The following is a 249,264-nucleotide window of genomic DNA, read 5'->3' on the forward strand; positions in this document are numbered from 1 at the left end:
AAGCCCCAAAGAAAAATATCTGGTTTTATCTTTATATTAATTTAAGAATTTTCTGTATTAAGATGTGAATCCTAATCCAGTATTTCTATGCTCTGTTACATGTCCACCGTAAGTCATAAAAAGTTCCTTTTTTACATTTACATTTTCAACTTTTATCTGAAGTACCTTTATACATTCTTAACAATTTTTTAAGTGTTAAACACATATAGTACATCATCTTATGAAAACCATATACAGTACAGTAATGCTTTATATACTGTACATACACTTTCTACAGCTCTATAATAAAGACCTATAGGATGCCACCTACTGGCTGTATATATAATTTACAAGCAATATCCACATACTGGGGAGAAAGGTTTTATTTTTAAACCCTATTAAACTCTTTCGGAATTACAATATCTTCACTTTGTATTACACGTATTACTTATGATTATCTATCTCTAGAACTTAGTAATTTGTTTCATGGAAAGATTGTAGGCAGTACAAGACAATTAGGAAATCATTGTGTGTGACATCATTTGCCAAAGCCCAAGTTACAAACCTGTGACTACTAGATAGTAAAGGCATGGTAAGGCAACTGATAGCTTTTCAAGTAGGTGGATTTGATCCTGCATCCAGTTAACAAAATTGGAAGGATGGTATTAATTGCTAGGCAGTCACATGACTGCTGTCTTAATTGGATTTATGTTTTAAAGTCTCAAATTATTTTGAATAAAAGCATCTTGCATCCATGCTTCTAGAAAAGAAAGTCAATACTTCTTAATTTTTTTCATTGCTTCCTGTGGCTTTCTGTTCTTTTGCAACAAAGTAAGGAAGATTGGACCTAAAAACTAAAGTAAAACTGAGCCTACCATCTTGAACTCAATACTGCAAGCTTTATAGCCTGCTGTGAAGTATAGAATCAAAGAGGTGCTCAAAGTTGGAGCTCGCAATATGAAGTTGTGCATATGAATAGTGCTTAGCACAGTAGCTCTAGAAAAGGTCCTCAATCTGAGTATTGTATTGGCAGTTCTGTGCTAGCAAAAACTTCAAAGAGAAGGATTTAGGGGTAGTGATTTCTGACAGTCTCAAAATGGGTGAACAGTGTGGTCAGGCGGTAGGGAAAGCAAGTAGGATGCTTGGCTGCATAGCTAGAGGTATAACAAGCAGGAAGAGGGAGATTGTGATCCCACTATATAGAGCGCTGGTGAGACCACATTTGGAATACTGTGTTCAGTTCTGGAGACCTCACCTACAAAAAGATATTGATAAAATTGAATGGGTCCAAAGATGGGCTACAAAAATGGTGAAAGGTCTTAAGCATAAAACGTATCAGGAAAGACTTAATGAACTCAATCTGTATAGTCTGGAGGACAGAAGGAAAAGGGGGGACATGATCGAAACATTTAAATATGTTAAAGGGTTAAATAAGGTTCAGGAGGGAAGTGTTTTTAATAGGAAAGTGAACACAAGAACAAGGGGGCACAATCTGAGGTTAGTTGGGGAAAAGATCAGAAGCAACGTGAGAAAATATTTTACTGAAAAAGTAGTAGATGCTTGGAACAAACTTCCAGCAGATGTGGTTGGTAAATCCACAGTAACTGAATTTAAATATATATCTAGCCTAAGATAAAATACAGGAAATAGTATAAGGGCAGACTAGATGGACCATGAGGTCTTTTTCTGCCGTCAATCGTCTATGTTTCTATGCTTCTATGTTTAAGGATGAACTGAAAATAATAGAAAAGTGTTATTAAGTAATTTGACCATATAAATCAATTTAAAAGATGCTAGTTCCCCTCTTGGAAAAAGACCCTTCCACACTGGGTGGACACTACCTCTTGATCCACAAGATCATATGCTGCAACGTCCTTCCGGTCAACGACTACTTCAGCTTCAACCGCAACAACACAAGAGCACACAACAGATTCAAACTTAATATTAACAGCTTAATATTAACAGCTCCAAACTTGACTGTAAAAAGTATGACTTTAACAATCGAGTTGTCGAAGCATCATTACCGGACTCAATAGTGTCAACTCCCAACCCCCAACATTTCTCCCTTAGACTCTCCACGATTGACCTCCCCAGGTTCCTAAGAGGCCAGTAAGGGGTGTATATAAGTGCACTGATGTGCCTATCGTCCCCTGTCCAATTGTCTTTCCTTATCTCATATATCATATATATTCTCTCCTCTATCTATCTATCTATCTATCTATCTATCTATCTATCTATCTATCTATCTATCTATCTATCTATCTATAATATATATATATCATATATATTCTCTTCTTTTTTACTTTCTATCTTTATATATATTACCTAATGTCTATTCTCTTCCATATGTATTGTATATTGGACAAAGAATAAATAAATGAAAAAATAAATAAACAGCTAGCTGCTCGCCATCAATCTTAGCTGTGATCTTGCGCTTACAGCAAGAGGCCTGGGGCAGGTTTCTGGACTGATCATCTTTAGCAAACCTGGCTCTGTTTCTGCTCGGTTGCTTAGAGTGGGATCTGGTTTCACTCTTGCTGGCTTTCTGCTCTCCCAGCACATGCCGGGGGTGGCAGACCAGAAAGACGCAGCAGGAGAGACAATTGGAGACCATGTAATTGTTTCACTTGGTTGGGATGGCAGGATCTGGGCCTCCCAATCTCTTTGAGGGGGAGATGGGAGCTAGGGAGCTTCCGAACCTCCATTTGCCTGGACCCCGGGTGGAACAGACAAGCAGTATGACATGGCAGCAGGACACGATGGGCAACTGGACACGCCTGGAAGGCTCGGGTGAGAACAGCCAGCTGTGGATTGGTGAGGTGGATGCTGTTGCAAGGAAGTAGCTAAGAGGATGGCTTGAGATAAGTGCAGTTTAGGTAGCTAAAAAGTTCGTAATTGGGTTTTTTAAAGTATCAAAGTGTGTCTTGAGATTTAAGTTTAAGTAAACCTTTTAATTTGGATTGTGTTAATTTATTTCCTTGCCGCTTCATCTCTACCTAAATAATTTTAACATTGCAAAAATCCATTTAGCAGAAGTGAAACCAATGAATACTTCTGCTTTTAAATAATATTCATGTCTCCTGGGGATTTAAGCCACTATAATTTTTTTTCCACTCTTCAGTAGCAGGGAAGCTAATTTCACTTAAGACTTTAGATAAATATACCAATGTATATTTCTGAAAGAGAAGTCAAAATGATAAGCATTAACATATAACTTTTCTAATAAGGAAATATAGCAGTTTGATCACTTAAAGTGGAAAATATAATGTAATAAGAGCATTGTGCAGCAAGGGATATTGACACTAAGGTTTGAGAAATACACATGCTTTAAATTCAATTTTTTAGTTACCCAGAAGGGGTATAGGTATTTAAGGAGCTAAAACCAAACAGGTGTCTCAGATATGGTCCTAATTTTTTTTTTAAAAGGCATGGTGGGACATAGGAAAATAAAAGTGAGGATGAAGTCATCTAAATGGGGAAAGGTTGACCTGTCCTCTCCCAGGCCCCCCATTTCCTCTTCCTCATTCCGACTTCTAACCATCTCTGGCTTTGGGCCAAATCTCACAGCTCCTGGCTTTGCATCCCCCCATCCCACAGCATGAAATCCATTATTTATGGTGAGCGCTTGTTAAGGGGTGTGTATGGGGAGGGGAGTCTTGAAGTCTTTCACTTCTACAGCCCAGTGAACTCAATTCCGCTTCTCCCTTCCTTCTAGCTGCTCGCTCAGAAACCACATCCAGGGGTGCTGAGGCCCAGCCTGTCACCACTTTGCGGGTCACAAACCCCAGCAAAACTGCTGGAAACCAACAGCACCTACACCGGGAGTTGCTGTTCACCCATCGCAAGTATGGCTTGCAGCTCCGGGCTGCTATTGCTACATAAAGCTTTCCAGAAGCTGGACAAAACCACTTCTTTCTGGAAGCCCTGGCCTCTGGGGGCCTTTGTTGATGTATCCCCTAAAAGACTTTTGCAAATTGTCTGGGTACTTTCCCCCTGAAATAAATGGTAGTTTATTGTTGGGAGAAAGCTTGATACTTTTGCTGAAAGAAATCTGTTTTAATTATTCTAAAAAGGTGGCGTTTTGTTGCTCAGAAAATTCCATTTGTGTCTTGCTCCTCCAATTCTGTTTACTCTTTAATTTAAGACATAGTGCAGGTCACACACAGGAACTGCCCCTCCCCGCAAGATTACCGACGCCTCACTTTCCCTGCCCAAATATGTTCAGTTTTATAGCCGTACATTTTCATGAATTATCATCCATATTATCCATTCTGCCATTGCTACACTTTAAAATGCTATATTTTATGCACAAATATTTCAACTTGTTCAGGAATCAATGGTCTGCATTTTGAGGAAGAGATGCATGTGACTCTTTTTCCTCCTTAGCAGTACCAAATATATAAATATATAAATACTTTATTTTCATTGTCAATACAACAAAATTGTCATTGACAAAGAAAGTCACGTGACGCCCAGAGACCAGTCCCAACACACACATTTTTTTAAAAAATGTACCCCATGGAGAAGTATTTCTCAAAGTAAGAAACCTGGCATGTTCTTGTGCAAGCTGATCAAACCAATCGGAGGCATCAGGCAGTTATTATTTGAAGATGAAATGCTCTCTCCTAAGATAATCACCAAAATATAAGCCTATTAAAATAAAAAACAATAATAATGTACTTTCTGCAAGAGACAGTCTTAGAAGCCATGGTATAAGGCAGTGATGGCGAACCATTTTTCCTCAGGTGCTGAAAGAGCGTGGGTGAATGCTATCACATATGCGCAAGTGCCCACACCCGTAATTCAAGGCCTGGGGAAGGCAAAAACAGCTTCCCCCATCCCCCAGAGACCCTCTGGACACCGGAAATGGCCAGTTTCCCAACTTCTGGTGGGCCCAGTAGATTTATGTTTCACCCTCCCCAGGCTCCAAAGGATTCCCTGGAGCCAGGGGAGGGTTAAAAACACTCTCCCCCATCTCCCCGGAGGCTCTCTGGAAGCCAAAAACACCCTCCCAGAGTCTCTGTGAGAGCCAGAAATCAGCTGGCCAGCTGAGCGAGGGCAACGGCTCGCGTGCCAGCAGATATGGCTCCGTTTGCCACCTGTGGCACCCGTGCCATAGGTTTGCCATCACTGGTATAAGGTTAGCAGAGCAAATATTTTGGTGGAGGTGTAACAGAGAAAAAAACATTTTTTTAGGTAATTGTAGGATAAATAGGGTTGGCTGGCTCAAAGTCATCCAACCAATGCCTATGCATAATGGAGGAACTCAATATCCTTGTTTCTAATCCAACATTTTAACCATGACATCAAAAGGTTCTGCAATATGATTACCCCAATCACTGAAGAGCCAGTGGTGCCTAAACGTATTCAAATTGATCCCTTGTTCCAGGTGAATATATTTTACCTTGTGTTTTCAGTTCCCACCCCACCCATTGATAGAAATAATGAAACTGTATGAGAAAAGCAGCAAAGAACAGGGGTCATTCCTTATCCACATTTGTGTATTGTGTGTGTGCGTGTGTGTATGTATGCACACTTGTGTTAATATAGCATTAATAATATATGTGTGTAGTACGTCCTTCAATTGTACAGTATATACCTGTTTCTATCTAGGAATGCAATTTCACTCTCTCCAAAGAATTCACTTCATGTCCAGGCTGGCCATATATGCTCTTTGTACCAAAAGATCCTCCTGGTGCCAACCCTATAACCTCCAGTCCTCCACCTGGGAGTAAGACCAGCCCCCCAACCCAGTCTGGACTTACTTCTGACTGGACATGCATAGGATTATATGAATTGTAACTTGACTCACATTCCCAGCCCATGAGAGACAGCGGGAGTCACCTTTCTTTCTTTCGCTGGCCTCTAGCCAGGCTGGGCTTTGATCACTAGCAGGTTTTTTAAGCCTCATTTGCTGCTCTATTTCTTGAGGTCTAAATAGAAAGGACAGTTTTTCATGGGTGTCTGTTCTGCTACATCTCGGTAAAGGGAGGGAGACAAACACAGCCAAATTCTCATATATCCCTTTCCCCCTTAAGGCAGAAGAACACATTATTTCTCTGCTATTTTGCTTCAACCTTGTTCAGTTACTGAGCCCAGCAGTAGGTAGACAAAAGCTAAAATGTAATGCAATGGTGGTGTTCTGTCTGGGTTCCCCCAGACCTCAACACCAACTGGAAAAAACAGCCAGACACTCTGGTAAAAGCCAAAAGTATTTTATAACTGGAAAAAATAAGCACAGAGGAAAACCTGTTCTTCCCAACAGACAGGATATAATACAGTACAGCAGGGTCCTGATGTCCAGACAATACAGCAAGCTTCTTGCTGGCACCCCCCCCCCAAGGTTTCAATAGTCAAAGGCACAAACCAGGATTCCAAGACACCAAAGTTCACAGTCAGGTCCCACGACTCTCAAAGATAAAACTCCACAAGCCAGGAAGGGTGGGTCTGCCTTTTAGCCTTTCCCAAGAGCACCACACCCAAACCCAGCTGCTGCCACTTTAATGCTGAAAGTATTTAGCCAATTGACTCAGTCTCTGATTAGCTCTTCGTTGTCGCAGATCAATTATGGCTTGTGCACTTTCCTCTAAGGAATCCAGGCTGCTTGCTGAGGAGAGCTCCCCCTGGTGGGACTCTGGCTGTCCTCCCTCTTCTTCAGCCTGGGATTCCTCCTCGTCTGTCTGCACCTCCTGTTCCTCAGCCTCTCCCTCTGAGCTGGAAACCGACAGAAGGTCAGCCGTTCCCGGAGGGGCCTCAGACGGAACCACAACAGGTGGTAGGGATTTTTTCCCCCTTCTCACCCTCATATGCCCCGTTTGGCGTAAATAACAGGCCTCTCTGTCCTCCTGCTCTCTTTTTCTCTTCCTTTGATGACCGTCAGCAGACTTCTTAAGTGGAGGCAGCAGGAACCATCTGCAACTACAGACTTTCATCAGCTCTGCCTGCTTGTGAATGCTGTAAAGGGGACAAAAAGTTGAGGAGCTGTCATATTTTTTTTTCTCCTTTTATTTTTTTATGGAGATTGTCAACTAACCAGGTCATAGTTGTCTCAAAGGTGCTTTTTCAAGGACAACTTGACTTCCTTGTTATCTGAAAAAAAAAAGTTTCTCATTCAAGAATCTTAATAATAAATAATAATAAAGAAGCTGTTAATATGGCTCTACACTACATCCTTCAACATCTTGAATCTCTAATGACCTATGTTAGGGTCCTCTTTGTAGACTTCAGTTCAGCATTCAATACCATCATACCAGATATTCTCTTAACCAAACTAAATCAGCTAGCGGTACCTGAGCTCACTTGTAAGTGGATCACAGGCTTCCTAACAGACAGGAAGCAGCAGGCGAAGCTAGGTAAAAATCACATCAGATACATGTACAATTAGCACAGGTGCCCCCCAAGGCTGTGTACTCTCACCACTTCTCTCTATACACTAATGATTGCGTCTCAAACCATCCATCTGTTAAACTACTGAAGTTTGCAGACGATACAACAGTGATCAGACACATTCGAGACAATGATGAATCTGCATACATACGGGAGGTTGAACAACTATCCTTGTGATGTGACCGGAACAATCTAGAACTGAACACACTCAAAACCATAGAAATGGTGGTAGACTTTAGGAGAAACCCTTCCACCATTCCACCTCACACAATACTAGACAACACAGTATCAACAGTAGAGACCTTCAAATTTCTAGGTTCTATCATATCTCAAGTCCTAAAATGGTCACCTTACATCAAAAACATCATCAAAAAAGCACAACAAAGAATGTTCTTTCTGCGCCAATTCAGGAAGCTCAAACTGCCCAAGGAGCTGCTGATACAGTTCTACAGAGGAATCATTGAGTTTGTCATCTGCACCTCTATAACTGTCTGGTTTGGTGCTGCAACCCAACAGGATCGACACAGACTTCAGAGGACAATCAGAACTGCAGGAAAAAAAATTGCTGCCAACCTGCCTTTCATTGAGGAAATGTATACTGCACGAGTCAAAAAGAGGGTGGGGAAAATATTTACTGACCCCTCGCATCCTGGACACAAACTGTTTCAATTCCTACCCTCAAAATGTCGCTACAGAGCACTGCACATCAAGACAACTAGACACAAGAACAGTTTTTTCCCGAATGCCATCACTCTGCTAAACAAATAATTCCCTCAACACTGTCAGACTTTTTACTAAATCTGCACTTCTATTTCTACTAGTTTTTCTCATCATTCCTATCATCCTTTTCCTCCCACATAGGACTGTATGACTGTAACTTGTTGCTTGTATCCTAAGATTTTTATTAATATTGATTGTTTCTTCATTGCTTATTTGACCCCATGATTCTTGACAAATGTATCTTTTTCTTTTATGTACACTGAGAGCATATGCACCAAGACAAATTCCTTGTGTGTCCAATCACACTTGGCCAATAAAAAAAATCTATTCTATTCTAATTCTATTCTATTCTACTATTTATTTTATTTATTTATTTGTTTTGCCAAGTATGTATTGGTGATATATAAAGATATAACCATGTTTATATACATGATACTAGTAAAAGATAAACATTAGGACAGGGGACAGAAGGCATGCTGGTGCACTTATGCATGTCCCTCTTAGGAATAGGGTAAAGTTTTAGGGGTTAGGTGATGATACTGCAGAGTCTGGTAGTGAGTTCCATGCATCAACTACTTGGTTACTAAAGTCATATTTCCTGCAGTCGAGTTTAGAGTGGTTTACTTTAAGTTTGTATCTGTTGTCTGCTCGTGTGTTGTGGTTGAAGTTGAAGTAGTCGTTGAGGTAGTCTTCTTCAGTTTGTGAAGAAAAAGTCTAGTTGCCTTTGTACAAGTGCCTCTGGGGTGTCCCATTATTTACTCCTTGCCTTTCGTAAGCTTCTTAAAACCCACCTCTGCCGTCAGGCATGGGGGAACTGAGATATTATTTCCCCCTAGGCCTTACAATTTATGCATGGTATGTTTGTATGTATGCTTGTTTTTATAATAAGGTTTTTTTTTAGTTGTTTAGTATTGGATTGTTACATGCTGTTTTTTGTCACTGTTGTTAGCTGCCCCAAGAGGGGCGGCATACAAATCCAATCAATCAATCAATCAATCAATCAATCAATCAATCAATCAATCAATCAATAAATCAATAAATCAATAAATAAATAAATAAATAAATAATAGATAGATAGATAGATAGATAGATAGATAGATAGATAGATAAATAAATAAACAAACCGATAAATAAACCGATAAATAAACCGATAAATAAACCGATAAATAAATAAACAAACAAACAAACAAACAAACAAACAAACAAACAAACAAACAAACAAACAAATAAATAAAGGTGAGCTCTGAGTGCATGTGATTGGAGGGGAAAAAATCCCATGGAAGATGACCTGTTCTTGAATACCTTTAGGCACTTCAGGCCTCAGCTTTGTTTATTCAGAAATAAATCTTGGTCTTTGATGGTAGCTGTACTCAGATATTAAATGTACATGTAACAATTGCAGGGCTAATTTGTAAGAATGCCAAAACACACAGCAAATTTCCTCACAATCCATAGCAGGTTTAAAGTATTTTGGATTCAGGAAGCTAGACAATAATTATTGTTTCTCGATATACATAGTAGGAAGGGAAATTTATGTCATTCCACAAGTTTCAGTACGAGATCCATTTATTGTTAAGTTATAAAATTAACATTATCTACATCAGTGTTTCCCAACCTTTTTTGAGCCGCGGCACATTATTCATGTTTTCAAAATTCTGGGGATCACTGAACGGGGGGGGCGGGGGGGCTAAAGAAAAGTTTGGACAAAAAAAATATCTCTTCCTCCATTTCACTCTATTTCTCCCTCCCTCTTTCTCTCTCTTCCTTCCTTCCCTTCTTTCTCTCCATCCCTCTTTCTTTCTTTCTCTCTTTTTTGCTCTCTTTCTCTCTCCCTCCTTCCCTCCCTCTATGTCTTTCCCTCTCCCTCCTTCCCCCCTTTCTTTCTCTCTCTCTCTTGCTTTCTTTCCCTCTCTTTCTCTTGCTTTCTTTCTCTCTCATTCTCTCTCCCCTCCTTTTTCTCTCTCTCTCTTTCTCGTTCACCACGCCAGCAACAGAGAGAAAAAGAAAGAGTGAGAGAGAGCCGGAGAGAGAGTGGAGTGCGCAGCAGCCATCAGCCTCCTCGCCCTCCCAGACGTCCCGAGCGCCCGTCCTCGCGCCGCCTCCCGTTAGCCCGGCCGACTTTTCCCTGCTGCCGTTTTCTCTTCATGGCGCAAAGCCACACAGTCCCGGACTCCCGGATCGCTCGCTTCTCCGGCCAGCGCGGCGCTTTCCTGGGCAGATGGCTTTGCTGCCCGGAGAAGCGAGCGATCCGGGAGTCCGGGACTGTGTGGCTTTGCGCCATGAAGAGAAAACGGCAGCAGGGAAAAGTCGGCCGTTTTCTCTTCATGGGGCAAAGCCACACAGTCCCGGACTCCCGGATTGCTTGCCCCAAGGCAGGAGGCGGCGGCGGAGGAGAGGGGGCGGATCGCGCCCCAAGGCAGGAGGCGGCGGCGGCGGAGGAGAGTGGGCGGATCGGGCGGGCAATGGGGCAGGGCGGAGAAGCCAGGGGCGCGTTTGGCCGGAGGCACCATGGGGAGGCAGGGGCAGCCGCGGCTCCCTTTACTCCTACTGCCGCACCTCCCTGCCCCTGCCTCCTTTTTCCCGCCTTCCTTCTTTGGGGCCCAGCAGGAGAATGCCGGATACGGCGGTCCGGCACCGGCAGTGCCCCGCCCAGCTGGAGCTTCCTAGGAGCGCCATGGCACACCTGACGGTGTCTCGCGGCACACTAGTGTGCCGCGGCACACCGGTTGGGAAATGCTGATCTACATATGTACTTTGTGTGTTTTTTAAAGGGCTGGATCCATGAGTTGATATAAAATGAACCCCAAATATCTTTAATATTTGTTGATACATCTAGGAATATTTCTTGTTTTTTTTAGCATACTCAGCTTCATCTTAGATGGACAATGGTTCTCAGTTATCGTGTGTGTACCCCCATCCCGGATAACTGTGAATAATTGTTTTGTGAGAGATAATTTTTTGGTTTTTAAATATGACATAATTGCGTAATCATTCTTTAATCTGACGATTTTCAGAATTATGAACGAGGTTTTTTTAAAATATATATTTATTAATTTTTTTCATTTTTTAAAAAAAACAGTACATAATCATATTTACAGATGATTCTACATCATATATACATTCCTATCGACATTGTCTTTTACTTGCTTTTAGATTTCTTAATATTTTATTTCAATGCTTCTTTTAAGTTTCTTTTTTTTGTCCATTGGTACCATTTTGTCCAGGTTTATGAAATAGTTTTTAACCAACTTAGACACTATATGGGGTGATTATGCTGAAATATGGGAACCCTTTATTGAAGCTTCATACAGTACATGTGAAAGTATACACACACACAAACACACAAACAATTTTCTTCTTTTTATTCTGATTGCTATAGCATTTTTTTTTTGCACCGTTCCCGTTCTAAAGTGTTACATTAGTAGGCAGACTAAACCTGGCTGAGAATGTTTTTGTTTTGTATTGTTAAAAGGAAACAACTGTTGTCTGCTTTTATGTGGGGTTTTTCTAATTTCTTGTATATATTATCCTGTTGGTGGGCTCAGGGAGGGCGGATGCTTGTCACAACCGAAAGGTATGAAATCCCGGCATTGTGTCTATCTCCCTTATTATCAGAGGCCTGAGCCTTCGATCAAAGCCAGAGCTGTTCCAGGTTCTAGAGCATCGGAACCGGCGCCGGGATGGAACCGAGAGTGGCTTGAAACCATCCCCGCTTGAGCAGGAGCTTCTGCGCTGGCAGCAGAGACGGGAACAGGTAAGGGCCAAACCATTGAGATGGCCTCTCTACGACAGTTCTTGTAGGCCGTGACAGGAAATACCTTCCAGTGGACCCTTCTAGGATGTCTGATATACCAGCGATGACTAACTTTTTTCCCTCTGGTGCTGAAAGAGGATACGCGTGCGCTATCGTGCAGGCGTGAGTGCCCACACCCATAATTCATTGCCTGGGAAGGGCAAAAAGAGGTTCCCCCACCCTACAAAGGCCCTATGGAGGCTGGAAATGGCCCAACTTCTGGTGGGCCCAGTAGGCTCGTGTTTTGCCCTCCTCAGGCTCCAAAGATTTCCCTGAAGCTGGGAGAGGGTAAAATGCTCTCCCCCATCCCCTGGAGGCTCTCTGGAAGCCAAAAACATCCTCCCTTAGCCTCTGTATGAGCCAAAAATCAGCTGGCTGGCACACACATGCACATTGGAGCTGAACTAGGGCAACAGCTTGCGTGCCAACAGATATGGCTCTGTGTGCCACCAATGGCATCCATGTCATAGGTTCGCCATCACTGTGTTATAATGTAGTATTCTTTCTTATCTGCAGCATCAACAGCAAGATGCAACAGGAGATCCCGGTGGGAGCCAACCAGAGTTCATAAAGGTCCGGGAGAAATTACGAAGGACACAACAACGGGATCCCTCTCTCCCGGATGCATCCCCGTCCTTGATATCTATTCCCTCCCCGCACCTTCATCACCTCAACAGGAAGCCCTCCCAGTTCCCAGTCAAGCATCCTCCTGTAGCCCCACAGGCTGCGGCTTCACACCCTCCGAGTTCCCTCAAGGCCTCTAGTCTTACCTCAGCCCCATTAAAACATTCCCTTGCCAATAATACATGACTGCCTCCCACACATGCCCCTTCTACCACGAATGCTTCATCAGATGGTTAAATACACATAACACCAAGCTGCAATGTGTTCATGTTGGGATGAGGGGCTTATTCAACAACCCTGGTTTAAAAACTTGGCCTAGCATTTCATGGGAACGCAGCTCCAGTTCTTCCAGATTTGGGGAGGGAATCTCAGAAGGGTGTGAACTTTGTCTCCATTCCCGATGTGAACATAGGAAGGAAAAAGGTTGGTCAAGTGTGTGAATTCCATTTCTCTCTTTTTTTTAGTGGTCTATGAAATAATTAAAAAAAAACTTATACACACTAAAAAATACTTCTGGTTTAATGTTGTCTTTATTTACATGACCGGCCAAATCAAAATAATATTACTGTATTTTTTGGAGTATAAGTTGCATCTTCCCCACCCTAAAAGAGGCTGAAAATTTGGGTGCATCTTATATTCCAAATGTAGCTTTTACGAAGCTTTTTTTTTAGCCCTGACGAGGTCCTAATTGAGCGATCTTCCGTGCCTGCTTTTTTCACTGCTGTTCCCTCAGACAATCAGCTGGGTTCTGGGCTACACAAGCCTTTTTCCCCCCCTAACAAGGTTCTAACAAGTGATGCGATCTTCTGTGCTTTGCTAGTGAAGTGATCTTCCCTTTGCCTGCTTTCCTCATTGTTTCTCTCTCTGAAGAGAGAGAAGTGAAGTGTTTTATAAACCGTTTTTTATACCCAGCCAGGAAAAGCAAGCATGCTCAAAGCCAGCAAACTAATGTGCTGAAGCTGACCAGACTAAAGATTAGCCAGATTAATACCTGGTAGGCAGATTAGTTTTTCCCTATTTTCTTCCCCAAAAACTAAGGTGTGCCTTATACTCCAAAAAATATGGTAAGCTGCGGGGAAATCCTTCAGCCTTTTAACCTTAAAAAGATTTGGAGTTATGGGAGGGTTGTCTACATAGAAATTTGAGCTATAGAGCATTGTCTACATAGAAATGGCGATTATCTACATAGTCTACATAGAAATGGCGATTATCTACATAGTCTACATAGAAATGGCAATTATCTAGACCAGTGTCTCCCAACCTTGGCAACTTGAAGATATTTGGACTTCAACTCCCAGAATTCCCCAGCCAGCGAATGCTGGCTAGGGAATTCTGGGAGGTGAAGTCCAAATATTTTCAAGCTGCCAAGGTTGGGAAACACTGATCTAGACTGAAGTAAAATAATGAAATAAGATAACTTTAAAAAATGGAAAGGTTTATTTAGATATTTCATACATTTATATATTTCAAAACAAACAAAGCAATTGAAAGGCTACATTTCTTCCCTCCATGCCCGCCCACCCCTTCATAAGAAGCCACCCATTCTCCTGATATAAAGATGAGCTTATAAAATCAGCAGATAAAAAATGCCCCATGTTATCTGGTTTCAGGAAGGGGATGGCCCCAAATATGGAGAACAGCTTTATATCTGGAAAGTTGGTAGAAACCTTTCCATCCCTAGCCCTCAATATACCACTTCCTTTCCCCCCCCCCTATTAACTGACAAGAAGGCACTTTCTGTCAAAAAACCTCCCCATTCTAACACTCCCCCACCAATCCCCCCCCAAAATTCTAGGCCACTTCTGGTCATTGTGGTGCCCTCTGGCTGGCTCTGCAAATCACAGCATGCCAATGGGCTGTGACGTCTGGAAATTCTAGCCCCAACCAATCTGAAAGGAACCAGGTCAGGAGCCAGCTTAGTAATAAAGGCCAAGACTTCACTGATTATTATACTTGACGGAAGGGGTTATCATCAGCCCATCCCTGGAAGAAGTAAACGAAGGCCAGGAAGGCAGCCAGCAGCCCAAACACCAGGAGCTGGAGCCAGAGGGGGAGGTATCGCTTGGTTTCTGCATTGCCCCCCACGGCCTTCTCCGCCACCTGGGCCTGGCGTTCTGGGTGTATGGCACGGCGGGGCTGCACCTGCAGCGAAGACAAGCCGGATGACTTTCGTTGGAAAACGCTCTGGTAGGAACTGCTGTCTCTGCAAGCATAAACCCAAAACAGAAATGTAAGTGCGCGTGCCAGCATCTTATTTAACTAGAGCTCCAAGCATGTCTAATCCTTCTTGGCCCCATGACCAGTTAAATCTCCCTGATACAATCTATATTAAAACTTCGTTCTTTTTTTTTTTTTGATAGTCCATCTGCACTTATTATTAAGACATTTTAAATTGCAAACTGGCTTGTTAGCTGGAACGTCTTCCTACCGCTCCCCTCCCCAATTATTACAAGTTCCCACCAAGTGGGATGCGTGCAGAAGCAGAAAGGAAATAAGCAAACATCTTAAGGTTGCATCACACAAACTAAACCCAAAATAAAACTACTTATCCAGCCAAAACCTTTTGGAAAACGGCAACTAATATTTAACAAGGGCACCTATTTTCAAATAGGCTTCTACATTTCCACACATTTTCTTTCCGAGGTGATGACGCATGATCAGTAGCTTCACTGAATTTTGAATCAGGGCACCTGGGTAAGTGAGAAAGTCTCTCCCTCCAGACAATGGAAGACAGAGAATCAGAAAGAATAAATGTTTTCACAGTAAACCATAAATAAAAGTGCAGCAAGTGTTCAAATAGGCTAACAAGGCTATGTGGGACAGGGTGGCATTTGGTTTGGTCATCTTCTGGAGGCTCTGCGGTGGTCCCTCCTGTTACTAATTGTGCTTTGTTAGACAGCACAGGTGCGAGAGCAGTGGGGCCTCATCCGCCAGACCTCCCAGAACCAGCATAGGTGGAGGCATGATTATAGCAGTGGACAATCCACCCAACGTAGGTCCAGTCGGCAAACCATTTGCAGTTGGCCCAAAAGTACAAGTACCCGGATTAGCTGACAGAATGGAATTACTGTATTAGCCTTCTCATCCTGTGCCACTTTATTCAGCTGCCCAAGGTGGACTGAACTGGGTTCCAAACTTGGTTCCTAATAACTTTTATTAAGCTCTTGGAGAATCTCTTTAACACAGTCCACATTATGACTTCTTTCTCATTGTAATGTAATTTTCTGGCAGAAGCACTAAGAAATTGCTATCATAATATAAACACACAATCAACTCTACATATCCAGTAGTCCTAATATAGACCTGTTCATATTGCTCATGTTTAGGTCTGCTGCTAAAAATGACATTTGCTTGCTATTTTTACTGGAAAATACAGTCATCTGCAAGATGTTTTATAGGAAGTATAAAGATTGGTTTGTGGGAAGCAGAAGGAAGAGCTGCAGCTTAGACAATGGCCTGATAAATGACATTTATCTGAATCTCAGAAGGTAGTCCAGACAAGAAGCACACCAGGAGTACCAATTCTACATTTGTTGTAAGATTATGTTAATATCTTTCAAGCCTGAAAATACTCCCATTTCTTATTTTTTCCTCTCCTGTCACATTCCCTCCTCCTTCAAGCTCAAATTTTATCAAACTAGGATGCAATTTTTCCTCCTGCCCCCCAAGGTCATTCCCACATACCATTACAGTAGGGTATTAAGCCTCTTCTGCTCCCATTTCAGAAATAGGAATTCATTGCATTCTCATGGGGATCAATTTGCCTACTTACACACACCTGGGTACCTACTTGCTTCCACATAGCTTTAATTATTTCTGAATATTCACAATATTAAGCAATGAAAGAGTGACATTTTATTTTTGATTTACAAGAATCCCTTGGGCACCAAGTAGGCATTCTTAGCAAACAGAAAGATAGCTTCGGTCCGTTGCTTTGTCCCCAAATGCAGCCCTCCAGGTCAGAGAAAGATCAGCAGGGATGGAAAACACCAGCGGTAAAATCTACTTATTTTATACCCTCAGTTTAGAAATGCTTTTTCATCCACGCTCTGCTCATGCACTTTTTCACCGTCTGCTCAAGCGCAGAACACTTTGCGCATGTGTAGAGGGTTAAAAAAAGAAAATGGCAACATATGGGCGGGTAGGCAGAGCCTCATGCTACCATTGCTACTGGTTCTCCAAACCACCGGCATTTGTCGCTACCAGTACACTCGCACCGGGCTGAACCAATGGCATTTCAGCATTGGAGAACATTCTGGATTGTTAGTGGGAGTGTCGGAGAGCCCCTTCACTCCTTTTGCCTCTTGGGAAATGGGTGTTGTGTGACTGGTCCTGTCCACTGTGGTAATGTGGCACTACAGGTAGTCCTTGACTTATGACAGTTCGTTAGTGACTGCACCAAGACAAATTCCTTGTGTGTCCAATCACACTTGGCCAATAAAATTCTATTCTATTCTATTCTAAGTTACAACGGCCCTGAAAAATGTGACATTTTTCAGTTATGACCTTTGTAGCATCCCCATGATCACATGACCAAAATTCAGATGCTTCGCAACTGGTTCATATTTGTAATGGTTGCAGTGTGTCCCTAGGTCATGCGATGCCCTTTTGCAACCTTCTCACAAGCAAAATCAGTGGGGGAACCATTTAACAACTGGTTTATTAACTTATCAACTGCAGTGATTCACTTAACAACTGTGGCAAGAAAAAATGTAAAATGGAGCAAAACTCATTTAACAAATGTTTCACTTAACAACAGAAACATTGGGTTCAACTGTGGTCTTAGATTGATGACTACTTGTATGTGGCAACAAGGGGAAATTTACTGACAATTTCCAATCAACCAATGGAACGGCTGGTCTCCAGAATTTGTGGGTGCCCCATCAATGGAGGCTTTTAAAAGAGACCGGACAACCAGTTGTCTCAAGTTTTATAGGGTCTCCTGCTTGAGCAGGGGGTTGGACTAGAAGACCTTCAAGGTCCCTTGAACTCCTTTATATTGTTATTATCCCTACACTGTTACTTATATTGCTTCTGTAAATAATCTCCTCCTATTTACTCTTTCCGTGGCAATCACCACCGAGAGCTCCCATGACACACTCCCCAAATGCAAAATACTTTTCCGAATGGAGTAAGAAGCCCCTTTGTGCAATAAACGTATTTTTAAAATTTATTTATTTATTATTTGGATTTGTATGCCGCCCCTCTCCGAAGACTCGATAAGAGGCTAGTCTTGGATTTACTGAGAATGAACAAACTGTTCTATACTAAAGACTAGCCAGTAATTTGTTGTTGCATTGAGAAAATTTTAAAAAAATTGGATGACTATCAAAAGGCAAAAACAGAGGCTTTGTCTTTTCCCCTTAATTAACACAACGTAAACCACCACTGACAAGATAAAGCTCCATGGAAATGAAATGCAAGGATGCAATTCATCTCAGTGAATGCTGTGCAGAAGAACCTTATCAACCGCAGGCACTGTGATTTAAGTCCTCCTAGATTAGATTTTCTATCTGGCATGATACCAAAGTTCTCTTACTCTCACCCAGGGATGTGTTCCAACTCAACTCGCTGTCGGTTCACTCCCTCCCTTGCCGCATGGGCATGCCTCATGGGCACACATATACTTTGCACATGCATAGTGTTCTGCCGGGCTCACGGCACAAGCCCCCAATTAAGTGCAAAGGTAGAAAGTCAGACACACACACGTGAAAAGTCACGAACACTGTTTTTATCCAAAGTAAAATAGAAGCAAAACACCCTTTTGGTAGTCACCTTCAAAGCAACAGACTTGAACAATAAACAAACACAAAGCAATTAACAAGCAGCTGTGAAGACGTCACAGCCACTCTCCTTCAAACGTTTTCAAACTCACACATTCGACTATGGTTTACTTTCAGAGTCCTGGTATCAATGCAGAGAGTTCTTGGAGAATCCTGAGACGAAAGCCACTTCCTCTGTCACCAAACGGATAAACTTCCACACTCTGAGGCCAAAATGCTGCCAATTTAACGGCAGCCTCAATTAGTTGAACCACACCCAACCACAGGTGAAATTCCTTTATCTCCTGTAGTATTTACGCAGCTGCTTTTCCTAGTCATTGCCCTGCGGCTGCGTACGCCAATGAATGTCTCTTCATCTGAATCCAGCGAGGATAATGAGGATGATGAATTACTCCCTAATGGGCTGTCTGCCATGACCCCCTCTGAGGATCCCATTTCACAGTCACACCCTGCTTCCGAGACTTCACTGTCCGAAGCCGTCGGCAGTAAAACTGACCTCTGACACTGGGAGGATTCACCCACATCCACCCCCACAGTCCTTGGGGCAGGAGCTGGCCCAGAGCCAACCACAACACATAGTAACAAAAAATCCAATTTTTTAAAGCCAAAGAAAAAGATGGCGACTGCACGCATAGTGCTGGAACTTGGCTTCTGTGCATACTCAGAAGGAAAATTTAAAAAATGAAAATAAAATTAAAATAATAATCATCATCATAAAGATGGTGGCCAGCTCCGACCGATCTGGTTTGGTGATGTCATCATGTCACCAGCGGGCTGCTACCAGTTTGGGAGAACTTGTTCGAACTGGGAGGAATCCACCCCTGCTCTCACCTGATTTCCAATAGTCACTATTTGCAAGTTGATGCTTACTCTGCCTTTCAGATTTTTCACAGATTGCAAAAGATTCTCATTTTGATAACAACTAATGCTGATAATTCTGATGGTGGTTTAAAAACTTTGCTACTATGCTGTACATGTTGACAACAGCAAGAATCTTAGATGCACAAGGTGTTCTGTCTGGGTACCCCCAGACTTCAACACCAACTGGAAAAAGCAGCCAGACACGCTGGTAAAAGCAAAAGCACTTTATAGTTTGAAAAATAAACACAGAGAAAAACCTGTTCTTCCCAACAGGCAGGCTATGAGGCTTCACAGCAGAGTCCTGACGGCCAGACAATACAGCAGACTTCTTGCTGGCACACACACCACTGTAGAGAATAAGCCCCCACGCCTTTTTCCCCAAGGTTTCAGCATTCAAGGCCACAAGTCAGAATCAGAGACGCCAAAGATCACAGCCAGGTCCCAGGACTCCCAAAGATACTACTCCACAAGACAGGAAGGGTGGGTCTGCCTTTTCAGCCTTTCTGGGGAGAACCACACCCAAACCCAGTGTTACCTATTTAGGACTGGAAGTACCTGGCTAATTGTCCCCTTCGTTGTTCTGCTCTTCTCTGCCTGTGATCGATGATGGATTGAGCATTTTCATCTAAGGACTCCAGGCTGCTTGCTGGGGAGAGCTCCACCCCGGGGGACTCTGGCTGTTCTCCTTCTCCCTCGGCCTGATATTCCTCCTCCCCTTCTGCCTGGGCCTCCTCCTCCTCCTCCTGTTCCTCATCCTCCCCCTCTGAGCAGGGAGCCGGCAGAGGTTCAGCCGTTCCCTGAGGAGCCTCAGACGGAATCACAACAACAAGGATAGAAAGACAGACAAATTCCCATAATGGAAGAATGGATGATAAGGATGAGGGAGTTGGAAATGACAAAATTGACTGTGTGAATTAAAGAGAATTTAACTAACTTATTTTCATTTTGAAAACGTTTCTGCTTTTTGAACCAAAACTGAAAAAAACTTGAAACTTTAGTTTTAGGTTTTGATTATCAGAAAGATCATTGTTGCTATAGAAATGGATTCAAACATTTAAAAATGTAAAGCAAAAAATTGAGGTTGCATACAAGCAGTCCATGACTTACAAGCAGTGAAGGGCTACTAAAATGTTTACTACCACACTGTGGGCATGGCTTATGCAGGACGCCCTGTATTTTCTTTCAACATCTTTCAGTGCGCATTGGGTCCTCTGGGGTGGAGCTCCATTTTCAGTACCCCACTGCGTCACACACACCCAGTCCGGGCAGTAGCCCACCCCTGCTTACAAGTTACAACAGTTCATTTAGTGACTGTTCAAAGTTATGATGGCAGTGAACAAATTAACTGTTTTTCACAGTTAGGACCTTTGTAGCATCCGCCAGGATCATGTGTTCAAAATTCAGACGCTTAGCAACTGATTCATATTTATGACCATTGCTGTGTCCCAAGGTCATGTGATCAACTTTTCGAATCTCCTAACTCTGGCTTCTAGGGAATCAACCAGGTTATTAACTTATCAATTGCAGTGCAAATGCATTAACAACTGAAGCAAGAAAGGTCATAAAATAGGACAAACTCACTTAACAAATGATCACTTAACAACATAGGTTTGGGGGATCAATAGTGGTCATAAATTGAGGACTACCTGGGCGCGACTCATTTTTACCTTTACATTTATTATTAGAGTTGGAAGGGACTTTGTAGGTCATCTAGTCTTACCCCCACCTGCACCCCTGTTTTGTTTTGTATTCTACTATACTAAAAAAACCCTATTCTTTTCCTTTTTCTAACCTCTTTCTGTGCTTGTCTCGTAAAGGTTCCTCAATTTTTGTTTCTTTTTGTATCTTATAATAAATTTTAATAAAAATCTAAAAAAAAAATCCTGACGGTGCTCAAAACTCACTGCCTGAGATAGAAGGCTTACCTTAGCATAATAGCCTTCCTTGAACTGGTTCCGTCAAAATGTGCTGGAACAGCAATTTTCAACATTGACAGCTTTTCTGAGAATAGCAGTCCTGATATATCAAGATGGAACCAAATTGGCGAAAACTGTCTTGGTTGATGGGAGTTTTAGCATCAACCTTTCTTTAGAACCAGAAACATTTGGCAATCCTGAGAGGATTCCCTGTTATACAGTAGATAAGGCTCTGCAGAAATTTCCAACTCAAGGTCTGCAAATGATTTCAGTGCACAAGGGAATGTGGGCACAGAAGTCTTTCAGGTTCGCTACTCTCAAGGCCATCAAATCATGCGTTTTCTGAAGGAGCCACGGAAAGGCACACAAAGAACACAACCCACTCAAATGAGAATATTTTTGAGAATATTTTTTCTTACCGATGCCTCTGCACTGACCCTACTTACCTCTCAGATGACGTGTCCTTCTCACTGGAAGAGTACCGATAGGGCTCTGCAATCTGAAAGAAAATATGGAGAGTAGTGAGTATGCGGGTAGCCCTTCACTTTGCTAAGCAACCATGTGGAATTACAACAGTACTGAAAAAAGGGACTTATGACTTATCACTTATGACTATTGCAGCATTCTCCCTGGTCACATGGTCAAATTGGCTGCTTGGCAACCCGCTTGTATTAGCAACAGTTGCAGCATCCTGAGGGCATGTGATGGTCATATGTGATCTTCCCACCTGGCTTCTGATTACCAAAACTAATGGGGGAAACTGGATTTACTTAACGATCAAGATTCACTTAAGTGCAATAATTTTATTTATTTATTTATTTATTTATTTGTTTGTTTGTTTGTTTATTTATTTGGATTTGTATGCTTCTCCTCTCCGAGGACTCGGGGCGCCTCACAGCATGCACAAAAACAGAACAATAATATAAATCCAATTAATAATACATTAAAACAACCATTAAATTCAATTAAAAGAAAACCTATCAAACCAATCATTCAACAATCATACTGAAAACATTCATTGGTCAGGGGGAAGATCTAAAAGCCCCAAGCTTGGTGGCAGAGATGAGTTTTTAAACTCTTTCGGAAGGCGAGGAGGGCGGGGGCAGTGCAAATCTCTGGGGGCAGCTGATTCCAGAGAGCCGGGGCTCCCACAGAGAAGGCTCTTCCCCTAAGTCCCTCCAGCCAACATTGTTTGGTCGATCGGACCCTAAGGAGACCAACTCTATGGGACCTCACCGGTCGCTGGGGTTCGTGCCTAACAACTGTAGTAAAAACATTTGTAAAATTGGGTGTGACTCATTTTTACCTTTATATTTATTATTAGAGTTGGAAGGGACTTTGTAGGTCATCTGTCTTACCCCCACCTCCACTCCTGCTTAAGCAGGAGTCCCTGCATCATTTGGGACACATGGCAGTCCAATCTCCCTTTGAAAGTCTCAAATGTTGGAGCGCTCACAACCTCCGCAGGCCAGCTGTTCCACTGGTTGATTGCTCTCACCATCAGAAAGTTCCTCCTTATTTCCACGTTGAATCTCTCCTTGGTCAGCTTCCATCTGTTATTCCCTGTGTGACCCCCTCCTCTCTGTCGCAGCCCCTCAAGTATTGGAACTGTTGTATCCTGTAATGGCTACCTTGTATCTCTGTAAATAGTTTGTTCCTTGCTAAAGCGCTGTCTGAGCTGGAAATCAGGAAGTCGCTCCTGATTGGCTCAGACGCGCCCTGCCCTTGCTTTGGCGGGAACCGCAAATGTATAAAAGAAGCGGTTTCTCCCAAGCAGAGCAGACGGTACTAGCTGAAAGTCACTTACCATTCTGAGCTGAATAAAAGTACCGTTCTCAACCAACCCTGCCTCTGGGTTTACTTCACTGGCGACGACGGACGAAAGAAACAACGCGTGCAACATGAACAATCTCCAAATCGGCCGGGCTCCCGAGTTCTTCGACCCCGAAAAGACTTCCTGGGACGACTACCTAGCCAGCTTCGAGATCTTCCTCGAGGCAGCAGGAATACGGGACGCCGACGCCGATCGTAGACGGGCCATCTTCCTAAATTACTGCGGTCCAGAAATCCGCACCCTCGCCCAGACTCTCACCGACCCGCTGCCGGCAAGATCCGTCGCTTGGGACGTCCTACAAGACAAGCTCGCGAGCCATTTCAAGCCAACAAAACCAGCCATGGTTTTCCGGCACCAGTTTTCTAGAATGGCTCAGCGCGAAGCGGAATCAATCAACCAATTTGCAACGCGGCTTCGAACGGTGCTTGCGAAATGCAAGTTTGACAACCCGGAAGCTCGCCTCACCAATGCCTTAGTCTTTGGCATGAGAAACGCCGCGGTCAGGAACAAACTCCTCACCGAAGATGAACCGACCCTACAAACTGTGATTAAGCTAGCGCAAACCGCAGAGGTCGCCGATGCCGCTGCTAAAGAGCTGATAGATCACGAAAAGAAAGAAGTCATCGCCAAGATAGACTCCACGTTCTCCCGCGCCGAGGACCCAGATGACCGCAGCCCACCAGCTCACCACGAGGACAGCTGTTTCCTGCTGCAAGACCAGCCGAGACAACACAGACTTCCTCACCCCGCCACCCCCTGCGCCGGCTGCCAAGGAAACCATCAGCGCCAACGTTGCCCTTTCCGGGACGCCATATGCCGCCGCTGCAACCGATGGGGCCACATCGCCGAAGCATGCAGAGCATCAGCACCGGAGGAAACCTTCTCCACACCGCGCCACCAACAACTCCAGAATCAAACACCGCAACCGCAAGAAAACCGACCTTTTCATTTTTCGAGCCGTAAGAACTACTCAGCCGCTAACCGCGACTACTCAAGAGGTAACACTCAATTTTTCGTGAATACCACGGCAACAGAAAATGGGGGCAAGATTGTTATTTCTTTACTTTTAAATAACAAGCCATGTTCTATGGAACTTGACACGGGTTCTAAATACACCATTATGCCGTGGGAAAAGCTTAAATTGTACATGCCTAGCCTGTCTAAATCTGAGCTTGTGCAAACCTCGTTGGTAATTAGAGATTTTCAAGGGGGGATAATCTCTGTTCTGGGCAAAGTGAATGTACCTATCGTATTTAAGAATGTTAAATGTACCCTACCCATGATTGTTGTTACAGGGGCTAAACACTCTCTCCTGGGGTTGGCTTGGATGGAACCGTTGGGAATTGAAATTTCTGGTATTTGCAATGTTAACTGTGATAGCATGCCTAACTTTTTACAAGAGTTCCCTGAAGTGTTTAGCCCCACCTTGGGGTCGTATAAAGGGCCCCCCATCTTGTTCTCCATCGATCCCAAGGTCCCACCTGTCCGGCTCAAACCTCGCAGGGTACCCCTTCCGCTACTCCCCAAACTTGACCTGCAGCTGGATAAGCTCATAAGCCATAGTCACCCCTCTAAAACCGGATGGCTCCTTAAGAGTTTGCGCTGACTATAAATCTACCCTAAATAAGGCCCTCCAACACCACCCTTATCCCATTCCAGTGGTACAACAACTCCTACACTCCCTGGGGGAAGGAAAAAGGTTTGCAAAGATCGACCTCGCCCAGGCTTATCAGCAGCTTCCGGTCGATGAAGCGACAGCAAATGCGCAAACGATTGTGACTCACAGGGGTGCCTTTAAATGCACCAGATTACAGTTTGGAGTAAGCATAGCCCCAGGGATATTCCAAAGCATAATGGAAAGATTGTTATCAGGGATTAAAGGGGCCATTCCCTATTTTGATGACATCTTAATTGCAGGGGAAAACCAAGAACAGCTCAACAAAAGGATTAGGGAAGTACTCCAGAGCCACAAAATAAGACTGAATTGCAAGCTGTTTTAGGCCTTCTTAACTTTTACTCCGTTTTTTTAAAACAGAAGGCAACAGCAGCAGAGCCTCTACACCGTTTGCTACAGAAAGAAACCCCTTGGACATGGGGGAGAACTGAACACGAAGCCTTTATACAAATAAAACAGTTATTGACCTCTAAAAGTGTGGTAGTCCAGTATAGTACTTCCCTACCTATCAGGCTTACGTGCGACGCCTCCCCATACGGCATGGGAGGAGTCCTGGCTCACGTTTTGCCTAACAAAACAGAGGCCCCAATTGCTTTCTTTTCAAGAACGATGACCAATACTGAAAGGAACTATAGCCAGCTAGATAAGGAGGCTCTAGCTCTAGTGGCAGGAGTAAAAAAGTTTCATAATTACCTTTTTGGGAGGAGTTTCGAATTGGTTACCGACCACAAGCCTTTATTAGGCCTTTTAGCCCCCAACAAGCCTACTCCTCCATTTATGTCCCCAAGATTAATCAGGTGGGCCCTTTTCCTCTCTGGATACCAGTACGAGCTCATCCATAAAGGGGGTAAAACCATCAACCACGCAGATGGCCTCAGTAGGTGCCCCATGGCAGAGTTAGTGGAGGACCCTGCCCCTTCTGCGGATGTCTTAATGATAGAGCTCGAAGACAACCCACTAACTACTGCAAGGGAGGTGGCTGCACATACGCAGCAAGACCCAATCCTAAAACAGGTGGTTAACTGTGTACTAAAAGGATGGCAACATGACTCTGTGAAACCTGAATTGTGTGACTTCAAAACCAAAAGACTTGAATTGTCATATGTAAAAGGTTGTTTATTGTGGGGGGATAGAGTGATCGTTCCTAAAAGCCTAAGGGAAAAAGTACTTGACATGTTACATGTGGGCCATCCTGGGATTGTCAGGATGAAAGGCCTAGCTAGAGGGCATTTATGGTGGCCAGGTTTGGATGCTGAGATTGAGAATTGGGTAGCCAAATGTGACCCATGCCAAGAATCACGGCCTAACCCCCCCAAAACAACTCCAGCAGAGTGGGAGCAACCTGCAGGGCCTTGGTCACGGGTCCATATTGATTTTGCAGGGCCAATGGGGTCACAATATTTCCTAATAGTAGTTGATGCATTTTCCAAATGGGTGGAAATCATAGCAATGAACAACATAACCACAAGTGCCACCATCAAGGTTTTGCGCAGACTGTTCGCTACCCATGGTTGCCCCGATATCCTGGTGTCTGACAATGGGCCTCAGTTAACGGCCAGGCAGTTTGAATTATTCCTAGATAACCTAGGGGTCAGACATGCACTCATCTCGCCTTACTCGCCCTGGGCTAACGGGTTGGCGGAACGTTATGTTCGCGTGGCTAAGGAAGCATTACGCAGATCAGGCCCAGGTGATGTGCAACAGAATTTAGACCAGTTCTTGTTAACCCAGCACATTACCCCAAACTCTCACACGCACGTGAGTCCTGCTGAGTTACTAATGGGAAGAAAATTAAGGTCCCCACTGGATAGGTTACACCCAAGGTTTTGTACAAATGACCCATTAGATGTAAACCCAGAAAGACAAATGTATTTGGGACAAAATGTATTTGTAAAAAATTTTGATGGAGGTGTAAACTGGATGAAAGGAATTGTTGTTAAACAGACTGCTCCAAAAACATATTTGGTGAAATTGGAGGATGGTCGAATGTGGAAACGGCACATTGATCACATTCGGAAACGCATAGGAAACCCCCTGGAGCAAACCGCTGACAAAAACTCTCCCATTCCAGCAGACTGTAATTCGCAACCCGATTTACTAGACATTCAAAGAGACTTATCGGGTCAAGGGGGATCCTCCAACGACGCCGAGCCTTCGTCCTCCTCCGAAGCCATCTTCGTGCCAGCCAGGCCGAGTCAACCGGCGGGAGCCCCGACTAGGCCCCAGCCGCGCCGGGGGAGCAACAGCGAGCCAACCTCCACCGCCGATAGCGAGGACACAACTGAGCTGCGCAGGTCGGAGCGAGCCACGCGGCGGCCCAACAGATTGGACGACTTCGTCACATGGCTTTCGTGATGGTTGCATCCATCTAAGGAGGGAGGGGTGTTGTATCCTGTAATGGCTACCTTGTATCTCTGTATATAGTTTGTTCCTTGCTAAAGCGCTGTCTGAGCTGGAAATCAGGAAGTCGCTCCTGATTGGCTCAGACGCGCCCTGCCCTTGCTTTGGCGGGAACCGCAAATGTATAAAAGAAGCGGTTTCTCCCAAGCAGAGCAGACGGTACTAGCTGAAAGTCACTTACCATTCTGAGCTGAATAAAAGTACCGTTCTCAACCAACCCTGCCTCTGGGTTTACTTCAGGAACACTGCTATCATGTCTCTCCTGGTCCTTCTCTTTGCCAGACTGGCCATGTTCATTTCTTGCAACCGCTCTTCATATGTTTTAGTTTCCAGGCCCCTTGTCATCCTGGTTGCTCTCTTCTGCACCTTCTCTAGTGCTTCAATGCCTTTTTTGTAGTGTGGTAGTGCTTTTCTGTAGTGCTTAGCAATGGAGAGGCTGGTCCCAACTGTGATCGTAAGTCAAAGGCTATCTATCCAGAGTTGTAAGGAGCAATCTTTCCTTGATTGCTTTGGATGTTAACCCCACCTGGATAGCTTTCTTGTTCTGTTTAGGGATGTGTGATGGGATGTGTACCTTGAGGAAAGTTTGGCCAGCACAGAGCTTTCCCAGAGACAGAGCAGAATTAAAAGACTGTGTAGCCCAAGCTGGAGGGGGAAGAGGCTCAAGGTAGCCACTCCCTAGAATCTCTCAAGCTATATCTAGTAGGTTAGAAGCTTATAGCTTTAGTTTAGCAAAATTCTGTCTATTAGGTATAAGCAAGTAACGAATTGGATTCAACTAATGTCAAACACCAGGTAAATCAGGAGATTAAGGAAGAATCAACAAGAATCTGATCAACTACCGGTAGCAGGCAAAGGAAATGAGCGGGGGATAAGAAAGGCATTCAAGGACTTAGATCCACTTGTGACTTATGATACATTTGATCCCTTCCTCAGGATCAGCCTGGTAATCTCCTACAACTGGAGTTCTCTGTGTTGTCTTTGGGCTTCACAGCATGTGAGGAACAACTTACTGGTTGGCGGGCGCTCACTGTCCCTGGAGATGTAGTCTGGCTTAATAAAGATGAGTAACTCCGATAGGAAGATCTGGAGGGCTCAGAAGTTTTCACATCCATATCTGCCATAAAAGAGAGAGACAAGTTCATTGAAGACTCTGATGGTCTGTCATATAATTTTTGTTATATATCAATATAATAATAATAATAATAATAATAATAATAATAATAATAATAAAACAGATGAAACAATCGATCACATACTCAGCTGCTGCAAAAAGATCGCACAGACTGACTACAAGCATAGACATGATGCTGTGGCACAGATGATCCACTGGAACTTGTGCCGGAACTACCATTTATCAGTGGCAAAGAACTGGTGGGATCATAAGCCCGAAAAAGTGTTCGAAAATGAGCAAGCAAAACTACTGTGGGACTTCTGACTTCAGACTGACCGAATTCTGAAGCATAACACACCAGACATTGTGATTGTGGAGAAAAAGAAAGTATGGATCATCGACATCGCAATCCCAGGAGACAGCAGAATTGAGGAGAAGCAGCTAGAGAAATTAGTGAAATTAGTGAAGATCTAAAAATTGAGCTGCAACGACTCTGGCATAAGCCCATAAAAGTGGTCCCAGTGGTACTTGGCACGCTGGGCGCAGTGCCAAAGGATCTCAGCGGACATTTGAAAACCATTGGAATTGACAAAATCTCCATCTGTCAATTGCAAAAGGCTGCTTTACTGGGATTGGCAAACATAATTCGCTGCTACATCATGCAGTCCTAGGTACTTGGGAAGCGCCTGACTGGTGATGAAATACGAATCCAGCATAGTGATCTCGTTTGCTGTGTTGTACTGACATAATAATAATAATAATAATAATAATAATAATAATAATAATAATAATAAATAAATAAATAAATAAATAAATAAATAAATAAATAAATAAATAAAGGTAGCAAGATCAGAATTCTCTGTTTAGGTGCTCTCTGGATGGGTGGTTTTTCTTTGTTCTCAGATTTCTCAATAATTATCAATTTGACCAAATGTTATGATTCTAATCTTATGGAGTTTGTGAATTTTCAAAGCCCATTTTGCACTTTCATTTTTGTTCCTACCTTCTGATGCATATGAAGAATGTTCTTCATGATGGGGCAAATTGTAATTATAACTCAGATACGACTTGGTGGGACTGGGATCTAGGAAATCACAGGGGGGAAAAATTACTTGGAAGTAAAAGTTCTTCCTCTTTTTGGCACATATGCGTGTCTGTGTATTTATAGTAAAACGCAAATTAAGCTATTTAAGCTGAGAACATGTTGCAGAAGGAACAGACAGGACCTGCAAATGGTTTTGGATCGGTTTGTGATTCTGTTGCATTTGTCATAACACATTATAGGTAATCTGAGTTTCACAACATAAAGAAAGGGATAAAGAAAGGCGTAAAGCATAACATCATATGAACATAATTTCCATTGTTAAAGGAATCATTGTGAGCTGTTAAACAAGGACATCACATGGCCACTATTTGCTATCCCATGCTGGTTTCTCTATTGAGTTTGCTGTAGGAAGCCAGCAAAGAAATCACAAATGGTGATTGTTAGTCCAAAGACCAGTCATAACCATCATCTGTTCAACACCATCCTAAATTTGAACAGTCAATGAACAAGTGGTCATTAAACAAGGACCAGTTGTCCTTGCAGAATTAATTCCTGAGAATGACAACATACCAGAAATACTGACTTTTAACAAATTAAATGAAAACTTTCATCTTAATTTCCAAAGCAACATTTAATATAAACATATATGTGAGTAGTGAATGACAGAAATCAGAACAGAATTCCTGCTAAAACACTGTAGATTTTTACATCTAGCCAATCTATGGATTATGGAGAAATTTGTATTCCTCTATCTGTATTTACTTGTATGAATTACATTAGATTACATTAAGTAAATACAGCCCAATCAAATGAATACCAAACTAATAAAGTAGAAGGTCTTTTAAAATGTTCTTTAGTGTTCTTTAATTTTTGTTCATCTGAGTATACAAAAAAGGCTTATAAAATGTGTTAAGGAAAAATAGTATTCCAAAGGGTATAAACCTGGAAAAGTAATTTACAAAAATATAAATATTAAGGTCAGTATATACAAAAAATGCTTATAAAATGTGTTAAGGAAAAATAGTATTCCAAAGGATGTAAGCCTGGAAAAGTAATTTACAAAAATATAAATATTAAGGTCAGTATATACAAAAATGTGTATGACTATTCAGGTGTTATGAAAATCAGCACTGAATATACAGCTTTTTTAAAATCACAATTTGTCATGAAAATAGTATCGAAGTGGCTTTTGACTTGCAAAAGGCATCTATCCTTGTGTACTTAAAAATGTACCTGTTTATGGTGCAGAGTATTAATTTTGACAGTGTCACTGCCAACAAACACATGGTAAACTTGATGTCCAAATGCCCTAAAAGCTCAAAAACCAACCTTATGAGACAAATACAGGATTGATTGTATATAGTCTCTGATTTTAAAATAAAATCCCATCAACCTATTTGTGATTTTAAGTGCATCCGAGCCAGGTTTACATAGAAATCCCTGTTTTGGGGATTGAGTTCCAAATATGAACAAGATATTAACAATATCATTTTTGGGGTGAAAAAATACATACATTTCTCTTACTATAAAAAACCCAATAAAATATATCTTCTTCCCAAATCAAAAGCTGCTGGCTTTTCAATACCCTCTTCCTAGGTCCATGGTTCATAATCCATCTTCCTTGAGTCAAAGACTCTCCTCTCACACCTACCTTCATCTTTGTACTCGGAGTAGTATTCCTGTCTTGTTGGAACATATTCTTTGAAGTAGGTTCTTGTGGAGCCAAGAGCTGCAGGGTAGAATGAATGAGAAGGTATTTAAATTTGAGCCAGACTCAATAGGAGTCAGTACCTGGGTCACCTTGTCTAGACCAAGAAACTATAAAAGGCTGGGTCTGTTTAGTATTATTACAACATATCTGGGCTCTACACTAGATTGAAAAGTTGCAAAACACTCTCCAAGGAAAGCAATGGCCAACTATTTCCCTACTGCTGTCATGAAAACAGCATGGATATACCTACATGTCACCCAAATGTTGATCTCAAATAAAGGGAGATTTCCCCTTTTTAATTTAACTTGGATTGTCCATTTCCTTAGAGCACCAAGAACACACATGCCATTACCCCACTAATTTTAACCTGCTTATTTATTTATTTATTTGTTTGTTTGTTCATTCATTCATTCAATTTTTATGCCGCCCTTCTCCTTAGACTCAGGGTGGCTTACAACATGTTAGCTATAGCACTTTTTAACAGAGCCAGCATATTGCCCCCACAATCCGGGTCCTCATCTTACCCACTTCGGAAGGATGGAAGGCTGAGTCAACCTTGAGCCGGTGATGAGATTTGAACCGCTGACCTACAGATCTACAGTCAGCTTCAGTGGCCTGCAGTACAGCACTCTACCTGCTGCGCCACCCCAGCTTAATTTGCTTGTTTGTTTCTTAGGCTGCTCATTCTTCTAATATGTTTTGATTCTTAGTCCATGTCTGTCTTTTATTCCCGTCTTAGCAATTCAATTCACTCACCTTCTCGTCCATAGTTGAAGTCTTCCCTTTCTCGTGGACTCACAAAGGTCTCCTTTACATAGCTGTGGCTGGTGGCTGGCTCTGTGTGGGTGAGAAAAGAGGTTAATGCCTGGCATGGAGACCTTTCACCATTTGGGTCAGTTTCTTCTTACCTGTGTGGGACACAGAGTCTCCAGATGAAGGATAATGCATCCGCTCAGTCTCATATTCATAGATTTTCTTTTCATAAAGTTTTCGGGTAGATCCTGAGAAACAGAAACCAGGCTGAGGTTATATCTAAGCAGAGCACAATATACCACCCTTCAGCCTCCTCCATATGTTCCTTCTACTCTTCTATTAATACTTCCAGATATCTTTACTGATTATACTTCAAAGTCTTGCCAACTCCCAAAGGACATCTCATTGCTTAACCTGTCCTAAATATTTTTCAGAGAGGATGTTAATCTGTTGTGAAAACACGCCCAAAGCCACATTTGTCCAAGATAAATGTGGGTTGGATATTTCACAGGAAAGCAATTCCTGGTTAAGTGCAGCACTCCCTTTAATCATTTAACATACCCACATTTGTTATCAATGCATCTTTCTCCCTCACCTGTGAGAGCAGAAAGGCAGAATTTTATCCCCATATGCTCCATCACTTCAAGCAATTTATTGTGAAATTAATAAAAAGCTGGAGGAGGGCAAGAGGGAGGGGAGTAAATAGAATCTTAGTTTAGTTTAGTTTAGTTTAGTTTAATCAGATTTGTATGCCGCCCCTCTCCGCAGACTCGGGGCGGCTCACAGCAACAGCAATACAAGACAAATCCAATATTAAATTAATTTTAAGAACACCACAAGTTAAAAACCAATCATACACACTAGCATACCATACACAAATTTTATAAGCCTAGGGGGAAGGAACATGTCAATTCCCCCATGCCTGACGACAGAGGTGGGTTTTAAGGAGCTTACGAAAGGCTAGGAGGGTGGGGGCAACTCTGATATCTGGGGGGAGTTGATTCCAAAGGGTCGGGGCCGCCACAGAGAAGGCTCTTCCCCTGGGTCCCGCCAAACGACATTGTTTAGTTGACGGGACCCGGAGAAGGCCAACTCTGTGGGACCTAACTGGTCGCTGGGATTCGTGCGGCAGAAGGCGGTCTTCTCTTATATGCTAGCCCCTTCTGCTGTAAAAAAGCCAGATGCACAATTTTATGAATCAAGAACTTGACTTTCAGTGCTGTGCTCAAGACCAGTTGTAACCTGACCAGTCTGGCTATGTTCCAAAAGGGAAAAGATCCAGAAGAAAATAAGTAATTAGAGGAAAATGAACGGAATGTAATGTTAATTAAAATAACTAAAATTATTTAACGGAAATCTTACATCTAATCTTGAATATCTTAGTAAATTTCCTGCCCAGTTCATTAAAAGTTACATTTTGGAAAAGGGGATTTGCACATAAAATTGGGGGAAAGAAAATCACCTTTGCTATAAAACTTCTTCTATTTTGCTTATTTTGCTTATTCTCCTAGCTTGCTACTTTCTCACTTCCAAATTCCAAGGCATTCCTCCTCTCATAACCAGTGATGGGCTACCAAAATTTTTACTACCACACTGTGGGTGTGCCTTATGCATTTTCTTTCAACATCTTTCAGTGCAAATTGGGTGCTCTGGGGTAGAGCCCCATTTTTGCTACCCCACTGCTTCCCACCTCCCCCCGTCCGGGCAGTAGCCCACCCCTGCCCATAACAGATCACTTATAGACAATTTGAACTTACCAAGAATTTTGAAAAAAAGGAGTCATGACCCAGATGCAAAGTTCTGACATTTGGGGCCACTCATATTTACAGCTGTTTGTAGTACAGTACTCTGTAATCACATAACTACAACTTATGAAGTTTTTATTGGAACCTAGCCTTTCCTTGTTTCCAATACAACATAGGAAACAATGGGTTCACTTAATCACCACCACAAAAAAGGTAATAAAATCAAGCATGGTCATACAGTAACCCACTTTGCAACCATCACAACTCAGAGCCAAAATTGTGAGCTCAATTAAGATGATATGGTGAGGACTATCTGTGCTTATTTTTTCTGCTCTGGGTAAACACATTGTCACAACACATACCAACAACTGGCCCATGGGGGATGCTGTATTCTTTCAATCGTGCGATAAGTTCCTTGTCTGTCATGCCTTTATATTCATCCATGGTGCTGCCTAGAAAATGCAGAACGAGGGTGGGGAGAAATAAGTTTTTATTTTATTTTATTTATTTATTTTGTCCAATACACAATACATATAGAAGAGAATAGACATGTAGTAATATATATAAATATTAAAAATCAATAAAAAATTATATTTAAAAAAATATATATATATATATAGAAGATATATGAAAGGAAGAAAATATATATGATATATGAGATAAAGGAAAGATAACTGGACAGGGGACGAAAGGCACACTGGTGCACTTATGTACGCCCCTTACTCACCTCATAGGAACATGGAGAGGTCAATCATGGATAGTCTAAGGGAGAAATGTTGGGGGTTAGGGGTTGACACTATTGAGTCCGGTAATGAGTTCCACGCTTCGACAACTCGATTGTTAAAGTCATATTTTTTACAGTCAAGTTTGGAGCTGTTAATATTAAGTTTGAATCTGTTGCGTGCTCTTGTGTTGTTGCGGTTTAAGCTGAAGTAGTCATTGACAGGTAGGACGTTGCAGCACATGATCTTGTGGGCAGTACTTAAATCGTGTTTTAGGCATCGTAGTTCTAAGCTTTCTAGACCCAGGATTGTTAGTCTATTTTGGTAGGGTATTCTGTTTCGCATGGAAGAGTGAAGGGCTCTTCTGGTGAAATATCTTTGGACGTTTTCAAGGGTGTTGATGTCCGAGATGTGGTCTGGGTTCCAGACAGATGAGCTGTACTCAAGGATGGGTCTGGCAAAAGTTTTCTAGGCTCTTGTGAGTAGTGTGAGATTGCCGGAGCAGAAGCTACATAAGATCAGGTTAACAACTCTAGAAGCCTTTTTGGCGATATTGTTGCAGTGGGCTTTAGCACTTAGGTCATTTGATATTAGTATTCCAAGGTCTTTTACTGAGTGTGGGTTGGCTGTGAGAATTTGTTTATTCAGTTTATATATGAGGTTGCAGCCAATATCCCTAAATAACAATTAACTGTGCAGTTGGAAAACATCTACTTTTAAAACTAAATAAAGATATCTCACATCTTCATTTTGAGCGACGAAGATGATTAGGGGACTAGAGGCTAAAACATATGAAGAACGATTGCAGGAACTGGGCATGGCTAGTTTAATGAAAAGAAGGGGTTGCCACAAAGAAGAAGGAGTCAACCTATTCTACAAAGCACCTGAGGGTAGAACAAGAAGCAATGGGTGAAAACTAAACAAGGAGAGAAGTAACTTAGAACTAAGGAGAAATTTCCTGACAGTCAGAACTGTTGATCAGTGGAACAGCTTGCCTCCAGAAGTTGTGAATGCCCCAACACTGTTTTTAAGCAGATGTTGGATAACCATCTGTCAGAAGTAGTATAGGTTTTCCTGCCTAAGCAGGGGGTTAGACTAGAACAGCGTTTCCCAACCGGTGTGCCGCGGCACACTAGTGTGCCGCGAGACACCGCCAGGTGTGCCGCCTGGGCGGGGCGCTGTGGTGCCTCCGACCTCTCGGCTCCTGCCCGATGCCGCGGTTTCTGGCGCTCTCCTGCTGGGCCCCAAAGAAGGAAGGCAGGAAGAAGGAGAGCTCCATTCTTCGCGCCTTTTTCCCGCCTTCCTTCTTTGGGGCCCAGCAGGAGAGCGCCAGAAACCGCGGCATCGAGCAGGAACCGGGAGGTCGGAGGCACCGGCACGGCAGCGCCCCGCCCAGCTGAAGCTTCCTTGTCGTCGTCTTCGGCACACCTGGCCGTGTCGTCGTCGGCAAGTGTCCTTTGGGGCCCGGCGGGAGGGCACTGGCGGTGGGAGCGGGGGGGGCGGCTGCAGCGGCGCAGGCAGTCGCGGGGAGATGGCGGGGGGGGCGGCTAAAGCGGCCCCGGGCACCGTTCCCTGTAGGCTTTTCCAGGGGCGCGCCTGCCGGATTTCCCTCCGCGCGGCTGGGGACGCGGATCCACCGCCCTCGCCAGCCCGATCTCCCTCCACCCGGCTGGGGAGGTGGATTCGCCGCCCCCGCCAGCCCGATCTCCCTCCAGTGGCTGGTGACGCAGATCTACCGCCCTCGCCAGCCTGATCTCCCTCCGTGGGGGGGCGGGGGGCGACGAACCGACGACCGGGGGCTGTCCGTCCGTGTTGGGTGGTGCAGGGCAGGCACAGGCAGCCCCAGGGGAGAACAAGGGAGGGAGAGAAAGGAAAGAGAGAGTAAGGGAGGGAGAGAAAATTGAATGAAAGAGGGAGAGAAAGAAAGAGTAAGAAGTAGAAAGGATAGAGAAAAAGGAAGAGAAAGGGAGGGGGAGAAAGGAAAGAGGGAGGAAGGGGGGAGAGAAAATTGAATGAAGGAGGGAGAGAAAGAAAGAGTAAGAAGTAGAAAGGAAAGAGAGAGAAAGGGAGGGAGAGAAAATTGAATGAAGGAGGGAGAGAAAGAAAGAGTAAGAAGTAGAAAGGAAAGAGAGAGAAAGGGAGGGAGAGAAAATTGAATGAAGGAGGGAGAGAAAGAAAGAGTAAGAAATAGAAAGGATAGAGAAAAAGGAAGAGAAAGGGAGGGAGAGAAAGGAAAGAGAGAGAAAGGGAGGGAGAGAAAATTGAATGAAGGAGGGAGAGAAAGAAAGAGTAAGAAGTAGAAAGGATAGAGAAAAAGGAAGAGAAAGAGAGGGGGAGAAAGGAAAGAGGGAGGAAGGGGGGGAGAGAAAATTGAATGAAGGAGGGAGAGAAAGAAAGAGTAAGAAGTAGAAAGGATAGAGAAAAAGGAAGAGAAAGGGAGGGAGAGAAAGGAAAGAGAGAGAAAGGGAGGGAGAGAAAATTGAATGAAGGAGGGAGAGAAAGAAAGAGAGATAGGAAGGAAAGAGGGAGAGAAAGGAAAGAGAGAAAGGGAGGGAGAGGAAGGAAAGAGATGAGATTGAAGGAGGAGACAGAATGAGAGGAAGGAAGGAAGAGAGAAAGAAAGAGGGATGGAGAGAGAAAGGAAGGAAGAGAGAGAAAGAGGGAGGGAGAGAGAAATAGAGCGAAAGGGAGGAAGAGAGATTTTTTTTGTCCAAACTTTTTTTAGCGCCCCCCCCCTCCATGTTCCCCAGGATTTTGAAAATATGAAAAATGTGCCGCGGCTCCAAAAAGGTTGGGAAACACTGGACTAGAAGACCTACAAGGTCCCCTCCAACTCTATTATTATTAAGTCCTAGGGGCTTGGGAAGCACCCAACGTATTATTATTATTATTATTATTATTATTATTATTATTATTATTATTATTATTCATATGATCACACCAATCACTAAAATAAGGTTTAAGGTTTAATTCGATTTGTATGCCGCCCCTCTCCGAGGACTCAGGACGGCTCACAACATATACAAGAAACAATAGTAAAACAATCTAATTAATATACTTTACATAAAAAAGCAATCCTTTATCTTGAAAGCAAAAATAGCTCTAGTACCAACATTGCTACAGGTTCTCTGCAGAGAATGATTTCAATAGAAGCACATACATGGCTTTTTCCCCTTTTTTTCTGAAGGGGATAAAATATAAGAGCCGGGGTGGCGCAGCAGGTAGAGTTCTGTACTGCAGGCCACTGAAACTGACTGTAGATCTGTAGGTCAGTGGTTCAAATCTCATCACCGGTTCATGGTTAACTCAGCCTTCCATCCTTTCGAGGTGGGTAAAATGAGGACCCGGATTGTGGGGCAATATGCTGGCTCTGTTAAAAAGTCCTTTTGCTAACATGTTGTAAGCCGCCCTGAGTCTAAGGAGAAGGGCGGCATAAAAATAAATAAATAAATGAATGAACGAATAAATAAATAAATAAATAAATAAATAATCAAACTGTTCCTAAACGAGTTACAAATGAAGGGAAGAAATGAGATGGGGAAGCAAAAACCAACATAAATAAACTTAATTTTTGGAAGTGATTATGTCTCCCAGAATAGAAAAGGACTAAGGACCATGGGTCTGTTATAACAAGAGGGGCTGAGCAATAACAGTAAGGCAATATTGCCTCAACAAAAGTTAATGTTCTCAACCCCTTGCAATACTACAAACTGGCCATGACTGTGAATAGTTGGGCAATGTTGGATTAAGCCAGGCAAGGCAGTGCTGGATGGATCTAACTCAGTACTAGGCAGTTTACTAACACAGCATTGCTAACGTGTCCAGGAGGAGCACATAATTTCCCAAAGTGCATTTGCAATATGGGAAAAGATGAAAAACTAAAAATGAAAGAAACCCTCTGAATCAGTAAAGAAAATGTTATTCCATTACACGCAACTTACAATGAAGGCACCTTTAGGATTACTGCCAGCAACAAATATTTTATCATGTACTGTACTTATTTTAATCTATTTAGGTTTTATTTAATGCCACAGTCTGCATTTTTGTGTATCATTTCCTTCTACACTTATGTGTACAGATTTATTTTATTCATTTGAATTTATTATCACTGTCCAACTTCAATATCTGCAAACTTTAGATAACTCTTAATGCAGCTAATAATATTCAATCTAATATATAAATATATACTGTAAGCCAAAATAAATATTTAAAAAGCAACAAGCTTTTTGCATTTTTGCAAGATTATAACTTTGATAAAAGAACTGGGGGGAAGGGGGTCAGACAAAAAAATTATAAGCCGCTCCTTAGGTTTTTCACCATATTCTTTGCCTGAGCTTAAATACAGAAATATTTCTTTTCAGAAACAAAAAAGGACATTTAAACAAATTCCCCTCAAAATCTTCAGAGTTTATTTAATCAAAACAAGCATTCTAGATATGTATTCCAAGGGATTGTGTCTGATTAGAATCCACATGTTGTACATCATCATGGTATGTCGAATAGCCATAAATTAAATCAACATATTAAATAACTTCTTATTTTGGACCTTTGTCCAATTTAAATTCTCCTAAAAACCAACATAACTGGGGGGAAAAACAAGACAAAAAGCAAAACTTCAAGTAATTATTATACGTATTAGATTTGTCTGAAATTCTGTTTTCCAAATTCAAGTTCTACCTCTATAAAGAAGATAAAATGTTTTTTATTTAAAATGAAAAAATATTCAGAGCTGGGGCCTGAATCAGTATCAGACATAGTTTGCAAATTTGTTTTGTTTCAGATGCCTGGGTGTGCCTTGGCTTTGCCTTGAATTCCCACCCACCCAAAAAAATCAAAATGCAGACGGAATACTGTAACTCTTTATTTGCCTAACAATTTGGGATAGATAGGGCTTTGGAACACGTTTATTCCCTAATAGTGAAACTTATTGCAGCTGCATGCTTCCTATGCCTAAGATGAAGCAATATTTTAAAAAACAATTTAGGCAAGCAAAGTATCACAGAGAAACATTGTGCTAATCAGGAGTTTCAGTGTGTAATAACCAACAATAGAAGTCCTGTGTTGCTTTTTAATTTGGGAACAGTTAAATAGGGACGAGAGAGAGATAACCAAGAGACTCAGTTTGGCCTAGTGCAGCGATGGCAAACCTTTTTTTGGCTCAGGTGCCAAAACGGTGTATGCGCACGCAATAGCATGCCTTTGTTTTTCCACACTTGTAATGCAATGCCCTCTCCCCACGCATTTTTCACCATCCCCTGGGTTCAGGAGGCTTTCCTGAAGCCTGGGGAGAGCGAAAACGGCTGAAAAGTAGGCCAAAAAAACCAGCTGACTAGCACACACATGCATGTTGGAACTGACCCAGGACAGCACCTGGCGTGCCCTCAGATATGGCTCCACATTCTATCTGTGGCACCCATGTCACAGGTTCGCCGCCCCGAGTCTGCGGAGAGGGGCGGCACACAAATCTAATTATTATTATTAATAATAATAATAATAATAATAATAATAATAATAATAATAATTAGCCATCACTGGTCTAGTGGTCATTGGCACCAGCCTAGAAATCCCGGCTGGGTGACTTTGGGCCAGTTAATCTCTCTCTCAGCCGAACTTGTCTCACAAGGTTATTGGGGGGGGGGGGGGAGAGCATCAGATATGCTCGCTGCTTTGAGTTATTTATAACACAGCGGGGAAGGGTGGCTTTACCAATCCACAGCTTGCATGCCTGAATTAAGCTGCACAAAAACAAACCCTTGGTTGTGTTACATTTCCAACTCTTACATGTGGTGGACCTGAAGTCTAGATTGTGTTGAATGGAAGAAGCAGATGGGGGTGGGTGGGAGGAAAATCAGCCAGCGGGTGGGTAAACTGAGCTCCTGAGTAAGTTTAGCAGCAGGAAGAAAGTAACCCCGCCCAAACATAGCTTCTGCTCTGGAAATCTCACACTACTTACAAGAGCTTACAAAACTTTCGCCAGACCCATCATAGAATACAGCTCATCTGTTTGGAACCCATATCGCATCTCAGACCCATATCGCATCTCAGACCCTCGAAAATGTCCAAAGATACTTCACCAGAAGAGCCCTTCCCTCCTCTACCCGTAACAGAATACCCTACGAAACTAGACTTACAATCCTGGGTCTTGAAAGCTTAGAACTATGACGCCTTAAACATGATCTAAGTATTGCTCACAAGATCATATGCTGCAATGTCTTGCCTGTCAAAGACTACTTCAGCTTCAACCGCAACAACACAAGAGCACACAACAGATTCAAGCTTAATATTAACTGCTCCAAACTTGACTGTAAAAAATACGACTTTAGTAATCGGGTTGTCGAAGCGTGGAACTCATTACCGGACTCTGTAGTATCATCCCCTAACCCCCAACATTTTACCCTTAGACTATCCACGGTTGACCTCTCCAGATTCCTAAGAGGTCAGTAAGGGGCATACATAAGTGCACTAGAGTGCCTTCCGTCCCCTGTCGTATAGTCTCTCCTATATCTCATATATCTTCTCTACTATATCCTCTATAACCTTCATTGTGTATTATTGTGTATTGCAGTGCTTCCCAACCTTGGCAACTTGAAGATATTTGGACTTCAACTCCCAGAATTCTGGTGTATTGAGCAAAATTACACTGGTGTATTGAGCAAAATTAAAAATTAAAAAAAATTAAAAACCACACTTCAGGGTCCTCTATTTAAGGCAGTGTTTGGCCCCTTGAAGATATTTGGACTTCAACTCCCAGAATTCCCCAGCCAGCGAATGCTGGCTGAGGAATTCTGGGATTTGAAGTCCAGATATCTTCAAGAGGCCAAGGTTGGGAAACACTGCTCTAAGGAACCCCAAAACCCATCCCATCAGTCATTAACTGGCCCTCTTGTAAGGAAAGCAAGCTCGGTCGAGCTCCAGACCCTCCAACACCCCCCATCCTCTGACGGGACCCGCCAATGCTGCGGGCGCCAGAGGATCGTCAGAGCGACGGGCGGGAAGAGCCGAAGCTTGACAGCTGCCAACTTTCGAAAAGCCCCGGGCGCTCAGGGACTCGACTCTGCGCCTTGCCGACGGAGGGCCAGGAGAGGCGCCTTAAAAAAGGGACCAAGCGGAGCAAGACAAAGCTCACCCCGTCGCCCGGTTCCTAACACCCCCCCCCCCGCGCGCGCTTCAAAGCCTTCCTCGGAGCCCGCCCTCTGCCGAAACGAGAGACGTGCAAGTCGCTGCCCAGTACGGGCTCGGCGTGGGCGATGCCTTCCATGCCCGGATTCCTACTACGGCCCAACCACGCGGATCAGACGATCCTCTCTGCTATTCCCCTCCAAGATACATCCAGTTGGTGAAGGACGTGTGTGGAAGAAAAAGCGACGTCGCCCTTTCTCCAGTCCAGCTTCAGGCGGGAAACCTAAGCCTGGCTTTGCAACCGAAAAGAAAGCTTGCAGGAGGGGCGGGTGGGGCCGGGCAGAAGTTCTCCCAGAGACCCAGACTGCGAGGGGAAGGAGCAAGGCAGACCCTCCGCGGGAAGGAAGCAGGCAGGGGTGACGGCGGCACTGAGGGGGGGCTCGTTCCTACCTGCTATTCCGAGCGCACTCACTGGGCTGGGCGCCGTGAGGGAAGTGAGTCAAGCTGCGGGGAGGGAGGGCCCGATAAGCTCTGGATCTGAGCGCCGAGCACACCCTCCTCCTCCGGAGCTGCCGGGCGGGTTCGGGGCGGGTTTCCTTTCCTCGCTGGCTCTCCTTACCGGCCTTTTTCCTTTCAGAGCTTCCCCCCACTTGGCGCTGGGAGCGCAAAATAACGAGCGTTTTGCCGCCTTCCAAGGCAGAGCAGGCGTTCTGAGGCGAGGCGGAATCCCTCGGATGTTAATGAGGGTAATAACAACAACAACAACAACAATAATAATAATAATAATTAACCCCGCCGGAGATCAAGCTCTGCCTATCTCAGATCCTTAGATGGGGCTCCATAAGTTGATTAAAAAATGCCAAACCCAGTGCAAACATCTGGCTGGCTGACTGGCCAACCATACTAGAAGTTAGAATGTATGTGGCAAAATAAATAAGGACATCACAGATTGTAATAGAATATTCTTTTATTGGTCGAATGTGATTAAATACACAAATGTACAAATACACAAATATATATACCACCAATACATTCTTGACAAATAATAATAATAATACAATAACGATAATAATAATTTATTAGATTTGTATGTTGCCCCTCTCCGAGGACTCGGAGCAGCGGCTCACAACAAGTAAAAGCATATAATTATTAATAATAATAATAATAATAATAATAATAATATATTAGATTTGTATGCCGCCACTCTCCAAGGACTTGGAGCGGCTCACAACAAGCATCATATACAAATCCAATATTAAAACATTTTAAAAACCCTTATTAAAAAACAATCATACAACCCAAACACACCATACACAAACCCAAACAGCTAAGGATATATCAAATCAAACAAATAAATAAAATAAATAAATTTTGCCTCCGGTGCATAAGGTGATAAGCTCTCAGCCTACCTACAACCAACAAAGTACAGTAATACCAGTAATTGTAAAATACCAATAGGAGAAGATAATAGGAAAGTTCAGAAAGAATAGTAAAGGCAGCTTTATAGTAAATGTCCTTAGTTAGGCATAAGATAGTGCTGTGAGAATTAGGTTTTTAATAGAGGGGTGGCATGAGGGGAAAAACTGTCTTTGTGTCTAGTTCCTCTGCCATGCAAATTCCGGCAGAGGTGCCCTGAGGGGAGGAGTTGTAACAGTTTATGTCCAGGATCTGAGAGGTCTATATATAGGTGAAACTCAAAAAATTAGAATATCCTGCAAACGTTCATTTATTTCAGTAGTGCAACTTAAAAGGTGAGACGTAGTATATGACAGAGAGACTCATTATATGCAAGGCAAGATATTTCAAGCCATGTTTTATCATAATTGTGATGATTGTCGGGTGCAGCTCATGAAAACCTCAAATCCACTATTTCAGAAAATTAGAATATTACGTACGATCAATAAAAAGAAGGATTGTACATAGAACAATATCGGACATCTGAAAAGTATACTGCTCAAAAAAATAAAGAAAACACTCAAATAAGTCATCCTAGATCTGAATGAATGAAATATTCTCATTGAATATTTTGTTTTGTACAAAGTTGAATGTGCACAACAGTATGTGAAATTGATTGTCGATCAGTGTTGCTTCCCAAGTGGACAGTTTGATTTCACAAATGTTTGATTTACTTGGAGTTATATTGTGTTGTTTAAGTGTTCCCTTTATTTTTTTGAGCAGTGCATAAGCATGCATATGTATTCAGTACATGGTTTGGGCCCTTTTTGCAGTAATTACTGCCTCAATGTGGCGTGGCATGGACACTATCAGCCTGTGGCATTGCTGAGGTGTTCAATAGTGCTTCAATAGTGGCCTTCAGCTCTTTTACATTGTTCGCAACGATGGGCTCTTATGAGTATGGTCAAGTATGCACAACCGGTAGAAAAAAATTGATTTCTTTTTTCTTTTTTCCCCTTCTGGGCTCTGGGTATGTTTTTCCTATTGCAGTAAATGAGGTTGAATGTGCATAATTTTATAAGAGCTCTCTCTGTGTGTACATAGTTTATATAGTAGATAATGTATATTTTGTGTGCCTATGTGTAATATGTATGTACACATATGGCATATATAGAGATAAGTAAATAGTATATTTTGGATGTTCAGCAATAGTAAATAGATAGGGAAATTGTATCTCTTTGAGGCAAGGAGAGGCTAGCCACCCTAACCCAAACCCTTGACATGAGTGATGTCAAGTTGGCCACCTTTAAGCCAGTCACGTGACCTTTAAGCCACCCTGGTCACATGATTGTCAAGCCACTCCCCCTGGTCATGTGGTGTGTAAGCCACACCCAAAAATTTGCAGGCCTTCACTGATTGTTCAATCTCATATCTCTCATCTTCCTCTTGGCAATGCCCCATTGATTCTCTATGGGGTTCAGGTCAGGTGAGTTTGCTGGCCAATCAAACACAATAATCCTATGGTCATTAAACCAGGATTTGGTGCTTTTGGCAGTGTGGGCAGATACCAGGTCCTGCTGGAAAATTGAAGTCAACATCCCCATAAAGCTCATCTGCAGAAGGAAACATGAAGTGCTTTAAAATCTCTCAGTAGAAGGCTGCGTTGACCCTGAACTTAATGAAGCACAGTGGACCAACATTAGATGATATGGCTCCCCAAATCAACACAAATTGTGGAAACTTCGCACTAGAATTCAAGCGTCTTTCTGTTTGTTCCTCTCCATTCTTCCTCCATATTCTGGGTCCTTGGTTTCCAAATGAGATGCAGAGATTTCCATAGTCTGTGTTGATTTGGGGAGACATATCATATGCTGGTGTTGGTCCACTGTGCTTCATTATATCCAGGCCAGACAGCTAGAAGCCAATACTGATAATATCTCAGGTCTTTGGGGAGGATTCAATAGGTGGACAAAAATGCTAAATCCAGTCTTAACATTTGATTGACAGTGTGACCAATCATAATGATATAACTGACCTGAAATAATGCAGCCAAATCATACACACTGATTAAAGGGCATGATTGAGCATTTATTTATTTTTGTGTGGTTTTTATTGTTTGTGTTTTTATTATTGTGGTTAGCCACCCAGAGTTACATTTAGACCTCATAACCAATTGTTTAGCAACCGTTCAAAGTTACGACACATTAAAAAAGCCTTACAACTTGTTCCTGTGTTTACAACTATTGCCGCATCCCACTCCAGTCACTTGAACAAAATTCAGAATTGGCATGTATTTAAAATGATTGCAAGACACTGCAGTGTAATGTCACGTGAATTGCCATTTGCAATCTTCCCGATGACTTCCAACAAGCATGGTCAATGGGGGAAGCCAGATTCTGCCAATAGTGCTGGAGATCCTGAAAGCTATGCAATACTTTTGGGTGCATCAGTATATCAATCTGGTACCTATATAATTATACTCAATCAAACTCTGAAGGACCTGTTTGGAATTGATTCTAGGTTCTACAACAAAATAGAATAGAATAGAATTCTTTATTGGCCAAGTGTGATTGGATATAGAAGGAATGTGTCTTTGGTGCATATAGTCTACTAAAGAATCTACTGGATTCTTTTACATGTCTATTAGCAAATAAGTTCAAATCTTGATGAGAATAATCTACTTGAAGCTTCATTCACCTCAGCAAGATTTTCATAGTAATGTACTTAGATTTGCATGATTTTGTTTTGTTTTGATCTATCCAGTTTATAATGCATTTCCCCAACCTTTATAAACGATAAGTCTGAAGAGGGTAGAGCAAGTGAAATGTGCAATATGTAAAATCTTGGGCTAAAATAAAATTTGTGATATAATTAAATTAGCAGGAGGTTTTTCTCCTTGGTTTTGGGTATGACTGAAATATTTCAGCTGCTCTTTGCTTGCATCATTTTAATAAATAAGCAAGCTGTACCTACCTTCCCCATCCTACTGTCCTACTGTTCTCTTTTATCATTACTTTGTACTTATGTTTATACAAACGACTACTATCTTATACATGTTTGACAAATAAATAAAATACACGTAAATAAATAAAGTTGCCTAGCAAACATTGATTTAATCACACGTTACACCTAATCAGTTCAATGAATTTCCCCCAACTTAATTATGGTTTAGGTTTAGGTTTATTGGATTTATATGCCGCCCCTCTCTGCAAACTTGGGGCGGCTCACAACAATAATAAAAAACAGTACAGTACACAATACCAAATCCAATGCCCACCCATCCAGTTCCAATTTAAATTAATAATCTCATAAAAAACAGTATATATAAAAAACAGGCACACAGTCAATCAATCAACAAAACAACATGGGCAAGGGGGAGGTGTTTTAGTTCCCCCATGCCTGACGGCAAAGGTGGGTCTTAAGGAGTTTACGAAAGGCAGGGAGGGTGGGGGCAATCCTAATCTCAGGGGGGAGCTGGTTCCAGAGGGTCGGGGCCCCCACAGAGAAGGCTCTTCCCCTGGGTCCCGCCAGACAACATTGTTTAGTCGACGGGACCCGGAGAAGGCCAACTCTGTGGGACCTAACCGGTCGCTGGGATTCGTGCGGCAGGAGGCGGACCCGAAGATATTCTGGTCCGGTGCCATGAAGGGCTTTATAGGTCATAACCAACACTTTGAATTGTGACCAGAAACTGATCGGCAGCCAATCCAGACTGCGGAGTGTTGGAGTGATATGGCCATACTTGGAGAAGCCCATAATTGCTCTCGCAGCTGCATTCTGCACGATCTGAAGTTTCCGAACACTTTTCAAAGGTAGCCCCATGTAGAGAGCGTTACAGTAGTCGAGCCTCGAGGTGATGAGGGCATGAGTGACTGTGAGCAATGACTCCCGGTCCAAATAGGGCCGCAACTGGCGCACCAGGCGAACGCCCCCCTTGCCACAGCTGAAAGGTGTTTTTCTAATGTGAGCTGTGGATCGAGGAGGACGCCCAAGTTGCGGACCCTCTCTGAGGGGGTCAATAATTCCCCCCCCAGGGTAATGGACGGACAGATAGAATTGTCCTTGGGAGGCAAAACCCACAGCCACTCTGTCTTGTCTGGGTTGAGTTTGAGTTTGTTGACACCCATCCAGGCCCCAACAGCCTCCAAGCACCGGCACATCACTTCCACTGCTTCGTTGACTGGACATGGGGTGTAGATGTACAACTGGGTATCATCGGCATATTGATGATACCTCACCCCATGCCCTTGGATGATCTCACCCATGTAGATATTAAATAGCAGGGGGGAGAGGACCGACCCCTGAGGCACCCCACAAGGGAGAAACCTCGGGGTCGACCTCTGACCCCCCACTAACACCGACTGCGACCGACCGGAGAGGTAGGAGGAGAACCACTGAAGAACAGTGCCTCCCACTCCCAACCCCTCCAGCCGGCGCAGAAGGATACCATGGTCAATGGTATCGAAAGCCGCTGAGAGGTCAAGGAGCACCAGGACAGAGGACAAGCCCCTGTCCCGGGCCCGCCAGAAATCATCCATCAACGCGACCAATTATGTTGGGCCTGTATCTCCCAGAATGTCCAGACAACATGGGGAAAGTTTATATTACTTTCTAAAGAAAAGCAAATGTTGATAGAGTTACCAGATGTCTTGGGAACCACAAGAAAGCCCTGTTTGCACAGCTCAGGGCCCTTAATCTGCGCCAGGAAGTTTCAAGTATCTGAGTGTAACGCTCTATACGGCCACGCGGTGGCAGCAAAGACAAAACCTTTTTTAATCCCTTGCTGTCATTTTATGGTCGTCCAGAATTTTATGGACCAGATCAAGTAAGCAGGCAGCCCTAAAACCTTCCTCCTCCTCCTCTGCTGGCACCGGCTATGAATCCAGCCAAATATTGCAAACGGAGCTAAGGCACTACGGGATTAGTTGCGTCATCCTCCATGCGTCTAGTCTCAAAATGGGTCCTTGCCATTTGACGGCCTGGAGGAAGGAGAAGCCGCATCCCTTCCAAAAGCTCTCGGCGGACAAAGGGAGGCCGAATTGTACAAGAACGCCTTCCATTGAGCAGAAAAGACTACATCTCCCATCAGACTCTGGGGAAAGACTTGCCCTTCCCATTTCGTTCGCCCCACCCACTGGCCGCTTGTCCAGGACTTGCCCGGGCGTGCCGCTTTCAGTTTCTCTAGAGAGCGAGCGAGGGAGCCCGGAGTTCAAGCGTGTCCTGCTTCTGCACCTGGGGAATCGCGGTGAGGTGAGCTACGTCTCTCTCCTGTCCATTTCCAGCCTGTGAGCCGGGGTGATGTTTTGCCTTATTCGGGAGAGAAGGAAAAGGCGCTCTCCCCTTTGCATTTGGGCCCCCTTCCGTGCGTTTGCAAAGCGAGGGGTCGAAGTGGCGCCGGACAGGCGCTGTCTCAAGCCACCGGGCACCCTTCTCCCCCAGTTTATTGCAGGAGGAAAGAAAGCCGGGTCGTCTCTGAGGGTGAAAATCAGGAGGACTCTGGTGGCCCCTCTTAACGACTGACAACACTGTGTTAAAAGCATCCGCTTTGGCGGACTGCGATTTAGTTCATCGGATGCCGAGTGTGCGAGGGTGATGTGGGGTTTATAATAAATTTAGACTTGTATACCGCTTCACAGTGCTTTACATCCCTCTCTAAGCGGTTTACAGAGAGTCAGCCTATTGCCCCCAACAATCTGGGTCCTCATTTTACCCACCTTGGAAGGATGGGAGGCTGAGTCAACCTCGAGCCTGCTGAGATTCGATCTGCCAAACTGCTGGCAGCCGGTGATCAGCGGAAGTAGCTTGCAGTACTGCACTCAAACCACAGCACCACCGATTTGGGGAGGAGGGGAGAAATGGGTGGTTAGGTAGGTGCAGGATATATGAGAGAGGGGGTTGCAGATATCTCACCAGTTAATAAGTGTGACATGTTATAAACTCATTGTATTGGTTGAGTCCTTCTGAGGTTGCCTGGAAACGTTTGTAAGTTGGCTAACTTTGATGTCTGCTAGGAAGGATCCAAGAAAGCTGGAATGCTTTGATATAACACAGTTCTGGTTTTGAGTCTGATATCAAACCTTTTCTCCATTAATTATTTTGCACAAACTTTACCCTATCTGGCCTATTTAAGAAACTCAGAGGGACATTGGTGACAGATGTCATATTGGAGGAATTCACATTATTTACCCTGATTGAGAGATTAACAGGTTAATGGAAATAGTTTTTATGGCTTGAAAATGCTTTTCTGGACCAGTCCTGCAAGCTAGAGTATTTGTAAAAGTACAACACAAACCTGAGGACTTCTCACTTATTGTTTGCCTCACCCTTTAGAATCCAGATTTATCTTGTTTTGAACAAGATTTATTGATTTATTGTCTACCTTTCTATTCAAAGGAGTGCTGATAATTCCCATTTGAGTCATTGACAATTGACAATGGCATATTGTAAACAATTGATTGTGAAACTTACATTGGTCAATCTAAATGACCAGTCTTCTGGCAGTGAGAACAATTTAAACAGGTCACTTCTGGAAGTTGCGAGTGCTCCAAAACTATTTTCAAGAATAGACCGGGCAGTTATTTGTCCAGAATGATACAGGATTTTCTAGCCCTATTATTCCATGTTCTGTGTTTTAAATTATGGTATATTAATAGAATTCTGATAATATGAGAGAAGAAGAAAATTTATTTTTCTGTACTGTAATTTTATAAATTTTTGTTTCCTGAGTTTTATCCACTCCACTTATTTTTAACTCCACATTTTTGTTATTCACTATATAAAATCATAATCTAACATTTTTCTTGCTCATCCTGTAATGCCTGTAAAGGGGAATATTTGGACTCTCAGGTGCAACTTGTATCTTTAGGACAAAAGAAGGCAGCTTGCAACCTGGCCTGCAAATTATTACAACCTTTTTTTCATGGCCTTAGAAGTTGCTTAGTTCACAACTAGTGTCATGATTTTCCATTACAAAAACATACAAAATCTGATGTAAAGTTTGGGGGAAACACAGGACTTTTGAAATCTCACCTCCGCTTTAGGAAACATAAAGTACGTAGAACAATGCTATTTGGTACATTTTCCTTCTGTAATTTTAAAAAAAAATAGAGGTAGCTTGGTCCTGTCCATTGGCGTGTACAGAGCCTTGGAAATAAAAATACTCAAAAAAATATTTCAAAACTGCAAAATAAGCAACTTTATAATTCTCGTGTAGACATAGCAGGATGAAACAGCAAGATTCACTTCCTTTATGAAATGTAGAGGAGGAATAACATTTATTTGGCTATGTATGCAATTTTAAAAACAACCTCAAGTTCTAGTCCAGAGAGGACATTCCTGTCCTATAGTGGTTGACATCCTGGATTTGTGGTTATGGAGTTGAACCCAGTTTGAGGCTGACTTCAGGCATGAAAGCTCTCTGGGTGATTTGAGGTCAGTGTCCCTCCCTCAGTCTAACCTACTTCACCCAGTTGTTGTGAAGGAAATTGATAGAGGAAGTGATGTGTGTCCATCACCCGTGAGTCCTGGAGGAAAGGCAAGGTGGAAAGCTAACCAATCACAAAATTCTAGGCATCTTGGTTTAGAGCAAAGAATATTAAGGTCATGTGAGGCAACATGGACTGTTTTGTCAAAATGCGACATGAATATGAGTTTCTCCTTCCTTACAGGAAGATCATTAGCAACATGAAACTATGATTTTCTCTTAAAGGGAAATCTCATTTGTACAATTGAACGACATTCCTCTTCCGTGTGCCAAACTTTGGAGCATTATTCATTAATATGAACAACTGAGTGTGAGGTGTGTCTTTTCATGTGATGACGATAGTAGCCAGGGACACTTTATGGCACTTGGGAATACAACCCATGCAGGTTCTTGGTGGATGAAGCCATGCTTGATAAAGCCACATAATTGTTGTTGTTAAGAGTGATTCTAACACACTTTGTCTTTTTTTTTGTGTGTCAGCCATGACAGAACCTTGGAACTACTACCAAACGTTTGTTTTCCTTGATATTGAGTCCACCGGGTTGCCCAGGCACCAACCTCGCATAGCGGAGCTGTGCCTCTTCGCCGTTCACCAATCATCCCTGCAACCCTCTCCATGGAGGAAAGAACCACAACTCCCTCGCATCATAGACAAGCTGACCCTCTGTGTCAACCCCCAAAAACCTTTCACTCTGGAAGCCCAGGATATAACTGGGCTCAGTAACCAAGAACTAGAACAGAACTGCAAGCCGGAAATCAACCGTTCTTTGATGGAGACCCTGAAAGGATTTTTAGACCGGCAAGCTCGCCCCATTTGCTTAGTGGCCCACAATGGTCTCCGCTTCGACTTTCCCCTGCTGCGCAAAGAACTCTGGGAAATAGGCGCCGACCTGCCTATAGATACAGGATGCCTTGACACATTGCAGGCATTGAAGGATGTGATTGGAGGGCCAAACATGAGCTACAAGCTCGGAAATCTCTACCAGCACTTCTACAGAGAGGAACCAGCCAGAGCCCACACAGCTGAAGGAGATGTGCTTACTCTTCTCCTCGTTTTTCTTGCTAAGGCCGTTCAGCTGAAGCATTGGGCAGCCCGTTATGGTCAGAAGTGGGCGGAGATTCGACCTATGGATTTCCCCCATGCAAACTTATTTGACAAAATAAATAAACTAAAATAAGTAAATAAATAAAGATTCGGATCTCTAGAGGCCAAAAATTATCCTATCTATGCCTGTCTTCCATTAGACTGAACCATGATTTTTAAATGAGGATTTTTTGAATAAACCATACTTTATAAACTTGTTATTGACCAACCAAGCTCTTTTTCTTTCCTGGATGTAGAAAACCACAGAGACAACCATGGAGAAGATATACTGTGGTAGTTACAAAAATGTGATTTAAGCCTGGAACAGGACGAGAACACTAGAAGGAAACTCAATCTGGTTCCGCCTAAACTTTCTTTGGTATATGAGGGAGAGAGACAAGGAAGGAAAATGCAGTTAACTTTCAGTGTTTTAATACTAATATACCTGTATCAATAAATTACAAGTGCCAGTAAATCTTGTGGACTCTGCTACCTGATCTGGACTTAAAAAGGGCGACACTTGGGATCATGTGGCAAATGTCTGATCCTGGAAGAAGATACAATTGTTTTAATAAGTGGCCAACCCATGCTGTATAAGGTCCCAATGAAATTTTGCTCTTCAAATTCTAGAAATTCCTTTTAATTTGCACATTTATGGAGTTGTCTACTTCTATTTCAGATTTTCATCATTACTTTTGAGCATAATGTACATGGTTGCTATACGGCTAAAATGCAAATATGTGTGTTTTAGTTTCTCAGCCAACTTTTCCTATTTTAAAAAGAAAGGGATTCACCAGAAGATACGGATTTAAACCTACTTTGAGATGGATTTGAATTTTGCAAATATTTGGAAGGGAACTTCAGGAATCCTTTTTATGTGCACTGAAGGAAAATTAATTATTGGTGATAAGAAGAAGCAGCTTTAGATAACAAATCTACCACTAGAGTTCCATTATTTATTGAAACTGGGTTAAATTGGGTTAGGCGTTATGGAGAATTACATTTGAAATGTGGGTGTGGTGTTAACAGTCTTTCCATTAAAGATCCTTGAGGATTTGAATCATTTATATTTGCTCTGGATACAAATGCCAGTTTCCCTCCCTACACAATGTATCCTGAAGCAAGGTTGTTAATATAAGTGCTTGTTCCTCAATTACTTTGCATTGGCATCCTTCAGTCTCGAAAGACCATGGTATCATACTCTGGATTCCTCAATTACTACATGTCTTATATTAGTAACAAAACTTTTACAAATATCTGGAAGATGCCAGGTTGGAGATGAATAAAGTTGGCTTAGCTTACAATCATGAACTGAAAAGCTTGTTTTAGAATCGTGGCTTTAATATGTACGTGGGTGAGACCAAATTTGAACTGGGCACTTTTTGTTATTTCAGCCACCATTGCTATCAGAAGGCCTTGATGTTCTGCTATTGTTTAGCATTGTGATATATAACTATTGATGAACATGGAAGTAGCATTTTTAAATTCTTTTGGCATAAGGAAGTAATTTCCTAGCACACTACTTATTTAAACTCCCACACGCTTGCAAAAACTGATGAAAAAAATTCCTAAGTAAACAAACGTGTTCTAGGAAGAACTTCCTGTTACTTATCTATCTATCTCTTAATTATCAGTTACATTTGATGGATTGTTTTCTTATTCTCCTATTTTTAAATCCCCTTTTATTTGATATATGCATAGTTATGTAAAAAAACTGAAAAAAAAGACTGAAAAAAAAAGAGAAACATTTCCTCTCCTGTGCTGGAAGATGCAGCTTTGTTGCTATTGTCTCCAAATGTGTGGGATGCACCTCCTTGGATGCTAAGTCAAAAATAGGAATGATTTTTCAAGCTGATTTTATTATAAACAAATACATTATTTTTATAAATGATTAAATTAAAGCTCATACAATAAATTGGTCCCCAAATCATGCAAAGCTGTGCACCTTTCAACTATCACTGATTGAATTGTACACCATGAAGGAAAAAAAATGGCTTTTTACCTGTGAAACTTTCCTCAAATTATATAGTGGCACTCCAATTTGTTCTGACTTTTAATAGAATTTGATTTAATAGATGAATCAATCTGGATAATAAACTATGGATTTTGAAATGAATTACCAATTTCCTAGTTAACCTAAGGGTTTGTTTGACTCTCTGTATCTCAAAAATTGGTGATTCTTTAGAATTATTATGTAGTATGAAAATTGCTTATGGTACTTTAATGTTTTCAATATACTGCTGGAGAGAATAAATGAATGAAAGTACATATTTCATGTAAACTTGCGTATGGAGTTTTCTTAATACAGTACAGCAGCATTTGCCAAACTTTTTTCTTCATTCACTAAAATTACTTTTGAAAAATCCCTTTTTACCCAACGTTGATAAAATGTTTTAAGTCCACTTAAATGTTCCTTTTTACCTAAAGAAAAAAAGTTTTACCTAATTTAGGGGAATTTATCCAAGTTTGGGAGGCACTGCAATACATTATTACACTTTCAAACTGAATGCAGAAGTTCTATTTTAGTACCTTTGAATTGGCCTGCAGTGGGAAAAACACTTCGACATTGTGAAATAACTATGGGGAAATGCTGAAGTACTAAAGCTCATTTTCAACAAACTTCCTGCTTGAAGAAATTATTCACACAGTTGTAGGAACACAACAAAATTGCTAAGAAAATTAGGAGAGATATATACCAAAATCTATTGTTATGGTGTTCGGTCAGTTAGATTGGATCATCACTTATTGCCTACCTTTCAATTGCCATATGAGAATAAAACAAGTCCCATTTATGTTTTAAGAATTTCTCTGGACTAGAGAAATTTGTTTTCTTTAGGAAAAGTTTGTGATTGATTTTTCCAACTGAGATTATTGCAGTGAAAGATACGATTTATAGACCACCTATTCTGAAATTTTCTCCCTCAAGTGCTGAGAACCTACTTTAGCTATATGCTACCATGTACTAGGTCAGGGGGTTACAAGCTTAGCAACTTTTAAGACTTGTGGACTTCAACTTCCAGAATTCCCCAGCCAGCAGAATTCTGGGAGTTGAAGTCCACAAGTCTTAAAGTTGCCAGGTTTAATGACCCTGGTACTAGATTTATGTGGATTTAACTGGAGCACAGTTTGAGCAGAGCATGTGCCGCACAAGAAGATAGCATCCCACACCCAAGATAGCATCCTCTAAAGCAGAGGTGGGGAACTATGGCCTCTTTATGACTTGTTGACTTCAACTCCCAGAATTCCTGAGCCAGCGATGCCAGCAAAAATTGCTTTGAGTGGATCTGCCTGTGCATATTTTTGACCTATAATTTTCTAGAGTTTGAGATTAAGGAAGTTCTTGCCCTGAACAAGCAATTTGGCAGAGGAATTGTTCTCTGGATAATGAGCAAATGAAGATAAGTCAAACTAGCAAGAAGGAAGCAATTTAAAATGGAAAGTACCTACTCTTGCATGCTATTTTACCAGTTGTAACAGGCTCCTTTCTTCTAATAAAATGTCCTCCAGGACAATTGTACAATATGTGTTACATTCTATTGAGTAGGAATCATACACATCTAGGAATTATTTTCTCAACATCTATTTTGCATGACACAAGAGAAGATTTAAGGGTGTTCCTCTTGTGAATCAATGGGGCAGAACTCATCATTCATGATAATGACATACTGGTTAGGAAAGTTATCGTGGCTGGGTGGCATTGCTCAGAACCAGAACAGCGAACAAGAAGGGTGTTCACAGAAACTTAGTTGTGGGGTGTTCAAAACTCTTGTCTCTGAGATGCCAAAGCTTTAAAGATCATCTTGTTTACTTTGTGATCTTTCACTGCTGTCCCTTGTACATTGGTCCTTAACTCACAGTCTCCAGGATTGCTCTGAGTCCTGTTGACAAAACTGCAACAAAATAGAAGAACATACAAGGTGTTGAAAGTCCCTTGGTCAGAAAATGCAAAAATGCCTTATAGGTGTTCTGTCTGGGCCTGGCACCAGTCCGAAATAAAGAGACATGCTGTTCCAATTTTGATTGTAAGCAAAATCTATTGGTAAAGCAAATCATGCAATCCCCTTGTTTTTTTCTAAGGAATTGCATGCTGGCAGCTTCTTTCTAATGCAGTATTTCCCAACCTTGGCAACTTGAAGATATTTGGACTTCAACTCCCAGAATTCCCCAGCCAGCAAATGCTGGCTGGGGAATTCTGGGAGTTGAAGTCCAAATATCTTCAAGTTGCCAAGGTTGGGAAACACTGCTCTAATGAGCTGTAGTTAAGAAAACCCGGGCTGCGAGCCAGAGAGCTATAAATCTTAGTCCTTGAAGTTTTTCTGGCCGCTTGGACCAAACTCACGGTTTAGCAAAAAAGTGCAAAGCATCACACAGGCATGAAGGGAAAGGATTGGAACTTAGAAAGTCCTCTCAGCTCCCATTCTCTAGCAGCCATTCAAGGCAGGCTGGACCTAGATCTCTTCTGGGTGCAGACTGATGTGTTTGACCCTTCCCTTGGGCTCACTTTAGGCATCTCCTACATCAGTGATGGTGAACCTTTTTTTCGTCGAGTGCCAAAAGAGCATGCGTACATGCTATCACGCATGCGCAAGTGCCTACACCCATAATTCAATGCCTTGGGAAGGTGAAAACAGCTTCCCCCACGCCCCGGAGGCCCTCTGGAGGCTGGAAACAGCGTGTTTCCCAACTTCTGGTCGCCCCATTAGGCTCGTGTTTCACCCTCCCCAGGCTCCAAAGGCTTCCCTGGAGCTAGGGCAGGGTAAAAACATCTTCCCCCATCCCCCCGGGACTCTCTGGAAGCCAAAAATGCCCTCCCAGAGCCTCTCTGCGAGCCAAAAATCACCTGGCTGGGCATGCATATGCACTTTGGAGCTGAACTAGGGTAAAAGCTTACGTGCCAGCAGATATGGCTCCATATGCAACCTGTGGCACCCGTGCCATAGGTTCGCCATTACTGTCCTACATTAACCTTCTCTTAGCCATTCAGCAGGTCTGGCTGCCCGCCCTATCTCTGGCTCTTTGCAATCATATTAGGTTTGGGCTCATCCCATAATCTTCCATCCCAAAATATGCTAAGGTGCAACCAACTAAACAAAGGAAAGGCCATGTTTATAAGAAAAATTATGTGGTAGAGGGCTCCTTTTTTTTCTGAACTGATGTGAAGTGGTTGGAAAACACTGTATTTGCAGATTGCGCTTTTAGCTTGAAGGGAAATCATTGAAGAATGATTTAGAAAGCAGATTTTTCTTCGCTTGAGGTTTCAGACATGTCAGGAAGATGCCATGACATTCTTTTTTTCTTTTCTTTCCCTTGACAATCCTGCTTAGCCAAGGGGCACAGGTGCTCATTTTTAAGCCTTAGCTCTTAGTTTAATAATGTAGTTTCCCCTAACCAAGTCAGCTTTATTGGTAGGGATTTTGAGAGTTGTGAGCCCTTTGATAATCACTTGGACTTGCATGTAAGGATAAATAAATCTGGTATACATAGTGGGGAGGGCAAAAAGATGCACGACAAAAATATAGCTAGGCAGCATGATTAAATCATCAAATAAAGACACATCAAACATTTACTTTTAAATTCATTTTCTTTCTGTTTTTATTTGGTTTTTGTCAATTTTTTCTATAATTTTGGGGGGATAAGGGGGCATTTCGGGGAAATAATGCATATTTTTCTGAAGTTTTGTTGCTGTTCTTGTTGGTTGGTGTTTTTGTTTTCGTCATTTAAAGATGGAAGAAAAAATCACACAATATCGACCGGGGCAAAGAGCCGGACAAACCGAAACGCACAATTACGGCACAATCAGATACACAGACACTGAGTAATATATAGTCAGAGTGCCACTGGGGGTGGGGAGGGGGAGAATGAAGGGGTCTGGGCTGAAGGGGGAAGCTTTGGCTAGTGTGGAAAGTGGAGCAGTTGGAGGCCAGAGGTTTGAAAGGAAGAAAAGAGGAACAAGAATTAAGGGGATGGCCTAGAGCAGTGTTTCCCAACCTTGGCAACTTGGAGATATCTGGACTTCAACTCCCAGAATTCCCCAGCCTGCATTTGCTGGCTGGGGAATTCTGGGAGTTGAAGTCCAAATGTCTTCAAGTTGCCAAAGTTGGGAAACACTGGCCTAGAGGGCGGGGGAAGAATGAGTAAGTGAGATCAATGTAAACATGGTGAATCAATTTGAGAAAAAGTAACAGGGCTAAGGAAAGGGGATAAATCAGTGGTAGGGCCCAGATTAACAGAATGAATTAAAGAATTTAAGAGCAAGTGGAAGAGAAAGAATCGGAATGATAAATGCATATTTATTTGGAAAACAAGCTCACATGGATTCAACTTGTGTTTATTATGCTAAGAGCTACTGACTGATACCAAACACTCCAGATCCTATTGCACAAGCCTGTATTGATCAGAATGATTTCACATGCAGCATGTTTACAGTTGATTAGATCCCCCCACCCATTTGATCTACAGCTTCCGTCCCTCAGGAGCTTGGTTTGTGTGAGAATGTGGTACATCCAGCAAGTGGGCGGTTCTCTGAAAACCGCAGAGCTCAGAGGTGGCATTGGAATAGGTTTCTGCCTCACTCTTGGGTTCGTGTAATTTTGGGCTACCATGGTGATGGCTGAGAGCATAGCAGCTGACAGATGTCCTGCATAGACAGGGCTCGTGGGACATGCCACCATGGAGGTCTCATTGGCTGAAGCCCAAGGGCTGCTCGATCCACCTGTCATAAGCAATCATGTATGGAGGCTTCCATGTGAACCAGACTGAGGACAGCCCTGATGATTGAAAAGGTTCGGCGGTTAACCATCCCGATGATAAATATGTAGTCTGGATGGATTAAATTATCTTATCTTAAATACAGGCTTTAGGAGAGAAAGAGAGAGAGGGAAAGGGAGAGAGAGAGAAAGAGAGAGAATGCAAATTAGGAAAAGCATGGGAAAAGGATGGATGGATGGATAGTGGAAGCCTCCCCCGCAATCTCCCCGTCCCTTACCTATAGACCCCTGGTGCAACAGCTCACTGGAAATACGTCCCCTACCCCTGTCTTGCTCTTCCTTCCCAACTGGGCTAAAGCCTTCTAAAGAGACAGTCAATACACTTCAAAGCAATAATGAGCACCCCAGAGCTGTGGAACTTTCTGAGGCTTCCCCATTTTAGCATCCTTCCTCCCCTGGGGTGTTGAGCCGTGAGAATATCCTTGAGGAAGAGGAAGAACAGTTGCAGCCAAGATCAAATATGAGAAACATAGGCCCAAACTGGTATTTGGGAAAGCACCCCAGACTCTACCTTCTCTGGTTCATTAAGAATAAAGGTGGGATTGTGGGGGGAACCGGGGAGAGAGAAGCACTTTTAGAGTTGCAAGGTTCTATAACTGTCACCCTAGAATAAAAGTAGCTTTACTGTTCACAACTTTGCCGTTTAAGTCGGGTCTACCTCAAAGAGCTAAGATCCGCCTTGCAACTCTAGGCGTGCCTTCACTCCTCCCCTCTGCTGTGCCTCCTGTCCTAGGGAGGATAAAGTCTGAGACGCTTCCTCAATTGGCATTCCTTCTTTCGACTCAGATTTCCCTTATCTGACTTGCTGCCTTGGTTGCAGCTCATCCTCAATATTATTCTCACAGCCCATGGCCGTTCCGTTTTATGTATGGTTTGTTTGGGGTGTATGACTGTTTTTATATTAAGGGTTTTAACTGTTTTTTAACCATTGGATTTGTACTGTGCTTTGCTGTTGTGAGCCGCTCCGAGTCTTCGGAGAGGGGCGGCATACAAATCTAATAAATAATAATAATAATAAAATAATAATAATAATAATAATAATAATAATAATAATAATAATTATAGCTACCTGGAACTCCTGGAAGGAAAGCAGGGGATATTTTCCCCCCAATATATTTGCCCTCTATCCTACCCCATACAGATCAATCAAAGTCAGGAATGAAGGGTATGTTAAAAAAAACAAAACACTTTAAAGTGCTGCTAGAGGATTGAACCCCCAAACCTCTTAAACCCCAAACCCGCCTGGCATTTGCACACTCAAAGGAGCAACCCAATTGCCCTCCACGTCGTCATCCCCTTCCGGCTCAGCTTCCGGCCCATTTTAGAGGCATGCAGAGGAGAGAGTGAGGAAAGCTTGGCATCAGATGAGGGTCAAAGTCAAAACTGAAGTCCCGAGATGCCTTCTACTATACAGAAAGCATGGGGTGGGGTTCAAAGTGGATGGTGAGAGAAAGGGTCCTTCAGGAGGAGATCCGACAACCCATATTGGCTGGAGAGTGTAGGAGATAAGCCCGGAGAGGCCAAAGGTCAAGAAACTGTCCTGGGGAGGGCAATGAAGTGGAGACGTGTGTTATGCATGAGGCATTGGGGCAAATGGGAGAGGGAGCGGTCTACCTCTAGTTATAGTTTCTCATATATATATAATATATATGTATATATAAACAGCACAAACATCTACATTCATCCTGGGGGGGTGGGAGGGCTCCACCAGCCACCTCCCAGTATGAGCACCCACCAGCCCTCCCTTCCCCGCACAAGGGACATGGGGAGCCAGGACGGGATGGCTGCTTCCTTCTCACAACGCCTTCTATTTGGGGGTAGGAACCTGTGGAGAGAAAAGGGAGAGAAAAAAAGAGAAAACCAAATGAACACAGAATGAGTGACATCATCCTGCAACCGATGGACATCCTGATATAGCAGAGAAGGACAGGCGGGCATCTTAGCCAGACCTTAGCAGAAATCAGTCGAAAAAGGCAACACTTTAGCACAACAATGGCAGTCCACCAAATGTTACTCTCCATCTCAAAGTCTGGGTCTGTCCTGAGACCTACCTGGAACTGTCCAAGTGTCAGCTCTACAAACCAGACCAGAAGAGAATATCATCTCTACCAAAAGACTAAAACTTTTATTGAAAACTTATAAATCTATAACAAAATCTTGCAAGTTTTGATTACGCTATTCCGCCTCCTCTTTCATATACACTAGTGGTGGGTTGCTACCGGTTTGTCCTGGGTTGAGTGAACCGGTAGCAGCAGTGGTGGGAGGCTCTGGCCACCCGCCTGGACATCATTATGGATGATCTGTGCATGCACAGAAGCGTCCCACGCAAGCAAAGCACGCAAGCAAAGCGCATGTGTTCACAGTTTTGAACCGGTAGTGAGGGTAAGTGTAACCCACTATTGATATACGCACTTTTGAGAAGTTTTCAGAGTGACTCAACTCTGAAACGTCTGGTTAAAGTAGATACAGTGCTTGAGCTGCTTCAGTTGGCTGGCTGGATTGGGTTTTGTGAATAGTCATGATGATATGGCTATGATAATGGCTGTGCCAAATTGCTTGTCCAAAGAAACAAATATTGCAGTTTTCCTGAGTCATTCTGAAACCTGTTCCAAAGCATTTGGAGACAGAGCCACCCGAAGACAACTCTGGACAAAGGAGGTGACAGCTGTCGCTTTCTACATCACAGCAAGAATAGACTGGGTGGATGACATTCTAGCTTGTGTATACAGTAAGGAAATTGGCCTTAATTGAAATCTACAGGAAGTATTACTTAGGTAAAAGGTAATTACCACTTCACTTAGGTGACATGCGTATATAGAAATGGGGATGAATGAATGAATTGGAATAAACTGGTCTGCCACCTGTCAGAAATGGATTTAGGGTCCACTTGGGTGGGTGGAGGTTGGACTAGATGACTTACAAGGTCCCTTCCAACTCTGTGAACCTGTTAAATAAGTAAAATTTCACCTGGTGACTTCCATTTAAGTCCAAGCTAGGCCTGGTTAGGAAACAGTTTGCAGCCTGTTGGATTTCATTTTTAAGCCCATTAGGATCTTTAAAGCTAGACAGCTTTAGATTTAGAACTGTGAGCCGCCCCGAGTCTGCGGAGAGGGGCGGCATACAAATCTAAATAATAAATAATAATAAATAAAATAAATAAGAACACAAAGCAGAAAATCTGCAATCCTCTCTTTTGATCTTTGGACTAAAATGCAACAATTTTGCATTAAAGATACAATTTCCTGTCTGAAATCTGCTGCCCGAGGTAGAAGTCTGCCAAGAGGGCAAGTTTTCTCTGACTTGAGAACCAAGAAGACAAACTTGGGTTTCTTCCCAATAGCCTTAAAATTACCAGTGGGAGGACAGAAAGCTTAATGCAATTTGGGGTTTTATTGTTAAAGAAGCTTAATACGCTACTAATGTTTTTTTTGTTATTATAAATTACGTGTGCTAACACTTTTGATTCTCGGGATCAAATTAGAAATGATACAGAAAGCCTTTGACTAGAGTTTCTCTTTAAAACACATAGACACAAAGTGTGTAAGTGACAATCTGGCATGGCAGAAACACCCAATGGAAAGAGAATGTACACATCACTGGAAAGAGAATGTACACATTCCCACATGCAATGATTCCCACATGCAATGATAACAATTTCCTTTCCTTTCCATAAACTTTTGCTTGCTGCGCAAAGTTAGGCATACAGCAAAAAAAAATTAGATGGTTTGTTGACTACAATTCCTCTGGGAATTTGTTAGCAGGACAAACCAAACCAGATGCAGCATGAATAAATGACCGGATAGTCAATTTTAATTTGGAAAAATCTAGCACCCTGGTCCTGATATAGTTTGGGCTGTGAATAAGTTGGTATTCAGTGGACATGAATTGCACATATCGTGATACATTTTCGTATCGTCATATAGCGTGAACTTTTTTGTTTTGTTTATATACTTACACCTATTATAAAAATATGTGATTTTACCAGAGATAGGCAATCAGTTGCCATCCACAGGGTCCCAAACGCTAGTCCCAGTGTTCTTACTCTGGCTATATTTTCTAGGGATATTGGAAGTTATGTCTGAGTAATATTCAGAGTGCCATAGATTGCTTATCACTGCTTGGAAGAACAATACAGAGAAGTGGTTTCTTCATTTGATGAGCTGAGAAAAGCATAAATATTTTTCCCTTGGAAAGAAAAAAGAGTTTAGCTACATTTTGTAAGAGCGGGTACTGCAAAATGAAGTTTGGGGTTCATGAGGAACTTAAAACATTTGGGTTAATGTATCTAGTGAGCAAATAAGCAAATTTCCTATATGCAAATCTCCCAGCCCCAAGATTGATCTTACTCACTTTTCCCCCCACAACTTTTTGATAGCATTTTATTTCCAATTGTTGTCCACTAGGAACACAATCTCTCTTCTCCCAACCAGTGGACTCATTATTATGCCCAAGAAGCTGTCATTCCCCCCTTATTTCAGACAAAATAAGGAGAAAAAAGGGGGAGAAAAGCGAGGGGGGGAAAAGCATAATAAAATGATTGAAGATTTTTTTGATTGATTTCTCACCTTTTTTCTTCATTTTTCACTCCTTGTCTGGCCGTGTGAAAACTGAAAATTGAATCTGACTATGGAGTGGAGGTAGATTAATTTTTGTAAGACTGAATTTAAGGCTAAAACGAAACACCTATGCGTCACTAGTGTCAGAAGGCCAGGTTAGCTAGCACCTTTTCAGTTATCCCTGTGTACCTTTAAATGTGTAATGGGGCAGGACTGCTGCTGAAAACTAATTAACCAGTTGGACTATGATTACTAAGAATAATTACCGGTAACATATCTAAGCACAATTAGCATATCATAAAGACTGTGTTTACATAGCATGCTAAACCAAATAAACAACATCTTAACAATTGATCTGATTCATGCAAAACCATATTTAATTTTAGATTAGCTACAGCAGCTTATAACTCATGGTTTATGGTTTAATATGTTGTGGGAGCACAGCCACACTAATTTCCTTGTGGTGAAGGCACAATCTAAGGGCAACTGTGGTGTGATTCTGTAATGGATTGGATTATTGCACTACTTGGGAGCTTAATCTCTGGGCGTGGATCAATTTTACTGGGTGGTAACAAGCCCAAACTCTAAATGCAGGGCTGCAAAAGCTAAAATGAGACAAAACAACAGGCAGAAGGATAATGCAGCTAAACATGCTGCACAAACTATTAAAACTGTTCTGCATAGATATAACTCTCCTGAAGTTACCACCTCAGTCTCTGTGTATATGTATGTACCAAAATGATGACGATAGGTAATGAGTTATAATAAAACTCCCACACCTTTTGTAGAGAGGTGCTGTACTAATGGAAGTATACTGGGAAGAGCGTTGTTCACAATACCACGGCTGCCATTTTGTAGATTTTGACCCTTCCCATAGACACTACTAATGACTATGCAGAACCGTGCTATATAATATTGAATCTTAGACTGGTTTCCTGTCTCTCAATGGAACCCTTTATCAAAGAGATAATAAATCTTGTTAGCATAACCCTCATCCTTTCAGAACCATTCTCTGGGATTCTCTCATATCCAACTACAGTGGTACCTCTACCTAAGAACACCTCTACTTAAGAACTTTTCTAGATTAAGAACTGGGTGTTCAAGATTTTTTTTGCCTCTTTTTAAGATCCATTTTCTACTTAAGAACCCGAGCCCCGAAAAATTTCCCAGGAAATTTGAGAGCGGCAGGATGGCCCAGTCAATTTCCTGCCATTCCCCCTTTAATCCTGACTATCTGGGGTTTTTCTGGGCTGCCAGAGGAGCCTTTCGTGGCGTTTAAGGAGGCTTTGGCAGTCCAGAGCGAACGAAGCATTTTCCTTTCTCTGGGCGCTTAGACAGGGAATAAAGCCGCCCTGAGTCTACGTAGAGGGGCGGCATACAAATCTAATTAATTAATTAACAAACAAACAAACAAACCTCTGTCAGCACCCAGAGAAAAGAAATGCTCTGGGCAGCCGAGGAGTCACCACAGTGAAGGAAAGACGCTGGCTACAAAGTGAGTGAGCGAGAGGAGAGGGGAGCCCTTCAGCATGGGAAGGAAGAGGAAGCAGGTAGCAGCAGCAGCAGCCAGAGTGGCACGAAGGCCTGGCCAGTTTCCTGCCATTCCCCCTGGGTTTCTCTCTCTGGCGCAGTGGATGGGAGGCAGCCTTGTGCCGGGTGTATAGGAGGCGCATGCTCCTCCTCAGAGTCCTTCTTTTTTTTAAAGCCTTAAAATTTGGGATTTTTTTGATTCCTTTCACCTCACCTTCTTCTTCCGGCAGCAACTGTCCTCCTCCTCCTATTCCTCCTCCTCCTCCCACCCAAATTCCAAGCTTTTATTTCTTTCCTAATGGGTTTGCACGCATTATTTGCTTTTACATTGATTCCTATGGGAAAAATTGCTTCTACTTACAAACGTTTCTACTTAAGAACCTGGTCATGAAATGAATTAAGTTCATAAGTAGCCAGTACCACTGTATTGGCTCATTTCTCCCCAGATGTAAAGAAAATAGCAATAGCAATATTGCTATGGCTCCTAAAAATCCTCTACTGTACTGTCCTTTCTCTCTTTTTTTAAAAAATTGCTTTACAGCTTCACAGAGTGATTTATAGAGTGGTTTACAGAGTCATCATATTGCCCCCAATAATCTGGGTCCTCATTTTAACAACCTTGGGAGGATGGAAGGCTGAGTCAACCTTGAGCCAGTGAGTGAAGTAGCCCACAATACTGCATTCTAACCACAGTGCCATTATGGCTCTTAAAAATCCCCTGCTTTCCTTTATTTCTCTCTTTAAAAAACAAACAAATTGCTTGTACACAAATACATCCATGCCAAAATCCAAGCCATTAAATGATGTCCTTTGTGATCTTTGATAGGGACTGGACTTTGTCACCTGTGTTTACCTGATTCTGGACTCCTATTTGCATGAGGCTCACAATGTATAAGACATGTTGAACCTCACCATCAATCTGTATACCACCATTTGGAAGTGCTCAAATGCTGATTCCAAGGCAGTTATGGAGAGTTAGCACATCCCAATGAATAAAAAAAAGATTTTCCAGTTATTGCATACCTGTACAGATGTTACTATTTGTTTCACATCAATTGTAGCTACAGATATCACTGTGCAAGCCACAATTTCCACTTAGCAGATACATATTTCTACAGAACTTACATATTTATTTGTAGGATACATGACACGGCGTGCAGACAAGCTCAAATAAACAGTGAATGGTCTTTCTTGCTACAGAGCACATATATAGCTTATCCCATCCTTATAGAGCTGCCCTAAGTCACTTGAGTGGGTGGCATACAAATCTAATGAATGAATGAATGAATGAATGAAAAAACAAACAAACTGTGCTGAGTAATGCCACATATAAATATACTCAATATTTCAAACATGATTGGTTTTAAACCAGTTTTTATGGTTATTTTTCCTCTGAGAATTGTTTGAGCTTAGAAAGTTCTGGGGATTTTATTTTGGTAGTCCTCTGTGAGGGTACTGGACTTGTGAGGATTTGACCCTGTTAGGCAGGCATGTTACAAAACAGGAGTAACGGGGGCTGAAACAAACCTAGAATAAAGAAACCATATACAGTGATATCTCTACTTACGAACTTAATTCATTCCTTGACCTGGTTCTTAAGTAGAAAAGTTGTAAGAAAAAGCAATTTTCCCCATAGGAATAAATGTAAAAGCAAATAATGTGTGTGATTGGGGAAATCACAGGGAGAGTGGAGGCCCTGTTTCCTCCCAGGACATTCCTAGAGAGGCCCCACAGAGGCTTCTCCCTGCCTTTTCCAGCCCTGTTTCCTCCCAGGAGATTCCTACAGAGGCCCCACAGAGGCTTCTCCCTGCCTTTTCCAGTTACAGTTTCGGAGGCTCTGGTTTGTAAGTGGAAAATGTTTCTTGAGAAGAGGCAAAAAAACCTTGAACACCTGGTTCTTATCTAGAAAAGTTCATAAGTAGAGGCGTTCTTAGGTAGAGGTACCACTGTACTCTAGTTAGATGTGGTAATTGGGATCAACTACTGCTATCCTTACATTTATTGAACTGGAACACTTATGAGCAACGAGAACTATGGAAGAATTTATCTGCCGGTATAATTCTGATAAGGCTCAATTTTTTAAAAAATCATGTATTTGCATACATCTATATGAATTTCTAGGGCACTGTAAAAGGACAAAAAATGTAGAGTGTGGTAGCATATGTAGAGTTCCATCTTCCGAGGACTTTAGATAAAAGCCTGTCCTCGGGCACTCTCAATATCTGTGGAAATCTTATAAATTTGAACATGAGGGAAGAAAGCCAAATAAGATCACCTTTGATCAAAGGGGTCAGGCAGCAGAGCCTTAGACGAGTCCTTCTCCACAGGGCTAGCAGAACCATAACCTATCATGCAAAATCTCACCGTGTATAACATAGGATGGATTGGCACAATATATGCAACGACTACACCATTCCATTTCCCCATATGTTGCCCATGACTCACCCGCCTACATCTGGTTTGCAAAGGAAGTGGGTCCACCTTGGACATAGCCACCTTGCTGGCCGAAGTCTCCCTGCTGACCATAGCCTTGCTGGCTGTAGTCAGGCTGGTAGCCACCCTGCTGCCCATATGTGTCCTGTTGTTGTCCATATCCTGGAGCTTGGTTGTAGGTATCTCCATAGGTATCAGGGGCTGGCTGCTTCTCCTGGGCTGGTGGGTACTTCATGAAGGGAGCACTCCACCCAGTCTCTTTAAAGACGAACCATAGGTTTCCAATCCAAAGCACCAAGTTCAGGAAGCCAAAAACCTATGGATAGCATGAAGGTAAGTGGATGAAAGAGCTGGCAATTTACAGCCTTACCTGTTAAAAACACTGCATGGAACATTCAAAACAAATAACTCAGCAACCACCCTAATCTAGCAAGCATATAATAACCCTGGGGAATAATGGCTTCATTCTTCATTGGTCAGACTCAGACCTAACTCAAGCGCTAGGTACACTTTGGGATCTTATATTTTAAGAAATATTCCCAGAAAGTAGGCTGCATACAAGGATGAACAACACGAACTATCTAGGCAATAGAAATCTATACTAGAGTACAGTAGATGGAAGGAAGTGGATGTTGGATATTTTATCTTGAGGAAAAGTAACGGGGGTGGATGGAAAAGAGCCATGTATCATATTGAAAATTGTCATGACTTTCCTTTATGATCCCAGGGATGCAAAATAATGACTTTCAATTACAGGAAGGCTATTTATTTATGTATTTGTTTGTTGGTTGGTTCATTGGTTTGTTTATTTGTTATGTATAGAAGCCTATCTCAAATCAAGGACTGAGCAACGATCATAAAAACAGTTAAAATGCAATGCAAAAAAGAGACGTTAATTACAAATAGCCAAGAGGTACCATAATCAGTGTCAATATAATTAGGAAACAGGGCCGTCATAGATTTGGGACACCAGGCTCAGGCACATAATCAGGTCTTTTTTGGTTGTATTTTTTGGTTGTTTTCTCTGCTCTTTTCTCCTTTAACTTTTATTCCCCCATCCCTCAAAATTAATATCAGGTCTTTTTCAGTTTTTTCCTTACTATATGGGTAAGGTTTAGTGGTGGGTTGCTCCCAGTTCAGACCAATTCTTAGAACTGATAGCGCCGGCGGTGGGAGGCTCTACACACATGTGCGGGATGCTTCTGCACACGTGCATGAATGCGCGCAAACTAGTAGCAAAACCATTTACAACCCATCACTGGTAAGATTTCTTTTAAAAAGTTTATAAGTTTTTATGTAATGCTTATATTGTCTTGTAGCTTCTATGTAATATTAGAAACATAGAAACATTGAAGATTGACGGCAGAAAAAGACCTCATGGTCCATCTAGTTTGCCCTTATACTATTTCCTGTATTTTATCTTAGGATGGATATATGTTTATCCCAGGCATGTTTACATTCAGTTACTGTGGATTTACCAACCACGTCTGCTGGAAGTTTGTTCCAAGCATCTACTACTCTTTCAGTAAAATAATACTTTCTCACGTTGCTTCTGATTTCCCCCCCAACTAACCTCAGATTGTGCCCCCTTGTTCTTCACTTTCCTATTAAAAACACTTCCCTCCTGAACCTTATTGAACCTTTTAACATATTTAAATGTTTCGATCATGTCCCCCCTTTCCTTGCTGTCCTCCAGACTATACGGATTGAGTTCATTAAGTCTTTCCTGATACGTTTTATGCTTAAGACCTTCCACCATTCTTGTAGCCCGTCTTTGGACCCGTTCAATTTTATCAATATCTTTTTGTAGATGAGGTCTCCAGAACTGAGCACAGTATTCCAAATGTGGTCTCACCAGCGTTCTATACAGCGGGATCACAATTTCCCTCTTCCTGCTTGTTATACCTCTAGCTATGCAGCCAAGCATTCTACTTGCTTTCCCTACCGCCTGACTGCAGTGTTCACCCATTTTGAGGGAACAATTAAGCACCTTTTGTAAAAATGTCAATTTAAATGTTTTATAAAATTATAAATTTTAAACTAATCTCCATTAATCTCACAGGAAAACCATCCAGAATCTACCCAGGCCCTCAAAAGCTCTGGTTGTAACAGCAGTTTTTAAAAAGCCCGTTTGTATGAGCTGGGCAGTGGTGCTTAGTCATTAGTGCTTAGTCATGAATAGATATGCAAACAGAATGCAGCAGTTTCACTCTCAGCATAGAGCAGCCATATGGGCAAAACCAAGCTCTGATTCTAAAAGTCAGCTTCAGGAGTGTTTTCTTCTTAATGGCCGTGAGGTGTAAACAGGAAATAACCTCACCTGGAGTGTCTCACAAAATTCAAAGAAAGAGGAAGGATGGATTGCACAATAAAATATTACCTAGTAGCATTCTGAAAGAAAAGGATTATGTCTGGTTATGAGTCAGACCAGAAAACAGAGTCATGGGATTTATTTGATAACGAGTAGATCTAGTTTGGATCAGCAAACGGTAATATGACACTTGTGTAACACAACAATTAAGGTTGTTCCCTTGAAACTGGCTCATTGTAAGACACTTACCAGTAGAGATATCACCCCAAGTGTAAACACGCAGGGATTTTTATAAAGCAACAGATAAAGATGCACAAAACACCAACACATCCACGTAAACAACAAACTTGTCCCGGTACAGAGTTCATTGGCTGGAAGCCAGAAGTACAAATGAACTTTTTGAAAATATAGAAAACATATGGAAATACACACACACACACACACATAGATGGGTTCCTACCGGTTCTAATGGTTTTTTTTTTAGTGCCATTAGTAAAGTGGCGATGACGTCACGGAGCTGGTTCTGTTGGTGCTGGTCTATGGGCACCGCCATCTTGGATTTTGTTTCTGCTCATGTGCAGAAGCTATTTTTTATTGCTGTGGGCGAACCCTGAGCAAATTGGCAGCAAAATGGTCCACAACCTACCCCTCACATACACACACACACACACACACACACACACAAACATAAACACACACACCAGATACTGCAAAGGCTATAGACAAAGAAAACTAAGAAACACAACTATAAAATGCATGTTCAGATTCCAGGAATAGATCCTATATGAAAATCCTTTCTAGACTGTAATCACATTCTTATGAATCCGGAGGACCTACCACAGAAGTGTTGAGGCCAGAAGTGATGGGCTCATATTCCTCCTTGCATTTGACCTCTGGTTCCTCACACACAGACATGCCTTCTATCACATTATCAGGGTCAGTGGCCTCCTTGACATCTGAAAGCCCCTTGGCCCAAGCGCAAGAACTCACCAACCACATGAACACAAAAACAGCTGTGACCACGAAATCCTGCAACAAGAAGGGGGAAAAATCCCAGTGAGGTTATAGGAAAGATTACCCAGTGTGCGAAGAACAGTAAACCTCTGGGGATCTCGTCAGTGAATATCATAAGCCTCTCTTGCAATCCAGACCCAAGATCCTGCCAGCACACCTTAACCTAATTCAATATTAGTAGAAGACTTTGCAACAATAGCTATCTGTAGCTTGGGTGAAGGATGAGGGTGCAGGCTCAGCAACTCAATGGCCACGTCAAGTCTGTCACTGAAGCCCAAGATTTTAAATTGGCCAATTGATTATTTAAATTTCACCTCAGCTAGAAGATCATTAGGTGGTGTCGGATAAGACACTATTTTGAAATAAAATAGACCCTGATGGTAAGTAAAAATTGGTTTCACACACGTTGGAGGATCCCCCATATGACACTAGTGCTTACAATGGGTCAGCAATGGGATAAAGCTATATAGATCAGTGATCTTTTCCCCCTTGGGTCCCGAAACAGCATGCACGCACACTATTGCATTGCACATGCGTGAGTGCCCACACCCATAATTCAATGCCTGGGGAGGGCGAAAACAGCTTCCCCCACCCCCTGGAGGCCCTCTGTTTCCCAAATTCTGATGGCCCCAGTAGGCTTGTGTTTCGCCCTCCTTAGGCTCCAAATGCTTCCCTGGAACCGGGGAAGGGTAAAAACACTCTCCTCCCCCCAAGGCTCTCTGGAAGCCAAAACCGCCCTCCCAGAGCCTCTGTGCAAGCCAAAAATCAGCTGGCCGGCACACACATGCACGTTGGAGCCGAGGGGCAACAGCTTGTGTGCCAGCAGATATGGTTCTGCGTGCCACCTGTGGCACCTGTACCATAGGTTCACCATCACTGATATAGATAGTCCTTGATTTATAGCAGTATGTTTAGTAACAGTTGGAAGTTACAATGGCAGTGAAGAAATTGACTTATGACCATTTCCACACTTACAACTATTGCAACATCCTGTTGGTCAAATGAATCCTGTTGATTAAAATTCAAATGTTTGGCAACTAATTCAACAATGTCGTTTGGTGGGACCCAGGGGAAGAGCCTTCTCTGTGGCGGCCCCGACCCTCTGGAACCAACTCCCCCCAGAGATCAGAATTGCCCCCACCCTCCTCGCCTTTCGTAAGCTCCTTAAAACCCACCTCTGTCGTCAGGCATGGGGGAATTGAGATATTCCCTTCCCCTTAGGCCTATACAATTTATGCATGGTATGTTTGTGTGTATGTTTGGTTTTTAAATAAGGGTCTTTTAATTATTTTAAATATTAGATTTGCTATATGTTGTTCATTATTGTTGTTAGCCGCCCCGAGTCTACGGAGAGGGGCGGCATACAAATCAAATCAAATCAAATCAAATTAAATCAAATCAAACAGCTGCAGCATCCTGGGGTCATGTGATAATTTCTGATAAGCAGAAAAATCAACGGGTTTCACTTAACAACTGTGTTACTAACTTAATAACTGCAGTGATTCATTTAACAACTGTAGCAAGAAAGGTCGTAAAATGGGGCAAATTCACCTAACAAACGTCTTGCTTAGCAACAGAAATTTGGGGCTCAATTGTGATTGTAAGTTGAGGACCACCTATACTATAGTATGCTGAATTATAGCACTATGGCAATATTCAAAATAAATAAAGAACCCCATCATGTAATATTATTTATTGGTGGGTGATGTTTAAACCTTCCCAAGGGTTTTCCAAATGCCTGCTTGCCATTCTAGATGTCCTCATCAGAAGCAACTCCTCCTCAAAGGGTGCTAGTATCAGGTGTGACACTGTGCCGAAATAGTTTGCGCAATCCAATCATCCTATTACTCACAATCATGGGACCTTTGTTGTTCTCCCTGTATTTATCCTGCATGAAGATGTAGACAACAGACGCAGCTAGAGAATAAAGGAAGGCGAAGACTGCAATGGTAACGAAGAATTCAGCAGAGGAGGAGTAATCTCCAATCAAGAAAACCTTGTCTTCTTGACCTCCTTTACAGGTGGGAGCATCAAAATACACCTGGTGGAGCCTGGAGAAAAGAGAAAAGGAGCTGTAAGAGAAATTCACAGGAAAAAAGGAAGCCAGTACAGGTGTCAGGCCGAAGCCACCATATGGAGTTAGAGACTTTGGCCTGCCACAGTAGAATAGTATTATGGGAACTGGGAGGGGTAGTTGCATAGGAGGAAAAGTTACTGGCCACAACAAATTCCTTTCTTAGAGTCCAAGGTCATCCTTTGTCCTGCACCAGTGGATGTAAGGAGGAAGTTGGTGAAATCCCTGCACTCAGACTAGTCCTTGTGATGAATTGTGGGTTTGGGGATGGGGGATGTACGTTAACCTGGGTGGGGTACTGGAAGGAAGTTAGTATTGGGCTGGCAACGGTGTGACCAACATGGCTCTGATAATAAATCTTTTATTTTATTTCATTTATTAGATTTGTATGCCACCCCTCTCCATAGACTCGGGGTGGCTCACAGCAACAATAAAACAATGTACAACAAATCTAATTATTTAAAAACACTAAAAAACCCATTATTAAAAGCAAACATACACACAACCATACCATGCATAAACTGTATAGGCCCGGGGGAGATGTCTCAATTCCCCCATGCCTGAAGGCAGAGATGGGTTTTAAGGAGTTTGCGAAAGGCAAGGAGAGTGGGAACAGTTCTAATCTCCGGGGGGAGCTTGTTCCAGAGGGTCGGGGCCACCACAGAGAAGGCTCTTCCCCTGGGTCCCGCCAAACAACATTGTTTAGTCGACGGGACCCGGAGAAGGTCAACTCTGTGGGACCTAATTGGTCGCTGGGATTCGTGCGGCAAAATCAAACCTTGGATTAGAGAATTGGACTGGAATCTGATTCATATCTCAGATGCTATTTGGGGCGCTGACAATGGGTGAAAGTTGGTTACACTGAACCAGTAAGATGTTATTGGGTTGGATTACAGATCCCAGCATCCCCATTTGGGAAGTGTTACATTACGGAAAGCTGCTATAAGAGAGAGAGATATTTTTCATCCTTTCTCAGTATACATGATATCAAGACCATATTCTTAAGAACTAATTTCAGGAGAAACAAAACCAAGGGGATTACTGCTACAGGATTAGACCCTGGTTTATAAAAAAGTGATTAGCAAAATTCATAATGAAACCTATTTCACAGTAGCAGTTGCTATTAGCCATGACAGTGGAAGGATCCTAAAGATTCAGAGTAAATATAATCCTCAGTGTAACAAGTTCAGGATTAACAATTGTGCTCTGCTAATGGGCTCCTTGGATTTCTCTGCATGACTGTTGGAAAAGCACACACACACACACAGACATGCATATGTGAATGCCTCTACCAACCACCCATCCATGTCTATATCAGGAGTTCTGTCCTTTATCAGAAAAAGATAACATTATTTTTGTATTGACCCTACTTTCAGTGTCCTTTAAATAGTGGTTTGTCATTCCCTTCTTCTTGGATATTTGCTGGCCTACAAACATTCCTTAATGGTCTTCCAGCTAGTAACCTGTACTGTCCAGGCAATGAGCCCCACAATAAATAGGTCCACACACATGGCTTTGACAAGTTTTAAGCATGCAATTCTAATAATTTAGTGTCAGAAAGGTTTAACTGTGTAAAATATATCAGCAAAGCAAGAAATAAGTCCATTCGTATCAGCTGTTTATTAACATCAAGCATAAAGCCAAAACTCCCAAATAGTTCTCTTTGATCCAATCTCTAATTTTTTTTGGGTTTTTTTGTTGTTGTTTTTTGTCGGTCAGGTGATGGGCACATGCACTGTTTTATGTTTGTTTTATGTAACCATATTTACAAAATCAATAAAAATACATTAAAAAAAAACACCAATCTCTAATTAACATGACTCACTCCGAGTTGGCAGGAACCTGGACATCCAGATTTCACATTCTTAGTTTGAAATTCACCTAAATAATCCAAGAGCCAAATCCAAACAGTCATCGTTCACATTAGAAAGCTGACTTCCACACTCACTCATCACAAGGCTAACCCTTAAATACCCAAAAGGCGTGGCCAAGTGTATTAGAGATCTATTTACACAGAGACCTCCTCCTGTTCAGCCACTCATGTCTTCTGACACTCCTGCATACTCTGGCATCAAGAAGAGGCTCTTCCTCTTCTCCTGAGTCACTCATGGGCATCTCTAGAGGTGCAGCAGGCCTTGTTTGACTTTCAGCCTCTGACCCAACATCCTCTCCATTATCGAACTTGGGTGCCAAGTACACTGGCCTAGGATGTCAACCCATACCCATCTCTCGATCCTCAGAATCCGTGATCAGCTGCGCAGAATGCAGATGGGCCACAACATAACCTAGTTTGATCCTGCTTGGCATTTTGGGAATCATAAAGTTCTACCTGGTGTTGGACATTGTCAAAACCAGAAGTGCAGGACACAGGTTGGTTGGTAGCTTGCTTATTTCTGGAATGTGCTGTGGTCTGATCCATAAACATCATCTTGCATGTAAACCTTTGTCCACCAACAGTTTCTTTACAGTTTCTTCACTGGACAGACCCAACTAAGTCTTAACTCACCGGAAGGGGTAGGAGAATTCCACATCTATATTGAGTTTGCTCTCATTTTTCTTGGGACAATTGACACTGAGGCGGAATTGTCCAGTGTAGCTGCCACACGTTGCAAATGCAAAAATGGAAAAGAACTGGGGAGAAAAAGAAAAAGGGAGCAAATGTGAGTGACATTCACAGGAGATTTGGAAATCTACTCAGCAACAACCCTATTTAGTGTGCTACATATAAGAAGTGTGGCACCGGGCAAACAAAAAGGCTGGCGATATTACCAAATACTACAAATTTCACGAATATTCAGTGGCCACATGTAAAATATTATTTTGAAAAAAATTGCAATGGAAATTATTTGCTACGTTAGAGAACTGAAGTTTACTGAAAATAACTTAATGGGGGGCTTTGAAAAAAAATAACTTGATTTTTTCATTGTATTGACTTTTTATGAAATATTTTCTGTTCAAAATATTAAATCTGGATTTTGAAGCACCTCTTTCTATATTGAATCCGTAAATTTTATAAGATGTCATTACTGTAATGCTAATTATATTTACAAGATCACCTGTGATGTTGAGTTTCCTGCCACTCAAATATTTTAAAGACCTTTCCCACAAATATGTCTATTAATTTCTGGCCTACTGATCTAGTTAAATGCTGGAATCTGGAGGTAGATGACTTCTCATTGGTATCTTATTCTGGTTCTTTAGAGTGATAGGTTAAGATGAGATCATGTTTTGTGAGCTCTGTTAGATAATGATTTATTTATTTATATAATTCAATTTGTATGTCACCCAACTCCCTAGGGACTCTAGGTGGATAGATAGATAGATAGGTAGGTAGGTAGGTAGGTAGGTAGGGAGAGAGAGAGAGAGAGAGCGAGGGAGGGAGAGAGAGAGAGAGAGAGACAGCAGGGACATGGATTGATTGCTGTCATTTGTCCTCAATGATTGGTCAACTGTGCAGTCCATTAATAGTTCATGGTACAAAAAGGCACATGGGTACCATAGTTCCCTCTAAGCTGAGCAGTGAGCAATCGCTCACTTAAAAATCATCATCAACTCAGAGTTTTCCAAACCTGCCCAGAAGCTGAGAGGGAAAGAGTGAGAGGGAAGGAGAGAGAGAGGAAGAGAGGAAGAGAGAGAAACAGATAGAAAAAAGAGAGGAAGGAAAAGAGAAAGAAAAAGAATGGGAGTAAGGAAGAGAGAAAGAAAATCAAAATCTAGTTTGAAACTAGCTCAACTATTTAAGTGGCATTTTGATATTGATAGAGTTGCTCTATTATGAGCTCACTGTTATAGACACACAGTACAGTATTTTATTTTGAAATTCTCTGAGGCAAAACAGGGTGGGTTTTTTGTTTGTTTGTTTGTTTATTTAATATTTAATATTTCTGTGCCGCCCAGTCCCGAAGGGACTGCCGCTCAAACACTATACTTTTCCGCCCCCCCCAAAAAAAAAATTAGAGGGAACACTGATGGGTACGTTTGGAGGGGGTAAAATAAAATTTCCTGAGATTTTTTTGCTTGCAAGAATTTGGGTGGTGAAAATGGTGAAACTGCTCTTAGATATAATAATTTTTTACTAATGCATATTTAAATATTTTAGTTCTTTAGTATGATTTGTTTTTAAGAAAACTAACTAGTTGGATTGGCTAACTCAAGAATTTAAAGGGAAAACTATTGTATTACAATAAAAATACATGCAATATTTTTCTCAAACAAGCCTTAAAAAAAAAAAAATTAAAACAGATTTAGCTGGCTTACAAACAAGAGTGAATGGTACTTAATCTTTTTTTTAACTATAATTCTTTTTTCCCCTAGTCAGAATCCCCTCAAACTGCCTTCTCCCCTCAATAAGGATTAGCATCTAATTTGAATTTTTATTTTAAAAGGACCATATTTTGAGACAATTATTGCAGTTCAGTTAAAAAACAACATTGAAAAGTTACAGGCAATTGCTCTACAATATTGCAAGCATTCATCAAGTTTACATAATTAAAAATACATTTACTTAAGAACTTAAATTGTTCCGTCACCAGGTTCTTAAGTAGAAAAGTTTGTAAGAAGAAGCAATTTTTCCCATAGGAATCAATGTAAAAGCAAATAATGCGTGCAAACCTATTAGGAAAGAAATAAACCTTGGAATTTGGGTGAGAGGAGGAGGAGGAAGAAGAGGAGGACAGTTGCTGCCGAAGGAAGAAGGTGAGGTGAGGGGAATCAAAAAAATCCAAAATTTTAAGGCTTAAAAAAAAAAGAGGGACTCTGAAGTGGTGAGGAGAAGCATGTGCCTCCCATACACCCGGTGTGAGGCTGCCTCCCATACACTGCACCAGAGAGAGAAATCCAGTTGGGCAAGAGGGGGGAACCTCCCTCTCCTTTGACTGAAAGGCGGCTCCTGCTTCTGCTACCTGCTTCGTCTTCCTTCCCATGCTGAAGGGCTCCCTCTCCTCCTGCTCACTCGCTTTGTAGCCGGCGCCTTTCCTTCACTATGTGACTCCTCGGTTTGGCTGAAGCCGAATTGATCTGGCCAGGGCGAAGCGCCCCCTTTTGCCTTTCCGCGCCCAGACGCTCCAGGAGGCAACCTTGCACCCGGTGTGTGAGAAGCAGTACGAGGGAGTCACCACAGTGAAGTGGTTTATTCCCTCTCCAAGGGCCCAGAGAAAGGAAAATGCTTCGTTCGCTAAGGACTGCCAAAGCCTCCTTAAGCGCCACTGAAAGGCTCCTCTGGCAGCCCAGAAAAGACCGAGATGGCCATGATTAAAGGGCGAATGGCAGGAAACTGGTCGGGCCTTTGTGCTACTCTCAAATTTCCTGGGAAATTTTTCCGGGCTCGGGTTCTTAAGTAGAAAATGGTTTTTAAGAAGAGGTAAAAAAATCTTGAACACACGGTTCTTATCTAGAAAAGTTCTTAAGTGGAGGCGTTTTTAGGTAGAGGTACCTCTGTACATACATTCCAATGAACGAGTCTTGGAACTTTAATTTGGTGAAGGCTATATTGTCTAGGTTTAATAATATATAAAAGGACTGCAGTAGTTATGGATTCATCTTAACACAATGTAATTTTTTTCTTTAAAGAGCTATAATTTCAATCACTATATTTTCTTGTACATCATTGCTTTATTTTTGTCTGTTAAATGAGACAAACATTTAAAACATTAAAAATGTTAGTCTCCTATTATTCTAGAAGTCTCTTAGTTTACCACTTTCCAGGTTCAGAGTGAAGAAATACATGTTAAGTTAGTTATACTGTATGTTTTTACACGATTAGAAATGAATCATAAGCCATGGGTGGAATTTGTAAAATTCATAAGTGTTTAATCTCATCTCAATTTTTGTTATCCTATGTTATACAGCTTCCGCTGTTATGCCTATGACAATTTTTTGGTGTACAGAAATTGCCTGTGGCACCGCCCAGTTGTAAAAGGCACAAGCCAGTTGCAGATTTCCTACCTCAATGAGAACTAGGGACTTGAGGCGAAAATTAATAGCCATTCAGTGCCCATCATTTCTCCAAGCCAATTTTAAGTGCCGTATGTTTGAGCAGAGGTGTATGACGCTGTATTCTGCTTTGTGCCACTTTATTTATTTATTTGTTAGTTTGTTTGTTTTATTAGATTTACAGGCTGCCTTTATGACCCCAATTTGCTGACTTCAATTTTTTTTACCTCTCTACAAAGCACACCTTTTGTCATATGTGGCCCTTTCTCTCAGTTGATGCCAACGCATCTCTTTTTCTAGCAAGGCAACCTCTCCATAATGAGCAATGCCTGCACCCATATGAGTCACAGGGCTATTTCAGTCTTCCAGAGCAATAATGCGCGGGGGTGGGGTGTAAACGCTGTTGCGTTCACTTGGGCCAGCAGGGGGCACTCTAGGAAGAAAACGGGCAGATGAAGGACCATCTTAGCCTTTGCTTAGGATGGATGGGTGTGTGTGTGTGTCTGGTAGGAGGCATTTGGTTTACTGTCATCATGGATCAGCTGAGAAACCACTGTGCGATCACAGATATTTTTAGAGCAAAATTTGCCATAGGAAGAGCTGGAGGATGAGGGTAGGCGAGAGCGTGCCTTATCCCTCACTTAATCTCTTTCCCCAAAGCATCTAATCAGGGAGGGACCAGATATTAACCCAGCCCTGACCCACTTTGCTCTCTGCCGGCCAGGGAGCCACCCGTTCCTGCCTGGGCTCAGTCCATGGAGCCGAAGAGCCATCTGAGATCCCTGCTTTAAAGACTCGCTATATGGTGATTGCTATTGGAAGGCTTTTAAATTATGCCGTCTATGAATTAGATTGCAAGGAGCTTAAATCCCTTTAATGAAATGGCTTCCACGGGCAGAGGGCAAGTAAAGAACGGCAATAAAAAGGAACAGCATGCTATTCAGGGTTCCAGCCAGCTGGCTTGGGGCTGTTTTTCCTGGATCCTCCATTTCGTTGTACGGCATTTCAGTATCTATTGAATGTGAGCCGTCCTCGTCAATCTGCAATTGAAATTCCCCCCACACCAGAATTCCCTTCCCCCTAAATGGTTTTGAGCTAACATGCTCCCTTGGAATACTTATAGGGCAGAAGGCAGTGATGGGCTACCAAAATCTTTACTACCACACTGTGGGCGTGGCTTATGCATTTTGTTTCCACATCTTTCAGTGCAAATTGGGTGCTCTGGGGTGGAGCTCCAAATTTTGCTACCGGAACTGTGTCCCTGACCGTTCCCCATAGGAGCCCATCACTGGCAGAAGGGTCCATGCACATAGACCGAGCCAATGAATGAATTTATATGTATAATTGGGTAACTATGAGCAATTGGTTTTGAGAAATTGGGTTTTTAGAATGTTTTTTAGACTTAGATTTCTATATGTTTTGTATTTATTCTTGTTGTGAGCCGCCCTGAGTCTGAGGAAAAGGGCAGCATAGAAGTCAAATTAATAAATAAACAAACAGAACAAGCTGACTACAGGTCCCGTAGATGAAATAAATACAAATGGTTCAAGATAATCATCTTTTTGTGTGAGCATGTGTGCACCCCTGAGTTTCTAAGCTATTTGCGTGGCTTGGTGTGAAGTTTGGGTATTTAGGTAGTTCAAGTTTACTAACTCAGAGAAAGTTACAACTAAGCTAGCAATTCAAGCTTGGGGCACAAGTGGAAGGCTGTGCCGTTTAAAAATGGTGTGTCAACCTTTTTTTTGCAGACAACTGTGAGGCTGGTTAGGAAAGAACAGCTGTGGTAGTCATAGTCAAGACACACAATTGCTGAGTTTGCAAGTGCCATGGAAAGCTTTACCTAGAAAAATGTGGGGCGCACCACCACTGTAAAATAGCGAAGCAGTGAAACAAAATAGAGTCTCTTTTGGTCTGAGAACCAATCTGTTCTGAAGGCCGATCCCTTCCTCTGTGGAGAGCTCTGGAGACGCAAGAGGGAAGTCTGCTGGGGTCTCCAAAGACTTGGGAGCCCTTCACAAATCACAGTGCAAATGTTCTCCCAGACTAGTTCTTGCAAAATACACAATAAAAAGTGGATTAAGAAGTGCTGGTGAACCTGACAGATAAAGGGATTTAGGATTTATTTAAAGCCTCTGAGGCCAGGATATGCATCTAAGAAAGAATAACCAGAGGAAACCGGTTTTGAGGCTACGCTAGGAGAAGGGTTTAGCCCCGATCTATCCCTGTGTCTATTTACTACACATTCCATAAGATGCCCTGGAGGCAGCAATCTGCACAACGTATTTCTTTGAGCCCAACAAGCTGACTATTGCATTTAACCTTTTAAAAAACCCATTATCTTTGTTTTTTTCTTTTCAAAATTGGAAGCCTGTATGTTGCAGAGCAAAGCATGCCTTAAGCATAAGCCGTTCATACAATGACAGAAGCATTCTTAGAAAATGGGACGTGAGTAGAGCTGCAGGCAAGTTCTTCGTTTGATTTTTAGTAGATACCAGAGTTTGGGTCTGGCCATAGCTCCCAGGGTAACCACTGTTCCGAAAATACCTGCATATCCAAACAAGCCCATTGGCTCCATAGGCTGGAATCTTTGCTCTACCCCAGAGGTGGGGAACAATGGCCCTTTTATGACTTCTGGACTTCAACTCCCAGAATTCCCAAACCAGCCAAAGACGCCATCATTCCCCCCTCTGCTCTATCCAGTAGAGCAGTGTTTACCAATGTTGGTAACTTGAAGATATCTGGACTTCAACTCCCAGAATTCCCTGCTGGCTGGGAAATTCTGGGAGTTGAAGTTCAGACATCTTCAAGTTGCCAACATTGGGAAACATTGCACTAGAGAATATCTGACCTCCAGAATTTCCCAGGAAAAGATATCCCAAACTGCCCAGGTCATATGAAATCATGTTTCTCAGCTTCCAAAATCCAGGATGGCTTCAACCACAAGGGTCTTAAATTTGCAGCTGTGTCCCCATCCCATCAATGGCTTCCCTGTTCAAAATTCTGTTCATAAATTTTGTGTGTGTGTTATTGATGATACCAAAAGAAAATATTCATAATTGGTCTGTTCTTATACAGGAACTGAAATAATTAGGTTAAGTTTAATGCCAAAATAATTGCACAAAGCAATTTTCATGAGCCTGGAGCTCTCCAGATATATCATAACACGAGGTCCATAATCGCTAGACAATGTAAGAACTGTAGCCTAACCTGTTGGGAAGGCAGTAGGGAGAAAGCTATTTTAATGTGCTTAGTTATTGGGGGTTTTTTGGAGAGGAGAAAGGAAAAAAGTATACCACTGGTATCTGAGCGGCAAATATCTGCTCAGTCATTAGATGACAGCAATGAGAGCATAAATGTAACTCTTTGCTGCCATCCAATGGTTTTCTGAGATACTACAGCCATTTTTGATGGAGGGGAAGTGTCTAAAGCTCCTCATTTTGACACAAACATCCTGGCTCCTTTATCTCTCTATAGAGCGCTCTCTTTTCTTCTTCCTTTCTCTTCATTCTTCCACACCAATGGTAAAATCTACTTACCTTCCCTATTGGTTTGGAAGCACATATTTTTTCACCCTCTGTCCATGCGCAAAAGGCTTTGCGCATGTGCAGAGGGTTTAAAAAAAGAAAATGGTGATGTCCGGACGGAGCCTCATATATGCTGCTATCAGTTCTCTGAATGGGGTGGCCACCGCTACGGGCTGAACCGGTAGAATTTCACTCCTGCTCCAAACTCACTTTTTAAAAATTGAATACAGTGGTACCTCTACCTAAGAACGCCTCTACTTATGAACTTTTCTAGATAAGAACTGTGTGTTCAAGATTTTTTTGCCTCTTCTCAAGAACCATTTTCCACTTACAAACCCGAGCTTCCGAAACTGTAACTGGAAAAGGCAGGGAGAAGCCTCTGTGAAGCCTCTCTAAGAATCTCCTGGGAGGAAACAGGGCCAGAAAAGGTGGGGAGAAGCCTCCGTGGGGCCTCTCTAGGAATCTCCTGGGAGGAAACAGGGCCAGAAAAGGTGGGGAGAAGCATCCGTGGGGCCACTCTAGGAATCTCCTGGGAGGAAACAGGGCCAGAAAAGGTGGGGAGAAGCATCCGTGGGGCCTCTCTAGGAATCTCCTGGGAGGAAACAGGGCCGGAAAATGTGGGGAGAAGCATCCGTGGGGCCACTCTAGGAATCTCCTGGGAGGAAACAGGGCCAGAAAAGGTGGGGAGAAGCCTCCGTGGGGCCTCTCTAGGAATCTCCTGGGAGGAAACAGGGCCAGAAAAGGTGGGGAGAAGCATCTGTGGGGCCTCTCTAGGAATCTCCTGGGAGGAAACAGGGCCAGAAAAGGTGGGGAGAAGCATCCATGGGGCCACTCTAGGAATCTCCTGGGAGGAAACAGGGCCGGAAAAGGTGGGGAGAAACCTCCATGGGGCCTCCACCCTCCCTGTGGTTTCCCCAATCGCACACATTATTTGCTTTTACAGTGATTCCTATGGGGAAAATTGCTTCTTCTTACAAACCTTTCTACTTAAGAACCTGGTCACCGAACGAATTAATTTCATAAGTAGAGGTACCACTGTATTGGGTTTTTTGGTGTATGTTTTGTTTAACAGAATATTGAGTCACCTTAAGTGTTACTTTACATTCTTGGTGGTTAACCTATAGTTTATAAAAATAACTGGACTATCTTAATATTTCAGGTTAGCGCTGTAATTCTTCTGAATTTCAGCTGGAGTTCCTTTTGAGTAGATCCACAGCTGCACTGGAAATGTAATACCTATTGGCCCAATGTTAGTTTTCACTGGTCTCTTGATATAATAACTTGTGATGATAGCATACAGTCGCATAACATAAAATAATTGCTTTACCAAATCAGTTTGTCTCATTGTGACTTCATGGACACATTCTGGAAGCAGCAATACAGAGGTCAATTGGTGCCACTTACAGAGTGCTTTAATTTTCCACTCTAGCCTGCCGCCCTGGGCATTCCTCAAAATCTCTAATTTGAATACTAATCAGACCTACACCCTGTGTACCAAGTGTCAGAGGCACAGAAAGATACAGAGAAGGTACTTATTCTGGGCACTAACCAATGTTCCTGCACACCTTCCCAGTTCTTATTGTGTTCTAATATAGCTACCAACATTGCAATAAAACAGGCAGATTCCCCATGGAGCGTGCTCTCACAGTTAATTAGGGGAAGCATCTGAATATTCCATCTCAAGTGCCCTGACTGCTCCTGATTTTTCTAAAGTCTGTTTTTTATTTTAGATTTCATTGTGTGTGGTCTAAAACAGTGTTTCCCAACCTTGGCAACTTGAAGGTATTTGGACTTCAACTCCAAGAATTCCCTAGCCAGCGAATGCTGGCTGGGGAATTCTGGGAGTTGAAGTCCAGATATCTTCAAGTTGCCAAGGTTGGGAAACACTGGTCTAAAATACCTGCTGTTTCTTACAGCAGAATTGAATGAAAGGGGGAAAAATTGGCACTCCTGTCATTACGACCAAAAAGATGTTTGAAACTACTAGCTTGTTTGCCTGTGTGTTTGGATATTATTCTGTATAATCTGCTTTAATGGTCTAGGATCATTACTTCAACTTCTAAAGTAGAGCACTATTTTTTTCCAACTCCAGTTGACTCTCAGATTTATGACATCTTAACATTTATTAATTTGTTATAATTATATCCCACTTTTTCGCAAGGTGGTGTACACAACATGACCTTCTCCCATTTCTCCTCCTAACAACAACTGTGTGAGTTGAGAGATTCTTTGTCTGTTCAGAATAGAGTGTCTCCAATCCCAGCTGTTTAATTGCTATACAATCCTGGCTTTTATGATCATTGCTTAATATGCATTCATTCCCGCTACTGTGGATCTGTAATGAGGTTTAAAGTGATATAATCAAGTGTCAGACTAGGACTGGGGAACAATTGGGAAAACTTCCTCAAGTTGTGTTCAACTCCTGATGTCTTGCATAGCCATATCCACACAGTACAGTTTTCTTGGCAGCAAAATGGAAATGGTTTGCATTGTCGCCTTTTAACAAAAATTCTTAATGGTCTCTTTTCCAAGTGTAGTAGCCAGTTTATTAGATTTATTTATTAGATTTGTATGCCGCCCCGAGTCTTCGGAGAGGGGCGGCATACAAATCTAATAAATTATTATTATTAATTAATTATTCAGTCTGGCTTAATTGTGTATGTAAGTTTATGTGGGAAGCAATGGTCAGATAGTTGGACAGGATTAAAAAACAATTGCAGATTCAACCTTGTAGTCAACAGCCATAGTTTCAAGCATTTCCCCCAGTTTCCATAACAGGTGACATGACGGCACCTGCGCAGAAAGCACATTTTAATACTGTATCGTCATTTACAAAAACACTTAATTCAGCAAGAAGTCAAGGATACTAAGTTCTTAGCTGCTGTATGATATCTGGTTCTATGAACGTTGTGTGAGAAATTCTCCATAAATATTGGCCCATCCATTTTTATCTCACTATCTTTCCCAATTATCTAGTTGTTGGCATACATTTAAATTAGATAGACAGGTGATGAGAGAGTGGGGAGAGGGAGGGAGGGAGAAAGAGAGAGTATTCTGCCTGTCAGGTTGGACGTAGCTTGGACTTCCATTCTGTTCCTGGCAGAGCATCCTTCCTAGCCAATATTCTATTTGAGGTTTTGCATCATCTCTTCTGATGCTGGCATCATCACTGGCAAATCCCAGCACCACAGTATCATGATAGCACTTTCTCCCTGTATCCCTGCCTTCCATCCTGCTAGGTTGCTATGGTCACAGTGGTTGTGATTTCCAAACGACTGGAAGAATGGTCTGTTTGGCCTGGCTCAATGCTTCAGCAAACAGGCTGTGTTCCAACCCATTATTGTAAGGTCTAGGCTAGGAATGGTTGGCAACCCCAATACAGTGGTACCTAAGATCACCTCTATTTACAAACTTTTCTAGATAAGAACCAGGTGTTCAAGATTTTTTTGCCTCTTCTCAAGAACCATTTTCCACTTACAAACCAGAGCCTCCGAAACTGTAACCGGAAAAGGCAGGGAGAAGCCTCCGTGGGGCCTCTCTAGGAATCTCCTGGGAGGAAACAGGGCCAGAAAAGGCGGGGAGAAGCCTCCGTGGGACCTCTCTAGGAATCTCCTGGGAGGAAACAGGGCTGGAAAAGGTGGAGAGAAGCCTCTGTGGGGCCTCTCTAGGAATCTCCTGGGAGGAAACAGGGCCAGAAAAGGTGGGGAGAAGCCTCCGTGGGGCCTCTCTAGGAATCTCCTGGGAGGAAACAGGGCCGGAAAAGGCGGGGAGAAGCCTCCGTGGGACCTCTCTAGGAATCTCCTGGGAGGAAACAGGGCTGGAAAAGGTGGAGAGAAGCCTCTGTGGGGCCTCTCTAGGAATCTCCTGGGAGGAAACAGGGCCTCCACCCTCCCTGTGGTTTCCCCAATCACATGCATTATTTGCTTTTGCATTGATTCCTATGGGAAAAAATGGCTTCTTCTTACAAACTTTTCTACTTAAGAACCTGATCATGGAACGAATTAAGTTCATAAATAGAGGAACCACTGTAATTCTGGAGATAGCACATTGGAGAGTGAGACACTTCATCCACACATGAGACCATACAATGTAAAGCAGTAAAACCGTGCTGGGAGTAGCACCCGGAAGCTTCTCTCTCAGCCCTAGTCCTGGATTCACATGCAACTGGAGCCCAACCAGAGCTCAGGAGCAGACTATAACTGATCAGATGCCAAAGAAAGCAAACCTTCTCCACCTTTAAGAGATGGATGCAATTTTGGGAGAAGGAACAAGGAAACATTGTCATCTCTGGAGCATCTGTCTTAATTCTAAGCAGGATGAAGACAGGAGTTACACAGACTCCTCGACTTGTGGGGTGCTAGTATGGTGGACTCACCCATTCTAGCAACTTTACAAAACCCAGAGGCTCTTTGAAGACCCGGAACTGTCCAACCGCTACAAGCTGTGAAAAGAGAAAAGGAAGCTTAGTTTACAAACCTGTGGAATATATGCATCTAGGGTGCTGCATTAAGCAGAAACCTGTACTGGTTCAAAGTCACAGACCTTTGACATCTTTCAGCTGGATAAGCAGAAGGTGGATCTGGAATCTAATGAGTGCCAAGAATAGGTATGGCAATGAAACTCCACCCCTTGTCCTGTCTCCTTTTGTCTCATTCAGAAAATAAAAAATGTCCATCCCCCACTCTCCGTTGCTTAGATCAGTTGGGATCCACCAAACATGTTCAAGCAAAGCAAACATGCTAGAGCAGTGTTTCCCAACCTTGGCAACTTGAAGATATCTGGACTTCAACTCCCAGAATTCCCCAGCCAGCATTCGCTGCCTGGGGAATTCTGGGAGTTGAAGTCCAAATATCTTCAAGTTGCCAAGGTTGGGAAACACTGTGCTAGAGAACAGAAACTGTAGTTGGAAGCTTTCTGCCACACTTCTCAGAATAATTCATTTGGGGGTTTTTTTCCTAAGCACTATAACAAAAGAGAACAACCTTGGAATCACACAAGGGAATGGCCCAGAGTGTCTTTTAAAAATGTCCAGCTAAGTCAGGCTTCCCCAACTTGACATCATCTGGATGTGTGGGAAGGGAATTTCAAGAATCTTGGGAGTTCTGGCAATTCCTGTCCCAACACATCTAGAGGATGCCAAGCGGAAGGAAAGTCAAACTGGATTTACTTTAGCTTCCCTTGTAACCACTACTCAGGAAACATACTGCAATCCTACAGAATGAGATTTAAAGAGGGTAAGATAAATGACGTTTTCCTTTAATTTTCTAGGCTGCTCTTCTGCTCTTTAAAAAGGTGTTGGCTCAAATATGTTTTTTTTTTAAAGCAATGATAAAACATAATGAATGCTGATAAAATCATAGCAGTAAAGAGAAGGGAAAATAGTTCAAGACTGTTGACAGCAAAGATAACTAGAATTTGCTAGGGTATCTTAATTAATTAAAGCACCTTCCCAGAGAAGTGAGGGCTAACTTATTCTCAGTATCAAATAGGCTTGGGATTGCATCAGGTCAGGAAGGCTGTTTTGAGACTTCCACCACTGTTCTGGTCAAAAACGATGCATAATTGGTCATCTAACATGACTTTTCTCTTAGACAGATCTTTTCCTATATTACAGGCAGTAAAACTCAACAAAGGGAAAATGCATCAGAGACCTTAAAAGGCTCATAAATCTCCCGTGTGTGGCACACATGAATGCTGCGGTTTTCTGAATGCTGAAATCTCCCATCTATATCTATGGTAAATATTCTGTAGCATTTTCAAGAATCAAAACTGCTTCATGTAGCTAAACATATAGATTAGTTCAATAAAGTCAACACTCTAGATGTTATTATCCCCATGGTGTCCTTGGTTTCATGATGTATGCCAAAAATATGTCTTATGACCACAGACTGGCATGATAGTCATTATACCCTCTGGTGCACTCTGAGATAGACACAGGATTGCCCAAGGCACATCAGTGACACAAATCCTTTCCTCATGCACATCTATGAGTAGGTCCATCTGCCTATGCTGCAAACCACTCCACGGTATTCCACCATTCTAGATGATCCCACAACCTTTTTGCCCAACATTTGTCCATCTTACACTGATGTGCCACCGAAAGCCCTGATTTCTTATGACACACACATCTCTGACTTGTGTAGCCTCACACAGGCAATATGACACCACTGCCTCCACACATCATCCAATAGCTGAACTGTCCTACAGGCAATAGAGCAAAACCTCTTATCTTGTTCACAAGCAGCTTGGACTAATTCTGTTTCCCAGCATCTCCTGCCCTGCATGAGAACATGCCTCGAGATAATTCATTTATCGGCAGTGAAAAAGCCAGGATGTTCAAAAGCGTTGGTAGCAGCCACCACAGTCCCCTCTCTGAGAAAGTTGGTTGATTTGCATTTATAATTTGATCTGTTCTAGAAGAAATGGACAGCTCTGTGTCCAAAAAAATATAAAATATACAAACATTACATTCAACTGAAGAAGAAAGGAAGAGTTAAAAGCCAACAGAATCAAATACAAAAGGCCAAATAATCAAAAATTGTTTGATCAACAATTTGTTGATCAAACACCCACTGGGATTGGATCACCAGAAGCCTCTCATGTTTTCCCCCTTTCTTCTTGTAAGATCCGGGGGGGGGGGTTATGAGTGAGTCTGCTGTCCTAAGCTTCCTTAAAACCCAATATACGACTGTGCAGAGATGGACAGATTGACAATGGAGCTTAATAATTGAAAAGAATCAGATTATTATCAAACCTGGACAAAATGGTACCAATGGGGAAAAAAAGAAACTTAAAAGAAGCATTGAAATAAAATATTAAGAAATTTAAAAGCAATTAAAAGACAATATTGATAAGAATGTATATATGATGTAGATTCATCTATAAATATGATCATGTACCTTTAAAAAAAATGGAAAAATTTAATAATTTTTTTATTTAAAAAAAAACCAACGGGACATTCTTTTGAGTAACCGTCTTACAGGAAGAAATGCAATGTGACAATCTTCCCTGGAATATCCCTGAAGTCTACTCTTCCTTCTTCAAGAGCTTTAGTAAGGGCCCTTCTTCATATCTCCCTAACAAGGAAACCAACGTGTCCTCCTAGCCTTTCCCACACCACTGTCTTTGTCTCGTCTCCAGCTCTCAGCAGAGGCAGCTTAAAGTCAACATCAGCACTTCTGAAATTTAACATTGTGTTTTCCCTCTTGTCCCACCATAATTTTGTCCAAGGACACAACCCAGCACCTTTACGAACAGGAAGCTGGTGATGGAGGTCAGGGATTGAGATGTGCCCAGTTCTTAGCCAATGCAAGCACCACCGCCAACCCCCATCGCTGAATGCTGCTCAGTGTGGTCATATCCGTTTGGGCTGTAGGAGACACCCGAGATGTCGCTGCTGCAGAGGCATCTGCTTGCCTAATTCTTGGCCAGCACTTTCTGAGGTTGTTATCAGTCTTAGGAAGGAAGGCTCTTTATATGTACGGGTCTAATGCTCTTTTGAAAGAGCACTGGATATGTGTTCAGAAATAGCCTGGCTGATGGGTACAGACAGGAGAGCAGAGGTGGGCTGCTAATGTTGGAACGGTGACGTGTACTCGCCCCTGTGGCTCTGAGTGCTCGCGGAGTCCAGCGCGATTATGCTACTGCACCTGGGCAGGTAGCGAAATCGTGCACGGACACGCAGAGGCGCCACAGGCGAGCACACGTCACCGTTCCACCTTAGCAGCCCGCCTCTGCAGGAGAGTACCTGGTCCTATCCTAAGACAGAAAGCTGACTAAGCCCGCCACTCAAAGGACCCCATTTACACTAACTTCAGTTCTGCTGAGAACAATTAGTGGCTGGGTTTCCTGCTGGCAGGTGGTTCCCAGTGAGCGGGAGGAATCTAAGTGGGAGAACCTATCAATCACTTTCCTTATCTTGTCCTGCATGAGGACATTCATGAGCCTTTGGAGTGAGACTGAACAGGGCTCAGCCATTGGGATAGCAAACTGTAGCGGTGTTTTTTTTCCACTGGCTGGTGAACGACACTTTTAACATGGACATCCGGCTGTTCTCTTAATGCAAAGGACAGCTCAAAATCCCACGCAGGAAAAAAATAATAATCTAAATTTCTACCTTCCATCTTTCTGATCTGTTTAAAGGACTCTGCCCTCAAGATATTTCAGTAACACTTCATCCAAAAAGGAGGAAAAAAATACAAAGTTCATGTCAGTCCTTGGGGCTCCCTGAAAAAATACTTCCACTGCAATGAATTATGAATCTCTCAGCCTGTGCAACAAGGTTGCTTCACTGAACCTCCTCCAACAGGGCAGTAAATTAGAAGCCACCTTCCATTTCCAAGTGGTGGGAGGGGGGAATCACTTCCTTTGGCAAATTGTCGTGTCCCTCCCCCCCCCCCCGCCGCCTGGTGCATCTTGCTGCAGCTGCTCTAGGGAACAGGAATTAGAAACTGCCCCTAAGCGACAAATCTTATTTTGCCTGTTCTCCGTTTCCCCCTCATCTGGTATCTCTCCAACCAACCCATTTTACCTACTGAGACCCTTCTCTGCTCAAAACATGATCAAATAAAATCTCCACCTCGAGCTTCCCCTCCTCCTTCCTCGCTCTTCTTCTCCCTCCTCCTTTCTCTGGTTTGGGGTTATTCCGCAGCCATACTGACAACCCCCCTTCCATCCATCCATCCATCCATCCATCCATCCATCCATCCATCCATCCATCCATCCAGGTTGACTCAGCCTTACATCCTTCCAAGGTGGGTAAAATGAGGACCCGGATTGTGGGGGCAATACACTGGCTCTGTTAAAAAAGTGCTATTGCTAACATGTTGTAAGCCGCCCTGAGTCTAAGGAGAAGGGCAGCATAAAAATTTAATGAATAAATAAATAAATAAATCCATCCATCCCTCCTCTGCTGCACCCGGCAAAGAGAAGAGCTGCCCCCTTTTACCCTCTGCCTTATGTTCACACTGCCTGCCAGGCCACCTTTCTTTTGATAGGAAGCACCCTGGTTTATTTATTCGTTTGATAGAAGTCCAAGGAAAAGAGAATTGTGCATAGGAGTTCCATATTATCCGGTTAATCTTTGTTGCTTCCCTCCACCCCCTCTTCCCTGCAATCCCTTTGCCCAATTTCTACCTAGCTCCAACTCTGCCCATCCTCTTTCTCCCAGTTCCCAGTTACGGTACTGTGACTAAGCCCAGCCACCTCTTCAGCACTTGCAGACACTTTCTGCCTGCACCGGATTCCCAACCAACAGTGCAGTGATATCGATTGCCATCACTACACTACCCCATCCCCCCCCCCACCGTCTGTTTACTCTCATGGCGCTTTCTCTTTCCCATCCCTCCCCCTCCTGCAAGATTCCCCCACTTCTCCCCTGCCCTTTGGATCCCTAAATACAGCCCCAGAGCCTGCTTTATACTGCGCAGCTTTATTGCATCACCCCCAGCCATTTTGGCTGGCAGCTCTTCCTTCTCACCCCCCTCGCCCCCCCCCCCAGACTGCTGCAGTGACAGGAGGCAGAATGCTGCTGTGCCTGTCTGTACATTACCTGGTGTTGCCAGCTCCAATCTAGAGCGGCTGCATCAAATTATAAAGTGGAAAAGGACTGTGGAGAGGGGGGATTATGAATGACCTCCATCCCTCCCAACAGAAATCTCTGGTCTGTCAACCATCCATCTGTCCATCTGTCTGTCCATCCACCCATCCACCTTCTATTTACCTACATCATATTGAATCTGCTTTATCACCTGCCTTGTCCAGAGTCCCCACTGCCCATTTCCTGACTGCAGCAATTCCACAGCCTCCTCGCACTCTCCCCTCCCTTCCAACCCAGGATGGGCTCGGTGCAGCGCCTGGAAAATTGCTGCAGTGGGCGATGTGGACTCCGCGCGGCTCCCTTAGCCTGCACCCCCACTTTCGGGAGGCTGCGCTCGCCTAACTAAACGGGCTCCCATCCCCAATCCTCCCTCCCATCCATCCATTCCTCTAACACGGAGGCTCTCGTCTCGATGCGCCTCGCAGATGGGGCTGCACCCGGGGCATCTTCTCATTGGGGTTGAGAATCCAATCTCGATCCGGGCAGGATGGGATGAAAAGCGGGGAAGCGGCCATTGGAAGGACGGGAGCCCGTTTAGATGATCAATATCCCCGCGTGGGCGGGGGGGCAGGCTAAGCGGGCTGCGGGGAGCTGTTCCCGGTGTTGAAATCCTCAGCGCTTACCTGATTGACGACTTCCATCTTTGCTTGGGGAAAGCGAGGGCGACGCAGCAGAGCGCAGGGGAGGTTGGGGCGCGGGGGGGGGGACTTTATCTGGAGCAGCCTTAGAGGGAGGGGCGAAGAGCGTGAGGAGGGGGGGAGAGCAATAGCGGCAGGGAGAGATTGGAAGAGCCGGGAGGGATGACGTCGAAGCTACTGGCAGGCGAAGCTGGGATGGGAGCCATGTTCTTTGTGGGCAGATGGAGAACACTTTCAGAGGGGGAAATGGAGGTTAAATTGATGTTAAAGTTACAATTGCTTTTTTGCCCTGATTTTTGCCCGTGTTTTAACAATAGCAATAGCACTTAGACTCATATACCGCTTTATACTGCTTTTACAGCTTTCTCTAAGCGCTTTTACAGAGTCAGCATATACAGTATTGCCCCCAACAAACTGGGTCTTCATTTGGAAGGTTGAGTCAAACTTTTGCTATTGTAATCCGTAATAAACACCCATTTTGTATGTCTGGATTGCCATACTACATGTGTCATACATGCATCAATTTTAAGATGCGCAGACTTCGGTTCCCAGAATCCATACATTCTGGAGGCTGGCTAGGGAATTCTGGGAGTTGGTCCATACAACTTATATTTGTTAATGTTGAGAAACACTGCTCTACATAGTAAAAATAATGCTAGGTGTCTAGCTCCCAAATATAGGAATGCTACTGAAAATGGAGGAAGCTGATAGAGCAGCATTAACATGTACAGGTACAACTTCAGAAATAATTAATATGAATACAATATATTTCACCATAACAGAAGATGGCAATTGCAGATTCTTCCCCAGATGGCAAATTGTACATTTTAAGCCACTTTTTTGGAGGATTTTAGATTTGAAATCAGATATGGACCAGAAGTCCTTCAAAGGATGCTGCCTTCAAACAGAATGCTGTGTTCTTCTGATATTCTTAAAACAAAGGATTGTCTTGTTATTCCTTTCTGTTCCAGATGGTTTTGTGTACCTTGTAAATATAATTTTAAAAAGTTTACAGAAGCACCATTTTAATTTTGTGCCACTTTTCAAAATCAGGATTATAAAAAAAGAAAATGCAGTGATAGGGGTATATTATTGACTACATCAGTGATTTTCAACCTTTTATGAGCCGCAGCACATTTTTTACATTTACAAAATCCTGGGGCACACCACCAACCAAAATGTCACAAAATGACACTCTAACACAGTACATATTATACATATCGTTAATAATATAGTTTCTAAATGTATTTATACTCACTTAATGTGAAACCTGGGCCTGTTTCGATGAACACAAAAGGGATATCCTGGCAGGAATGGTAGTTTGGGGACCCATGTTTAATTTCCCCACGGCACACCTGACCATGTCTCACGACACACTAGTGTGCCACGGCACACTGGTTGAAAAACTGGACTACATGAGTGAAATTTTGATTAACTGTGATTTTAAAATATAACTTCTGTTAATTGAACAGTAACTTCCATTTTTTTTCTCTAGAAAGGGGAGAACATAGAATAATAGAGTTGGAAGGGACCTTGGAGGACTTCTAGTTCAACTCCCTGCTCCTATACCATTCCAAACTTTCTTTGGGCTTGGGTGGGCGTCTGGCTTGGAAGACCTTCAGCGTTCCTTTCAGCTGTTACGATTCTATTCTGTTATTCTTTCTACCATCATGGGATGGATACCTGTGATCTAGAAAGAATAACAATAACAAAACAGAATAATTAGAGTTGAAAGGGACACTGAAGGTCCTCCAGACTCCCCCACCCAAGTAGGGAATCTACATCATTTCAGACAAATGGCTGTACAATTTCTTCTTTAAAATGTACATTGATGGAGCACCCACAACTTCTGGAGGCAAGCTGTTCCACTGGTTGATTGTTCTCTGTTAGGAAATTAGTTCTAGGTTGCTTCTCTCCTTGATTAGTTTCCATCTATTGTTTCTTGTTTTATCTTCTGTGCTTTGGAGAATAAGTTGACTCCCTCTTCTTTGTGGCAGCCCCTCAAATGTTGGAACACTGCTATCATGTCACCCTTAGAGTCCTTATTTCCACTAGATATATCCAGTTCCTGCAACTGTTCATGTTTTAGCCTTCAGCCCAGGGGTGGGTTCTGGATTGAATTACAGTACTGCTGGTTTGTTTATGGGCACATGTGATTTGCGTGCACATGTGCAGTACTAAAAAAATACTTCTGCGCATATGCATAAGCAAAAAACAAAATGGCGGCACCTATGTCACTGCCGAGAGAACTGGCTCAAGGGCATGGCAGGCCTGGGTCGCTGCCACAGTTCCAGCGACTCAGGCCGCCAAGTTATTACCTATTCTATAGAACCAGTCCAAACTGGTAGGAACCCACCTTTGCTCCAGCCCCTTAATCGTCTTTGTTGCTCTTCTCTGAACTTTTTTTCTAGAGTCTCAACATTTTTTTTATATTGTTGTGCAATATTCTAAGTGTGTTCTTATAAAAATATTGTAAGTAATAATAACACTTCACATAGTCTCTATCCCTCTGTTAATGCAGCCAAGGACTGGCTTGTGGGGGAGATGGGGGGCTACAGCAAACTACTGGCTCATATTTAAGTGATTGTTTACTCCTAGACTTTTGGCAGTTACTGCTTTTGAGCAGGGTTCCACCTGCTCTATACCTGTACATTTGGTTTTTCTTGCTTAAGTGTAAAACCTTATTTTTCTCCCCACTGAATTTCATTTTTTTAGATAGTATTCAAGACCATTGAGATCCTTTTGGATCTTGAGCCCATGTTATGGGGTGTTGGCTATTTCTGTCATCTTAGGTGTCATCTGCAAATTTGGTACGTTCCCCTTCTATTCCCTCATCGAAGAATGAATATTTATCGGTAATTTGATATATCTATAAATTTTAGCTCAAACTCTAGTGGTTCTATATACTATAGAAAGCTTATTTAAAATGTTACCCACATGATTTTGTCCTTGGGTAGCAAACCTATGCCAGAATAAAGAACTTTTAATCTGTCAGTACTCTCCTTCCCTCATAGGTTATCCATTAGAAAGGTCTCGGTGTGGGTAAGTCCAAAGCGAATATAGGCCAGATTTAATTCAAAATGGAGTCTCGCTGTCTCTACCTTTTTCTTCTGACGCTCTGCCTATCTCGCTGCCTCGGAAGGGGCCCCTCAGTTATTTGAATTGAGGGTTTTTAAAACCTGGGTGAGGGCCTTCATACAGGACCCATGTTATCCATATGCCTTTTGATGGCAATATAAAAGCTATCTAACTCAAAGGTCCTCTGGGATCTGTTGGTAATAGAGACATTGGCTCATCAATTAAACATTGCCAAAAGCCAGCCTAAGGTTACCAGAAGTCTGCCAAAAGGAGGGCATATTCTCCTTTTTGTCCTCCATCCATCAAGCAGAGCCTTAAAATCAAATATCGTTTAGCTTTCTAAGTGACTTGTTTTGTTTTTAAAAAAAAAAACACATTTGTTTTCACAATAGTAGTCATTCAAAATTTGATGCATTTTGACCACATACGTTGTTTACTCCTTGGCTTTTGCCTTGTCTGTTAACAGACGTGGCAGCCTGCATTTATGTTATTTATTCACTGGTTTCTGCAATTGACTTCAAATTTATGATCACTGTAGTCAGAAAATCTCATGACCAATCATATGTTTTTATGGCGAAATTTGAAAATGTGTCGCCAATTCTAAATTGTCAGTAGATAATAATGTCCTTGAAAATAAAGATTAATTAGAAAAATATTGCAATTGAAAAACTAGCCTTTCCGATGCTGGAAAAAAGTAATTTTATATACATATATAGGCCTAAATAACTACTCTCCTCCATGTTTCCTTTGACATGATTTGACAGGGAAGAAATTTGAGCCTACATGCCCCTTTCTGTGGTGTCAAACTAATTCCAATAAACAGCCCCAGCCAGCTTGGGCAATATATAGTGATTGATGCTGGGAATTATAATGCTTGAATTATAAACTGTGGAGGAACAAGTTTCGCCACTATAGACAAAAGAAGAAATTCCATCCAGCTACAGCAGGGGAAAAAAGGAAGCAAAGCTACCCATTCATCAGCTTTACTGGCATGTCTGTTCTTTTCCCTTCATTCTCCCCAGTTTCCATCCTGTTTGATCATTAAAAACATTCTGTATTTCCCCCTCATCCTTAGAAGTAAAATAAGAGGGAGAAAAGGAAACCAGATTCAGGTAAAATACAGAATATTATGGCCTGTCTTTCAGTTTCAAGACCTGAAACTATGCAATCTCCAAAAATATTCATGGAGTCTTTCAAGCTGAATAGGGAAGCAAAATAGTATTTTAAGTACAGTATGTACACTTTTTTCAAAATATAAACGTGTGTTTTCAGGGGATTTAAAAAGGTAATTCTACTTTGTTTTGCCATGCAAGGAGGAAATATAATATGTTGAAAGTATTTTCATCAACAAAGATCAACAACCCCTTTTGCTTCTTCTTTTCCGCCCCTCCCACCCGCCCACAAATGCAGAAAATTCCATCACTTTTAGTAGCTGACTGTTGAATATAGGTAAATTGGGAAACATTTGGGCAATTTCAGGAAATTAGATGAAAGTTACCCATTTTTAATTGAGGGAAATTATAGAACTTCCTGGATTGGAAGTTTAGTCTGCTATATATGGCAACAGACACAAGGAAATCTTCTATGAGCGCAATAGATCGGATTAACTGACATCTGTAAATGGGTTTTTTTTCCAAATTCACACAATTTCATAATGATAGCCTTCCCTTTAATACTTTGGATTCCCACCCGGAAACTTCCCCCAAATCATACACATTCTTTTAATTCAAGTGAGTATATGAGGAGGAACTCCAGACATTGTTCTGGATTCTTTATTACATGATGCTTAGGATACCAAGATCATTTGTGGGACTTCATTTATGATTATGGGAAGCTGAGAGAATAAAGTATAAAAGCTGAAATCCAAAGTATCTGGAAGGTACCAGGTTGGAAAAGCAACTGTAAAAGAACTGCAATTAGTGAACATCAGGGAAAAGACGTTGGAGAATAATTTTTCTCTCTCTTTTTAATATGAACCAGCAAAACAGCTTCCCATCTCATATGTTTTAAACAGTATCTTTTGTTTTTGATGATAAAAATGTGTTGGAATTTCAGTTCAACTTCAAAACCCTTCTGTGATGATCCGGGGAATTGCACAACGGCAACGCAGCCAGAGAATTGGTATGACTCCCTTTATTGGCACCAACTTTGCCCCCAATGTCCCATTTATTTTCTGGCATGGACAAAAGCTCTCCCACAAACTTGCAGCAGCTTCTGGCTGCAGATACTCCAATCCAAATGCTGTAAGCAGAATAACTGCAATCAATCATTCCAGCAGAGCAAGATAGTGAGTCCCAGAAGTGAAGAATTCATGGCAATAATTCCGGCAAGCACACAGAACCATGAAGATACTTCAAATAGTCAGGAGGAATGTAGGCCACAACTCTCAACACTAGACGAATTCAGTGTTTGTTCCTGATAAACAACCCCGCCCCAACTGCCTCTCCTTTAAACTCCATCCCCAGGTGTGCCTTGTGAAGGGAATCAGGACCCTTTCCTTCCTCCTAGGCCACCCAAGCCACTTCTGCGTTCTTCATTGCACGGCATAGGTTGAGGAGGGGGTGGGTCTTGGTCTTCATCTGAACCCCCTCTCCCTTGTTCTACCTCTCCCCTGCTCTGCCCAGCCTGACTTTGCCCTTCCCAGTTTCCTCCACATCCAACGGAGCCACTTTTTGTCAGCTATTCCTCTTCTGTCTCAGATTCAGACTCTGGTGGGGGCATGACACTTTCCTTTGAAGAAAAGGTACAGGATTTATGTTTTCTGTACCATTTTTGGAAGAGCCAACGCCTGGAACATAAAGAGCACACTCCCTAAATCAGGAAAGCTTATTATCCAGTCTTTCTAATAATTGTTTCTGCTACAGTCAATGTGAGGACAGCGTTTGATTTCTTAACCCTGAACTCCATGGTTTTTTTAAAATAACCACAACCATCATAGCAATGTTTTGAACAGTTCTTCAGCCAATGATTCTCTGTGCCCTGCTGGGAGGGCATTTCTCGGTCAATACGTGGTGATGCAGATCATCTCATCAGCCAAGTCCTCTTCCTCACGGGAACGGAAGCTTTCTTCGTCACTATAAACAATGCCTAGGCTCTCAGCTCCACTATGCTCCCCATCACTGCTATACAGAAGGTGGCTTCCACCACCTCGGCTGCCACTGTCACCGCCACCAGACTTGCGAGTCAACAGGTCCGTGGCAGCACTTTCCATTTCATCCAGAGTCATGTGGCAGGCATCGGCAATCTCCCGCTTGGTAAAGGCCACAAAATTTGGGTCCTGTGCATACATGCCTAGGCCTTCAGAGATGAGCACCTAGGAGAAAAAGAAGAAAGGCAAGCTTAGTGCTATGGTCTACTGACAAGTCAGATAGGATGGGAAAGTTTACACTGCTCCATGCTGGCCCTGCTGCTGGTCAGCCATAAGAGAGATCAATGTGGTCCCAGCATTATACCTGAAAACTGACCAAAAAAGGATAATTTACTTGCAGATAATTTATTCCAAGGCTTCCAACAAGTAGAGATCTAAAATGGAAGGCTGGGAATTGACCAAGGTATTCTCTAAAATGCCTTGGTCAAACATTCTGTCCTATATTTAGTTCTGTACGCTGGAAAGACGTGTGTACCGAATTATGGCTCATGAAATCTGTCACTTTTCAGCCTTTGAAAGGCTTTATGTGGCAGAAAAAGCTATACAATGTAACTCTGGTTCATCTTAGTATTGAAAATTTATTTGTAACAATTTGAATAAGCTTAATGTTGTGGTTGGCTCTGGCCCAGCTCCTGCCCCAGGGAATAGGGAGGTGGATACAGGGGAAACTTCAGCATGTCACAGGCCTGTGTTATTGCTGACAGAATCAGTTCAGAGTTTAGGTTCCTCGGACGAAGAAGAAGGTGGGAGTGACTCGGCAGAAGAGGGCTTGGCACACAGCCAAGGCAATCAATCTTCCTTATCTTCTATAGCTTCAGATGATGACAATTTGGACCCACGCAAGTGCAGAATTATGCGTAGAAGAGACCAAGTAAGAACATATTGCAGGAAATAAGGGAGGCCACCTGTGTTTGGATGGGGCTCCAGTAATTAGGGCTGCTGCTATAAATAGCAGCATGTGGGTTTGGCCATTGTGGAAGAATATCTGTTGCAGTTTCCTCATGGAATCTTGTGTGCTGGACTTTGTTGCTTTTTCACACCTTTGAAACCAAAGCAGAGCAGCGTGTGTGTGTGTCTCCCTTTGTTGGAAGAAGGGGTGTGAAGTTTCTCCACAGCTGTTGGCTAAGTACTTAATGACTGCTTAAGGGAAATTGTACAGACTACCCGGTTGTTTTGGGAAGAGTGCTCTTTGCAATACAAAAAGAGTGCTTAGTTTATTTTGACTTTTGTGATAAAGAACATTGTTTTGAATTTTCAAACGTGTGTGTGTGTGTCTGAAATTTGTATCCTTGAATTTTCGGGAGGCTCCTATCAGAGAGCCCGGCAGAACACTTAATATAACAAAACTACTCATTGACTTTGTTATTTTTCTTCACTTTTTCATTTTCTTTTGATTTCTCCCTCTCCACTCTTTTGATACATCGATTTCTTCCTGTTTAATTTTTTGGGGGTATATAATTTATGCTACAAGCGTTTAAATAGAAAGAGATGCAGTTCTTTTTATTTGTGTTACTCCTTGATCTGTCCCATACTCACCGCCTCCACCAGACTGTCTGCGCTGCCAGATCTGCCACTGGAGCTGTGCCGGAGCGGGCTTGGAACCTGGAGGCTTCCGTAGGTGTGGCAGGTCAGCTCGGCTTCATTCCTGTACCAATGGGCCTGCGACATGGGTGGAAGGCTGCTGCTATTCTTTTCCCAGCTGTACCCTGGCACCCTCTCTTCCTCCACTAGGATGAGTGGAGCATAGAGCAGCCGGCCCCGTTTTGGAGGCGTGGCCCATGATTGTGAGGAAGATGTTGAAGTGCGGCTGCCACTGTGCCATGAGCTATACTTGCCGTATCCCTGGTGGGACTGAAAGAGAAAGATAGACAAATAACGCTGCTGTGCTTTTTAATAACACAGAAACATAGATGATTGACGGCAGAAAAAGACCTCATGGTCCATCTAGTCTTCCCTTATACTATTTCCGGTATTTTATCTTAGGGTGGATATATGTTTATCCCAGGCAAGTTTAAATTCAGTTACTGTGGATTTACCAATCATGTTTGCTGGAAGTTTGTTTCAAGCATCTACTATTCTTTCAGTAAAATAATATTTTCTCACGTTGCTGCTGATCTTTCCCCCAACTAACCTCAGATTGTGCCCCCTTGTTCTTGCGTTCACTTTCCTATTAAAAACACTTCCCACCTGAACCTTATTTAACTCTTAAACATATTTAAATGTTTTGATCATGTCCCCCATTTTCCTTCTGTTCTCCAGACTATACAGATTGAGTTCATGAAGTCTTTTCTGATAAGTTTTATGCTTAAGACCTTCCACCATCTTTGGAACTGTTCAATTTTATCAATATCTTTTTGTAGGTGAGGTCTCCAGAACTGAGCACAGTATTCCAAATATGGTCTCACCAGCGCTCTATACAGCGGGATCACAATCTCCCTCTTCCTGCTTGTTATACCTCTAGCTATGCAGCCAAGCATCCTACTTGCTTCCTTACCACCTGATTTATAAAGTAAAAGACAAGTTTAGTCTTTTGACAGCTTGAAATCCAGAATGATTGTGGGCATGGCAAGGCCACCTCAAGTTGAGACGCTCTTTTCCTGCCCTGCCCACCATCTGGAACTGTATCTGGGGAGCTTTTCTCAATCAGTGAACCATTTGGAGCTACAATAGAGGAAAAAATGCTCCAAGGAAATTGGAGCGCTCATTGATAGTAGAGCATCTCTTTTTTAGAAAGAAGGCTCCATTCATGCTCTTTTACCTGCATGTGTATCCGGCCCAGTGGTGCTTTTTGGTGGTAGGTGCCTGGGATAGGGATGTCATCGCAGCTGTCTTGACGCTGCAGGCACTGGATGTTGAAGGCTGGTTTGCGGCCTGCCCAAAGAAGGGAAGTGATGGAAAGGAATGGCGGAGCAAGCATTAAGTAGCCATTGGTGCAGGACCACCTTCTACCAGACCCCTGTTCAGCGGAGCCAGATACCTTATGTATTCATTCACTAAAATGTATAATGGCTCCTCACAAGTTTTTTAAAAAGCTAAACATAATATGACTCAGAAGTGGGGTTGGAACAGTTTGTCCGAACAGGTAGCAAACAACTGGTGATCGCAGAACAGATTCTGTCAGTGCTGGTCCATGGAGGCCGCCATCTTTTTTTGATTTTTTAAAAAAAAAATAATTTCTTTCCAGGTTTTTTTTTCATCTGCACAGGTGCAGAAGCTGGAGTTTTGGCACTGTGTATGTGTCACCATCTTGTTTTTGGCTTTTAATTTTTTTTTTACCACTGCGCATGCGCATGCACATGTCCGTGAAGCACAGCCACACGGCGTGGGAGGAAGCAAACCAGCACCGAGGCAAATTAGAACCCACCCCTGGTATGACTAGACACTTTTCTAAGATCACAAGGAGGAATGCAAGTGAAAACACTGGATGAAATAATTCTAAAGTTATTACAGCCATCCTAACCAATGGATTATTCAATTCTGCCGCACGAATCCCAGTGGCCGGTGAGGTCCCACAGAGTTGGTCTCCTTAGGGTCCCGTCGACCAAACAATGTCAGCTGGGGGGGATCTACAGGAAGAACCTTCTCTGTGGGGGGCCCGGCCCTCTGGAATCAGCTCCCCCCGGAGATTCATACTGCCCCCATCCTCCTCGCCTTCCGAAAGAGTTTAAAAACTCATCTTTGCCACCAGGCCTGGGGTTCCTCAGATCTTCCCCTCCTGACCAATAAATGCTTTAGTTTGATTGTTGAATGAATCATATTGATAGTTTTTTAATTAGAATTTTAAAGATTGTTTTTTAAATGTATTACCGGTAATTGGATTGTTATTATTGTTTCTTGATTTTCTGTACATGCTATGAGCTGCCCCGAGTCCTTGGAGAGGGGCGGCATACAAATCCAATTAAATCTAATCTAAATCTAAATCTAATTGCATTTACCGTAATTCTTCACTTTAGAGCTTGTGTTTCCAAGCTTTCCCCATATGTCTTGAAATTGTACCATTTCCAAATTTATTTCTATCTCCTGTTCTAGCCCCCATACTTTTGCCATTCATAGGTCTTAAAGAGACCATATCAGCAATGGGCCACCATTCCCAGAGCCACCAGAACGGGCCTGGGAGTGTGTGCGCACGGCACGAAATTTAGCTTCTATGCATACACAGAAGCTGAATCTCACATGGTTTCTGTCTTTTCTTTTGCTTCTGTGAAAAGCCGGAAAGCGAAAAGGTAACTCACCCTGCCATGTGCCCTACCCGTTTGCCCACTCCCGCCTGCCCTGCCATGAGCGGCGGCTGCACTGTGAGTGGCCCGAGTGTTCCGCTTCCTACCTGCCCTGTCGTGAACGAAGTGCTCCACCCCTGCTGCCTGCCTTACCTGGCACAACGGCTTCTCCCTTGCCGAGAAGATGGCATACGACACGGGCTCCAGCCGCGCAGCCTGTTCTGTTCTCTCCTGCACCGCAAGCATCTCTCAGCATGGCGATGGTGCCCCGAGTGAGTCGTGGCCTTCGGGAGCAGAGTGCTGCTGCTCCCAAAGACCATGACTCGTTCGGGGTGCCATCGCCACGCCGAGAGATGCCTGCGGTGCAGGAGAGCAGAAAGCAGGCCACACGGCCAGAGCTCCAGCAGGCCACTTTTGCTGCTGGCTCCAGCTGCCACTCTAGATTCGGCTGCACGTGTGTGGATGTCCTTCCGGCAGCAAAAATTGCCAGTTTCTTTGCCTCTGTGCATGCGCAGAAGTAATTACCAGAATCGTGCCGATTGCATGTGCATAGCATGTGCACGCCCGGTGGCAATGAAGCTAAGCTACATGCTCCACTGCCACCACCGGAACGGTGTTCCGCCATTCTGGCACCGGGCCATCCCTAGACTGCATAGACATTGTTGCTTCATTTGTAGATACTGTACACAGCTTTCTGTGATGTGATAAGACAAATATTCCTGCAACGAAGACAAGTTTGCATAGTTTCTTCTCTCCCTCTTCCAGCTACTCTCCACCTAACACCAAATCCCCATCATCCTGACCTGCGGGAGTGGCAGGCAAGAGGCGCCGGCGCTTGGTCTGCCTGCCATCCAGTACTCCTTTGTCGAGTCTTCTGTTGAGCCGATGGGAGGGCAGAGGCAGAGAGCCCCCGTAGCCACTCTGCCAGAGACGCTCGTGGGACGGAGGGTTGTGTAGATGCGGCTGCCTGTACGAGAAATGCAACCACATAGTTCAGCCCATTATGTGGATTATTCCCAATAACTGGGAGCAAATTTAATCGAATGTGTGAAATATTACCATGGATGTTTCTCAGATGAGACAACTGGGCATTTTTATCGGAGTGGCAAACTTACCTGCTCAGTTCCAAGGTAGTTAAGTTAAGCCTGCAAAGTATAAACCGTGATAGCCAAGAGCCAGCTGCAATACGTGGTCCCTCAAAAATAACCCCTCCATCTGCATAAAGTGGCCAGAAAGAAACTGTCCAGGATAAAGGACACCGTCTGGTAAACGAAGGTCATGGATTAGGATGTCCTGACTGTGAAGAGAAAGCAGCTTGGACTTTATCCAAGTCCACTCCAGGTACAAAAATAGGAGGGCCAAAGTATGCTATTCAGAAAAGCAAGTAATAAGAGAAGTTCAGCCTAGCTGAGAAATAAAGCAAGATTTGGGATACACAGGTGATAAACGTAGCTCCCAGTATTTGTTCTATTGAAGGCTTTCATGCAGAAGCAGCGGGATACTTCTCCCATATTCAGACCACATTTATTAGCTCTTAAGGGAGATATTCCTGGCTCCTGAGTACAACTTTACAGACACAGTGGCTGATCCTGCAAGCCTTTTATTCCTGCATTGCCCCTCTGCTTCACGCAATTGTTTTTAGGAGTTTGGGGATTATGAGGCATCCTCCAAGTCAGATGTAGGTTCTGAAGAATTAGAAGGCTTAGTTCTGCCCCTACTCGATGCTCAAGATCTGCTCTTTCAAGTTAGAGGACATCCTCAGAATGTTCTGCTCATCTGACTGGGCAAAATATACAGAGGGACCATGATAGAGTGTGGACATGGCATTGGAGGACATATTATTGATCTACCGGATAGTTAATTAAAACAAATACAGTGGTACCTCTACTTAAGAATGCTTCTACTTAAGAACTTTTCTAGATAAGAACCAGGTGTTCAAGATTTTTTTGCCTCCACTTAAGAACCATTTTGTACTTAAGAACCCGAGCCCGGAAAAATTTCCCAGGAAATTTGAGAGTGGCACGAAGGCCCAGCTAATTTCCTGCCATTCCCCCTGAGTTTCCTTCTCTGGCACAGTGTATGGCAGGCAGCCTCGCGCCAGGTGTATGGTAGTCGCATGCTCCTCCTCGCCACCTTAGTCCCTTTTTTTTTTAAGGCTTAAAGTTTTGGATTTTTTTTATTCCCCTCACCTCACCTTCTTCATTCGGCAGCGACTGTCTTCCTCCTCCTCTTCTTCCTCCTCCTCCTCCCTCCCAAATTCCGAGCTTTTATTTCTTTCCTAATGGGTTTGCACACATTATTTGCTTTTACATTGATTCCTATGGGAAAAATTGCTTCTACTTAAGAACGTTTCTACTTAAGAACCTGGTCACGGAATGAATTAAGTTCTTAAGTAGAGGTACCACTGTATATGGAAGTGGAGTGCCAAGAAGCAAATTGAGTTCCCTTGTCATTACTTGCAAACCGAGCCAAGGCTGTGGTGCAATACTGCACTGCTATGCCTCAGCCCCTAACACTTACTTGTCGTGGAGGGACAAGTTTTCAGAGTCTTCCGCCTGGCTATAGTTTTCCAGCTCAGCTGAGGTGTCCTCTGTACAAACTTCAGTGTGGTTAACTATTCCTTCTCCTGTTGGTGGGAAACTGGAGCGTTGCCTGGATAGAAATACATGGTTGTGTGGAGTTTCAGTCTCCCAAGCTCTTTCCCCTCCCATAATTTACCATGCCCCACTGGATTTACAACTACCTTCTTTCCTCCCCTGTCCAAAGGCCCATTTAACCTTTCCGCACCTGTTTATCCTGCGTTGAATGGAAACGAGAGGCACGTCAGCAGGCTCGTCACTGCCACTAATGTTCTCTTCGTAGGGCTTCAGCCCATTTAACATATGGGAAGAGCTGGTCTTAGAGAGGGGCTGAGAAGCCGCAATCTTGTCTTCTTGTTCTGCTGGAGTCTCAGTGACCGAGGCATGGCGGTCAGGGGCTTCACTATACAACTCAGAACTCTGTAAGAAGAAAGGAAGGAGGTCTTGGAAATCAACAATTGTCCTGTTGCCCATTGCTGTTCCTGGATAGCTTAATAGGTTATACATGTGATCTAGCTAGATATTTTAAACAGCCTGTTCTTTCAAATCTATGTGTCAACCCCAGTCTTACATTTGGAGCTTCTTTTGCACACATGTGGCTTCCTAGTCTTTGGTGCTCTTTGCTCTGGAATCCCCCCATTTTCTTTAGTACTCTGCATGGATGTGTATGAGTCTCTTTCTGTGCATACATATGTATATATTTTTCTGTCGAGTCACCTGGTATATCCAAATATGAAAAGGAGCATACATATGGCTCAGTTGATAAAAGGGAGGAGAGCCGGTGGCTTAGAGCAGTGTTTTCCAACCTTGGCAACTTGAAAATATTTGGACTTCAACTCCCAGCATTCACTGGCTGGGGAATTCTGGGAGTTGAAGTCCAAATATCTTCAAGTTGCCAAGGTTGGGAAACACTGGCTTAGATGGTAAAAGCACTGCCTAGCAAGGCAAAAGTAGCCCAGGTTTGAATCTAGGAATGGCTAGCTAATGAAAGACTTTATACTGATTCAAGATGTTAAAAAATAATAATAAAATAATAATAATAATAATAATAATAATAATAATAATAATAATAATAATAATATATTAGATTTGTATGCCGCCCCTCTCTGAAGACTCCATAGGGAACTTTTAACTTAATGTCCAAAGAAAGTAGAAACAAAAATAATGGCTACAAGTCACACTAACCTAGATTTGTTTTTTAGATACAAAAACCCCTTTATAAATAGTAGGATCTGTACAACAGTGGAACTGGCTCCTTATGGGATTGAGGTTTCTCTATCTTGGAAGATTTTTAAGAGCATGGGCCTTCCTGAGGCTAGTTTAATCAGCTCCAATGCAAATTGCAGAGGGACTGTTTAAAAGTCCATATAGTCTCTTCTAATTACACATTTGGATGATAATCCAACATTCTAGGGTAGTGATGGTAAGTAAACCTATGGCACGGGTGCCAAGGGTGGCACAGGGATCCATATCTGCTGGCACGTGAGCCGTTGCCCTAGCTCAGCTCCAATGTGCCTGTGTGTGCGCTGGCCAGCTGATTTTTTGGCTCACACAGAGGCTCTGGGGGGCGTTTTTGGCTTCCAGCCTGTGGGGGATGCAGGAGGGCATTTTTACCCTCCCCCGGCTCCAGAGAAGGCTTTGGAGCCTGGGAAGGGCCTGGGAAGGGCGAAACACAAGCCAACTGGGCCCATCAGAAGTTGGGAAACAGGCCATTTCCAGCCTCCAGAGGGCTTCCAGGGGGTGGGGAAAGGTGTTTTCGCCCTCCCCAGACATTGTGGGTGTGGGCACTCATGCATGCGCAATAGCGCACACACACGCTCTTTTGGCACCCAAGGAAAAAAAGGTTTGCCATCACTGTTCTAGGGTTTGAAGTTGGATAAGAAATTGTAATGCCCAAGCTCAGCACTCATAAACTGAATATGAAACAATTCAGTCAATGAAAAAGAGAATGAATAATGGGTATCTACGGGGTTGGGATGGGCTCAAAAAAGTATAGATGGCAGCCGCAATCATACAATCCAACATTTTTACAGGTATGGATGTGACTTTTCTTTAACGCTCCCTGCAGATACCCTGAGAATAATCTGAAGTAAATGTAAATGCTCACTAACAGAAAATTAATTGCTGTATATTCTTTAGCTCCAAACCTGCTAGAAAAAGTGGGCTTTTAGACTTAAGGGAACAATTTGAGCCATATTTCTTTTTTAGAAATCAGCCATTAATATGCCACATGAAAATTGGCTCCTGGTTTGTGTGGGAGGGGAGTTAGGCAAGAAATGTTCAGAGGAATTTCTTCAAAAAATGCTCTCCAAATTCTTGTAGAGCTTTTAGGCTTCATGCAAAATAAGAACCGTAATTGCTGTGTTTTTAGCCTTGTCAGGCTAGAAACACCTTATAAGTATGCAGTCAGAATTCTTATTCCCTTTCTTCAAATATCTCAAATTCTCTTCTCTTCTGCAGTGCATAACACCATATTGCGCATGCATCTGCTCTCCGAGAAACCTAGTAGCAACCTTTTCCAATTTCAGTACAGAAGAGTAGGTGTGGAAAAACAGAACGGGCTAGCTGAATTATCTCGGCTCAATTAGCTTGAGGGGTGCTAGGATTTGACTTTCCAAAGAATTCATCTTTTAAAATCTATTCATGTTAATTCCATGTTGAAACCCTGTCTTAACTTAAATAAAAATGCCGAACCAAATCACAGCCAAAGGAAAAACCAATGAGCAACTAGTGCTTGGAGTTAAGCTCTCTGTTAACGCTCCAGGGATCCCATGCTCTTGAGTGGGTTTTGAGGTACACTTGGCTATAATTCTCAGCTTATCAGAATTTATAGTCCACACATTAGGACTATAAAAGTGGACAACCCAACCCAACCAGAGAAGACAAGCATTTTTTAACCCCTGTTCTGTTGTGGTTAGCTCTGGCCCAGCTCCTGCCCCAAGGACTGTGGATGTGGGGGAGACATCCACATGCTGCAGGCCTGTTTTGCCCTGGTGGAATCTGATGATGAAGGCTCCTCTGACATGAGTGACAGGGAGGAGGAGAGTGTGGCAGACAGCTCAGAAGGTGATCAATTATCTAGCTCCTCTTTGGATTCAGAACAAGAGTTAATGATACAGCCACACATGCGGAGAGCAATGCATAGGCAACAACAACTCAGAGGGTATTATCAAAGAAAATGAGGCCACCTGTGGTTGGGTGGGGCTGTGGTAATTAGTGAGGCTGCTATAAATAGCAGCCTGTGGGTTTGGCCATTGTGGAGGATTATCTGATCGTTGTGTTTCGTGACTGCTTTACTGACTTTGACCTTTTGTGTGCTGATTTTTCCCCGCTTTGAAACTAAACCAGAGCAAAGTGTGTTTCACTTTGTGAAAGAAGGACTGTGAATTGCCTCACAGCTGCAAGCTAAGTATCACAGAACTGATAAGGGACTTGTACAAATTACCAGTTTGTTTGGAGACAAGTGCTCTTTGCTATCCCAAAAGAGGGCTTGGTTTAAGTGAATTTTCAAACGCGTGTGTGTCTGAAATTTGTACCTGTGAATTTTTTGGGAGGAGTCTACCAGAGAGCCAGACAGAACATGATCTAACAAAATTATTTCTCAAATGGAATATTTTATTATTTATTAGATTTATATCCTGCCTTCTTTTTGTAGAAATACTATTTTTTTTACAATAATAAACTGTGAGACAGATTGAGTTGAGAGAGACTGCCAGTCTCAGGGTCACCCAGCCAGTTTTCATATCTAAGGAAGAAGTAGAACCAGAGGTGGGTTCCTCCTGGTTTGGAACCCATTGGTGACCCATTGGTGACGTCACAATGATGTCATGGAACCGGTTCAGTCGGTGCTGGTCCGTGAACGCTGCCATCTTTCTTTCTTTTTTTATAATTTTTTTGAGGGGGGATTTTTTCCCATTTTTTTTCTTCTGCCCATGTGAAGAAGCCAAGTTTTCAGCACTGTGTATGCAGTCGCCATCTAATTTTTGCTTTTTGAGGGGGTAGATTTTTTTTAAAAAAAATTTCCAGATATTTTTTTCTTGTCCACCTGTGCAGAAGCCAAGTTTCTGGCACTGTGCATGCAGTTACCATTTATTTTCAGATTTTCTTTTTTTTAAAGGGGATGATTTTGCTACTGTGCAATGCGACTGCACAGCCTCGTGTTGTGGAAAGAAGCAAATCGGCTGTAAGGTTAAGTTAAAATCCACCCCTGACTAGAACTCATGATTTCCCAAGACCTTCAGCCACTATCTCAAACATAGCAAAACATAGACTTTATTATGAATATGAAACTAACTATACTCCACTCCAAAGAAGGCTCCAATAAACAGTATCCTTGTTCTAGATTAACAGATAACACACAATGAAGACTTCATTATTACTAAACTGGAAAAAAATGTTTTCTCACTTCAGAGAACAGAGCTCACATGAGTAGATTCACATGAGTGAAAGTTCCTCCATGCAAAAACACATATCTCCTGTAAATATTTTTTCTTAAAACCTTGTTTTTTAAAGTCAGAAAGGATTTCAACCCAGCATTCTTCCTAATCTATTATTTCCACTTTTCTTTGGAGAAAAATCAAGTGCTTTCAACCATGCAACCTTTTCACAGCTACAAATTTTCTTCCTTAAATCCAGCTGGAACGAAGGCTTTACCTTATACATGGCTGTCTCTTCCTCAATGATTTTCTCCTCAACTTCCTCTTCCTCTTCCTCCTCCTCCTCTTTTCCTTCCAGGTCACAGGACATTGCTCTGCGGATCTCAGGCCCCAGATCTTGTAAGCAGCTCAGTCCAGCCTTCATGGGGAGAGGTCCCAAGACAAAAAGATCAGCTGACCTATTCATCTGACCATTTAAGGCAGGGGTCTCCAACCTCGGAGAAGCTACTGAGAAATTCTGGGAGTTGAAGTCCACAAGTCTTAAAGTTGCCAAGGTTGGAGACCCCTGATTTAAGGGATTTGGCTCAAAAATGGTAGTTACCTGTAAGGCGGAAGAGTTACTTGGGGACCCATCTGGTCCAAGCAGTCCCTTTTCTTTCCGCTTACGGAATTTACGGAAATAATCTTGGATCAGGAATGTGGCATAGAATTTTCCTACCGTTATCTCCTCCCCTGCCAATGGAAGATGCAAGCGTTTAGGAACCTGTGGTTAAGTTCAAAGTACAGTGGTACCTCTACTTAAGAACGTTTTTAGATAAGAACTGGGTGCTCAAGATTTTTTTGCCTCTTCTCAAGAACCATTTTCCACTTAAGAACCCGAGCCTGGAAAAATTTCCCAGGAAATTTGAGAGCGGCATGAAGGCCCAGCCAGTTTCCTGCCATTCCCCCTTTAATGCCGACCATCTTGGGCTTTTCTGGGCTGCCACAGGAGCCTTTCGGTGGCGCTTAAGGAGGCTTTGGCAGTCCAGAGCAAACGAAGCATTTTCCTTTCTCTGGGCGCTTGGACAGGGAATAAACCTCTGCCAGCGCCCAGAGAAAAGAAACACTCCCTTCGCTCTGGGCAGCCGAGGAGTCGCCACAGCGAAGGAAAGGCACCGACTACAAAGTGAGTGAGTGAGAGGAGAGGGGAGCCTTCAGCATAGAAAGGAAGATGCAGCAGGTAGCAAGAGCAGCAGCCAGTGTATGGGAGGCAGTGTATGGGAGGCAGCCTCGTGCTGGGTGTATTGGAGACGCATGCTCCTCATTGCCTCCTCAGAGTCCCTCTTTTTTTTTTTTAAGCCTTAAAGTTTTGGATTTTTTTTATTTCCCTCACCTCACCTTCTTCCTTTGGCAACAACTTTCCTCCTCCTCTTCCTCCTCCTCCTCCCACCCAAATTTTGAGCTTTTATTTCTTTCCTAATGGGTTTGCACGCATTATTTGCTTTTATATTGATTCCTATGGGAAAAATTGCTTCTTCTTAAGAACATTTCTACTTAAGAACCTGGTCATGGAACTGAATTAAGTTCTTAAGTAGAGGTACCATTGTATTCATGTTCCCCTAAAAACTATGAGGTGATATCACAAAAATGTTTGCCTTTTTTTTAACTACAAGAGAATAGCACCACTGTTCTTGTAGTGCTGAGTGCATTTTATTGTTTTCAAGGATGACTTCCATTTTGCATCAGAAACAGTTATCAGGAAAATAATATTTTTGTTACACCTGCAGAATCTTAATTGGTGCAGCACCAAACAAGTCTTAACAGCTGTTCAACTTCTGTGAATATTTAAGTGGCCCATTAAGCTAAGGTAATGTTTAATCTTCCCTCCTCTCTTGACTTTCTGGAGACTTGATAAGAGATTGACTTAACAGAAAGGTCAAAGGAACACCGACCTTCTGCAACAGGTAACACCTCATCCAGTAATTTGGGCTTAGTCCGTTTCCAGATCTTTTTGATGACAGAACGCAGTTCCCTATTGGCCAGATCCAGGTCACCTATAAGAGAAGAGGAGAATAAGACTTTATTCCTGATTCCTCTACTAGGTTATCCAAAACTACCCCAAGTAGCTTTGGAACTAACAAAAACGAATAGTGGCAATAGAGTCAGATGGAGGGGAAATGAATTAGGGAAGAAAAGAAAACGGGGAAGAAAAATATTTCTGGTTTAGATATGTGATCTATAGACATCTTTCCAGCCTTATAACTATTGCACATCTGGAGAAAACCAATTTAAATGGCAGGCATGAAGCCTGGGGAAAGCATGACTGTCATTATTGCCTGTTTAAGTAAAACAGGAAGGCTATTATTATTATTATTATTATTATTATTATTATTATTATTATTTATTAGATTTGTATGCTGCCCTTCTCCGAAGTCTCGGGGCGGCTCACAACAATAATAAAAACAATATAACAGTGATACAAATCTAATATTAAAAGAAAAGATACATAAAACCCCAGCAATTAAAACCATACAGCACATACATACCAAACATAAAATATAAAAGCCTGGGGAAGATGTCTCAGTTCCTCCATGCCTGGCAATATAAGTGGGTCTTGAGTAATTTGAGAAAGACAAGGAGGGTGGGGGACGTTCTAATCTCTTGGGGGGAGTTGATTCCAGAGGGCTGGGGCCGCCACAGAGAAGGCTCTTCCCCTGGGGCCCGCCAAATGACATCGTTTGGTCGATGGGACCCAGAGAAGGCCAACTCTGTGGGAACTTATCGGCCGCTGGGATTCGTGCGGTAGAAGGTGGTTCCGGAGGTATTCTGGTCCAATGCCATGTAGGGCTTTAAAGGTCATTACCAACACTTTGAATTGAGACCGGAAACTGATCGGCAGCCAGTGCAGGCCGCAGAGTGTTGCAGAAATGTGGGCGAATCTGGGAAGCCCCACAATGGCTCTTGCGGCCGCATTCTGCATGATCTGAAGTTTCCGAACACTTTTCAAAGGTAGCCCCATGTAGACAGCGTTGCAGAGCATGGCTAGCTCTTGAGAACAGCATATTAAGACAGCCTTAGAACATATGATTTTAAAACATTATTTTATGGTATCAAAGATTCATCTAATTTATTTATTTATTTATTTATTTATTTATTTATTGGATTTCTATGCTGCCCCTCTCCGAGGACTCGGGGCAGCTCACAACATATAATAAAACAGTGTACAATATCTTGAATCCAATTAATTAATTAAAAATCTAAAACCCCAAAAAGCATTTTGAAAAATTGTTTCGCACTACTCCAGCAAAACAAAAGCAGGAGAAAAAAGTATAGAGAAGGGAGGAGTCTATGGGATTAGAGTAGGTAGGACACAGGAGAAGCTATTGAGAACAGGGGGAAGGTTTGTGGAAGCTTAACTCGAAGCCTGAAAACAGGAACTCTCTTCACATACAAAAAGCATTAAATTAGTGCTTTACCTTCTGTCTTGATCTTTAGTGAAGTACGCACCAGAGCAAAGAGGGTGGCATTGAAAGTGACCGTTCCATCTGAGTTCAATGGCATGTTCATGGCCACCAGCCTCTAAAAGATAGGCAAATTAAATCAAGAATCCATGTAATCTCCTCCCTGTTAGTGGTCATTATAGTCCAGATTAATCTGATTTTATTGACTTACTTTACAAGCTACTCGGTGGGGGCAGAGCTTCCCAAAACCCAGGGGTGGCTGTATCCGGCGTAGTAGGGTCACCACATCCAGATGCTTGATGTAACCTCTGGAAGAACAGCCTTCATTTAATTAAGCCTTCCTCTATCCGATCACCTTTAGTTTTGAGAGTCCATTCTCATTACCTCCAGTTCCCATGGTGAATGGGAAAATATGAAACACACCTGTCATGTATCATTTATAGGCTGCAGATATTCTAAATTAATCTGCATGAACACATTATTAGGCACACGAATAGCCAAGCATGATAAAGGAACAGAATTTTAAAAGTATAGATTTAAACCAGAGGCCTATTAATTCAAAGGTTTATCAAACAGCAGTATAGAAAGTAATAATGATATGAAACACATTTCAAAGATAGATGTAGTAAATGCACAATGCCGCTACTAGGAAAACACACTTTGCCTTGTCCCAATGGTATTGCTATTATTTTATCTGAAAATCATCCTCAGATGTTGTGACATTTCTCTCCTAAGTTAGAAACCATCCAAAGGTAATCCCCAAGGTGTGTAAAATCTGTTAGGTTTTGTCATTCAGCATCCTGAAGAGAAATTGACTGTCTTGAAACAAATAGAGGCAGGAGAGAGTCAGCAACTGCAATACTTGATGTCAAATTACAGACCTGTGCCAGTTCCAGATGGCTGGAGAGTTGTCTAGCTCAGTGTTTCCCAACCTTGGCAACTTGAAGATATCTGGACTTCAACTCCCAGAATTCCCCAGCCAGCGAATGCTGGCTGGGGAATTCTGGGAGTTGAAGTCCAGATACCTTCAAGTTGCCAAGGTTGGGAAACACTGGTCTAACTCATCACTGAGGAAAACCCCTCAAATAGTAAAATCATGATCCTTAGGCAGGACTACCACTTACATTTCGCTTTCAAAGTATTAACTCAGTATATAATCTACAATGGCTTTTGTGGTATGCATAAAAGCTATGGAAATAAATATTCTTCTGTTGTCTCGGATAACAGTAGAACACTAGAAATTGACAACTTTAAGAGAAGTCAAAGATTTTTCCTTATTTTATGTGATAGAAAATTCTGAAAGATACTGCTACTATTTCCAAAAGCACTTGCTGAAACTATTTCAATCAATGGAATTAAGCTTTTTTACTTGGCAGCTGGATCATATTCCGACCAGATCCTCTTGAACTCATCGAGGTGGTGGGGGCCGAGAATGGACCAGTCCCGAGTGAGATAGTCAAAATTGTCCATGATGACAGCAACAAAGAGGTTAATGATCTAATAGATAAAATGAGGAGACATTGAGAGCAAAAAAATCAGAAGCAAGCAGCTTGATCCTGTGAAGGTTATTTAGAAATAAGTCCTGTTGGGCTCAGCAAGTGTTCATAAAACTGTACTCAAGAGTCAGCAACTCTTTCTAAGAGTCATTGCTCTGATCTGGGTTTGGAACATGTTCAGAATGTATGCCTTGGAGTAGCTGTCACCAGTAGGATGTCTCTCAGTCAGTGAAGGGCTGCAAAAAAATTTACTACCACACTGTTGCCGTGGCTTATTTTTTGGGTGTGGCTTGATGGCCATGTGACCAGGTGGGAGTGGTTTGACAATCATGTGACCGGGGGGTGGCTTAAAGGTCATGTAACTGGCTTAAAGGTGGCCAACTTGATGTCACTCACGTCAAGAGTTTGGATTAGGGTTAGGGTGCCTGGCCTCTCCTCGCCTCAAAGAGATAAAATTTCCCTATCTACTTACTATTACTGAACATCCAAAATACACTATTTAATTCTATGTGTACATGCCATATGTGTACATACATATTACACACAGGCACACAAAAATATACATTACCTGCTATATAAACTGTATGTGTATTTACACAGACAAACGCACACACAGCTCTTCTAAAATTATACACATTCAATCTCATTTACTGCGCTAGGAAAATAATAATAATAATAATAATTTATTGGATTTGTATGCCCCCCCCTCCGTAGACCCGGGGCGGCTAACAACAATGATAAAAACAACATGTGACAATCCAATAATATAACAACTAAAAACCCTTATTTATAAAACCAAACATACACACAAACATACCATGCATAACTTGCAATGGGAAGGAATATCTCAACTCCCCCATGCCTGGCGGTATAAATGAGTCTTGAGTAGTTTACAAAAGACAGGGAGGGTGGGGGCAATTCTAATCTCCGGGGGGAGTTGATTCCAGAGGGCTGGGGCCGCCACAGAAAAGGCTCTTCCCCTGGGGCCCGCCAAACGACATTGTTTAGTCGACGGGACCCGGAGAAGGCCAACTCTGTGGGACCTTATCGGTCGCTGGGATTCGTGCGGTAGCAGGCAGTTCCGGAGGTAATCTGGTCCAATGCCAAGTAGGGCTTTAAAGGTCATGACCAACACTTTGAATTATGACCGGAAACTGATGGGCAGCCAATGCAAGCCAATCATTTCCGAGAGCCCAGAAGGGAAAAAAAGAAAAAATATGATCAAATTTTTTCTACCAGTTCTGCGTACCTGACCATACCCGTAGGAGCCCATCACTGCTCTCAGTATTCCAGACTATAATTTGCCTCCCTTTTGGCTGGGGATGAGGGGATCTATATTACACTGCATTACATTGGACTGAAAGACTTTTAGTTGGAGAACACTGCTTGCTCACAATGCCCTTTCTTTTCAACAGGGATAGTGTGTCTCATATTTGGGATAGGAGGTGGCCTTTTTTGTCATGAGCATCAATCCTCCTCATTTTAGCAATTATAAGCCTGGCCCAATGGGGAAAGGAAATGGGATATGCCGCACACAGATCATGGGTATCATTAGTAACAATGCAAGAGCATCATTGGAGGTTTGCTCCTGCTGTTATTGACTAAGGAGAGAAACAGGAGAAACACATTACAGGATCCACTCTGTGCATCGGAGATGAAACAGCAGCCAGAGGGGTGAGAGCAATTTTAGAGAGATAAACTGCAGGAGTGGAGATAGCTAAGCGGCACCCACCCTAACTCCCAGCTGTTCGTTTGCTTCCAATTGCAGAAACAACTTCAAAGATGACACATACGGTATGTTCTCTGAGTTAGGTCTATTTTCAGGCAGCACAACCGGTGCATCAAAGCTGACATGCATGGTGGGAACAATGTTTTAGTTTGGTAGTTATAATGAGATGGCTCCTGGCTCTGCAGAAGAGGGGCTGGGCTGATAGATCTAGAATCCAGCTGCTAAATGGGAAGAGCCGAGGGCACTCTTATGTCGGGAACTCACCAGGAAGGCACACAGCATGAAGAAGCTGATGAAGTAGACAATAGCAAAATTGCTACCACAAGTGAATTCTTCCCCGGGTTCAAAATCAGACTCAGGGTCACAGCGCTTGCCAGGCAAGCTGGCCAGCATGATCTCCTGCCAGGCTTCTCCTGTGGCACACCTGGAGGGACAAAATGGGGGGAAAACAGGCTGAATGTATCCTGCCAGAACAGAGAAAAGGTGAGAAAGCATAAAGCAAACAGACAAAACCAGCCTTCTTTAAATTTGTTTGGGGAGATGATTTAGGAGGCACATTGGGTGGAAATGCAATGCTGGGGTGGGTGGGTGGGGGGAAGAGACTAAACAGACTCAAATGCCACTAGATATTAACCGCTCCAAACTTGACTGTAAAAAATATGACTTCAGTAACCGAGTTGTCGAAGCGTGGAACTCATTACCGGACTCCATAGTGTCATCCCCAAACCCCCAACACTTAACCCTTAGATTATCCACGGTTGACTTATCCAGATTCCTAAGAGGTCAGTAAGGGGCGAGTACAAGTACACTAGAGTGCCTTCCGTCCCCTGTCCTATTGCTCTCCTATATCTCCTATACCTTTCTTCTATTCCTATATCTCTTCTTCTATTCTTTCATTGATATGTTCTATTACTATACCTTCTTTTCTATTATTTCTTAGATATATTTTACTATGAGTATCTCCTCTATAACCTTCATCATGTATTTTACTATGTGTATATAGATATATACCCACTAAAACCCTAATTGTGTATTGGACAAAATAAATAGATAGATAGATAGATAGATAGATAGATAGATAGATAGATAGATAGATAGATAGATAGATCTAAGATAGGAGACAAGTAGGAAATCCGATGGCTGGAAGGGAGCCTGGGAGGGTATGGCAAGCTCTTCCATTCCATGACAATATATGTGCCTATCTAGAGCAGTCAAGCTAATATTGACGGAATCTATTTTTTATTACATTTTAGGAGGAGAGATGGGAAAACAGATGCAACAGATGTAATACAGTAAAAGAAATCATCTGTGATGCTTAGAAGCACTGCATGCTTTTGGTAAGCTCACTGACTGCACCCTCTGAATCGCCATTATAGAAAAAGGAGCACAACTACATTTCTGCTATTTATACGTATATTTGAAAAGTTCCTTTGGTGCCTATTCAACTTGTGGTCCCCACACTGTTCTTATTTCTGTGGTATTAAAGTCTGTTGGGACAAAGTAATGCTTTGATAAATGTTGTCTACCCCTGTTTTCAAATACCAAAATCTTGCTTTTAATTCTGATTTATTAGAATCCTAAATTGGACCAAACATTGGGAGTTCTTCTGACAGTTAGAGCAATTCATCAGGGGAACAACTTCTTCCCAGAAATTGCGAATGCTCCAACACTGGAAATTTCAAAGAAGAGATTGGATAACCATTTGTCTGAAATGGTATAGGGCAATGATGGCAAACCTATGGCACGGGTGCCACAGGTGGCACGCGGAGCCATATCTGCTGGCACACGAGCCATTGCCCTAGATCAGCTCCAATGTGCACGTGTGTGCCATCCAGATGATTTTTGGCTCACACAGAGGCTCTGGGAGGGTGTTTTTGGCTTCCAGAGGGCCTCCAGGGGGATGGGGGAGGGTGTTTTTACCCTCCCCTGGTTCCTGGGAAGTCTTTGGAGCCTGGGGAGGATGAAACACGAGCCTATTGGGCCCAACAGAAGTTGGGAAACAGGCCATCTCCATCCCCTAGAGCAATGTTTCCCAACCTTGGCAATTTGAAGAGATCTGGACTTCAACTCCCAGAATTCCCCAGCCAGTGAATGCTGGGAGTTGAAGTCCAGATCTCTTCAAGTTGCCAAGGTTGGGAAACACTGCCCTAGAGAGCCTCTAGGAGGTGCAGAAGCTGTTTTCGCCCTCCCCAGCCTTTGAATTATGGGTGTGGGCACTCACGTATGCACGATAATGTGCTTGCACGATCTTTCGGCCCCCGAGGAAAAAAAGCTTTGCCATCCCTGGTACAGTGATCCCTCGATTATCGCGAGGGTTCCGTTCCAAGACCCCTCGCGATAATCGATTTTTCACGATGTAGGGTTGCGGAAGTAAAAACACCATCTGCGCATGCGCGCCCTTTTTTCATGGCCGCGCATGCGCAGATGGTGGAGTTTGCGTGGGTGGCGGGGAAGACCCAGGGAAGGTTCCTTCGGCCGCCCAGCAGCTGATCTGCTCGGCAGCGCAGCAGCAGCGAGCAAACGAAGATCGGGGTTTCCCCTTTGCGTGGGCGGCGGGGAAACCCCGATCTTCGTCCGCTCGCTGCTGCTGCGGCCGCCCAGCAGCTGATCTGCTCGGCAGCGCAGCAGCAGCGAGCAGACGAAGATCGGGGTTTCCCTGCCGCCCACGCAAAGTGGAAACCCCGATTCGGCTCCTCGCTGCGCTGCCGAGCAGATCAGCTGCTGGGCGGCCGAAGGAACCTTCCCCGGGTCTTCCTCGCTGATGCCCCCGCTCGCCCGCCCGCCCGCCGCCCACCGCCCGCCAGCAAGAGGGGGAGAGATAGAGAAAGAGAGAGAAGGAAAGAAAGAGATGAGAGAGGGAGGAAGAGAGTGTGAGAGAGGAAGAAGCAAGATAGAGAAAGAGAGAGAGAAAGAAAGATGAGAAAGGAAGGAAGAGAGTGACGTCATCGGGTGGGAAAAATTGCGATATAGCATTTCTAAGCAGGGGGTTGGACTAGAAGATCTCCAAGGTCCCTTTCAACTCTATTACTGTATTCTGTCCTGTCCTATCCTATCCTATCATTCATTGTAGCCATAATCTGTGAATTAGAATTTAATTTGTGAATCTGCCCAGATTTTGTCAGCCCTTTGGAAACGAGGGAAGAAGAAAGAAGCCATCTGCTTGTCTTCTACCAAATTAAGGAGGAGCATGAGAAGGAGAGGAAGAGAGATACCTGAAAAGCAACAACACAGCTTGTGGAAAGGTCTGAAAATTATTGTTGCGATTGATGGCTGTATTATCCTGCATAGCTATTTTGCCAAAGGTCTGAAAGACAAGGAATCCAATTTTGGGGTCATGACAGGATAGAAGCAAATAAAAACTCTAATGCAAAATGTTTCCAGGTGCACATAATTCAGCCTTCCTTACATTCTGTCTCTTTCATAAGAACAGAGAATAAAAACAATGCTTCTGCTATGTTGCTAGAAATGCAGCTGGATGATGCTTCTAGAATACAGCAAGAGCTAATTTTCTGGCTCCAACCATAGATGGCAGTAAAGGTTTCTTGGGGACATTATGCCTTTAATCTGCACACTATAGAAACATAGGTAGTACTTAGGCTGGTTGGAACACCTATGCACATACAAATATCTGTTGCTATTGCTGCCTTGCACAAAGTTCTATCTCCTACCCCCCAAAATGCCGACAAGTCACTCAGGTTTGTGCAAAGATTCGTTTGCAAGAAAAAAAATGCAGCAAGGAAGATGATCTACTCACCTGCATGCCAATGACAGCATAGATGAAGAAAATCATGGCAATGAGGAGGGCCACATATGGCAAAGCCTGGGTGGAGGAGGGGGGGGAAAACCAGTAGTGAATTTGGAGAAATAAGTCTGCAGCCAGGGCAGATCCTCCTGGTTTGATGCAAAACCAGGGTTTAATGCTCCTGTTAGCACATTTCCAAAATACATTTTTTGATTTGATTTGATTTGATTTGATTTGATTTGAATGCTGCCCCTCTCCGAAGACTCGGGGCGGCTCACAACAGTAATAAAAACAATATAGCAGTGGAACAAATCTAATATTAAAAGACATATATAAAACCCTATCATTATTTTAAAAAACCAAACAGTACATTCATACCACATTCAAACGTTCCTTACTTCCTACCCTGCTAGAACAAAGCATGCAGCAATTTTAAGTCTTAGATTGAAGGCAACAGTTACTTTCCCATCATTCCCCTTCTGACCTGGAAAGATTTGATGAAAGTCCAGAGGAGGGTACGGATACCCTCACCTTTGCTGAGGAGCTTGACCAGGCGCATGACACGGAAAAGGCGGAAGAAGGTGATAGAGATACGGGAACTGTCCTCTGTCTCTGAGCTCTGTGGAGTGCAAGAGGTTAGATTAGAACAGGCTTCTGCCCTCATACCTCGCTGCGGCCAGTAAGGGCCCACAGAGTCGGCCTTCTCAGGTCCTGTCCGCCAAACAATGTCGATTGGCGGGACCTCGGGGAAGAGCCTTCTCTGTGGTGGCTCCGACCCTGTGGAATCAACTTCCCTCAGAGATTTGCATTATCTCCTCCCTACCGGTCTTCCGGAAAGCTGTTAAGACCTGGCTTTTCAGGCAGGCGTGGAATTAGATTGATTGTAATATATGCATGGTTTTTTAAAAATGATATTACTGTTTTTATTATATTGTTGATTTTATTGTTGTTATTTTGTATTGCTTTTTTTATTATTGTTGTATTTCTGACTGCTGTTAGCCGCTCTGAATCCATTTTGTCTTCGGAGAGGGGCGGCATACAAATCTAATGAATAATAATAATAACAACAACAACAAAACAACAATAATACTTGTTATTATTATTATTGTTGTTGTTGTTATTATTATTATTATGGAATGAGCAGCATATAAATAAACAAATACAATAAATACATAACATACATACATACAAACATACATACATATGACACAGGGCAGAGTACTAGAGCCACCCTACCATCTCACTGAATCTGTACAGCTTCATCTAGCCCTGTAGTCAGCTTTCAACTGGGAGCAGCAACCATGAGAGTGATGGCCTTCTCCTGTATTCTGCTCCAAACAATGGAGTTTAGAGATATGACCTTGCGATTGTACATGATTCTCCCATTTAGTTATCATAGTTAACACATGCCCTTTGCCAGACAAAAGTATTTGTATATGTTTCTAAATATATAAAATACTAGATATATCACAATACTAGACAACACAGTATCAACAGTAGAGACCTTCAAATTTCTAGGTTCTATTATATCTCAAGTCCTAAAATGGTCACCTAACATCAAAAACGTCATCAAAAAAGCACAACACAGAATGTTCTTTCTGCGCCAACTCAGGAAGCTCAAACTGCCCAAGGAGCTGCTGATACAGTTCTACAGAGGAATCTTTGAGTCTGTCATCTGCATCTCTATGACTGTCTGGTTTGGTTCTGCAACCCAACAAGACCGACACAGACTTCAGAGGATAATCAGAACTGCAGAAAAAAAACAATTGTTGCCAACCTGCCTTCAATTGAGGATCAAAAAGAGGAAAATATGTGAAAATATTTACTGACCCCTCACATTCTGGACATAAACTGTTTCAACTCCTACCCTCAAAACGACACTATAGAGCACTGCACACCAAGACAACTAGACACAAGAACAGTTTTTACTGAACGCCATCACTCTGCTAAACAAATAATTCCCTCAACCCTGTCAAACAATTCACTAAGGCTGCATTACTATTACTATTAGTTTTCTCATAGTCCCTATCACCCATCTCCTCCCACTTATGACTGTATGACGGTAACTTGTTGCTTGTATCCTTACAATTTACATTAATATTGATTGCTTCCTGATTGCTTATTTGTACCCTATGACAATCATGAAGCCTTGTGTGTCATGATTCTTGACAAACGTATATTTTCTTTTATGTACACCGAGACGTATGCACCAAAGACAGATTCCTTGTGTGTCCAATCACACTTGGCCTATAAAATTCTATTCTATTCTATTCTATTCCTGCAAATATGTGAGAAGTAAGCTCCATTCTCTCGGCCACCAGCATCGACCTCCAGGAAAGTTTGAGCAGCTCACAATATATTGAGTATAGCTATGACTCTCTCTGCCTCCACAGCTGCCTGTTCTGCTCCGAGTCCAGACATTTCTCTGGTCCAGGATTAACAGAACAGAGCTGTGTAGTTGCTAGGCAACTGTGCCACTTTCCTTTTCCCTGCCTCCATCTGTAGCAAAGCCTGCTGGTCCCAGAACAAAAAAAAAAAGATGGAAGGAAATCTTCAGCTATAAGAGGGGGCAAAGTTGCCAGTGGAGCTAAATTGCCGTAATTCAAGACCAACCTAAAAAAATAACACCATGGCATGTATGGTTGGCAAAGGCCAAAATGATGCTCCCATACTATTCTTTTGGTTATCTTTTCCCAACTTCATCTTGTATTCATTCCCAAGCCCCCCCACCCCCACTTTTTCTTCAGTTTGGTTGAGAGAAGAATCTATAGAATCTATAGAATCTAGGCATCTAAGGCCTAGATGGATACAAAACACTCTTATTAGAGTACTAAACTTCCGACCTTTTGGACAGTAGTTCTTGCCAGAAAAGCAAGAATGTACAAAAACATGTTTACATCCCGTAACAAGATGAAGAAATCCTATTGTTTAGGCCAATAAACATTCATAAAGTCTTGATGGATTAATCTAGAGAGTTCCAAGGAACTATGATGAAATTGGATGCAAGACAACCCCATATATGGACAGGAGGAAGGGGGTGTAAATTAGACATGAAACTACTATAAAAGATGGTTCTTGAAGTTAGGTACTTTACCTTTTTGAGTACACCTTTTGAGTGTCTTTAATTGGTCCTGATATGATACAGTGATATCATATTGGTGTCTTTATGTTATGTGTTGATATATGTTATGTTTAATAAATGTTTATATGATATATATATCATGTGGTCTTTTAGCTTTTATTCTCATGGTCTGGGGAATTTTTTTAACATTGGTCCATTCAGAATCTTCAGCCAGTGCGATAGTTTACAAACCTTATGATAGTGAGGCTTGTCACATCAACATTCATACCTTCATGCTTTATCACCGCCCTGTTTCATTCCTTTTATGGCCTATGGCCTATGGCCTATTCAGGATCATTCTGCAAGAGTGAGGGCTGGCCAGCGCATGCATGCAGCTTGACATGCATGAGTGGCGGGCCAGTGTGCATTCGTGTGCCCAGGCACATGGCAACCCCCTGCTCACACAAGTCAAGCTGCATGTGCATGCCTCATCCCATTCCTTTTGTGTCCTGGTTTCCCTTTAACCCCCACCCCAGACCGCCAAGGTTTGGGGACCACTGTTCTAGCCTACATCTAAAACAGCGTTTCCCAACCGGTGTGCCGCGGCACACCGGTGTGCCGCGAGACATGGCCAGGTGTGCCGCCAAGCTCCGGCTGGGCGGGGCGCTGCCGGTACTTCCGTCCCGGGGCTCCCGCTCGCAGCTGTCCCCCGGCTCCTGCTCGATGCCGCGGTTTTCGGCGCTCTCCTGCTGGGCTCCAAAGAAGGAAGGCGGGAAAAAGCCTTTTTCCCGCCTTCCTTCTTTGGAGCCCAGCAGGAGAGCGCCGAAAACCGCGGCATCGAGCAGGAGCCGGGGGACAGCTGCGAGCGGGAGCCCCGGGACGGAAGTACCGGCAGCGCCCCGCCCAGCTGGAGCTTCTCTGTCATCCACGGCAAGTGTCCTTTGTGGCCCCGCGGGAGGGCACTGGCGTTGGGAGTGGGGGGGGGGGCAGCCGCAGCAGCCGCAGGCAGTCGCGAGAAGATGTTGGCGGCGAGAGGGAGCTCTCTCTCTCTCAGCTGACTGCAAGCGGGAGCCCTGACGGTGGCGGTTGGACCTGCGGCAAGTGTCCTTTGTGGCCCGGCGGGAGGGCACTGGCGATGGGAGCGGGGGGGGGGTGGCCGCAGCGGCCGCAGGCAGTCGCAGGGAGATGTCGGCGGCGAGAGGGAGCTCTCTCTCTCTCTCAGCTGACTGCAAGCGGGAGCCCTGACGGTGGCGGTTGGACGTGCTGCTGGCGCTGCGGGCCTGGCATATACGGTGTCCAGCAGCACGTCCAGCTGCCGCCGTCAGGGCTCCCGCTTGCAGTCAGCTGAGAGAGAGAGAGAAAGAAAGAGAGACATAGCAAGAGAGGCAGAGAAAGAGAGACAGAGCAAGAAAGAGAGGCAGAGAAAGAGAAAGAGAGATAGAGAAAGAGAGAGAGAAAGAGAGACATAGCAAGAGAGGCAGAGAGAGAGAGAAAGAAAGAGACATATAGCAAGACAGTGAAAGAGAGAGAGAGAGCAAGAGAGAGAGAGAAAAGCAAGAAAGAGATAGCAAGAGAGACAGAGAGAGAGAGCAAGGGAGAGAGAAAGACATAGAGGAAGGGAAGGAGGGAGAGAGAAAGAGAGAAAAAAAGAGAGGAAGAAAGAAAGAAAGGAATGGAGAGAGAGAAGGGAAGGAAGGAAAAGAGAGAAAGAGGGAGAAATAGAGCGAAAGGGAGGAAGAGAGAGGGTTTTTTTGTCCAAACTTTTCTTTAGCCCGCCCCGCCCCCCTTCAGTGTTCCCCAGGATTTTGAAAATATGAATAATGTGCCGCGGCTCAAAAAAGGTTGGGAAACACTGATCTAAAACATAAGAACATAAGAAGAGCCATGCTGAATCAGGCCAAAGCCCATCCACCCAAGCATTCTGTGTCACACAGTAGCCCACCAATTGTCCATGGGGATCTTGAGCAGCAAGAGAAGGCAAAACCCTCCCTTTCCCTCGACCTCCAACAAATGGCACTCAAGGGAATCCTACCTGCCTCAACCAACATCTCTGGCATACAGTTATTTTTTTTTCACCTTTCCTCCAAGAAGCTTAGAGCAGTGTTTCCCATCCTTGGCAACTTGAAGATATTTGGACTTGGCGAATGCTGCTGGGGAATTCTGGGAGTTGAAGTCCAGATATCTCCAAGTTGCCAAGGTTGAGAAACACTGGCTTAGAGCAAGATCTTATTTACTTTATATCTTCACAAGCAACCCTTGAAATAAAGCGAATAAATATGACCCTGTGAACTGATGGGGATTTGAACCTATGCCTTCCTTCTTATAATTTGGTATTCTAACCACATTACTTTGACCCCAGTGTGGATTTTTTCACAGTCATTACTTTTGTATTCCATGGCTCAACCTTTCTGATTCATGGGGTAAACACTATAGCTTCTTTTCTGTTGGAGAGAAGGAATCACAACCACAACTGAAGATATGGTAGAGGTAAATAAGATCAAGACAATGTTGTATCTGGTAATATCTAGTGCAGAAAACAGCAATGCAGATAATACATGGAGGAAAAAAGAAATTAGAAAAATCCAGAGATGAGTAAATAAAAGACAAAAAAAATTCAGAAAAACAAAATAACTTTGGAGCATATTATATACAGTATTCCCAAAACGTATTCATTTCTTGCATAAAGAATAACTACAACAAAACATGGAATAAAAGCTTTGGAAAAAGTTGGGTTTTGCTCATTTTGTGATTTCTAGATTCAAATCTATCCTCAGTCATGAAAACCTAATGGCTAATGTTGGCCGCTCTTGCTGATCACAGGATTGTGTACTGAGAGACAATTGTTGATTGTTTGGAGAATGAAAGGAAAGGAGACCCAAGTAAGCTTTGTTAAGCTTCTAGAGAAAAGGCAGGCTATCCATCCAACAAATAACATAGGAAATAAATAACAAAAGCCTTTGTGATAGCAGGGAGCTATATTTGAATTACACAGCCATGGGGGGAAATGTCAGGTGCAATAGTCCTTTCAGTAAATAAGCACTCTACGTGGGGCTGCTCTTGAAGATTATCTGGAAGCTTCAGCCAATGGAAAATGCAGTGGCATGGGCAGTTAGATTGCCTGCAGCTCTACCAGGCAGTGGCATCAGGCCTGACAGAGGCTAGGACCAGTTACATCAGCCAAGGAGCTTTGTTGGGTGGGACATAGAGAGAGAGCCTTTTTTTGCCATGGCACCTGCCCTTCAGAACATCATTCCTCCTGAAGGGAGATTGGCCCCAACACTGTTCGCCTCCTGAATGGTCCTTTAAACTTGGTTTTGCCATCAAGCCTGGGGATCCCATGGAAATGTGGAGCCTATTAAATGGACATTATACTGTATTCTTCCCGGGGGGGGGGGGGGGGTTGTTACACTTTTTACATTATTTTAATGTAAAGTAAACTACGTTCATCGTTTACTTTATCTTTTAACTGTGTACATAATCCAGAATCAAAACTCAATCAATCAATAAAATAAGCATACAGTATGGCATATACAGTGTTCCTTTGATTTTCGCGGGTTCGAACTTCGCGAATAGCCTATACCACGGTTTTTCAAAAAATATTAATTAAAAAAATACTTCGTGGTTTTTTTTGTATACCACGTTTTTCCCCCGCCCAATGATGTCATACGTCATCGCCAAACTAAATTTTTTTACAAATAAATAACAAAAAATTATAATTGTTAATAAATAATTATGTTTAAAAATATCAGAATCACTAAGTGTCTTATTCAATGGTGAGTATCAGCAATAAGGGTGAGTAAATGGTTGCTAAGGGAATGGGAAATGGTAATTTAGGGGTTTAAAGTGTTAAGGGATGGCTTGTGATACTGTTCATAGCCAAAAATGGTGTCTTTACTTCCACATATCTACTTTTGCCCGTGAAATTCAACTTTCACAGGCGGTCTCAGAACGCATCCCCTGCGAAAATCGAGGGAACACTGTATATGCTGCCTCTTTCAACAGCTGTTCTGCAAATGAACTTCAACACTGCCCAGATAGCTTCTATGGGACAGGTATCATATTGGGGATCACTCACGTTTATTTCAGTAACAGCAATGTCTACGATACTCCCAACCACAATCAAAGCATCGAAGGTGTTCCATGCGTCAATAAAGTAGTGCTGCAAGAGAACAACAGAGAAAAGCTCCAGAAAGAGCCAGTCAGTCAGAACTCATTTACATCCACTGACCCATTCACACCTATTTTATCTAAATGAGTAAAAACAGGACAAGTATGGGCTTGTCCTATTAGAATGGTTGGTCTCCTGCTTTCTCTTGGGCAAAATTCAAGGCAGAGTTTGGGTAATATGACATCGAAGTATCTTGGGCAGAGTCTCTGCTTTCTTAAGACTTTTCAGGTGTGTACTCCTGCTTCAGATTATTATTCATGTTGCTGACTAACCAGAAAGGGCATGCAACAAGGAAACAGAACTGTCCTTTCCAGAAGCTTTTTACCATCTTAACTAAAATTCAAGCCTGGACAGTTCAATTTTCTCCTTTAGAGCTGAAGACTGAGAGGTGGGGGAAGGCACAGGCACAATATCTTATTCAGCACTATTAACCAACCTGAGTGGCCTAAAAACCAAAACGCATTAATCACACATTTTTCACCACCATCACCACCACCACCTATTCTATTTGAAAGTGTGATCTTGAAGTATAAAAAAATGCGTGTTGAGAAAAGGCTCCTGGGCTGCAAAATTAAATGCTTCAGAATTTATGCAAAAATGTATATCTATCTAGGAGGCTATCCTAAATTCCTGAAGAGGATATGCACAAAACAAACACATTTTTACAGGCAAGATTTAAAAGTGGAGGGCTCTAGAGCAGTGTTTCCCAACCTTGGCAACTTGAAGATATTTGGACTTCAACTCCCAGAATTCCCCAGCCAGTGAATTCTGGGAGTTGAAGTCCAAATATCTTCAACTTGTCAAGGTTGGGAAACACTGCTCTAGAGGTCAGCATAGCCATATATTTACTAGAACCTGAAAGTCTGGCAAATAACCTCACCTCCCTTCTCACATTACAACAGTAACTGATCATACCAGAGGGAATGTGATAATTTTCTTGGACTGAATAATTACACCATCAGGAATAAGGAGGCCATCCAAAGGTAGCTCTATTGAAAAACTTGAAACAGGAGTTCCTCTTAACAAATGAATTGTTATATATGATGCAGAAGATTGAGGTAAGAACTCTTTTAAGACTATTGATGAAAATCCTTTAACTTGTGATAATGATAACTTGGTGTTAATCAAAGGGTTCTTGAAGTTATGGGAAACAGTTTGCTACGTGTTTACTTTTGCAAAACTCCCAAACCTTAGGCTTGAAGGCAATAATCTTCAGAAACATTTCAACAGTGAAGAGGCCTGTGAACACCATATTGAGCAGATCCATCACGTTATTAAAAGGCTCTGATTGTTCATAGTGCTGAAAGAAGAGATAAGGCATGAATAATACAGGAGGATTTTGCAAATCTTGGTGATTCAAGTGGGATAATAAGAATGAATGTTGAACTCAAAGTATCATCATTCCTAGGTTATTTAGGGTTTTGCTTCTTGTTCTGCAGCCACACACATTTAGGTTTGTGCAGATTATCCCATGGCCTTATCAGCTGAATCCCCAACTTCTGTGGCACCTCCAGAATCTCCACTTTCTTCATATGGCCTGGAGTGAATTTTCTCATAGTTTACTAATTCATTACATTTGCCACTGAGGCCCCAAATATTAGTTTTACATATTTATTTTAGAACTATATTTGTCTATTCACCTTACTGAAAATAAGTTTCTCTATTCCTATCTTCTTACTGCAGTGGTGATAGCACGACTGCATTTTTCTGCATACATTTGGATCCTTATTTTTATTCCAAAAATTCACACATGAATTAATTCCAGTAAGCAATCGGTTGACCTGCCTTGTTCATAGACTTTATAAGTGTGGATTTGTAACCCACTTATCTATTTCCACCATTCCTACTTTTTTCCCCTTAAAGAGGAAATAACTAGGCAGTGCCTTTTGATTTGTGGCACTACAATTTATGCTTCTCACCTGTACAGCCAAAGCAATAGTGTTCAGCAGGATCAGTACAAACATGATGTATTCAAAACAAGTGGAATTGACCATATACCAGAATTTGTACTGATATTTGTTCTTTGGGATATAACGTTGTAGGGGTTGCGCCTTCAAAGCATATTCCACGCATTGCCGCTATGGGGGGGAAAAAACGAAGCAAGTCAGCTGAGCGGTAAAAAAGAACTCCTCTCCACACCTCGCCACCTTTTGCACATTTCTTCAGCAACACCCTGAGCTGCTAACTGCAATAGTATTCACAACATAGAGCAACATTTTCTAATTTTGTAAACCAAAACATGAAGATTGGTATATGTCATATTCCATGTGTGCTGAAATTCCTGATGCCATTTCTTTCTGCATATCCACTGACAAAATTCCATATCCAATATTACTGCATCTTTTTTGTTCTTTATTATGTTATGAGGGGTGTTAATGCTAGATAGGTGTTGTTTGGGTTTGAATTATTACTAGGTGATCTGATTGTAAGGAATCTGGTTGTAACATAGACAAAAAATTCTGATCAAACCTCACACTAAAAGGTTCTTGCAAAAATAATTATCTATTGCTTTCAAAAATCTCAAGAGCTAAACAATAATGTTTTTTTCCTTTGTTCTGCCTTTTAAAAAATAAAATTAACCAAAAATGGTTCACGTGACTGCTACTTTTTCCAATTTGCTATGGCTGTATATTCTCCCACAATAAATAAATACAAATAATAAAACATACATGACTTTTCAAATCCCATCTCCTTTTCCCAGTGATAAGACTTTTGTGCTAATGTATATTATTAGAATGCATTCTAAACTTGATGAATAATGGATTGTATTTATTAAGGAGTGTTCTCAGAACAAAAGCAATTAATAAATAGGGGTAAAACAATACTTCAGAAATGAAAGGCTTTATTTTATTCAGTGTGGAAAAACTGGGAAAGAACAATTTCATTCTCCTCATTACAAAGGGCAAAGCAAAGGGGGAAAATAGTAATTTGATCCCCATTAAAGGTAGGCAAATGGGAAGTATAGTGGCAAAGTCCTTGACCACTGTGAATGAGTAATTGTGGGAGTAAAATAATGTTCTCTAACCCGAGACTTTCTAAATATGATGAAACTGTGTGATATTTGGAATTCTCAGCCAATGTGGCTTTCTTACAGTTGCAATCCCAACACAACATGAAGATTATCAAATTGGAGAAAGGTGGATTAAGCTAATGTCATTTGGAGAAGGGAAAAAAAAGGAATCTGAAACGTTATTTCACAAGCAAACACCAGGAGTTGGATATTGGGATGCTACCTGATTCTTGTCCAGCTCACAGTTTTTGTATTCCTGTTCCCCTTGGGCTCGGAAAGTGATGATGACAAAGCCCACAAAGATATTCATCATGAAGAAGGCAATGATGATGATGTAGACAATGAAGAAGATGGAGATTTCCACCCGGTAATTGTATATTGGTCCTTGGTTTTCTGCATTGGCGTCAATCGCTTTGTACAAGAGCCTGGCATAGGTTAGATGGTGGTAAAGAAAGTGTAAGAGAGTGCATAGCCGGAATGGAAAAAAAGAAATGAGTGTTTTTGAAGACCTTCAATCAATGCCACCTTAAGATTACTCCTGAGGACCAGACAATGAGGATTCAGGGGAAAACATGCTGCCCTGCTTGTAATTCTTTATTGAAGCGTTTAGCTACTGTGGATACAATGCTCCAAAATGGGGTCATGGCTGGTCAAAATTGCTAGAACACCAGAAGAAACCATTATATCTAGTTGTCATCTGAGGAATGGTCTGGACAAAGCAAGATGGTTGAATTGTGCAATCAATGAGAATATACTCAAAGTCCCAAAAGACGAGCATTTTCTCTCTTCAGAAAAGATTCAAACCAATAATTACAGAATTCAGGGTTATCTGTTGGTCTATGACTAAATAAAGATGGATTGATTGAATTCAAGGTTTCAAATAAGTTCAAGATGTAAGATATTGCTCAGAGATTCTATATTACATGTACACTATCTGACTCAGCACATCTGCTCAAGAAACATAGGGAGCCTATGCAATTCCATCAAATTCTCTTGAAGCCTCATCCTGCAACCTAATTTTCAGTCTGAACAATATCACATCACTCTTACTGCTGTTTTCCCACTGGTGACCCACTTCCTCTGGATTCAGGTTGTCAGCAAAATAAACAAACACTTACATACATACCTACTCTGGGATAATCAACATTATAAAAAGCACAGAAAAGAGTTATTTATAAAAAATAATAAAGGATTTATTTAAAAATAATCAGTCAGGATTCAATCAAATTTTTGAATCTTCTAGCACCGTGATAGTGACCCTATGGCATGCGTGCCACAGGTGGCACATGGAGCCATATCTGAGAGCATGTGTGGCCTTGTCTTGTGTCAGCTCCAGTGCACATGTGTGTGCTGGCCAGCTGATTTTTGGCCTTCCAAAATTTGATTTTTGGGCGAGAGAAGGCTGTTTTCACTCTCCCCACGCTTCAGGAAAGCCTCCTGAGCCTGTGGATGGTAAAAAATAGATGCAATGGGCCTACTAGAAATTCAGAAACATACTTCCTGTAGGCCCGTTGTGCCCGTTTTTCACCCTCTACAGGCTTTATGAGGCTTTCCTGAAGTCTGGGGAGGGTGAAAAACAGCCCAAACAGACAACCAGAAATCCAGAGGCTTCAGTGAGGTCTGCACACATGCTGGGGGGGGGGGGATTGGGGCAGTGGAGGTGCACACATGTCTGGGTGTGAGGGCATTGCATTATGGGTGTGGGCGCACATGCGAGCTCTTTTGGCACCTGAGCAAAAAAAGGTTCGCCATCACTGTTCTATCTGTGTTTTGAAGTCTGGAATACCACCATGAAACCCAAAGGGATTCTTCCATCCAATCCTTTGCTTTAATCAAATACAACCTTTTCTATAACCATAGGAATGTGAGAGAGTATTCAAAAGGCAAAGGGAGAGGGAAAGAGAGGAGAGAACTCTTTTTTGTGGTTTTTGTAGTCCTATATCTATTTCTGTCCCTGAAAAAAGGATGAAAAAACACTAATTACCCTTCATTTTGGGGCTAGCAGAACATATTCTCTTACTACACTACTGAACTAAGCAAGAAATATCTAAACAGGTGCTTAACACGAAAAATGTTCAGACACCTGGAATGACAAACATCAAATAGAAACATAGAAACATAGAAGATTGATGGCAGAAAAAGACCTCATGGTCCATCTAGTCTGCCCTTATACTATTTCCTGTATTTTATCTTACAATGGATATATAGACAGGCATACATTCTGAGCACAACCTCTACAGAGTAACTTACGCTGGCCATCCCTCAAAAGTGGAGACAGTGAAGAGAGCCATCATGCCTGACAGCACATTGTCAAAGTTGAAGTCATTGTTGAGCCACATGCGCTCACGCACCATTGGGTGAGCCACATCACCATCCTTGTACACAATGAATGTGCCTCTGGATTTGGGAGGAAGGAAAGGAATGGAAAATGGACAGAAGGAATACAGTAGTTTTGAATCAACTGAATAGTAGATTATATATATCTATTGAATTTGCCTATGTACATTTAAAATTACTATAATCTGTTTTAAGAAGTTTAAATATAGGTCAAACAAGCCAACAACAAACAAACAAACATTTATGTAACAGAGCTAAAAAATCTGTAATTATTTGGCAATTAAGTCATGCTAATCCCAAATCTTAGCTTCCATCTCTGATCTCACTACAACTATACCTGGAGAGACTAATAATTAATATAAGTATGAATACAGTTTTTGTCATTCTGCTACTAGTAGTAAACAGTGGCACAGTTGGAAAACTGGAATCAGCAGTGTTTACAAAGGCCTTAAAATGAATCAATGGAACATGGCAGGGACCAGTACTAGGATCAAATCATTTTTCCCCCTATCCAGTTATTTCAGTGCAAAGCTACACACTGCTCTTATAGAGAATTCTTTATCAGTCTCCTACTTATGTACTCTTATTAGCGCAGATTTTATACTTACTTGCACTCAATTGGGGAATGCTTGGCCTCATCTGTGCAGCTATAGAATTTGCCCTGAAAATACAAGGATAAAAAAGGTAGGCAGTCACAGGAGAGGGATTTTTTTGGAGGAAACTATCTGTCTAGTCTCTTTGAATCTACTGAAATTCAGAGGAAATGCTTTATATATCAGTTCACACAGGAACAACCTTTAAACAGTTCAGATGAAAGTTCTTCATTTTGAGCAGTTATGAAGTCTTTTCAATCTATGGACTAGGTATTGAGGCGAGATTTTCAGGGGTATAGGTGTGTAGGTCTTGGGGTATTCGGGTCTTTTCCCATGTAAGATTGATAGAATCTTGGCAACGTTTCGACAAGGTCCCGCTCATAATCTCCAGGCTGGTGTTTTCGGCTTTGTGCTAGGGTGAAAAAAGTGTGGTCGGAGCTGCCATCTTTCTATAAATATTGGTGGGGTGTGTGTGGAGTGCTGGCTTAATTGCTCTAAGCGATTTGGTTAGCTGTGTTGTAAAATCTGTAACAACCCCATCAACTAATCAAGATGTTACAAAACAGCCAACCAACCCACTTACAGCAATTAAGCCAGCACTCTACACACACACCACCAATATTTATAGAAAGATGGCAGCTCTGACAATGCTTTGTTCATCCTAGCATGAAGCCGAAAACATCAACCTGAAGATGATGAGTGGGACCTTGTCGAAATGTCGCCAAGATTCTATCAATCTTACATGAGAAAAGACCCGAATATGCCAAGACCTACACACACACAAACACACACAAATCACCAACACTTTAGACTATATCATATTGTCTTTGGTAAATATTCCCAATAACACTGTGAATCTTAGGGAGATGGGCAGTTAAGAAGGATGAACTATAAATAAATAATTTTAATATCCTGATTTATACAGTCAATCAATCTATCTACTTACCTACCTAGCATATATACCACTAGGATCCCAAGATCCTAGCAATTTTCAATAGTAAAAAACCCCCACTATAAAACAATAGAGATAAAAACATATTTAATAAGGACCAAATCAATGATGGATATAATTTCAACCCTCAGCCAAAAATACCAATAGAAAGCAACTTCCACTTGCAAAAAGACCTGCACAATATTTTCAGCTTTTAAAAAATAAACTAAGAATATAACTATTATAATCTCCACTGGAAGATGTTTCTCTAGGTTGGTGTTCTGCCGGTGTGTTTCAACCGCCCGTAATTACAGGGTAATAAGTCCAGGAAGACACACACCACACGATAAAAGCAAAAACCCAAAAGTTTTTATAAACAGAAAAACAGAAAAAGCTCCCTTTTTAAATGTCAAAGGGATTTTCTGGTACACACAAGGCACAGGTGAAATGCAATCCAATTGCTCACCCAATAACTGGGAAATTGAGTCCAATTCTAAAGTTCAGCGAGTACACACACACAATCCTGAACAGCAAAAAAACACGATCTTGACGAAACAGTGAATCAGATAAACTGCCATGAGGCTAAAACACCAGGCTGTGCTTTTATCTGTAACGCTAATTACAGCAGCCCCACCCAACCACAGGTGGCCTCATTTTCTCTTGTAATAATCCTTCAGTTGTTGTCTCCTATGCATCACTCTAAGCATGTGTGGATGTGTCATTAATTCTTGTTCAGAATCCAGGGATGATACAGATGATTGATCTCCTCCTGGGCTGTCTGCCAAACTCCCCTCTTCCCTGTCACTCATGCTTCCTTGGTCAGAGGAGGCTTCGTCGGCACATTCCATCGGGAGCAAAACAGGCCTGCAGCATGTGGATGTCTCCCCCACCTCCACCTCCACATTGCTTGGGGCAGGAGCTGGGCCAGAGCTAACCACAACAGTTGGTTATCATAACCAGGAAACATTATCCCTGGCCAGGCCAATCTTACTTCATGCAGGCACCTGCAACATTCCCATCCAGGTCAAATATACTAAACGGGTTGTTTCTGCCTGGAGAAGGAAGTTATGCTTTGCACTGTACCCAGAAGCCTACTGGCATATAGGCCATGCAGCATTTAACGTAGAGATGCAATTGTGCCATAATAGCTCTCAACCTTCAGCGTGGGTGCTGCTGCAGCTTCTGAGTAATCTTCAAAGATAGCACCTTGTAATGCACTTTATAATAGCATCCATAGATGGAGAGGAGGCATAATTACTGTTGCCAGATCTTCCTGTTCCAGAGCAATGGATGATTCACCAGGTAAAGCTAGGCCAAGGCCCCTCTGGCCACAATTCTTACCTGGTCATCAAGCAGCAACTATGAGCTTAGGGGAACACTCAGCTCATGGAGCTGCTTCTTTTATTCCACCTACAACAGCAACTATTGCAGCAGGCGTAGCCAGATGGCCTCTTTTTGTTTTGATTGAAGCTCTGCTGGCTTCATTTCATCAAAATCTCTGGCATTAAGTCAGGATCTTCACATTTCCCATTTAATTCAGCATGGAAATGTGTAACTGGATATCACAAGCTTAATGATACCTCATAATGAATCAATAGCATTAGCATTTAGACCTATATACCCCTTCATAGTGCTTTTACAGCCGTCTCTAAGCAGTTTACAGAGTCAGCATATCGCCCTCAACAATCTGGGTCCTCATTTTACCGACCTTGGAAGGATGGAAGGCTGCGTCAACCTTGAGCAGGTGCTGAGATTTGAACTGCTGAACTACAGCTAGCACTTAGCTGAAGTAGCCTGCAGTGCTGCAATGGATGTACACTCTCAGGGACCTTATAAAGATTTATCAAAGGCCACTGGAAGGGTATATGCAACTACAAGGGGGAAGAGAAAATTTATCCTAAGGTTCTTGTTGTTGACAAAGGACTGCTACTGAAAATTCTGTGTGAGGAGGGTTTCTCTTCCTCCATTAAATTTAGACCCACAAAGTTTATTTATTTATTTATTTATTTTAATGCCGCCTTTCTCCTTAGACTCAGAGTGGCTTAGAACATGTTAGCAATAGCACTTTTTAACAGAGCCAGCATATTGGCCCCACAATCTGGGTTTTACCCATCTTGGAAGGATGGAAGGCTGAGTCAACCTTGAGCCAGTGATGAGATTTGAACCGCTGATCTGCAGATCTACAGTCAGCTTTAGTGGCCTGCAGTACTGCACTCTACCTGCTGTGCCACCTCGGCTCAATTTTTGTTGTGCTGTGAAAGCTATTATCCCGTTGTATCAACAATAACAATAACAACAGAGTTGGAAGGGACCTTGGAGGTCTTCTAGTTCAACCCCCTGCTTAGGCAGGAAACCCTACATATCCCACTCATTGTCACTGAACTGTGGCTGGTAGGGGCAAGGAAATAATCTGCATGAGCATAACTATAAAAATGCTGAGTTAAGGGGAGGAGCAGCCCGATGTCAAGCAATAAGACTAATAACTCTTTCCACATTTTATTTTTCATTCATCTCTCTACTTCTCAGTTGATTCCTTCCTCTTTCTTATTTTCAATTCTTTCTCGACTGCCCTCCGCATCTGAACTGGGCCCAGCATGTTGCTAGTCTCTGCTCAAGCCATATAGGATTGCAGAATGTGGGAGTGGAAGGACCATTGAAGTCATTCAATTTATCCTCATGTTTATTGCACAAATCAAAATTAAATTATCATTGACATGACTGCTTAGTCTCCAGAGGCAGGGACCATTTAAAAGTTCTTAAATTTGTCTCTACCTTAAAGAGTTGTAAGAAATGTATTACACAAAAACTGTTTAAGTTATCCACAGATATCCACAGATATCTGGACTTCAACTCCCAGAATTCCCCAGCCAGCATGCGCTGGCTGAGGAATTCTGGGAGATGAAGTCCAGATATCTTCAAGTTGCCAAGGTTGGGAAACGCTGATCTACAGTATTTGCTATTGTTTCCTTTAATTTAACTTGAGTCTTAGGTTTTTCTTGGTGGCATCTGCAACTGAAGATAAATCAAGAATCTGTTTTTTACCATCAGGCATAGGATTTGTTGCTAAGGTGATGTGTTTGGAAAAGTGTTTAAGCAAAATCTAAAGAAGTCCACCCACACATGCTCCATGGGCTTGCTCATCACTCAGTGTATTCTTGATCGTTCGAAGAACACTTACCATATTTTTCGGACTACAAAACACACCTAACTATAAGATGCACCTAAATTTTGAAGAGGAACAACAAAAAGTTTTTGGCCTCTGCGTGCCCCATTTTCAAGGCTTTCCAGAGCCTGTTTTGAGTTTTTTTCCAGCCCAATTTAGAGGCATTTAAGACTCATTTTTGAGGCTTTTTTCAGGCTGTTTTTGAGGCTTTTGTCAGCCCATTTTCAAGGCTTTTTTAGCCATGTTTGAGGCTTTGGGGCCTGTTTTTGTCAGAAAAAACCAGTCCAAAAATCATTGAAAATGGATTGGAAAAAGCTTCAAAAATGGGCTGAAAAAAGCCTTAAAAATGGGCCAGGAAAAAAGCCTTGAAAAAACCCTCAAACGCTGGCAGAAAAAGCCTCAATAGGCCAAAAAGAGCCCCAAAACAGGCTGAACAAATCCTCCAAAACAGACTGAAAAAAGGACTGAAAATGGGGAATGTGGAGGCCAAAAAATGGCCAGCGGGTGGGCGGGGCTTTGCCAATATTCAGTCTATAAGACACACAGACATTTTCACTTTTTGGGAGCCAAAAAAGTGCCTCTTATAGTCCGATAAATACGGCATCTGTCTTCCATACTCACTTCACCTCAGTCACCCATTGAAATATTAAATACTGTATGTCTTACCTTGAATAACTGAACACCAATGCAAGCAAACATGAACTGCAGCAAGGTGGTGACAATCATGATATTTCCAATGGTGCGGATTGCTACGAACACACATTGTACCACATGCTGTTTGGGAAAGGAGGCACATGGAGAGAGGAAGACATAGTTGAAAATACACTTTTCAGCCTCTTATTATTTATTAGATTTGTATGCTGCCCCTCTCCGAGGACTCGGAGCGGCTCACAACAAAATACAAATCCAATATTTAAAAAACCCCAATATTTAAAACCCTTATTAAGAAACAATCATGCAACCCAAACAAATCAAACATAATGCGGAACAGCTGAAGGGTATATCAATTTCCCCATGCCTGGCGACATAGGTGGATTTTAAGGAGTTTACGAAAGGCGAGGAGGGTGGGGGCAGTCCTAATCTCCGGGGGGAGTTGATTCCAGAAGGTCGGAGCTGCCACAGAGAAGGCTCTTCCCCTGGGTCCCGCCAGACGACATTGTTTTGTTGATGGAACCCGGAGAAGGCCAACTCTGTGGGACCTAATCGGTCGCTGAGATTTGTGCGGCAGAAGGCGGTCCCCGGAGATATTCTGGTCCGATGCCATGTAGGGCTTATGTCATGTGAAAAACCAAGAGGGCGTGGGACAGAGAAAGCCCACCCGTTCACAGCTTACAGGCACCCATACGTGAAGCAAGTAATGGATGGGGTCTATCCAGTTCTGGATTTTAGGACAGCTTTCCTTAGTCCAGTGCCCCCTAGATGCATTGGACCGCATTTCCAGCGTACATGGCCATATCTAGAAAGCACCAGATTGGGAATAAGTCCTCACCTTCAGCCCTTTGGCTCGGTTGATGGCTCGGAGAGGACGGAGTACCCTTAGCACCCGCAAGATCTTCACCACAGAGATGGCACTGGAGCTGAGGCAAAAACAGGGAGGCAGGTGTAAGAGCCAATAGGCCCATACCCAACCATTTGGGCCCACGTTTCAGATGGGATGCCCAGACCTTAATGTTGCTCCTTCTTAATCTGTTTGGTTCTTTGTCAGGGAGCATACTTATCCTTTGCATATCCTACTTTCCAACTTACTGGATGCCAAAAGAGATGAGTGAGACACTGACAACAAGCAGATCCAGGAGATTAAACCAGTTCCGGCAGAATGAGCCCTTGTGCAGGAAGGCACCATATGAAGTCATCTGTAGATAGAGATGTCAAAGCAGCTGTGCGTATGTCTCCCCTCCTCTCATAGGTGTTGTGAGAATGAAGCAACTTGGAAATTAATGCCTGGTTATTTTGCTGTAAGTGACTCTGCTTCATAAAACAAGTCAGCTATGTACAAGAGGCTACCAGCAGTACAGATCTCTCCCCTCCCTCAAGGTCTATGTTCGTTCTACAGGCTGTACTGGTTGGTATCCCTGAACAGATGGTATATGCTAACACAGTATTGGAACAGACCGACATCACACCCATATATAGAGAGCACAGAAATAGGTGCAATCTCATGGATACTGCAATTATATTTTTAAGAAAATATTTTTTTAAAAAGAGCCCTGAGTCTTTGGAGAGGGGGGGGCATACAAATCTAATAAATAATAATAATAATAATAATAATAGTAGTAGTAGTAGTAGTAATAATAATAATAATAATAATTATTATTATTATTATTATTATTATTTGCAATTACATTTTAAAGGAGACAGATTACTTCTGATTAGACTTATTAAGATATGCTTTACAAAGAATGAGCAATAAACTCTCAGAACCAGAGGGATGTCTTAATAGGACTTCCTGAATCTGATGGACTTCCATGCCTTGTACAAACCCTAGCTCTTTCCACCGGACAACAAATATAGAGCAAGATAAAAAATATATGAAGATAAATACAGTATTTAGTCGGACAGTATTTTACTCTAGGAATAGTAGCCTCTATGCAACATCAAACATACATTAAATAAAGATTTAATCTCTTCTGATATTTCTGCCCACCTCTCATGGCACACCAGATATATTCTATCCTACAGGCAAACTGACTTCAATACTGAGTTATTCATTATGAATATAAACAAGAGGGTATTCTCAAGTTCTCAAATGGTGCAACTCAGACTTATGAATGAAAAACATGTTGAGTAGCTATAATCTTCTAAGTCCAGAATTATTTATAAACACATGCAAGAGAAATAAGCATTTGGATACTTAGTACAGAAACAGAACGTTCTCTTGCCTTGACATTTATTCTTGGAAGTTCTGGATATCTATCCCAATTACATTTACATTTTTACAGTCTCTAGCAGTTCATTCTCTAGTTTTCTTTAACCTACTCATCTGCTTCCTACCCCATAGTTTTAGTATCCACAAGGCTATATGAGTGATATTGTGGCCTCTACGATCATGTTTCATTTCTGAGTTGATAGGCTTTCCCCTTTCTTTAGTCCCTTTGCCCTTACTCTACTTAGCCTTAGTACCTTGAGCAAGATCTCAACAGTGAAGATAGACGTGAAGGCATAGTCAAAGTAGCCCAAAATCTGAGTAATGGGGGGAAAAAAAGGAAAGAAAAAAAAAGCTGAAATATAAAGCCAATGAACAGAGTGAGCAAGAGAAACAAGTGTATGAATGAAGGAAAGGAAGGCTTTTTTTTGTTTCTATCTCCTTTCTTCCATTCTTTGACAACATATGTCATAACTTACATTATTGCGGAAGGAGTGTGCTCGGATGGGATCCTCAGCTGCTAAAGAGATGCTACTAAGAATGATGAAGACAAGGATGAGATTGGTGAAGATGTGGTGGTGGATCAGCCTGTGACACCCAACACGAAGGCTAGTGGAAGAAGGGGAGGCAGTAAGCTAATAACATAAGGCAGAACTCATCTGAGATCCAAATTCCCAAAATCAGGAGGTGACCCCCAGGGCTAACAAAAATTGTGATAGGACACAATAGGAATTTATTCAAATATGGGCAGAATGTGCATGGTAAATTTGGAGAAAACCCTGTGACCACAGAAGCAGCCCTAACATATAGCAAAGCCATTGGAGGGATATACACCACTCAAAACAATAAAGGGAACACTCAAATAACACATCCTAGATGTGAATGAATAAAATATTCTCATTGAATACTTCGTTCTGTACAAAGTTGAATGTGCTGACAACATGCGAAATTGATTGTCAATCAGTGTTGCTTCCTAAGCGGACAGTTTGATTTCACAGAAGTTTGATTTACTTGGAGTTATATTGTGTTGTTTAAGTGTTCCCTTTATTTTTTTTGAACAGTATACATTAAAATATGTTGGTGGTATAGCAATCTTCTGAAATATCAAATGCCAGGTAATGTAAACCTAGATCAGAAGCAAAGGACTTGGTGCCTTTTCTTGCACTAACAGGGAAGCTATTGAAGTAAACTGGGCTGTGCAACAAGATAATCTGGGAAACCACAAGTGAAGGGGACTGCAGTTCATCAGCCCAGCCAGACTTAAAGGCAGCAAGAATCTGGCTGACTCTGTATCAATGGTGCTTCAGATTGGTTCCTCAGCCTGAGCAATTGATTACTAGAAAAGCCATCCAGGCCCTTCCTCCAATCTATCTGCTGTTGACTTGACTTGTTTGCCCCCAATACAGCAGGAATTGGATTTTAACTAGACAAAGATTATGTTCCCTTTTCTGAATCTTATAACTGACAAATTGCACCCATAATGCCACAGGTTGTACCACTAGAAGAGGGAAAATCTGGACCTCACTCAGCGACTACTTCAGCTTCAACCACAAGAACACAAGAGCACACAACAGATTTAAACTTAATATTAACCACTCCAAACTTGACTGTAAAAAATATGACTTCAGTAACCAAGTTGTCGAAGCGTGGAACTCATTACCGGACTCCATAGTGTCATCCCCAAACCCCCAACACTTCACCCTTAGATTATCTACGGTTGACTTATCCAGATTCCTAAGAGGTCAGTAAGGGGTGAGTACAAGTGCACTAGAGTGCCTTCCGTCCCCTGTCCTATTGCTCTCCTATATCTCCTATAACCTTTCTTCTATTCCTATATCTCTTCTTCTATTCTTTCATTGATATGTTCTATTACTATACCTTCTTTTCTATTATTTCTTAGATATATTTTACTATGAGTATCTCCTCTATAACCGTCATCATGTATTTTACTATGTGTATATAGATATATACCCACTAAAATCCTCATTGTGTATTGGACAAAATAAACAAACAAATAAATAAATTTTATAGGCTGAAATTTTATTCCCATATGACCAAAACACCCCCCCCCCCTATTTTCTACTTTGTATACTCACGGGTTTGTCTGGCTAAGGCAAAAAAAGGCGCTTCCATCAGGAATTGGTACAACTTTCTCCTTGGGACTGTCTTCCAGTTTGTCTAGGTGGGACTCTGCCAGGCTCTGCTGATCTGCCATCTCTTCCTCTCCTAAAGCAGAGGAGACTTCAGTTTTGGATAACCAATTACATAACGATAGACATGTGCACAGTGCATTAGAGCAACATAAGATAAAATTCTGTCTGCAAAGAGCTTATATACTACTCAAAAAATTAAAGGGAATACTCAAATAACACATCCTAGATATGAATGAATGAAATATTATCATTGAATACTTTGTTCTGTACAAAGTTGAATGTGTACAACAGCATGTGAAATTTATTGTCAATCAGTGTTGCTTCCTAAGTGGACAATTTGATTTCACAGAAGTTTAATTTACTTGGAGTTATATTGTGGTGTTTAAGTGTTCCTTTTATTTTTTTGAGCAGTGTAGTTTAAAGTACAATAGTGGAGGAAGCAGTAATTAAAAGGATGGGAGTAGTCAAGTAGGGATGAGTGGGAATGGTCTAGTTAGGCTAAACATATGAACAAGGAAGAGATCCAAGGAATTATGCAAAAAAGTAATGCAAAATATGAGATTGGAAAGGAGAGACTCCTGTTAAAATCCTAGAAAAGCAGTCCTGATCATAGAAGGGAGTAGAGTCCTTGAAATGAACAGAAATCTTTGGATATATCATGACTTACTAATATTCAAGTTAAAACCAGCTTGAAACTATCTCCCAAAATAGCTGCAGCCTCAAATTAAGCAGATAGTCAGGAATCTTAGCTTATTTATCTATATATTTTGAATAGTTGTTGGCCCTTCCAGAAAGCCCATTTTCCAAGAGAGGCATTGGATTTAAAATAAACTGTGTAAGAGGCAATGAAGATGAAATTCCAGAACAGAGTTGTTGTTTTCATAAAGTACAGCAGAGGTATAGAACCAAGCCAGAGTGTAAGTTATCTGCGTGAGCTGTCCAAGGTCCTGCAACCTTAACTGGGGCCTGTTTTTATTCTCTTGCCATATAATCTTCCTGGAACCAGCAGAGCAGATGAAACTCATGAAGCCTCAACAAGTGAAACCAAGACAGATATATCAACAGAGAATGGTGGAGAGTTGTAGCAAAACTATGGATAAAAAGCTACTTTAATATAACTTCTCCATGTTCCTAGTTCAAAGCCCTGTATCCAACTGCTTAAGAATCATTATTTTCTCCTGGAATCTTCAAAGGTCAAAGAAACAATACAGTAAATGTTATCAGCAACGAAAACATCAACTATTCATATTTACTAGGGCCAGCTTTTCTCTTCCAGCTTTTATTTATCCTAAATAGAATGCTACTTTTAACTTTGTTTCTAAAAACATAGTTAATGGGTATCCACACACCCTGACTATTTACAATTCATGTTTGAGATCCCTCTGCCAGATTTCTAGTAGCAAATTTGCACATTTAGAGAAAAGAAAGATATATCTTTTTTCTTGTTTAATATAAATGTGGGGAGGGGGGAACACAGATAAGAGGAATAAAGCCTCAACCTGTCAAGCAGTGACCCTTAGTGGAAGAAAAGAAGTGCTACAGGAAGCATTCCTCATCTGTGAAGTTTTGTAAAGGATGAAAATGTATTATAATTGTGTCATCTGAAACAATTACATGGTTCAAGGATGGAGCAATTATGGATATCTGTCTGTGCCTCCTAACTTACATGTCTCTCCAAATTCTTATTATTCTAGGATGCTATTGGTATATATAAAAATTAGCCAAGTAATCCATAATAAACTTATATAATTTCTCTTCCTTTTTTCCTTGCAGGTAGTGGCTGTTTCACATATGAGGATTAAATAGCTCAGAGAAACTGAAAAACAGTGAAAAACTAAAGTGTTTTTTTTTCCAAATTCCCTCTGTGGAAGACAAAAATAGCTCTTTGTTTCAGTTTAGTACAGGGGTGTCAAACTGGCAGCCCGTGGTCCGGATGTGTCAGATATAGGCCACACCCACCCAAGCTCTGCAAAGGAAAGTCATGAAACATCATGTGACTGCAACGTGACACCGCTAGTTTGACACCCGTCATTTAGACAACCGCAGTTCCAGAGTCATATGCAACCATTGAAGCAATCTGGTTGAAGTCTAATTACAAAAGCCGATTGAAGAAGGTCAGTTCATATCTGTTAAGACAGGGGTGAGCAATGAATTTTGCCATGGGGGCCGCATGAGAAATTGGGATGGTTTTAGAGGGCCGGACTAAAATAATTAACTCAGTTCTACCCGATACTGCACAGACCCAGACCCTGGCCTGACCTAAACACCCAGACCCAGTTTACCGACCCCTAATTGTTTGCTTTACGGCAACACGGTGCACCACAATCACTGCACTGGATTGTTTACGTGGTTTCTGTGCTCGGATGCTCTTGGTAGGAGCTCGGGGTCCACTCCAGTGCGAGGATGAAAGACTCACCGCAATTGCCAGGACTCTTCCGGTTCCCGCTTTCCTCATGATTCATCAGGAAAACAGGAACCGGAGGAGTCTCGGCAGACGCGGTGAGCTCTTTCATCCTCGCACTGGAGCAGACCCCAACCTCTGCGGACTGGTCACAGATAGCGGGCAGGCCGGTCACAGACAGCAGGTGGCCGCATCTTGCCCAGGTCTGTGTTAAGAGGTATCTGTTCTTTCCCTGAATTATTTTGCTTGGAAGAGAAAATAAGAATGCAATTCTCACCCACAAAAATCCCCAGCCTGGTATAGGGGCCACAGTCTTTATGACTCTCATAGGAGAAGAATCCCTTTCTTACCTGCTCCTTCATTGCCTTCTTCTACAGTCTCCTCCTCCTCCTCCTCCTTTTCCTTCTCCTCCTCTTCCTGACCATCTTCTGCCTATAAAGAAAGCAATCAGGGAGATCAAATATGGAGAGGTATTTTAATGAAAGAGAAACTCATCCCCAAAGCTTCCCAATTATTTCCTATTCTGTTCAAGGAAGGACACAAGGACAACCTGGGCAGAGAATGGTGTGCAAACATGGAAGGACACAACAAACAAATGAAAAATGAGTGTACTTTTCTCCTACAAAGTCTTTCCCTTGCTGCCAGATATACTACATGTTTCTAATTCACATACATGCTATGCTTGCCTCTAAAGCAGCAAATGGGGATATACATTGTAGGTGAAATGAGACACTTGGGTGAGGGGAGGCTGACAAAAGAGCCCCTGGCAATAAATGCAATGAGCTAAAGGTGAGGCCTTAGTTCCCCATTGCAAGTTCCTACTTGAAAATTATGGCATTATTCTATTTGAATAGCATAATATCAAAGAAGACTGAAGTATGCCCTGTCATGCAATAAAAAAGGCTGGATTGAGTTTGGTTAAAAGTGGACATTTTGCAAAATGTAAGGCTGATTATAGATTGCGGAAGGCACACAATGAATTGTCCAAGCTACTGATAAGTTGAAGATGGAATGGCCACACATAGACCAACAATGCAGAAATGGCAAAATTGATCTGTTTGGTCACAGATAACAAGTGCTTTTATAAAAGACTGGCAACTACTTATAGAACTTTTTTTTCTGAAAATGGAAAACATGAACTCATGTATAGATCTGCTGCTCAATCAAAGGGTTGAATATGGAAAGAAAAGAACCATGTTGTAATTTTAAAGAGGGAGGACAGATAAGAAACTTGTCTGCGGCTGCTGTAAAGAAGATTAAAAGCTGCTTCTTTATGGACTTCTGGTCAGAATATGGTGAACTGAAGATGTGCTTGAAAAAATGGGGAATATATTACAGCCGAAATCCGCAACTTGATGAGAATCTGGACCAATGAAAAGTCTTTGGAGAAAGGAGAGATTGTGAGATAGTCTGCACACAATTCAGACAGCTGCTCCTTATGAGTAAACTACAACTAAGCTGCTGGGAGTCAAGGGATTACATTTAAGCTCATAATCGTAATTAAGGACTCAAGTTTGGCTGATCCACATTTTTAATCACTTTGGAATTAACTTTTTATTGATTTTTAATATTGAGAACCTCCAGAATGGCAAGCTTTTATGGACTTCACTGAGTGACTTTCCTTCAGTCTGTTACTAAAGAGGTTTTAAGTCCATATTTAATTGTTTTCTTTTTTTGTTTTCTTTTTAATTAACAGCAAAGGGGTGATTAAAGTGAGTGCTAATTTAAGAAAGTTACAAGCACACTAAGTGTTCGGATGGATTTAATAAAATGTGGAAATCGATTATAAGAATCCTTCTCATGATAAATTATCGCATTCAAAAGAAAATATAACGAGCCTCTGAAGATTGGACACCAGAAGGCATCAGAAGGAAATAAAGCACAGGCACATTGAGATACAGTTGTGAACAATGGACTCAGAAATTAGTTTTATAGAACTCTGCTATTATTGATAGACTAGGTCATGCTGTGAAAGGGGAACAAGGGGGATAATTTCAGTCTTGCAAGCCTTTTACAAGGCATACAAATCTTATAAATAATAATAATAAATAAGATTGAAATTAGTTTAAATATAGACTTAAAAAGGACAATCTATAAGAAGGATATGGAAAAAGTGAAATATTCAATCTACAAATGAAACTAACTGATGTTCTTATAACTAAGAAGGCTGTACAAATAATAGAGCTGAATAATGACCTAGATATCCTCTTTTATATTGGATTTACAAAAGACTTTTTAAAGACCAAAACAATGTTTTGAATAATCTTTTTATATTAGATTTAGAAAACAGATTTGTTAAGTTTGTCAGTGATTTTGTTAAAAGAAACAAAGAGAAAATTAAAAGAAACCAAATGTTTGGACTAAATATGAAGGGCAAAAGATTAAAATTATAGAGAGCAAGGGGAAGGAATACTATATTTTTCAGTATATAAGACACATCCCCCCCAAAAAAGTGGGTTGAAATTTGTTTGTGTCTAATACAGCAAATGTTGCCAAAGCCCTGCCCACCCGCCACTCCCCACCGTTCAGCCTCTGCCTCCCAGCAATTTGCCTCCCTGCAGCAAACAGCAAACAACCGGGTCAGCTTCAGCAGAGCCTGATTTTGCACGAGCAGCTGATTGGTGGTTGGATCTGCCTCCCAGAATACCACCCATCAACTGTTCCAGGCTGCAGGGATCGGCACCGCCCATTGCTGCTGCCACCTATAGCCACCTCTGTGTGCCCCATTTTCAGCTACGTTTCCCATTTTTGGCCTTTGCACACACCATTTTCAGCCTCCGCATGCCCCATTTTTAGCCCATTCCAGGCAGTGGGGATTGCCGTTGCCACCTATCCTCACCGTCTCGAATGGGTTGAAAATAGGGTATGTGGAATCCAAAAATGGGGCATGTGGAGGAAGCGATAGACGGCAGCAGCGATAGGGGGTGGCGATCCCCGTAGCCTGGAACAGGTGATATTCCAGGAGGCAGATCCAACTGCCAATTAGCTGCTAAATCAGGCTCTGCTGAAGCTGACCAGGTTGTTTGCTGTTTGCTGCAAGGAGGCAAATTGCTGGGAGGCAGAGGCAGATTTTTTTTTTGTTTTCCTACCCAAAAGCTAGGTACGTCTTATATCCAGAGTGTCTTACACTCTGAAAAATATAGTACAAAGTTGGTATATTTGACTACTTTTGCAAATTTTTCATGGATTTCTTTTGACCAGGTTAAAGGATTATGTTCTAAGACTTTGCTTATATATTCAGGTTTTATGTGAAAGAGTTCATTTGCTGTATTTTAAATTCATCTGATTAAAGTTATAATAGTTACAGTGTGTTGCTAACTCTGGTAATTTTTATTACATTTTTCCTGACTAAATTTGAAAGATGACATTTGCGGGATTTGTTTAATAATATAAACGAGATATAAATGCTAAAGAAAGAAATTCATTTTTTTTAATTAGATCAAGTTTATAATACAGTGATCCCTCGTTTATCGTGGGTGTTGTGTTCCAGGACCACCCGCAATAAACAAAGAGCTGCGAAGTAGAGACGCTATATTTACAATGTAAATATAATGTTAAAAAATGTTAAAAGCACAACGACTCCCCCACCAACGCCGCTCGCCCCTCTGCCGCCTACCCGTCGCCCAGTGGTCCTTTTTACCTGTGCCTTAAACCAGGAGAGAAGGGAAGGAAACAGGTGGTGGTGGTGAGAGACACGCCAGAGGGCGGGGTCCACTTCAGAGCAGGTGAGGGGGGCGCAAAACGTGCAAGGAAAGCAGGGCAGCCCGGCAAAGGAGGGAGGAGGAAAGAAGGCTCAGCGCAATTGCTGCCTTACCTGCTTTGCGGAGAGGCATTTTGTAGGCGGCGGGCAGGGGCGGGGCCTTTACACTTCCTGGGGACCCGCCAGAGCTGCTCGGGAGCTCAACGGCAGCAGCCGAAGCAGCCACCAAGTTTTTAAACTTGGTGCTCAGGGAGGGACGGCCAGGCGGCGGGCTGGGGGAGAAGGTGGCCTCTGCTGCAGGGAGGGGAGCGGAGGCGATGCAGGGCAGCACAGCTCCCCGAGGGGAGACCAGGTGATGGCCTCCCGCCCTGCCCCGCTTATTCTGGGTTGTGGTTGGGGCCTTTTAATTTCCCCCTCAGCCGAAGCGGCTGCTTTAGGATCGGAACGGCTCTGACAAAGCTTCGTCTCCAAGCAGGGTTGGGAGAAAGGAGAGTGTGGGAGCCTGTCTGAGGAAAACTGCTATGTTTTATATTTTTTATAAAAACCCGCAATGCAAGAGTCCACAAAAGGTGAACCTCAAAATGGCGAGGGAACACTGTAGACATGCTTATTTCTGGCAAGTGGCAATTTTTGCTAACTAGAAGGGAGTGAGGTTTTAAAGATGTGCTAATATAATATGATTTATATTAGCTTTATCTGTACATGTAATTTTCAAAAAAAAAATTAAAAGGGGAAGTTGTTACTTTATATATTTTTTCTCTACTTGGACTGGTTTTTCTTCTTTCATCTTTCATTTCATTTTATTCTTAATTTCAAGTGTATCTTTTACTCATGTGATGAGATAGATAGATAGATAGATAGATAGATAGATAGATAGATAGATAGATAGATAGATAGATAGATAGATGATTGATAGATAGATAGATAGATAGATAGATAGATAGATAAATAGATAGATAGATAGATAGATAGATAGATACAGATAGGTAGGTAGGTAGATAATGACAGACAGAGACAGACAGACAATTGTGTTGTTTGACTTAAAAATGAGGTGGAGAGGAAAAAGACGGGGTGAATTTTCTTTTTCTGTCATACTCTTTTGTTTCCAACTTGATGAAGTTGACACCCTTGCCTAACATAAAATGTATTAAGACTCTTGTCTTATAATTTCCAGGCTGCCTGAAGTCCAACACCTCTGGAGGTATCACATTGGGAAGGAAGTATTAAAATGTGAAACACTTCACTGATTGATATCTATAGCTATCCCAGGAACTTGGATCAGAACCTAAACTTATGCATTCAGAGTGTTTGGGCCTCACCTTTAGAGTTTTCTTCTCTTCCTCTTTGTTCTGTTCTCCCTCGGCTGGTGCCTGTCTGCGTTACAACAAGAAAGGCAGCGGTGGGAAGACAAAAAGGAAAGGAAAGGAAGACATTAGACTTTATCTTGCGTTTGCCATCTGAGCTTCTCATTATTCCTCTATATTCAATCCCCATTTAATGAAACATTTCTTGTATTTATTGCCCTCTTGAATTGGAATATTGTACATTCCAAACTTTTACTTAATCTTACGGCAGTATAAATTCCCTTGGATCCCCAAACCCTGGGCCACAGCCACTACTGGGCTGTAGCTTACTTGGAACTGGACAACATGAGCAATGGGCCAGTGTGCATATGCACAGCTCAATGCACAAGTGGTGGGCTGCCGTGCATGTGCGCACCAGCCCACAGCTCGCACAAGTCAAGCTGTACACATGTATGTATGCTGACCCGCCACTCATGCGACCCAATTCCCCTCTCGCCCCCCCCCCCCCTCCAGCCAAGCTGCCAAGCCACAAAGGTTGGGGACCGCTGGTTTATAGCAAGTAAAACAAAAAAAATTACAAAGTTACAAATCAAACAGCTAGTTGAATTTCTTTCCCATCCTGCCCTCACTTAGGCTATGCTCACTTCTCTTCTTTGGAGGAATTAATATCGTCTCCATCGGCAAGATTGTCCACTGCAATAGCCAAAAAGACATTGAGTAAGATATCTGAGATGAGAAGTTTAGAGGAAACAATCTGATATAAGGGGAACTGATTCAATTTGAAGACACTTGAAAAACAGTTTTGTAACCCAACTAAAGATCTAGAGGTTAGTCACCTGAGTTTTACTTGACTGCTTGGTTAATAATGTGCATGCATTTTGTATATGTGGAAACACAATCTTGAAACACAAAGCACATTTACTTCATTTTTAAATAAATAATTCATTCACTAGAAGAGTTATATCTTCCTGTGCACACAAGAGAAAGGAAGAGGCTTTCTTAGAGATTATCTACATATATTTATTTTATTTATTTAACAAATTTATAAGGCTGCCCATCTCACAAGAGATGACTTTGGGCAGCCTACAACCATCAAGTAAAACAACAAATATATAAAAAACAATCATTATAAAAATACAAAGCAATCATTATTAAAAATTAAAACATTACTGAAAATTAAAATTCACCGACTACACCAACCATGAGGCACAGATAGGGTGAATATATCAACCATGATGCTGGAGCCATTTTAGAATGCCATTGGTTGCCCTGAGGGACCCCTGAAACCATAACAAGGGATGGAGCTAACTTGACTTCAGGTTCTACAGGGCAGGCAGATGTGGGTATTTGGTATAAAACTATTCTACCAGGTGAATCTCAGCACCTTTTGGGGCAATCCAAAGGTTATCAATTGCTTTGCAATGACAGCATTTTATTGTATTGCAATGTATTGATTCATTCATTTGTTCATTCATTTTCTTCCTAATCCTTGAATACAGTTCATCTGTCTGGAACCCATACCACATCTCGGACATCAACACCCTTGAAAATGTCCAAAGATACTTCACCAGAAGAGCCCTTCACTCCTCCACTCGAAACAGAATTCCCTATGATCAATCCTAGGTCTAGAAAGCTTAGAAATACATCGCCTAAAACACGATCTAAGTATTGCCCACAAGATCATGTGCTGCAACGTTCTACCTGTCAATGACTACTTCAGCTTTAATCGCAACAACACAAGAGCATGCAACAGATTCAAACTTAATATTAACCGCTCCAAAGTTGACTGTAACAAAAATGATTTCAGCAACCGAGTTGTCGAAGCGTGGAACTCATTACCTGACTCAGTAGTGTCAACCCCTAACCCCCAACATTTTCCCCTTAGACTATCCACTATTGACCTCTCCAGGTTCCTTAGAGGTCAGTAAGGGGCATGCATAAGTGCACCAGTGTGCCTTCCGTCCCCTGTCCAATTGTCTCTCCTTATCTCATTTATCTTTTCTTCCTTTCAAATATGTTCACCTATACTTTTATATCTTTTCTTCTATTATTTTCTTTATTTATATCATTGCATATCTATTCTCTTCAATGTGTATTATGTATTGGACAAAATAAATAAATAAATAAAAATAAATATCCCACAGATGAAGTTCTATGGATAGATTACAAAACTATTGTGGTTCTATAGCCTTTCAACCAGGAAAAGTTAGCATGATTGCTCATCCATTCATAATTACATTGCCTAGAATAAGCAGAAGAACTAAGGTGAGAAAGACCAAGGTACCATAATATGGCAAATAATGCATCAGAGAACTAGTCTAGTGATTAAGGCACAGGACTAGAAAGCTGGAGACAGTGAGTTTCAGTTTCGCTTTCACCATGAAAGCTAGCTGGGTGATCTTGGGCCAATCTCTCTCTCGCTCTCCCTGGACAGGGTTGCTGTTGTGGGGAAAATAGGAAGAGGAAAGTATACTGCTCAAAATAAATAAAGGGAACACTCAAATAACACATCCTAGATCTGAATGAATGAAATATTCTCACTGAATACTTTGTTCTGTACAAAGTTGAATGTGCACAACAGCATGTGAAATTGATTGTCAATCAGTGTTGCTTCCTAAGTGGACAGTTTGATTTCACAGAAGTTTGATTTACATGGAGTTATAGTGTGTTGTTTAAGTGTTCCCTTTATTTTTTTGAGCAGTGTATATTGGATATGTTCACTATCTTGAGTAACTTGTAAAAATAATAAAGATGAAAGACAGACAGACAGACAAAGCAGGGATATATTCAAATGATACTAAAGAAAGAGTTCAAATCTATACTTAAGAGACAATTCCTGTAATCTAAAAAAAATGGAGGAAAGTGTTGACAGTCCCACATCTGTGTTACCAATGCAATTTTATCCTTCTATAATCACAAGAGAGCCAAAGGGATGGTTGACTGTTATTTTTCTGACAATATACAGCATACGTAGTTTAGTGTTCTGTGTCATATTGAAGCCAAATTGGTGCATTTGAGAAATCACAATCGTGACCAGAAGGACAATGATTTTCTTCAAATCTTGACTGATAATATTAGTATTTAAAGTGTGTTGGATTTATTGTAGAGCAGTGTTTCCCAACCTTGGCAAGTTGAAGATATCTGGACTTCAACTCCCAGAATTCCCCAGCCAGCATTCACTGGCTGGGGAATTCTGGGAGTTGAAGTCCAAATATCTTCAAGTTGCCAAGGTTGGGAAACACTGTTGTAGAGATAGTAAATGTCACAACTGGTAGCCTAATCTCTATGAAATTGTTCAGTCCAGGGAACCGGTTCTCTCTGGTAATTCTGTGCTTTCCTTTCACCAACTTTCTGTTCTCTTCTTTTGATATCTTCTTCTCTTTATTTTTCAAGTAGGAACTGCCAAATTAAAGATGGGTTGCTCTTTCAAAGAACTAAATTGATTTCTAACAAAAGACTTGAACGTTTAAGCCACAAGGCCCATAAAAGTTGAGCAGAGGACTTTATGCAGCCATCCTTTGTTATAATGGAACTAAATACTGTATAGGCTCTTAAAAGATATGTGATCAACATTTTGATCTGCTTCCCAAAGAGAATTAAGGGTGGGTGAGACTGACATAGCAACTAATTTATAAATTAATTAGCACGAGAGCAGCCTCTCATAATTCTCCTGGCCATAACATGCACATAATATCACTGCCAACAGCAGGGTCAAAGGATACAGTTGCCGCAAATAAAGAGAATGATGAAATAGATGCAGACCAGCATGCCAGGAAAATAGGGGCCGCCATAGGCCATGATCCCATCATACATCACTGCATTCCAATCTTCTCCTGTCAGTATCTATATTTCACAGTTGGACAGGGAAAACATCAACAGCAGATCAGATAATTCTATTATAACCGCTCCCCAAGAAGAATTTCTCACAATCTTGTAGTGAATAAATTACTAGTCTCAATCCAGTGAGGAGGGATTTTTGGAATCCTGGTTCTTTTTGGTATAAATTCACAATTTAAAGATGATTGTGAATGGCAGGAGGTAATTCTGGGCTATTTCAGCCACATATTCTCCTGGGTCACTTGGATTATTAGCAACTGTCTGTTAGCTCTTCCACGCATTAATATTTGAACGGTGGGTATATACCATAAACCTTTATTGCATCCTCAGACCCAGTAAAACAATCTTCTCTTAAGCATAACCAGCTTTGCTTTCTTCATAATATTAAAACCCATTAAGAAGTCAGGAGAAATAATTACTTCTGGCAGCAAAATTGTGGTTTTTTTATATTTAATGTGGCCAAGCGTGAGAGGAAACAAGAACTCTTAATTTCTTTAGTTTTATGCATTTTAGGTTCAAAGCAGATGACAAAGGCAAGGCCAGCTTGGGTGAGTATGTATATATAAGAGACAGAACTTAATGTAAGCAGAGTTAATAGAATTGCCCCCACACATTTTGCTCTTAAATGTTTATGTTCCAAATGGGGTTTTAATTTCATTCCTGGAGTCCATCAAGGAAAAGCCAATTGGATTATAATAGTTTTAAAGAGAACTTCATGGATTTACCTAGGTATACTCCTCCATACAATATATGCATCTATTAAAATTCTAACATGCAATGCTGAGTATTTACTTTTGTACCTGAGGTCGATTACAATATTTCAGTAACCTATGCTGTGTTGTTTCCTTGACTATTCTCTTAAGCCTTTTTCAAGAGCTAGGCTTCAACCGTTACAGAAATTTGAAGTTGCTCCTAAAATAAATCTATGGGACCATTTTCCTGAAAGCCATTGCCATTTCCCAAACCTTGAGATAGCAGTAATTCTTGAATAGCTTTAAAAATAATATTTTCTCAGCCTAAAAGTTAGAGATAGGATTGCTAGCAGCCCTGTGTCTGGAATTTATTTCTTGGAAGTCACTCACAAAGTACCGGTAACTAGTTATATGAATCACATCTCATATATTTTTTTCATTAAGAATCAGGACCAAACAGAGTGATTTTACTAACTCCAGAAAGTACATGGGTCCCAGGAGCAATAGTTTATATCATTCAGGTTCCAAGACAGAATAGGGAACGTCAACTCCCAAAAGCACCAGGCAGCAGGGTCAATAGCAAGAGACTGTGAGAGTTGTAACTGGAAACATCTTTGAAAGCCACCTAGGTATGGTGGTACTGGCCCTTAATCATCTTCCTAAAGGTTCTGGTCCACTGGCATAATGTGCAGCCTTTTACCTGGAAGACAGTGAGCAAAGCCTGGGGGAAAGTATCAAAGGTGCTGCGTTTGGTCTGAGTCTCATCAAAGTTAAATTTGCCACCAAAGAGTTGCATGCCTAGCAAGGAAAAGATGATGATGAAGAGGAACAGCAGCAGAAGTAAGGAGGCAATGGACTTCATGGAATTCAGCAAAGAAGCCACAAGGTTGCTCAGCGAGGCCCAATGCCTAGAAGATAAGTCATGGAAAAGTAAGCAAGCGAAGTAGCATGGAGCATCTTTAGAAGCCAAGAGTTAAGTCAGAATTATAGAATAGCTCTTGAGGACCACAGTGATAGGGAAGTTACAGAAACAAAACAGGTCTAGCAGTATAAACTGCCTGGATGTCAGTACAGTGTTCCCTCGATTTTCGCGGGTTCGAACTTCGCGAATAGCCTATACCACGGTTTTTCAAAAAATATTAATGAAAAAATACTTTGCGGTTTTTTTCCTATGCCACGGTTTTTCCCACCCGATGACATCATATGTCATTGCCAAACTAATAATTTTTGCAAATAAATAACAAAAAATAATAATTGTTAATAAATAATTATGTTTATAAATATCAGGATCACTAAGTGTCTTATTCAATGGTGAGTACCAGTAATAATGGTGAGTAAATGATTGTTAAGGGAATGGGAAATGGTAATTTAGGGGTTTAAAGTGTTAAGGGATGGCTTGTGATACTGTCCATAGCCCAAAATGGTGTATTTACTTCCGCATCTGTACTTCGCGGAAATTCGACTTTCGCAGGCAGTCTCGGAATGCATCCCCCGCGGAAATCGAGGGAACACGGTATTGGCGACCTAGATCTTCCAATTGTTTTGATTTTTTTTCTTAGGGTATTACTGAACACTTATTAAGTCTTGCATCAAAAATTGGCAAGTTATTTTCTACATAATTATTTCCTAATAAATTATCTACTCAAATTATATACCTCTTATGCATCTTTTTAAAAAAATCTTCATATCTTTTTCTACAAGAAAGAGTGATATGCTAACATATCTACTTGTTTTCCTGAAAGTAAGCCTCAGACTTAGTGGGGTTGAATTCAACATACCGTATTTTTTGGAGTATAAGGCACACCTTTTTCCTCCCTAAAAGAGGCTGATAATTTCGGTGCGTCTTACATATTGAATGTAGGGTTTTGGTTTTGGGTTTTTTTCCCCAGCCCTAACTAGCTGCTAATGATCTTCCCAGCTCTTACCTTGCAGGCTCTTTCATTGTTTCTCTCTGCAAAGAATGTTTTCCAAGCCCTAAGTCTTTGCAGGGTTTTTTCATTGCTCTAACTTGCTCTGAATAAGATTCTTTCCAGCCCTAACCAGGTGCTAACAATGTTCCCAGCTCTTACCAGCTTGCAAGCTCTTTCACTGTTACACTCTGTAAAGAATGTTTTCCAAGCCTTTGCAGGGTTTTCCCCCCCATTGGTCTAACTTGCTCCAAATGTTTCTTTCCAGCCCTAACCAGTTGCTAACAATGTTCCCAGCAATTACTGGCTTGCAAGCTCTTTCATTGTTACTTTCTGCAAATAATGTTTTCTAAGCCCTAAGTCTTTGCAGATTTTTTTTCATTGCTCTATTTGCTCAGAATGTTTCTTTCCCAGCTCTTACTGGCTTGCAAGCTCTTTCATTGTTACTCTCTCCAAATAAGGGGTTTTTTAAAGCCCTAGCCAGCGGATAAAATAATGTGCTGAAGCTGACCAGACTAAGGATACTAGCCAGATTAATATCTGGTTAACAGATTCTTTCCCCTATTAAACTAAGGTGCATCTTATACTCCAGCGCCTCTTATACTCCGAACAATATGGTACTTTGTGCTTACCTTTTCATTCTATAGACCAGGGGTCAACAGCCTTAAACACTCAGAGAACCATTTGGAGCCATCTCCCACAGAAAAGAAAACATCGGGAGCCACAAAATTCTTCCCATGCCTGACTGTTTCCTGAGCAGCCACAAAACTAGCATATAGTTGAATTAAGGCCTACCAGGAGTTGAAAAGCTTAATAAATTGCACATCAGTGGGTGTCACACATTGGCAGTTGTGGTGGATATTTTGAGTGATAGGGAGCCGCGGCAGAGGGATGTAAGAGCCACATATGGCTCCAGAGGTGCGGGTTGCTGACCCCTGCTATAGACTGACAAACATTTTTTAAAAACTATTTTGTAAACACAGGAAATACTTGACACTGAGGGTTCAAGGTCCCTTTAAAAACATCATGTTTCCAAGTTCCATATCCTCTAAAACAATGATGGCGAACCTATGGCATGGGTGCCACAGGTGGCATGCAAAGCAATATCTGAGGGCACACGAGGCGTTGCCCTATGCCAGCTCCAGCACACATATGCGCGCTGGTCAGCTGGTTTTCGACCATCTTTTGGGCTTTTTCATGGGAGGGCAGTTGTGGGGGTTGTTTACATGCACAGCAGGCAATGCAGGAGTTGTGTGCAAGCATGGGGGAGGGCACTGCATTATGAGTGTGGGCACACATGCACACACTATCTTATGTGCACCCACCCTTTTAGCACCCAAGCCAAAAAAGGTTTGCCATCATCACTCCTCTATAACAGTGGTCTCCAATCTTGGGAACTTTAAGACTTGTGGACTTCAACTCCCAACGTTCCTCAGCCAGTTTGGGAGTTGAAGTTCACAAGTCTTAAAGTTGCCAAGGCTGGAGACTACTGCTCTAGAAAGCCAGATAATCCCATATAGTATATCATGAGTCAGCTGCATTTAACTATAAAGGAACTGAAGTAGTAGTAGTAGTAGTAGTAGTAGTAGTAGTAGTAGCAGCAGCAGCAATAGTAGCAGCAGCAGCAGGAATAGAATAGAATAGAATAGAACAGAACATAATTTTATTGGCCAACTGTGATTGGACACACAAGGAATTTGCCATTGTGCTTATGCTCTCAATGTACATACATAAAAGAAAAGATGTTCTTCAAGAATCATAAGGTAAAACACTTAATGCTAGTCCTGGTACAAATAAGTAATCCAATCATATTAGGAACAGTAGCAGTAAAAGCAAATACCACTTCACTTCAAATCATCTCCTCTTATGGGAATATCAATATACTGTATTGTATATTGCAGTGATTTTCAACCTTTTTTGAGCCGCGGCACATTTTTTACATTTACAAAACCATGGGGCACATTGAGGAGAGGGGGAGTGCGGCTAAAAATATATTGGACAAAAAAATTCTCTCTCTTCCTCCCTTTTGCTCTATTTCTCTCTCCCTCTTTCTCTCCCTTCCTCTTTTTTTCTCTCTCTCCATCTCTCTTTCTTTCTCTCTTCCTTCTTTCCTCTTTTTTGTTCTCTTTCTCTCTCCCTCCCTACCTCCCTCTATGTCTTTCTCTCTCCCACCTTCCCTCCCTCTCTCTCTCTCTCTCTCTCTCTTGCTTTCTTTCTTTCTCTCTCTTGCTCTCTCTCTTGCTTGCTTTCTCTCTTGTTCTCTTTCTCTTTTTTTCTTTCTTTCTCTCTTGTTTTCTTTCTCTGAGCTTCGCAGCACACCTGACCATGTCTCGCGGCACACTAGTGTGCCACGACACACTGGTTGAAAAACACTGGTATATTGTATAGTACATTCAATATACTGTAATAGTAAATGTTGTTAAGCCGAGGAATCTAAGTGAATGGTTTATGCCTGGCTAATGGCAACTTCCTTACCTGGTTATTTTGAAGATTCGCAGGAGGCGGACACAACGGAGCACCGAGATCCCAAGGGCTTGCATGATCTCAAACTCTACCAGGACCGTCTCCAAAATCCCACCGCATACCACAAAACAGTCAAAACGATTGAAGAAGCTGACAAAGTAGGCTTGGAGGCCTAGGCTGTACATCTTCAGCAGCATCTCCAGGGTGAACAGTGACAACAATACTTTGTTAGCATAAGCTGCAAGAACAAAAGGGATGGGGCAGAAGTTCTCAAATTGTGCTGTGGATCATTTCAGTCTGTGGAAAAGTTGCAGAACAATTTAAAAGGTTTCTGCCTCTAATAAAGGAGATTAAAGTATTTTATTTAAGACTGCGTTTCAAAAGACACCTATGGCTATAATAATCATAATACAGCTAGTCCTCAACTTACAACAGTTCATTTAGTGACTGTTTGAAGTTACAGCGGCACTGAAAAAGTGACTTATGACCATTTTCCACATTTATGACTATTGCAGCATTCCCGTGGTTACGTGATTTATAGCTGGATGCTTGACAAATGACTCACATTTATGACGGTTGCAGTGTTCCAGGGTCATGCGATCCCCTTCTGCAACCTTCTGATAAACAAAGTCAATGGGGAAGCCAAATTCACTTAACAACAATGTTACTAATTTAATGACTGCAGTGATTCAGTTAACAAATGTGACCAAAAAAAGTCATAAAATGGGGCAAAACTTATTTAAGAAATGTCTCACTTAGCAATATAAATTTGGGGCTCAATTGTGGTTGTAAGTCGAGGACTGCCTGTACAATAGTTGTATTACTTTTACCATTTTAAGGGGCCTCCTCAGCCATCTGGCTAAGATCACACTGAATCTAGCACTGATTTTGATTAAAATTCTAACATCACAAATAAATGTTTTAAAGGGCAAAGCCTGCAGTAACAATAAAATTACAGAGTCACCACATGTAACATAATAAGAGTATATTCTCTAGGGCAGGACTAATCAAATCTTTGTTCCTATTGTGTAATATTTCATCTGAAGTCTCACAATACACTTGATAAAAGTACCATACGTCTTGTTCTCAGTTTTGTCCATTTAAAGAGTGGTAACATAATATATATATATAATTATATATAACTATATTTACAGCAGCACAAAGCTAACAACTTCAGCCTGATGATGGTGAATGTGATTTCATCGAAACATTGCATAGACATTCAAAATATTACACGGGGCAAAACCCGAACTCAGAACAATGAGGACCCAGACTGTTGGGGGCAACACGCTGATTCTGTAAACTGCTTAGAGAGGGCTATAAGTATAGTAAGTATATAATAAAAAATTATTATTATTATTATTTATTAGATTTGTATGCCGCCCCTCTCCGCAGACTCGGGGCGGCTCACAACAGTGATAAAAACAGTATACAGTGATCCCTCTATTATCGCGAGGGTTCCGTTCCAAGACCCCTCGCGATAATCGATTTTTCGCGATGTAGGGTTGCGGAAGTAAAAACACCATCTGCGCATGCGCGGCCTTTTTTTCTATGGCCGCGCATGCGTAGATGGTGGAGTTTGCGTTCCCCGCTGCCCACGCAAAGGGGAAACCCCGATTCGGCTCCTCACTGCTGCTGCGCTACCGAGCAGATCAGCTGCTGGGCGGCCAAAGGAACCTTCCCTGGGTCTTCCTCCTCTTGCTGGCGGGCGGGCGAGCGGCGGGCATCAGCGAGGAGCCGGGGTTTCCCCTTTGCGTGGGCGGCCGGGAAGACCCAGGTTGGGGGTTCGGGGGGGTGCTGGGAAGCCCCCCAGGCCGGCTGCGACCTTTTAAAACAGCCGCGACGCTTCCCAGCTGAGTCCTGAAGCCAAACGCGGAAGTTCGCCTTTGGCGTTTGGCTTCAGGACTCAGCTGGGAAGCGGCGCGGCTGTTTTAAAAGGTCACAGCCGGCCTGGGGGGCTTCCCAGCACCCCCCCCGAACCCGGGTTGGGGGCTTGGGGGGTGCTGGGAAGCCCCCCAGGCCGGCTGCGACCTTTTAAAACAGTCGCGCCGCTTCCCAGCTGACTCCCGAAGCCAAACGCGGAAGTGGTTTTTTTTTTAATTAATATTTTTTTTAAAATCGCGATATAGCGTTTCTCGAAGATCGAGATCGCGAAACTCGAGGGATCACTGTATATTGACAAATCTAATAATTAAAATCTAAGATAATTTGTCTCGTGTGCCAGCTGAGTCCCTTGCTGGACCAGGAGGCCTTGCTCCTGATTACTTATGACTTGGTCACTTCCCGTTTGGATTACTGTAATGTATGATACATGGGGCTGTCCTTGTAGATTGTGCAAAAGTTGCAAGTGGCCCAGAATGCAGCAGTGATAGTTGCCCCAACATTTACCCCTGTTTCACCCCTGTTGCATGAGCTGCACTGGCTCCTTGTTTCTTTCACGATGCAATTCAAGATACTGGCTATTACCTTTAAATTCCTATATGGTGCAGGACTAGGTTATCTGCGGAATCACCTCTGCCTAAAGACATTTGACACATTCCTAGTCCCTGTCTTTAAGTTTTGCCATCTTGTGAAACCTAGAAAGCATGCCTTTTCTGTGGCAGCCCCTGCCCTATGGAACATCATTCCCCCTGAAACTAGCAAGGCCCCCACCTGCTCAGCCTTCTAAAAAGTGCTTGACTTGGCTCCCCCTCCCCCCAAGCACTGGGATAGGGTGAGATTGAGAAAATGAATTTATTGTGGGCTGCTTATGAAACTTTAGCTATAGGCTTTGTAGTATTTTTTTTATTTTACACAGATGTTGCTTTATCTTTGGGTTGTGAGCCACCCAAAGTTTAGTACAAAAATGGGTGGCTATATAAATGTTACAAATATATAAATAAACTCTATAACTAATACTAAAAGTGTTTATAAGGAGGAGTAGGAGGATGGAAATCTGCAGTTTATGTCTGTAATTAGGGATAAAATACAATATAAAATGTAATTGGGGATAAAATGTATGTGTAACCTGCTACAAGTATTCTCCCTCCAATGCACTGTGTCTCAAACTGAATTCAAAACAATGAGTTCTTGCTTCTCGGCCCTCTGTTGAAAAATTCATTTCCCATATGGCAGTGACAGGCCACCACTCTTCCACTACAGCTCCATTTTTACTACCAGAATGGCATTTCCTACCATTCCGGCCGGGGGCCACCCCTACCATATGGCTATCCAAGGCAGCCCTAATGCCTCTAGACAAGTCTCACTTGTTTAAGGTTGTCTCTACTATATCTTGTAGTCCCACCTTGGATTTGGGTGAGCCAATAAGGCTGCCTGTAATGTTCAGAAGCAATGGTGAGGGTATTCAGAAACACAAGGATCAGGACCATCCAGTAGAAAGTGACAGATTTGACAGCCAAACGACATTTCTTCCGAAAAAGTCGGTTGAGGCGCTGCACATGGCGGCTGGGGCACAAAAGGAAGAAGAGAAATTATTGAACAGCCTAGGGGCCAGGACAAGAATGGAAAACAAAGCTGTTGTTCTACTCACCCAAATTTGGTCTTGGAAAACTTTCGTCTGTGAAAAATAGAAATTTAGTAAAAACTCAACATGAATTCTTCAGCTAAAGCTGAAAGACCCACAGAGAAGTTACAGATCTATTTGGGATGCTACGGAAATGGTTCAAAATGAAATTCCACCAAATCATTAATACATTCTAGAACATCTTTTCTAAATACAGAATCAAGAACCATTTTATAAAAAGAGGTTCTAATCCCATAGGGGTGGCAGCCCATGGCCATAGGTAGCCCCTCTGTCATCTGTCTGAGATACCTAAAATTTGCTAGCAGGATGGTGATTTTCACCTGCACATTTTGGATGGCAAAGTATGGATCTTAGGCAATGGGATCCTAAAATCTCTATACGGCAAAACATTTCATTTTGCTTCTCCTTTCCCTCTCCAAGCCAGAGTCTTCCACAAAAGGCTGAACACCTGAGCCTACGTCTTTCAGTGGAATGAGTGAAAGGTCTTCTAAAGGTTGCCATCTATCCAGCAGGATGAGTTGCTGTCTTGCCTCCCTTCCCTATTTAAAGAGATTGCTAACCTTTGGCCTGTAGGCAGAAAAATGCAGTTTGACACAGACATTCTAATGCCATGAATAGAGACTTAATTTTCCCCCCATTATCATATACACAAGTTACTTTTCTAGAGGTCAGTATGCTATTTAAAAAAAAAATAGGGAAGAACAAAACAAAGTGACACACCTCTAAAATAGCAACTTTGGACAGGGATTTTTCACAAGGAGGTTTCATCAAGGAGGCCGTATAATTCAACATGTCCATTTGCTCAGCAAATTTGCTTAACTAGTCTATTAGTTAATAGAGGGAAGAGTTCAGACTCCAGTAAGAAGTGCTTATCGAGGCAGGATTTAATCAGAGACATGAGATGCAAGCTTAGGAGAAAATAGCAATTCTCTGGAGGATTTCTTCAAGGCAGGCAAAAAAATTAAAAATAGTGAAAACGAAAATTAATTTAAAACTAAAATCAAAAATTGAAATCTGATCAAGTTACCAGATATAAAGCCAAACAACCTGTCATTTAAAGAATCCTTTTCTAAATCAGGTTGTATCCAAGCGTGGCAACTTTAAGGATGTCAACACCCAGAATTCCCTAGCCAGCTAGATGGGAGTTGAAGTCTTCAAGTCTTCAAGTTGCCAGGGTTGGACACCCCTGTTTTAAATGTTGGTTGCTTGTCTTATTTTGTCTTGGAGTGTAATCTGATCACTTGATCTTAAAATTATAAAATCCGTGAAGGATTTGGGCGGACTTGATCCAACAATCAAAGATTGAAAACAGATTATTATTATTATTATTATTATTATTATTATTATTAATAATAATAATTAGATTTGTATGCTGCCCCTCTCTGAAGACTCGGAGCAGCATACAAATGATTATGATTATATTAGATTAGGGACTTTGCTTTCTCAGTCTATCACTCTGAGATCCTCTCAATAGAAAATGCCAAGAACTGATCCCCAAAACTCTTACCCAGCAGAGAAGATACCCAAATTTGGGAGGGGGAGGCAACAGGAGGCAACCTTTTGGATTCCCCATTAGCTTCCTAGAAGAGTTAACAGCCTGTAGAACACTAATAATGAACATTGTCCTGCAGTTCCCAGCCCTCCTCTCTGTGGCCAGGCAAACTCACAAACACACATCATAGCAGTGGCTCTGGAGGTGCTCTTCATCTTCAACGTTCTCTGTGTTGACCGAAGTACTTTCGCTGGCAGGAAGACTGGCTGGGGAGAGAAAAGCAGGTGAGAATTTTATTTTTATGTTTTTCCTGCAGGATTTCTGTTCACAAAGACAGCTGCCACCACTGAAATCATAGGATTGACTCTTCCTCAGACCATCAGTTTGATACCTTTATGATACCTTTAAAGGAGACAATAAATACACTGCCCTCAGTAGTGGGTTCTGAAACCTGTTGCTACCAGTGCGTGGTGCGTGCACAATGCTCCTGCACATGTGCAGAAGCGTCTGCGCATGTGCAGAAGCATCCCAGGCAGGTAGGTGGAGACTCCTGCCACCGCCGCTAACAAACCGGACCAGGAACAACTCAGCACTGACTGCCCTCCTATGAATCAGACTTTTCACATTTTTTAACAATGGCAAATTTTCAAGGCAACATAAACGATCTGCTTAAATTCTCTTTCAAATGACATTATATTTTCCAGATATTTAGGAACAAATGCAACCATAATGTCTATATGATATTATATGAGTATTTATTGATTAGCCCTTGGGCCGTATCAAAGGGCACAGTTCCAGAAACCGATTAAAATTTGATAAAAGCAATTTCAAATGGAATTTGATGAAATACAATTAAAGGTGAAACTGGAATAAAATACGATTTAAATATAATATTGCATCAGTGATGGTGAACCTTTTTGGCTTCACGTGCCAAACGTTTGGGGGGGGGGTCGCGTATGCATGTGCCTAGATCCATAATTCCCGGTTTTCTCTCTCCAAAGGCTTCAGAGCTTTTCTAGGAGCCTGGGAAGGGCAAAAACGACCTTCCCCACCTGCCAGAAGCCCTCCAGAGGCTAGAAATGGCCCATTTCCCAACTTCCAAACAGGTGGTTTCCAGCCTCTAGAAAGGCTCTGGATCTTAAGGAGAGCAAAAAAGAGGCTTCCCCCACTCCTTCTGAGGCTGGAAACAGCCTGTTTCCCGATTCTCAGTGGGCCCGGAAGACCCAAAAATCAGCTGGCTGGCAGACCTGAGCTCGCGTGCCCAGTGATATGGCTCTATGTGCCATCACTGATCTATAGGCTTAATGCAGGTAGTCCTCGACATATGACCCCAATTGGGATCAGACTTCCCAATACTAACCAAAGCATTACTAGGGGAGTCGCGCCCAATTTTACAACTTGTGCCATGGTTGTTAAACGAATCAATGTAGTTGTTAGGTGAATCGTGAGATTGTTAAGGAAATTCTGCATTGACTCATTGGGAATATCACAAATGGTGATCTCACCTCCCCAGGGAACTTTGCAATCATCACAAATACACACCAGCTGTCAAGTGCTCGAATTCTGATCATGTAACCATGGGATGCTGCAATAGTCATAAGTGCGAGGACTGGTTGTAAGTCACTTTTTAGTGCTGTTGTAATTTGAATGGACTTAAGTAGAGGATTACCCATAATGCATTCTTTGGCTGTTGGGCATAATTCAGTTTCATCATCCTTTACAGTGTTATTACTGCCATGGAAGTACAGTGACATACGTACTAGTTTTAATTATTTAAACAGTCAAAAAGCCTTCTTATCCCTTTATCTGTTCCTCTATTACCATTTTGAATTTAAAAAATGTAATCAGAAACTTTATAAATAATAGATCACAACAACTGCTGTGAAGATTGAATGAGCCAGAGTTTCTTAAATGAGATACTGCAGATTGGACCAAGGACTGCGATATTGTCCTCCTATTAATCAAGGATCCTCTTTGGCCAGCAGACCTGGAAAGTGTAACCTATTGCTGTAATTATGGCAAAGAGTAACCTATTGCTGTAATTATGCCGTAGGGAGAGGAAAAACACATTGTGACAAATGGAAATAGGAAAATTCACTCGGAGAGGAAAACGCTTGGATAAGGAATTGCCATAAGGGCACACAGTAAGAAAAATCCAATATTCAACCAAAAACAAAGAAATAAAAATAGAACTCCTCGGCATAATTAGCAAATAGGCTTGTGAATCAACAGACTTCATTCTATAGAATGAAGCCTACATGAGGAATGAGGTGGAAACTGCTTAGCCCTTAAAGAAAACTAAGCACATACACAAAGGAGTAAGAAAACATTGAAAATTACTGTGGCTGTCGGAGGAATGACTGCTGTGCCTGAACCATTTCTTCTTCCTCTTCTTGTCCATCAGGTCGGCCACAGTAACATCTTCCACAAAGAAGGTACAGATGAAAGAAAGATTGGGAAAAAACATGAAGGGAGGGATAAATAGGAAAGGGAATTATTTAGGAACAAAGTGGATGGGAATGGATGGAGAACAATAAACGATGAGAGCCAGATGATAAACAAAAAGGAAATGTGGGGAACCCTCTTTACAAATGTCTTACCCATTTCTTTCCAAGCCATTAGAACTAAGGAGCTTGGAATTTCAAGACTAGAAGCAGCTGTCACTACCCAAAGTCTCTTCCCATATGGGAAGTGATAACTAGAGGTCTTCAAAGAGAGAATGAATTTGGATCCTTTGACTAGATAACATTTAAAGTCCCCTTTCAAGTCGATGATTCCATTGGTCTTGTGCCTATTCCTCTTGATTTCATACATACTGATTAGTTAGTATAATATAAAATGGGAGATGCCATGTCGCTTAAATGTGCCATTTTAAAATTAATCAACTTTTGATTAAATGTGATAAAACTTATTTTATTACTTAAAGGAGAAAGCCCCTGTGCTGTTCTTCTTTTGAAATTTGCTGAAGAATTTATTTCATTGTCAAGTCATCTCCACACAAACAAACACACATAGGTAATAAATATTTTAGCACAATTTTAAAAAGCTAAAGATTGTGCCAACCTGAGTACACAGAATAGTGTTGCTGCAAAAGTTGAAATCACTCTCTTTCTACTCAATGCTCACTTGCTACTGTACTTATGAGTGGGTTGCCTATAAACATAGGCTGCAAGGAAATATGGAACATCTAGACCTATACAGTAGGTTAAAAAAGCAATATCAATATATATATGTATTAGAAATAAGGCATATATTTGTGTGTGTGCATACGTTGAATATTTGTATTAGAAAATTATCTATAGAATTCTAATTTGTTCTAATAATATATTACACTACAGTCTGTATCTTCTTTTTGATGCATTTTTCATCTATTTCTAAGCACTTGTTATGTATTGTTTAAAATGTATTTGTGCTTTTTGTCATTTTAAAATAATTTTTAATCACTCTCCTTAAAAGGGACAGTAAATAGCACTGAAAAGAACTATGCTTGAAAAAACAATACTACTGACTATTGTTAAGAAAAATATTTCCATATTATTCAAAATGTTTCCTAAACGCCCTGTAAAAAGTGAGCAACTGGGGGCGTTTGCCCAGGTTCGCCTGGTGCACCAGTTGCGGCCCTATCTGGATCGAGACTCGCTACTCACAGTCACTCATGCCCTCATCACCTCGAGGTTCGACTACTGTAATGCTCTCTACATGGGGCTACCTTTGAAAAGTGTTCGGAAACTTCAGATTGTGCAGAATGCAGCTGCGAGAGCAGTCATGGGCCGACCTAGGTATGCCCATGTTTTACCAACACTCCGCAGTCTGCATTGGCTGCCGATCAACTTCCGGTCACAATTCAAAGTGTTGGTTATGACCTTTAAAGCCCTTCATGGCACTGGACCAGAATATCTCCGAGACCGCCTGCTGCCGCACGAATCCCAGCGACCAATTAGGTCCCACAGAGTGGACCTTCTCCGGGTCCCGTCAACTAAACAATGTCGGTTGGCGGGCCCCAGGGGAAGAGCCTTCTCTGTGGCGGCCCCGACCCTCTGGAACCAACTCCCCCCGGAGATTAGAACTGCCCCTACTCTCCTTGCCTTTCGCAAGCTCCTTAAGACCCACCTGTGTCGCCAGGCATGGGGGAACTGAGACATTTCCCCCGGGCATATACAATTTATGAATGGTATGTGTGTATGTATGTGTGTTTAGAAATGGGGTTTTTAAATGTTTTTAGTAGAAATTTAGATTTGTTATAAATTGTCTTTTTGCACTTTGTTGTGAGCCGCCCAGAGTCTGCGGAGAGGGGCGGCATACAAATCTAAATAAACATAAACAAACATAAACATAAACTAACATTAGCGATTTCTCTGTATTGTTGGACCACTATGCAACATATTTGCATTCATGTTTGGAAGTAAACTGAAGAAAAGGAAGGACCAAATTGTTTCAATTAAATTGGAAGAAATGCAAAAGCTGATGGGTTGAACTGAGAAGGTAACCTTCATTTCTCTCCATTGCTCTCAACACTTGTTCAATGAACCCAAAGCAGCTGATACAGCTCCAGTGAATTAATTAGCACCAGGAGATGGATTCTTGGAATTGAATGCCATTTTCTCAGGCTACAAATTATAGCTACAGGAAATTAAAGCTGCCACTAATTGGCCAGTTCTGGGCTCTGCCAAAAGGAAAAGCACAACCACAGTGTCTCTTACTGCAACCAAATGGACATAAGAGTGAGAATGAGAAAGAAACAATAGATGCAACGTGAAGAAATAGAAATCACCAAGCTATCAGCCTGTTCTGCACTATTCTCCACAATTTCTATTCCTGGGATTAAGCTGGCATGCTCCACTCACAATGAACTTGCCGTATGCTGTTTACTGTACATTCACACAACTGAAGCAGCACAAAAGCACTCAAAATAAATAAGTAAATGAAGGTACCAGCTATGTATCCTAACACACTCACACTGGAGTCTCCTGCCCTCCTCATCGCAATCAGAATTCCTTTTCAAACTGGCAGTTCAGTTGGTTTTTCCACTAATCTTGCATTGATGTGGCTTGGATTGATTCCTCTCTAATCCCCTCATACAGAGCTGTTACAGATGGCAACATCCAGGCCGCTAACTAAACCATCTCTAGAACAGCAAAGTACAGTCCCTGGCAAACAAAGGAGGGAGCTTGGAAGGTGTGGTTCTGAAAGCTCTTACAAGTATGCTTTTCGCTGGCCTCATCTTTTTCTTCATCGGGCTCAATGTCTTCTGCTTGCATGATCCAATCCAGGTAGCCCTTCAAATCTTCCTCCATCTGTTGTTTCTCTCGTAGCTTTTGGAAATCTCCTCGGGCTTTTGCCTTCTCTCGTTCCTTAGAGAATTCCCTTTGGGTGGAAGAGGTCAAATTAGTTGAGTGCTTGGACAACATCTGAAAATTTCTATGAAGGCCCTTCCTGCCTTTGATGCAGTTAGCTATTATGTGCAGAGTATGAACTTTAGATCTTGTTTCCTGAACCTGTTTTTATAATTCAAATGTTTTAGCTGTGGTCCAGTTATTTTTCTTGACCTCTTCCTTCATGGGTCTCATGTTTAATTAGATAATGAGAACATGGCACATTGTTTTTTCTACTGTTTTTTCTTTTTATTCTGGATCCTTTGGATTTTTCTAATGAGAAAGAAGGCTGTTCTAAAAATGCAAAAGTACACAGAAGAACCATATTCTAGCTCCCATGGCTATATTGAAAATGCAGAAGCCATATTTGCTGAAATCTGAAAAAGATTTCAAAAGACAAGAGTTCCAGACATTGCTTACTGCAGTTCTTTGCCCTTGACTCATATTTAACAAAAGTAGGATAAATTAGGCAAACCAGGCACAAATGTGGGGAAAAATTGTCTGTGTAATAATTTAAGCACATGTTAAAACCTTAGTTTATATGCTTTTTTTTCTCTATCAAGGAAGATAAATACATTCTGGTCACATATTCCAAATCTGACTTACCCACTTAACACACCCAAAACCAAATTAAGCACAAAGAAAGAGCCAAAGATGACAAGGCTGACAAAATAAACCCACGGTAGTTCATGACCCACTGCATCTTGCATCTGGAATAATAAAAAAAAATACTTAAGGGATCATACATCAAGAGAGACTAAATTGTATGAGCTTTCTGTTCCTTTGTCCAGAAGGACATAACTCACCCAGTACAGAACATCAGTCCAACCTTCCATGGTAATGCATTGGAAGACAGTAAGCATGGCGAAAAAGAAGTTGTCAAAATTGGTGATTCCGCCATTGGGTCCATCCCACCTGCCACGACATTCGCTGTTGTTTACTGTGCATTCCCGACCGTGTCCAGAAAAAGCACAAGGTGACGGGTCTTCCTCAGCCTCCATATCTGCAGCATGTAAAAGATGAATCACCGCGATGAAAGAAACAGGATCATCTATTGCTGACCTGAATCAACTTGCAAAGTATGTTAAAATCTCTTATAAATCTCCCCACCCACCATACCTTCAGCCTTAGGCCACCCAAAATAGGCACATGAATAAATTTGACTTAGAATTTCTGTAATTTTGTTAAATCCAACATAAAAATGTATCTGGATACCGCTTTTTAAATCTAGGCATGTGATTAGGATGTATTACATATCTTGAAAAGATCTTTCAATCGAAGTGGAGAATTATTTAAACCAGTAGAAAAGATGTGTTACAGAAATCTTTCATTATCTTCAAAATGATTACTTTCCAACCAAAACTTGCATTTCAGAGAATTTAGCCAAATACTGTATCCTATTCTACAAGGATGAAGCAGAAGTGCTTCCTCCAGTTATTTCACATTTTATTATTTATTTATTTATTTTTTATTTATTTATTTTGTCCAAAACACGATGAAGGTAACAGAGGATATACTCATAGCAAAATATGTCAATGAAAGAATAGAAGAAAAGATATAGGAATAGAAGAAAATATATATAAATAAATAATTTGAACAGAACAAACTTTCAACTGTGCTATTTTGGGAAGGGGAGAAGAGCTGTCTTGCCTAGTGTTACCGGGCAGTAAAAATACAGATTACCATAGGATGCAATGAAGAGTATTCTGAAAACCACTATTTTTACTCTCATTTTATATAATCTGGAGTTTTTAAAATATAAATCTGACAGACATGTGCTACATTTGGTGAATTATACCTGACCTGAATCAACGATGAAGCAGGTCTTATGCATGCGACCAATGAAGAGCTCCAAGCCAATGATGGCATAGATGATGATGACGAAAAGAACAAGTAGCGCTATGTGCAAAAGGGGCACCATGGCTTTCATGATAGAATTCAAGACAATGTGCAGACCTATGAGACAGAAATGTTTAGGATACAACATCAGCTTTTCAGAGCACAAAAACATCTTCCAGTATGAAAGGTACAATTTCAAATGGCCCATCTCATGAATAGATAAGTTTGTCTTTTCTCCTAGCACAGTTTTTACTAACTTTGGCAACTTTTAAGATGGGTGGACCTTAACTGCCAGAATTCCCCTGGGTTAAAGTTGCTACGGTTGGGAAATACTGCACTAGAACAATATAGATTTGTCGAAAACATGGCATTTAAATGTTTCTAGATCACCTAATTAAACTTCATATATATCATCATCAAGGCAGTTCATTAGAATTTATCATGTAGTGATGCAGAGAATAGCAAAGACAACAGTGGCCTATGCATCACTAATAATAAGATGCAGTGTGAAGTCACAATGACAAAGAAATAGTGTCATGTGGCCCACAGCTTGCATCAAGAACATCAATGATTAAATAGAGAGCACTTCAGGTTGTGCAACACTCCAGCATATAAACCTATACATAGTCCTATACGTGTCTAGCAATGTGTATAGTCTATGTCAATGATGAAGAATCTTTTTTGGCTTAGGTGCCAAAAGGGCGCATGCACGCACAATAGCCTACACCTGCGTGCCCACACCCATGATGCAATTTATTTATTTATTTATTTATTAGATTTGTATGCAGCCCCTCTCCGTAGACTCAGGGCAGCTAACAACAGTAATAAAACAACATATAACAAATCTAATATTTAAAATAACTAAAAACCCTTATTAAAAAACAAAAATACACACAAATATACCATGCATAAATTGTATAGGCCTGGGGGGAATGAATATCTCAATTCCCCCATGCCTGACGACAGAGGTGGGTTTTAAGAAGCTTACGAAAGGCAAGGAGGGTGGAGGCAATTCTGATCTCTGGGGGGAGCTGATTCCAAAATTGTCAGAGCCGCCACAGAGAAGGCTCTTCCCCTGGGTCCCGCCAAACGACATTGTTTCGTCGACGGGACCCGGAGAAGGCCAACTCTGTGGGACCTAACCGGTCGCTGGGATTCATGCGGCAGAAGGCGGTCCCGGAGATATTCTGGTCCGATGCCATGAAGGGCTTTATAGGTCATAACCAACACTTTGAATTGTGACCGGAAACTGATCGGCAACCAATGCAGACTGCGGAGTGTTGGTGTAACATGGGCATACCTAGGGAAGCCCATGATTGCTCCCGCAGCTGCATTCTGCACGATCTGAAGTTTCCGAACACTCTTCAAAGGTAGCCCCATGTAGAGAGCGTTACAGTAGTCGAGCCTCGAGGTGATGAGGGCATGAGTGACTATGAGCAGTGACTCCCGGTCCAAATAGGGCCGCAACTGGTGAACCAGGCGAACCTGGGCAAACGCCCCCCTTGCCACAGCTGAAAGATGTTTCTCTAATGTGAGCTGTGGATCGAGGAGGATGCCCAAGTTGCGGATCCTCTCTGAGGGGGTCAATGATTCCCCCCTCTGGGTGATGGACGGACAGATGGAATTGTCCATGGGAGGCAAAACCCACAGCCACTCCGTCTTATCAGGGTTGAGTTTGAGTCTGTTGACACCCATCCAGACCCCAACAGCCTCCAGGCACCGGCACATCACATCCACTGCTTCATTGACTGGACATGGGGTGGAATGTACAACTAGGTATCATCCGCATACTTATGATACCTCACCCCATGCCCTTGGATGATCTCACCCAATGGTTTCAAGTAGATAATAAATAGCAGGGGGGAGAGGACCGACCCCTGAGGCACCCCACCAGGGAGAAACCTAGAGGTCGACCTCTGACCCCCCCCACTAACACCGATTGTGACCGACCAGAGAGGTAGGAGGAGAACCACTGAAGAACAGTGCCTCCCACTCCCAACCCCTCCAGCCGGTGCAGAAGGATACCATGGTCGATGGTATCGAAAGCCGCTGAGAGGTCGAGAAGCACCAGGACAGAGGATAAACCCCTGTCCCGGGCCCGCCAGAGATCATCCATCAATGCGACCAAAGCAGTTTCCGTGCTGTATCCGGGCTTGAATCCTGACTGCTGAGGGCCTAGATAATCGGCTTCTTCCAAAGACCGCTGAAGTTGGAGCGCCACCACCTTCCCCATAAATGGCCTTGTCCACTTCATCAGGTGTCACCAGATCAAACCCTTCCCAGACAGATGGACAAGTACGGGTCCCAGTCACCTCGACTGACTCGTTGTCAGTCGACTCTGTTATCCAAACGGAGTCGAGGTCCGCCCGGATCCAAGCGATTTTATCAGTGAAAAACATGTTAAAATCCTCGGCATTACTCTGTAAGGGTTCCCTAACTCCCCCCTGGTTAAGAAGGGAGCGGGTCACCCTAAACAGAGCGGCCGGGCAGGATTCCGCTGATGCAATCAAGGCAGCATGATACACGCATCTTGCCGCCTTGAGCGCCACTTTGTAAGTCTTAATATGAGCTCTTACAAGTGTTTGATTGGATTCGGACTTATTCTTCCTCCATCGCTTCTCTAGACGTCTCTTCTGGCATTTCAACTCCTGGAGCTCCTCGTTGAACCATGGAGCTCTACGGGGTCTAGTGCTGCGGAGAGGTCGCAACGGCGCAATCCGGTCAAGAGCCTCTGCTGCAGCCTTGTTCCAGGCCTCAGCAAGAGACTCTGCCGAACTGTGGACGAGTGCATCTGGAATAACCCCAAGCTCCCTCTGAAAGCCCTCTGGGTCCATCAGGCATCTGGGGCGGAAACCACCTAGTTGGTTCCACCTCCCTGCGGGGAAGGATTGGAGCCAGGAAGTCAAGCCGCAATAGAAATGTTCTTCCCCACACATGCACACAGACCTTACTGAAGCCTCCAGACCTGTTGGGGTGTTTTTTGCTCCTCCACTAGGGTTCAGAAGACTTTTCTGAACCCTAGGGACAGTGAAAAATGGGCCAACTGAAAATTTGTTTCTGAATTTCCAGTTGGCCCATTGGGCTGTTTTTCGCCATCCCCAGGGTTCAGGAGGCTTTCCTGAAGCCTAGAGAGAATGAAAACGGCCAAAAAGAAGCCCAAAAATCAGCTGTCCAGCCTGCGTATGCATGCTGGAGTTGACGGAGGGTAACACTGATATGGCTCTGCATGCCACAGGTGGCACGCATGCAATAGGTTTTTTATTTTATTTATTTATTTGTCAAACAAGTATAGTATTATAGTACATATTAATATAACATAACGTAAGTAGAATGTAGTAATAGAAAGGATAATAAGATAGTAGGACAGGGACATTATGCACATGTGCATTTATGCATGCCCCTTATTAGTTTCGCCATTACTGTCCTATATTATTCAGTATCTCTGATGCAGTACAGAAGAATTAATATGAGCTGGAACGTGATCTTAAATTGTACCGTAAAACAATAACAAATGAGTTGGAAAACATGACAGGAAGTCCAGTTGCCTCTTGGGGGTGGGGGAGGAAACATCATTGGGATAACAGTGGTAACAGAGGTAACAGCTTCTGTGCTTAATAAGATGTTCTGATAACAAAAAATCATTGTGCCACCAGCAACAATAAAGCAATTATGTATAATGAAGTTCATAATGTGCAGTCATATAAGAGACAGTCAGCATGTCAGTAGAGTTTGGCATCACAACATATAGGTGCATACCCTGTTTCCCTCAAAATGAGACATCCCCTGATAAATAAGCCCAATCAGTCTTTTTGAGCGCATGGCAGTAAGGCCAAGCGCTTATTTCAGGGTTCAAAAAAATAGAAGAGAGGGTCTTATTTTTAGGGAAACGTGATATTATGAGACATTTTTTTCTACCCAGCCTTTCCCTGATAGGTGTACATCTGAGAAGCATGAGCACAGGAGATGCTTACTAGGGACACCAGAGACCAGACGCAGAGGTCGCAGGACACGAAAAGCTCGCAGGGCTTTGACATCAAAGCCGCCTGGCTTCCCACTCATGTGATGGGCCTCCCCGGGCTTGTGGGAGACTTGTTCCAGAATGACACTGAAGAGACTGTAGGGAAAACAAGGGACAAGACAAGGCAGGGGAAGGTTGATTTCAGAATGATGGACCAAGTTTCCTTTCACCCACATTCGGGAATCACTAGGATACTTTATACAAATGGTATCTTCCCACTAGGTAGCTCAAGATCTGTTAACTTTAAATTCCAGAATTTCTACCAATGGCTTTGCTCACTAAAGAGTTTTGGAAGCTAAGGCCACATTTTGGAGATGTTTCAAGTAGGGGAAAATTGGGTTAAGAATAGGTGTTGTCAGAATCAAATCAATTTAAATGATTCTACTTTCATCTAACAATTGAGTGTTAGATATATTTGACAAACTACTATATTAATTTATTTAGCGTATGGCATATCATACATTGACTTGCAATATAAACACTTTGCCTACATTATAAAAAACACAATAGAGTATGATTGTTAAAAAGATCTATATTCAGATGCCAATGTCCAGGCCATCTAACCATTAAAGTGCCGCACTGTTTACCGGTCACAATATGATCTACATTTAGATGTGGGACCCTGCCTCCAGTCAGTGAAGAGTTTCATAGTAAAGCTACTGTAAATTTTCCCAGTTCTATTTTCTCTCATCCTTTTAAAATGTTCTATAAACCTAATGCCAAAATTACAACCCTAAATGCCCCCTTTTATATTAGTTTGGTATTCATAGTTCCCAACTATTTGCTTCTCCTGGTCTATGCCCATGTTTTCAAAAAAATAATACAATTCAACAGACAATCTGCTCCAGAACCTGTACAAGAGGTATACAAAATATACACATGTCACCTCAGTTTCAAGAGGCAAGGAATATGATGTTTATGTGGTGTTAAGGTTTATGCCGTGCATAAACCTAATTCCAGTATTACAAGTAATACAAAGATGGAGATGCCTTCTTTTTAAATTAAAGCTATTAAACTATTTAAATTAAAGCCACTCTGTTTCTGCTCTCATCAGAAGAAAAATGCAGACAAATCCATTGCCTGTTATGAAATAATGGAATGTTTTACTCTGAAAATGTAATAGAAGGAAAAATTATGATAGCTGCATTTTTCCAATTATAATACTCGGATAACAAACAAGTTTTCTTCTGCAACTCTTTAAGTCACAAGAAGTTGCTCAGGACAGGATTTTACTTTCTGTTCTAAGGTATATCCTTGCTTGCACTGCCTACTGTAGTTCTTTCATTCATTCATTCATTCATTCATTCATTCATTTATTGGATTTGTATGCCGCCCCTCTAAAGCTAGGGGTTTTTTTATGTATCCGTAGATTTTTCTTTCTTTTATATTAACAGATGATTCACTTGGAAATTATATTGAAGAATCAGACCACTATAAGTTAAGCATGTATACTGAAGTAAAATAAATATTGTTTTAAAAAACTTACCCTACTACAACAATGACAAAATCAAGAAGATTCCAGCCATTGCGAATATAGGCGCTAGGATGCATGACCAGACCATAGGCAAGGATCTTGAGGAAAGTTTCCACTGTGAAGATGATGAGAAAGATATATTCCACTTGTTCCTGTAGAATTGGGAGGAATAGCAGCAGGAACACCAAGTTATATTTGCATTCTGTATTTTGAAACCAAGTGTGTTGACAAATAGTCCAAAATCAGATTTCCCAAGAAATCTAATTATAAGATCCAAATTGTAGTTGCCAGGAAGCCCACACTAAAAAGGACTGGAAATTCCAGTCAAGGGAAAATGATAAGGATGAACACTATTGCAGTTCAACACCACTATGAGTGTTTTACAGATCCTGCTAAGAAAGAAGAGAGGCATATACTGAAGACACAAATGTCAGAAGTGCAGCCTGCTGGACATCTATACACACACAAGCATGTCTTGCAAAAATTGCCCAGATCTTAGTGTTAGATATTTGCCTGGGTGACCTACCCAGACAGGGTAAAAGTCAAAAGTTCAGATTTGTTTATTGCATGTTGATTGGTTGCCTTCTTTTGGCTCTTAAAATGTATCTTTGTAAAACTGCCTGTTGCTGGGGCTAGATTGTATAAATAGGAGAACTGTCATTGTATAGAGCTCTCAATACTCCATTGCTTCTTGACTGAATTGACTTCCTTGTCCTGTTAGAGAAATAAACCTTGCTTGATTCAACCTTGCTTTGAGAGTTATTACATTGGCGACGAGGAGACCGACCCTCCGTGTGCTATCATGGCTACTCCGTCGGTAGTCCAGCCACCTGAATTCTTCAATCCAGAAAGAATGACCTGGACAGCCTACATGGCGAAGTTTGAAATATTTTTGGAAGCGGCCGGCATGAAAGACGCCGACAGCGGCCGCAAACACAGAGCAGAAAAGAAGCATAGGTCTGCAGCACAAAACGCTGCCTATTCTTTCCATATTCCTTTCTCACCTTATCTCTTCCAAGATGGAAAAAATAATGTAGACTCAGCACAGCCTTCTGTACCAACTAATGCTCACTTTTCACTTACTAGCAACTAAACGGTTAAAACCAACTCTGCCTTGACATTGTAATTAATGAAATATCTCTCCTTTCACCAAATGTTATTATAAATAGCACAACTTTCTATGCTTCTCTCTCTCTCTCTCTCTCACACACACACAGAGAGAGCACAAAAGCGATTAGGAAATTTGTGGATTGTGTCTGACCTTACAGGTGTTTCTGAATTTTGCCTCAGAGAGACAAGTGGTCACCACCTCAAGTTTCTGTCCATAGATTATTTGGGATTTTTTCACAGGAAGCTGAGCTCCAACTCTAGTCTTGACCCCAGCTGCAATTAGCAGATGAACAGCTGCATTTGAAAGCTTTTGGTCAGACTGACCGGGACCAGAGTGGTATGTGCAGTGGGGTTAACTCAAATAAAAATATTTATTACACTTGTACACCAGCATTAAAAAATGCAATTTAAAAAAACTAAAAACATGACATACACAAGGTTAAATGCATTTTAAAAACCACTACATTGTAAAAAAAAATCTAAAATGAATCTTTAAAAAGATTCATATAAAAGGGAGATACTTGCGTAACTAACATGACATATTAGCTTTTTAAAATCTATTTTAATGCTAATCTATAACCATAGTTAAGATTTTGATTTGATTTGATTTGACAGTGGGGAGGGGGAAAGTGTCACCTCAGCTGCCATGAGTCACATGGGTAGATTAATGCCTATTAGGAGATAATAGTTTTAATTAGTATTAAGGTATTGCCTTGGGCAGAAATCAAGAGGTAAAGACGGAACCATTAAGAAAGGAGTGAAAAGGCTGTTATGCAGTGTTTTTGGGAAGAAACTATAGTTAACACAGTAGCATTAGAACCAGGAAGCATACATCAAAGTCAGGCTTCCTAAATTTTCAGGAATCTTTTGGTGCCTATTGATCCCTCTATCACAGTACTATCTGCTTAGCAGCAATTTTTCAAGCTCCAAAGGGCTTCTAGAGGCAGTTCTCAATTCTACACTTTAAACCCTTGTAAAGGAACTCAGATTTTCAGTCTGACATGCAAAGTCCATGTTTCATTAAGTTCACATACACTTCTCACTGCTCTTATCTCTACTTCCTTTCCACTCATAACTTCAGGAAAGGCACTCACCAAGTTGTGATTGGAGACATTGGAATCGTCCTCTGGAAAGGGAATATAGACTCCTAAGGCCACACAATTGGCGAAGATTGTCATAAGGATGAGGATGTCAAAAGGTCTGGAAGATATTCAAGTTAAGGTATCAAACAGGAATTTCTTCTCCCCACCCCTCCTTTCCTCCTTTTCCCGATTTGCAATATTTAGGATACTTCCACTCTACTATGCTGATAGCAGCTCTGCGGATGGGATTGTTCAAACGTAGGCAGAAGAGGGCTCGTGGCGAACGGTGCACCACGTTGGAGCCCTGGGGCTTGTGCTTGCTCTGCTGCTGACGCTTCTTCTGAGCAAGGCTGCCGGTAGAGCCCAAAGTATCTGAACCCCCGCTCGTAAGCGTCCATGCTATGGCCTGGCCTGACGCTTCCACAAAAGCCTCAGCTGCTGACTGGTGGGGTGCCTCTGAAGAGCCCAGTGCTGCAAAGGAAGGGCATGGTGGCAAGAGACAGAAGGGATTAAACAGGACCCCCTCGTCTTGTTTAAAATTTGTGTGTGAGTGAAGGGACAAAATAATTTAATCTCCTCTTTTTTAAAAAATCTGAAAAAAGAAAGCAGTTAATGTAAAATACAATGCAGAATGCTTCAGCCCAGAAAACTAATCCAAGCTAAAGGCATCTATGAGGTCAATCTATTTATAAGTTTCTCTTGCATTTTTGTCTCAGTGTATATCCCTTATTGATTTTACTATCAAATCTATACACTTCGGAACTGTTCCAATTTTAAACTATGTCCCAAATGCCTTACTTTTAACTTCTTTTCTAGGGCAACAGGATTTTATTTTCAAACAGCCATTCTAACATCAAAGTTCTGTTCAATCTTCTAACAGTAGGACTTGCAAGTTGCCCATCCTTTATTGAGTCCAACAAACCTGTTTATTTGAACACCCACTACTAACCAGTACTACTAAATTTTGGCACAAGCCCCAGAGGATACAGTGCAATACATGCTTCTAATTCGATATGCGTAGGCTGCCCTATAAAATCTCCATCTGTCCATACCCTATAACCAAACATATCGAAGTGGGGTTACTCACGTCCTCCATTGCACTCCGACTTAGACATCTTGGCTGTGTCAAGGGGAAGGAGGTGATGTGTAAATTTCCAAAAGAATGCTAGCAGTTCTGATCAATTATCTCTCCACTGTGCAAGGAGGGATCTCCATTGTTTTAGTATTTCTCCCCAAATGGGGAGGGAGGCCCAAGTTAAAAGCTAATGGCCTCATGAAAAAAAGAGTGCCAGTCCCCAGATGCACCTCTTGCTTTCACTGTAGGGGCTTTTCAGAAAGTAACCAGATTTTCCCCTTGTGTGTCTGCTCTGTGCTCATTTGCTCTCTCGCTCTCTCTCCCCGTCATTCTCCCTCCTTTCCCTTACTGGGTTGAGGATTAAGGCAGATTGCCTACTTTAAAGGGCAGCCAGGAGGAAGGGAGGAGGGAGCTCACAGCTGGTTAGGTCACAGTTTGTGGAGAGGTGGGGATATCCCAATCAGCCAACAGGATGTGGCCCAGAGGATCATGACTCCTCCGTGACATTAGAAAAAGGGATATAGTACTACTGTATAGCCTTATCCCAATGGAAGACAGCACAACTGAGTATGTATGAGGACAGAGCAGTTGAGCTTTTGCATGTAAAATTCTTCCATGACCAAATATTGAACAGCTGTGCTCGACATCAGTTTATCAATTACTTCACTTTTTTAGGTTGGTACAACACACTGAACTAACTACATAGACTGAATCCACCCCAATACATACTGGGCTGAAATATAGTTGGCCGGTTTGTAGGTCAGCGCATGGACAAACACCACTGAAGTCTGCGGCCCTATTTGGACCGGGAGTCACGGTTCACAGTCACTCATGCCCTCGTCACCTCGAGATTCGACTACTGTAACGCTCTTTATATGGGTCTACCTTTGAAAAGTGTTCGGAAACTTCAGATTGTGCAGAATGCAGCTGCCAGAGCAATCATGGGCTTCCCTAAGTATGCCCATGTTACACCAACACTCCGCAGTCCGCATTGGTTGCTGATCAATTTCCGGTCACAATTCAAAGTGTTGGTTATGACCTATAAAGCCCTTCATGGCATCGGACCAGAATATCTCCGGGACCGCCTTCTGCCACACGAATCCCAAAGACCGATTAGGTCCTACAGAGTTGGCCTTCTCCGGGTCCCGTCGACTAAACAATATCGTTTGGTGGCTCCCAGGGGAAGAGCCTTCTCTGTGGCAGCCCCGACTCTCTGGAACCAGCTCCCCCCAGAGATTAGAACTGCCCCCACCCTCCTTGCCTTTCGTAAACTTCTTAAAACCCACTTTTGCCGTCAGGCATGGGGGAATTGAGATATTTTCCCCAGGCCTATACAATTTATGTATGGTATGTTTGTGTGTATGTCTGTTTAATAATGGGGTTTTAAAAATGTTTTAAATTATTAGATTTGTTATGAATTGTTTTATTGTTGTTGTGAGTCGCCCTGAGTCTGCGGAGAGGGGCGGCGTACAAATCTAATTAATAAATAAATAAAATAAATAAATATTAGTCCTAGCCTTCCTTTTCCTTTAAAAATAATTTTTATTAAAAAAGACAAAAACAACACAAACTGAAAACAAACAAAAGTGACAAACAATAAGGAAGGAAGAATGCAATTTCCATAGTGTGATATAGGTGGTAAACATCGTAAAAAGAATAGTAATACAACAATTTAAGATTATATATTCAATATATGGAGTTTGTATGTAGTAATTTGTCAATAAATACTCAGTATATATGTAAATATATAAATATCTATAGTTAAGCTAATCTCCATAGATTTATGATGTTACCATCCAAACCTTCCACATATACAACTAATTTGTCAGCCGTATTGTTGACTGCAAATTTGCGACATTAAATTAGATACTATCAAGGATTTCAACCCATTTTAGTTTTGTTCATTCTTTATAACAATCAGATAATCATTCGTTGATATGTTTACTATTCCTCTTATCTGTAATATAATAAATAGGTATTTTTGGAATAAATTGTATAAAATTTAATTTCACTTTATTAGTTTTTCTTACTTTTTTACGTATTTGTAGAGTTTTAACCAATTGTACCATCGATCCCATGCAGTGTAGCCTTCCTTTTCCAAGTACTTTTGCTTGAACCTATCTGCTTCGCTGATTTTCTAGAACAGTGCATTCTAGAATTCTAACTCAAAGACTGCATCTGTATTACCTCCTTACCCCATAGCTCAGTGTTTCCCAACCTTGGGAACTTGAAGATATTTGGACTTCAACTCCCAGAATTCCCCAGCCAGCATTCGCTGGCTGGAGAATTCTGGGAGTTGAAGTCCAAATAACTTCAAGTTTCCAAGGTTGGGAAACACTGCCATAGCTTACTGAATGGATTTGCATAATATCCTAAACCATAAACTAATTACATGGGCTGGTTTTCTATGTTAGGTTAAAGAGCATTTAGCTAGTTTATACCTTGTTTTCCCCAAAATAAGACATCCCCTGATAATAAGCCCAATTGGGCTTTTGAGTGCATAGCACTAGAGGCCAAGCGCTTATTTCAGGGTTTTAAAAAATATATAAGACTGGGTTCTATTTTCAGGTAGTTCCATATGTGGTATAAACACCATCCAAACCTTGTTTGTCTACTTCAGTGTTCATTTACTTGGAAGGTCATCTTGCCCATATCTAAACCTTGCAATTTGAGGCCTTCTCCAAGTGCCTCTGAAAAAATGAAGGTAGCTGCTTGCCAAGAAGAGGGCATTTTATAGAGGAAACTGTTACAAAAAGATTTAATCAACCAATTTCACCTTTACCCAAATATCTACAACAGGCTTAGACACAATGAAATAAAAATAAAAAATTACTAGAAGTTAGAATTACATAACATCAATGACACACAGTCCCAATAAAAGTACCAGTAATACTAAGCAATTATAAAATTCTAAATGTATCTACAGGACCTAATATTTACAAATGTACAGGTTCTGCATTACATCCCACAACATCTTGAATTCCCAAAGGCCTACGCAAGAGTCCTCTTTAGACTGAACTTTAGACTTTAGTTCAGCATTCAATACCATCCTATTGGACATTCTTCTAACTAAACTAAATCAGCTAGCAGTACCTGAATACACTTGTAAGTGGATCAAAACAGACAGAAAGGAGCAGATGAAGCTAGGCAAAATCACATCAAATACCTGTACAATTAGCACAGCCCCGCCCCCCCAAGACTGTGTACTCTCACCATTTCTCTTCTCTATATACCAATGACTACATCTGAAACATCCATCTGTTAAACTACTGAAGTTTGCAGATGATACAAAGTGATTGGTCTCATTCAAGACGAAATGATGAAACTGCATACAGACAGGAGGTTGAACAACTAGCTTCCTGGTGCAACTGGAAAAATCTGGAACTGAACACTGGGCCCAACCTAATAAAATGAAATTTAATGCAGAGAAAAGTAAAATCCTACACCTAGGTAAGAAAACCAAAGACAAATTCCTTGGTGTGCAATCACACTTGTCCAATAAAAAATTATATTTTATTCCATTCCAGCTACAATCCTTTTCTTGCTCAAAGCCTTTACAATTTTAATTAGTTACAGTTGGTTCTGTTTATTTTAACAATTGTAATGTAACTGTTTTTATAACCAGAGAACATGTCAAAATGATAAGTAGTTAGGAAGTAGTAAATACAAACAAACAACAAAATACTTTATCAACATGCCACAAAAATATAGTTAATTTATAGTAAATAAATTACTTTTTCTTTTTAGGATCATTCCAGGTAAAGGTGCAGCAGTGAGAAGTACTGTTTTGTGCACCAACTCAAAATAATCAGATTTTCTGCGAACTCCCAGCCAATAAAATGCTGCAAAGATATGAAAAACAAACTTCACCCTGAAATATTCTAAGTATTGTATGATTTTAAAAAATAAAGGAGAGAAATGTCCAATACTTCTTTGCAAACGAAGAATGAGATTCCTCCACGAACTTTTCTCTAACAAGAAAAGATATTGGTTGGTTGGCTTAATGGAGGCTTGCTATTCCATTAAATGAGCAAGAGAACTCCATGTTAAAATGCCTACCTAAAATAAGGCTTATTTTCCAGGCATCAACATATTTCAAGAGGGTTGTTCTAAAGTTTACTCTCCATCCCAGTCTATTATGTATGTGTGTCATACATAGTGAGTGGCCGCCAGGTTTGATAGTTGGCCAATATTTGCATTTGTAATTAATCTGCAATACTGTCCAATCACATATCTTAATAGTAAGCGATCATGGCTTTTTCAGCAGTCAATTAGGCCGCGTTTAATTTACTTCTCATAAGTGGTGGAAGTTATAACCTGATGCAGCTGAGGGAAAATGTTTCAGCCTAAGGCACATTTGGCTGACATTACGAGGCTTCTCCTAATTGCCCGCTTTCGACCCGTCCTCCTCCCCTTGCTTGCTAATAGCAAAAGAAAGACTACAACCTCCGGCATGCTCTGCGTTCCCACTTACTTTACAAAGGGCGCGGCATAGCAGAACCATAAATATCACGTAGAGGGGCCAATGCTTCTAACTTCTGCGTTCATTGACATTTTTCTTTGATTCCCCCCACCACCACGAATGAAAGTGAGATGTTAATAAGAATCATTGCAGCAATTTCAACGCAAACGCCGATGCTCGCACTATTTCGTGGGAGTATAACTTGGAAAGAGCGCGCGCGTTTTTTAACCTTGAGGCACCGGGCTGAGACAATGGCACCCAAATACAAGTCGCTATTTGACCATAAAAGCTCAGTAGGTAACCTTAAAAGAGCTGCTTTCTCTTAATCCAAGCTGATTTATGAGGTTGCCGTAAGGATATGTAATTGAGGAATTCCTCTCACGTTTTGCTCCTAGAAGAAAGCCATGGTGTGAATTAAATGCATCTGAATTGGGAAGTGAATTTACATAGGGATCATTGTGGCTACCCGAGAGTGTTTATCTGTGGGAGCATTTGCTGTGGAAAGCTAAAAAGAACATTTGTTCATTCCTTTAATCCGTAATCTTGGATTAATATTGCACGTCGATTAATGCTCCCAACACAACAGCCCTCAAACAGAGATAAATAAATTGGTTAATGGTAGGACAATTCTTACAAGCAGCAGCAGCAGCACTACCCGCAAATCACACTTTTTTTTCCACATGAAATAAGATTAGCGTGAAAAAGAAAAAAAATTCTGCAGGCAAACCTGCTTTGAAAAGAAAGTTACCGCTGGCCCACTACAGGTTCTCTAACGCAGTGTTTCCCAGCCTTGGCAACTTGAAGATATTTGGACTTCAACTCCCCGAATTCCCCAGCCAGCATTCGCTGGCTGGGGAATTCTGGGAGTTGAAATCCAAATACTGTATCTTCAAGTTGCCAAGGTTGGGAAACACTGCTCTAACGAGCGTGTAACTTCTCCGCGGGCTTTAATAACTCCTTCGGAACAAAAGCGTCCGCAGCGAGCGCGGGAATTTCCTCTCCGACCGTGTTAGTCTATCTACAATATCTCTACTCCGCGGCTGAGGTTGCAACGCTTTTTGCCGTCGGGCCCGCAACTACAAGTCCCAACGTGCAAGGCGCAGGGTGAGGCCAGGAGGAGAGTTGTACTACACTTCCCATCGTACTCTGTGGTGGGTCCTGTGACTTGAGTGCCAGGCCCACCTCGGAGCGGTGAGTATCCGATCTTTCCCCCCGCAGCTTCTTTCGTTTCCTTTCCTTGCAGAACCTGCTGAAATTCGGAAATGCCTGCTAGGTTTTATTTCAGCCCTTCTGCTACAAACTGCAGCAGCCTCTGGGGCTGAATTGCCTCCGCTTCCTCTCTTCCTTTTCGAAGACTTCGGACCCCTTTTTTTAGGAGTGGACTTGGTACTCTAGGTTGCTCACTGGAGCAGTATTGTCTGGCATGAGAACAGCTGAGCCCAAAACATTTGGGGGTTGGAAAAAGCTATTCGGCAGCGTAGGAATGCTTTCTGATATATTTATTTTAACCGATTTTCTGCGACCACCGCCCATTCCCACTGAAGTGACACGAGGATGCTGACAAAGACTAAAGGATACAATATAAATACAGTATAGAAAAAAATAAATTTCACCAACAACTGAAACACAAAATAGCGACCGTAGCGCATACAGGATACACTTAGTTACTCTACCAAACCCAATTTGGGTTTCAGAGCTTTCTGAAAGGGGAGCAGACCGAGGCCCAATGTAATCTCATTTATATGGTGTTTTGGAGGCATAAGCAGTGTTTCCCAACCTTGGCAACTTGAAGATATTTGGACTTCAACTCCCAGAGTTCCCCAGCCAGTGAATGCTGGCTGGGGAATTCTGGGAGTTGAAGTCCAGATATTTTCAAGTTGCCAAGGTTGGGAAACACTGGCATAGAGAATTCACATTTCTTGGGACTTCTTAGATGACAATCCTTGATCAACAGGGTCCAGAGCATGCTCCTGCTCAACCTAATGGGACGAGTAGGAACAGTGAGAATAAGGCACACCCATAATTGACCAGGCCACTGCATTTAGGACCAACTGAACTCTCTGGATGCTCTTCAAGGGCAGCTGCATGTAAGTAGGGGTGACAAACATGGCTGGCGGGCTGGATTCATCATGCACAGGCCACGCCCACCCTGGCTCCACAATTTATTAATTTATTATTTATTTATTAATTTGACATCTATGCTGCCCAATCCCAAGGGACTCAGGGCGGCTTACAACAGTATAAAATTTCCATATACAGTAATCCCTCGCTACGTCACGGTTCATCTTTCATGGATTTGCTATTTCACGCGTTTTCAAAGGGGGCTTAAATCCATTAAATCCATTAAAATTTTTAAATCTATTAAAAATTCATAAAATTCTTCTACAGTATTTCTGTACTGATAGGATATCACATGTAGTTCCAGCTGAGAAACATAGAATGACTGTTTAATGCATAGGGTGGGTTTTAAAAGTCCAAATACTTGTTAAATACATAAAAAAAATACCTTTCCTCTACTTCACGAAAATTCATTTTTCACGGCTGGTCTTGGAACGCATCCCCTGCGAAAAATGTAAAAATTACAATATTACAATAAGAAGAAGTCAAGAAAAAATATAATAGTAAAACCCTGATTAAAACTCAAACAAGGCAACTCGCAACACACATATCATTCATGTAGTCATGTTCACACAGGTGGTCAGGTTGGTGTTAATTTAGAGTCCCCAAGTGTGGCGGAACAGCCAGGTCTTCATGGCCTTACAGAAAGCCAGCAGGGTGGCAGCAGTGCGGACATCGGGCGGGAGTTGATTCCAAAGAGCCAGGGGGCCAAACAGAGAAGGCTCTCCCCCAAGGTCCCGCCAGTCTACATTGCTTGGCGGACGGGACCTGGAGGAGGCCAACTCTGTGTGCTCTAATTGGTCTCTGAGAGGTATGTGGTCCTGTAAATAATCTGGCCCTTAGCCATGTAAGACTTTATAGGTAATAACCAACACCTTGAAGTGCCCGGAGACTAATAGGCACCCAGTGCAGGAAAAAACTTCACGATATATCCCGATACGTCATATGACACAATCGAGTTTTGACACCCGTGATGTGGAGTATATTTTGTGATGTGGAGTATATTGCAATAATCCACTTGGTAGGGGATCAAAACTGTGTAGTACTTCCTGATCCACAATTGAGGCACAATACAAAACTCTGCAACTGCTCTCTATCCCTCAAGGGTTCCAAGAGAACTCCTAAACTGCACACATTGTTCTATCTGTAGCAGGACAACCCCATCCAGAATTAAAAATGAAAAATCACCAGATCCAAGAAGCATAAAACCAAACAAGACTCCATCTTGTTAGGGCCCATTCTTCCCCATCCATTGCCCCATGGCCTCCAGGCATTGAGACAGAAGCTCCAAAGCATCACTTGCCCAGCCAGGAATGGAGATATGCAGCTGAGTATTGTCAGTGTATTGATGATATCTTACTCCATGCTTTCAAATGACATCACCCAGTAGCTTTGTGTAGATGTTAAACAAGAATGGGCAGAGAGTTGAGCCCTGAGGAAGCCTATACAAGAGAGGCCATTGAACAGATTTGTCTCCGCTCCCCAACAGTGACTATAACTGATTTTGCAAAGACATGGATAACTGACATAACACTATTCCTCCAACTCCTAACTCCTGGAGCCAGTTCAGAAAGATACCATGGATGATGGTATCCAAAACCATTGAGAGTTCAAGGACAGCAAGGATAACAATAGCACTAAGGCTTCTATACCACTTCACAGTGCTTTACAGCCCTCTCTAAGTAGTTTACAGAGTCAGCATATTGCCCCCAACAGTTTGGGTCCCCATTTTACCCACCTCGGAAGGATGGAAGGCTGAGTCAGTCTTGAGCCTGGTGAGATTTGATCTGCCAAACTTCTTCCACCAGCGATCAGCAGAAGTAGCCTGCAGTACTGCACTTTAACCACTATGCCAATCAGTGTTCCCTCTAATTTTTGGGGGGGGGGGCGGAAAAGTATAGTGTCTGAGCGGCAGTGCCTTCGGGACTGGGCGGCACAGAAATAATAAATAAATAAATAAATAAATAAATTAACGAACAAACAAACAAACAAATAAAAAACCCACCCTGTTTTGCCTCAGAGAATTTCAAAATAAAATACTGTACTGTGTGTCTATAACAGTGAGCTCATAATAGGGCAACTCTATCAATATCAAAATGCCACTTAAATAGTTGAGCTAGTTTCAAACTAGATTTTGATTTTCTTTCTCTCTTCCTTATTCCCATTCTTTTTCTTTCTCTTCTCCTTCCTCTCTTTTTTTTATCTGTTTCTCTCTCTTCCTCTCTCTCTCCTTCCCTCTCACTCTTTCCCTCTCGGCTTCTGGGCAGGTTTGGAAAACTCTGAGTTGATGATGATTTTTAAGTGAGCGATTGCTCACTGCTCAGCTTAGAGGGAACTATGATGCCAATGCAGCTCTGAACTATCTCCACCCCACTCTCTCCAGAGTTAACCACAAATGTGAGCAATGTTGTTTCAATTCCATATCTCATCCCTGTGCTCCACTCGGAAGGATACAGATGTTGGCTTACAGTACCATGGCTTTGATCTGCAAGGACAAAAAAAGCCCCGCTGTCTATACCAAAATGTATTTTTCCTATCTCTAAAAAAAATTGTTTCAGGAGAGGGAACAGTGTGGGGTTATCAGAGAGCAACCCAGAAAATTTTACCAAGCAACAGAGTAAGACTGTTGCCCAGTCCAAGTTTTTTGCTGACCTGATTGCAAAACCATCATCATGTTTGCAAACCAAAGTGGCTGGATTCCTGCATAGTGATAGCCAACATGAAACAAGCCATTTTTACATGCTGTGTGAACTACAGTATGTTGTTCCTGGGTCCTGTTGTTTTATTTATAGTTGTTTATACGTTGAAGCAGTTGGGCTTTATTAGTGATTCCACAGCTGAAAAAAGAGGAAGGGTTTTTTAAAAAAAAAATCATAAACTTAGAGCCAATTTACTCTAGTGGTTAAGGCACGAGACTAGAAACTGGGAGGCTGACCTTGCCTTAGGCATGAAAAATGTCTGGGTGAATTTGGACTGGTCACTCTCACAGATTGTTGTTGTGGGAAAAATAAGTATTAAATAATATTCTCCATCTTGAGTTGTTTATAAAAATGATAAAAGCAGATATAAATAAAATAAGGCACGAAAGTTGAGCTGACTGTAAGCTGTACTGATAACCAGTTCTAATCACAATAGCAATGCAGGAAGGTTGACAAAGTTTTGGCAAAGTTTTGCATCAGCTTTTTCCTTTCTGGTGACTTCTAAGCTATATTGAACTTGGAGCTCTCAAAATTTTCAGCCGACCTGGCCATCAAGAATTTGGTAGTTTGGAGAAGATCTCTTTCCATCTATATGTCTTGTAATGTAGTTGGGCAATTTGAAATTGAAATTTTTAAAAATTTCAAAATATCTCTTCCCTTTTTAAAAAAATGACTTACTCAGCACTCTTACCAAAAACGTAATTTAAAAAAACAGCCAAAAGCAGAACCTTCCCCCAATACATCTCACTATTTGTGAATAAGTTAAACAAAACTCAAATATCTAAAAGGAAATTGCTTTACTTCCTGGTGGATCATAGATAAAATCAAAGATGGCCACGGGCCTAGGATAGAGAAAACACTGTATGGTCTGAATAGGCCCTTTTTTTACATAGCTGGTAATTGTTTCTCTAGAGCAGTGTTTCCCAACCTTGGCAACTTGAAGATATCTGGACTTCAACTCCCAAAATTCCCGAATGCTGGCTGGGGAATTCTGGGAGTTGAAGTCCAAATATCTTCAAGTTGCCAAGGTTGGGAAACACTGTACTAGGGTTTGTGGTTGCTATTGGCTTAGATGTTTTAAAAGAGCAAATAGAAGGGGGGGGGAGTATTAGAAGAAAAGCTGTATGGACATTCATAAAAAATAAAAGCTTAATACTGAATTAGAGACTCTAGCAACAAACCTTGAGAGCAACAATCAGCTGTGAGTCCTGTTTTGGTTTTTGGTTTTGAAAGATCTATTGCACATTATTGTAACAAAGGAATCTCATTACCTTTCTTGAGCTGATTCAGGATGGTAGCTCTTATATGTTCTTGTGTATAAGAATCTTGTGTATTAGGGAACCAGAAATCATTGTCCTAAATCACAACTATTTATCATGTCACATGATGTACATGGTGATTTTTTTTTTACATTTGCAGAGCCCAGGTGGGTGTAACTGTGCACAATGCATTTGGCCCATGGGCTGCCAATTTGACAGTGCTGTAAATTTGGGCTACAATCTGGGCTGGCTCACCATAGAAAGAATTAACTGTATTAATTGAGCAGTGACATTTTTTTCAATTAGAAATGCTTTGTTCTTAGTTTTTTCTTTCTTTTTTATGTAATTGTGTGCCAGAAATTATGTAAAAGGTTATGTGTACGGCACCAGAAAAGTAAAAACTGTTGGTATATGAACAACATTTGAGAATTTACCCATGGGTTCTTACCAGTAATCTGCTAGCTGAGATGCAGTTGGTAAATAGAGCTAGGAAGGAATAAAGAATTCTCCCTATCCCCAAAGATATGAAGTGGTTGCTTGAAAACTCCTTGTTTGAGTTTTGCTGCTGTAAATTGCTGGCTGTCTTTTTAACACTGGGTCATCCTTTTCTACCAGGCATCCCTTTGTCCTAGATGTCCCAGCATCATGGAAGAAGTGGACAAGATCCTGATACATTCCCTCCGCCTCTCTGGAACGTAAGGCTATCTTTATATGTGCCGTGTTGTGTATGCAGGAGGTTTGTTGGATGGGAATAGCAAGGAAGAGATTTGATATGGGAGCTTTGTTTTTGCTTAAATGCAAAGATAATAATAATAATAATAATAATAATAATAATAATAATAATAATAATAATAATAATAATTTATTATATTTGTATGCCGCCCCTCTCCGAAGACTTTGGACTTAAAGATACCTTTAGGTTTTGCTTGATAGATGATGACTTCATGGATACATGGAGTGTTTTCTTGGCCACGATGAAGAAATGATTTTCCATTGCTTCTTACTAATCTAGAGTCCTGGTGTTGCCCATCTAAAGACAAACTCCCATCTTCTTAACTTTCATGCAATGAGATGACTCCCTATTTCAATTTTGCTTTATGTTATAGAACACCAAAAAATCTGTAGGTGCCTAGAAAATCAAACTACAGCTCTAATATCATGAGCTGTAATAAAATCAAACCCATGGAACAAAGAACTGATTGAAATTATCCAGGAGATCAGATTTATGCCACTGCCTTTATGGAAAAGTTTTCTCTGAGCTCTGGCAAATATAAGCAATCAAGGGTGCATGTCCAAGGTGTTTATTCTGTCACTCTGGTTTCTAGCTTGGAGAACATGGCTGATTGGAAATATCCTGGCTATGTAACTCAACTAGGTATTTCACTGCTTCTGAATGCTGTGTGGGAGGAAGCAACTGACAGTTGCTTAGCAACTATGAATAGCTTAATCATTGGAGTGCAAACCTTTATTGGCAATCCCATGATTTCCTTTGAATAGCAATAATAATTAGCATTAAAGAGCAGATACGTAAGATTAATAACCCCACTGATTGAAGGTAAACCCCAGTCAGGTATAGTCCTCCATTAAGAGTTTGGAGACCATCTTATCTTTGCAATTCCAAGATTTACGTTCAGTTCTTCCTAAGTTGCCCTTATGTGCCTACATGCAGCATTTGGCTGGTGAGTCATGAGTTGTGCAAGTCTGCTAGAAAGCAATAAATCCAGCAAAATATGAAATGGGCACGCAGGCATTTAAAAGATGCGGAACCACAGTAGTCCTCCAAAACAATCAGCATTTTTTGCAGAATCCCAGTGCTCTCGCTGCATTCCTTTTCAAATGAGAATCCAAATTGATCTTTCATTAAGCACTCGGTATTTCTGGAACACAAATGAGGGTCCAGGGGTTCGAGGAAAGTAGCAGCTTGGCTCACAGCTGTGGACCCCACTGTTTATATTGGTAAAGGCATGTCTGGGATTGTAACCTGACTCACCACACTGAATAAGCAGTGGCACTTCCAGAGAAATTGTCAGCTATGGAAGGTCACTCCTGCTTAGTTGCAGTGGAACTCTGGGAGATGTGAAAATCAGGAGCTAGGAAAATGCTTAAACATACAAGGAAGAGCAATTACTCCTTGTTTTCCAGTTTTTCTTCCCTTGGTTTTCTCCCTCTTACCTTTATTTGGTGTCCTCCACAACTGGGCAGCATGGACATAGAACTGACTGAGTGAAATCCTATTATTATTATTATTATTATTATTATTATTATTAATTCTTTGCCACTGGTAAATGGTACCACTGGAACTTGTGCCAGAACTACCATCTACCAATGGCAAAGAACTGGTGGGATCATAAGCCCGAAAAAGTGGTCGAAAATGAGCAAGCAAAACTGCTGTGGGACTTCTGACTTCAGACTGACCGAATTCTGAAGCATAACACACCAGACATTGTGATCGTGGAGAAAAAGAAAGTATGGATCATCGACATCGCAATCCCAGGGGACAGCAGAATTGAGGAGAAGCAGCTAGAGAAATTAGTGAAATACGAAGATCTAAAAATTGAGCTGCAACGACTCTGGCATAAGCCAGTGAAAGTGGTCCCAGTGGTACTTGGCACGCTGGGCGCAGTGCCAAAGGATCTCGGCGGACATTTGAAAACCATCGGAATTGACAAAATCTCCATCTGTCAATTGCAAAAGGCCGCTTTACTGGGATGGCAAACATAATTCACCGCTACATCACGTAGTCATAGGTGCTTGGGAAGCGCCCGACTGGTGATGAAATACGAAATCCAGCATAGTGATCTCGTTTGCTGTGTTGTATTGACATAATAATAATAATAGTAATAATAATAGTAATAATAATAGTAATAATAGTAATAATAGTAATAATAGTAATAATAGTAATAATAGTAATAATAGTAATAATAGTAATAATAGTAATTTATGGGATTTGTATGCCACCCCTCTTCGAGGACTCGGAGCGGCTCACAACAGCAGAGCAATACAATAAAATACAAATCCAATGATTAAAAACTAAATTAAAACCCATTATTACTAAAAAAAAAGACAAGTCAGCACAATCACACCATTCACAAATGCTTGAATCAGAAGATAGGGAGGAGAGAGTTTATACCCCCATGCTTGGCGGCATAAATGGGTCTTAAGCATTTTGCGGATGGGGGCAATTCGGATCTCTGGGGGGGGAGTTGATTCCAGAGGGCCGGGGCCGCCACAAAGAAGGCTCTTCCCCTAGGTCCTGCCAGACGACACTGTTTAGTCGACGGGACCCGGAGAAGGCCGACTCTGTGGGACCTAATCGGCTGCTGGGATTAAGATTCAACAGTACTAAAAAGTGTGGTAGTTGGCAGTCCGTTAGCTTCATTTTTTACCTCAGAGGCCCCCCTTGAGTGTGACACTGGACAGACAAGGGCTGTCTAGTGTAGTTTCTGTTCCTGTTTAATAATTGGGTGTGAGAAAAAGTGCAGGCTTTCCTCTCCCACTGAAGGAGAAGTATAGGTGAGTTCGTGCGGAGTATAATTCTTGCTCTACCATTCTCTCCCCCCCCTTCCTACCTAGGGATATTCCAGAGGACGTTCAGAGCATCCGTGAGTTCACTACCGAATTGATCGTTGAATCTGTGGTACGCTGCCTGCGGGTCATCAGTCCCTCCGTGGGAGGAAATCTGAGCCATGTTCTCCCTCCAGGCATGTCTGCCCGTTTTCGGATAGGCATGAGCTTGGCCCAAGCATGTCAGGTAAGTGGATCCTAATGCATGAAGGATGAAATGTCGTCTCCTGAAGTAGTTTTATTCTGGAAAAAAAAATATTCTGGTCTCTAGTACATTAGGTTGCTTTTTTTAAACTTGAAGTCCTTGCTGTGTGGCTGGTATAAACTAGTCCTTCCTCTAATACAGTGCTTCTCAATAAGGTTCAGGAGGGAAGTGTTTTTAATAGGAAAGTGAACACAAAAACAAGGGGGCACAATCTGAGGTTAGTTGGGGGAAAGATCAGAAGCAACGTGAGAAAATATTATTTTACTGAAAGAGTAGTAGATGCTTGGAACAAACTCCCAGCAGACGTGGTTGGTAAATCCACAGTAACTGAATTTAAACATACCTGAGATAAACATATATCTATCCTAAGATAAAATACAAGAAATAGTATAAGGGCAGACTAGATGGACCAAGAGATCTTTTTCTGCCGTCACTCTTCTATGTTTCTAATTATTTTCTGTTACTCTTCCCCTAAGAAGAAGTAAACATTTTGCACACACACCCAACTCCCCGATCTGGGTCCCAATGGAATTTTAGTGTTAATATTTATTATTTTACTTATTATAAGCTGCGAGCAAACTATTGGCTGGGGAAGGCTGCACTACCCACTTATCTGGGAGTAAGTTACACTGAACTCAGTGGAGGCTGTTTTCGATTAGGCGAATCAATTGAGAGTGACCATGCATATTCCCTGGGGTCGCACACATGCCCCCTCACAGTGCTCCGCACCCCCCCAGGGGGGAGCGCCCCACTATTTGAGAAGAATAACTCTAATATTAGTTCCCTTTCAGATGTGTAAGGTAACAAAAAATATCCTAAGATCAGACTTTATAGATCTGGAACCAACAATAATTAGCACTCTCATTCTTCAAACCAATGTATTTTCAAGGGCTGGTACTTCTAGCATTGGACCAGAATACCTCTGGAACCGCCTGCTATCGCATGAATCCCAGCGACCGATAAAGTCCCACAGAGTTGGCCTTCTCCGGGTCCCGTTGACTAAATAATGTCGTTTGGCGGGTCCCAGGGGAAGAGCCTTCTCTGTGGCGGCCCCGACTCTCTGGAACCAGCTTCCCCCGGAGATTAGAACTGCCCCCACCCTCCTTGTCTTTCGTAAACTACTCAAGACCCACCTATACCACCAGGCATGGGGGAGTTGAGACACTTTTCCCCCAGGCTCTTTATATTTTATATTTGGTATGTATGTGTTGTTTGGTTTTTAAATATGATAGGGTTTTATATGCTTCTTTTTAATATTAGATTTGTTTCGCTATAATATTGTTTTTTGTTATTGTTGTGAGCCGCCCCGAGTCTTCGGAGAGGGGCGGCATACAAATCTAATAAATTATTATTGTTATTATTATTATTATTATTATTATTATTATTATTATCATTATCATTATCATTATCATCATTATCATTATTATTATTATTATTATTATTATTATTATTATTATTACTTCAAAGCTGATACGCAAAGAACCTTATTTCCCATCCTAGCTCATCCTGCTTCACTTTTCTGCCATCTAGGACTTGGGATATCAAGGGGAAGTGGGCTACCAGACATTCCTGTACAGCAATGAGCCTGAAATCCGACGCCTTCTCCTCTTCCTGGTAGAGAAGTTTCCACGAGATGCCTCAGAAGATGCCAACCAGCCTGTGGGTATGGAGGACTCTGGGGTTTTGTTTTGTTTTTTCAATTTTTTTTTATTATTTTCAAAAAAAGACAAACAAAAACATACAACATTGAACATTTAAGGAGCTACCATTGCTCCGCTTATCGTAGAAGTCTACCTAATACAGAATATAAAAAACTCTAACTATTTCCAGATCTTAGCAGATTACTTTATCATTAAATTTAATTTTGTGTTTTTAGGATTAAAATCATTAATTAAATTTCTTTATGTTTTTTTTAAAAGATAATATACTTGTATACAGTATATATACATATATATAAAGAACAATAAACAAGTTATTAGTAATACAAGAAGAAAATAAAATAAACACTTCTAAGTTAGCTATCATATAAACTATTTAATTCTATCTTATAATTTTCAAATAGTCATTTATTCTTATATATTTAATTTTTTGTACTATTTTTGGGACTCTGGGGGTTTTAAAGAAAAATCAGGACACATTCAGGGCAAATCTACAAATTGTAATTGTATGTTTAAACTGCTGTTCCTTGCAGGCAAGTCTGCCACTCTTCACAGAGCCATTGCTGCTACTATCAAGGGGCAGCTGGCCGTCCCATGGGTCCCCCCGGCCTGCCGTACTCCTGGCTTGCAGCTTTTGCAGGTTTGTTTCCCCCTCTCCTCCACTTAAGCCAATAGCTTGGTAAGCAAAACCTGGCACAGCACTTTTACTCCCAAGAACCAAAGAACTGAAAGAAATTTCTAATCTTTGTGAATCGTAAAGCTCCTTTGAAGAAACGCAGGAAGTTTTTGCAGAAGCCCACCATGACTCTTTTAAAAAAAAAAGTTTATTGAATTTTAAATAGAGGGAAGGGGGGGTATATGTAGTACACTTATACACACAAACCTCTACACATAGACATAGATATAAGCTTATACATATGTGTTAACATATCTTCAGTTCATATACTTGTATGGGTTCAAATCTAAATTAAAATATTAAAGTATTAGAAAGAGAAAATAGATAATAAAGCAGTAGAATGGAAATGGGGAGTTAATAGGTATACAAAAAGATAGAGGGGTAAGGGGGGGCCTGCAAGTTGGCAGGCAATTTTGAGTTTATGACTTTTCATTTAAATTGTGTGGAGGGTGTATATGATAAGAAAGGAAACGTAATTCTGTGGGTATTTGAAAACATAGGTAATTACTAGTAAGATATTGATAACAATAAAATTAAATTCAGATAATCTATGTACATCGTATAATCAATGTCTATTTAATAATTCAAGGTGTATGTTAACAATATTGAATCTTCTCACTGTGCTATTGTCTGTTATCAAGTGGAAACATAGAAGGACTTAGTCGTTTTCTATTCTTTTTTTTCCCTGTTTGATAATTATCTTATATTTTTTATTAAATAACCATTGGTACCACTTCTCCCAAACCTTGACTCTTAAGTCTTTTCCTAAATTCCCGGTTCAGCCATCTTCTTTTCCCAGTATTTTTTCATTCATTTTCGCTTCATAACAATATTTCTCTTCCTGTTGGATAATAGTTCCTCAAAGTCTACAACCACCCAGCTATAGCATTCTGAACAAAACACGCTGAGAGATATTAAATTAAGCAAACATATATTCATTGATTTGCAAATGCAAGCAAAAAAAACCTAGGCAGAGATATTCTCTCCTGGTGTGCACACTCCACTGGGTAATTTGTTTTCCTCTCTCCCTCTACTTTGATGCTTTATTTATGTGTTTTTGTTTCCAGCCTTAATTCTTACATTTATCCTTATACAACCCTTTTCTCTCCTTTTTTCTCCTTTCATCCTTGCCAGGGTTCATGCTTAATGAAACAATTCCAGGCGCAACGATTGATCCTGCCACAGGAGTCAGACCCCTTTACTGGGAAAGTATCACCAGGTGGGTTCTGCTTCTTGACTTGGGAAAAAGGAATACCCTTCTTGAGACTGATTTGTTCTCTTTGGTGTAGCCTGCAGATCTCATATTCTTGAAAACAGCCAGGAAGAGAGGTTGTTTACAAAGTTCCCTACATGGTGCTATACAAATGAGAGGGAAAGAGTACACTTTAAGGCATTTAAAATTTTCAGGCATATGAGATAACAGGAAAAGAACAAGAAGACAGTTCACAAAGAGAAATATTATGCATTCTCTATAGTTACAAAAACTTGGATTTAGTGTGCAGTAGGTGCTGGATTGTGGAACTCAGAATTGTGGAAATTCCACGTGTTTAAAAACAAACCCAGAACATAACTGGGACATTGTGTTCTTGCTCAGGCAGCTTGTAGTTTTATCTGAGATTTCCAGTTTTCTGGGGTTCTTTGCTTAGCAGGCATAGGATGCGTCTTACATGTATGTAGGTGCTATTTTTGTCTCGCTTTTCTCAGTTATTAAAAAAGAGATATTTTGCAGAATACTCACGCAGGCAATATATGCACATTAATCTTGAGCTTCTCACACTGAAATATGACAATGTTTTCGTTTTTTTAGAAAAGGAGGTGGTAATGTATGCAAAACTGCCGAATTTTCACAATATTGTAGAAACTTCTCATTTGTGTATTTAATAGCCATCTCTCCACTTGGGATTTTTGAAGAAATGCTAACCGGTTTGAGTAGATGTGACTGGTGTTGTTTTCTTCTCCCTAGAGAGGAGAGAATTCTTTGTCAGATTCCTGCCTCCTGTGTCAGCCCAGCTTCCTCAGCCTGCATCCTTGGTGCCATCCCTGTTGGAGTTTAATACGGCTGAGCTGAGTCAAGCACAAGAGTGGGACAGCGAGTGGAAGAGCCAGGGGCTTGGTTCCCGCATGACCCCAGAGGTGAGCAGTAAAGAGTCAATGGAAGCTACCTACCTACCACTTCATGGCCACTGGTGGTAGCTTAACAACAACTAGTAGTGATTCTCGCATTTTTGTCTCACAAAACCTCAGCGCCCTAATGGATAGCCTTAAATGGAAGGAGTAACTGAGGCTGGGTGAAGGATTTACCCAATTCAACTTAATGTATTAAAGTTATTTAGTAAACTCGTGTGCTGCCTAACTCTCAATCACTTTAGTTAGCAACAATGAAACACAAGGGGGAATCAATAGAATATGACAAGTGGAGCAGGCCCAGATGGAGTGAAACAAGGGCTGTCCCTCTCCCTTGCCAAAGGGTAAAGAAACAGGTCTTCACTTCTCTTCTGAACAGTAACAGAGTGAGGACCATCCCAATTTCAGGGAGTGCTTCATTCCAGAGTATATTGTAGGTCAGTGATGGTGAACCTTTTTTTGTGCCAAAAGGGTGCGTGTGCGTGCCCACACTCACAATGCAATGCCCTCACACCCACATGTGCATTCACAACCCTCCAGCACTGCTCCCCCTGTGTGTGCACAGGCCTCACTGAAGCCTTTGGACTTCTGGTAGGCCCATTGGGCTGTTTTTAGCCCACTCCAGGCCTTAGGAAAGCCTCCTGAAATCTGGGGAGGGCAAAAAGCGGACCCAATGGGCCTACCAGAAGTTTGTTTCCAAACTTTCAGTAGGCCCGTTGGGTCTGTTTTTCGCTATCTACAGACCCCAGAGGCTTTCCTGAAGCCTGGGGAGGGCAAAAAAGGGACCCAACAGGCGTACTGGAAGTTTGTTTCCAAAGTTCTGGTAAGCTCATTGGGTCCGTTTTTCACCATCCACAAGTTCCGGAGGCTTTCCTGAAGCCTGGGGCGGATGAAAACAGCCTTCTCTCACCCTCTGGAAGGCCAAAAATCAGCTGACCAGAGCACACGTGTGCGCTGGAGCTGACATAGGGCAATGCTTCACGTGCCCTCAGATATGGCTCCGCGTGTCACCTGTGGTTCACCACCATGGCTGTAGGTGCTTGTAGAGGAAAGACACCCTTCCAAGTTCCCAATAGATAAAATTGTTTAATCAAATGCACTAGGAGCATGCCAACACTGCAAGGTAGAATTGACTGGGCATATGCTGGCTCTGTTAAAAAGTGCTATTGTTAACATGTTGTAAGCCACCTTGAGTCTAAGCAGAAGGGCGGCATTAAAATCAAATAGATAGATAGATAGATAGATAGATAGATAGATAGATAGATAGATAGATAGATAGATAGATAAAATATACTATGGGAGACAAGTGGTCTCTCAAGTAACTAGGCCCTGTGCTATGTAGGCCTTTAAATATAATGATCAGTACCTGGAATTGCGCCCAGAAGCAAACTGACAAGCAGTGCAAATTGCAAAGTTTACCTGGGCATACTTAATATATCCTTGGCTTACTGCCCTTCTGATGTCCAAATTCTCTTTTTCCTACCTGCTTTCAGACGTTGCCCAAGCAGAAAAGAGCCCAACCTTCTCTCTCCTTTTTTTTAGATTGCACTTTCCCACAAGTTCTTAATAATGCTTTTTTAAGAGTATGCTAGATGTCGGGTTTTCTTATGCAGATAAACCTGAAATGTTTTCTGTTACTTGATTTTCAAAACTCTGAATCTAACCAGAGTTTGAACCTCTGGGCTGGTAACCACCATCCATCAAATATTATTGAAGTGAACACTTCGGCAGCTCTCTTAATTGCCTGTGCTGGCAAAGACTGCCGGGTGTTGCAGTTCAGCAATATTTGAAGGACGCAGCTAGTCTGCTACTGCAATAAAGGAATAAAATTAACTTGCAGCAAACACAGTGTGGGTGGTTGCTATTTCCAGGAATGTTGCTCATAACTTCCCATTCTTATTCTTATACCTTGGCATACATACCTGCCCCCCCTCCCCCATGTTGCCCCTTTCTCAGGAATACCGCCAATGGAAGCATCAACGACTGCACCATCGGCTCTTGGAGCAGCTACGACAAGCTTCTCCGCGTGCTGTCCCATCTCAACAAGGGACGGCCAGCCGAGAGCTGCTACAGCTACTAGAGACGTTCAGTGTCGGCCACGAGCAGGCTGGTGCACTAGCCAAGGGCTCTCGCTTCACCCACACTCAACATTTGGCCTACAAGCAGGTACGAGGGAAAATATCTGATTTTAATTTGAGAGGGGGAAATTAGGATTTTTTAAACAAGGGTATGTGTTGACAGAGCTGCTGTTTTGCTCTAGGTAGATCAGTGCAACTTGAATTCTTCAGTAGACATCACTTGGAGAAGAAGCCTATTGGTCAAAGTGACAGTCTCAAAATGGGTTCAAAAATAGGGAAAGCAAGTAGGATGCTTGGCTGCATAGCTAGATGTATAACAAGCAAGAGGAGGGAGATTGTGATCCCGCTGTATAGAACGCTGGTGAGACCACATTTGGAATACTGTGTCCAGTTCTGGGGACCTCACCTACAAAAAGATATTGATAAAATTGAACGGGTCCAAAGATGGCGGAAGGTCTTAAGCATAAAATGTATCAGGAAAGACTTAATGAACTCAATCTGTATAGTCTGGAGGACAGAAAGGAAAGGGGCGACATGATCGAAACATTTAAATATGTTAAAGGGTTAACATAGGAGGGAAGTGTTTTTAATAGGAAAGTGAACACAAGAACAAGGGGGTACAATCTGAGGTTAGTTGGGGGAAAGATCAGAAGCAACGTGAGAAAATATTATTTTACTGAAAGAGTAGTAGATGCTTGGAACAAACTTCCAGCAGACGTGGTTGGTAAATCCACAGTAACTGAATTTAAACACGCCTGGGATAAACATATCTATCCTAAGATAAAATACAGGAAATAGTATAAGGGCAAACTAGATGGACCATGAGGTCTTTTTGTGCCGTGAATCTTCTATGTTTCTAAGTAAAGTTGGTGGGAACTGGGAAGGACAGAAGAAGTAAAATACCTGAAGTCAAACTTACATTTCTATTTTCCCCCAACAGGATGCAGAAATCCCAACACAGGTGGAGACTTTGCCAAACTCTCAGACATCGGAGCAGGTAAACATTGGCGGTTTTAGATGCAGGAGAGATGCATAGGACCCATTTTTTTTAGCTCGTTCTATGCATACTTTGGAAAAGGATTGCTTACGTATTGTAGGATGCTTCAGAAGAGCAAGTTGGAGAGCAAATTTTAATTGGGTGGCCTGCTGTGACTTTTTGGCTTCTCCCTCCCATTCACTGCATAGAATTTTAGTAGATATCCTTCACTGCTGACCACAACACGTGAGGCATCTTATTTTGCATCTTAGTATTCTATTCAAAGGTGCCCCATTTTCTGGTCTGTGTACTGCTTGCCTTAAATTGCTGATTTCACACTTAGCTACCAAACTCAAGGAGTGTCCTTCCACTTCAGAGGCTCTTTGATTTATACATACCTCAAATACAAAACAGAAACTCTTCTGCAGAATTTTAAAATGGTGTGGGGGAGTGTTTAGTCCTGAAAGCAAATGTATATAACACTGTGGCTGCAGGAAAGGCTCCCGAATAACACAAAAGAGAGATCCTGCTAAATGCTTTGAAGCGCTGTTCCTAATGCATATGGTTTTTAATTTAATCTTGGCTCTCCTTAACCGAAAGGTTTGGGGCACAAATACGTGAAACCAGGAAGCTTTCAGCAAAAGTGAATAAAACATCATTAAGTTAACAGTTCAGCCCTGCTCCCTGCTGACTGTACCCTATAAACCAATCTGAACTCTGAATGGTAGACTGCAGCTAAAGATAGTTACAAAATCGGGGGAGGGAGAAGTGAGAAAGGTGTTGGAAAACATTGGTTGTAATCGCCAAAGCTTATTGAGCCCAAGCTGACTTACCTGAGCCTCTAATTGCTTGCTGTGGTATGAAACCTAGTTTCCTTTTGGGTAGTTTATGTCAAAAGGAAAAATAGGGAACCCAGTTACACAAAATCATAAAGCTATTTAAAGCTTATGGTATCCAATGACAGAGTATCCATTGTCTATTGTACAGAACACAAGCAAGAATAGAATGTCCGAACAGAAAATTACAGCACTTTGAAATCATTGTTTTCAATAAATATCTGTTTGATTTCTCTCTCTCTCCCTCTCTCTCTCTCTCTCCTCTCTCTCTCCCCTTCCCTCCCTCCCTCCCTCTCTCTCTCTTTTGTTGTCAGGAGTTCCGGGAAAACCAGGCAGCAGAACTGGAAAATTTGGAAAGTGAACTGAGCCATCTCATGGCACAGATTGAGGAACTAGAAGGCCAGATGTCCACACTGGGGCTGACCCTCACACAGGTGAGAACAATAGTTATTGTCAGCTGGGTGGACCATGCTAACTCAAAGGAAGAATTGTCAAGCATCCTTTGAACCCCATGACCTTGGTGGATGGTAGATGAATGCTGGATTTTAGTGAAACCTGCGGTTCAGAATGGCAATGGAACCTTCACCGTCTTTCAGTGGAGAATTTGTGGGGAGATGTGGGAATTGGCAATGATCCACATCACTAAAAAAATCCCTACGTAAATCCCTCTGAAATAAATGGAGCATAGCAGGATTTTCCAGGGGGTTGTAGTCATGTTACTGGGAGAGGGCTTCCTTTCAGAGTTTGTTTTGAGAGGACTCAATTCCTTCCTCAGGTGGAAGGGGAAGTACGGCAGCAGCAGATGGGAGTGACGGAGCAGGAACAGGTGCTGGGTGTGAAAGGACGTACAGTGGAACTGTTGCCTGATGCCGAGAACAATATGGCCAAGCTACAGGTAACAACAGGAAGTGGGGAGGGGATAGGGGATCAGGACTGAAAAGGGAAAACAGTCCTCGGAAGTATAAAGAATGGAAAATACAATGAAAAGTGGAGATGGTTCTAAAATAATTGTAAATGGAGCCATTGGAAAGGGAGATCACAACATTTTTATGGCTGCCTTACAGTGGGTATAGCAAAGAGCAGACAATTGATGGATTATGGATTGCGGAGAATGTGGAAGAAAAGCTTGTAGGTGGAATGGAGAAAGGGAACGCTTGATCCACGTTGGGGACAGACTCTTAGTAAGATGAGTTTGCTACAACCTTCCCAGTTTGTTATTCTCAGTATTGGAATTGTCCACTTGAGAGAGAGAGTAGAACGTCTAACCATCCCCTGTAATTGGTGCGTGCAGACAAGCAGCCTCTCTCTGTTTCTTTTCCTGCGCTTCTATGAATGGAAGAGAACATTGTGTAGCAAATATCTGGTTGGGAGGAGAGGTGGGTGCAGAGGTGGGTTCTGATTGGTACATCCAGTGCGCCGTTCTGCTAGTGGCCTGCTGGTTATGCAATTTGGGCGCGACAGCTCCAGTGCTGTCTTTGCTGGTCCGTCCGTGCCGCTATCTTTTTTTCCTAATTTTCAGCAATTTTTCAGCTCTCTGAGCATGCGCAGAAGGGAAATCGTGCTAGGGAACACACATGCACAACCATGAAACATCGTGATGCACATGCAGCAGGAAGTCAAGAAGAACCCACCCCTGGCTGGGTGGTACATAAAATAAAGGGTTAAATAAGGTTCAGGAGGGAAGTGTTTTTAATGGGAAAGTGAACACAAGAACAAGGGGACACAATCTGTAGTTAGTTGGGGGAAAGATCAGAAGCAACGTGAGAAAATATTATTTTACTGAAAGAGTAGTAGATGCTTGGAACAAACTTCCAGCAGACGTGGTTGGTAAGTCCACAGTAACTGAATTTAAACATGCCTGGGATAAACATATATCCATCCTAAGATAAAATACAAGAAATAGTATAGAGGCAGACTAGATGGACCATGAGGTCTTTTTCTGCCATCAATCTTCTATGTTTCTATGTACTATGGATCCCAACATCTTCTTCCATCCTTCAGGTGCTGGTTGAGAGCAGTGCGCAAAGAGTCATCCAGCTGGCGGCCCAGTGGGAGAAACACCGGGTGCCACTCATCCAGGAGTTCCGAGAACTGAAGGCTTTCCATGATTCCAAGGAGGTGATGCAAGCAAAGGGGTGTGAGGGAAACCCTTCCCCAGAAGAGAGACGCGGTGGTGGTGGTGGTGATGCTGACCTTCTGATGATACTGACCCTGTCCTCCCCTTTCAGCTGGAGTCATCCCAGCGCTTGTTGGAGATCAGGGAGCTGCACGAGCGGATCCGATTGGCCGCTGATGAGACTAAGCGCAAGGATGACCTCTACAAACAACTGGTTGGTGATGCGTCTGACTGGTTTTGCTGCAGTTGGATCCTTGCAAAAACATAGTTTGCCATACATTAGGAGGGCAATTGGGACAATGAGTCTTTCCATGACTGATGATAGCTAGAATCCTTCCACCTAGCTTACTGCTTCCATGTCCTTTCTAATTAGGGCATATTAACTAATAATAACAATTTATTATTATTAGATTTATTAGATTTGTATGCCTAATGATTGCTCTAATTTTTCTAATTGGGAATTATGAAATATTTGGCATGCGCTGAAAACATTTTACATATAGCCTCTCTAAAAGTGGTGTAGCTCCTATAAATGTTATTAACTATTAAAAAATGATTTCCCGGGATATGATATTATTCCTATCTGATAACTCTGTTTGCCAATGTAGCTCAACTTTAAATACTCCAAGGTTCAATTTCTGCTCAGGGGAATTATGATGCTGTACTGTGTGACGAATACAGTGGTACCTGTACTTACGAACTTAATTTGTTCCATGACCAGGTTCTTAAGTAGAAAAGTTTGTAAGAAGAAGCAATTTTTCCCATAGGAATCAATGTAAAAGCAAATGATGCGTGCGGTTGGGGAAACCACAGGAAGGGTGGAGGCCTTGTTTCCTCCCAGGAGATTCCTAGAGAGGCCCCACAGAGGCTTCTCCCCGCCTTTTCCTGCCCTATTTCCTCCTAGGAGATTCCTAGAGAGGCCCCATGGAGGCTTCTCCCCGCCTTTTCCTGCCCTATTTCCTCATAGGAGATTCCTAGAGAGGCCCCACGGAGGCTTCTCCCCGCCTTTTCCGGTTACAGTTTTGCAAGTGGGTTTGTAAGTGAAAAATGGTTCTTGAGAAGAGGCAAAAAAAATCTTGAACACCCGGTTCTTATCTAGAAAAGTTTGTAAGTAGAGGCGTTCTTAGCTAACCAACCTTTGTGCTCCTCTGCCCATTTTCTCTCCATGTGCAGCTTGTAGAGGTGGAATCCCTTCCCAAAGATATCTCTCGCTCTGCCTACACCCAGCGCATCCTGGAGATTGTTGGAAATATCTGCAAGCAGAAGGAAGAGATCACAAAGGTAAAGCACTGGAGCGCCTCTACCCTGGAAATGTTTCCTCCATTGCCACATGGGTGTGCTGTAAATCTACTGTACAGGTAGTTCTTGACTTATGACCAGAATTGGGACCAGGATTTCCATTGCTAGCCAAAGGGGTTGTTAAGTGAATTGTGCCTAAATTGACAACCTTTTTTTTTTGCCATATTGTTTAGTAAATCACTGTCAGTTCCAAATAGCATCCAAAATTAAGTCAGAGATCGAGGCAAAACATTCCTCAAAGTTCCAATTTATTAGTAGAGGCAGATCTGGGAGAAACCCGAATTTAAAGCCACGGGGGTTTCTTCACCCAGTTTAAAGTTCATTCCCTTGCTTCCACACCCACAAGTTCGTAACGTTGACCAGTCTCCTTCCGCCAACATGTCCGTTACTCCCATCCCGGAGAGGTGCTGAATAAAAGATGACCTTGAAGGAATTTCTTATGACTACATCTCTACATCCCTCATGCAGCAACCCCTCCCAAATTCCCACAGCACTAATATAGTCTCAAGCATAATATATGGCAAGCCAAAGTCTCCTAGTCAACGATGTCTTCAGCCTGACAACCATTGCAGCTGTTGAGTGAATCTGGCTTCTCCCATTGATTTTGCTTGTTGGGAGCCAGCTGGGAAGGTTGCAAATAACAATTCTGTGATTCTAAGATGCTGCAACCATTGTAAATACATGCCAATTTCCAAGTGCCTGTATTTTGACCACGTGACCATGGAGATGTTGTGACACTCGTAAGTGGGAGCATCGTTTGCAGGTCACTTCCTTCAGTGCTGTTGTAACTTCAGACAGTTGCTAAACCAATAAGTCGTAGGTCGAAGACTAAATATTGTATGTACAGAGTTGGTAGCAACTGAGAGTATACATTGGCAACTAAGTGGTCTTCCTGTCATCTCAAGCACTATACTGTAAATCCCACATCCATCTCCCATGCTGCCTGGGGAATTCTGGGAGTTGAAGTCCACTCATCTTAAAAGTTGCCAAGATTGAGAAACACTGGTCTAAGCAGTACTGTTGTGGACTAAGGTCAGGAGACCAAGAGAGGAATCAGAAATTCCTACCAAGAGATCATTACAGTAATCTAAGCAGAAAACAGATTCGCACTGCCCCCATCCTCCTCGCCTTTCACCAAGAGTCTTAAGACTCACTTGTGCCACCAGGCTTGGGGCAATTAGATAATAATAATAATAATAATTTATTAGATTTGTATGCCGCCCCTCTCCGAAGACATGCTGGCTTCTTAGCCTCCTGGCTGATGGATGAATGTTTGTATGTCTGTTTGAATGGTTATGACTGTTTTTTAATAAACCTGGGGATTTTAGATTGTCTAGTTTTAATTAATTGGATTTTGTAGTATTCTATTGTTTTTATATGTTGTAAGCTGCCCCGAGTCCTCGGAGAGGGGCGGCATATAAATCCAAATGAATGAATGAATGAATGAATGAATGAATGAATGAATGAATGAATGAATGAATGAATGAATGAATGAAAGCATGAACTAAAAAGGCCAACCTTGCAGCAGGTTTTATTCTACATTTACTATGCCAACAACTACCTTCTTCTGGTTGGTCACCTGTTGGCCAGCCCAATCTAGACACAAGGATGATGTCATAGTAAAATGAGTCCTTAGTAACTTCCTTCTTCCTGTGCACTGCTATAAATTTTACTGCCTGGAGTAGCTGGCCGGAGAATTCTGGGAGTTGAAGTCCACAAGTCTTAAAAGTTGCCAAATTTTATGACCTCTGGCCTAAACTAACAAACATTTTAGGAATTCTATATAGAAGTCTTTCTGAAACAGGAGCATTTGGATGCAAGTGGAAATTGTGTTATGCCAGCAGAGAGGGAAATATTGGATGTTAAAAGGTTTTTATAGGAGTATACTATTTTCTTAGATTTAAGAGCCATGCTGAGGTTTGCTCTTAACAATGAGTGACAATAGGACACAAAGTATACTGCATTTTTTTGTTTGAGGGTAGGATAAAAAATGCCCTTTAAACCCAGTTTTAAAACAGAACGTATTATTGGAAACATTTACTCTTGGGGGCTTTGAGGGCTTCAAAGAATTTGCTGATGAATTGCAGAATGGATTGCTGGATTGTTGTTTTTTACCTTCTAGCATGGCTCTTATTCAACATATAAAGAGGCGCTGGTGCGCCCCCTCCTCAAGAAGCCTTTCCTGAACCCAGCCGTACTTAATAACTATCGTCCAGTCTCCAACCTTCCCTTTATGGGGAAGGTTGTTGAGAAGATGGTAGCACTCCAGCTCCAGCGGTCCTTGGAAGAAGCCGATTATCTAGGTCCCCAGCAGTCGGGTTTCAGGTCCGGTTACAGCACGGAAACTGCTTTGGTCGCGTTGATGGATGATCTCTGGCGGGCCCGGGACAGGGGTTTATCCTCTGTCCTGGTGCTTCTTGACTTCTCAGCGGCTTTCGATACCATCGACTATGGTATCCTTCTGCGCCAGCTGGAGGGGTTGGGAGTGGGAGGCACTGTTCTTCAGTGGTTCTCTTCCTACCTCTCCGGTCGGTCGCAGTCGGTGTTAGTGGGGGGCCAGAGGTCGACCTCGAGGTCTCTCCCTTGTGGGGTGCCTCAGGGGTCGGTCCTCTCCCCCCTGCTATTCAATATCTACATGAAACCGCTGGGTGAGATCATCCAAGGGCATGGGGTGAGGTATCATCAGTACGCTGATGATACCCAGCTTTACATCTCCACCCCATGTCCAATCAATGAAGTAGTGGAAGTGATGTGCCGGTGTCTGGAGGTTGTTGGGGCCTGGATGGGTGCCAACAGACTCAAACTCAACCCTGATAAGACGGAGTGGCTGTGGGTTTTGCCTCCCAAGGACAATCCCACCTGTCTGTCCATCACTCCTGGGGGGGAATCATTGACCCCCTCGGAGAGGGTCCGCAACTTAGGCGTCCTCCTCAATCCACAGCTCACATTAGAGAACCATCTTTCAGCTGTGGCGAGGGGGGCGTTTGCCCAGGTTCGCCTGGTGCACCAGTTGCGGCCCTATCTGGACCGGGACTCACTGCTCACAGTCACTCATGCCCTCATCACCTCGAGGCTCGACTACTGTAATGCTCTCTACATGGGGCTACGTTTGAAAAGTGTTCGGAAACTTCAGATCGTGCAGAATGCAGCTGCGAGAGCAGTCATGGGCTTCCCTAGGTATGCCCATGTTACTCCAACACTCCGCAGTCTGCATTGGTTGCCGATCAATTTCCGGTCACAATTCAAAGTGTTGGTTATGACCTTTAAAGCCCTTCATGGCATTGGACCAGAATATCTCCGAGACCGCCTCCTGCCGCACGAATCCCAGCGACCGATTAGGTCCCACAGAGTTGGCCTTCTCCGGGTCCCATCGATGAAACAATGTCGGTTGACGGGCCCCAGGGGAAGAGCCTTCTCTGCGGTGGCCCCGACTCTCTGGAACCAGCTTCCCCCAGAGATTAGAACTGCCCCTACCCTCCTTGCCTTTCGTAAACTCCTTAAAACCCACCTTTGTCGTCAGGCATGGGGGAACTGAAATATCTCCACTGGGCCTATACAATTTATGTATGGTATGCTTGTGTGTATGTCTGTTTAATAATGGGGTTTTTAAAATATTTTAAATTGTAAATTTATTAGATTTGTTATAAACTGTTTTTTTATTGTGTTGTGAGCCGCCCCGAGTCTACGGAGAGGGGCGGCATACAAATCTCATAAACATAAACATAAACATATGACTTGAGCCAGATGTTGAAGTGCTGAGCTGCCATGAGCACAGCATATTTGACACAGTGAACGGGCCCAGCAAGGGAGGGTACAGAATCTGTTCAGATTTCCTGCCATCACTCTGCATTTTGGTACATGGGTGATTTGAAAAGGTGATCTTTATCCTCTCCACACTCACCGCCCCCAAATCTTAATCATGTCAAATCTGCAGATACACCTGACTTCAGTGTCAAATTCTTTCTCTGCCGGGTTTGACTTAGTACCAATTTTCTTCAGTGTCAGCATTACTGAAGATGTACCTATTCACCCAGAGGGGTTTTTCCCTTGCACTGTCATTTTGTGTGTTGCTGTCATTTGTATTAAGCTGTTTCAACAGTTAATTACTTCTTCCATTGGAGATGGTTTTATTTGCTCGGTTTACTATATTCGTTTTGGCATTACTAATGTGAATCACAGTACTGTATAAAGTAGAGGTCTTCAAACTTGGTAACTTTAAGACTTGTGGACTTCAATTCCCAGAATTCCTGGGGTTGAAGTCCACAAGTTGTAAAGTTGCTAAGTTTGGGGACCCCTGGTGTAAAACCTATCACCTCCATATCTGCTTCCCTCAGAAGTAACAGGCAAAAAAGCAGGTGTATGCATACAAAGATAATGCCCAGCGATGTACAGGTGGTTTCCAATTCCTTCTGTGCAAAAACTAGTTGTGGTCTGACTCTCCTTCGCTTTGGCTGAGTCCAGCATGTATGATAAATGGTTTTCTGATTATTTTTCATTTCACTTGCCTGGGTTCCAAGAGGAATGTGTGAAAATCTCTTTGTCTATTTTACAATTACTACTTTTGGCCAAAAGTATAGAAAAAGCCAGGCGTAAATATCTACTCTTTCAGTGATCTGATCATGTTCTCACAACCCGAAAGAGCCCAAAGGAGTGGTAAAACATCAGGATAAATCAGGCAAGGAATCCAATATCATCTAGACCCATGCTATTTTTTAATTGTAAAAAGTAGCATTGTGGGTTTTCTGCCCCCCAGAAAACCCACAATGAGCTTCTTCTAACCATTTCCTTCCCTTCATCTATAGACAAAAATCTTGCCGAACTCAAGCAAACTACTTGCATCATTAAAGATATACTCAGAGAACTTCTAGAGAATTAATTTCCTTCCTTCCAGCCAAACTATCTAAACTTTACTGTCATTTGCCCTCCCTTCCTCCTAGGAATCTGGATTACCGTATTCTTCAAAGTATAAAATACACTTTTTCCACCCCTAAAAGTGGGTGGAAATGTCTGTGCATGTTGTCACTGGACCCCAGCCTTCTGCCATTTTTGGCCTCCATGCCTCTCATTTTTGGCTTCTGCACGCTCCATTTTAGACCCATTTCAGGCTGGGGGGTCACCACAGCACATCACTGGTTGCCTTCCTGTCCCTCAAGGGCATTTGTCCACTATGTAAAATGAGGAGAGATTCCCCATAGATGCATTCTCAGAGCAAAAATGGAATTTTAAGTGCAATAAATAAATTATTTGCCTATCTTTCTGGAAGTCTGGACTCTTCTTGTACCAGTATCTTTGAACTCTTGTTACCATTTTTTGCTTAAAGATGGTGGCACTGAGCAAGCTTCATCAGTTCTCTTTCAGTCATGCTCCCGTTCTTCTCAAGAGGACCCTCACCCTGTGCCTGTCTATATTGAACAAAGGCTATTCCTCTCATCACTGAGCTTTCATGGTTAGAAGAGCTCTTCACTTAACAGCGTTTACAATAATTGCTGCTATTATTTTATTGTCGTTCAAATATTTCTTACTGGCAATTACGAAATCTGTTTAAATTCTCATTTGTAAAACTGCTGCTATTTCATGTGTGGTTACTTGCTTTTCCTTCCCAAGATCTTACATGACACCAAGGAGCTCCAAAAGGAGATTAATAGCCTTGCCGGGAAGCTGGACCGGACTTTCGCTGTCACCGATGAGCTGGTTTTTAAGGTAATGGCTGGGGATTGGACGAGGGCAGAGCGCTGAAGGGGCACATTGAAAAAGTTAACTTCTTCCCCTTGTCTCTTTTCATAGGATGCCAAGAGGGATGAGTCTGTGAGGAAGGCGTATAAGTATTTGGCAGCTTTGCATGAGGTGAGAGATATCCTATCACAATAATACACAGTAGATGTTTGTGAGTGCGTGCGTGTGTGTGTGCGAGAGAAATACAGTGGTACCTCTACTTATGAACTTAATTCGTTCCATGACCAGGTTCTTAAGTAGAAAGGTTTGTAAGAAGCAGCAATTTTTCCCATAGGAATCAATGTAAAAGCAAATAATGCGTGCGATTCGGGAAACCACAGGGAGGGTGGAGGCCCTGTTTCCTCCCAGGAGATTCCTAGAGAGGCACCACAGAGACTTCTCCTCACCTTTTCCAGCCCAGTTTCCTCCCAGTAGATTCCTAGAGAGGCCCCAAAGAGGCTTCTCCTCGCCTTTTCTGGCCCTGTTTCCGCCCAGGAGATTCCTAGAGAGGCCCCACGGAGGCTTCTCCTCGCCTTTCCCGGCCCTGTTTCCTCCCAGTAGATTCCTAGAGAGGCCCCACGGAGGCATCTCCCCACCTTTTCCGGCCCTGTTTCCTCCCAGGAGATTCCTAGAGAGGCCCCACTGAGGCTTCTCCTCGCCTTTTCCAATTACAGTTTCAGAGGCTTGAGTTTGTAAGTGGAAAATGGTTCTTGAGAAGGGGCAAAAAAATCTTAAACACCCGTTTCTTATCTAGTAAAGTTTGTAAGTAGAGGCGTTTGTAGGTAGAGGTACTACTGTAGATTATCTGTTTAAAGGGAAATAATCAGAAGCCAAAAAACAATACAAGAGTAACATTAGAACATTAGAACTACAGTGGGAACATCAGAAGGGAAGGGAATAAGGCTTGATGCCTTTTGACATTGAACTTGGAGAAGAGAAATTCCTGCAAGAGATCAGCAGCGTTTTTGTTAAGGGCTACATTTTTTAAAGATAGAGCATAATCTGTTGGGGGGCACAAAGGGGGAAGAATCTGTGTAATGAATAGAGGTGCCTTTCTACTCTGCTACCCTTCTTTTTCTTTTCCCGCTACTCCTTTCTTTCCTTCCCTGTCATCTTTCAATCTCCCTCTTCAGTTTTCTCCAGGAAGCTGCTAGGGAAGGGTCTGATACAGGCGGGGGTTGCTACTTACCGCCACTACCAGTGCACTTCCCGTAGAGCTCTGTGTCCCCAGCACGCTTCCAAGTGAGATTTTGCTGCTGCACACGCGTGTGGGATTTTGGCAATTGTTTTGCTTCTGCACATGCACAGAAGCAAAGAATCGCCAAAATCTCATGCGCACGTCCCCTTGGGAGATTTTGCTTCCTGCACATGTTATGGTGTGGCCCGTACTGGTAGCAACTCAATACTGGTCTGATATCCCTTAGAGATGGCTTGCTTGTAAAAGGTATATGTTGCTATGCCCATGCCATTCCTCCAGAAAAGTCCTTCCACTATTTCAAGACAACACAGAAGAGATGTCTTGGCTATAGACCAGTGGTTCCCAACCTTTTTTTTGGCCATGCTTCACCTAAGCATCTCTAAAATCTGATGCCCCCCCCCAGTGACATATAATTCTTACGATTCAAATTTACTCAATTTGTATGGCGCCCCTCTCCGAAGACTCGGGGCAGCTCACAACACAATACACAATGTACAAATCCAATATTTAAAAACACATTAAAACCCTTATCATAAAAATTAATCACACAACCCAAGCAAACCATACATAAATCATAGTAGCTACGGAGAATATCAACTTCCCCAAGCCTGGCGACATAGGTGGGTTTTTAGGAGTTTGCGAAAGGCAAGGAGGGTGGGGGCAGTTCTAATCTCCGGGGGGGAGTTGATTCCAGAGCGCTGGGGCCGCCACAGAGAAGGCTCTTCCCCTTGGTCCCACCAGACTGCATTGCTTAGTCGACGGGACCCAGAGAAGGCCAACTCTGTGGGACCTAACCAGTCTCTGAGATTCGTGCAGTAGAAAGCGGTCCTGAAGGTATTCTGGTCTGATGCCATGTAGGGCTTTATAGGTCATAACTAACATAACTTTGAATTGTGACCTCCTACTCGTGAACTCCTACTCACGCGGAGAAAGCCTAAAAGGCCATTAACTTGGTTTAAAGAAGGTTCCAATTGTCCCCATTAAAAAGCAAATTGCTCCCCTGTGGGGCATGGGCCCCATGTTGGGAACCACTGCTGTAGACTGTACAAGTGAACCTGAAATGCCCATCTGGGAGGGTTGAACAAAGGCAGACAGTCCCTGGCGTAGTCTAACTACAAGTATTAAAGCTTAAAACCAGGATGTTGATTTGAGCCCCATAAATACTTCGCAACTGGCAGGGTGTCCAGCAAACCTGGAAAACAGGGAAATCAGGGAATTATCAGGGAAATTGGCAGTTCAGGAAATATCAGGGAATTATTAGGGAATTAGTGAAAAAAACGGAATAAATCGGGGGGAAAACAAACTGTATTAAAATGTTTAAAAGTCAGGGGATAATCATGAGGTGGAAAAAAAGCAGATCGCACTGCCTGGCAGCAAAAATGAGCATAACTGTGGCAACAACTTGCTTCCTCAGCTACCACTATTTCTCCACGGCATAGCCATTTGGTATGACATCATCTACGACCGCGCCTTAACTAGATTGCAAGTTACAGGGAAATGTCAGGGAAATATCGGGGAATTTCAAAATACTTTCCCCCTGGACACCCTGAACTGGGTATTTTAGGACTGACATATTGGAATTTTTACACTGAATACTGCTTGACATCCTAGTGGGGATGCTTTGCATCAATCAAATTTCTGGGCAGCTTGAAAGATAGGCCTATCAAATACAACATAATCATGGTATGAGGGCAGGTATATAATGTGGGTGTATACCGTATTTTTCTGACAGTATAGGGGTGGGGGAGTGCATCTTATACTCCGAAAAATATAGTAAAGTGTTCCCTCGATTTTCACGGGTTCGAACTTCGCGGAAAGTCTATACCACAGTTTTTCAAAAATATTAATTAAAAAATACTTTGCGGGTTTTTTCCCTGTACCACAGTTTTTCCCACCTGATGACGTCATATGTCATTGCCAAACTTTCGTCTGCATTTAATAAATATTTTTTTAAATAAACTTTAATAAATAAACATGGTGAGTAATAATCTGAATGGTTGCTAAGGGAATGGAAAATTGCAATTTAGGGGTTTAAAGTGTTAAGGGAAGGCTTGTGATATTGTTCATAGCCAAAAATAGTGTATTTACTTCCGCATCTCTACTTTGCGGAAATTCAACTTTTGCGGGTGGTCTCAGAACGCATCCCCCGCGAAAAGCGAGGGAACACTGTAATCTTATTAGAGTACTTCACACAAGTGCCCTTGTAAATGTAATCCTACCCAATATAGTCCACACTGCATTATACCTACTTGGGATATGATGTGTATACTGTATTTTTCAGACTGTAAGATTTATCTAGATTTTACCTAGATTTACAGGAGGAAAACAAGAAAAAAGGCTTTGGCCTCTGCACATCGTGGTTTTGCCCTCCCCAGCCCTCAGAAACACTCTGCAGTGCTCCACACGTTTTTGGCCTGCAAAGTGCTTCTGGGAGATGGGGAGACCTAAAACGTGACGCGCGAAGTGCTTGGGAGCCCAAAAATGAGCCCGCTTATGGCAAAAATGGGATATGTGGAGCACTGCAAAGTACTTCTTAGGACTGGGGAGGGTGAAAACGCGATGCACAAAGGGTTCGGGAGCCCAAAAATGGGCCTGCATTCGGTCTATAAGATACACCTAAATTTCCACCCACTTTTATGGGGTGAGGGAGTGCATCTTATATTCTGAAAAATATGATGTCAACAAACTCAAACTCAACCCAGACAAGACGGAGTGGTTGTGGGTCTTGCCTCCCAAGGACAATTCCATCTGTCCGTCCATTACCCTGGGGGGAGAATCATTGACCCCCTCAGAGAGGGTTCGCAACTTGGGTCCCACAGAGTGGATCTTCTTCGGGTCCCGTCAACCAAACAACGCCTCTTGGCGGGACCCAGGGGAAGAGCCTTCTCTGTGGCGGCCCCGGCCCTCTGGAACCAACTCCCCCCAGAGATTAGAATTGCCCCCACCCTCCTTGCCTTTCGTAAGCTACTTCAAACCCACCTCTGCCGCCAGGCATTGGGGAACTGAGACACTCTTTCCCCCTAGGCCCTTACAATTTTATGCATGGTATGTCTGTATGTATGTTTGGTTTTTATAATAATGGGTTTTTAATTGTTTTTAGTATTGGATTATTATTGTATACTGTCTTGTTATTGCTGTTAGCCGCCCCGAGTCTTCGGAGAGGGGCGGCATACAAATCCAATCAATCAATCAATCAACAAACAAACAAACAAACTTCACATAAGTGCCCTTGTAAACGTAATGCTACCCAAGATAGTCCACACTGCATTATACCTACTTGGGACCCTTCCTAGCTGAAGCTGCCATTTCTGCCTCTCCCTTAGAATTGCAGTCAACTGATCCAGACTATTGAGGACACAGGTACCATCTTGCGAGAAATCCGGGACCTTGAGGAGCAGGTGAGTCTGACTTGAAATACGGGTGGCAGAAGGAAACTATTATGGCTTTCCCACAGTTATCACTATTAGTTATGCGTATGAAATTTGTTAGTTTCTGTCCACTGCCATTTAATTCCTTGAAATAAAATACCTCTTGATCGGTTGCTCTTCTGTGTATGTGTAGAGATACCTGCCCCTCTGTCTTTCTGATAGCTTTCTCATGATGCTCTATCCCTCCTTCCCCATTGTTTTTTTGAAAGCCTCTCTAAACTCTATAAAATACGACAGCGTTGGCTAATAACTTATTTTGCTTTCTGCTTATGTACTCCCCTAATATATTCAGCTGAAATTGGGAATAACATTCAATATCCTTGGTTGTTTTTAATGAAAAGCCCAGTCGCTTGTTATAGAGGCAGCTATTAAAAATCCAGAATCCCTATAGACCTGAAGTACGACCTTGACTGCCTGCTCAGTTTCACTTTTCTCTCCATTAAGCAGGAATAAGATTATGACCCTAGTAATCGGGTCATATATCTTGTAGTGTATATTGTCTGCTTCTTGAGTTATAAAGTTTCCTGTGCAGCGTTAATACAACAATGCCTATTAATTCCTTTATTTTTGTCTAGGGTAGACAGTCTTAGACATTTTTTGGTTCATGGCATCCTTAGCATTTCCAAATTAGGTGCTGCAGTGCCCCAGGGCATCACAACAAATTCATTAATGGGTCCATTTATTAAGTAGTAAAACATCTCACAGTGCCCTGTGAGTTTGCTTTGTGGCCTGGTGATGCCATGAGGCACAGTTTGGGAACCTCAGATGTAAGGTTTTGATATGGGTTCTTAAAATAACCTGATTTAGCAAAAAAAAAAATCTAAGAATAAAAGCAAAATCAGGTTTTTGTTATAATTTTGTTAACCCTCGATTAGAAAAGCAGAAGTAGAGGAAGAACTATTTTTTTTCCTAATAAGCATTTGCAATTTTAGATACATAATTAGCCTGGCAGTATCAAAGCAGACCTACCAAGACAGGCATGAGCAAATCACAGTACAGTGATACCTTGTCTTACAAACTTAATTGGTTCCGGGATGAGGTTCTTAAGGTGAAAAGTTTGTAAGACAAAACAATGTTTCCCATAGGAATCAATGGAAAAGCAATTAATGCATGAAAGCCCAAAATTCACCCCTTTTGCCAGCCGAAGCGCTCGTTTTTGCGCTGCTGGGATTTCCCTGAGGCTCCCCTCCATGGGAAGCCCCACCTCCAGACTTCTGTGTTTTTGCAATGCTGCAGGGAAATCACAGCAGGGGAATCCCAGCATCACAAAAACAAATGCTTTGCTGGCAATGGAAGTCCAGAGGTGGGATTTCCCAGCGAAGGGAGCATCAGTGAAATCGCAGCATCACAAAAATTCCGAAGTCCTCGAAACCCCACCTCTGGACCTCTGTGTTTTTGCGATGCTGTGATTTCACTGAGGCTCCCCTCGCTGGGAAACCCCACCTCCATACTTCCGTTGCCATTTTTGCGCTGCTGGGATTCCTCTGCTGGGATTCCCCTGCAGCATCACAAAAACACGGAAGTCTGGAGGTGGGGTTTCCCATGGAGGGGAGCCTCAGGGGAATCCCAGCAGCGCAAAAACGGGTGCTTAGCTGGCAACAGAAGTCTGGAAGCGGGACATCCCAACGGCGATGGTGGGTTTGTAAGGTGAAAATAGTTTGTAAGAAGAGGCAAAAAAATCTTAAACCCCGGGTTTGTATCTCGAAAAGTTTGTATGACGAGGCGTTTGTAAGATGAGGTATCGCTGTATTCGTTAAACCCACTCTCCCACGTCACGTCCCCCCCGCTAAATTCTGACCACTGAATTTTGATAGCAAACTACCAAAAGGTTTCTTATGATGGTGTCAAAATGATATTGAAATTATATTTAAAAACCATGGAAGCTTTAGGCTATAGGGTCACCAAAACCTACAACAACACCCGCCTTAATAGTTTGGAAGTGCTAGTGCTGCCCTTGGATATTTAACCATTCTGTTACGGCAGCACTTGATAGCTGAAGATAATCATGGCATAAAAATAAAGTTTAAATGAAGTTCCCCCATCAACTAAAAGGCTTCCCACCTCCTGTTTGGAAAATGGTTCGAAATCTTTTCCAGATCTCCTTGTCTCTCTTACAGTTAAAGCTGTAATAATTAAGGATAAAAGTATAATTTTAGAAAAGGTGTCTGCTGGTGGAAAGTAAAAATTTTGGAACAGAATGCCATTAGTTTCAATTTATTTTTTCATTTTGACGGATTAATTCAGCATGATGAATTTAATAATAATAATAATAACAAATTTATTAGACTTGTATGCTTGAATTTCAGAGTGTGCAGGTGTGCCTCCTGTCTAAAATAATGCTCCCCCCCCCATATTTTTAAATTAGTTTTTTTTCATTTTTTTAACATTAGAGTTGTATCTATAATGTATTGCTATTGTGTTTTGAGCTGCCCCAAGTCTTCGGAGATGGGCGGCATACAAATCTAATAAATTAAATTAAATTTGTTTATTTTCCCCGTTCCAGATTGAGAGTGAAACCAGCAAGAAAACCCTGAGCAATTTGGAGAGGATCCTTGGAGATTATCGGGCCATAAAGCAGGAAAATATATCACTGCTCAGCCATTCCCGAGAGACATGAAGATCCCATCTAAATACACAGTTCTAGATGGTTCAAGGGCCCAACCAAGCTCCTTTCATTCAGACTCTACTGTGCCTCTAGCCAGAAAAAGCGGGGAGAGTGAGCAGGGCTCATTCTTCCAGGCTCTGCCTAAATTGCAAAAACCAATCAAAGTGCAGCACATTTCGGGCACAGTGTGAAGCCTTTGTGTCTATACTGGAGAAACAGATATGCAATGGGGACATTCTTTCCTCCATTTATTATTTCAAACAAGGCCCTTGTTCCTTTTCTTCCAAAAACACAATAAAATTCCCTCTTTCCTTTTCTTTATTCAGAATACTAGGTCTGCTGCTAAGAATCAACAGAACACTGCAGCATTGTGGCCAGTTTAGGCTGCCTCTGCTTCAAAATGTTCTGCCTCCAAATTCAATGCTTCTGCATCCACAGCTTGGAAAATAGGATCTTGAACACCTTGTGTCACTTTGTGTCTCTTTGTGTCTGATGGGGGAGAGTCAGCTCAGCTCACGGGTTCCTGGGAAACCAGAAAAGTGGGGAGACGTGTTCTTGGCTGGACCGTGGATTCCAGTGGTGCAACCAAACCACCTACTCCTTGGTTGAACAGAACTGGGTATGGATAAGTAGCACAACGCTGGCTTCTTTTCTTCTGGTACTCAAGTTCATCCACTGTCCAAACAGCTCCCTTGACGTTCTCCACTCGCACAAAGCATTTGTGCAAGCTCAAGTTGTGTCGAATAGCATTCTGTGGATTGAAGAAAGACAGTGATGGTTAAACTTGCATTCTTCATAGCCAGCCTTCATTCAAGTTGCCATCAAAATCTTTCACTTTTTTCATGCTTTCAACAGATATACCAATGCTCTTTTTATCCTCTGGTCTCTTAATGCTCCTTCATTTGCTCTTCAACCCCTTAACTCTGCTCTGTTCTGAAGTTAATTTCTAAAGCAAATATTCTATAAATTGGTAGCAAGAATATGTTTAGGGACTATTACAGGACTAGATAACATTGTATAACAGCAGCTGTCTCTTATCAAATCATATCATTGGTCTTCCCATCCCAGTATGTTCCATTTGGTTTGTTTTATAGTCATTTAAAGCAAAACATGGGTTTGTTTTCTAGGGATGCTATCTAAGATTTTGGTATCTAGCACCATCTGCATGCAAATGAGATCTTTCACTCTTACACAGGGTGGAATAAATTATCTTCAGTATTTCTGAAGTTTTTTCTATAGTTTTGCCCAATTATTTTGGGGTATTATTCCTTCCTCTCATGTTTTTATATTCAATTTCTGTTTTTATATTTTTTTAATTTTAATTTATTCATTTATTATATTTAGGTGCCACCCATCTTTCATAGGTGACTTACTCGGATTGCAACCAGTTGTGTTTCTGCGATTCGTTTACATTTTGAACTGAAATATTTAGGAGAGGCTTATTACTGAATTCTGAAGTTACCAGTAATTCACACACATTTTCTTAACTATAATCCACCTGTTTCTTTCTCTTTTCTGTTGCTTTGGTTTCTCCTGCCAATTTCATATGGAAGCACCTCTCTTCCCACAAACTTTTTACTTTCTGTTTTTTATTTTTACTTTTCCCACAAACTTCAGTTTCATCTTTCCTCTTTTGAATTCAGATCTGAGTTCAGCTCACCTTCCAAGTAGGAGTGTTGTGTCTGAAGTAGCCAAAATTGTTGAACCAACGGTAAATTTCACTCAGGCTGAGTTGTTTCTTGGGAGATTCTCGGATGGCCTGCAAATCATAGCATCAGAACTTCATAGCATGGGTATTTATTGAAAGGGATATTGGTGTGTTTTTGTACAAAGGAAAACCAATATTATTTTTACCATTCTCAACTTGTTTAAAGAGAGTTTTGCAGTTCTGTGAAACATCTGAAGTTGCTGCTTACAAAAATAGCTAGTGGCAAAAGGTGATTTTTTTAAAAAATTATAGAGAATAATTATTTGTGGATATGGGATACTGCTGTAGCTAGGAAGAGAATGTATGGCAAGAGCATGGGAAACATAGCATCATTTGCAAGTGCATTCAGTACTTTTAAGAAAGTAGGATTGGAGGAGAATGAGTTTGCAAAAGTATGCATCCTGTTTTAAAATAATATCTTGCTATTTGTGTGAAGTTGACATATTTTGCAATAACTTACCCAACAAATCAAGGCAGCATATGTGAAGGGCGGGCGGGTTGTGGTATGCCGGTAATAGTCCATGCTGGGGTTTTTCACTGTGGTGACAAAAGTAATTAGTCAGGCAGTCTTCTACTTTCTGGAGACTTCCGGTCCTATTTCCTTTCTGATTTCTTGAAGGCATTTGCTTTCTAAATACTAGAAACCTTCTGTAGATGTAAAAGGTGACCAACAACTTGTAGCAAATTAAAATTCCCTACTCTACACATCCAGAAGCTGGTTAGCTCCCTACTGGCTCTAACCGTCGTGTTGAGCAGTCTCATAAAGCACAGAAACTTGTTTATCAATGGACATAAGCTGTTAGGTGGCACTGACTGCCTCTATATAAATTGTTCTTATTTGCATCAAGTAAAAACCTAGAACACAGATTGCATTCCAGTTTGCCAGAGTATTGCTGAAACTAGAATTCTGAAGCAGAACTTAGAATGTAGGTCTACCTGTTCCCACTCAAGATGGCTCAACATCCACCCACGCTATTCTACGTTTTTATGCTCACTCTTCAGCCTTACAGATCCCTGATGGGGTTTTTGCCATCGTCCTATTATTCTAGACAAATGCCAGGCCTTGATCCTTCATCCAGATGCAAACATCTGTAATCTTAACATTTGAAATTTAGAAATTGAGTCCTGCCTCCAGTCTCCCACAATGCACTTTGTGAATATGTACTAACACACTTCTCACCTGAATTGCTGTAGAACCCATGGTGGTTGGAAAAACAGATCCCGTTCACCAGTTCACTCCTTGGCTCTTTGGTCTGTGGTGAGAAGATGAGCCCTGACCCATATGGAAGCTGTGAGTGGGAGGTCAATGCTAGCTCTGCCCTCATAATAGCCAATTTCTGCTTTTCTTGTGCCAGCTGCATCACAGAACAAAGATGGGAAAATGACGGTCAGTTTTTAGATGAACCATTCATGTTTAAAGAAAATATGCAGGAAACATCATGCATATTCCCACGTATCATATTATCTAACCCTATATTAAAGGAAAATTCTTCATATACTGTAGTTAATGATGGAACCAGGAGCTTGGGAATATAAGGGTGTCTTTAAACTGTACCTCTGCCTTCATTTGTTTTTGCAGTAACTCCAGTCTATTCTTCTTTCCAACTTTTTGGGGATTGAACAAAACACCTTTAAACTATATTTGACTATTTAGGAGGATTTCTGCTTTGAGGTTTTTCCCCATTTGGAAGTGTTAGGTTTGCCAATTTAAAGGTTGCACTGAAATTGTTCATAATACCTCTTGTTACTAAGTTTGGTTATAGAAGTGACATAACTTGGATAATTCAATTTGATTTAGATCATCTCGGGTACTTCAGCTTTATGGGGTTTATCTCTCAGAATAGCATAGCCATAACTAAGAATTGTGAAAGATGGTCTAGGCCAGGGGTAGGCAAAGTCGGCTCTTCTATGATTTGTGGACTTCAACTCACAGAATTCCTGAACCAATCATGCTAGCGCAGGAATTCTGGGAGTTGAAAGCCACATGTCATAGAAGAGCCAACTTTGCCTACCCCTGGTCTAGTCTAGGTGCAGTTAGATTAGTCGGAGGAATGTGATTTCCACTAAGCGTCTCCCTTTCTTTCAAGATTGCACTCACCCGATCTTCTAGTTTGCTCACCAACTCCTCTTGAATTTGCCAATCAGTATTATCTGCTCTGCATTCCCTGTACGTGACTCTGCAAACGACAATAGCCACTGGCCATTTTAGTCATATCAACCAACTACCACTTTTTCTCAAACCATACTGATTACTGACCCTTTGTTTTGATCAACAACAATAAAAACAATATAATGGCACAAGTCTAATATTAAAAAACTAAAAACCCTATCATAATTAAAAACCAAACAGCACATACATACCAAACATAAATTATAATAAGCCTGGGGGAAAGATATCTCAAATCCCCCATGCCTGGCGATATAGGTGGGTCTTAAGTAGTTTACAGAAGACAAGGAGGGTGGGGGCAGTTCTAATCTCCAGGGGGAGTTGATTCCAGAGGGCCGGGGCCGCCACCGAGAAGGCTCTTCCCCTGGGGCCCGCCAGATGACATGGTTTAGTCGACGGGACCCAGAGAAGGCCAACTGTGGGACCTTATCGGCTGCTGGGATTCGTGCAGATTCTCATGATGGGACGCTCTTGCACGTAAGATTTCAGTGATGTCGGGAAGCAAAAAAACCCCTTTATTTATTTATTTGTTTGTTTGTTTGTTTATTTAATGGACTTGTATGCCGCCCCTCTCCACAGACTTGGGGCGGTATGCAGATAAGTGGAACCTGCTGCTGATGCAAATGATTGCATTCAACCTAGAATCCTCCTTCCATTCGCCGAATACAGAAACAGGATTTGTCACAGTCCTCACCAATCATAGGCTTTCCCTTCAAAATTGTTAGTACAAGTATAAGCTGAGAAATTCAGAAGCGAATCTGAAAAGAGTTGAGCTCTCGTTTCGTGATGATGGTTCACCGGAACTGGGATTAGAACTCAACCCGTAGTGAATTCATAAGATAAGTCCAAATATCTGTGATTTTAGAGGTAGAATTTTAACTTTAAAAAATTCCCATGATTTGAAGTTGGAAACGGAAGCTTTCTTTTGTCTTTCCCAATTTATGTGCAGCAAATCTGTGTAGCTATTAAAGTAATATAGCAGAAATGCAGAGGTGTTAAATTCTAACAGAGTGACAGATAAGATTGTCAGCAGGTGCTAAGAACTGCTTTTGTTGGTACTGTTCAGATTAGATTGCAAAAAGAAAATGTATTATAAAAACAGCCACTCGATGCATTTAAAATTGATACTAAGTGAGACAACTGTTAAGTGAATTTTGCTCTATTATACCCTTTCTTATCATAGTTGCAAAGGTGAGTTTGTCTTGGTTCAGACTGGTTTGCCCGAACCAGTAGCAAATCGCTGGTGACATCACGGTGATATCAAGGAACTGGTTGGGTCGGTGCCGGTCTGTGACCACTCCACTGCCAACTTTTTTTTTTCCAATTTTTTTTCAGGTGAATTTTTTTTCTGCATGTGCAGACGCCAAGTTTCCAGCACTGTTTCATGCATCACCATTTTGCTTTTGACTTTATTTAATTATTTATTTGGATTAAGCATAAAACTTATCAGGAAAGACTTAATGAACTCAATCTGTATAGTCTGGAGCAGTGTTTCCCAACCGTGGCCACTTGAAGATATTTGGACTTCAACTCCCAGAATTCCCCAGCCAGCATTTGCTGGCTGGGGAATTCTGGGAGTTGAAGTCCAAATATCTTCAAGTGGCCAAGGTTGGGAAACACTGGTCTGGAGAACAGAAGGAAAAGGGGGATATGATCGAAACATTTAAATATGTTAAAGGGTTAAATATGTTTCAGGAGAGAAGTGTTTTTAATAGGAAACTGAACACAAGAACAAGGGGGCACAATCTGAGGTTAGTTGGGGGAAAGATTAGAAGTAATGTGAAAAAATATTATTTTATTGAAAGTGTAGTAGATCCTTGGAAAAAACTTCCAGCAGACGTGGTTGGTAAATCCACAGTAACTGAATTTAAACATGCCCGGGATAAACATATATCCATCCTAAGATAAAATACAAAAAATAGTATAAGGGCAGACTAGATGGACCATGAGGTCTTTTTCTGCCGTCAATCTTCTGTTTCTATGGATTCTTTTGCACTGAGCATGCACGTATGCGTCCATGCACAAAGTGCCTGCCTATATGGCACGTGAGAAAGCAAACCATCAGCAACTTAAAGTTAGAACCCACCCTTGCATAATTGTCAATAGAATCACTATAGTTGTTAGTGGTGTATGGGGTGCTCAGGGAGGGGTAGCACCTCTGGTGTAGGGGCATGCCATGTCCTTTTATGGCAGCTCATTTGGGCAGTTTTTAGGGCAGCTTGTTCACCTTTACACCCCACCTGTCACTCATCTCTCACCTCTGTCTCCTAGTCGCTATAGCTTGCGCAGCGGCCACACCCTGAGCAACAGCTTCGATTGGCTGGCCATACGAGGCTAAGAATACCCAATAGGTCATTAACCTTTGGCAAGATAGGGGCTTGTCTATCCCGAGTATGTGAAGACACATTCCAGTGGACTGAGTGGATGAACCTACTAGAATAGGTCAATGGTCATGAAGGTGGTCTCTGCAAACAATGTTGTCCACTAAGACAAGACACGAAAGACCCCCTGGTCAACCACTAGGAGAAGGGAAACTGACTGCAAACCTCCACTGCCTTGTGGCTATATCCAGGAGGCTTTAGGAGTAAACCTTGAGGCAAAATCCAGACCTGGAGTCCTGGAAGCAGTTCGTGACTATGTACAGTCACATTCTGATCACTCCTGCAACACAGATGGAATCAATCATATTGGCCTTTGCAGGGGTGGGCTACTGCCTGGACAGGGGGAATGCAGTGGGGTACTGAAAATGGAGCTCAACCCCAGAGCACCCCATTTGCACTGAAAAATGTTGAAAGAAAATGCAGGGCATCCTGCAAAAGCCGTGCCCGCAGTGTGGTAGTAAAAACTTTGGTAGCCCTTCACTGGGCCTTTGTCATTCCATTGGATTATTTCAGAGACGGGGAGACGTGAATCCGCTGCTTGGGTAACAATCTATCCTCCATACTAACCAACCCAGGCTTCGTGCTCTGGGGAGTCCAGAGGATGATACCATGGTCTTTTAAGACCGAAGGATGCCAATGCAATGCAATAGTTAAGTTAGTAACACAATTGTTAAGTGAATCTGGCTTGTCAGAAGGTTGCAAAAGGTGATCACATGGCCCTGGGACACTGCAACCATCATAAATACATCAATTGCCAAGCATCTGAATTTTGACCATGACTATGCAGGTGCTGCAATAGTCATTCACACTGAAAAACTCACAAGTCTCTCTTCAAGTGCCATTGTAACTTTGAATGGAGTGTTGTACACCGAGAACTATTTGCATAGTCAATCAATGTTGCTAGTTCCTAATGTTCTGTCCCTGATTGTCAGATTAGAAGCTAATGCCTGGAGGTTCCAGTAGTGGAGCTTTGGATGGTTCGTGGGTGCCACCACCTATTTTTGGGATTTTTTAATGGATTATTTTACTGTTTTGAAGTTTTTTCTTCTGCTGCTGCTTGAAAAAGGGCCCTCCCACCTGCCCCTGGGTTTATTCCTTTGCCCAAAGCACAGCTGATCAGCTCCTTAGCTGTATTTCGGGCTGAGCTACTGAGCATGCGCGGAAGCAAAACTGCACAACAGGATACACACGTGCACACAATCAAAACTTTGCGTGTGAACCAATGGCGAAGGTAAGTGGAACCCACTCTTGCCTGTTTTTGGTGGAAGAAGTAGGCAGAGGGAGTGAAGATGGACTGGCTCACCTTTCCTGGTACTGGTGCAAGCAAGTGGTAGCATCTGTGCAAAGCGGCTTTCCTGGAGCATTTTCTCTGGTGGGAGATGTAGTATGAGCAACCTGGTGAGCCCAGGCCTTTTTTCCAGTGTTAATCCCTGAAACAAAACTGGTTAGAGAGAAGAGGAAGGCAGGGAAGCACCTCCAGGCTACATGTGCACTGTTTTCCCAGCTTCTACTTACGAGATGTTAAGTCATGGTTTGAGCTTGTTGGCTGAAGATTTTGGGGCAAGAGTGATCCAGAAAGCGGCGGGGGGAGTTGCAACTGCTGACTGATATCCGCATGGGTGTTCTGAGGAGAGTAAAAAAATGTATGGAGTAAAAACTGAACATTGGAACGCCAAGCCCCAAATCATGAAGCGCTTCTATTTTCTGATGGCAAATCAGTGCCTACCCAACTCGCAATTAGAGCCCCAACACATGTGGATTTGTGAAGGATTTCCAATGAGCATAAGGCAGAACTGTCCTGAATCTTTCTCCTTATATCCAGCATACATGCTCACGCTCATTTTAAAACCCTGCCCTTTATTGCTGGATCCAGACAGATCTATGATTCCCAACATATCACAAGGCAAATAGAAACATAGAAGACTGACGGCAGAAAAAGACCTCATGGTCCATCTAGTCTGCCCTTACACTATTTTCTGTATTTTATCTTAGGATGGATATATGTTTATCCCAGGCATGTTTAAATTCAGTTACTGTGGATTTACCAACCACGTCTGCTGGAAGTTTTTTCCAAGGATCTACTACTCTTTCAGTAAAATATTATTTTCTCACGTTGCTTTTGATCTTTCCCCCAACTAACTTCAGATTGTGTCCCCTTGTTCTTGTGTTCACTTTCCTATTAAAAACACTTCCATCCTGGACCTTATTTAACCCTTTAACATATTTCAATGTTTCGATCATGTCCCCCCTTTTCCTTCTGTCCTCCAGACTATACAGATTGAGTTCATTAAGTCTTTCCTGATACGTTTTATGCTTAAGACCTTCCACCATTCTTGTAGCCCGTCTTTGGACCCGTTCAATTTTGTCAATATCTTTTTGTAGGTGAGGTCTCCAGAACTGAACACAGTATTCCAAATGGGGTCTCACCAGCACTCTATATAGCGGGATCATAATCTCCCTCTTCCTGCTTGTTATACCTCTAGCTATGCAGCCAAGCATCCTACTTGCTTTCCCTACTGCCTGACTGCACTGTTCACCCACTTGATCTGTATCTGCCACTTGATGTCCCCAAGAGTATAGAATTGGTTGACATGACATGTCACTCTAAAGGCTAATGAGAATATAGGTAACCCATTTGTACAGCAGTTCAGTGGAAAATTTTGTGACTTTCTAATCAGCTAGAAGTGCAAATACAGAGTTATCTTTTGATCCTCTATGATCTGTTAAGCTAACGTTCTGTATATATTTATGTTCAGTGTATTAACAACCGGTGCTATTACATTCATATCTCAGTTATTCATTAGAAGATTAATATTGCCAAGAAAGATAGTATTAAAAATATTTTTGATAAATTACACGCATACTCACGATCAAGCTACTCTCTCTAGAGCAGTGTTTCCCAACCTTGGCCACTTGAAGATATTTGGACTTCAACTCCCAGAATTCCCCAGCCAGATATCTTCAAGTGGCCAAGGTTGGGAAACACTGCTCTAGAGAACCAGAATTCAAATCTAGATGTTTATAGATCCAGGTTGATATAGCAATTGAAGCATCAGGCTAAACATTGAAAGACTGTTTTGCCTTAGGCAAAAAACCAGCTGGGGACAGTGGTGGGGATTCAAATAATTTAACAACTTATCTGCCCTAATGACTGACTGGGTAGGCGTGGCTAGGTGGTCATGTGACTGAGTGGGTGTGGCATGGGGCCTATGTGGTGCTAAGCAGGGATGAAATGCTCCCGGTTCAAGTTGGAGATCCAATAGTGAGGGCAGTGCAAGGCTCCACCCACCTACCCGGACACCGCCATTTGTGTTCTTTGCACATGTGCAGAGAGTAAAAGAACACAAATGGCAGCATCCGGGTGGGTGGGCGGAGGCTCGCACTGCTTTTGTAATCAGTTCTCCGATGACTGACAGGCACTCCCAAACAGGGAGCATTTCACCCCTGGTGCTATGGCAGGACTTCCCGGAGACCCTGCCTTACTCTCATTATGGAAGGAATCCTCCAGTTTCAAATGTAACCTGGGAAGGTAACCTGGGGATTCGTTTGATTGAATCACATTACATGAACATAATAACTCTCTGCTTTCCTCAATGCATTTATTTATTTATTTATTTATTATTTATTCGATTTTTATGCCGCCCTTCTCCTTAGACTCAGGGCGGCTTACAACATGTTAACAATAGCACTTTTTAACAGAGCCAGCATATTGCCCCCACAATCTGGGTCCTCATTTTACCCACCTCGGAAGGATGGAAGGCTGAGTCAACCTTGAGCCGGTGATGAGATTTGCAACGCTGACCTTCAGATCTACAGTCAGCTTCAGTGGCCTGCAGTACATCACTCTACCTGCTGGCCACCCCGGCTCATATATTTGTTAATCGAATGTGCAGGTCATTAAGTGCACATAAGGTATCTCAGGCTGGGGAACAGCATGTGGTGCCTAGTGCTGGAGCAAGCCATCCAAGGCTTTCCCCAATCCACTGAGATACCTCATGCTCCCCTGGGGTCCCTTCAATTGCTTAGCCCTACATCTTGTCCTACCCAATCTCCACAGACTGGGCCTGCTTTGCTAGCATCACAGATTCCATGGATTACTTAGTTTTTGAAGATCTCCAGAGGTCCAGAAGAGGTTGACCCATTGACAGAGAAGCCAAAGTGTTTTATTCAGATGATGGCAAAGCTGTAACAACATTAAATCTAAGGGAAACATTTTCACCAGCTTCTGAGTAAGAGACTTTCGCTTGGGACCATGAGCTCTAGGATAGCTTCAAGGATTGAGTTAGCAACAGCAGCTAATCAACAAGCAGCATGCTTCCTTTGTCTCATTGGGCTGAACTTCTGCCACACTCCAATCACTGAAGTATCTCATTCGAACTAGTCAGTCTAACAAGAAGGAGGCTTCTCCATGCCAGCCAACTAGGCCCAAATAAAGCCTGAAGTTTCTCATGGCAGAGAAGCCAAAGTCTTTTATTCAGATGGGGAAAGCTGTTTTCCTTACCTCTCACTTCTTACAGCTTCATTGGCTTCTGAATAAAAGACTGGCTTCTCTGTCATATGGGTCATGCTCTTCTAAAGCGAAAAGTTGGTTCAGTGAAGCCATGGGAAATGGGGTGGGGAGGAATAAACGGGCCCACGGAGGCTCCATTTCAGCCTGTAACAGGCCAGGGGAGGCCCAAATAAGGTGAGGCTTCAGCTGGTTCAGTGAACTACCAAACAGTTCTACTGAACCAGTCTGAACTGGCTGAATCCTACCACGGGGGGGGGGGGGTGGCCTCCGGAGGCCCAAACAGGGCTTTGGAGGGCTGGCTTGAGCCCACAGAGACTCCATTTTGGCCTGTAACATGCCAGGGGAGGCCTGAATGGGCCAAGGCTTCAACCAGTTCAGCGAACTGACCAAACAGTTACAGTAACAACAGCTTTTAGCGAACCAGTCCAAAACAGCTGAATCCCACTGCTGGATGGTCTTCCTCAGCTCTAGGAAGCAGGCAAGGGCAAACCACTTCCACAAAATCCTTGTCTGAAAGCAAAACAACAGAAATTGATAGATTTCTCAGGAAGCTTGATCAGCTACATGACAGGCCCAGCTTCACTGTCACATACAATGACTTACTGGTTGCTTATATGATGCAGCCCGTATCACCACAGATGGCCGATTCTGGTTAGTTAGTCTCAGGCTAGGCTGAAATGCTATCTTGGAACTTTGCAGACAGGGTGTCTTGGGACCAGGCATTGAGAATTGGTAATATCTGGAATAAAATTTAATCAAATTAAGATACACTTCAACCATCTTTTTTCTATACGATCAAGACCCAAGTCTTAAAAGTGCCTGGAACAAAAAGCAATGTCAGTAACTGCCATGGACTTTGTTCCTGACATAACATTTTAAAAACATACTTGATGCTATTCTAGCAGAGAAACAAAGAGAAGGACAAATAATATACATATACTATCAACATATGTGGTGCTTCGCAACCTCTCAATTCCATTATTGTTGTTATTCCCAAGGAAGTTTTACTGTATTACCTGCAAAATGCAAATGCAAAAACAGAGGGTAGTTCCAATGTAGTCTGCTATATACATACAATCTAATATCTAAATACAATCTAAAACTCTCCTCAAACTGGAAAGCAGCGTTTCCTATTACCTTAAAAGAAATACTGTACTGTACAACTTAATCGTGTAAGCTTCCCAGAGTCACTTGACAATGAAAGGGCGGCATATAAAAGTACAATACAATTTTGCTTTTCTAGAAAAAGGGCAAGTCAAAGAAACTATGGCTATTTTCTGCATAGCCTTCTTGGAGTTGTGGCAGTTTCTCATTTGCTGTGTCTCATTTTTCACAAAGGAAATGGCAGTTTAGCCTAATATAGGAGGAGTGTGAGGCATGCTAGAAGTTGTAGTTTTATTCTAGTTCCTATAAACATTGTTTTGTTAAGCAGTCTGGATCTTTCGAAAATAACTCATTTTAACTGTAGAATAATTACTTTCCCTATTTTAAACCAGCTGTGCAATAAAAATTTCAGCCAAATTTGCAATTTCTTAAGCAACCATGCTACTTGTTTTTGTTATTATCAAACCTCAAAACCCCTGAAATAAATTAAATCCTAATTTATTACAAGAAAAAAAACTTGATATGGAATTTGATGCTACATCTTTGAGCTTTTCAAATTAAGTCTTGATAAGTTAGCATTTTAAACTGCATCATAAACCATTGTTTTTCAATTTTTTAAAATTATGATTTATTTTTCTTTACCATCCAAAGTTCCTTCTTATAGATCCATGTCCCTGTAATTTTATTTAATAAATAAAATTAACTAGTTCTCTTATTACTTTATATTTTTGTTTACAACATAAAATACTCAAGAGACTCTTAAAACATACCATAGTCTTTACTGATGGCCGAATGTGGCTATAAAGTCCATCCTATGTGAGTCTTGTTACTGTTAATATGATTTTGAGATGTGCTACGCTTTTTTTTTTTTTTGAAGAATTCGGCAATCTGCATTTCATTACTAGGATTATAGTTCTGTATAAAGAACATACTGTGCCACAAAGGAGAAAAACAGACAGTTCCTAGAAAATAACATCAAGAAATAGGAAGCTTGGCAAGTAAAATATCCATGTACATGTGCTTTTAAACATGTGTATTCATTGAGAAATTTGCTCCACTTGGAATTTATAAAGGAGTGTGTATAATATTTGTTTGTGCACATTTTCCGCAACCTAGCATATTTGCTACAATGATGCAAATACAAATTAACCACAGGGAATTGATGGTCAGTGGCATATTAATGTGCTTTGCCTTTTTAGGTGTTAAAACAGAGCTAAAAAGGATAGCGGCGCAACCTTCATTTTTTAACATATTGTGAAACTCTTTTGAAATAATATACACCACCAATCATTAAATTAAACTCCTTCTATACATACAATACGGATATTTGAAAACACAAATTGTTCACAGGCATACCTCCTGAATGTATGCCTGCAGAATTTCTGAATGAAATAGACTTTCTCAAAAAATACTGCACATAAATACATAGTTTCCAAAAATATCACGGGAAAGACAATTCTCCCTCAATAACCAGATCTACCATAGTGGGTTTATACAAAGATAGATTGGGAAGGAGGAAAAAATAACTTCAAAATAATAAAGTATTAATGGATAAAGTCTATGCATTACTAAGAGTCATTACTGATTTGATGTGGATAATCAAATGCAGATTTATCAGGTCATGCTAAATACATTATATATAATCCTGTCTTATATGTAATTCCATATGCCTCAAGCAGAAATGTGATCCATAACATGTATATTCATTTTACTATGTTTACCATTATTTTATGAATTATGAGTTGTTTCTCAATCTCAAAAAAATCACTGAAATTACCAAAAAACGTTTGTTAGGAATTGCAGAAATTATAGTAGGGAACTATAGTAGATTCTAGAACTGATTCAGTAACAAATGTAATGATTTAAATATGTACATATATATTGAATAAGTTTGTTTCAAGAAGTGTCTCTTTTGAATATTTGCTTGGCAGGTTACGATTTGGAATTTACATTTTCATACTTTCTAAGGACTATATGAAAAAAAAAGTAGCACATTAGTTAGCAGTGGAAAGTATTGCACACCGGAAACTAAAAGGAGTAATCTAAATGTACAATCTATCCCCTCCTATAATCTCAAACTTGTCATATAATATTTTTATTCCTGACCCATAACTTTATCCTAAGTAATACTCCCAAAATTTTGAAGTCATCTTGTTTCTTATTAGTGTGCTTTGTAAACCCAAACCCTATGCTTATGCTAATCCACATTCTCCGAAAATGTATGTCACAAGCAGCTGGTACTGGTGCCATATATAAAAACTTTCCTATACGTCAAACCATATATTGAACAACTTCTGCGGCGTTAAAAATTCCCCTCTTGACAAATGGATGAGCCAGAAATGCCTAATTTACACCATGTGTTCTCAAATTCACCTAACATGGAATAGGGTCTGCAGTTTTACAGATTAGGATTATCTATTGACATTATTAAATTTAGTTACTAGATTGTGTATGCCACTCAGTCAAAGGGATTCTAAGCAACTTACATTTTCTCTTATAGTAAAAATGCTAAAACATCAAAATAAACAACAAATCAGTTATAATTGCAATTAATACCTGAAAAACAAAACAAAAACCTTGTTTTCTTTTGACTTCTTGACTTCTTTTTTAAAAAAAAACACATTTGAATGGCTGTCTTTAAATTACCATAGTAGGCTGGAAGTTATCTGCTAAATGTTGAATGTTGTTTCAAAAAGAGACAAAGAGAAACCTGGATTTTGTGATAATGACCATCCTTAAATGAACTTTCCCTTCTGATTTTTTGGATAAGTGGCAGCAGAAAGTCTTGGAAGGTCCATGAAAATCTATTTTAGCCATCTGTTTTTTAAATTATTTAATTCCAAAGGTGTAAAAATGTCCCCATTAAAAAGAGACTTTTTTGCATGATGTCCTTGTCAATTATTATATAATAGAATTAGACAATCCTTCCAAGCTGACATTAAATAATAAATTGAAATTCTGTGGGAACCATTTGTTTGTACATGAGATTTCAATAAAACCATAGATATATATTGTTGGGGAACTTTGGGGAAGTTCTGTTCAAATTGAACAACTAATTTTACATTGTTGTATCATATGCAATGCGGTTTATCTTATAAGTCCAAACATCCAGAAATTACAACTCACTGACGATTAAATTTATAGATTAAGTCCAGGGTTGGATTACTTTGCATAAATGCATGTATCCAAAACTTTACATAAAGTATAAATATTACATACAGTGATTTTAACAGTTTTGGTGGCGTACAACCGCTAAAAAACAAAACAAAACTACCAAGAACACAGAACAATTACTTTGATCCAACTATACCGCCTCTGCAATTTCCCCCATCCATAAAACAGGAAAGTACAGAATTTGAAACTTACTGGGGAAAAATTACAGTGGAAATATATTAAGCAGCAGAGCAAAGGAAAAGACAAAAGTTAAAATCCTGTCTCTCATCTACATTTCTGCTCAAAAATTATCCTAATTTTTATGTAACATGTGCTTTCAACTTCTCAGTTACATTTGTAAAACTGCAAAGTCTACTGTCACAGCATTGATCTCCAAAAGTTTACTGGGACCCTGCAAATATTACTTAATCACAAAATAGATCCTGAACTATATGTATATGAGTTCTGGAAACCCACTTGTGATTTTTGATCCATACGATTAGCAAATTATCTGATATAATTTAAATTAAGTCAAATTTATTTATTATATAAATTAAGATTGACATTTAAACGTTAACTACTGCCCATCACATAATTGCTCCAAGTTCATTAAATGAAAGTTTTCTTGTATCCCAAACTAACAAATGAACCCAAAGTCAAAACATAAGATTGAAAGATTTTTTTAAAATTTTCCTTCTTGCAAACTATTTTATGGTTTTACTTTTTAAGATTTCAATTCGGAGAGATAAAGTTTGACTAACTGGTCCTCCGTCATTTTCTGAGTAACTTTCTTCATTTTTAATGCAAATAAATAAGACATTTTACAATTTCAAAACCAAAAAAATGTTTTCCACATGTATTATAACAAATGTAATTTTATCTATATTGGCAGATATATTTGAACAAGAACGTTGGCTTACCATTGGAGATAGGAATTTAAATAATACTGTACATAAACAGAAAATCATGTATAGATTTCATGACAAGTAATAATTCAGAATTTAAACATTCAGCATGTGAATCGCTTCAGTGACAATTCAGATTCACACACATACACACCTCAAAGTGCTACTTGCATATATTGAGTTTTTCATCATGTGGAACTTGAGTTTTTCATCATGTGGAACTTTCTCTGCTATTTTCGATGAAAGGCCAAATACTGCATTCTCTTTCTTTTATAGAAGAGATGTCTCCATATCTGTTACTGTTATGAAGACTTTTTATGAGATTCCACAAAAACTTCTGCTTTCCAATTTTTTCAATCATTGGTTTCACTACTGTCCAGCCAGAGGCTTTTATGAAACAAACATAAAAGTAACACCCATTATGATATTTATGTCCAGCACCTAATCTTTAGGCACACTGCCTCCAAGTACAAAAATTCCACGTAGCCAAACTAATATGTTTTATTAAATCCGTCCAATTATTTTAAGGAGCTGTTTGAATTAATCACTGCATCATCACTGTATTGTGTTGACAGTGGCTTTTCCCAAATTAAACCCATCCTGTTAGAAGAAATTATTTCTTTCTTGATCCTAAACCTACAAACAACCAATTTAATTGGAGAAGCCCATGTTCCTATGACACAAACAAAAAAATAATAGTTATGTGTGTTTTAGAAATCTGATAGCATGTTTTCCAACTATAAATTTCATGAACTACATAAAATTTTATGAACTGTAGCTCATTTCATCAGATGCATAGAGTGATGGAGGTTCTGCATTCTTTAAAACTGCTACAACTTTATAACAAATACAGGAATGCCTGAGACAAAATACAGTGTTTGGATCTAACATGTTTCACTGAATTTTAGAATGTGACATAGCGTATCTCAGTTAAAATAAAGGAATTTAAGAGGGCATTTCTCATATATCATATATCAAGGCATTGAGCTTATTCAGAAAATCTGAATATATTTTAAATACATTGAAATCCCCTCCCCCAGTACATGTTTCCTACTACAGTATTTAAGAAGCCAGGGTTTAGATAATTAATACTACAAGTCAATTCCTTTGCAATGTTCATTGAGATCCTCTTGCAAAGTACCATTTCAAGTTGGTATTGGTATCAGAAGTGTCGGTATTAATACCATCTCAATTTGCACATCTAATTGGCATGTACAAAATTGGCATACATCCTGAATTTTGGACCAAACATTGTATCAAATTTATATTGGTTTATATAAAATCCATGGAATAGGTTGAGTCTCCTCAAGTATTGTGAGATACTATTTTGAATTGAGCAGAATAGAGTTGGTGATGTGGATAATCCAATTGGTTCTTTTTAAATGTTATAAAATCTTCGATAGTTTGATTTTTCAGAATAATTGGAAAGCCAAGTGAACTTACCGCCTGGGGCTTTGCTTTTCAGATCAGATGAGGTCAGTGGATGGATATATAATGAAGAATCCCCAAAAACAAATCAGTATTTATATTGTGAGGAAGCCACCTGTGAAAGCCACAGGAGTTGTCATAGCCCAATCTGCTTGTCAGGGGTATTTTTCTTCTTCTTTTTCTGACTATAAAGTACTATATGGAAAATGTGAAAATTTTAATCTTTTTTCTTTGTTTTGTCAACCTGCCCTTTTACACAAAATGACTTAATTTTTTCTTTCCTCTTTTGAGACATAAAAACATGTCATACTAAATCAGACTGACTTTTATGTTAAACCACACAAAGTATATTTCGTCTATATTCACGCCATCCATGCATTTGTATCTACACATGTGATCAATCCCAAAAGATAACATCAAAAAAGAATAATTATAAAAAGGGCAAATTGGTGTGCATGTTGTTTAATGATATTCCTATAGAAATTTTCCAAATATATTTCAAATTCTTTCACATTTTCTGATATTTCTTAGGTACAGGTTTCTAAAACTCATCTACATGCATTAAGCAGTGAAAGTTGTCCTCTGTCTCCATTTCTCTTGATGTTCTGATCAACTGAAAGCATTTTAACAGCACAATGCTATCACTTTTTAATCAAAAATAAGTCCTACTGATTTTAGTGAATTAATTTCCTCCTATGTGGGTTACAACCATGGACTACACAGAAAAAAAATCCATTAAGTTCTATGAAGCTTATTCCCTAATGAACTGGTATAAAGCCCAACTCACCTCACAAGGATGTTGGTTTGGAAAAATATTAATATATTTGTTGCCTTGAGTTGTAAATGGGAAAAAATTATTTTTTTAAAACTGCCTTACAATATATGACAAGTTGTTCAAAATGAAACTCATGTGTAGTGAGTACCAATCAGTCCAGACAGGTTTAATGTTCAATTGTTTATATGCAGCACACTATATCCATTAAACATCCATCTTAGCAACAACTCCATGTTATTATTTTATTCTAGATAATTTTAGTTTTGGTAGCATGTCTAACGAATAAAAATAAAGTCCTTTATTGAAAGGTAAAATTGAAAAATGTATTAACTTGGTTTTTGCATTTATTCAGAAGAAAAACAATTAAGAATCGAACCATTACACTTATAAAAATAAAAGGAAAATAAATTCTAGGATCTTTTTTCCACATAACTTTATATTGTTATCGGCATCCCCTTTTCTTAAATTAGTACTTGAGTTGGGAAACCACTTTTTACACAACCTAATTCAAGTTACTGAATTAAATATGTTTATTTTTTTAAAGTATTTATGCAGATGTTCTCAGGCAGATCTCACAATGGGAAAATTTATTTTTTTCTATAGTATATTCTTAAATTACATTTACTATTTTTGTTGAAATTCTGAGATGGCAATTCAAAAATGATAAGCATACCCTTGAGTCAAGCTCAGATCCTAAAATCACCATGGGTGCATTCTTGTAGTTTTCTGCTCAGCAGTATGGAATTAATCTATTAATGTGTTCTTTGGATTTTCTCATTTTTCCTGGTGGTCTCCCATTTGAATCTAAATTTAAGAAAAGGAGATGCCAATAAATACTAGGACACATGGGATTTTTGTTCATCAAAACAAAGTTTGTGTCTTTTTTTAATGCACTTTTTTCAATGTCTTATTTATTGATCTTTTGTTTTTGTGGGCAGAAAAAAATCCTTTTTTATCTTTTTGAATAAAAATATAAAATTGATAACAAAAAAAGGACAAGAGTCTCCAGACTTCCCTGAACAGCCCTAACAGTTAGAAAATTGTTTGTTTAAATAGTTTTAAATGGTAGTCAATCTCACAACTCTTGACAGCCACGAAGGATTTTAAAAAATACAATATAAAGGTCTTATCATAGAAACCCTGAAGTTCTTTCTCAAAATTTGTTTCTTTTATATATTTATATATTTATATATTTATATACTTAGTTGCTTGTTAAACTGAATACACAATCCATATAATTTGTACATGTAGTATAATAATTAGTGTGTGTGTGTCCAATCACACTTGGCCAATAAAATTCTATTCTATTCTATTCTATTCTATTCTATTAGGGGGGAAATGGAATATATTGCTTGTTGTGAACACATACACAAGTATTTGATACAGCTTCATCCACATTTGATCAGAAACCCATACATGCATACATACAATGTCTAGATAATCTATCAAATTTCTGAAATTAGCTGCATTGCTTGGAAAGAAACTTGAAACACTTTGTCCTGGAAAGTAAGTTTTGTTTCATATTCACGGACACCAACTCTTTGACCTGTGTTGGACTACCCAAACGTCAGCTCCAGGTAAATTCAAAATAACTCAGAGACCAAAATGACTGACTCAACATCACTCTAGAATTTTCCTTTATCCAACTCAGCATAGTACCATTTCAGTCATAAAGATCCAAATGCAAATATTTCAGATGTTATCAATGTGTTCAGTTTTTCAGTGTGAAGAGCAAGTCACGCAATGTAGAGAACCCAGATAACAAACGAAGAGAAGGAAGAAATTGAGCCTTAATAATGCTCCCAGTTCATTTCAGTACTTAATTTAGAAGAGGCTGGCTTCATCTTTAGATCATACAAGAGAATTGCCTTAGGACACGGTAGTTGTTGGAGTTGTACCTAGATGGTGAGTAGCAGCAGCAGTTTCATTCTACAGTTCTATTCTTGGGGATAGAACCTCCAGAAGTCTACTCCACTGCCTTCATGTGTCATGGAGAATTCAGTTTCATTGTAATCATTCAACTGTTAGTCTAGCCAGCTTGTATACATATGATGAAGAAGTGTCCATCTTACATGTTTCAGTAACTGCAAACTATCATAAGCCATCTTTCTTTAATTATTCTGACTCTCTCTGTTTTTGTTTTCAAGTGCCTTGCAAGAAGAGGCTGTTGTCATCATGCCATGTTGTTTATCTGATTATTTTTTCCAAGATCATAGGTATTCGACTTCCACTTATAACACTGGCAATTTCATTGTCTTAAATCTGTGACTTGTTTTCAATTAACTTTTGGCCTTTGGATACAAAAATAACCAGAGTTTTTGTCTATCACGTCAACTTTTTAAGCTACAGGATACCCTCAAAAGTCATACAAATTGTGCATATAAATGAAAGTAAAAACTTACCAAATACATTGTTTACAATGAATAATTTTATTCATACAAAGGCCCTGCTCAAAACACTGCTCATACATAAAAAAGGGAACACTCAAATAACATATCCTAGATCTGAATGAATGAAATATTCTCATTGAATACTTTGTTCTGTACAAAGTTGAATGTACTGACAACAAAATGAATTTATTTATTTATTTATTTACTTACTTACTTACTTACTTACTTACTTACTTACTTACTTACTTACTTACTTACTTACTTACTTGCTTACTTATTTATTAGATTTGTATGCCACCCCTCTCTGTAGACTCAGGGCAGCTCAGAGCATACAATAAAACAATTCATGACAAATCTAATAGATTTAAAAAACATTTAAAAACCCCATTATTAAACCAGACATACACACAGACATACCATACATAAATTGTATAGGCCCGGGGGAGAGGGGGAAAATACCTCAATTCCCCCATGCTTGATGGCAGAGGTGAGTTTTAAGGAGTTTACAGAAGGCAAGGAGGATGGTGGCAGTTCTAATCTCCAGGGGAAGCTGGTTCCAGAGAGTCGGGGCCGCCACAGAGAAGGCTCTTCCCCTGGGACCCGCCAGACGACATTGTTTAGTCGACGGGACCTGGAGAAGGCCAACTCTGTGGGACCTAATTGGTCACTGGGATTTGTCAATTGGTGTTGCTTCCTAAGTGGGAAGTTTGATTTCACAGAAGTTTGATTTACTTGGAGTTATATTCTGTTAAGTGTTCCATTTATTTTTTTGAGCAGTATAATACAGTGAACCCTCGATCATCGCGAGGGTTCCGTTCCAGGACCCCAAGCGATGATCGATTTTTCGCGAAGTAGCGGTGCGGAAGTAAAAACATCATCTGCACATGCGCAGATGGTGTTTTTACTTCCACCGCCCTTCGCCCGGCCAGCCCGTTGCTCGCGCGCCTGGGGTTTCCCCGCGCGCGCGCCGCCCGCCCACGCCATTGCTGGGGCCGCTTCCCAGCTGGGAAGCGAAGCTGGGGTCCCCGCGCGCGCGCCCGCCCACGCTACGAGCGGCATTTCACCTTCCCTCCCAGGCAAAAAGATGCCGGCATTCTGGGCTGATGGGGTCGGACTTCCCAGGCGGAAGGCGTGCCCCTCTCCCCGCATCTTTTTGCCTGGGAGGGAAAGTGAAATGCCGCTCGTAGCAGCTGCTAGAGCCGCCGGCATTTCACTTTCCCTCCCAGGCAAAAAGATGCCGGGGAGAGGGGCACGCCTTCCGCCTGGGAAGTCCGGCCCCAGCAGCCCAGAATGCTGGCATCTTTTTGCCTGGGAGGGAAAGTGAAATGCCGGCGGCTCTAGCAGCTGCTACGAGCGGCATTTCACTTTCACTTCCACCCCCTAGCCAAACGGCTTTTTTCGTGTTTAGCGCTCGAACGCCGTGCCTTTCCTTCAGCTCTAAAGAAGCGGCAACTGCCCTGCCTCCCCCCAGCCGGTTAACTTGAAGCGCTCGGTTAACCGGCTGGGGGAGGCAGGGCAGTTGCCGCTTCTTTAGAGCTGAAGGAAAGGCAGGCGACTGCCTTTCCCTTGGTCGATTCCCGGAGACCGCTTTGGAACATCGCTTTGGGAGAGGGGGCAACTGCTCCCGGTTAAGAAGCAAGAATCCACCCCCTAGCCAAATGGCTTTTTTCCTGTTTAGCACGGCGTTCGAGCGCTAAACACGAAAAAAGCCGTTTGGCTAGGGGGTGGATTCTTGCTTCTTAACTGGGAGCAGTTGCCCCCTCTCCCAAAGCGATGTTCCAAAGCGGTCTCCGGGAAGCGACCGAGGGAAAGGCAGTTGTCTGCCTTTCCTTCAGCTGGAAAGAGGAGGCAAATGCCCTGCCTTCCCCCAGCCGGTTAATCGAGCGCTTCAAGTTAACCGGCTGGGGGAGTAGCCCCCGCCCGGCTCCCTTCAGCCCCCCGGGGTCAAGCGGGCGGGGGGCGGCCGGGACCTCGCCTGTCTCCGCCGCCCGCATCGCCCCTCCGACGGGCCGGCCTCCCCCGCCCGCCTCTGCTGCAGCCACCGCCGCCTCCCCGACTGGCACAAAAGGGCCCCGCCCGCCCCGCCCCAAAGTTTACCTTGCGGCGGGATTCAAAGTGCTGGGGTGGGGGGTGTCACTTCGCCGCTCGTGTCCTGGCTAAACCGGGCGGCAGGAGACAGGCTTTTAGTTTTGGCTGCGGGGGGAGGGAATCCCGCCGCAAGGTAAGCTTCGGGGCGGGGCGGGCGGGGCCCTTTTGTGCCAGTCGGGGAGGCGGGTGGCGGCTGCAGCAGAGGCGGGCGGGGGAGGCCGGCCCGCCGGAGGGGCGATGCGGGCGGCGGAGACAGGCGAGGTCCCGGCCGCCCCCCGCCCACTTGGCCCCAGACCGGTGCAGCAGGAAAGGGACGGAGAAGGCTCACTGGCAGCCCTTGCCCATCGCCGCGCCTTCGCTTCCCCCCCTCCCCCGCTGGATCCGGCAGCGTGCTGAGGGGAATTGCCGGGACTGGAGGCAGTGAGGCAGACCGGCTCCGAGGCGAGCGGCCGGAGCTGCGCCCTCCTTCGCCCGCCAGGTGAGGCGAAGGCGAGGGGCGCGCGGCTGCAGCGAGGAGCCGAAGATCCGGGCGGGGAAGACCCAGGGAAGGTTCCTTCGTCCGCCTAGCAGCTGATCTGCTCGGCAGCGCAGCACCAGCGAGGAGCCGAAGATCTTCGGCTCCTCGCTGCTGCTGCGCTGCCGAGCAGATCAGCTGCTAGGCGGCCGCTCGAGAGCAAGAGGGGGAGAGATAGAGAAAGAGAGAGAAGGAAAGAAAGAGATGAGAGAGGGAGGAAGAGAGTGTGAGAGAGGAAGAAGCAACATAGAGAAAGAGGGGGAAGACCCAGGGAAGCCTCTGCCCGGCGGGGAAACTCCACCATCTACGCATGCGTGGAAGGGCACGCATGCGTAGATGGTGGAGTTTACTTCCGGGTTGAAAACTAGCGAAATAGCCCTTTCGCGATCCTTGAGGACGCGAAACTCGAGGGTTCACTGTACTGCAAATTAAATTGTGCTCATACAAATAGTTGTTTTTTATTTAATAGTAATTATACATATTAAGCTAGATATTTTCACTTATAGATTTTTCTGAAGTGTTTAATCTGTGGATATTCTCGCTTGATGCTCCAACAATAGTCAGCCATCATATGTACATCCCATTTACCTAGATACCGAGCCTCCATGACCTTCAAATCTTGGTGGAATCGCTCACCCGATTCATCACTGACTGCACCAAGATTTTCCAGGAAGTTAGCAAAATGGCTATGTAAAAAATGCAATTTGATGCTTATGTTGTCTAATTAATTATATTATATATAAAAGGTGTAGAGAAAAAACGTGGTAGAAGAAAACTAACTACAGTTTTGAAACCAGCATGCCTAATTAACTATAAAAAAGTTTAAAAATCAAACTCAACAGAAATTAATTGTGTTACAAATTGTTCCCCAGTGTAATACACACATGTTTTATATTCGAGGGAGGACCCATTTTTCTTCTAATAGAATGAGAATTAGGAAGGCCCATATATTGATGAAGAAGATAGAATATTAGGGAAGTTAGGGAAGTAAAGAATATGAGTTTCAATCATATTAATCCTACAAAGGAAGGATCACAAAAAAACTCAGGATAACTTCATAAGATACCAGTTTTCTAAGAAAAATGAATTTTTCTTTCCAACCAACGTTGGAAACATAGTCATACAATCATATTCTGTTTCTTTTCATAGAATCTGGTGAGGTTTCAGACTGTAATTTTCCACTGGTAATTATCCCATATTTTCTAACAGTTTGCTCTATGGTTTCTCTTATTTGGTTTTTTTTAAAATGATTGGGCAATGAATTTGTGTGCTGGAAGGCTCCAAAGGTGTCCCTCACAGCTATTCGCCAGCATTGTAAAGGTAGGACTGTGGTTGAATGAATTTGAATGTCTGGTTTTAAATAACTTTGGGGTTTTAACACTAGCTTTATGTTTGGGTTTCTTGTCGCTATATTTTGTATTTTATTCCTATTTTTGTAAGCCCCCCTGAGTCTTTGAAGAAGGATGGCATAGAAATCCAAACAAATAAATAAATTGTCACACATACACACTGAATTCTGAGTCATTGTGAATGAGCTGTATGTTGTTGTCCACTGCTTAATCACTCCTTCTTCTGCTTGGGGAATTCTGGGAGTTGAAGCCTATACATCTTAAAGTTGTCAAAGTTTAGAAATACCGATTTAGTGTAACATATAACTTGGAAATTCCTTGCTGGACAATCAACTATTTTTTTCAAAAAAGCTCTTGGTTCTCTGTTTCAATTCGGATGTCATAGGACTAAAGCCCAAAGTCTACTTTCATGAATCTCATTGAATCCGGCTTGTGGGAACTAAGTTACCAAGGAAGCATAGGCTGTCCTCAGAATGCCCATTCATCCAATTGTTTCCAGTTTCACCTGCTACAGATTGATGGTAAAACTTCAGGCCAATATGAGACAGAAAATTGACATGCCAAAATCAGTAGTTTAAGTTCCAAAAAAGGGGTAACATTGTTTGAAAAACAAATGGTGGGGTACAATTTTGTGGCAGAAAACAGACATGATATAAAACTGTGGTGAAATCCTCAATAAACCTAAAAATCAGGTATTCTGATTCGGGACTGCAAAATTCCTGAAGACCCTTAAAAAATAGCAAAGAGCTACACAAAACTGTGTTCTATTGAGAGATTATACAGATTTCTGAATCCTGGATATGGTAGTTCTTCAGAGTTTTTAAATAATTGTATTTTTTGAAATTGATGCAGAACCCAGGGAACAAACATACAATTTTTGCCCTTGTCACATGAGCTACCCATGCCATTTTTCATTTTGCTCGCTTGGCCTTGGGCTATCATAATATGTGTTGCCCAACCCTAAATAAACTATGAAAGTAACGCCTCTGGTTTGTTGAGTTCATTGACACTGAGTGAAATATGCAAACATAGGTATGAATACTCAAAATGTATTAACCTAAGTATTTTGCTTCCTGAAATGAAAATAGTAAATAGCACCACTCCCTCCCAGACAACTGACATCGGAAGTTGAGTTATTTTGGCACCTGAGGCAGAAAATCCTGTAAATGTTTGCCCTCCCTTCCAATAATAAAAATATAGAGAAAACAAACTGCCAATCCCTGATACCCAAATCAGCCAGCCAGAAATTCAAGCTTCAGTCTAATTCAAAGGGCGACCTTTGGAAAAATACAGTCAAGACCAAAGAATACATATGCTTCTTCAATATGAAATTAAGTACTAGCTCTGATACCAATGATAAAGGGTTATATGAACGGTCTGGATATAATTCTGACTTTACTAAAACATCTTTCAATGAAGTAATGGTAATTTTTCCATAAAAACAATCTTCAGTTAATGCAATTATGCTCAGAAAAGTACCAATAAAGGAGAATATGTGCACAGGATATTTACATCATCTGAGCACGGATGTTGTTACCCAATTTGGATAATGAAATGTCTACAAAAACACAACTGAGCTCAGAGAGGACCAAGGATCAGAAAAGTAAAATGAGAAAGAGGAGTTTAACTTTCTCTTCAGACTTGAGGGACTTTCAGTTCAGCCTCTCTGAAAATACTGTGTGCTTTTGTAATTATAATTACACACCAAGAAAGTCACAAAGAGTGATTTTCAGCAGAAAAAAATGATACACAGGGGGGGGGGGAAATCACCTCCTTCACTGTTTATTCACTCCTCTTCCCAAAAAATAGCTTCATTTAAAAAAAAAAAGTTCATACTTCATTAAACACAATCACCAAACATGTAGCCTGTTATGGATTCTGAGAGATACAAATTCCCAACAAAATTTGAAAAGGAAGTCACTTTAATAATTGAATTCACTTTATCTATCTTCCTACCTAGCTGTGAAATTTTCTATTTTATAATGTAATTATTATTTTTGATAATTTTTCTACTAACTACTACTAGTAACTCATTGTTTAAGGGCATTGCGGACTCATGTAATTGGTATCTACCAGAAAGGTTGCAACGGGTATGTAGTATTTATCTTAGTTTCCTGGCCTGAATATATTTCAAATGCATTGCAGGTTCTTCTAAGGTTTGTACCTGAAGTTGCATGGAAAACGGAGTGAGAGAGGAGAGCAAATAAAAATACAGCTGTTTTTGTTGTTCTTAAAGAATTGAGATCCTTTTGAGATGCCCAGAAGAGCACAATCTATGCAAACAGTCCATTACTTGTTTGTCTACACAATTTATACATGTATCTGATAACAGTCATACACATTGATAATAACTGAGACAACTATTGCATGCACTCAGGCATTTTTATTTTCTCTGGGAAATTTGAAATTAACACATTAATTTGTGACTGATTGGGTGTGCAAATGAATAGGTATAAAAGCCATGTCAAGTAGGGCGCTGTTGTACCTATTGGTTAAGGATTTATTCTTCCTAGTTTCTAATCCACTGTTTAGATTAACACACAAAGATACATCCCCAAGGACATTTTGAATATGTACTACTTTAGGCTCTGTGTGTGTGTGTGTGTGTGTGTGTGTGTGTGTGTGTGTGTGTGTCTGAGAAAGTTTATTCTTAGGTATGTTATTTATTTATTTATTTCTTTATTATTTATTTATTTATTTATTTATCCTTTGTCCAATATACAATACATATGGAAGAGAATAGACATTAAGTAATATATATAAAGATAGAAAGTAAAAAGAAGAGAATATATATGATATAAGAGATACGGAGAGAATATATATGATATATATATATAATATAGATAGATAGATAGATAGATAGATAGATAGATAGATAGATAGATAGATAGATAGATAGATAGATAAGGAGAGAATATATATGATATATGAGATAAGGAAAGACAATTGGACAATTTTTTAAAATATCCAATTCATATTTTGAGTGAGAAATACTTCAATCTTTCCTACCTTTGGATATTTTGGTGGCCTCATCCTCTTGGGACCTCCAATGGATATGCTGGTAACTTGATAGATGCTTATAGACATGGAAACTTGCTCTGAAGTAGCACACCTATGCCTATTTCTTTTTATTGATGTTGTTTCTTGCGTCATCCTCCAAAGTCCCTCCCCAGACATCTGGGGCACCCCCTCCTTAGAGGAAGGGGGGATGCTGTAAGGAGAGGGAAAGTCCAAGATTCCTCAGCTTTTCTTTTTCTATGGAGCAATTTCCAATCTGACTTTGAAGATTAACAAATACAAATACTTGAGGTAAGCAACCCTCCCTCAATAAGCTTTCACTAAGTCTTATTTTTATTTGTTTTGCCTATAACCCTGTCTGAGAAAGTGAAATTGGCCTGCCACTTGCACTACAGGAACTGACAGAGCAACTGGGCTGGTAGATCCTTTGGTATTTTAATTAAGAGGATGTTCTCTCTACAGAATATGGACTCTAGATAAAGGGCTAAGTTACGGTAAGAATGAATTATGGCTTCAAGATTGCTTGCATGGGTAATGGATTAATAGCTGTCATATTAACCTCCACAACAAATCCTATGATATCATCAAGATTAACAATGTTCTAATGGTATAATGTTTGTAGGCTAGAGACAGTTAAATTAGATGTCTGATTTAATAAAATAGTTAAATTTGTAAGTAATGTTTTATTGTAACAGATTAACATGAATGGGTATCCCTCTAGAATCTAGAGTTTCACTGAAAACCAACAAAAAAGGGAATTAATGGGAACAACATACTAGCATTCTAAGGCACAGTGAAATAATCTAGAAGTAAATACAATGGTTGGCATGTTAAGGTGTGTCATGATGTACAAAGCATGCATTACTTTCTAACCACTCTAGATGTGTAAAATTTCAACTTCATAAAACTTCAGCCAGTGTGAAGATTATGAATAAATCTGGTCAGCAGAAGAATAAATGAGACTGAAACTTTAGAGTTATCAACCATGTTTCCATTTCTTAAAACGTTAAAATTAGTGTATAAGAAGTATTCAACCTGAAATTAAGCGAGACTGGCAGCAACCTATATTAGAGAAAGATAAGAGAAAGTTTTATGCTAGATGAAGCTATGCTAGACAGAAGATGAGAGAAAGATTAATGATAGATGAAGCAGGGTATGAGCAAAGCACCAAGAGTCCTAAACGCCCCTGGATAAACATATTTTGTGAGGTCTATGACCTTCTAAACCTTATTAAAGAACACGCAGTTATTAAATATTCTTCTAATGGGCTTTTTGAAATCTTAATGCATGTGGGGTCTTTTTCTATGAATAGGAACTACTTCACAATTGAGCATTACCCATACTCATTAGGCTAAAAAACCCAATGTTGCTTAGGTATAATTATAACCCCACCTCTTTGTTAAAATGTTTCTCCTTTGACAACTCAGTAGTATTTCTTTTAAAAAAAAACACATAGTAAGTATCCTCCACCTTAGATCTTCAGGGCTCCAAATGATACAGTCGAGGCATTCCTATTCAAAACAAAGCAATGCTATCTGGCACTTAGACAAACATGTAGCCATTATAATTCCTCTTACTTTATTTAGAATTTTCCTATTAAAATTTGGTAAGTATGGCCTAAACACAAAGATTACAATACAGTATGCTTAATATATGACCAAAGAAGAGTAATTCTCATTGAAAATGAATATTAGATCAGGGGAAGGGCTCAGTAATTAAATGGATTACTGTTTAAACCTGTGGATATTTTTGACATTCTATCCATCAAAGAAGGACATTATTCATTTCCTAAACTCTACATTTTCAATCTCACAAATATAGCATCAGGGAATATACTTAAGTCACCAATGAAACTAAAATCTTAGGTAGTGGTGATGGGTATAAAAAGAAAAGGAAACAAAATTAAGAGGACTTACATCCCAATAAAAAGTACAAAATAATATGTATGCGACTATATATATGCATATATGTCCCTGAGGTTTTCTTGGCATGGTTTTTTTTAGAAGTGGCAGGCCCTTGCCTCATGTCTAGGGTTGAGAAAGAGGGACTGACTCAAGTCACCCAGCTGGCTTCATATCTAAGATTTGACTAGGACTCATGGTCTCTAGCCTGATATTTTAATCACTACACCAAACTGGCTTTCTCTAAGGGATTAACTATGAAAAAGGTTGCTTAAGAAAACATTTGCAACAATTTAGCTTCCAATGCTAAATATTTAAAAAAAACTATGTTTGAGTAATTAGTTCCAAGCTAAATTTACCACCCCAAACTTGCAAAACAATTTCCACTTTACATAAATACTGTGTGTATTAAAAAGTACAGTATAACTTAATAGTGTAGTAGCCCCCACCTGCAGTTCTCTCTCTGTTTATCTAGAAGTCTCACTCAATCAAATTCACCGCGTTGGCTCTATCTTACTTAACAGTAAACTTGAATCTGCTCTGTTAGAAAGGAAAAAACACTGACTCCCCCAATCTAATAAAATTATCAGAAGTGCTATATGAGAGTGGGGAGTCAGCAACTTTTATCTGGTATTTTCCAGTCGGCCTTTGATTTTCATTAACTGAAAATCAGTATGTACCATCAAGTGGTCTCTAAAAGTTAAATGTTTTCAATGGCAATCTGTTCCTTCAGGATTTTCAATAAAGCACTCTTATATCCAGTTGCAGTAACTGGGTCCCTCCATTTTGCTACTAGCCTTCTTATTCCTCTCTTTTCTTTTACCTTTCTTAGCATCAAAGCCTTCTTCAGAGAACTAGGTCTTTCCATAATGAGTCCAAAATATGATACTTTTATTGTGACAATGTGTGTTTCAAATGAGAATTCTGAGTTGATTTGTTCAATGACCCATTTGCTTTCTCAGCTATGTTATTCTGACAGTTCAAAAGTGTCAATACTCTTCTTATTCTGCTTCTTCCAACTTTCACTATATTTCATTATATATCAATGACTGCATCTCAAATGATCCATATGATAAACTGAAGTTTGCAGATGATACAAAGTGATTGGTCTCATTCGAGACAACGATGAAACTTCATACAGACGAGAAATTGAAGAACTGGGTTCATGGTATAACTGGAACAATCTGGAACTGAACACACTCAAAACTGTAGAAATGGTGGTAGACTTTATGAGAAACCCTCCCATCCTGCCACCTATTATAATACTAGACAACACAGTATCAACGGCAGAGACCTTTACATTTCTAGATTCTATCATATCTCAAGACCTAAAATGGTCACCTAACATCAAAACTGTCATCAAAAAAGCACAACAAAGAATGTTTTTTTTTGTGCCAACTCAAGAAGCTCAAATTGCCCAAGGAGCTGCTGATACAATTGTTCAGAGGAATTATTGAGCCTGTCATCTGCACCTCTATAACTGCCGGGTTCAGTTCTGCAACCCAACAAGACAGACAAAGACTTCAGAAGATAATCAGAACTGCAGGAAAAACAATTTCTGCCAACCTGCCTTCCATTGAGGACCTGTACACTGCACGAGTTAAAAAGAGGGCTGTGAAAATATTTACTGACCCCTCACATCCTGGACATAAATTGTTTCTATTCCTACCCTCAAAACAACACTATAGAGCACTGCACACCAAAATAACTAGACACAAGAAGAGTTTCCCCCCAAACGCCATCACTCTGCTAAACAAATAATTCCTTCACCACTGTCAAACTACTGTATTCACTTAGGCTGCATTACTATTAGTCTTCTCATCATTCCTATCACCCATCTCCTCCCACTTATGACTGTATAACTGTAACTTGTTGTTTGTATCCTTACAATTTATATTGTTTCCTAATGCTTATTTCTACCCTATGACAATCATTAATTGTTATGATTCTTGACGAATGTATCTTTTCT

The 249,264-nt window shown here is 41.8% G+C and overlaps 6 protein-coding genes across 8 annotated transcripts; 2 read left to right on the top strand and 4 right to left on the bottom strand.

Moving 5' to 3' along the window:
* Positions 1-13,918: 13,918 nt before the first annotated feature.
* Positions 13,919-41,748, bottom strand: EMD (emerin). Of its 2 annotated transcripts, XM_070741408.1 has the most exons (9): positions 41,631-41,748; positions 33,702-33,791; positions 31,750-31,842; positions 31,598-31,678; positions 30,782-30,859; positions 29,089-29,169; positions 27,985-28,088; positions 21,509-21,561; positions 13,919-14,705 (listed from the first exon to the last, which is right to left on the bottom strand). In XM_070741408.1, the coding sequence occupies exons 2-9, from the start codon at positions 33,781-33,783 to the stop codon at positions 14,450-14,452; spliced, it is 828 nt and encodes a 275-aa protein (XP_070597509.1). In that variant the 5' UTR covers positions 33,784-33,791; positions 41,631-41,748; the 3' UTR covers positions 13,919-14,449. The 2 variants fall into 2 exon arrangements, with proteins under 2 accessions (XP_070597509.1, XP_070597510.1); XM_070741409.1 differs by lacking the exon at positions 29,089-29,169 and having other exon boundaries at positions 41,631-41,745.
* Positions 41,749-47,734: 5,986 nt separating this feature from the next.
* LOC139161805 (three prime repair exonuclease 2-like) lies at positions 47,735-53,423 on the top strand. Its single transcript, XM_070741410.1, has 2 exons — positions 47,735-47,825; positions 50,539-53,423. Exon 2 carries the CDS (start codon positions 50,541-50,543, stop codon positions 51,234-51,236), a length of 696 nt encoding a protein of 231 aa, XP_070597511.1. The 5' UTR covers positions 47,735-47,825; positions 50,539-50,540; the 3' UTR covers positions 51,237-53,423.
* Positions 53,424-57,454: 4,031 nt separating this feature from the next.
* On the bottom strand, positions 57,455-91,576 carry SYP (synaptophysin). The gene is made up of 7 exons (XM_070736127.1): positions 91,504-91,576; positions 85,658-85,723; positions 74,334-74,458; positions 71,606-71,804; positions 69,577-69,768; positions 66,441-66,744; positions 57,455-59,734 (listed from the first exon to the last, which is right to left on the bottom strand). Exons 1-6 carry the CDS (start codon positions 91,519-91,521, stop codon positions 66,445-66,447), a joined length of 900 nt encoding a protein of 299 aa, XP_070592228.1. The 5' UTR covers positions 91,522-91,576; the 3' UTR covers positions 57,455-59,734; positions 66,441-66,444.
* A 4,781-nt stretch (positions 91,577-96,357) lies between these two features.
* Positions 96,358-178,931, bottom strand: CACNA1F (calcium voltage-gated channel subunit alpha1 F). The gene is made up of 50 exons (XM_070736814.1): positions 178,904-178,931; positions 178,026-178,287; positions 177,829-177,934; positions 175,637-175,776; positions 174,104-174,246; positions 170,107-170,249; positions 169,404-169,419; positions 169,100-169,296; positions 168,900-169,003; positions 168,119-168,285; positions 165,232-165,342; positions 163,097-163,187; positions 161,436-161,462; positions 161,190-161,350; positions 157,919-158,144; positions 154,237-154,444; positions 152,730-152,850; positions 149,652-149,733; positions 149,023-149,045; positions 147,818-147,997; positions 146,512-146,558; positions 144,354-144,435; positions 141,546-141,675; positions 139,929-140,058; positions 139,707-139,766; positions 138,333-138,439; positions 138,076-138,163; positions 137,253-137,360; positions 132,508-132,560; positions 131,813-131,959; positions 129,786-129,987; positions 128,472-128,630; positions 127,742-127,852; positions 126,460-126,543; positions 119,808-119,942; positions 119,336-119,401; positions 118,794-118,885; positions 115,846-116,005; positions 113,726-113,853; positions 112,568-112,664; positions 112,372-112,474; positions 110,848-110,949; positions 109,518-109,648; positions 109,194-109,334; positions 104,749-104,960; positions 104,482-104,613; positions 102,765-102,928; positions 100,503-100,615; positions 99,281-99,595; positions 96,358-97,909 (listed from the first exon to the last, which is right to left on the bottom strand). Exons 1-50 carry the CDS (start codon positions 178,929-178,931, stop codon positions 97,598-97,600), a joined length of 6,447 nt encoding a protein of 2,148 aa, XP_070592915.1. The 3' UTR covers positions 96,358-97,597.
* Positions 178,932-184,215: 5,284 nt separating this feature from the next.
* Positions 184,216-218,225, top strand: CCDC22 (coiled-coil domain containing 22). Of its 2 annotated transcripts, none has more exons than XM_070741411.1 (18): positions 184,216-184,544; positions 190,045-190,124; positions 193,003-193,180; positions 194,729-194,861; positions 195,390-195,496; positions 196,667-196,751; positions 197,496-197,665; positions 199,613-199,822; positions 200,675-200,731; positions 201,861-201,980; positions 202,322-202,441; positions 203,548-203,664; positions 203,775-203,876; positions 204,836-204,943; positions 210,566-210,661; positions 210,746-210,805; positions 215,195-215,269; positions 217,803-218,225. In XM_070741411.1, exons 2-18 carry the CDS (start codon positions 190,075-190,077, stop codon positions 217,914-217,916), a joined length of 1,902 nt encoding a protein of 633 aa, XP_070597512.1. In that variant the 5' UTR covers positions 184,216-184,544; positions 190,045-190,074; the 3' UTR covers positions 217,917-218,225. The 2 variants fall into 2 exon arrangements, with proteins under 2 accessions (XP_070597512.1, XP_070597513.1); XM_070741412.1 differs by lacking the exon at positions 184,216-184,544 and adding an exon at positions 187,744-187,868.
* On the bottom strand, positions 218,205-220,962 carry FOXP3 (forkhead box P3). Its single transcript, XM_070741413.1, has 4 exons — positions 220,793-220,962; positions 220,073-220,149; positions 219,565-219,663; positions 218,205-218,655 (listed from the first exon to the last, which is right to left on the bottom strand). Exons 1-4 carry the CDS (start codon positions 220,935-220,937, stop codon positions 218,413-218,415), a joined length of 564 nt encoding a protein of 187 aa, XP_070597514.1. The 5' UTR covers positions 220,938-220,962; the 3' UTR covers positions 218,205-218,412.
* Between the last annotated feature and the right edge of the window lie 28,302 nt (positions 220,963-249,264).

Source organism: Erythrolamprus reginae, chromosome 2, assembly GCF_031021105.1.
Source record: "Erythrolamprus reginae isolate rEryReg1 chromosome 2, rEryReg1.hap1, whole genome shotgun sequence".
Classification (NCBI taxonomy): domain Eukaryota; kingdom Metazoa; phylum Chordata; class Lepidosauria; order Squamata; family Dipsadidae; genus Erythrolamprus; species Erythrolamprus reginae.

Excerpts from the sequence above, each read along its gene's own strand:
- EMD (XM_070741408.1), bottom strand. The coding sequence starts at position 33,783 with ATGGATGAATATAAAGGCATGACAGACAAGGAACTTATCGCACGATTG. Across the intron at positions 31,679-31,749 it reads AGACTCTGTGTCCCACACAG|AGCCAGCCACCAGCCACAGC; the intron begins GTAAGAAGAAAC and ends TCACCCACACAG. Across the intron at positions 29,170-30,781 it reads CTCCGAGTACAAAGATGAAG|ATCCCAGTCCCACCAAGTCG; the intron begins GTAGGTGTGAGA and ends GTGATTTCCTAG.
- LOC139161805 (XM_070741410.1), top strand. The coding sequence starts at position 50,541 with ATGACAGAACCTTGGAACTACTACCAAACGTTTGTTTTCCTTGATATT.
- SYP (XM_070736127.1), bottom strand. Across the intron at positions 74,459-85,657 it reads TTGTAAAGTTGCTAGAATGG|TTCTTTTCCATTTTTGCATT; the intron begins GTGAGTCCACCA and ends TTTTCTCCCCAG. Across the intron at positions 69,769-71,605 it reads ACAACAAAGGTCCCATGATT|GATTTCGTGGTCACAGCTGT; the intron begins GTGAGTAATAGG and ends TTCTTGTTGCAG.
- CACNA1F (XM_070736814.1), bottom strand. The coding sequence starts at position 178,931 with ATGTCTAAGTCGGAGTGCAATGGAGGAC. Across the intron at positions 178,288-178,903 it reads GTCGGAGTGCAATGGAGGAC|CACTGGGCTCTTCAGAGGCA; the intron begins GTGAGTAACCCC and ends CTTCCTTTGCAG. Across the intron at positions 152,851-154,236 it reads CTTTGCTCACTGTCTTCCAG|ATACTGACAGGAGAAGATTG; the intron begins GTAAAAGGCTGC and ends TGTGAAATATAG.
- CCDC22 (XM_070741411.1), top strand. The coding sequence starts at position 190,075 with ATGGAAGAAGTGGACAAGATCCTGATACATTCCCTCCGCCTCTCTGGA. Across the intron at positions 193,181-194,728 it reads GCTTGGCCCAAGCATGTCAG|GACTTGGGATATCAAGGGGA; the intron begins GTAAGTGGATCC and ends TCTGCCATCTAG. Across the intron at positions 201,981-202,321 it reads TGGGGCTGACCCTCACACAG|GTGGAAGGGGAAGTACGGCA; the intron begins GTGAGAACAATA and ends TTCCTTCCTCAG.
- FOXP3 (XM_070741413.1), bottom strand. The coding sequence starts at position 220,937 with ATGAGGGCAGAGCTAGCATTGACCTCCCACTCACAGCTTCCATATGGG. Across the intron at positions 220,150-220,792 it reads TGGGTTCTACAGCAATTCAG|TGAAAAACCCCAGCATGGAC; the intron begins GTGAGAAGTGTG and ends TTGTCACCACAG. Across the intron at positions 218,656-219,564 it reads ACAACACTCCTACTTGGAAG|AATGCTATTCGACACAACTT; the intron begins GTGAGCTGAACT and ends TTCAATCCACAG.